This window comes from Xenopus laevis, chromosome 4L (genome assembly GCF_017654675.1).
Source record: "Xenopus laevis strain J_2021 chromosome 4L, Xenopus_laevis_v10.1, whole genome shotgun sequence".
In the NCBI taxonomy this organism is placed as follows: Eukaryota; Metazoa; Chordata; class Amphibia; order Anura; family Pipidae; genus Xenopus; species Xenopus laevis.
Genome location: NC_054377.1, coordinates 69951684 through 70230176, shown reverse-complemented (window position 1 = coordinate 70230176; position 278493 = coordinate 69951684). Strand labels below are relative to the sequence as shown.

General features: G+C 39.3%; 8 protein-coding genes across 12 annotated transcripts; 1 reads left to right on the top strand and 7 right to left on the bottom strand.

Moving 5' to 3' along the window:
• Positions 1 to 8732: 8732 nt before the first annotated feature.
• Positions 8733 to 11897, bottom strand: LOC121403033 (vegetative cell wall protein gp1-like). The gene is made up of 4 exons (XM_041590261.1): positions 11773 to 11897; positions 11398 to 11463; positions 10730 to 11185; positions 8733 to 10297 (listed from the first exon to the last, which is right to left on the bottom strand). Exons 3-4 carry the CDS (start codon positions 10960 to 10962, stop codon positions 9895 to 9897), a joined length of 636 nt encoding a protein of 211 aa, XP_041446195.1. The 5' UTR covers positions 10963 to 11185; positions 11398 to 11463; positions 11773 to 11897; the 3' UTR covers positions 8733 to 9894.
• Positions 11898 to 11907: 10 nt separating this feature from the next.
• LOC121403032 (protein spinster homolog 1-like) lies at positions 11908 to 14666 on the bottom strand. The gene is made up of 6 exons (XM_041590260.1): positions 14084 to 14666; positions 13916 to 13981; positions 13636 to 13772; positions 13366 to 13517; positions 12582 to 13268; positions 11908 to 11962 (listed from the first exon to the last, which is right to left on the bottom strand). The coding sequence occupies exons 1-5, from the start codon at positions 14409 to 14411 to the stop codon at positions 13139 to 13141; spliced, it is 813 nt and encodes a 270-aa protein (XP_041446194.1). The 5' UTR covers positions 14412 to 14666; the 3' UTR covers positions 11908 to 11962; positions 12582 to 13138.
• A 12802-nt stretch (positions 14667 to 27468) lies between these two features.
• On the bottom strand, positions 27469 to 31587 carry gins3.L (GINS complex subunit 3 (Psf3 homolog) L homeolog). Its single transcript, NM_001087149.1, is given in 3 exon segments — positions 27469 to 28191; positions 29799 to 30032; positions 31360 to 31587. Coding segments are annotated over 3 exon segments (633 nt in total). The 5' UTR covers positions 31528 to 31587; the 3' UTR covers positions 27469 to 27960.
• Positions 31588 to 34704: 3117 nt separating this feature from the next.
• On the bottom strand, positions 34705 to 50523 carry ccdc113.L (coiled-coil domain containing 113 L homeolog). Its single transcript, XM_018258092.2, has 9 exons — positions 50337 to 50523; positions 47538 to 47664; positions 45455 to 45619; positions 44558 to 44716; positions 40790 to 40870; positions 39608 to 39763; positions 39149 to 39256; positions 38332 to 38487; positions 34705 to 34868 (listed from the first exon to the last, which is right to left on the bottom strand). The coding sequence occupies exons 1-9, from the start codon at positions 50489 to 50491 to the stop codon at positions 34779 to 34781; spliced, it is 1197 nt and encodes a 398-aa protein (XP_018113581.1). The 5' UTR covers positions 50492 to 50523; the 3' UTR covers positions 34705 to 34778.
• Positions 50524 to 59834: 9311 nt separating this feature from the next.
• On the top strand, positions 59835 to 88958 carry csnk2a2.L (casein kinase 2 alpha 2 L homeolog). Of its 3 annotated transcripts, none has more exons than XM_018256654.2 (12): positions 59835 to 60107; positions 64948 to 65059; positions 65628 to 65729; positions 69764 to 69814; positions 70945 to 71001; positions 73619 to 73702; positions 74443 to 74553; positions 81596 to 81697; positions 82426 to 82526; positions 84094 to 84242; positions 85144 to 85233; positions 86822 to 88958. In XM_018256654.2, the coding sequence occupies exons 1-11, from the start codon at positions 60004 to 60006 to the stop codon at positions 85215 to 85217; spliced, it is 1047 nt and encodes a 348-aa protein (XP_018112143.1). In that variant the 5' UTR covers positions 59835 to 60003; the 3' UTR covers positions 85218 to 85233; positions 86822 to 88958.
• Positions 88959 to 125608: 36650 nt separating this feature from the next.
• Positions 125609 to 134353, bottom strand: mmp15.L (matrix metallopeptidase 15 L homeolog; the record flags this gene model as incomplete). The annotated part of the gene is given in 4 exon segments (NM_001091007.1): positions 125609 to 127006; positions 131357 to 131472; positions 132682 to 132832; positions 134213 to 134353. Coding segments are annotated over 4 exon segments (789 nt in total). The 3' UTR covers positions 125609 to 126572.
• A 22748-nt stretch (positions 134354 to 157101) lies between these two features.
• Positions 157102 to 238368, bottom strand: cnot1.L (CCR4-NOT transcription complex subunit 1 L homeolog). Of its 3 annotated transcripts, none has more exons than XM_041590259.1 (50): positions 238244 to 238368; positions 226369 to 226627; positions 223905 to 224012; positions 223266 to 223364; positions 219424 to 219492; positions 219282 to 219336; positions 218169 to 218372; positions 217892 to 218060; positions 216288 to 216414; positions 216074 to 216184; positions 211087 to 211257; positions 210873 to 211000; positions 205124 to 205364; positions 203415 to 203534; positions 202701 to 202823; positions 202468 to 202619; positions 201500 to 201650; positions 200767 to 200968; positions 200421 to 200549; positions 199162 to 199286; positions 196790 to 197076; positions 195193 to 195271; positions 192311 to 192517; positions 189965 to 190105; positions 189115 to 189294; positions 187085 to 187201; positions 184229 to 184339; positions 183826 to 183903; positions 183159 to 183411; positions 182503 to 182633; positions 180676 to 180972; positions 180339 to 180479; positions 179693 to 179797; positions 173863 to 173982; positions 173562 to 173756; positions 172973 to 173115; positions 171739 to 171847; positions 171266 to 171435; positions 170427 to 170477; positions 166679 to 166910; positions 165100 to 165348; positions 164686 to 164849; positions 164386 to 164503; positions 164205 to 164306; positions 161320 to 161493; positions 160543 to 160692; positions 160238 to 160418; positions 159336 to 159468; positions 158726 to 158860; positions 157102 to 158267 (listed from the first exon to the last, which is right to left on the bottom strand). In XM_041590259.1, the coding sequence occupies exons 2-50, from the start codon at positions 226468 to 226470 to the stop codon at positions 158189 to 158191; spliced, it is 7218 nt and encodes a 2405-aa protein (XP_041446193.1). In that variant the 5' UTR covers positions 226471 to 226627; positions 238244 to 238368; the 3' UTR covers positions 157102 to 158188. The 3 variants fall into 3 exon arrangements, with proteins under 3 accessions (XP_041446193.1, XP_018113579.1, XP_018113580.1); XM_018258090.2 differs by lacking the exon at positions 238244 to 238368 and adding an exon at positions 233017 to 233266; XM_018258091.2 differs by lacking the exons at positions 170427 to 170477; positions 238244 to 238368 and adding an exon at positions 233017 to 233266.
• An 8939-nt stretch (positions 238369 to 247307) lies between these two features.
• Positions 247308 to 262346, bottom strand: slc38a7.L (solute carrier family 38 member 7 L homeolog; the record flags this gene model as incomplete). Its single annotated transcript, NM_001097929.1, is given in 11 exon segments — positions 247308 to 247979; positions 249573 to 249627; positions 249998 to 250197; positions 250551 to 250698; positions 251833 to 251947; positions 252062 to 252119; positions 253750 to 253848; positions 254229 to 254370; positions 255206 to 255404; positions 255576 to 255860; positions 262183 to 262346. Coding segments are annotated over 10 exon segments (1359 nt in total). The 5' UTR covers positions 255816 to 255860; positions 262183 to 262346.
• Between the last annotated feature and the right edge of the window lie 16147 nt (positions 262347 to 278493).

The window sequence follows — 278493 nt, the reverse complement described above, 5'->3', positions numbered from 1 at the left end:
ATTCTTGTGTTGCTCTCCAAACTCTTTTAACATTTAAATGTGGCTCACGAGTAAAAAAGGTTGGGGACCCCTGGTATAGACAGTAGTTTAGTAGGGGAGGGATGGTAGAGAGCATCCTCTATATTGACCATGGACATTGCTGGGGTAAGAGTGTGGAACTGTGCCTGAAAGTCATGTCTGAGCTGGTACCTCAGACAAGCACCTATAGAGTTGGATTTGTTGACCAGGAAGTTGCTCTTATAAGTCTTGGAATATGGGAAACTGCCCATTTGGAATTAAGTCAGACAGCTTTTTAAGGCCTAGAATAGTCCAGTACACAAAGTCAGGCAGGTCATGTAGGTGAGGAAGTAGTGAGTTGCCCCACAAGGGAAGGTTGGGTGACAGGTGTGGTACCGGATGGCCCAGGAGTTTTAGTGCCATAAACCATGCTTTGTGCGTGGTGAAGAGAGTGCTTGGTAGAGTCATCATGTTGGAAGGCTGCCTGTAGAGGTAGGTACCAAGGCCCTCAATTGAGAGGAGGATAAAGGCTTGGAGGATCATGTTGGGAATCTAGGGGTTGGCAGAGAAACACCATTGCATGTAGTAGATCTGGGAGGCCAGGTAATAGAGGTAGAAGTGTTGGAAGGCCAGCCACCCTTTTATAATAGAGGCATCAGTCTTTCCCAGGATGGGATGTTATGGAATATGTACAGAAGTTTAGGTAGGTAGATAATTTTGATTATATTTACACCCCCCCGATAGTGTCAGCGGAGATTGGCCCAGTGTTTAAGGGTACCAGAGATAGTCAATAATTAGGTCTAGATTGTGTTGTATTAAAGGAATTGTTCAGTGTAAAAATAAAAACTGGCTAAATAGATAGCCTGTGCAAAATAAAAAATGTTTCTAATATAGTTAGTTAGCCAAAAATGCAATGTATAAAGGCTGGAGTGATTTGATGTATAACAAGTCAGTCAGAACCTGCTTTTCAGCTCTCTTGGTTTACACAGACTGGTTACCCTGGTTACCAGGCAGTAACCAATCAGAGACTTGAGGGGGGGGCCACATGGGTCATATCTGTTGCTTTTGAATCTGAGCTGAATGCTGAGGATCAATTACAAACTCACTGAACAGAAATGTACCATATGGCCCCCCTTCAAGTCGCTGACTAACTCAGAGTTATAGAGCTGAAAAGCAGGAAGTTGGATTCTGGCTGTTTTATTAGACATCTGTTCACTCCAGCCTTTATATATTACATTTTTGGCTAACTAACTATATTAGAAACATTTTTTATTTTGCACAGCCTATCTATTTACCCAGTTTTTATTTTCACACTGAACTATTCCTTTAAGGAGTGTGGGTCTGTGTGTATGTGAACACCCAGGGGTTTGAAAGAGTTGGACCACTTTAGGCGTAGGCCTGGGGGTGGTAATGCTGGAGATTAGAGTCAATGGTGTAGAGTTGTGACTTTTCCCAATTAATTCTTAACCCAGAGTATCTCCCAAAGCTCTGGACTGTGGCCAGAAGAGCAGAAGATTCACCTAGGTATATAAGGATATCATCTGCAAAGATGGGCACCTTTTTGGTAGCATATTGGAACCCTTGTATGGATGGACAATCACGTATCAGAATGGCTAGGGGTTCGATTGCCAATGCAAAGAGGACAGGGGAGAAGTGGCAGCCTTGTCTACTTCCTCATTCAAGCTGGAAAGGTTCAGAGATGACATTTTTCACTCATTTTGTCTGTTGGGGACTTGTAGAGCAGTTTAAACCATTGTATAAATCTATTTCCAAGACAAAATGTGTGAAGTACTTGCCAGAATTAGTCCCACTCCACCGAATCAAAGTCTTTTTCTGAGTCTAGTATTGCTGTTGGTGTCGGATATCTGGAGGTTTGTAAAGAGGCGTCAGATGTTGAAGTCCGTTGCCCTCCCTGGCATAAATCCTGATTGGTGTATCAGATCTGTGGTGGCCCATGTAAGCGGCTAGTATTTTTGCGTCATTGTTAATGAGAGATATTGGTTGATATAAACTACATAGGGTGGGGGGGGGGAACTTCATAGGGTGGGGTGGGGTCCAGGGAGGGGTCCCATCCTGTTTTGGGGATAACTATTATTAGGGCTTCTAAAATTTATGGTGGCAGGGACCCATAGTTCCAAGCAGCCTGAAAAGTTTCAAGAAGATGGGGAGAGATTAAATCATCTAGAGACTTGTACCAATCTGGGGGGAGCCCATCTAATCCTGGGGTCTTGTTGGAGGGCAGGGTTTGTATTGCCGACCTCACCTCCTTAATGGTGATGGGCGTGTCAAGCCAAGCACTCTCTGCTGGAGATAGTTTAGGTATGGCTATGGAATCTAAGAATTGATTCAGCTGTGGTGTGGTGCAAGAGGTGGAGTACCTATACAGAGATTTGTAGTATTTGGTGAATGCTTCAGCTATCAATTGTGGTTTGTGTACCATAGAGCCAATCATGGTCAGAATTCTTGGTATGGCTGAGGAGGTTTGTCTCATTGATCAAAGATTCACTGTGAACTGTGGGCTTTTTTTGTGGTTATAGTGTTTTCCCTAATTAAGGCTGCTTCGGCTTTACGCACCTGCTAGTATGTATGTGTGGATGGGGAATTGAAGTGGAGCTCTTTGGTCTCTAGCAGTTTTATCTCTGCTTTTTCAACTCCTTCTTTGGCAGCTTTCCTAGTTTGGGCAATGAGTATGATAAGAGAGTCCCGGGTGGCAGCCTTAGAGGCTTCCCACACCATGTTTTGTGAGGTAGACCCTGAGTTTATTTCCCAATATGCTTGGTAAGTTTTTTGTGTGATTCAGCTATGTCTGGGTTATTAAGCCAGAGAGGGCTTAGGCGCCACAACTTGTTTGGGTGTCGGGAGAGACATTATAGTATCATTTGGAGGGGGGAATGATTGAATAGGGACTGAGGTAGGGAGGAGATTTGTTGCATCAGAGGAAGTACCTCAGGTGTTGTGAGGGCTAGGTCTATCTGGGAGAATGTTTTGTGTGGTAGAGTGACAAGAGTAGGCCTTAGTGCCAGGGTGCTTCCATTGCCACACATCAGAGAGACCTAGAGCGTTTGCCCAATGAGTTAGGTGTGTGGGGCCCATAGTGGTGGAATGTAGCCAATCGCTGGACAGGTCCATGACTTGGTTCATATCACCCATTATGCAGGTTGGTGCAGGAGGCAGGTCGGCAAGTTTTTCCCTATGAGTTCAAATAGGGCAATATTAAATGGAGGTGGAGCATACACATTCACCACTGTCAAGCAGGGCCGCCATTAGAAATCACGGGGCCCCGTACAACAAAATTTTTGGGGCCCCCTGGGCCCCGCCCACACTGACGACCAAGCTCCGCCCCATATCCCGCCCACATCGCAGTTAAAAGACCACACAGACATCAGCGCTAAAAAAGTAACCCCCCCCCACACAAGTTGTAAAAAGCTATTGATGGTCAGGGCCCCCTTATAAAAAAATTGGGGCCCCAAAAAAAAAAATGTACATTTTTTTTTTTTTTTTTAAACATTGGTGGCAGGGGCCCCCTTATAAGTTAAAAAAAACTTGGGGCCCCAACAAAAAAAAATGTAAAAAAAACTAAAAAATAAACAAACATTGGTGGCAGGGGCCCCCTTATAAGTTAAAAACAAATTGGGGCCCCAAAAAAAAATTTGAAAAAAATTAATTTTTTTTTGAAAAAAAAAAAAAAAACATTGGCGGCAGGGGCCCCCTTATAATTTAAAAACAAATTGGGGCCCCAAAAAAAAAATTTGGAAAAAAAAAATTTTTTTTGAAAAAAAAAAAAACTGGTGGCAGGGGCCCCCTTACAAGTTAAAAACAAATTGGGGCCCCAAAAAAAATTTAAAAAAAAATGATTTTTTTTTGAAAAAAAAAAAAACTGGTGGCAGGGGCCCCCTTATAATTTAAAAACAAATTGGGGCCCCAAAAAAAAAAATTTGGAAAAAAAAAATTTTTTTTGAAAAAAAAAAACTGGTGGCAGGGGCCCCCTTACAAGTTAAAAACAAATTGGGGCCCCAAAAAAAAATTTTTTTTAAAAAAAAAATTTTTTTTTGAAAAAAAAAAAAAACTGGTGGCAGGGGCCCCCTTACAAGTTAAAAACATTTGGGGCCACCAAAAAGAAAATTTTTTTTTTTTTAAAAAAAACAATGGTGGCAAGGGGCCCCTTACGAGTTAAAAAAAAAATTGGGGCCCCAAAAAAAAAGTTTTAAAAAAAAGATTGGTGGCAGGGGCCTATAGAATATTAAAATAATACATTGGTGGCCAGGGGATTAAAAAAAAAAAAACCACAAACTGGTGTTCAGTAGAATTGAACTCATGGCTTCAGTACTTCAACTTCGCCTCCTTTCGTGACTTCGGGTCTTTTCACCGCTTCAGGACTTCAATTTCGGCTGTTTTCGTGACTTCGGGTCTTTGCGCTGCTTCAGGACTTCGGCTTCGGCTGTTTTCGTGACTTCGGGTCTTTTCGGCGCTTCGTGACTTCGGCTTTTTCCGTGACTTCGGGTCTTTTCGGCGCATCGGCTTCGCTTTTCGGCACTTCCGCATTCGGCACTCAAGAGGAATGACGTACGGCTCGGGTGCTCGTAAGGGGGGCCTGGATCTTCAAAATAATGCAGCGCTGCCGGGCCCCCCTTCATGCCCGGGCCCGGTACGCTTGTCCCCCCTGTCCCCCCCTGATGGCGGCCCTGCTGTCAAGGGTTTATTTGCAATAATTGGGGGGGTTGTGGAAGCACTCCTAAGGCTAAATCAAAGTATATTTAAGTATAATGGAAGTGCTACTTACAATGCACTTCCCTGGGCCCCTGTCTCATAAGTAATTCAATATAAATGCAAGTGCATATGTTTACAAAAACAGGGGTTTTTTAGTTACAAAGTTATGATCATAAAGTTGAAAAGCCACCATACCACGTCAAGGTAAACCCCATAACAAGTTAGGGACCGCCATATGGGGTTTACCTTGACGTGGTATGGTGGCTTTTCAACTTTATGATCATAAATTTGTAACTAAAAAACCCCTGTTTTTGTAAACATATGCACTTGCATTTATATTGAATTACTTATGAGACAGGGGCCCAGGGAAGTGCATTGTAAGTAGCACTTCCATTATACTTAAATATACTTTGATTTAGCCTTAGGAGTGCTTCCACAACCCCCCAATTTTGTACATTGTATTAGCCTGAAGCTGTGGCTTAGCTTCATGTGGTTTTTAATAGCACCCCATACCCACCCCTATATACTAATGGTGGTCCTATGCTTTTAAATATGGGCGTTGGTTTGGGCAATCTCTCTCTCTTAAAAGCCTTAACTGGCGGGGAAGGATCTAGGCTCCAGAGTGAAACCAATGTTCCACAAACACTGAATACAGGTAATGCTATTATGCAGAGAATTGTCTTTTTATATTATGACCTGAGAATAAACAAGTTAGGGACCGCCATATGGGGTTTACCTTGACGTGGTATGGTGGCTTTTCAACTTTATGATCATAAATTTGTAACTAAAAAACCCCTGTTTTTGTAAACACATGCACTTGCATTTATATTGAATTACTTATGAGACAGGGGCCCAGGGAAGTGCATTGTAAGTAGCACTTCCATTATACTTAAATATACTTTGATTTAGCCTTAGGAGTGCTTCCACAACCCCCCAATTTTATTTGCAATAAGGCAAGTCATTATATTATATCTGCCATATTGGCCATTATTAGTTTGATAAATTCAAAGGGGAGATTTTTCCTTATAAGGATAGACACTCCTCTGGAGTGAGTGGAAAATGAGGTGTGGAATGCCCACCCCACCCATGGTTTCCTGAGGGTGAGAACTTTCTGGCCCACTAGGTGGGTCTCCTGTTGGAGCAGGATGGTGGGTGGATAATGTTTCAGATATGTCCACATAAGGCTGTGCTTATATTTGGAATTAAGTCCCCAGCCATTCCAGGACATAAAGCTATAGGATGCCATTTGTGTGTAGGAGGGGTGTTATAACTGGATGATTATGTTCCGCACCAGGAAAAGCATCAATCACATAGTAGCAGTTATGTAAATACAAAAAACCCCAGAAATAACCCATCACATCAATTACCCTATTACCCACCCCCAAAAAGGATTTGCCCAAAACCAACCCCTTTCCCACCCTGCCCAACCTCCCAACTTGGTGTTTCACCCATGGAAATTGGGAACAGTTAAGTCAAGGGCAGCACCACGTATGCCATTGGTCTTAAGTCAGCCTTGATGTTGAAAAAAAAAATGTAAACAATTAAACAATAGTGGCTGGAGCCCGTTTAATTACCCCATTGTCTCTATAGGGCCAGCAAATGTTCAATAGGACTCTGGTGGTGGTGTTTCAATTCACCGGATATAGGGCATCATATACTTGTTCAAAGGGTGCAGGGACTGGTTATAGTATTTAACCCCCTTTAGGGTCCGGATAGGATGGGCTGTGTGTAATGCAGATTAACTTTATGGTTGTGGCTTGTGCACCCCATATAGATATGGCCACAATCATTCTCTTGTGCAACTGAGGCCCAAAAAATTAGCAAACATAGAAGGAAAGGGCTCCTTTACTACCAATGGAATCAGCATCTGGGGCTGGCCCGAGGGTTCTGGCTGGTCCTCTGGTCCCGCCAGGAATTTGCTTCTTAAGGTGAGGTGCAGAAAACAGCTTTGGGGCCATCCACTATACTCAGTTTGCCTGGATACAGCATCACATATTTCAATTGGAGGTCTCTCAATCTGCACTTCACTCCTGCAAATGTGTTTCACTTCCTTTGTAGGGTTGAAGAGTAATCAGGGTAAATGGAGATTTTTTTTCCCCCTCATATAGAAGATATCTCTTGATTCTTGATATTGACTCTTAGAGTGTATGTACTGCATGCAAGAAGCTGGTTAGTGCTAGTAGCCTAATTTACATTAAAAGGGTGAATCTTGTGCCAATCTATTAGAAGGCCCAGATGGCTATGAAAGTCAGAGGCAAATTTACTGGCCACCCTGTCATCACTCCTAAATAAAAAATGCCTGAAATGGTTCAGCAAAAGCTGAATGCAGGAGAATGGGAAGTGGTACTTCACCATAAGATGCAGAACAAATTAAAAGGAATTTTAGACATATTCAGTTTTAGAACTGGTTATATGATTTTTGAGCTCCTGAAATCAATAAAAGAATTTCATTTTGTTTTATTCCTTCTGTAGCTACACAACCCCCCCCCCCACACATTTGCTTTTCCCATCCTGTACTTTTACACAGCCACCATTAACCCATATTTCCCATTCTGTAGGACTGCATGTCCCAAACTTCACTCGTTCCCCTTCTGTAATACTACACAACCAACATACTTCCATGTTTCACTCTCCCCATACATCAATACTTCCCATCTTGTACTAAAAGACAACGCTCCTTGTAACTGAATGAAACAACTATACAGGTCTGGACTTGGAGTCAAAATAGGCCTTGGCATTACAAGTACATAAAGGCCCAAACACCAGCCCACTAAATAGTCTACAGATTGCCAGTCTGAGCCTGCTACTATACTTTGTTTTACCTCTTCTATTTCCCCAAAACCCCTGTGCAACTACATTTCTGTTACTCTACACCCCCCACCAATGCACAATTCTACCCTATGTCCTTAGAGGGTCTGTACCACTGCCCAGATTTATTCAGCCTCCCAATACCTTTATACAGTCTCCACATTCCCATACAGCCCTCGTCCCCCAATAGCTCCACTAAGTATCAATCTAAGGGCTAAGGACAGGTGCTTCAGAAACACAACTATACTTTATATAAACAAGCTGATATGTAGTCATGAGGTCAACCATTCAAAGCTGAAAAAGGAGAAAAGGCAGATGGTGCACAGCAGATAGTAGATAAGCCCTGTAGTATACAATATGATTCTTCAGAATCTTTAGTCTGTTATCTACTGTGTATCCTGTGCTTGAATGGCTGTCCGCATGGCTACACAGCAGCTTGTTTATATAAACTATAGTAGTACTTATCTGTTATCTACTGTGTATCCTGTGTCTGAATGGCTGCCCCCATGGCTACACAGCAGCTTGTTTATATAAACTATAGTAGTACTTATCTGTTATCTACTGTGTATCCTGTGCTTGGATGGCTGCCCCCATGGCTACACAGCAGCTTGTTTATATACACTATAAGTGGTGTTTCTGAATCAAGTACACCAGTTTTACCAGTGTAGGGCAAAAGTACACTATATTGACATTCCTTTAAAACACTTTCATTTTTTGGTGTTACTGTTCCTTAAAATGATTGACAAAAACATAATGAAGTATCTGTGCAATGAATACTTTATTTTATTTATTTTTACACAATTTCTAATTTCCAGCAAATTTCCTTTTAACAGATCCTGTCATAGTAAGTTAGGTTGAAAAAAGACACACGTCCATCACGTTCAACCTTTTTACTTTTTTTAACCTGCCTAACTGGCAGTTGATCCAGAGGAAGGCAAAAAAACCCCATCTGAAGCCTCTCCAATTTGCCTCAGAGGGGGAAAAATTCCTTCCTGACTCCAAAATGGCAATCGGACTAGTCCCTGGATCAACTTGTACTATGAGCTATCTTCCATAACCCTGTATTCTCTCACTTGCTAAACACCATCCAACCCCTTCTTAAAGCTATCTAATGTATCAGCCAGTACAACTGGTTCAGGGAGAGAATTCCACATCTTCACAGCTCTCACTGTAAAAAACCCTTCCAAATATTTAGGTGGAACCTCTTTTCTTCTAATCGGAATGGGCGCCTCCTGGTTCCTGGTCCGCCACCTGTAATGGGTGCCTGTGATGTTTCTGCTCTGGTCCCTGATCCTGGAGAGGTGGTTCATGACTCTTGCGAAGTGGTTTCTGTTCCTTTTGATGCCCCCATTCCGGGTCCTAGTAGTGTTCCACTTATTGGACTAAAAAGTATGGGGGGGCATTCGACTTTGGGATTGCCCGGTGGTCGATCCTCAAGGGGGGGTAATGTAAGGACCAGCCCGGGACTTGAACCCTGTGTGCTGCACTTACTCCATGAGCCACTGGAGGCTCTTAGGGCTGGCCCTGGTTCCTATGCTATATGTTCAGGTATTCTCCCTGTCTATAGTTTTCTCTTCCCTGTTCTCCACCCACCTTGTTTCCCTCATGTGTTTCTCATTCCTCATCACCAATCCTTTATAAACCCAGACCTGAGCGTTGCCCAGGGCCAAGTCATTGTGTGTGTTCCTGTATGACCTGCATTCCTTGTTCCTGTATTCCTGAATTCCTTGTTCCAGTGTTCTTGTTCCAGCATTCTTATGCCAGCATTCCTTGCCCTCCTGGATTTAATGGTAACGACCTTGGTTTGAGCTTGTTTTTGATTTATGCCTTTATTCCAGCATTCCTTGCCCTCCTGGATTTAATGGTAACGACCTTGGTTTGAGCTTGTTTTTGATTTATGCCTGTTCCTGTTATTATCTTCTGTTGCCATTAAATCTGCAATATCACTATGTCATCTCCAATTGTGTATGGGTATCCCCCTGGGCTTCCACCATGCCCACTTCCTAGTGTGGGGTTAACTCCAGTTACAGTCCTGGTTCCTATGCTATATGTTCAGGTGTTCTCCCAGTCTATAGTTTTCTCCTCCCTGTTCTCCACCCACCTCGTTTCCCTCATGTGTTTCCCATTCCCATAAATTTTAAATTCGACCCTTGATAAATCTGGCCCTAAATATGTACAAGTTCTGGAGACTTACAAGTCGCTGTAGTAACAATCTGACAACAGACAGGGAAATAAACTGCTTGTCACAGCCCTGGTTCGGTTCAGGAAATCATTAACAATGGCAAACATGGCTTCATTAATGAAGGTAGTTCTGGAGCAGGATCTGGAAGCTTGGGAGCCAGTCCTAGAGAAGGATCTGGAGGATGAGCAGGCTTTGGAAGCTCAGGAGCCAGTCCTGGGAAAGGGAAAGCGAAAGCAGCAGGACCTGCATGTATCAGGATCTGGAGGCTCAGCAGGTAGTTCTGTAGCAGGATCTGGAGGCTCGGGAGCCAGTCCTACAGAAGGATCTGGAGGCTGAGCAGGTAGTTCTGGAGCAGGATCTGGAGGCTCGGGAGCCAGTCCTAGAGAAGGATCTGGAGGCTGAGCAGGTATCTCTGGAGAAGGATCTGAAAGCTTAGGAGCCAGTCCTACAAAGGGAAAGCAGCAGAACCTGCATGTATCAAGATCTGGGGGCTGAGCAGCTAGTTCTGCAGCAGGATCTGGAGACTCAGGAGCCAATTCTAGAGAAGGCTGAGCAGCATATCCAGGATCTTCAGAGTCGTACACCAGTATGTCCTGTAGGTTCCTGAGTTGTCAGTGGAAAAATAAAGAAGCAAAAAGTAAAATCTTTGAGATTTATACTTCCATCCTGTACCTCTACCTCTGTATATTTACCTACAAACACTCCAAGTCATACATTTTTGCTGGTGTTGGCATAACCCAATATTCCCATTCTTCTGCTTATCCTCAATAAGCTCCTTTATTTTTTTTTTTACTGTGATAGACAACTTTTTGATTTGGAAATTTGAGGTAGTTGATAGGAATAGCTCCACACAGACCCCAACATAAACAACCCTTTTTACTACCAATCACCCTCTGCTACCTTCATGGTATCCTTCATGGAATTTATACTACCGAACACTGCCTTCCAGTCTCTACATTGTCATCTATACGTCATACAAATCTCATTCTTTCCTATAATCCATTGTGCATTAATTAACCTATACTGTGTACTCACAATTCAGGTGGTGGGCTTGGGGTGCGGGCCTGTTCAACTACTTTCCGATCCTCTTCATAAAAGATTGTACAGAGGAAGAAGCATCCTCCAATCACTGCCAGAACTGGCAATATTATCAAGGCATGTTGCAAGCAGTGCATTGGGCTGGTTTCTGGTTGCCACATCTGGATCACCTCAGAAATCTGATAAAAGACATAGAAGTTAATTGTTGCATGTTTATAAAGTGGTGACATATTACACAGGACTGCACAGCAGAGAGACACTATGATAACAAACCATTTACAGTGGCTCAGATATAAAGCTAAAAGGTTGGGTTTGCTAGAGTTTAAAATCTTAAGGGGAATCAAATGCACTTACCTTCTCAATGATAAATGGAGCAAATACCCCTCCTCCTAACTGTGCTATAAAAGACTGCAAGGCTATTGCTGTGCCTCGGGAATTTGGCATTACTACCGACTGGCAAGAGAGAAAAGAAGGGATTATCAGGAAAGAAGTCACTGCCATTATTATTATTTGATATCATATCTTGCGCTTATTGGTGTCCAACATGGGGTTACGTTATCAATAAAAAAGCATATAAACCCGATGTTTAGGACCCAAACACTATGATTCTGTCTGTGGGTAAACCAGGATATGAAAGCAAAAAGTTCTGCAAGAGATATATTTACCAGTATCATGTCAGTAGCTACAGCCTGGTTTATATTCAGTAGAACGCCACCTACAAAGATGAACCCCTGTAGGAGAGAGTAGGGTGGTGAGATAAAAATATAAAATGAACCCACATCTAAATGGAATAATTTAATACAATTATTGGTGCCAATGCTGATGTCATCTCTAAGGTTGGCTCTCAAATCACTTTTATTAACTTATCCTCGAGTGTTAGTAATATTTTAAACCATTCATGTAGAACTGGGGCCATAAAAATAATCTATTTCTAATCTAAGTTAATTAGCTTCATGCTATCACCTTCTCTCAATCTCAACATCCCATGATATTGGGAGTACAAACATTATTGTGTCTTGAATTCAGTGGATATAACTCACATAGGCAAGGGTAAAGCTGATTTCTACACTGAAAAAGAAGATGCATATGAAAGATCCAGAGGCCAAAAGTCCTAAACCGGATACCAGTCGATCAGCGAATGGATACATCTTGAACCACCGAGTGATGATCACCGTTCCTATTTGTATCCCCACTATGTCAGCCATGTATTTAATCAAACCATAGATCATGCTAGAAGGAGACAAAGAGACAAGAATGTTTATTATATTGTTCAAATTGTATAATGTACCTCTAATAATAACTTCTCAGATCCTGAACTGAAACAATTTAATATACATCCTAAACAATACATTGCTCTTGTTAAAGGCTATCTGCTAAACCATAGCAAGGCTTGTTCATAATGGGACTGGTAAACACACATTTAGGGGCAGATTTATCAATGATCGAAGTGAAAGTGAAATTTGACTAGGGAATAGTTAAAATTTGATTCGAGTTTTTAAAAAAAATTCTAATTTGATTATAGAAATGTATCATGTACTGGCCCTTTAATACTTTGAATTAGACTATTTGCCACCTTAAACCTGCCGAATTGCTGTTTTAACCTATGGGGAACGTCCTGGGATAAATTTGGAGTTGTTTGCAGCCTTCCTGAAAATGGAGTTGTTTTTAGAGAAAAAACATGAATCGAATTAGATTCGATTCAAAATGATTCGATTTGAATTGAATTTAAGTTTGCGGGTCGAATTTTGAGTTCTTGGGAGTTTATGGGAGTTTAATAAAACTCCCATTAACTCTAAATTCGACCCTTGATAAATCTGCCCCTAAATATGTACAAGTTCTGGAGACTTACAAGTCGCTGTAGTAACAATCTGGCAACAGACAGGGAAACAAACTGCTTGTCACGGCCCTGGTTTGGTTCAGGAAATCAGGAACAAGGGCAAACATGGCTTCATTAATGAACGTCACGGACCATGAAGCGAAGGTGAGAAAAACAAAGCTCCGTCTGAAAGTGGAGGAGAGGGATTAGTAATATATATACATCTTCTGCAATTTTCCATTTGATTGTTATTTATCATAAATAATACTCACATTTTAAATAGTATCCTCAGATTTTTGAAGAAGGAGGAGGTCAACTTCCAAATATATTGAAAACTGAGGATCTGCATCTGAGGGTCATCACTGTGGTCCTCAGTGTAGCATCTAGGTGGTTCCTTCATGAAACAGATTAGCAACACTAGGCACACTAATCCCAAGCCTGCAACTGTCTGTGTTCAAAGAAAACAGCAGTTAAGTACCCAGCCATGTATCTCTTTTCATGTAGAGTATCCAATCAACTAAACTGATAGTAAAAGGCTAATATCTCACAACAACCACTGTTTTATTTGTCTTTTAATGTTTAGCCAATATTCAATTGTATCTTCTCATCACCCCAATATAATTAATGGTAACCGGTTGAATTTTCCTTACCTGCAGTGCAAGACGCCAGTTTGAGCCTAAGTAGACTGGCACAATTGCTCCCACAACGATCCCAAAGGCACTGTAACAGAACCAAGGAGATTCAGGGTTAATATAACAGAATCCACACACAAACCAACAGGAATGTAGCAGGAATCCAGGTACAAATTGCAGCTTACCCCATTATATAGCTGAAACTGTTAAACATGCATAAAGTCCCTCGTCGATTTTCAGGTGGGCACAGGTCATCAATCAGGGTCAGGGAAATGCCTGCAAAAAAACTTTCTATTGCGGCCACGGCACTCCGTATAAAAGGGATGGTCCAACCCCACTAAAGGATAAGAGGGTACAAATTTTTATAAGTTAGGATTCATGAAGAATTAATATTACTGAGTACAGGTTATACGCGAAGTGAAATCTCATTGACCATCCAATACATCGACTCTTACCTCCTGGGGAATTACGGAACAGCTCGCAACAAACAGAGTCCAATACGTTACTCCCAGACACATGAGGGTCCTCCGGCTGATCTGATCTGATAGATGTCCAAAGAATGGATTGACCAAGGCAAAAACAATAGCAAAACCTGAAGGAAGAGAGAGAATATTGTGAGCTTCAGACATGGACCAAGCCCACAACTGACTAAAAGAGAAATCTGCTACAGACAGACAGAAAGAGGGAATGATAAGTATATCCATAAGAGAGAAAGTCCAAGGAATGTGACCTTACATGTTTCTACTCTCGCAACTTTGTCAATGGAGAGTTCATATTCTGCTTCAATCAACGGCATAACACCTGTAAGAGGAACAAAGTACCATATGGACACGTTAGTACAGGTAGTGAAGTGGTTCTGTTACCTTCAGAAAATGTATTTCTTCCTTCCAGCCCCTGTCTTACCTTCAGCTAGATATGTGTCCATGTAATGGACGAATCTGATAATGAGAAGTATGAGCAGTGTAACCTTCGCACAGAGGTATGGAAACGGTGCCCTTCTCTCTTTTTCCCCTTTCTCTATGTCGATCGGGACAGGATCACATACTTGTGTCGATCTAATGCAAAATTTTCTGAAGAAGTTGATATTTCTACAATTAAAATCACAAGAGAAATGACAATTTAATTTTTTTATTTTGCATTTGGTGAGTCTCAACAGATAAATCAGAATACAATGTGGATGAGCTCTCACAAAACGATTTTGTATGAACATGATGTCAGAGAGCAGCCACATTATACCAACAGATGCACCTTCTTGAAATACTACCCACAAGTTAAAGATTCTTACCCTTTATTGGCAAATGAGCGAAACGCCATTCTAATATAAAAGATGTTATTAAAAAATGAATTTCAGAAAATTCACTGCTGGGGTTTAGTAAAGCAGTGAAACTTCTGAAATGACCAGCTGTCTGGTCAGCACTGCCTTAAGTAGGTCACAGACATTATGACATCACAATGTAACGTGACCGTAGCAACCAGTTACTGAGTTGGCACTTTGCTAATAATAATTGTAATAAGTACGTCACTGACATTATGACATTATAATGTAACACTGCCATAGCAACCAGTTGCTGAATTTGCACTTTGCCAATACTAATTGTAATAAGTAGGTCACTGACATTATGAGATCATAATGTAATGTTACAATAGCAACTGGGTATGAATATGAACAAAGTATGAACTTTGCCAATAATAATTATAACACATAAAGCACAAGCCTAGTTATAATGCATAAATACTCTATATGAGAAGAAGTTAAAGATTCTTACCCTTTGTTGGCAAATGAGCGAAATGCCATTCTAATATGAAAGATGTTATTAAAAAAAAATGAATTTCAGAAAATTCACTGCTGGTGTTTAGTCCAGTAGTGAAAATCCTGAAATGATCAGCCGTCTTGTTGGCACTGACTTAAGTAGGTCACTGACATTATGACATCACCGACTCATATGACATCATATGATGCAATGTTGCCATAGCAACCAATTGCTGCCTTGGCACTTTGCCATATATGGTCACATAACATCCCATAATATATATCACAATGTAACGCTGCCATAGCAACCATTTGCTGCCTTGGCACTTTGCCAATAATAATACATAAAACACAGGCTTAGTTATAGTGCATAAATACTCTATGCGGTATATTTATCAAATACCGCCTCTCTCTATTCATTTCTATGGGATTTTTTAAAAGCTTATTCATTAAAGGGTGAACTTTTACTTTCACCCTTTGATAAATACGCCTTTAAAAATTCCATAGAAATGAATGGAGAGTGGCAGAATTTCACTCTAGCAGACTGTGGCGAACTTTAACTTCACTCTTTGATAAATATACTCCTATATATGAGAAGTTGAATATTCTTACCCTTTGTTGGCAAATGTGTGAAATGCCATTCTAATATAAAAGATGTTATTAAAAAAAAAATAATTTCAGAAAATTCACTGCTGGTGTTTAGTCCAGTAGTGAAAATCCTGAAATGACCAGCTGTCTTGTTGGCACTGACTTAAGTAGGTCACTGACATTATGACATCACCGACTCATACGACATCACAATGTAATGCTGCCATAGCAACCAATTGCTACAGTGGCACTTTGCCATATATGGTCACATAACATCCCATAACATATATCACAATGTAACGCTACCATAGCAACCAGTTGCTGAGTTGGCACTTTGCCAATAATAATTGTAATAAGTAGGTGACTGACATTATGACATCACAATGTAACGCTACCATAGCAACCAGTTGCTGAGTTGGCACTTTGCCAATAATAATTATAACACATAAAGCACAAGCCTAGTTATAATGCATAAATACTCTATATGAGAAGAAGTTGAATATTCTTACCCTTTGTTGGCAAATGAGCGAAACGACATTCTAGTATAAAAGATGTTATTAAAAAAAAAATTATTTCAGAAAATTCACTGCTGGTGTTTAGTCCAGTAGTGAAAATCCTGAAATGACCAGCTGTCTTGTTGGCACTGACTTAAGTAGGTCACTGACATTATGACATCACCGACTCATACGACATCACAATGTAATGCTGCCATAGCAACCAATTGCTACCTTGGCACTTTGCCATATATGGTCACATAACATCCCATAACATATATCACAATGTAACGCTACCATAGCAACCAGTTGCTGAGTTGGCACTTTACCAATAATAATTATAACACATAAAGCACAGGCCTAGTTATAATGCATAAATACTCTATATGAGAATAAGTTGAATATTCTTACCCTTTGTTGGCAAATGAGCGAAACGACATTCTAGTATAAAAGATGTTATTAAAAAAAAAAATATTTCAGAAAATTCACTGCTGGTGTTTAGTCCAGTAGTGAAAATCCTGAAATGACCAGCTGTCTTGTTGGCACTGACTTAAGTAGGTCACTGACATTATGACATCATCGACTCATATGATGTAATGTTGCCATAGCAACCAATTGCTGCCTTGGCACTTGGCCACATATGGTCACATGACATATACAACTTCTTCTACACAAAGGTATTTCCCGCAACTATCCAAGTCTAAAGTTTAAATATGACACTTGTTTTTCAGAAAAATGTAAAATGAAATTGGGATAAGGTTAAAAAATCCGATAGGAATTTTGTCGGTTCTGTTTTGTATGTTTATTTTTTTATTTCGGCTACGAGTTAAGGTGATGATTCTTGATACACAATGCTGTGTTTGGTCATTCTCATCAGATACACTAGCACTTCCCCAAAATATTCCTAATAAACCTGTTAGAGGACAAATGGGGCAAACTTTTTTAAAAAACTTCGAAATTCCACCATCGAATTTGATACTTCGATAGTCAAAGTATTTTTTCGATCGAAAACGGACGTTTTCGAGTGAAGTAAAAATCGAAGGATTCAAAGGATAGTACAAAAAAAATCTTCGACTTCTAAAAACTTAGCCAAAGACTCAGAGAGGTTCTAGGAGGTCCCCCATAGGCTAACAGCAATTCGGCAGGTTTAAGGTGGTGAAGTGTCGAAGTCAAAGTTTTTTAGAGACAATACTTCGATTTTCGAATGGTCGAATTTGTGGTGAAGTATTTTCAATTTGAATCGAATTTTGGCCTATTCGATGGTCGAAGTACACAAAAATGACTTAGAAATTTGAAGTTTTTGAATTTGAAAATTCACTTTGACCTTTAGTAAATGGGCCCCTGTGTGTCGTATGTAGTTTTGTATATTCGACAAACTGTGACCCACACCCAAGGTTGGACTATAGGACTATTTACATTTTATAAATAACTTTAAAAGCTTTAAAGAAATTACAGTTTCAGTAAATATAAAAACGTGATAGAATATACACACAAGCCCCCGTATTTTTTGGGTGAACATAATATTTTATCAGGGAACCCATTTGTGTTTCTAGCCATTGCATCACTGCTCTAAATACAACTTGACTCTATTACAGGAGGGTAGAGCCACTTTGCAGTTGGTCTCCATTCTAACCCTAAATGCATTGTCTCTTACTCTATTTGTTGTATGAGACCTATACAGAGCCTACGGCATCTCTAAATATGATCATAACCATCAACAAGACCATGAACTGAACAAATTACATTTTATTGAAACTCCTGGTCACAATGTAGTTTATGGAGACTGCAATATCAGTGGCCCTGTTATAAGCAGCACAAAGTGTTTACTTTTTAAACGGATTCTGTCATGATTTTTATGGTTTAGTTTTTATTTCTAAATGACACTGTTTACACTGCAAATAATTCACTCTACAATATAAAATTCCATTCCTGAACCAGCAAGTGTATTTAGTTGTAATATTGGTGTGTAGATGCATCTCAGGTCATTTTGCCTGGTCATGTGCTTTCAGAAAGAGCCAGCACTTTAGGATGCTGCTTTCTGGCAGGCTGTTGTTTCTCCTACTCAATGTAACTGAATGTGTCTCAGTGGGACCTGGATTTTACTATTGAGTGCTGTTCTTATATTTACCAGGCAGCTGTTATCTTGTGTTAGGGAGCTGCTATCTGGTTACTTTCCCAGTGTTCTGTTGTTAGGCTGCTGGGGGGGAAAGGAAGGGGGTGATATATGGGGTTCCGTTTGTCCCAAATACATTCTGTATACAAAACTATCCCTAATACACAGAATGAATGTCTCTCATGGTATATAAGTATTTGTGACCATACACAGAGAAAAAAAAATATACAAAAGACTTATTTCTATTAAAGAATGAAAACAAAATCTGGTTAGTGCACAAAAGGACGTCATTATATCACAAACTCCATTCTGTACAGTTTAACAAGCAATCTGTCTCACCAATGTATAACCTCCATGTAACGGACACACATATGTGCAAAGTTACTTACAGAATGAATTATGTAAAAACAAAGTTGGACATAATATATAATAGTGTAACTAACTAGTGCATGTCAAGCTAGATTTGAATGACATACCTCCCAACATTTTGGAAGTAAAAAGAGGGACAAAATTTTTTTTTTGACCACACCCATTTTTGTGGCCACACCCCGTAATTACCATGTTCATTTTACAAAGTTTGGCAGGTTATAAAAATTTGAAAATATTTCTCCTTATCTAAACTGTTAAAACTACTTATTTTCTTATCTCAAAATTGTTACAAAGTTTCTTAGTTGCACCTGTTAGCTGTACTGGCCTCTCTGCCAAAAGCCAATTAAGTTAGAAATTTAAGACACAATAAAGATCTTTACACTTTGAATTGGTGCCTGCTGGAAGTCTGCGTTCATTGAGTGCCTGCTCCTTTTTACATTTTGGTTCGTCTGCCCCCTATGCTGAGGGCTCAGGGCAGTGCACCTGGGCCACTTCCCTTACGTGGTGAGTAATTTGTTTAACAAATTGAAGTACCCATACTACAGATGACTTCTGGTAAGTTAGAAATTTTGTTTCTTTTTCTGGCTGTTCAGTACAGAGAAAAGAGGGACTTTCCAGTACAAATGAGGGACTGCAGGCTGAGCTATTAAAAGAGGGACTGTCCCTCCAAAAAAGGGACAGTTTGGAGGTATGCACTGCGCACATGATCAGTCCCATGTCTCTGGCTAAAGCTATTATGTAGTAGTTGAACTATAGGTAAGCACATTATTAAGAGACTACTACAAGCTAATTGGTGCAAGATTACAGCTGGGAGGAGACATTGGAGTCTAACTATCATATACAAAACTTATAACTGTCTCTGAGAGTCAGGCAAAGCAGCCAGACAAGCACAGTAACTTCTGGTACATTTAATACAACATGGCAGGTGGGTGTGGCCTTTCCCATTATTGCTCTCACCTTAGACAGGAAGAGGAACAGGAGTGAGTCATAAGATAATGGCAAAACAGCAGGAATGCCCTTAACCAAAATGGCCACACAAGCAGGTTACTACAATAAGAATAGCCATATCACCTAAAATGATCATATTTATATAAGTTTTGCATAATTTTCTTTCTCTACAATCATTATAAGTGCAGCATTATATTTATCAGCCATTTGTAAAAACTTCCATTTATGAACCTGTAGTGTTTAACAGCAGCTCTTTTAGGAAATGTTTGTTCATGTTTATTACTATGCAGCACAGGGGACATTAGAGGGTGCCCTCTATAGCAGGTCAGATACTTTGCCTTCTCATCTTGTTTGTATATGACAATAAGCTTTGTTCTTATTGGTTCAGGAATGTGAATGACAGTGTTGCTTCACAGAATGGTTATTTTATCTGTTTTGTGAAACAAAACTGTCATTTTGTGGAAAGAATGAATCCTGTGCTATAAAATCTTGCTTTCTGTCGCAGATATCTATTTAATCATTCAAATCTAGCTTGACATGCACTAGTTAGTTACACTATTATATATTATGTCCAACGGCCTGGAGAGAACACTGTATATACTATTTATAAACTGACAAGTGTTGGAACATTTCAGCGGGAAAAATCAGTCCTGTGCAGTGACCCCACTGCATTAGGATATAGGGCCAATGTTTTCCATATCCAGCAGCCCTGTGCCATTAAGGGTAGAACTAGAGAAGCGGTTTCCATTCTGCCGCATCCGACATGCTGCGGCAAAACGCAGGCGTTAAGTCGGATGCAAGGGAAAATAAGGTAAGAAATAGTAATGTTGCATGGTGTTGCAGCGTTGATCCAACGCAACACGACTGTCAGATGCAGACGCTGGTCAGAGCATCCTAATTACATCCCCTTTAAGAGCTGTGTTGGTCCTTACACACAGCTATTCCCTTCTTTATTTACATTTTGATATGTGATATGTTCGCTCGCTCACAGGTCAGAATACGTTAATGCTTAATGAATTAAACTACAACAACAATGGTAAAAACACCAATGACCAACAAGATATTCAGCTTCAAAGCTGCAGCATGCATTAAAGGAGAAACAAACCCTACCCTACATAGACCCCCTCCAGCCCAGCTTCCCCAGCCCTAACTCTTTACTTACCCCTCGGTGCAGATTCTGTCCAGACGGCAGCATCTTCTGGCTCTTCGGTAATCTTCAGAATGAGAGCGGTGCTTCGGCATTTTCTGTGACTTTCAGCACATGCAGTCCAAAAATGTCCAGTGAAATTGCTCCAACTGCGCATGCGCCGATATGGCACTTACTTCCCGAAGATCAACGAAGAGAAGGAGATGGTTGACTTGAACTCAGCTGAGCTGAAATCTGAATCCGAGGGGTAAGTAAAGAGTTAGGGGCATTTGCACGGGGGGTCTATGTAGGGTAGGGTTTTTTTAAATTAAGGGTTTGTTTCTCCTATAAGGGGAGTCCTCAATATTAAAGTTATTTGTAAATATAATTGCAGTTAAGGGACAGCATCTGTCCCCTTCTGCTCTCTGTAGCAGCAGTCAGTTCTCCTCCAGCTCTTTTAATCAATTGCTTCTGTGTCTGGAGTCAGGGCAATTCGATTTACAAGTAACTTTTAGACCACGTAAAAAAATGTCATTGATGTATACTGGAAATTTACTTAGAATTACATTGTTCATTACATGAAAAAAAACACTTCATATAACGAAAAAAACCAAAGAGATGGACAATGTGACTCTGCCTTTATGCAATATTTAAATAGATTTCTGCACTGTCTGCATACACTTCCATAGGTGTACACCCCATGCCAATGAGCAGGCCAAGAAAGGAACAAAATTCTCCCTGCTGGATATGCACAAAAGCAAAGCAAAGAAATGACTACATTTTCTAAACCTTGCAAAATCTGTAATATCATATTAGAACTTTTCCATTACAGACGTAAGCTATTTTTTTTAGCGGTTTCAGTTATACACTTGAAATGTGTACCCAACTGCTTCAACGGAGAGTACAAGTTCCCGGCACTTTGCTCATTGTTTTGTTGATAAGTAAAGTGCTCGGATGCACTGGCAGCGACAATGACTTTGTGGTGCTTGTTGAAGTGATCCATAAATATTATCCAGTTCACAGAAAAATATTTTGAGGTCATGAAAGATAAAGTTTGCACAATGTCAAGCAGGACAGATAAAATACTGGCATTCAGTTCTGCAGAGCGACCCGAAAATTAAACCTGTCGTTTACTTGAAGATATTTGGTTTTAAATGCATTTATTGAAGAAAAGAAAGATATATGTAACAAAGATATATGATATATATAAGAAAGAAATGTGGTAAGTACGGTAGGGGCAGTTTTAAAGAGGAAATGATGGTGTATGACCTGCATACCTACTGTGTCCTTTAATGGTTTGGAGTTATTAGAATTCCATTTTTTGCTTCATTTTGGCCTGCAGGTGAAAATGCTATTGGGTTGTAGACTAAATAGCATGACATACACTGCAATATGTGATTGTCCTAACATGTACATAGGGAAGCCTTTTAGAAACCTGAGAAAGCAGATCTAGGAATATGTGGGTACAAAACTGCATGAGGATATGCCTCTGACTAGGAATATGACAATGTAAGTATGAAGGTCAAATGTCATCAATGGCAGAAACTGACAGGTATGGGTTCAGTTACCTGGAATCCCATTATTGTGTAATTTAGAAATTAAAAACGACACCATAAAAATCATGACAGAGGGGTCCGTTTACTAAAGTGCGTTAAAAATATTCACACAATATATAGACAGAATTTTCGCCAAATATGTTATCGCCAGTTTACTAACCTGCGGTAAATATAAATTTGCGAATTTTCTTGCGCAAGAATAATTGTTCGCCAGTTATCGCATTCGCTGAAAATAACGCTACGTACACATTAACGCATGGTTTACTAAACAGCGAAACGTGCTAAAGACAAAATTAACGCCAGAATATTCGCAAACTTTTACCGCCACCTATGTAGTGGCGTAAAAGTATTTTTTTCGCCAGAAAATTCTCAAGGGGCAGGAAATATCCCATAATACTGATTTTTTTTTACCCATCATTCTTTGCTGACAGGAGAGAGATCTGTAGCTATTGCTGACAGGATGTTTTGGCTTCTGCATCTATCTGTTGCAACAGCAGCAGTTTCAGCTCAGAGTCGTATTATTGGCAGCGGCATCACAGTCCAAGGATTCGTCAGCCTCTACACTTTTTTGGTTTCATTGTGATTGGCTACATTAAACTGTGCATTTCTATGAAGCAAAGAGATTGACTGGTATGATTTCTTGTTCCTATGATTCTATTGGCAGAAGGGTTTATATGATGCATACATGTTTGATTGGTGTTACTCTGGTAATGTTGGATGGATGGTATAATCATCAGTCAATAAAGTTTATGAGTTTTGAAGATGCATTTCTGGCCATAAATGTCACAGTAAAAATTGCCATAATAACCGCCATAAAACAAGACTATTTTATAGCATAAATATTCTCAAAAACTTAATTTTTCGCCAGAAAATTCGCAACTAGCTAAAATGACCGCTAACGTAACTTAACGTAGTTACCGCAAGTGATCACAATGACTTCTGAGCGTATCGCTGTTTAGTAAACTTAGTCGCTGCGAATATTCTGGCGTAAAAATATTCTCAGCGATAACATGCGGAAACTTAAAGTCAGATTTACCGCACTTTAGTAAACGGACCCCAGAATCCTTTTAAATATAAACAGCACATGCAAAACAGATTTCTTGAGGTAATACTGTTGCCAAATGAATCCTCTCATTAATGATGTGGTAAATAGAAAGACACTATTTAAGGTGCAAATAAAAAGATGGACTCTTTTGAAGTCCTCCTGATTAAGTAAAACACAAAGGGCATGGTTACCCACAGATATATGCATCACCTCCAGTCCTTTTGCCTTACTCCAAATTAATTTTTTATCTTTAAAGGAACAAATAAAAACTGGGTAAATAAATTGTGTGCAAAATAAAAAATGTTTCTAATATAGTTAGCCAAAAATGTCATGTATAAAGGCTGGATGTGTAACATAATAGACAGACTACTACTTCCTGCTTTTCAGATCTCTAACTTGCAATTGATCCTCAGCATTCAGCTCAGATTCAAAAGCAATATGTATATGCCCCCCTCAAGACACTGATTTGTTACTGCCTAGTAACCAGTCAGTGGAAACCAAGAGAGCTGAAAAGTAGGAAGTAGTGTTTCTGTTCTGTTAATGTCAGACATCCAGTCACTCTGGCCTTTATACATTACATTGTTGGGTAACTAACTAGATTAGAAACATTTTTTATTTTGCACAGCCTATCTATTTACCCAGTTTTTATTTTTACCCTGAACAATTCCTTAATCATACTTGGGAGGGGTTGTGCTAGTTAATCCCAGAGCAAGGAACACACATTCAGTATTGTAGTAAGTGTTTGGGACATGAAGCTGCTGGGGGTTAGCTGCAAGAACAGTCAAGCACTTTTCATAATTTATTTGTCAGTTATAATAACCTGCTGTGTAATTTTTCTTGGTTAATTAAAAGTGATATTTACTAAAACTATTTTTGCAGAACATTTTTGAACAAATATGGCAGGGGAGGGAGTGCTGGGAGGGTAATGGGCTCTTCATTTTACAAGAAAGTAGTATCTAGTACTGAATTTAGGTCATTTGTTTCATCAATGCCTTTTTATGCTCTGTTGAATTCACTTGGTCTAAAGTTCTATTTTTAGATCACATGCATAAACACTACGTCACTGAGAAAACTACCATGTTTTTTTCTAAACAGTCACAGGCAGGGAAAGAAGCATAGGCTTACTACAAATTCTGAATGGCTAGGTGGAATAACAAGTGGTGAATTAGATATTAAAATCAAAGCAAACTAAAAACTCAAGAAGTCATCATGATTGCATTAATAAATCAGCATAAGTGGTACAGGTAAGGGCCCTGTTATTCAGAATGCTCTGGACCTGGAATTTTCCGGGTAACGGATCATTTCATAATTTGGATCTTCATACATTAAGGGGCTGATTCACTAAGCTCGAGTGAAGGATTCGAATGAAAAATACTTCGAATTTCGAAGTATTTTTTGGGTACTTCGACCATCGAATTGGTTAAATTCGTTCGAATTCGAACGAAATCGAACGAATCGAACGAAATCGAACGAATCGAACGAAAAATCGTTCGACTATTCGACCATTCGATAGTCGAAGTACTTCCCCTTTAAAAAAAACTTCGACCCCCTACTTCGGCAGCTAAAAGCTACCGAAGTCAATGTTAGCCTATGGGGAAGGTCCCCATAGGCTTGCCTGTGATTTTTTGATCGAAGGATTCTCCTTCGATCGTTGAATTAAAATCGTTCGAATCGTTCGATTCGAACGATTTAATCGTTCGATCGAATGAAAAATCCTTCGATCGATCGATCGCAGGATTAGCGCTAAATCCTTCGACTTCGATATTCGAAGTCGAAGGATTTCAATCCGAGGGTCGAATTTCGAAGTATTTTTAACTTCGAAATTCGACCCTTAGTGAATCGGCCCCTAAGTCTACTAGAAAATCATGTAAACATTAAAGAAACCCAATGGGCTGGGTTTGTTTCCAATAAGGATGAATTATATCTTAGTTTACAAGGTACTGTTTTATTATTACTGAGAAAAGGGAAATAATTTTTTAAAATGTGGATTATGTAGTGAAAATGGAGTCTTTGGGAGAGGGCCTTTCCGTAATTCTGAGGTTTCTGGATAACGGGTTTCCGGATAACGGATCCAATACTTATGAACAAAGCCCAAGGGAAGAACCCCAAACATATACTGTTTTTCTCCAGAGCCATGTGTTGTTTCGCAACACATGGCTCTGAAACATATTTTGCAGTATTGCTGCAGTCTGGAGTTCTACAGGCAGCCAGTGTATATGCCCAGTCACACCACAAATGCAAAAAGCATTGGCACCTAGTCTTAAGTGCATTAGCACAGCAACACCACATGCACTAATGATGTAAGTGTACAATGGTCTGACAGCTGGCTACAGAAGTTGACAGTCACAAACAAAATGCTGTAATTAAGCCTGGATTAATTAAACTGGAATTTAGCCTGGGAAATGAATAAAAGACTGGCGGATCAAACTGGTGGGTTTCCTTCAGGGTACTCTGGTTTCCTCCCGTACTCCAATAATAAACATGCAGGTTAATTGGCTCTAGCTAAAATGAACTGTAGTTTGTGTGAATGTGATAGGGAAATTAGCTAATAACATTTACAGACTAGTGATGTGCGGGTTGGGATTTTTCCGACCTGCACTCCACCAGCGCCCACCCTCGTCCGACTTCCTTTTATAGACCTGTGCCGACCGGCCCCGCAATGACGTCACAAAAGGGGCGGGGTGAGCAGGCGCAGTGTCTATAAAAAAGAACCAGGAAGTAAGAAGCTGGCATTTGAAGCTGAAGGCCACTCATGAAGAGGAGTCGCCCGACCTGCAGGTATTGGGCCGGCCCACACATCACTATTACAGACCTATGTAAATATTTTTGTGTTGGCCATTTAGCCGTAGTCGCAAGTGTATCTACTTCAGCTAATGTGTTCGCTCTAAAGCTCACCTTAGTTAACCATCAAGCTGAATTGCCAGGAGAGCATCTAGGTATTTACCCAAATCTTAGCTGCTCTTTAGGCAGGTCCTGTTCTTGTAGGGATCAGGAAGCAGAATAAGACTCTAATTTTATTTCAGATTTTGCCATGTTTGGTGAAAGAAATAACAAAAAAACATACATGTCCTAATTTAAACAGTTCAGCACAAGCCATATTCATGGAACTAATACTAATAATAATAAGGTAGTATACTGACCCTTTAAAGGAATTGCTCAGAGTAAAAAGATAGGCTGTGCAAAATGTTTCTAATATAGTTAGTTAGACAAAAATGTAATGTATAAAGGCTGGAGTGATTTTATGTATAACAAGTCAGTCAGAACACTACTTCCTGCTTTTCAGCTCTCTTGGTTTACACTGACTGGTTACCCTGGCTACCAGGCAGTAACCAATCAGAGACTTGAGGGGGGGCTACATGGGTCATATCTGTTGCTTTTGAATCTGAGCTGAATGTGAGGATCAATTACAAACTCACTGAACAGAAATGTTCCATGTGGCCCCCCTTCAAGTCGCTGACTAACTCAGAGTTAAAGAGCTGAAAAGCAGGAAGTTGGATTCTGGCTGTTTTATTAGACATCTGTTCACTCCAGCCTTTATATATTACATTTTTGGCTAACTAACTTTATTAGAAACATTTTTTATTTTGCACAGCCTATTTACACAGTTTTTATTTTCACACTGAACTATTCCTTTAAATACAATCACCAAAAGCATAGTTTAAGCAATTTTAAATTAATAACCTAAACACAAGGTTTGTTTGCCAAACAATCCCCACTGACATTCTGAAATTGGAGGGTTGGTAACACTAGACAAACAGATATGTCCATTATTATACAGCTATGTCAGCAATGGTTAAAGACTAAATAAATAATTCCACCAATTAAACTGTAAGCTCTATGGTGTAGGAATCTTATTCCTCTTGTCTCTTAATACACAAGTTCTACTTTTTTTGTATTTATTTATATTTGATTATTGCATTGTTCCCTGTCTATTTTATTAAAGGAGGGAGAAGGAATGTTAATATAACTGGGAAAGACAATTTGTAATTGGACACCTAAGACCAGTTAAAACATAGCAGCATCGCACTCTGAGAAAAAGTAGGGAAAGTAAACAGGGCTGGTCAGTTTTAAATGCCATCTTTTAAATTAGATAACTTTTCTAACAAAATAGTGCTTGGACAAGGAGTATTGGGAAGATTGTTGTAGTTATAAGATACGTTACATTAAATATTCATTTTGCTAAGCAAATACTAACTAAGAAATTAGTAATGATAAAGACCAAATATCAGTACAGTTTAAAATGCACCCAAATCAGGTTTTTACAATTTTTTTTTGTGAAATAAAGAGCAGAGTATGAAGCAGTTTTTAGGCTTTTTTTTATAACATATAAAAAACATGTGTTTAAGTATAGAACATCTCAATGAGCTACTGTTTCACAAGATCCCCAATACAACTGCATAACATTTATTTTTTAATATTCAAGAGACAAGGTCAGTCTTTACTGCAGAAATTTTGCATCTGGAGAGTTATAAAGCGAAGATTTAAAAACTGGAATATTTTAGTTATTACATTTGTAGTGGATAAGGCCAGATTGTGTACCACATGGTGTTTACTGAAGACTCCATATGAACAGTAACATACTGCCGCTACTGCACAAAGCATGTAACCCTGCGGGTTAAACAGCACAGCTGAATTCAGTACTAAAGGTATCAGCAACAGTCCAAACCTTAACATCTGCCAAGTATTGCTGCAAGACATTCCAGATTTCCATTTCATACTGGCTATATCTTTCGACTATTAATTCTAAACCAAAGGTTTATAATACACGAAAATGTACTGAAATTATGCTGCTCAAGCATCAGCCTCATTAAATTTTCTTTTCTTATAGTTCTGCACCAAGTTGGAGGCAGTAATCTGGGCAGCCTTTCCTCTTTCCCAGCTCTGAAATGCATTCAGTCCTCTTTGGCCTGCCCTAAACAGGCTGCGTTCCAGTTCATCCAGTCGTGCCACTAGCCCTGAGGTATCTTCATTATAAGCATTTTGAGAAGAGTCCATAATGCGACGGAAACGTCCAACAAATGTCTGAAGGAGAAGAACGGAAACAAAGAATGAATAAAGCCATATTCAAAGCCAATTTAACAACTGTCTTTGTGTGGACAAGCCAACAATGTGCAATCGTTCTTTCCTGGAAAGTAGTTTACATTTCCTCATTAAAGCACATGTAAAACACACACACACACACACACACACACATACTGTATCTGTAAACAGCCTCTTTGAAATCTTTAAATGCCTGCCACTCTGGTTGTGCAAAGGTTGGTAGTAAGGCTGCAGCATCCACTTAACCACTAAAGCTGGCCATACACGTGGAGATCAACATCACTAAACAAGCAGATCTCTCCCTGCTATGCCCACCTTGAGGGTGACATCGGGCTGATCACAACAAGAAGAGTAGGAGTGGTCGAATCAAGGATCAACCGATGCGGTCCCTGATCAGACAAGATTTTTAAACTACTTCCAACCAAGATATTGATCAGGGAAGCCCATCGGAGGGCCCCATACACTGCCCAATAAGCTGTCAACTTAAGATGGCCATAGACGCAAAGATCTGATCGTACGAATCATCGAACTTCCCCAACTCCCGACCTGCCACTAACCATTCCGATCAAAGTAGAAAAGAACAGATCAGCCAATGTTCTGCCCCTGACAGCAATCGTACGAAAGTTATGTCCGAAATAAAGCTAGTGACAGTCTCCCTATGAAAATCGTATGATCGACAGTACATGCAGAGATATTATCGGCAGCCGACAGAAATCTTTTAACCTGTCCGATCGACCGATCTCCGCCGGACAAAACATGTTGGGATTCTCTACACATGGTCCGATCAGATCTTTGCGTCTATAGCCAGCTTTAATCTGTTGGCAGCTTATATCAACGCGTGTATGTGGAGCTTTAGGATTCTTTCTCCTCCTCTAACCCACTCTGCCTCCTCCCTTGGTAATTTACTTTGGCTGATGGCTACTGATCATGCTCACCTCCAACCAAAGGCAGTGAATCTTCTCAGCTCAGATTACAAAACACACCCATTGCAGTCTAGCCACCAATGAAGAAATGGCATTGCCAATTGCCACAGAAGCTGTCTGCTCCTAATTTTTTTCTCCTTAACTCCTCTCCTGAGGTTATCTTAAACATTACTATCCAAGCAGGACTTTTTTTTACTCAAAGTTCTACCTGTTTAAGCCTGCATCCTTTCTTGCACAAACTAAATAAGGGTCTTTGGAAACACGTGCTGGTTGCAGATGTAGACATCACTGATGATGTGTCACAGGGAAAATGGCCACCTGGTGAAAGCTGTTCTGTGTCTTAGAAAAATGTGATGAACAAAGGGCATATATGCAGCACAAATGATACATGGTATAAAAATATAGGGAACATAATAAGAGATACACAAGGTCCAGCAAACCTCACAGATAAACTTTTAGTTCTTCGCCTATCTGACCAACATTATTACTCCTGACTAGACTCCTGGCTACACAGACTTCTGGATCCTGAGATAAACAGCCTTACACTCAGGCACTAAACTGAAGGGTAGTTTTAGATTGCTTTGACTGGTTCTGTGCTACGTGAGGAAGGAAGTATTTTTATGCTGCAAAAAAAAAAAAAATTGATTACCACAAGTAAATAATTACCTGCAATATTGTCTTTGCAATCTCTGGGTTTTCTGGACTGTCAAAGTTGAGAAGTTGCGAGCCAAACCCATAGTAGTGAGGTCCCATCTTGTGCAGGTCCACCACATTGGCATCGGCACTGAAAACAGTTCGCCAGCCCTCTCGGTAAATCTTTGGAAGTTCTACTGAAAGTACACGTCTTTTGTTGTCATAAAGACCTTTCGCCAACCATAGTGGAAGTTCCATTTTGCTACCCTAATAAGAAAGGGAGGAATGTAACAGGATTATTACAGTAATGAATGCAATTTCACCAGCAGTTATTATTAACTCCTGCTTGGATACAAGGAATAAAAACTGGCATTTTAAGCAAGGGAGGCTTAAAATTATATTATGTAGTACTGAAAAAAAGGCAATCACAATTTCAGTTACACAGCACCGAAATATAACAAAAATATAGATCTTCTTGAACCTGATCTACTTGCAAATGACAATTTTTATACTCCAATGTCAACTTCTAAGTAATCAACCATTTAACAGACTTTTCCACATATCCATCTGGCCTATGTACAGCCCATTATGTGCAACCGGGCTGGGCCAATCTCATTTATAAAACAACAACATTTTTAATGAACATATACGGATGTTTCTCACAATTACTTTTGCTTTCATTGTTCAATAAAAACTCGGGTGGACATCCCCAAAAGGCTGCCCTGAAGTAGGCAAAATGTAAAGGAAAAAATGTTGCTCCATGTAAATTTTTTTTCCAGGAATATACATACAGTAGAACTTCGGTTTTACAAAATTCAAACTCCACCTCCGAGTGAATTCCTTGTCCATCGGACAAACAGCAAGGAGTTTTGCTGCTCATGAGAAATCTGCAAATACCCAAACAAATCTCTTAAAAATACATTCCACTAACACGGGGATCACTGTATGAAAAAAAACCACTTACAGTGATCCACCATAAATGCATTAGAATGCATTGTCGCACAACACTGCATTACATGTGACAATCCCAAGGTATTTTTAGGAGATTTGTCAATCCCAAATCCAACTGAACAGTAACACTGCCTGTGAGCCATGCCTGTTCACTCAGTCCAAGCTCATGAATGCTCTTGTGATTAGGGTTGCCACCTTTTCTAGAAAAAAAATACCGGCCTTCCTATATATTTATCTTTTTTCCCTATTAATAACATTGGGATGAACCATCATTTTTACCGGCCCGGTGGCAACCCTACTTGTGAATGATCTAAAAACTATAGTAAAGTTCGGTAAACATTCTGAAAGGCTCAGTGTTACTCCTATGGCATAAAACAAGCCGGGACTGGTAATCTGTAGGTTCTGGCAAATCCCAGAGAGGCTGCTGTAAATTGCCATAGACAGTCACTATTTAGTGGGTTGGTGGGGGGGGCTGTTTGGGCCTCTGTCTACTTGACATGCCAGGGCCTATTTTGACTCCCAGACCTGGCATAAAAGGTACATTTGTAGGCAGGCAATAGGCATTGCCCCTGGATGAAAGTTACCACACAGAGGTGCAAGAGCAAATGAACACAACATTCATAAAAACATTGACCAGATTCACCTCAGGGATGCTGTCACTGTCTCCACCTTTATCTAGGAAGCCGAGCCGAGGGAAGCCGCTTTCTATACAACAAGGTAGTTTTTCCTGTGACATTAAGAGATCTTCCAAGGAAAGAAAATTCTCCTCCCTGCCCAAGCCGGGTTCCACTGGCATGTAGGGTTCCCACATTAGGAATAATTTTTTATCTTCTACTAATCTGCAGAAGGAAACAACTAGCGAAAATGGCTGCAGTGCCACAAATTGAATGAATCTCCCGCGTTACTCCAATCCTGCCCACTACCGCGTCCCAAGCCTCGCTTTCGCTGCGCTATGGTGTAGTCAGCTGTTACTTGCGTTATTCTGAAATCTTCCGGTTGCTTTGTTTTGATTCGTCGTCAGTTGCATGTTTCCAAATGTAAAACGTGTGACTGATAACATTATTGTTTAAGTAACCCCGGTAGTACTACAATTGTGGCCTAACAGATTATATGGCTTTGGAGTGATAATTGCTTGACACAGGGCTGTATCAGTAGAGGGGCAGTTTTGAGCATAATACTATGGTGCTGCAAGGGCCAGAGATACACGTGGAGATTCCGGTAGATTTAGTTGCCCGGCAACAAATCGCCTCAAAAGATAGTTCCTCTAATAGTTTAAATGAAACTCTATTTTCCTTCTCTTTTTTTTCCCATTAAAACCACTTTGCTATAACCTGCAAATGATATAGACCTGTATCTTTTTACTGTTCCAGCAAGAAATAATGTTAATGGAGTTCACTGGAGAACCTAGTGACTCACAGCAACCCAGGAGCAGGCCTCCAAATATATCCTTGAAGCTAATTCACCATAATCTTCTGCACTGGAAGTCATCAGCGGTACAACTATTACTGTAATAGCATGTCAAACATCTCCACTGAGGGGGTTGGGTGTGATAAAAATAGCAAAGGTCTATAAAGGAACTGAAAACATAATTTAACCCCATTCTCCTAAGGCATGTTTTACCCATGTGCCAAGAACATTTTGATATTCTGTTGCAGTTCACATCGAAACGACGAAAACCCTGAAGTTATATACTGTATTGCACATACTGTAATTTTACAAATTACCATTGGTTTTAGATACTGTCTGTATTGTGAAGGGTTCTTTTGGGTTTTGTAGAGTGAGTGAAACTGACCACAATTGTGTCTTAAATTTTATATAGTGAATAATGTACCACCTATTTTAAAACATGTAATGCTTTTTTACAGGTCACGCTAAGGTGACTTCTAATATCCTCATATTTTCCAACAGAAGGTGCATTATTTATTAAGGTACACAAGTTTCAGTAAGTAGTGTGACAAATTAAATCACTAAGCATCTATTATAACTGATAATATCAGTAAGCACCATTTATAAGGTTATAATTTATAGGATATTAATGGCTTTTTTTGTATCATATATGTATTCAATTATACGTTAATGCATTCTTCTCTATGGACTCTCCCCATAATATGTAAAAAGGTAAAACACCACTTTGAAACTCTGCATCTACCACCTTCATATATTTTTTAATGGCATTCTGGCAGGCTCAATAACAATTGTATGATGTTCTTTAAAGGACAACATTTCAGAGCTTCTGCCTTTTAATAGAAAATTGCCAAATTGCATTAGTCTGCATTAAAAGGGATGATTTGCCTTTGTTAACTTTTAATATGTTACAGAATGGCTAATTCTAAGCAACTGTTCAATTGGCCCTTTTTTCTCTAAGATTTTGAATTATTTGCCTTTTTCTTCTGACTCTTTCCATCCTTCAAATGGGGGTCACTGACCCCATCTAAAACACAAATGCTCTGTAAGGCTACAAACTTATTGTTATTGCCCTTCATTAGTACTCCTCTTGCTATTGAGGCCCTCTCCTATTTATATTCCAGTTTCTTATTGAAATCAGTGCATGATTGCTATGCTACTTTGGACCCTAGCAACCACACTACTAAAATTGCAAACTGGAGAGCTGCTGTATAAAAAGCTAAATGACTCAAAAGCCACAAATAAAAAATTGCAAATTGTATTAGAATATCACTCTCTACATTATTCTAAAAATTAATGTAAAGGTAAACAACCCCTTTAAAGCGTAAGGTGCAAATTGAAGAAAACATTTTGGTTCATGCACCATTCATGCACTTCATAATCTTAATTCAGCTCAACCAGATACATTCCTTCTTTCCCTAAAACAGTAACATCACATGAGATCCTGCCACAACAGTGCATGTTCAAACCAGTAAAAGCATATAGGAACCTAATGCAAGATGATAAGGGTAACTGCACACTTACTAAAGGGGGTGTTCACGTTAAGGTCATATTTATCAAGGGTCGAGTTTCGAAGATAAAAAACTTTGAAAATTCGAATTCAAAAAGACCAACAGAAGCCAAGCCGAAGTTTTTTTTGGGTCGAAGAGGTCCGTATTCGGCCGAATTCGAATCGTACGATCAAAGGAATTTTGCATTCGATCGAATTCAATTCTAAGTTTTCCCCCCAAAAAACTTTGATTTCTCAATCTCCACCAATTGACTCCATATAGGTTCTAGGAGGTCCCCCATAGGCTAAACCAGCACTTCACGAAGTTTTAAAGAGACAGTATATGATAAATTTTGATATTCGAATTTAGCAGTTTTTTTCAAATCGAAGTTGGACAATTCCCTAGTCGAAGTACACAAAAAAATAGCTTGAAATTCAAAGTTTTTAACTTCGAAAATTCACTTCGACCCTTGAAAAAAAGCTGCCCCTTAGTATGAGGTAGAGAGTGGTATTCTGAGATAATTTGCAACTGGTTTTTATTATCTGTGGTTTTTGAGCCTTTTATTCAGCAGCTCTCCAATTTTTGCAATCTGGTTGCTAGGGTCCAAATGACCCTAGCAAACATACACTGATTTGAATATGAGACTCACAAGGAAACTTTGGGCGCCGGCGGGAAGGCTTTTCGGGAAGATCAGTTGCGGCAGTAGAGAAGATTTGTCGCTGGGCGACTAAACTCCCTGTCTGCCACCACCCTTAGCTAACAAGGGTCAATAAGGAATTTGTAGGGGCCATTTGTCTGGGTGTTTATGTTCTGTGAACTACTGTTTTTGTTTCTGAGACAAACCCAGTCAAACACTGTAGTCAGTTGGTTAACGGACCTGAAGAATTGTCTTCTATTTCAAGAGTTAGAGCAAGACGACAAAGGTTATAAATAAAATTACAGTTATTTTCTTTAATCATGCAAAAAAAAAAACAGTGTGAGAATGGACATCTCCCTGTAATTTTTTTCTGTTGCAGCACAAGTTACTAATTATGGTAATAGGAAGACATCACTCTCACAGAAAGCTTGGAAAAAAAAACACTATTTAGCAATGATTTTCTTTATTGGATTATTTTATTTCTTTACATATCTGTGAGTTGGGGGGACATTTAAAAATGGTTTTATGCAGTTACAACATCCCTTGTTGCTGGCCATAGAGTTGTATTTGACTGGAAGCCTTAAGTTGTTCCCAAGTTCTGCGATGTGTCTTTAAAGAGAGCTGGGGGGGAAAAAAGTGATTTTATAGAAAATCAGACTCTTTTGCAAGTAGGAATTTCAAGATAACATGAAGAAATGACAATGGATTTATTAATACAACTCATACTAATATAGTCATTAGATGTAAAATATTAAAACTTCAAGAATATGTTATTAGGACTGTTATGTTTAACTGGAAATTACAGGACGGTCCTTTTTAGGTTCCTGGGTTTTTTCCCATCCCTCACCCAACCACTAGTGGGTAAGGGCAAGGCAACAAAAAAATGGAGATCCTATCAGTGTACCTATTACTGTGCCCTGTGGAATAATGAAGAGTATCTTGGCATGGCTTATCTGTTAGCCAGGAGTGTAGGGATAACTGGCTTGGGCATGATTTTAAAAGCCTTGTCACCCCTCACCTGATCATTGGGATCATAAACAATTAAAATACATACATGTCCGCTGCCATACCTATTCCCAGCCACTTAATATCCTCAAGGCGAGGTCCCGATAAATTCTGAAAGATCATCCTATGCTTACTTATGGATATAGGGGTGGGTGGGGTCCCCTAACCAGTGGGCTAAAGAATCAGAGGTAGGACATTAGTACTTAGGGACTTCTCCTGTTGCTATCAAAAAGATATACAAGAAAAATCAGGGTCATTTTTGTATGCAAACTTAGAAAAGAGTATCTGGTGTTTTCACTACGCAGCAGCTCCTGAAACCCACTGCAAATCCTTTATAATGAAGTAAAGCATAAAGTATTAATAATTAATTGGATCCATCCATTATGTGCCTTGTGTTAACAATGTCTTGTACCAAAAACATATTAACTCTACCTAGTCTGCATGCAGAACTGGGCGAAAAGCTTCTGGTGCCTAAGGAAAGTCCAGAGCCTTTACCCACCCTCTTTCTACCCTCACCACTCGCTACCAATGAAAGTTTAAATTAAAAATAAAAGAAATCATACTTAATGGGATCCACCCATTCTGTGCCTTGTGTTTACATTCTCTAACACTAAAAATAAATTAATTCTAATTGGCCTGCAGGTGCTCTAAAGAAGACTAAATAATTGATTCAAGAGTTACTGCAGAGGAAATGGTTGATGTTGAACGCCCTATACTGCTGAGCAAATGGGCAAATACCACTTGGCCCTGGATAGAGAATTACAATTAAAACATTTACATGAAGAATGTATGAGACTGTCAGGGGGATATTTATCAAAATCTGAATGTATCTGATTATTTTATTAAAAAAAGTCTGACCAAACTAGAAGCCACAATTTGACCTTATTTATTATTAAAAAAAGCATGATTTAATTGGATCGGGGTAAAACTCGATAAAATGGAGAGAAAATCCAAATCGTACTATTTTTTCGGGCTTCTTCACGAAAAGTCATAATTTTTCGGATTTTTGCCTGAAAAGCCCGAAATAGTCGAATTTTCTGGCTACTTCCAGCGCAGACCACAGAAACTTCCAAATAGGATACCCATTGACTTATATACATCCTCGGCAGGTCTGACATTTTTTGGATTCAGACTTTTTGCAGCCTCGAGGTATAGTTTTTCCCCCCACTAAAATTTGGATTTTATAGTTGAAAAACAAAAACATCAAATTTTTCGAGTTTTTGGCATTCAGACTTTAATAAATAACCCCCTCAGTGTTGTTACTTTACTAGTGTTTGGTTCCCTGTTTTGAGTAATACTGTAATGCCATCTATTAGATGTTTTCCAACTCCATGTAATTTCAGTTTTACCTATTTACCTATTATATTTGTCAGTATTTATATGTAATTTGTATGTTTTGTGTATATACCCTTCTGTTAAACAGAACTGCAGAATATGGCGGAGCTTTATAAATACGATACAATAATGATAATGTTTAAAGGGAATATAAACCTTCCATAAAACTGATACTTTTGCACCCCCTAGCTCTGCAAAGTGGGTGTTGCCAACTTAATTATAGAAAGAAGATGATTCTCCATGGATAATAGATGTCATACCTGTTACTCATTTACATTATATGTATCTTCCTTTCCCTCCAAAATGTTCTGCAAGTTGATTTCAGACAGAGATGTGCCTCCAAACAGTACACCAGAAAATACTTACCATAAATACCAAACTTTTTAGCTATTGAAACAGTTTTTTGTTTTGCGTCACAGATGTGTGTTGATCTGAAATACTGTACTTCATAGCTACAGAATAAACTGCAAAATAAAATTACTGTAGTACTGAAGTACAATCTAAAATTCTACCTGTATATAAAATTATGTAATAATCCTAATTAAGACCCAATTTATAATTACTATTCATTTTAAATCACTCAGGATTCAATCATACTGACTTCTTGAAGTCAGTATTTATTATGAAATCATTGTATAAATGCCTTTTTTGTATTGAGGAAAACAATGGACCTGGTATTAAGATACTGACTACAATACAGCTACTGCTTAAACACATTACTCATGGAGATCCAGCTTAAGGGCTCTTACTCACTGGTGTTCTGACCTGCGCTCCCCTGCGTTCCGTTTTTTGGCGTTCAGCCGCAGGGGAGCGCAGGAATAGACGCATGTCATTATTTCAAATGGGGCTGTACTCACTCAGGCGCGTGTAGGCGCCGAACGCAGGAAAAATGCAGCATGTTGCGTCTCAACCTGCGTTCGGCGCCTACACGCGCCTGAGTGAGTACAGCCCCATTTGAAATAATGACATGCGTCTATTCCTGCGCTCCCCTGCGGCTGAACGCCAAAAAACGGAACGCAGGGGAGCGCAGGTCAGAACGCCAGTGAGTAAGAGCCCTAATAGTGAGAAAATGGCAAAGAAGGAATTTTTTGGGAGATTTGTCACCCACATAAATATTACACAAGCAACAAATTTCCCTATGTACATCACCCTTAAAACATAAAACTAAACTCCATCACCCTCAAATTTTTACAGGGCCCCTTCCACAACCACATCACAATGGCTCATGTAAAAGTGCAGGGTATCAACCATCACCCAACCCTTACCCAGCCTGCACCCACCCCGTCCCCTTCTATGCCATCATTGGGAGGATGAGCACAGAAACACGTGCCACCCCATCAGTAATGGGGTTGGAACAGCACAGAGAGGCTGGTGGCGAGTCTCGGCCCACCACCTGCCTCTGGGAGAAAGGAGTAAACCTAAACCTGTCCCAAATCCTGTAACTCCAGCCTATGTCTGGCATAATGCACAGGGTTGCACTTGTGTTCCCACTTCACTTTTGTAACACACCTATGAATTACCCACCATACCTCTGGGCTATGACATGGTATGGATGGTCCATTTCAGTTATGACACCAGCAATCCATCATTTACAAAGAAGGTGTAAAATAGGCTATATTTGCAACTCTGGAATGTTATACCATATAACCTTTTACCCATTGGTCATTTTCTGAATGTACATTACAACAACTGTACAACAGGAGCCTTATTAAAAGGATGCAATATGTAAAAATGTAAACATTACCTCAGCAATCTCTACTTTTCTTTCCCAGACTCTAATACTTTTTTCCAGATCTTCTTGATCAGTTTTCTCCTGAATGTACTTGAAAACCTCAGGCACACGGTAGTCATGGAGTTGTTTTCTTAATTTCTTGTTTAGTCTCTCTGCTTTTTCTCTGTCCTAAAAAAAAAATATATACACAAGTGTGTATGTATATATATATATATATATATATATATATATATATATATTTATTTATTTTAAATGTCCAATGTATGCACTCTTACCGGATTGTAGGTACCGTAATACTGGGTGCAAGCACTCCATTTTCTCGTGAATCAACTGTGCTTTATTTAATGCATATCCAACGTTTTGGCCCCCTTTAGGGGAAATGTAATTGTCCTTACTTCTGTGATGCCTTGCAGCTGTGAATCTAGCTCTGAAACCCACTGTATCTATTTTTGCCTATGTGCCATACACATAATTATCTCAAAAACTGCTAAAAATACAAAATCAATGTAAATTGCAAAACTGTTCATAGAAATACTCTCAGTAAGTTTACATCGATTCATTTCTGGGTTTATATCCCCTTTAAGAAGAGTCAGATAAATCTGAAAAAAACTACCATGTCTTCTGTAAAAATAAATTTTCAAAAACCCTTTGGCAAATATTGCTTTCCTTACGACACAATTAACCTTTTCCCTTTTATACCACACCAACACAGTAATGGCTGGCATTTTATTAGGGATATATATTAAGGTTCACACAGTGCAGCACAATATTACAGACTTTACTACACAGCACTAGAAAAAAAACATTACAATCAGCCTCCTGGTGATACCTGCTCCACGAGTAGGGCCTCCAGTTCAATCCTCTGCAGCATGTCCTTTCTCATGAATATCTCCTTATCTAGGTGTGTTGATTCAGTCATTGTGGTATTTAGCTTCTTCTGTTGGCACACAGGAAAATGTGTATAATGTATGAATTTATTCTGTTTGTTACATTGGGTACATTGCAATTGTCAAAGCTATGAACAGGATTATGGTTGAGCATATAAATGGTATTTTTAAACTAAATTTATGTTTAAAATAAGAGGGAGGATGTGCAAAGTATAGGAAGTGTTCACAATGCAGAGGTAAGGGGAGACATATAGTAATGTGCTTACTGTATTCATGAGAAACTGTACTAACACACAGAAATACAGAAGGCACAATGCGAGCCAGAGCAAGTAGATGCTAAACAGGAAATCATATTATTCCTGGAGAAAATTAACCTAAAAACTGCCTGATACAAATCATACCTTGAAGTGGTTAAGCACCAGAAGGGTGTCCCCTGCAGTCAGTTTTAGCTGTAACAGGTCCTGGTTCCTTTCATCAATTCGCTCTAAGAATTGCGCATTTTCAATCTTGAGTTGCTGAAAATCCACCTCATGCAAAACCTCCCCCATCTCCTCCTTCTGGAAAGTAATAAACAAATAGTGAACTAAGAAATGGCATGAGATTCTGAAAAATGTGCCCATTTTCATTTCACTATAGCACTCCGACTTTGGATTCTACATTTATTTATGTGGCACTTTTTATACAAACACTCACTGTTTTCTTTGGACTTAATATTTTACTCAAAGTACTATATTAATCATTCTCTAAGGCCACTGTGACACTAGGATGTTTCTTTGCCTGCAAATGTATGCATTTTTATGGCAAAATTAATTCTGTGTGTATACATAGGCTGACGCAGTGCCTAAGGCACTTAAGACATGGATGGATTCTGTCATGATTTTTATGGTGTCGTTTTTATTTCTTAATTACACTGTTTACATTACAAATAATTTATTGCCATATAAACAGCAATCTCAGGTCATTGTGCCTGATCCTGTACTTTCAGAAATTGCTAGCACTTCACAATGGTACTGCTTTTAAGATAATCTATTGTTTCTCGTACTCAATGTAAGGAGTTGGGCTTGGGTGTTTTACTACTGAGTGCTATTCTCATATCTATCACTAGGGGCATTGGAGCATTTTAGCAATGCAGGTGTCAAGGAGCTGTTATCCTATTACTTTTTCATTGTTCTGTTGATAGGCTTCTTGGGGGATAAGATAGGAGGGGTGATATCACTTCAGCTTGAAGTGCAGCAGTAAAGAGTGACTGAAGTTTAACAAGTTACATAACTGAGGTCACCTGGGAAACAAACAACATGTCTAGTCCCATGTCAGACTTAAATATAAATTAAAGATACAAAAATCTGTTTGCTCTTTTAAAAAACGGATTTGAGTGCAGGATTCTGCAAAACAACTGATGGATTAAAAAAACACAAACATGTTTTCATGTGACAGAATCGTTTTTAACACCACCACCTACAGAAACTCATGAATGAAGTTAGTCTTATATAATGTTCCTAGACCAGCAGATGTCAAATATTACTCATCTAGTTTTACCTGTTTTCATTCCAGTCTGTTTTAGTAACTTTATATCAGAAACATACCTGTTTAACTTGCATCCTCATCTTCTTCTTTTGGACCTTGAGGGAAGCATTTTTCAGGCGCAGTTTGTCGACTAAGCTGTCCTGCCAAGCAGTAGTATTAGTATCAGTTGCACAGAATGGCTCTTTTTTGTTTGCATTTATGCTTACATATGGGTATTAATCTTCATATAAGTGCGGATGCAAAAGCATCAAAACAATAAACAAAAAAAAAATAGTTTTGTATTTATAGCCAAAATGAATTTTAAATCTATTGGTTTAGAAAGTATCTCAGCCATTCAGTGTAGCTTGTAAATGGATGCAAAAGATGGTGTATTTAGTGTGATGTAACATTTTTAAGAGGTAAATTGGCAGAAGGTTAGAGCTGGTTTAGAAGGGAACAGGCACCATCTGACAGAAGGCATTTCAGAATTGTCGTGAAGTATTCTTAGATCTGCAGGCAGAATTATTATCTGAAAAGCACAGTCATCCTAAAACTAAATACATATACTTAACTAGCCTGTTAGGCACATTTATCTTACTAGATTTTTTGATGGAATTGTCACTTAGGGGCAAATTCACTAACTGGCAAAAATTTGCACTGGCTTTGCGCACATCACAACACTTCGCCAGGCGTAAATTCGCCCGGACAACGCTAATTCACGAAGATCCAAAGTTGAACACAGGGTACCGAACGCTTGCGAAGTTGCGCTAGTGAAAAAAAGCTCAGCAGTTCGAAGTTACGCTAGTGTTGGCTAATTTGCATACGGCGTGCAGTTAAAGTACATTGCCCGTATATGCTGCAGCAAATACATTACACAACACAAGGCCAGGGAACCTTAATTAAATTTTATAGAGGTGTTATATATTGCCCTACACATGTGCCCACAGTTTCGTTTAGGTGCCATATGTTATCAAATATAGGGGGGAAGGAGGGTACCCCAAAAAAAATTTTTGATCTTTTTTAGCCTATCACATTGTAAAAAAAGGAAAAGATGCCAGCGTTTTTTGGGACTTTTTTTTATTGCACTTCGCCTGGTCTGAGGTGGCAAAGGCAAGTCTGGAGATAGAGGTAACGGTCAGTAAAAATTCACCTGGCATTAGATGCGAAGTTGCGACAGAGTTTATCTCCTTGGCGAAATTACGCCAGCGAAATTACGCCAGCATTAGCCACTTCGCCCTTTAGTAAATTTCCCCCTTAGAGTTCTGTTAAATTGTTGTGATTTCCTTAAGTTGTGTAGTGTGGACATATTATACAGATGTAGATAGAGGATCACGGGGTTGCTCATTCATTTGCCCCAAAGAAGCTAACAATCTAATATCCCTACAGTCAAACTGAGGCACCAATAGGAAACCCACATAAACACGGAAAACATACAAACTCAATGAATACAGCTGGGTTGAACAGGAACTTAAAGGAACAGTTAGTATAAAAAAATGAAAAAGTGTTTTAAAGTAATATAAATATAATGAAGTGCGGACCTGCATTGGAAAAACTGGTGTGTTTGCTTCAGAAAAACTACTATTGTTTATATAAATACAGTAAGCTGCTGTGTAGCAATGGGGGCAGCCATTTAAAGGAGAGAGGCTCACGTTACACAGCAAATATGCTCTGTAGAACATAATGGTGTTATCTGTTATCTACTATTTAACCTATTTAACCTAAAGCCTTTTTTTCAATTTCCGCCATTGCTACACAGCAGCTTGTTTATATGAACAATAGAAGTGTTTTTGAAGTAAACACACCAGTTTTACCAGCGCAGGGCAACAGTACATGATATTTTTATTAACACCAACACTTTGATTTGTTGGTGTTACTGTTTCTTTAACACAGGACTGCAAGAAGCAGTGCAAGCTACTAAGTCATTGTTGTGGCTTTTGGAACAGAAAAACTTGCAACTCAAATGTCTGCTAGTTTAAGAGATCTACAGCTCCAATCACTTTGTTTGTTAGTTTCATTTGTCCAAAGTTTAGGAAAATCTACCATCTCAAATTTAAATGCTTCCAGTCCTATGTCTGATACCCAAATAAGTCAGCACCATAGACTTTGTTTGTTAGTTTAATTTGTCCAAAGTTTAGGAAAATCTACCATCTCAAATTTAAATGCTTCCAGTCCTATGTCTGATACCTAAATAAGTCAGCACCATAATTAATCTATTTATCATGCTGTGTAAAAAGAGAAAAACATGCAACTCAAATGTCTGCTAGTTTGAGAGATCTACAGTCCCAATCACTTTTGTCAGCACCATAATTAATCTATTTATCATGCTGTGTAAAAACAGAAAAACTTGCAACTCAAATATGTCTGCTAGTTTGAGAGATCTACAGCCCCAATCACTTTGTTTGTTAGTTTAATTTGTCCAAAGTTTAGGAAAATCTACCATCTCAAATTTAAATGCTTCCATTCCTATGTCTGATACCCAAATAAGTCACCACCATAGACTTTGTTTGTTAGTTTAATTTGTCCAAAGTTTAGGAAAATTACCATCTCAAATTGAAATGCTTCCAGTCCTATATCTGATACCCAAATAAGTCAGCACCATAATTAATCTATTTATCATGCTGTGTAAAAAGTAGAGTGAAACATTACCAGTGATGTTGCTCACAGCAACCAATGAGATATTTGCTTTGGCTTTCTAACTGTTGAAATATAATTGCTGATTGGTTGCTCTGGGCAACATCACCAGTAATGCTTCATTTCACTTTTTACACAGCATGATAAATAGGCCCTTCAATGTAAAGTGCTGCGGAATAAGTTGGTGCTTTATAAATACTTGTTAATTATAACATAACAATACTAATAATTGCTTCTTAAACAAAACAACAAAGAAATAACACAGCACAGAAGCAGCTGGCAGTGGGGCTGTGCTGTGTAACAAACCAGACATTGTAATGTAGTGTAATGGGAGCCTTGTTTGTCACAATATATTAGGGCTGGAAGCGTGAAGCTGCTGACCTAGCCAGCTGCTCCTGAGCTGTCTTGATTTAATTCCTATTGCTTTTAAGAGCAATTAGGGAAATTATTAAAATTGTAATATAAACAGTTTTTGTGCACTTTGTTCTATAATGCTGCATATTTATTTTAGTTTTTTTTTTAATGATCATTCTATCTTAATCTGATTTAATTCAGTTGGCCTTATGTCTTAATAAAATAAATTATCTTAATGCAATCCCTCCCTCACTATGGGGCAAATTTACTTAAGGTCGAATATCGAGGGTTAATTAACCCTCGATATTCGACTGTCAAAGTTAAATCTTTCGACTTTAAATATCGAAGTCGAAGGATTTAGCAATTTAGTGTTCGATTCAAAGGATTTTAATCCATCGATCGAACGATTTTTGTTCAACCAAAAAAAGATTGCTAAGCCTATGGGGACCTTCCCAATAGGTTAACATTGACTTCGGTATCTTTTAGGTGGCAAACTAGGAGGTCGAAAGAGACAGTACTTCGACTATTGATTGGTCGAATAGTCAAATGATTTTTAGTTCAAATCGTTCGATTCTAAGTCGAAGGTTGAGGTAGCCCATTCGATGGCCGAAGTAGCCAAAAAAAACTTTTGACGTTTTTTTTCCTCTATTCCTTCACTCGAGCTAAGTAAATGGGCCCCCAAGTGTTTCATTGTGATCTGATGGATTGTGGTACTTGAAGTACCTTCACTTTCCAGAGTGGGTGGTGCTCAAATTCTGTGGAAAGCAGAAGAACTTCAGATCTAGAAGTCTGGAAGACAAACACTGGGTGCCAGGTTATACAGTATGCTCCGATGTTAAAAACTAATGTCCAAATACTCTTACTTTAGCACGCATCTTCTCCTCCATGTAGCGGATGACCTTATCAGGAGACACTCCAGCACCTTTTTTGATGCTTATTGCAGCTTTGCCAATGTCTCGTTCAAATTCATACTTGGATTTCTTTATATCTGTACTGCGAAATTCTGCCTCCTCCACTGTGGCCTAGACAATTTAATAAAAATAAACTGGCATAAATAGTTAAAAAGTGGTCAAGTTGGATTGGTGTAGCAGTGTAGGCTATATGAATTTGTGACACTCTCTGTGAGTGAGGTACCTGGAGCAACAATTGCCAGTAGATGTGTGAGCTACAGGATATGCATTTGTCCCTGAGGCATTGTATGCAAAAATAGTCTTTTGAACACAGTCTTTAAAAACTGTGTGCTGAGTAGTTGGTGGGTCTGAAGCAATGGCAATTTTGAGTGTAAACACAGAAGTTTCTGTACATTTCAGCATTTATTGTGTATTGTGTACAACGGTGTCACGATTTCATCACATACAGAAATGTGCCATTAAGCTACATGGAATGTATGGGTTGGTTACCAGAGATGCTCGATAGTTATTTGGGTATGCTTACTACCAGAAACATATGTCAGCAAGCTGCAATTACTACCAGTGACAAACTGTGTGAGCTATATGTGTTTACTAGCAATAATCATTATTTAGCTGAACAGGCTATATAGATTTCTTACTAGGTGACAATCTCCAGCTAGATGCATGGGGTATATGTATGTGTTACCTGATGACACTCTACAATAAGCCGCGCGGACAGTAAGATTTGTTACCATGTGACACTATCAGGTTAGGTGCATGGTATTTAGAAGTAATTATAAGGTGACACTCCAGGAGGTTACAATACAAGACACTCTCTTATTAACTGCATAAGCTGCATGGGTTTGTTACCTTGAGGCTTTGCAAATCCTTTTCAGCCATTTCCTCATTTCTCTGAGACTCTTCCTTGGACTCCTCCAATTCCTTTTGTACAAGTTCACACTTTTGATCCACAGTCAGACTCAGGAGACGTTCAGGAATCTGACCACGTGATTTAGATCTGCGACGGGTACGCATCTGGAGGAATGCAAACATCAACTATTTAAATTTTAAATATAAAATATAAAACTGTAAGCAGATCTTAATTGTGCTGCTGTTTCAAAGATAGCATACCAAAAACATTTTTTTCATGGGTAATAATGTTTTTGTGCAAATAGTTCTGCTTGAATCCCTTTGAAAATAATATACAAACCAAAAGTATAAGGTGGAATTGGGCTTTTCTGTAATTTTAAATTGAGAAAGGTCAACTGATTCCCTAGTGATAAAATACACATTTAGATTTATCAAAATGTGAGTTTAGAGCTTAATAAACAAAAACTCATCCATGTTCTATTTATTCTTATGGGATTTCTAGAATTGTAAGTTCTAACTTTCACCCATCCAGAACTTACAATTTGATAAATACAGTTTTAAAAATCCGATAGGAATGAATAAAACATGGGTGGGTTTATATTTATTAATTTTAATAAATCTGTACCTTAGATTCAGAACTGCTTTTTGGAAATGTTCTTGTATTTTTAAAGGTGTATAAGTCTCTGTTTTTTCGATTAAATGAGGACCAAAGCCCTGCATAGAATTAGGATATAAATATGTACCGGTACCTTGTGAAAAGGGTTTCAATTCTCATATGTCTCAAGTTTTCATTAATCCAGGTCATGATGTACAGAGTTTACTAGTACAAGTATGGGATCCCTTATCTAGAAACCAAATCTCCAGAAAGCTCTGAATTACTAAAGGCAGTTTGCCTTATAGTCTGTTTTAACAAATTATTCAAAACTAAGTTGCATGAATCTAAAGTGGTGGTAAAACAATACTATTGTGCTTAATGTTTTTAAGTAGAATTAAGATATAGTGATGAACTCTGAAATTATGGTGATATTATTCATCACAACCAGGTCACACCTTTTGTCTATACTCTGATTATATTTTGTTGCACTCCATTTACTTGCTACCAGAGTACTGTGGTTTCATTTGTCTGTCTTATTAAGTGGAGCTGGTTAACTGCAGGTGCCATCGCATCAAGCACAATCCACAAAACGGTGCTGATGAACAAGCACGTTTCAGGGGCTGCTGCCGCCTGAGGCAGCAGCCCCAATGCCGCCCCTCCTCCTGCTCCGCTCTTCTAACTTCCAGCGTCGGAGCGGGTGGAGGAGGGGCTGCACTAGAAGAGCCGAATTTCCGCTTTAAAAAACGGAAATTCGTCTTTTAAAGTTACCAGAGGCGGTGGGCCCTTGGTAACTGGCCGCTCCGTGCCGCCTGAGGCAAGATTCTCACCTTGCCTCATGGCCGGAGCGGCCCTGCTGATGAACATCAGTACCTGTGGGAGTTTCTTGCTAGACTGTAGGGTGTGTTATTAATCTGAGCTGAGAAGAACTGAGCATGCTCACAAACCAACAGCCAAAGGAAATTCCCGAAGGAGGGGGCCGAGTAGGTTAGAGTAGGAGAAGGATATTTTAGTGATTAAGTGGATGCTGTAGCCTTACTATTAAACTTTGAAGTGGCAGTTATTTAGAGATTTGAAAGAGGCTCTTCAGTGATTACATTTTTGTGTAGGGGGTTTACATGTCTTTTAATGGGATCTAATTGCTGTAGTTGTCATGAAATTTTAAAAATAAGTAACAGAACGCCAGCAGTTTCACTGTAGTGATTTTAATGAGGGTATTGAGTACACAAATTGTTTTGGGTCCATGCCCAAACTTGATAAAGGGCATTGACCCATAACATGTTTTTTTTTTCATACTACCCTTATTAAAATCACTTGCAGTGATTACGTTATTTAAAAGTCAATGACAGGGATTTTCAACCTGCAACAATGCAGTAGTTGGAACCCGGAAGATACAGTTTAGCAACTGCTGCTAAGCACAAATTGAACATATCATCTAAGTATGCTTTATAAAGTACAAATGCAGGATATCACATTCAAATAACATGATACCTGGCTGAAATCCAATGTGGATAGACCAGCATCAGTAGTTGGAGGTGGCACCAGGTCCTTAGGGTCCAGCCTGTTATGGAATTTCTCAAGCATTTCTGTTTCTGCGTTGAGGATAGAAACGGCATCTCTGCAAGAGAAAGGATCACAAGACTGAACAGTTTGTAGAGCATTCCATTTTGGTGTAAACAGATTACATACTAAATTAATAGCTAGCTTATTTGCCAATAATTGTAAGTTCTATATTTGTGCAGGAGTTGAAGATGCCATGTCACATGTTCTGCTATATTTTTGACAGCAACTATTATTCTCCAATAACATGCATATACAGAGGGTGAACAATGTTTAATAATAAATAGATATGTTGATTAGAGAGGCCATAGAAAGACCTCATCATGATTATTGTGACATTTCATAATAATTATTGTGAATCTGTATAGCAATGTGTACAGGAGTATTATAATCTTATAATACACAAAAGCCATGAATATCTTGTAAATTATATCCTTATAAACGATGAGTTCTGATGTCATCAGTTATAAACGGTGAGTAGTGATGTCATTTCTGTCACAAGACTCACTGAACCTTGTGTATTATATTAAATAAAGTACCCCCTGTTGCAAAATATGAGAAGTTATCTCAGAGTTCCTCCTCCTTCAGCCTCGTGTTTTTTTATGGTCATGAAACTCCTCTGTAACTTATAATATCCTTATAATTTACAAGAGGGGTACTTTTTCACTATATACATATAGGAGCAATATTAGGAACCAGTGTCTGCACCATAGGATGCACCGGGGCTTTGTAGAATAGCCCACATTCCATGACCATTCTACAGGTACAAACAGCAGTCACTGGACCTAAAAATCCCATGATATAGCTGTCTATACATTAGTGGCTTGAAGGCAATTACTCATATTATTTTTCAATTGCTCTGGGGTCAAATTCTTCTCCTCCTTATGTCAGGATGTGCACATTTATATGTTTGTCATGGACACTAGCAATTTCTGAACAGCTTTGTAAACAAGTACATGGAGATTTGAATCCAGTTGTATGGTAATTTTGGTCTAGGTTTTATGTTTAGAAATGTATCAGTGAGCATTAAATTGAGACTGTTGTTACTCTTTACCAGTTACTTCATTTGGTTTTGGCATATTTGGTTTTGTATTTATTTATTTATTTATATTTGTGACAGTTCCCTTTGAGACATTACATTATTTTGCCATTTAGTGATCAATACATCTGCAATTCCAGTGCCAACTATTTGGCCTCTTTAGAACTCTGTAGGCTGTCTTATATCCTTATATTTCTGTATTCCTTCTTCCCAATTAATAACACTGCCATCAAATATAATTTTACAGGAGGAGCATATGGCAACCCTGATCAAAGAATGATAGACTGTTTTATAGTTGACACGTATTGTTATGTTTTGGGTAGCCGAGGATGAGTAGACTATAACAGTGCTTTATTAGCAGGCTCTCATGCAAGCATTACACAACAGTAACTTTCATAGCTTTCCAGGAAGTATGCACAGTATGTCTGAACACAGTGACATCTACAGGCCATTTGTATAAACACCACATATTCCCCCCATTCTTCACATAACAAAGTCCTTGTTCCATGCAGGTAGTTTTCTGATTCTCTCACTACGCCTTATAGGTTCACTTTCTTCAGGCCTATTGCAGTTGACATCAGGAGTAGGAAAGTGTCCTTCATCAAATGGAGCTTCTCCAAAGTCATATGAACTTGCATTCCATATGCGTCCATCAGACAGTTTATATGTGTATGGTCCTCACTGGCGTCTCACTTCAAGTGGTGTAATAAATTTAGATTGTCCCTGTTTCAGTATTCCTGGTTTCTTAATACTGACTTAAGATCCAGGCTGAAAGTGTACTAATGTACGTGCAATATACCAACTCACGCCATGAATTCAATTGATACGATTTTTAGATTAAAGGGGTGGTTCACCTTTATCTTAACTTTTCGTATGTTATAGAATGGCCAGTAACATAACTAGAGGGGGGCGGGCCCTTGTGCGTGACGCGCAGCCGGGCCCCCCGCCCCCCTCCGTACGCAATTTTCAGTGTGCATTTTAGTGGTGCGCGGGCTGGCCTGAGGGGGTGCTGGCCCTGGCCCACTCGCACCCCCTAGCCCCCGATAGTTCCACCACTGAGAATGGCTAATTCTAAGCAACTTTTAATTTGGTCTTTATTTTTTCTTTTTATAGTTTTTGAAGTATTTGTCTTCTTCTTTTGACTCTTACCAGCTTTCAAATGGGGGTCACTGACCCCATCTAAAAGCAAATGCTCTGTAAGGCTATAAATGTATTGCAATTGCTACTTTTTATTATTCATCTTTCTATTCAGTCCCTCTTCTAATCATATTCCAGTCTCTTATTCAAATCAATGCAGGGTTGCTAGGGTGATTTGGACCCTAGCAACCAGATTACTTAAATTGTAAACTGGAGAGCTGCTGAGTAAAAAGCTACATAACTAAAAAAAAAAACACAAATAATAAAAAAAAATGAAAACCAATTGCAAATTGTCTCAGAATATCAAACTATACATCATTCCTAAAAGTTAATTTAAAGGTGAACAAGCCCTGTAAGTGTGTTTCGCTATCCTAAATCTCAATCATACAAAACAAATGCTTCTCATTGTCTAACCAGAGACGTACAAAACATATTGAGTTCTGGTGCATCACCATGTGATTTGATCTCTCCAACCACAGGCTCTTGTTATAACACTAAGAAATCATTGGCAAAAGCAGCAGATTTCGGGCTTTTGGCGGTGAAATAAAAAATACCTAGTATCTCGGGTAAGTATCTCCAGCTGCTCGATGCTCAATTCGGATAAATATTGTAAGGGTTCCTCTCCAGCTTGGGACTCTGTTTTCACGCTTTCTGCATCTGTCTCCGCCATGGTTGCTACGGTAAACAACCGAGCGCTCCTTCCTTTCATTTGGATCGCTGACACGTCATGTCCTTTGTTGCCATGGAAACTTGACGCGGCTGTAACTGCGTCAGTCAATGCGCACGGTCGTGGGGAGCTCCCCCCCCAAAAAAATTGGAGCATAATACTGTCCCACACATAAACATTATATTACTTTTTGCAAAACAAAGATGCAGACGGCTTTCTTGCTGTATTTGTGTGGGAAGGGAATGGCATATCTGCAGCATGTGATTCACCTGGCTATGGTCACAGAGTCTGATGAGGGGACCCTGGAATTAGCTGCTGAGAATTGCAGGGTTCTATTTCATCCTTGCTTGCAATTGCACAGAATTTGCCAGAGCAGGCTGCGTGGGCAAATGGCTGCATGCCACAAGCTGCCAAGGAGCATAATGTTTATGGATTGGAAACTACTGTTTGGGACACCATGAGTGTAGTGACAAGAAGTTGGCAGCAATGGCAGATACCAGTGTCTGCGCAGCACGTATCCCGATGGGTGCTGTTACGTCAATTTTGTGTTATTTTAGAGATTTAGGTGCCCTTGCTTTGGTAAATGAGCCTTCATGTGTTACCGTGCAAATGCAAAAGATATACTAGTGGCATAACTTGAGATTGGGGGGGGGTAATCAAATTCACACCTCACATTTACAAAGAACAGAAAGAGAAAATTTATTTTGCCACACGTAGCATGGTAAATGTTTTGGCCATGCCCACTTTGTGGTCACCCTCTCAAATACTGTGACCGGTTTACAAAAACACACCATTTCCATGTTTTGAATAGCAGCAGCAGTAACCAAACCTGTACCAGAAAACAGACACACCACCAACTATTTCATGACATATTGTGGTTCTAAGCATTCCATGAAACACCTGCAGCTCATGTAAGTAAGATCACAGCAAAAATGGCTAGTGAGCACCTCAGTGACCCCAGACATGGCAGCAATATCATTGCCAAATAAACACTTCATTGACCCCAGACTTGCCTGTAAGATCACTGCAGAAATGAAAATACTGAAAGGATTACTTCACCAAGAAGAATACCACACATTTTTCTTATCCATCTCCTCATAGCTGAAACTTCAGTAGAAAAGAAATCAACAATGGCCATGCCATGCATCCCACAGTGGAACACATGCTTTGATTTATTCAAGCAGGCCAGGTTGGCTGGCAGGAAGGGAGGCACTGTAAAGTCCTTTCAGACCTTTCACCGTGAAGAAGTCCTGCTGGGACATTATTTACAACACTGTTTTTCAGATAGAGCAGTTGCTCGGTCATGGAAATGTACCTGTTTTTTTTAATTAACCAGTGCAAAAGTATTACTCTTTCAATCCCTCAGGGCTATCAAGTGCAGAAAATGTGACAAGACAGTCATGCTTTTTACCTGCCAGCATGAGTGCGGAAATCATGCAGTCTCCGGAGATGGCAGGAAAACACTCTATTTCGAAATCCCTACTAAACAGCAGCCTAATTGCCTGGAAATTGCAACAATTGCTGTTTCCATGTCTTGCTTGCCTATTCCCTCTGACCTTGCAATGCACTGAAAATAAAAACATTTTCTAGAACTTAAATGAGTAGTTTACCTATGAAATAATTTTATGTATGATGTACACAGTCATTTTTTTTTTTTTTTTCTCAATATTTTTATTTTGTTTTACAAATAAAAAGAAACAGAAGAAAATCAAATTACAGCCATTACACCTATTTTCCATGAAAAGTCTTACAGAAAGTAATGCATTGCATGTAAAAAAACAGCTTCTATAATGCAAAGATACAGATTACAATTATTGCAGTCAACAATGAGGAAAATAGGACACCAACCTTAGTTAGACAGGAAAGAATAGACAGAAGTGGTAAAACAGAAACCAAAGAACGTATCCATAGGGGGTGCATATTCAGTGAAGAATATGATCACATAAGAATATAGGTGTGTCTTGGGGAAAAAAGGCAAATGGCAAATCCAGGGTACAAGCCACCTAACGTACCCATAGCTAACCTAGTGCTGATAGCCCTCTATATTGAACCCAGGGGCCCCAGAGCTTGTGAAAAGAGCGCAAGTCACCCCTGGCAAGTGAGGAAAGCCTTTCCATAGACATATAGTTATCTAGTCTGTGTTTCACCTCCTGTAAATTTAAAGAGTTGGTTTTCCAAGCCTTGGCGTACACAGTCATTTTTTGAGCCAAAATTCACTTTTATGTTACACAACTCTCCATTTTGAGATTTTAGCATCTATTGGTTGCTAGGCTGGTATTTTCCTGCAAAGCAGCACAATGTTATATTTTTTCCATTACTTCCTTCCTTGTGCCAACTGAAGCTGGACAGCTGCATAAAATGAAGCTTCAAAGAAGTTCTGTAGTATGAAGATGTGCCTGTTCTGGTTGAGCTGGGAAAAACAGGATGGCGCAGCACTCTGCAGTAAAGTACTCCAGACTTTTAAAAAAGAGGTGAGCTAGCCAAGGTAAAAAATCATACATTTTTTATAAATAGACAACATTTAGTGGTTACAGTGAAAAGACATATCACATGTACATCACTGGGCCCATTTACTTAGTTTGAGTAAAGGAATAGAGGAAAAATAGTTCGAATTTCGAATGTTTTTTTTGGCTACTTCGACCATCGAATGGGCTACTTCGACCTTCGAATCGAACGATTCAAACTAAAAATCGTTTGACTATTCGACCATTCGATAGTCGAAGTACTGTCACTTTAAAAAAAACTTCGACCCCCTAGTTCGCCACCTAAAACCTACCGAGGCCAATGTTAGCCTATGGGGAAGGTCCCCATAGGCTTCCTAACAATTTTCTGATCGAAGGATAATCCTTCGATAGATGGATTAAAATCCTTCGAATCGTTCGATTCGAAGGATTTAATCGTTCGATCGAACGATTATTTCTTTGATCGTTCGATCAAACGAATTGCGCTAAATCTTTCGACTTCGATATTCGAAGTCGAAGGATTTCAATTTGGCAGTCGAATATCGAGGGTTAATTAACCCTCGATATTCGACCCTAGGTAAATTTGCCCCCACATGTACTTGTTTTGTAATATTCTTTGTCCCAGGGTATACATGTTGTTAAATTTATACTTTATCTATAAACCAAAATGGTGCAGAATCATTTAAAAACAGATTTCAGATTTTATTCCAAATTAAAGGAGACCTGTTACCCAGACCATAAAAGGCTGTATAATAAAAGCTCCTTTCAAATGAAACATGAATCCTGAATTATTTTTTAAAACATTCATATCTGTTAAAAAACGTACTTTAAAATCTCAGCTCTCGATCATATTTTGCCTGGCTGGACAAGCAATTATTTTTACTTTCCATTCTGCACTTCCTAGAAGTAACTGCATTCTTTGCATTCCCCATCCCTTCTCGTTGTCTAATTGTGCATGGACGTGTTAATCAAGTCCCCTGTATGGGCACATAAACAAGATTTTGGATGATGCAAAGCTTGACTTAAAGGGGTTGTTCACCTTTGAATTAACTTTTAGATATTTTGAGACAATTTGCAATTGGTTTTTATTTTTTATTATTTGTGGCTTTTGACTCCAGTTTGCCATTTCAGCAATCCAGTTGCTAGGTTCCAAATTACCCAAGCAACCATACATTGTTTTGATAATAATAAACTGGAATATGAATAGGAGAGTGTCTGGATAGAAAGATGAGCAATAAACAAGATTTAAATGATTTATATAGTTTAAGTAATATTTGTTTTCTACAACAAACATTACACAATAGACATAAATTGGTAACTATTTCTTAAGGTGAAATATCCCCTTTAAAGGGGCCACATTCTCAAACATCCTGTTTTTTTTTATATCCACCATAATCTATAATCTTAAAAATAAAAACAATTTGTTTCACTGTTAATCATACTGTCATCATTATTTGTAACAATTTAAAATATTGGTATAGAATTTATTATATGGAATGTTTGGGACCTGGGTTTTCCCGACAGGCTTCAGATGCGGCCAGCATGCCTCCCCCTGAACTTTGCCACCCTAGGCCCGAGCCTTTGTGGCCTACCCACAAATCCAGACTTGACCATACCTTAAGTCTGCTAAAATCATTTAAACATTACATAAACCCAATAGATTTGTATTGCCTCCAATATGGATTCACAAAGATTAGTTAGGCTCAAGTACAAGGCACTATGTTATTATTAAAGAGAAAACAATTTCCAGATAAGGGATCCCATACCTGAAATAGCATACCTCATTTTGGAAATAGAAAGAGGGACAATGCGCAGTGACATTTTTGACCACGCCCATTGTTGTGGCCACCCCCCCAATTACCATATTCATTTACACATTTTGGCAGGTTATGAAAGTTTGAACACATTTTTGTAGTTTTTATGTGTTATTACAGTTTTGCTAATGAAGGTGAAATTGCCCTTTAAACTGCAAGTCACAGTTTCCCCAAGAGACTTGCTTATCTTAAATTGTTACAATTGCTTCTTTGCTTATCTTAAAGGGTAGAGCTCCATGAGCGTTTTTTGTTGGATTGACGCCCGCCAACAAAACTCCCGCAACAAGTCGGATGGTGTCGCACGTGTGAAGATATAATTGGACTGACGAAAAGTTGGAGTTAACTCGTGGAGCTCTACCCAAAATTGTTACAAAATATCAAAGTGCACCTGCTGAGTATTCTGGGCTCTCAAAAGAGAAGGTCGGGACATTTCAGTAACAAACCAGGACTGCGGGCTGAGTAGTCAAAATCAGGACTCTCCTGCTCAAAACGGGGATCGGGGAAGCCCGTTGGAGGGCCCCACACACAGGCCAATGAAGGTGAGAGGTGGGGGGTGGTTTACTTTTTCTCTGTAATAATAAAACAGTATGTTGTACTTGATCCAAACTAAGATATAATTAATCCTTATTGGAAGCAGAACTAGCATATTGGGTTTATTTAATGTTTACATGATTTTCTGGTAGACTTGTAGGTATGAAGGTATCCGGAAAGCCCCAGGTCCCGAGCATTCTGGATAACAGGTCCCATACCTGTATATATACATTTTGACTTCTCATCCTTATTAAGCTGCATCCAGTCTGCATACAAATTCTTATCACTTGGACCCATAACAGAGACTTTTACTTTTTTCTCTGTAATTAGCAACTGCTTTACAGCAGCAATGAGAGAGAGAACATGGCCCATAGGAACACCGGCACCGCAGATCCGCCTCAAGTTCCTGCTGGAAGCGCCGCTGCACTACAGAAAGCACAGAATGTGGCAGCTGAAGGATCCAGCAGCAGAGAGCCAGGGAGGAGAAATCAAGCACCGCTCAATGGATGGTCGCCCTTTCGCCGTTTCTGTAGAAGACAGGAAGCAGAGTTTCTGTAAGTTATTTCTTAATAAAGACTTTGCTTTTTTAAAGTATAATTTGTGTATGTGTTTTTTTTTTGTTGTGTACTAACGAATTTTTTAAAAAAATTTTTTGATGTTACTGGTCCTTTAAGAAGGGACAGTCAGGTTGGCAAAACAGTCAGGTTTAGGAACTTCAAGTGACAATTACTTACAAAGCAGAACTATCAGCGAAATCCGATCAACATGACCTATAGGTAACTTTTAATGTAGATTTATATTTTTGAAAAGAACATTTTTAGTGTCAGTATCACTTTAAAGCAATCTAATGTATCAGCCTGTATGACTGATTCAGGGATAGAATTCCACATCTTCACTTCACAGCTCTCACTGTAAAAACCCCTTCTGAATATTTAGGCGGAACCTCTTTTCTTCTAATTGGAAAGGGTGCCCTCTTGTCAGCTGGAAGGACCTACTGGTACATAAAGCATTAGAGAAGTCATTGTATAATCCCCTTATATATTTAATATATTTTTTATATTTAATTTTATTTTATATATTGATACATAGTTATCAAATCACCCCTTAAGTGCCTTTTCTCCAGCGTGAACAACCCCAAGTTGGCCAGTATTTCCTCATAGCTAAGATTTTCCATACCTTTTACCAGCTTAGTTGCCCTTCTCTGAACCCTCTCTAATTCTACAATGTCCCGTTTAAACACTGGAGACCAAAACTGTATGGCATAATTGTTTCAGCATTAATAATGCATTCTCAGATATGCAAGTTACCCATGACAAGCACTAATGAACCCTCATATTACAGATGCAAGTTTCTGAACTGTGAGCTGATAACAAGCCGTATGGTCCTTCGCCTCATTAGCCTAGAGGACACAGTGTCCATGATTTACAAAAATAATTTTAAATCTGACTCGTCAGACCATAGGATGGTCACTTCACCTCTGTGTATCTCAAATGAGCATGGCATCATTTTTACTTCCTTTTGTGGATGCAGTGACAGACAATTATTTTGGAAGTATTCCTGAGCACATGCAGTGATTTCCACTAGGGATGCACCAAATCTACTATTTTGGGATTTGGGCAAATCCTGAAACTTTCATGAAGGATTTGTCCAAATCCTGAACCCTAATTTGCATATGCAAATTCCTAAATTTGTATATAGAAGCCTTAAAATAAATTGTGCATGTGGCATTTAGGGGAAAAAGGCAATTTCCTTGTTTATGTGATGTTAGTATTCCATTTGGCCAAATCCAAATGCTGCTGACAAAGGCCAAATCCTGGATTCAGTGCAAGTGCATCCCTAATTTCCACCACAGAACCACGTCTGTTTTAAATGTAGTTCCGCCTGAGAGCCCAAAGATCACAGCCATTCAATATTGTCTTTCCCTTATCCCTTGCCTACAGAAATTTCTCCAGATTCTCCTAAATTTCTAGTGATATTATGTTTTGTAAATAATGACATCCCCAAATTCTTACATCAAGGAATGTTACTGTTATGCAATACAGGTTGGGAGCACTGGGGAATGGCACATGGGAAATTTAAAAAAAACAATTGTTTCTCATGATCAGCCCCAGAGCTTTTGAACCAATGTGGATGTGGCTGGTCTTCATGCTGCCCCTTAAAACCCTCCCGCCCTAGGCCCGGGCCTTGGTGGCCTTTCCACAAATCCGGGCCTGATTATAAAAGTGCATGTCATGAAAATGTAACAAGACAGTGCAGTTTAGATTATATACAATTTGTTTAACAATTTGTATTGTAATTAAATATCGTATGCAACACATATACAATGAGATGCTATATTCCACCAACATGCCATTTTTACTTCTGCACAGTGGCTGCTAACACTTATTCAGTGCCAGATTACACATACAGTCAGAAAGGAGTCAGCCTAGCCTTTTCCTACCACATGTCTGTGTTAATTAAACCATTAGGGAGAGTACAGCAGTTGCACATGCTGCTTTCCCTTTTTGCTGACACAGCATCATCTACTGCTTGCTGCATCACTGCAGCATCCTAAAGGATGTAAACATATTTCCATGCAGCATATTCACTAGCAATAAACATCAGTCATTTCTCAATTTCATTGTACTGCTATATCCTTCTATGCAGTGTAATAAGACACAGTATCTGAAAATTAGCACAAGACATAGATTGTATGTATTGTAATATGTTCGTTATATCCAGCATCTTCTCCCTGCAATATGAACGAGCCAGCAAAGGTGCACTCACAGCCAGCAGTTGGACAGTTCTGGATAGGGTATTGAGGGTAGGGCCACCATCAGGGAGGCATAGGAGGGACCTGGCCATCAATTTTTTTTACCTTGTGGGGGGGTGTGGCCACCAATTAAGTTTTTCGACTTTTATGGGGGACCCTGACCACCAATGGGTTGTTTTAACTTGTAGGGGGCCCTGGCAACCAGTGAAGTTTTGTTTTTTTTAACTTTTATGGGGGGCCCCTGACCACCAATAGTTTTTTAACTTGTAGGGGGGAACCTGGCCACCAATGGGTTGTTTTAACTTGTAGGGGGAGCCCTGACCACCAGTGAAGTTTTTTTAACTTTTACAGGGTGTGCCCTGATCATCAATTGTTTTTTTTTTAACTTGTAGGGGGACCTCGACCACCAGTAGGTTTTTAGAATCCATGTTTGTGTGTCTTTTTTACTGTGGTTTGGGGTCTGGGGTGGAGTCTTTGGTTGTGGGCAGTCCCCAGAAAATGGTAATTCTGATGGTGCCCCTGATTGTGGGGCACAGCTGTCCCAGCATTTATGGTCTTTCCATGGACTCTCATAAAGAACACACAGGCATGACTATATTCTTATTCAAAGTACCAAACAGTAAGCACTGTTTTCTTATTATATGAACAGGGATATAATTTAATGCAGTTGGTTAGTTTTAAAAGTCAAGGAAACTCTTAATTGTGTGGTGGGGTGCTGAAATGTTAGATATTAATATTAAATCACTAATGTTTTTTTCCACACACAAATACTCCTTTTTGGAAAAGAATGCACCATCCAAGGAATCTTTCTTTAAGCAGAGCCAGTGCTTCCCTCTGAAGAATAAGGGGAATATATTTATTATGCTGTGTAAAAAAACAGCAGGAAAATACACCAAACATAGGCAGGTTTTGCCGTGTAAAAATCGACATAAAATGTTTACTCGTTTTTTTTCTTTAAGAGTGACTTCTGCCAGATGCAATGTAAAATAACGGCAGCAAATCTGTAGTTCACATGGTGTAAAATTACACACACCTTGATCAATTTGGCATTTATTTTAAACAGCTTTTAACACCGTTCGTTTAACACAGCACAATAAATATACCCGTGTGTTTGCGCAGTAGCGTCAAATCTGAAAATTCTACTCTGCACACACCTGGCTAAATCTAGAGGGATGCCCAGGACAGTGAAGATGGTGACACAGTGCTCCTTTAATAACTTCCCCAAGCCAATGCATTATGTTTTTGAAAAGGGGTTTCAGTCTTGTGGTTTAGCGGTAATATTCACTTAGGAGTGCCTAACATTTTATCCTTCACAGGGAATTAGAGCTTTCTTGGCCCAAAGATTACACGTTCCCTAGGGTTGCCACCTGGCCGCTATTTTACCAGCCTGGCCGGTAAAAATTATGCTTGATGCCAATTTAATTAATAGGAAAAAACAACAAGAATATATAAAAAAAAATTCAGAAAAGGTATAACCCTAATTCCCCTGGAATTTAGCATCTTTGGCAAAAATGATTCAGAGCCAAAAGTTAACCCCAGCTCCTTCTTGCAATCATGTAAAGTTTCTGTGCCCACCCCAATTGCACTTTATGTCAGGGTTTATTAAAGCTTTTCCAGGCTTCACACCCTCATAATCCTTCTGGATTTTCAGTCAGGCTAATTGCTATGTTTTCTGATCAATGATGTATCTACTTTCTTCTGTACCAATATCACAAGAATGTCTTGTGTTGTACAGCAGGTGATGAGTAATTCAAGCGGGAAAGCAACAGGAAGCCTTAGCAAATTGTTAGGCTGTAGTTTGGCCGCCGGGCCTGTAGAGTGCGCTGTTGGCTCTTCTCTTAGTGTCTGGTTCCTCCCTGTCAGTCCCGGAAGCCGCTGAACCCCCGGCCAGGCCTGGCTGCGCTGAGTGCGGCCGCCCCCCTCTTCCTGCGTGCGGCCTCTTGCCGCCTCCCTAGCCCGGGGCTTAGGGGCCTGCTAACCCGAAACCCCGGAGCCATGCCGGGTCCGCAGGCCGGGAGCAAAGCCCGGGTGTATGCCGACGTCAACAGCCTGAGAAGCCGCGAGTACTGGGACTATGAAGCGCATGTTCCCAATTGGGGGTAACTAGCGGGGCACAAGGGTGGTGGTTGTTGAGAATGATTTTTATTTTGCTGGGGTATGTCTGTGGAAAGATAGAGCTTTTGGTGGGCGTGGAACTGATTTATTTGTAGAAACGCGGAATGGAATATGGTGGGAGGAATAAGATGGTGGGCAAAGAGCAGGGAGGTTCTATTCACACATACTATCACCAATTAACACTCACTAGCAATATTAAACCTAGCCATTAGCATTTACACATAGAACAACCATTGTGTTTTCCTATAGTATTAATTCATAGCTGCTCATTCCTGAGGGAAATTCATAGACCCTTTGCTGCTAGTTAGCAAACAAACAATATTAAAGGGGACATAAGCCCTAAACAAATGTATATAGAGCTAATGAAACTGTCATTCTCAGCATCCTGCAAAATCGAATATTATGCTTTTAAATGATCTGGAATAGTAACTGCTGCTAAAAATAGTATCTGTCCCCTTCTGCTCTCTGGTGCTTCTGAGGTTTGAAACAATGCAGCATAAGTTAGCTAACCTGAAAAAGAAATATGCTAGGTTGACTTCTACACGGAGTCAGAACCAGAGGTGCTGAAAGGTACAAATGCGTTCTTTAAAAGACAGGGAGGCTCTTTAAAGACTTATTTTATGCCTATTTGCAAATTATGTTAAACCATTTAATATATTTACGGATCTTGTGATGGAAAATTGATTAACATTATTCGTTAAATTAATCCTGCAAAGTTTTATTGCTTGGTATACACCCTGTTTAAGGATTTAACCTCTTTACGGCAGCAAACTCACTCTTTCTGCCATATGCATTTAATTTTTTATACTAATTGTTAATTTCACCTTTTTCTTTAGCTCTGTAAAGCTGGCCACAGACGCAAAGATCCGATCGTACGATTCAATGTACGATCGGACTTCCCCATCTCCCGACCTGCCACTAACCATAAAGATCAAAGTCTTACCATTCAGATCAAATATAAAGTTGTAAGAACAGATCAGCCGATGTTCTGCCCCTGACAGCAATCGTACGATGGTTAAATCTAGTGACAGTCTCCCTCTGAAAATCGTACGATCTGCAATACATGCAGAGATATTACCCGCAGCCAACAAATTTTCTAACCTGTCCGATCGACCAAACGACCTATCTCCACCGGACGACAAAAGTTGGGACTCTTCAAACACAGTCCGAATATCATACGAATCCTCGATTCGTACGATCGGATCTCTGCGTCTATGGCCAGCTTAAGACCATAAACTATTTAGGATCAGGTGACTAACTCTTTATTCTTCTGTAGGGACAAGAGTTATTTGGGTCAGGTAACATAAGGTTTTTGTGTAGGTCTTGCGGGTGCAGGTCTCCATATAAGCAAGTGTTACTCATTCTTATCATGTCACTTCCAGTTTATTAGTGGGCAGTTGGACATGTGGGTATGGCAGCTGAGGGTCTGGTTGCGTAGCGGGTTTAAGTGGGTAAAAATGCAGATTGCCGTTTAGATTTTCAAAAATTGGACTCTTGCAACAAAGCATCTGAGAATACCCTTTAATTGATAAAAATGGGATTGCCATTTTTGCCTGTAGTATAGGCAATCTTCTGCTGGCAAGGAAATGCAACATTTAACTGCACAAAATGATTACATGTATAGGACCTGTTCTCCAGAATGCCCGGGACCTGGAGTTTTCCAGATAAGTGATGTTTTCACTTAATCACTTAAATATTAAAGGGGTTGATCACCTTTGAGTTCACTTAGCTTTTTTTTTTCAGCAGCTCTTCAGTTTGCAAATTTAGCTATCAAGTTGCTAAGGTACAATTTGCCCTAGCAACCATGCAATGTTTTAAATAAGCGACTGGAAGATGAGTTATAAAAGGTAACAATACCAAGACATTTGTAGCCTTTTCAGAGCATTTGTTTTAGATGGGCGTCTGTGACCCCCATTTGAAAGTTGGAAAGAGTCAGAAGAAGGCAAATAATTCAAAATCAAATTATATAATCAAATTATAAAGAATAGTTAAAGCATTGCTTAGATTTGACCATTCTATAACACCCCACCCTACATAAACCCTCCCAGCCTAGCTGCCCCACCGGGCAAATGCCCCTATGCTTTACTTACCCCTTTGCTCAGATTCTGTCCAGTGGAGTTCACTGACCCCATCTTCAGCCGCTTCCGTAATCTTTGGAATGAGACCACTTCAGGAATTTTCGGGAATACAACAATACAATACATTAAATATAGGGACTAAGTGAGTGCAAATACCCCTGTGGTCCATTGATCCAAAGCAGGGGAATGTGAGCTAAAACACCCCTTGTGTAATGCCCTTAAAAAGACCTCGAAAGGGGGTTTATTTGAGATTTTCTAATTTCTAATGGCTTAAATGATATAATTGTGTTAGGAAGTCACATTTAGGTCTGAGAAAAAGAAACACTAGTTGTGACAATACCTATTTCAATTAGGAGGGTGCTAATTTCATCATTAACTAGCAGCCCTTGCTGCTTTCCAGAACTGTGTGCATGCACTGTATAATAACATTGGAAATCCGTGCAAGGGCAGTATATTAACATTTTAATGCACTGTGCACTCAGTCCTAGACAGCCACATGGTGGGATGGAGGTTAAATTAAGATGGCAGCATGGCGCTCACAAGAAAAGTGCCACAAGCTCGTATGTTTATTCAGGAAAGATGAGCACTGGCCTCAGGTTTAAGGCTACTAATTGTTTTCAGTGTGGTTGCCAAATTGGCGCACCACTCGGTTATAATTTCCTTGTACTTTTAGGGGTAAACTCCACAGGAAATTAAGTATTATGATGTCGGATCAACAAAAGGCATCCTACAAGTCTGATGTTGTTGCAAGGCTTAAAATATAATGGGACTGATACAAAAATCTGATGTGTACACTACATGAAACATTTGCCATTCGAATCAACAAACACGTTGTATGGGAATGCAGCATGCTGCTTTATCATCCGGCGAGATAAAATCTGATGGTGTCTGACCAACTTTTTTTTCCTCAATGAAATACATTGAATGTCGATATGTAGATGCATGAACAAACTGCACTATCTGACTTTAGCTGATCCAACTACATTATAGCTATAGGGGGTTGAGATTGTGTAGGCTACTACCAAATCTTGTGGTATTGCAAGGGAAGATCAGATATGATGTGACCCACAAAATCTGATCAAAATCTCCCGTGGAGCTTTAGACCTAATAAATGACACAAAGAAACAGTCTTTCAGTGAGCACAAAAAACACTAATATTAGAAACTACAACTGTTTTAGCGACTTTGTAGCTCTGCAAATCCTCTTTAGTGATGACTATTATTTACATGTATTCATAAAGCACCGACTTATTCTGCAGCTCTATACGATAATATTGTGTATACACTGAACTTACACATCATGTACAAAAATACAACTGATAACCAATACAAGAGGTAAAGATAGCCCTGCTTATGAACTTTAAATGGCATTTACTTTTGCACTAGATGTTTTACACTCCACTGACACATAGGGAGCACTGTTCCCTATGAAACTGGCCACACAGTTGCAGGTGTGGTGGTTACGAATATGAAAAGTAGGACAAAGTGTGGTTATCTGAACTGCATCCCCACATATATCTCCTGTATCATAGTCTAAGTGGGTAAGCTATCTCGTAACTGGAAAAATGTTTGTGCATTTTATTTATTGCTTGCATTTCATGATGCCAGTTTGTTGGAGAACAACATTCAGCTGTTCAGAGCAAGCCCTTCAGCAGTAAGTTTTTTCCTCAACAGCTGAAGATTTTTTTTTCAATGTTCGTCACCAGAGTGAAATCCTGTCAAGCAAAAAGTAATCAACTAACCAAAGAATTGAGTTCAGCTGTTGTCTGGATGGAAATACAGGGCCTCTTTATAGAGACAGTTGGCAGGATAAGATACTAGCAAATATAGTGCAGGCATTTATCAGGCAATGCAATAATAGGTGCAGAGTTTTCTATATGTCTTGTAACGCATACAAACCAATCATATGCTTGCTTTGATTTTTCAAGCTGCAATAGAGCAATAAATGCTACTGACGGATTGCCAAAATGGAATGAAGTAAACCTATCCTAAATGTAGACTCTGTAGACTGTGGACAATCTTGTCTGGCCTTTTTTTTTTTTTTTTTTTTTTTTTTTTTTTTAAATGCCATCTGGTAGCTTCTTTGATCTCCAGGGTTAAATGTACCTGTATGAACAATAAGTAGTAATTACTTCTTTAAAAAGTCATCACAATGCCTTATATTACATTCTCATTCTGGGTAATAGCGTCACTTGAACTGACTGGCAGCCAGAATGCGTTTATATTCCTCAGGCAGAGAGCAGCACAATAAAAAAGGCAATCAACATAAAAATAAACCTTATAGATAAAGATAAATTGCACATAAATAGCAAATCCCATTATTATAGATAATTTGAAGCAAATATTGAAGCAGAAGCTATCCAAACTCACCACTTGTTGCTGAAAGTTATCTAGTCTCATAACTGCTTTGCACAGGTTGTGCAAATTCAGTTTTATGTTATAAAGTTAAAATACTGTACCATGTATCAGAGTTATAATAATAAACATTTGGATTAATTAACTGGCGGTTACCTGACCAAAGATTCTTTTAGTGAAGTATCGATCCTACTTTTGCAGACTAACTTACTTGAGTACCGTGTCTCTCACATATGTTCAACTATATTTGACGAAGGACAGTCACCACTATATGCTCTGACTAGGATAAACTGTATAGGATTTTGTTAGAGAACTGCAACACAACCATCCACATCTTTTCTTTTGGATCTGGCATTCTTCTTAGTAACATTTCACCTTGTCCCTTCCAACAGAAACCAAGAAGATTATCAGCTGGTTAGAAAGCTTGGACGTGGCAAATACAGTGAAGTGTTTGAAGCTATAAATATCACCAACAATGAGAGGGTTGTGGTTAAGATACTCAAGGTAGGCCTACACAGTGCAGAAAATGCCATTTTCAGATACAATTATTGCAGTGGCTTTAATTTAAAAGAGAACATTTTTTTTTGCTTGGGGTTGCCTTAAGTTAGGCACCCCCCCCAGTGATTGTATTTACTTACCTGACAGCCCGGGCCAGTGCTCTTATCTGCAGAAAACTGCACCAGCCTGGGGTTCTACAAGTAAGCATCACGGAGCAATCCTCTTCCTACTTCATCTTTCTTCTTGCGGCTGCACATGTGCAGTAGAGTGACAAGCCGAACGTTAACGGAAAACCTGTCTTTTTTTTTTATTATACTGCACATGCATCTGCCACGGGAAATTTGAATGATAAAAAAATATATTGGTCTATCGCACTATTGTGGTGCTCACTGGCAGAACCCTGTGTGGGTGCAGTTTTCTGCTAATAGGAGCATGGGGTGTCCAGTAAGTAATTATAAACACTTGGGGGTGCCTAACTTTCTTTCTCCTTTAAGGTTCTGCACTGACACGTTTTATATCTGTTAATCTCTTATATCTGTTAATTATATCTTTTAACAGTGTAACTTTTTTATAGCCTGTGAAGAAGAAAAAAATAAAACGAGAAGTGAAGATCCTAGAAAATTTGCGTGGTGGTACCAACATCATCCGACTCTTAGACACCATCAAGGACCCAGTGGTATGTGTTGGATAAATTGCCCTTCAAGGAAAACGATACCCCCCCAAACATGTAGGCCTCTTTAAAATTAAATCGCATAATACAGCTCATATCTAAAACCCTGCTTCATCTAAGTAAGCTATTTTCATTAAAAATACACCTTTTAAGTACTCTGTGACATTGGGTAATCCTAAATAGAAAATTGGCATTTTAAGTACTATGGGCCACCCCCCTGGGACCATACGATGCATGGTGCACACAAACAACCAAGGGCACACATACATGTTGGGTCACATCATCCAATTAATGGGCAAAGTTTCATCTTTTACTCCCACATTTCTTCCTGTTAGAGCTACATTATTCTAGTCAAATGATATCTGCGGGAGCACACAGACCATAATGAAATGGCGGCTCAAGGTAAAAGATGAAAACGGGCATTATTTATAGTATATATTCCAGTTTGGTAAAATTCTTTAATAGACCAATTTATGCATCTGTTCGTTAAGTATTCATTCTGGAGTTATAGTTTTCCTTTTATAGTCATATGCTGCACTTCTTTCAGCTGGTTGAAACACAGTATTTCTTTTTCAATATCTTTTATTTTTAAGTTTTTTGTAGAAAAAAAATGTACGATCTCAATTAAACATTTATAACAGTATTTTTTTTTTATAGCACTTAATGTACATTAGAAAGTTGCTTAGAATTTCTTTCATTATACTAAAACACATCCCCCAAAAATGCATGAGTTAATAACGCAAGAAGAATCCTGTTTGGAAATTAATTTTGCAAAAGCACAAATACCAAGACATCAGGCAGCCATTTCTCTCATACGTAAGCCACCTGACTTGAAAAGCTGCAGTTTTTCTGTACAGCTGTGTCTGACAACAAAAATACAAATTATAGACTGTGTTACGTCCCCTAAAATAGTTTGCTTTCATGTTTGAAGCTAGTAAAGTTTAACTGGGGGATTGGAAGATGTAGGAGGTTCCAACAGGGATGAGTGAGAATGTGTCTTCAGAGAAGTAATGTGTTTCTATTTATCTCTTCAGGCTCTGACACTTCAGCTGTGTTACTCTTCGTTCTGTCTGCTTGCCCTCTCTCCTAAATGGCACCATAGATATAATGATTACCCCCCTCCTCCCCTGGAGCTGTAGGCGGTAGTGGAGCGTGCTACGTAGGGGATTGGTGAGGTTGACAAGCTAAATTCAAACAGTCTTCTCTTGCACACCAATCCCCACATAGCCCTTCCCTTACTGCCTTCAGCTCCAGGAGGGTACATTTTAAATTTACTGACACGTTCCTAATCATAGGAACGTGTCAATATCAAATATGTGCTGCACCCGGAATAGTTCCTCTCTGCCCCACAAACTGACCCTCTGACACTTCTAAAAGATCTTCTGTGCTGTCTCAGTGACGCTGGGCTTGGGGCAGACCGATCCTTCCATAGGCTAATTACGAATGAAAACAGGACTTCGGTCTATGGAAGGATCGCTCTGACCCCAGCCCAGCGTCACTGAAGCAACATGGAAGATCCGTTAGTAGTCTAAGCGGGTCTGCTGCACAAAGGTTTCCGTCGCTGGGGGCACTTTGAGGGGAACTATTCAGGGTACAGAACCTACTTGATAGTGATACGTTCCTACGATTTTCATAGGAACATGTCAGTATTGCTTTAATTGTGGTGCTTTGCAGGAGCCAGGCCAAGCAAAGAGAATGAAGAGTGATACAGCTGAAGGGGTGTAGAGCCTGTATATCTAAACACATTTTGGCTGGCTTGTTCCCCACCATTGGAACACCACTACAACTCCCCTCACTTCTGACCCTTCAAGGCTTTTTTAGCCCCTCCACAGAAACACATAACTTTCACTCCCATCATTAAGGCTCCCTTCACTTAAGCCCCCCTTTTCTTTACTGGCTATAGGTATGAAAAGAAATTACTTTAAATGAGCTGGTAACAGAGTGTTTAAAAGTATTTCTTAGTAGCCTGCCAGGCAGGAATGAAATACTGGATGTGTGCCTACCCTGCACAGCCTGTGATATCTCTCATCACAGGCATGTGCAGGAAGAGGGAATTGGTATATTGCTGGATGCCCATTAATACTTTATTTTCCAGATAATATTGACTACTGAGTGCAGTTTATAACAAGCCAGTAAATACATTTGAAAAAAATCAACAGTATCCCTTTCAGCTGGTAGTGAACAGCCAGCTTGCTCAATCGGGCAGTTTGTTGAGCTTTTCACTGTCCTTAAACTAAAACGGTAACATGTTAATGAAATATTACTGTTTGATTTGAAAATGTTTACTTTTTTGTAACTTGAAAACAATGTTTATATTATGAGGAGTAGCGCAGTTTTGTAACCTGTTTTACTTCAGAAAAGGCTGTTTTTATGGCAAATATAGGAATTAATTTCCTGGTACGTATGATGCTTTTTGCTTTGTAACTTTCTGGCACTATATGAATAAATACTAATTATAATTTCCTTTCTGGCAAACATCAGTCTTATTGAATTATGGCAACAATTCTGGATGAACAGGGTAACGGCCAGTGTCCCACAAGAGCAACAACCCTTTATCTAAATGCTAATTAAAATGTGTATAACACTGCTTCTTGAAATGCCTCTGGTTGATTAAACAATACGAGTAAAGAGGAAATGAGGGTATACAGAACAGTTAAACATATACAAAATATAAATTACAAATGATAGTAAAAAAAGTGATAATGTTGGCTCAAATTATGCCTTCTGATTGGTGTGCTGACAGACACAAGCCCGGGTCAGCTTGAAAGTGCACACAGAAAGGGATACAGTGCGAAAATGCATACTTTAGCATTTATGCACCGAAATCAGCTTTCCCTATCAGTGCACACTTTCAGGGAAAGGAAGGTTGTGGATCAGCTTTTATAAATTCCAGTGGAGAAACCAGCATGTGTGCCATTAGCCTAAATAATTTGAGCCAAATTTATCTCCTTTTTACGATCATCTGTAATTTGTAGCAGGCGATCGGCTTTTCTTTATTGGCGTATGAACACTGGCAGATCAATTTATCATGTGCTACTTAAGATGGACAAATTCAGTGTTTTCACCCAATAAAAATTATATATTACTAATGGTGGGTTCCTCCTTGTTCTCAATAAAATAACACAGATAAACAGCATAGACAAATTAAGGTGCATTGTAACCCAATTACTGATTATTACTTGATATTTACTTTTTCACCATATGTGGAGTACAATACAGTTTCCATATATTATAATTATTATTCCAGATAATGGTTTATGGATAATAGATTCCATGTATACATTTTGATGTGTTTCGCATACATTTTAATAAACACATTTGACCATAAGTCTGTGTTCAAAAGGTAGGGTTCCACTTAATACCAGATTCAATTCAAGATATGGCTGAGAAAAAAGGGACTTTTTTGGTGCAACTTTGCAGTTTTAATCCTTTTTAAAAACTTCATGCATTTCAGTGTTCTAAAGGACCCGTAACATAATTTTTTCATTATTCATTGATTTCTGTCTGATTTAAAGGACCAGTAACATATTTTTTTTTAATTTGTTAGTATAGAATGAAAAAAAACCACAAAGACAAATTAAACTTTTAAATCGCTAAGTCTTTATTAAGAAATAATTTAGTAAAACTGCTTCCGTTTCTCTGCAGAAAAGGCAAAACGTTGTCGATCCATCATGCGGCGCTTGATTTCTCCTCCCTGGCTATCTCCTATAAGGAAGGCAGGGAGGAGAAATCGAGCGCCACACGATGGATCGCTTTTTCTTAGGCTTATGATCTAAAAGTTTAATTTGTGTTTGTTTGTTTTTTCGTTCTATACTAATGAATTAAAAAAAAGTGTTACTGGTCCTTTAAATCAGACAGAAATCAATGAAAATACGTCTTGTTATTCAATGCTGGATCATAAGTTGCTGATCTGGCTTGATCAAAAGCCTGCAGCACTGAAAAGGATAATATTCGTTTATACTTATTCTTTCAACATAAATTTACAAAAACTTTTTTGTATTTCATGTACGTTTATAGTCCTGTTTTTAATATACCTACAGTCCAAGACTCCAGCCCTTGTTTTTGAATACATCAATAATACAGATTTTAAGGTAAGTGCACATTTCTTCAGTATTTTGTTATACTGTGTAGATTATAACCATATAACTGCATATTTCTTTTTGTAGACCTATTGCTCAAAGTATTAAACAGGCATACATTTTACCTGTCCTATCTGCAGTTTACTTCTATCATGCATTTTGCTGATATGGAATGGCCACAGCATGTCCGTTAGCTCAACCTACTACTATTGGAAATATCTTTAGATATGTTTTGTGTATTTTATGTTTAGTATTTTTTTCAAACAGTTCATGAAATGTTATTCCCAAGGCTAATGTTACACAAGGCTGCTTCTCCGCCTGGGGAAACAGCTGATTCAAGCAGATCCACACCCATCCTCTCCCTCTGTTAAGTATACTGGCAGCCATTGTGTTGGCCTGTGTGCATATGAAGCAGATTTTATCATGAGAATATATACCTTAGTGCAGGGGTCCCCAACCTTTTTTACCCGTGAGCCACATTCAAATGTAAAGAAAGTTGGGGAGCAACACAAGCATGAAAAAGTCCCTTGGGCTGCCAAATATGGGCTGTGATTGACCAATTATTAGCCCTATGTGGACCGACAGCCTACAAGAGGCTCTACTTGGCACTATACTTGATTTTTATGCAATTAAAACTTGCTTTCAAGCTTGGTATTCGAAAAAAAAGCACTTGCTTTGAGGACCCCGAGAGCACATCCGAGGGGTTGGAGTGCAACATGTTGCTCACGAGCAACTGGTTCGGGATCACTGCCTTAGTGTTTCTGTGCCAAAATCTGCTCCGTGTGTGTGAATACATGCTGATGCTGTGCCTGTCAGTACACATAATGCAATGGTTGTATGGGTGCTGATTGGCAAGAATCTTTAGATACTGTTTATGCACCTTGTTTGAATATTTGAATGTTGAATATCTGCTTCCCATAGAGATAAATGGCATATATGTGGTTACAGACAGATCACCACTGACACTTATTTCAGCCTTTATGAGAGGTGACCTGCCATGAAACCCAGATCTCTCCTCCAGGCTGTTTTCGAAGTTATAACAAACAATATGTTGGCTGAATGACATGTTAAAGAAATGTTCTAATTATTTAACTTTTTTCATGTGTTTTCTTTTTTTTGTTTTCCTTTTTCACATATAGCAGTTGTATCAGATTCTAACTGACTATGATATCCGCTTTTACATGTATGAACTTCTTAAGGTTAGTACCATTCTTTTGTTTCTTTCGCAGGCTCTCAACAAATTTCATGTTTGTTTTGTTTGGCATGAATGGCCAGCTTTTTAGGTTTCTTAGTAGATTTGTGATTGTGCTTTCATGACTAAAAAGTAGTTTGGCTTTGCATTCAATTTAAGATTTTGACATTTAGAACAAAAAGAGCGGATTTGTGTTTAAAACACAATAAGGATACAAGGTATCCTTGTATCATGGGGTGAAAGCAATAGGATGTTTTATTATTAGAATGTCTATTTAAATATTTTCTCATAATGTGCAAGGATTGAACTCTCCAAATAAACACATGGCAGCATTTCAGATGTATCACCTTCTCTCCCCTGACATATGTCTACAGGAGACAAATTTTACAAAACGTTTCCCTAAATTTTTTCATAAGCATTATACCATGAATTTTCTGTCTTCAGATATCTGTAAGCATAGGGGGGTTGCAATCTTTTTCAGTAGGCATTTTCCATATATAGTTACTGAGACTAAGATTGGTGATAAGGGTCAATATATTGTGATACAAGGGACTTTGTATGATAAGACATATGTGATTTTATCTACATATGCACCTGTGGATTCTCCTTTAACTTTCTTCGTGTCTATGGTTAAATATTTACCATATCCTTTTCCTGGTAGGGTAATATGGGCTGGGGATTTCAACCTTCCTTTTAATTATTTGCTGGATAGATCTTCTTTAACCTCAATATCTCACCAAAAGCATGCAGAAGATCAATAAACTTCTCCAAGACTTTAGTTTACTAGATACATGGAGGGAGGTGAATGGTAATAGGACAGATTACATGTTCTACTCCCATCCCTATAATAGTTACTAGAGAATTGACTATATCTTAGTAAAATCTTCAGATGCAAGGGCACTTCTTGAGTCTAGACTTTTATATTGTGCCCGGTCTGACCTTGATATTGTAATGTCAGTTCTGGATTTGCAAGCTCCAACTTTAATACGTCCAACTTGGAAATTAAATGAGTTCCTTCTAGCAGACCCAGAGTGTATTACATTTTTCATCATATGTCACCAGCTTGGATATGGGTAACATATAAAGCTTTTATTAGGGGATCTTTAATTATATATGCCTCTAAGAGGAATAAAAGAAAGACAGACAGGCTTGCAAGTCTAGAATAGACCATATCCTACAATAGGTAATAGAAACTTATTTGAGGAAGTGAGGAAGGGCATGTCATAGAGGGAGCAGAGAAAGTTATTTGCAAAACAAATTTTACATTTAATAAATTTGCCAAACTCAAAAAAAAAAATGCTGGCTAATTTGTTGAGCAGGCCAACGTAGAACTGCAATCAATAAGATTAGATTTGCCGATGGTTGAATCTGAAAGTTAGGAAAATGAAGGGTGGGAAAGAACCATGCCACCTAGCATGCAAGTAAAAAAATGTAACCTCCTTGTTTGTGTGACAGAAAGTCACATGATTTTTAGGATATGAATTCACTTCAGCCAGGCACTTAAACTAGGCTGAATTCTTCTGAAAAGGCTGAATCTCAAACCAAATCCTGGATTTGGTGCATCCCTAACTTATTCGTAGTAGAAATAACCTCTAAAACAAATTGAAATTTTGATAAATAGGCCTCCCGATGTTTACATTACTGCATTAACAAGAGGAAATTTTAACTAGGCATCGGAAAAAACTTTATAGAAAATGTTAAAAGAGCACCAATCATAACTGAAATCATTTACTAAGTAAATACACTATGTGAAAGTTCAAGAAATCTGATTTTTAAAAGTTAGAATTGTTTGTATAATGTAATTGTAAATCATCAGCTCACTATACCTTCTGCAAAATCTCCCCTATCTCCACTGCATTTCTAGTTGAGGCAGGCATCTTGGATTTCACTGCCTCCTTTTACCTATATCTCCACAGCCAACTACAGCTCTGAAATCTTGCACATGCTCAGTTGAAATTCCTTGGCTGCCTAGCAACCCCTCTAAGCTATATTCAAATCAGCCAAACCTCTGTGTTAGCTGCTGTTCAGTAGTGCTGCCACCTATCTGGAAGTTAGTGTGTGTCCTTCATTTGCATAATGACATCACCAGCAGGGGACAAGATAGGGAAATATCCTGATACTTCTAGTTGAGTAATTCACTAAAGCTAGGCATTCTGGGTAGAATACTCAGGGTGTTGCTTCAATCTGAGCATGCTTGTGAACACATTTGCATGTTAGTGTCACAATATGGACTCCCTCAGTGAAAGAACCCATTTGACAACACTGCTGTTTTTTTTTATTTTGTATTTTTTTCAAAAAAACTATATGTACCGTAGTTTGATTAAACTTGTTTAGGTTGTACTGGTCTGATTGTTAATGTGATTTTGGTGATAGTTGCCCTTTAAATGGATATATTTGGAAAAATTACATTCGCAGCACCTAATAGAAATTCAGAAAGTGAAACAGATATTTAAAAGGGTAAATTTTGAATAATATCACTTTGTTAAATTCGGCTCTATCGTTATGGTTCCAGAAATACAAGTCAGATACAGCTAAACATGGTGATGGCCACTTCTTCTTCCATATACCACCTTTTAAAAAATATTTGGAGTAAATAAGCAAGTTTACATTTTGGTTTCTTTTAGGCTCTTGATTATTGCCACAGTCAAGGAGTGATGCACAGAGACGTGAAACCACATAATGTCATGATTGATCACCAGCAAAAAAAGGTACAAGCATAAATGACTTACTCTTGTCCCAGCAGTGTTAACTTTTGTTTTTCTGCATTGCAATATCTGACTTTTTTTTCTTTTCTTTTGTCAACCAAGAAATTTGCTATGCTTTTCTAAGTCACCAGCTGGTTTCTTGCTCAGTTTTCAAATATTTAACATTCTGTTGTTACTTAGTTGTTGCATAGTACTTTTGGTTGAAAAACAATAACTTCCATTCCCTGATTTTACCTTATTTATTTAAAAAAGTTTGATTTAATCGACTCGGGTGTAAAAAAAAAAAAATCTAACTTTTTCCCAAAAATTGCTCGATTTTTTTAGGCTTTGTACCAAATTGCTAGATTTTTTTTAGGCTTTTTACCGAATTGCTCGATTTTTTTTTTTTTTTCCACGAAAAGCCAGAATAATTTTAGCCTAAAGAGCCAGAAACGGTCGAATTTTCGGGTTAATTCCAGTGCAGACAACAGAAACTTAAAAATAGTATAGGGACTTCTGCCATTGACTTATGCACAACCATGGCAGATCTGAGATGGTGGATTTTCAGATTCAGGCTTTTGCTGCATTCGGCTTTAATAAATCACGAAAAACTCGAGTTAAAAAAAGAAAACCTGAAAAATTAGTTTTGCCCCCAAAAAGTCAGATCGGAGTTTAGTAAATAACCCCCTTTATGTCTATAGAAGACCTGCCTTCATGATAGTTGATCCAGAGAAAGTGTAACCGTCATATTTCTCATCATTTAGCTCAGATTGATAGACTGGGGCTTGGCAGAGTTTTACCATCCGGCACAGGAATATAATGTCCGTGTTGCATCACGATATTTCAAGGGCCCCGAGCTGCTGGTGGATTATCAGGTAAGTGATATGTCACGTTTGTTAAAGTGCAGGTAACATTATTGAAAATGTTAAGTTATAGTTCTGAGGAGGTGTTTCAGAACAGTTTTGGCTTGCTTTGTTACCTTTTATCATTTGTGCTCTCTTTCCGAAGTCGCCCAAAGTTTCCTCGTGTGGCCACTTGGGCGACTTGGAAAAACTAAATGATCCGAGTGCTATCCTGTCGGCGATTCACACTCTAGCTTGCAGGAAGGCATTAAGAGGAGATTAGTCGCCCGCAAAAGAGGCGATTTGTCACTGGGTGACTAATCTCCCCCAGTATCTACGTGTGCCACCACTCTTAAAGTACTTGTTTTTATCCCATTCTAGCAGTCAGTCGTTATATTGTTGCATTGGAATTGAATATTTAGCCCAAACTCTGAAATGGACATACAAATATGTATGTATGATAGGCAACACTGTATACTATTACAGTATAGAAAACTTCACATTAGGAAAACTATTTTATATTAAATAATAGTAAATAAGTATAAAAATTACAGTGCCATGAAGTAAAAGACAGATATAGACGGAGATAAAGTGCCATAATGTAAAAGACATATTAGGAAGGAATGCATGCCCTGGAGAGCTTACAGTTGAAATGGGCAGATAACATACAGTCACAAATAGAATGACAAATGCACAAAGGTTTGGGAATTGACCCTTCATTTTCAGGAGCAGTGCTCCAGAAGGCGGGGTCTGAGTTTGTGTTTGAAGGGGTTCAAAGAGTGTTCCTTACAGAGAAATTCAGGGCTAGAATTCCAGGGGCAAGGAGCAGCAAAGTAGAAAGGTTTAAGACAAGATAGCAGTGGGTGTTGATGGTAGAGTATGAGCAGATTCCCTCTTAAGAGAGAGCAAGAGGAATCTAGCTGCAGAGTTTAAAATTGATTGCAAGGGATAGAGTTAGGAGTCGGGGAGACCGGTTATTAAGAGGCTGCAGTAGACTTAGAGGTATATGTTGTAATGTTACAGAGGAAAAATCCCCGGGTATGACAGTGGCATTCATTTGATTCAGGTCCAGACTGAGAATTAAAATAGGCCCTGGCATTTCAGGTACACAGAGGCCTAAACAGACCCCACCAGCCCACTAAATACTGACTTTCTATCGCACCTTATAGCAGCCCCTCATTTGCTAGAACCCACAGATTGCCAGTCCGGGCCTGATTTGATTAGAGAAGAGTAACCCCAAGACAGTGTGCCAAATCAACAGAATCAATGGGGTTGTTCAACTTTAAATTAACTTTTAATATGTTATAGAATAGCTAATTCTAAGCAATGCATCAATTGGTCTTAATTTTTTTATTATGTATAGTTTTTTAATCATTTGCCTTTTTCCTCTCTTTTTTCCCTCTTTCCAACTTTCGAATGGGGGTCACTGACCCCATTACACAACAAATGCTCTGTAGGCTACAAATGTATTATTGTTGCTACTTTTTTCAATATTTTTTATTGAAGATGTTTTAGGTTACAACATTTGTTTTCCCCCTTATTGTTGTTACACATTTTATGACATCTTATTTTCAAATATGGCATTAGTTGTTAAACACACAATGTATTATTTTGTATAATTTTTCAAATCAACGATGCCTATATGATATCCCTATAATTGGGGTGGTTGTATGGTGTACATATTTAAGAAAATAGTAAATACGAGGGGTAAATACGGAGGTAACTAACAAATAAATAACCACTGGTGTTTGCTCTGGGGCAAGTTAAACCTGCTAAACATCATCTTAGCTGTTTTCAGCCTCTAAAGCAGTGGTCATTGGGTAAGGGATACATTTTTGCTGGTGTAAGATACCAGCGCATAAGGAATTTATATCCTGCCTCCAATAAGACCGTATTCACTGAGCTATGTTTCAGGTAAGCCCATAGTTTAAACCATTCCTCCTCTGTTATAGTACTCCCTAAGTCTTTCTCCCAAGCTTTAATATATAGAAGGTTGGTGACTTCTTTAGAGGATGTCATATTACAATATAGGAGTGAGACTGCTTTAGGAGGTGGGGTGTCGTTCACGCACCATCTTTCAAAGTAAGTCTGAACTATTGCGTCAGGTTCTCTCTGTTCCCAACATTTTTTAGCCCAGTGAAGAAGTTGAGAAGCTCGAAACAATTCCAAGTTTGGAAGCTTATGCGTTTCAGTGAGATGGGCCAGAGTGTATGGACCTCTGACACTGAGAATATTGGCAATTCTATTTATTTTCTTGGATATACACCATGAAAAAGGATATGTTTGGACCCCTGGACTAAAATGAGGGTTACCAGTAATTGGAACTGCAGGGGTATGTGAGGTTGCCAAAGAATATTGCTTAGCGGTCTGATCCCATAGATTCGGAGTGTTTATTAAGCTTGGGCTCAATAATGTTGGTTGTACTGACTTTGATGCCCAGATTAGAGCATCCACAGTATAAGGGTGAGTTAAATGGTTTTCCAGCTCAACCCACAGCGGAGGTTGACTTTGTATATGAAGTATAGGAATCTGGGCCAGCTTTGATGCTATGAAGTATTTTCTTAGGTTTGGAAGGCCCAAACCACCTTCTAGAGGTCTCCTATACTAACTCTTGGGGGTTTAGCTTTCCAAATGAAGGATATGATATGTTTTTCAAGTCCTTTGAGGTCTTTTATTTTGATATTGATTGGTAGTACTCTGAACAGGTATAGGAGTTTGGGGAGGAGTGTCATTTTTACTGCCGTCAACCTACCTATCCAGGAGATGTGATACCTACTCCAATCCTCCAACATCTTTTGTAATTTTTTGTATGTGTAGGGATAGTTAGCTTGATATAGCTGATTGTACCATGTAGTGAACCTAATGCCCAAAATTGTGATAAACTTTGTACGCCAGTGAAATTCAAAGTTTATGGATAATAACTTTACTTGATCAGGGGGAAGATTGATGTTGAGAGCTTCCGTTTTTGTGGAATTAAGTATCAATCCAGAGAGAGACCCAAATCTTTGTAGAATTCAATATATATTTGGTAGTGATGTTAAAGGCCGAGATATTATTGCAGTAACGTCATCTGCAAATAGGCTTAAGATATGTTCATTAAAACCCAATTGTAGCCCGTCTATGTCTGGATCTCTGCTTATTGCAATTGCTAAAGGCTCAATCATTAGGTCACACAGTAAAGGGGATAAAGGACAACCCTGTCTTGTGCCTCTTTCTATGGGAAATGTCGCTGAGGAATGAGATCCTATTGTAACGCTACCGACTGGGTTATGGAAAATTGCTCTAATCCAGTCAATAAAAGATGGGCCGAAACCCCATTCACCTAATGTATGATAGAGGTAGGGCCAATCGAAGGCCTTTTTTATATCTAGCTTTAAAAGCATAGATGGTACCTTGAGTCTGAAGGCATGGCTCACCAATATTGTGAGTCTACGGATTGCATCCGATGTTTGTCTTTCCCGCACAAAACCCACCTGATCTCTATGAATCATATAGGGCAAGATTCTATTTAAACGTTCTGCCAGAATTTTAGCTAGGATTTTAATGTCTATATTTAGTACCGAAGTTTCTGCAATCCGTAAGATCTACCTGTGACTTTAGGAATAGGTGTGATATTTGCAGTTAATGTTTGTTGTGGGAGGGCGTCTCCAGTTATTACGCTTATTGTTCCATATGTCCCGGAAGCATATATTTTGTAACTTAACCAGTCCATTGGGTGGGTACGAAACCAATATAAAATTCTAGATACTATACTCATTGTTATAATATTAATCCTGCCAAACCAAGATTCTAATTCATCTATCAAGTGCTTGATGAAATTCTTATAGTTAACTTTGCTTAACGTGTTGTAACAGTCAGTTAGCAAACCCCCAAGTACTTGATAGATGTATGTGTCCATTCAAAGTTAAGTTTCAGAAGCTTTATCATGATAAGTGACACAAATTAAGTGATAAGGCCTCTGATTTAGATACGTTGATTTTAAGCCCTGAAACCAGATAGAACTTAATTAAGACATTGGGGTGCCCCTCTCTCTGCTCCACGATATCAGGTCAACCACCCTTCATATGTTATCTGACGGTTTTCTATTAGGGACAAAGCCGGCCTGGTCGCTGTCAAGGAGGGTATGCAGAAATGTGTTTTGCTAATATTTTCCCTATTCACTTCATGTTGTGGTTCAGTATAGTAATTGGTCTGTGGTTCTCCACTAGGTTACTATCTTTATTGGGTTCCGGGATAGCTGTTATAAATGCTCTAAGGGCTCTTACTGACGAGCATTTTTACCTGCGCTCCCCTGGGTTCCGTTTTTCTGCGTTTAGCTGCAGGGGAGCGCAGGAATAGAAGCATTACATTTTTTTCCAATGGGGCTGTACTCACACAGGCGCGTGTAGGTGCCGAATGCAGGAAAAATGCAGCATGTTGCATCTCAACCTGCGGCTGAAAGCAGAAAAACAGAACGCAGGGGAGCGCAGGTAAAAACGCTAGTCAGTAAGAGCCCTAAGGGAGTCTGGGGCATATTGTTTCCCTTCTCCTATTGAGTTAAACAGATTTACAATATGGGGGGGTCAGCTCCTTAGAAAAGGCCTTGCAGTAGTGGCCTGTGAACCTATTTGGTCCTGGGGCCTTTTGTTTTTTCAGAGATTTTATAGCCAATATACTTCTTCCGTGGTTATAGGTTGGCCATAAAGGCTTTCTATTCAGGTGTTAAGGTGGGAGTCCCTATAGCCTGAAAAAGTAGGTCTGCTTTGTGTTTATCACATTTTGTCTGGTGCCTATACAGTTGGGAGTAGAATTCTTTGAACGTTTCTGCTATCTTTTGGGGGTTAGGTGTGATAGCCCCTATTCTTGTTAGTAAGCTATATGATGGGGTAACTTTATTCATATTCCATAATTCATATTTCATAGGCTGTTTTTCTGCATCCTCCATAAGATATAGGTTTTGCTCAGTTTTAAGTTGTCTAATGTGTCTGGAGCCTCTGTTTTCTCTAAATGCTTGTTCAGCCTTTTCCAATTGGAGAGTTAATTTTTCCCCTTCTTTTTTCCGTTTGGGGCATATTTTAATAAGGATAACCCTGATATAGGTTTTATGTGCTTCCCAGATAATAAAGTTAAGATCTGGGTTGTCATTAATTTGAAAATAGGAGGCTAATTCTCCTTCAATTTGTGTGCTGACTTGAGCTCATTTAGGAAAATTTAAATTTTGCAGTAATACCTGCACAGGATTGTGATCTGACCAAGAGCACAATGGAATTTTTGCTGAAATAACATTCGGTGTTAATGAGACTCTGAGCAACACATAATCTATTCTAGAATAAGTTACTTTAAATTAGAGTAAAAAGTGTAATAATTTTTAAAGGGATTGTGCTCTCTCCAGGAATCAACCAGTCCCATATTTTTAAATTTGGTTTGTATTACTTTGGATATAGATTCTAACATATTTTTTATTAGGATTCAGAAGATCGTATCTGTTGCTTCTTGTGTTTAATGTTGCATTTAAGTCTCCTCCGATTATAAATTGTCCCTGGTTGTGCTTAGACAGGAATGTGAAGAACCTATCATAAAATTGACTTTGTCCTTTGGGCTATAAACTGATGCCAATGTATTGAGCGCCTCCAATATATTGTATACAATAATTACAAAGTGACCCTGTGGGTTTGGTACATATTTCAATAACTTAAAATGTAAATTTTTGCTAATAAAGATCCCTACCCCTTTCTGCTTTTTTTCAGCGCTAGCTAAAAAAAAGTGGAAATTGTCTGTGAAAATAATTTGGGTCCTCAACCGTTTTTTCCCAGTGAACCACATTAAAAAATAGATTTGGGGAGCAACACAGGCATGCAGAAAGTTCCCCTGGTGCCAAATAAGGGCTGTGATTTGGGTATTTGGTGCCCCATATGTTGACTGGCAGCCTACAGGAGGTTCTGTTTGGTAGTACACCTGGTTTTTATTCAACCAAAACTTGCCTCCAATCCCAAAATTCAAAAATAAGCACCTGCTTTTGGGCCACTGAGAGCAACATCCAAGGGGTTGGTGAACAACATGTTGCTCGTCAGTGCGGTGTCCCAACTCCCGTATTTCACGTGTGAGCTGCACTGTTATGGTAGCTGACATTTCTGTTTGCTCTTTGTGCAGTAATGTCTTGAATTTGTTGTCTCCGTCATCTTGGAGTCGCTCATTGGTGTGCTTTGCTAGTCGAAGAAATCCGATAGCGGTTTTTGCTAAGCTTTCTTCTTGGACTTGCCGGTTCTGGGCATACCTCTCCAGTTTCCACAAAAAGTCAGGTATTATAGTGATAGTTTGTGGGAGCTTACAGTGCTATTCCCTCAGTCTGGGATGGAGCGATGTGCCTGCTTGGATAATTTGGGCCCTAGCAATCAGATTGCTAAAATTGCAAACTGGAGAGCTGCTGAATAAAAAGCTAAATAACCACAAATAAATGAAAATCAATTGCAAATTGTCTCTGAATATCACTCTCTGCATCATGCTAAAACTTAATTTAAATGTGAACAACCCCTTTAATGGTCATTCCTTCCTTAGTAATAGTAAAGTAAGGAAAGGGGCCAGGTTTGGGTAGAAAGACCATGAGCTCTGTTTTAGCTAGTGTCCATTTGAGGTGGTGTTGGTTCATCCAGGAGGAAATAGCTAGGAGGCAGTAAGAGATGTGGGTCTGAATGTCAGTGGTTCATGAGATTCAAGAAGAGTGTAAATAGTAAACATTTTATTGTAAATGATAAAACATTTGTTATGAAAGGTCTAAGTGACTGCAATAGGGTAGTAGTACACTGCAAAAAAGAATATGTTTGGGTTTGTAGAAAGAAATGTACTCGAACCTACAGGACTAGATAGCAGGAACTCATAATTATGATTTTATTATATGCATTCCAACTGCATATTTGAGGGCTAGGTGGCCTTATCCAGCATACAGGAAGGCAGTATAACCCTAAGTTAGGCAACCATTTTGTTTGCATGGAAACAACAATAAATGGGAAAACGTATGGAGAACTGCTCCGTTTCTTAATTCTTTGTCTGCTTTGCGTTGCGAGCAACTAATAATTTTTTTTTTTAATGCTTTGTGCAGATGTACGATTACAGCCTAGATATGTGGAGTTTAGGCTGCATGCTGGCCAGTATGATCTTCCGGAAGGAACCATTTTTCCATGGACAAGACAACTATGACCAGGTGACAGTATAATAAAGATTAATAAAATCTTTGTTAGCCAAAGGATTTTTTGGGCATCAAAAGATATTGGATCTAAAAGTTAATGGCATATAAGTGGACTATGAAGATTTTCATTCATTCATCCAGGTCATGGTATATCTAGTATAGGTAAATCTAAAAACAACTGGACTTGCAGAGTAATCATTGAAGACGTTTCACTACTCATCCGATCAGCTTCTTCAGTTGAACTCGTGGTACTTCATTTATGTGCAAAACTTTATTGGTGTAAGTCGACATTTTGGCCCTGCACAGAGTATTTTTATGTGATGTCCTGATAAAGCTCCTCGTGCAGGACCAAAACATCGACTTACAGTACACCATCAAAGTTTTGCACATAAATTAAATCCTATCAGTGCTCCGTGCTCTTCATGCTGAGATAGATATATATATATGTGTATATGTATGCATATGTGTATATATATATATATATAATATATATATATGTATATGTATATATGTATGTATATATGTATGTGTATATATATATATATATATGTGTGTGTGTATATATATATATATATATATATATATATATATATATATATATATATATATATATATATATATATTAATATATATATATATATATGCATATATATGCATATTTTGTAATAATACAACACCTATAGTAGATAGCATGGACCACACTTGAGGCTCTTTATGTTATCAATTTTTATATTTTCATGCAGCTGGTCCGCATCGCCAAAGTTTTGGGTACAGACGAGCTGTATAGCTATTTGAAGAAATACCACATAGAGCTAGACCCTCATTTCAACGACATTCTTGGACAGTAAGTAATTGTGATAAAAATCTATTGTACTAAAACAGTACCGCTTTCAGATTCAAGTTGCACAATACATACCATCGGGGCCAGAACTAGGAGTAGACAGAAGGGGCACAACAGAGAGGGGTAGCATTCCCACTTCGTCACCCATCCCTGCTCGTTAAACCCTATTTTGCTGCTTCTCACTCACTGTTGGGGGTGGGGGGGTAGCGGTGGGCCTTGGTTGCACTGCTTGTTTGACCGATGTTGGCATCAGTTCATAAGTAGACATAATGGCAAAAAAAATAAATCACATTTTTACTTTCTTTAATCAAAAAGAAACCTATCTTCAATATACTTCAATTAAAAAATGTGTACCATTTTTTTAAGAGTGAAATTCTCCCTTCATTTACTGCTGTGGATAGGAATTGTCAGACGGTCCCTAACTGCTCTGCAGGGAAACAATCATACTTATGAACAGCAGGGGGAGCCCCTGCCTTACTTCCCAGCCATGCAGAACTCAAGCAGCTTTGTTTGTTTACACAGTCACCGACTGCTCTATAGGGAGAGATTTGTATTGGATTTTATTTTTATTTTTACAACTCCAGCTGCAGGGACAAAGATCATGGAGCCAGATTCAAACAGATAAACTGGGATTCTATTTGGATGATTTTTTTGCTGCAGCCACTGGTTCTGCATAGTTGGTGAAAGTTTGTATTAAACAAAACAAAAACTATAAAATCCACATTAGATTAAATGACAAAACAGGAACCATAAAAGTTTACTTTTTCCAACTCCAGCTGCAGGGACAAAGATCATGGAGCCAGATTCTAACAGATAAACTGGGATTCTATTTTGGATGATTTTTTTGCTGCAGCCACTGGTTCTGCATAGTTTGTGAAAGTTTGTATTAGACAATACAAAAACTATAAAATCCACATTAGATTACATGACAACACAGGACCCAGTGCAGTCTGTATATTCTAATTATTAATCAGTCTTGCTGTTCGGCTTCTGGCAGATATTATTTGACTTGAGCTATTTTGATAATTTATGACGATCCCTAAGCAGCCCAGACCACACTGACCATTTGGTCTTGGTCTTGCAGAGATGTTTAACAAAGTTAGAAGATGGTGACCTCCTGTGGCCAACATTGAAAGTATAAATCATTTGTTTTGAGTAGTCTTGTGGTGCAGTAAGTTATCATAATCATCATTTATTTAAATAGAGCCGACAAGATACGCAGTGCATAAAGTTTATGTTTAGTATACAAAATACAGAATTTCTAGCATTATTCTATTTGACTTTACTTCCCCTTTAAAGGAGATCTAAAGCTTTGCCAAAAAGTTGGCTAAAATATGTTTAAAATAAGTAAAATATGTTTTGTGCTTCTCTACTAGTCCAGTAGGTATTCAGTATATAAAATATAGTATTTCTAGCCATATTATATTTAGGCTTTTGTTGTTCTTCAAGGCATAATGCTCCACTTTACAAAAGATAATTAACGTGTAAAATCACAGGGCCCTAGCAGTTCAGATAATTGATCCCATACCTGTATTAAGATATCCTTTTTCACATTCTCACTATTTATTAGACATTCAAGGAAACGTTGGGAGAATTTCTTACACAGTGAGAACAGGCACCTGGTGAGTGCAGAGGCTCTTGATCTATTGGATAAATTACTGCGCTATGACCATCAGCAGAGACTGACTGCACGTGAGGCCATGGAACACCCATACTTTTGTAAGTGTTGAACTAGCAACTTTCTTAAAATGGGCAATCTCAGGTTTCTATATATTCAATAGTGTGTAGAATCCCCTCCCCATATCCTGTACACCATAATGTATAATGTTTGGTGCTGTCTTTACTTTGAGCTAAAAATTAATACTATCTTTTGAAATTACCCCTTTATTAGAGCTCCCCATAGATGCTCTCTGGTCCCTGTCCATGTTTAAAATGAGGGGTGGATGTGTCCAAACGGTCCCTGCCAAAAGCACAGTAGGATGGCAACAGCCAATCACAGTCCTTCAGTCACACGAGCAAAGACGGGCCTTAGTTCAGTATCACTTTAGCCTAGCTGCTATAAACAACATGGAATACGGTTTATTTTTAATAATTATGTAAAACGAAAGTCTACATTATTTAAACACTCCTGGATTCTACGACTTTGGGGTTCTGAATTGTTGCCTGTCTGTCACTATTTTTGCCCAGTGTAGCTGCTGCTTGGTTCCTAATCTACAGTGGGTTAAGTGTTTGCGGAAATTTTTAATAAATCAACCTGAAACACAACTTTAAAACTTTAAAATATTATAATTCTCTGGAACATTCTTGCTTTTCTTACAACACAAAATGTGTTGTCTGCAGCAGACATCATATACTGTGTATTAATACAGCCTATGCAAAACTTTTAACTGCATGTAAAACGGGTAACTTGGCACTAAAACTGACAAAGCTATTAGTGTTTTCATTTGCAATAATTTATAGCATTTTCTAAAAAGAAAGGTAACTCCCCATGTATTAAACTGTATTTATTTTATGGAGAAAAGTCAAGACAGTACTTATTACCCAAACAACATAATAGCCTAATAACACAAATATATTTTTGATTCGTTTTTTTTCATTAGTTGCTTATTTTCCATCATAGATCCTGTTGTAAAGGAGCTACAGGCTCAGACGGACAGCACTCTGCTTCCTGGCAGTCTGTCAGCAACTCGATGAGGACTGGGGACTGTGGGTAACTGTCTTCTATTGGCATTTTCTTCTTCCTATTTGTCTCTTGATTTCTCCTATACCTCTTCTTTTTCCCCTCTTTTAAATATTCCCACAAAAGTAAAGGAAAGTGTTTCTGGCAATGGGCAAATTATTTTGTCTGGCTGCATCTGAGCAACCAAGCTAAGATTGCAACAAGGTACATATACTTCACAATGATGTGTTTATGTAGCTTGTTGCACTATGTAGGAATAAATGTAATAGTTTTACTTAATTATTACAAAAATTGGGTTTTAGTACCACTGCATGTGCCACATTAAGGCCCATCTTTGGGGCTCATTTATAAACAGTGGGCAAATTTGCACCTGGGCAGTAACCCACTATATATAAATGAGCCCCATTAAGTCCTACAGTGCTGATTGGTGTACTCTGTCTGCATTGCATTTAATATCATTTAATACCTCCGCAAAACCGTGACTGAGCAGTAAGACCTTGTCGTCATTACCCTATATAAGGAAGTTCTAGTGAGAAAAACAGGGAAGCTTTTGAACCCCAACTGATTAAAATACACATATGAGAAACCCCTTCTGAAGGCTCAAAGGCAAAAAAAGCAATATTAGGAACAAACAGATAAAATAATAACTAGTAAATGGGTAGGCTGTGCAAAATTAAAAATGTTTTCAATACATAGTAGTTAATTAGCCAAAAATGTAATGGATAAAGGCTGGAGTAACGGGATGTCTAATATAACATAAAACAACTTTCTGCTTTTCAGCTATCTGATTACCAGTCCGTGACCAATCTGTGACTTGACGAGAAGCCATATGGATCATAACTGTTTGCTTTTGAATCTGACCTGCATGCTAAGGATGGAAAGCAAATTAATTGAACAGTTAGTTGTGTCCCGTTCAAGTCACTAAGTCAGAAAACTGAAAAGCAGGAAATAGTGTTCTTGCTATTATGTTAGACATCTGTTCACTCCGGCCTTTATACATTACATTTTTGGCTAACTATGTTAACTATGAAACATTTTTTTATTAATATTTTTAATGAATTTTCATTCTGTATCTGACCAGCTTGAAAATGTTGAGAATATGTCATTTGAATTCTTTTTGAGTGCCTTGTAGTCAAAGTCAAAAGGTCCTCCACCCAAAAAAAAAGTTTTCAGTAGTTTTAAGGTTATTTGTAAATGTACCGTATATACTCGAGTATAAGCCGAGTTTTTCAGCATCCAAAATTGCCATGTCTATTTCACTGATGTCCGTGATCTAGTCACTAGATTTTTAAGATGTCACTCTCAAAAGTCCATTTCTAAGGCAGGTAAATGTCCCTATGGTCTGTGAATTTAACTGGAGAGTAGCTCAGATTTAATAATAAACATAATGCTTTAAAGTATCAAATAAATAATCTTGTGAAAGGATATTTGCAAAATAATCAGATTTAGTGCAACGCTTTCTCCAAAATTAACGTTAGACTAATTTAACAATTGCAGAAATTACTTTGTAGCTAGTGTGGGCTTCACTTCTATACCTTAACCCTCCCCTCATTTTTTTCTTTTTTTTCTTTTGACATCTTCCATTTCCAACAGTCTTTTATACCTTTCACATTCTCAGGAAATCGCTGCTGTTCTCACCATGTTTCCGTGAGCAGAACCAGACAACGCACTGGAGCAAATTCTGCTACTGGCCGTAATGAACAAGGGCAGCACAGGGGCAGTTGTATCTGCTGGTCCCAAGAGCATCGTAACCCAGAACCCCTCCTCACTTTACTAACCCAGACACCTTGATGGACAGGTTTTCTCTGCTGACGGTCTTCATTTGCAGAGACTCATCCACCATTTGAACCTGTGTACTCAGATGTTCGACTGAGGGGCCCAATGCCAGGCCTTTCCCACCTTTCCTTACCTCTAAAAGCAGGAAACTGCTTACATATACCTTGGTTAACCCTTTGCCTTCTGGACAGAGCTTCCTTTTAGGGGTTTTCAGGTATCTTTTTGCAGATGTTTAAGAAGAATTTGCTGAGCCTCTGTGGTTAAAAGAAGCCAGCAATATAGTTTAAAAAACATTGAGGAAATACAAACCACTGCAGATAGTCTGGAATTGTATGGTTATAAGCTTGATGTTCTGTGATATGGAGTTGTTTGTTACAGGGTAATATGTAAGATGCAACAGAGTCAACCAACCTATTTTAAGTCAGCAATATCCCTTCTGCCTAACGTAATATATATGTGTTTGTGTCTATGTATTTATATAGTATACACACATACGCATATATACATACGCACACAAATATATGTGTACAGATTTAATATACAGGCACATTCTGGGTTATGTGGCCACAAATTATTGCTCTGGGAACTTGGCATTAATTTCGTTACTTAGTCTTTCTGACAAAGGTGCCATTGTCCTCTGCAGAGACAGCAATTAACAGTCCCCATACAGCTTGACTTAGTGTTAACAGGTTCCCTCACATGCCAGTTATGATCATTGAACTCTAAACTCTATGGCAAGTTGCCTTTCAAGTTTGTGTTTGTAGTGCTGTACTTAGGCACTTAGAGAAATATTTGGCATCTGCATAACCAAGGCAGAACTCCAAACTTATTATTTCTGTTTGATGTAGACTTAAGGTTACCAGATTATGTGATCATTTGGGGACGCTTACAAAATCCAAATTGTGGGGTTGCTTATAATGCAGTTAATTTAAAGGCATTTGGTTAGTAATCCGTTCATCCCAGCAACCTGCATTTATTAGACTCGTTCTTGATATTTTGTTTCAGGTGATCTGGTAACCCTATTGTAGACATATCAAACAGTGGGCCTCTGGACATGATTCTGGAGAAGAATAGCTTGGTTCTGTCTGTTAACCCCGTTAATACTAGAACAGCCTGTAATCAAGTGCTGATTCTCTGCCATTAAATGGTTACAAATGTCCCTGTGGGCTTTATTTTGATTTGGTTCTTCCTAGCCAAGTGTTACACGTTTTGATCAGTAGTTTATCAGTCTTTCTAATAGAAGCCACAGGTAATCAATAAACTTTTTTTGATGGAAGACTACAGTAAATTTTACTTCCTCCAAGACGTTCATCCAACATTTTCATTTTATCACAATCTAAAGGGCATCACTTAATCGCTTATTCATGACCAGTGAATCATAATGTAAGTGAGATTCTTTAGATTTTGTTGCTTAAATCTCACCTGTGATGTATCCTATCCGCAGGGTGGCGTTACAGCTTCACCTTTGTCTTGTCATGTGGCCTAACCCAGTCTGGAGTTTCTTCCATAACACCATTTATTGTGTGTTTAAAGCTACCTCGTGAAAGCTCTGATGCAGGTTGGAATCTTCTGCCTGTACAATGCATTCTGGGCTTCATAGTCCAGGTTTGAAATATAAATATTTGGGGGAGGGAGGATATTCGTTATACTATATTTTGTCATTCATTCATTTTTTTGTTTGTTTTCCTTAATTTTCTCCAGCAAGGAAGTCAAAGTAGTTTGCAGTCTACTGGACCTGTTGCACTGTATGACGGTGCATCTTTAATGTGGTATTAAACCCTTCAGTGCCAAATGACCTGTTTGCAGGTTTCTCGGCAGTGAGAGGATTCATTAGGGAGCTGGAGGTCTTTCTATTTGTAGTCTGGAATTTGGTTAATATCCATCTCAGGTCTGAAATGGTAAGGTTTGCAAACACACTACATTGTAAACCATACCAGTTACGTTGGTAACATGATCCCAAAAATAAATGAGAAAATAAATTGGGCTTCAGTTTCACTGCTTATGTTAAGTTTCAGAGGGGCCTGCACTGTATTGCTTGTTACAACAATACATTTCTAGCCTGTTTTGATCTGAAGGATTTAAATATTTGCCCTTGTGTCTATGAAGTTTTGGGGCTATACACAAGTGACTGCTCCTTATGGTGGCACATTAGTTATATGCCCTGTTTTATTCTAAACTTTGCGTGTCTCAGGTGGGTATAAGGAAATCCTTTTTATCTCCCAAACATCCTAAAATCACAGCCGCAATGAGAGGCCCTAAGGATGTTGGGTGTTAGGTTTGGACACTGCTCCCTCCCCCATGGCTGTATGGAATCCCACCCACTTAGAATACAGTCTATAAATACCTCTGTTTAGCAGCTTGGACTTATTTATATTTGGATATATTATGTATGTATGCATGTGTGAGTGTATATGTATGTCACTTTGTCCACATTTGTGGATGAGTCTGTATGCAGAGGTAACAGAGCTTTGAATTTAAGCAATATCTGTGCGTGTAAAGTGACAACTGGTCATCAGTCTTTTTAGGTAATATTACACAAATAACCTCATATTTGTTTATAGTATTATGGTGGTTTTTGAAAATATATCCACCACAAACCAGGCCAAGTATTTTTAATTTCACAGTGCTTCACTGTTGGTAAACCCCTTAGACATGGTAATAACAATATATAGGCTAAAATGTATAAATACATAAGGAGCATTAATATCACGGCCCCTTGTATTTTTAAATAACTGCTGGAAAACAATAAGGGGCATCCATTGTAGGCCCAAAATAAGTTTTAAAGCTTTCATATTTCAAAAATGTTGCCAAATGACCAAGTTATACATTGCCACCAGTTCTGCAATGTGACAGGTTGTTTCATTCTCATCAACCTACAAGAAATTTGAGTAAAGTGAATAAAGTGTTGTTTACGTTAGACCTAAAGAGTAGTGCAGTTTGTTGATTGAGCCAGTGGAACATGGATCCCAAGGTTCATGGGGCTTTTGTTCAGTTTAGTAGCATTTACATGACTCTTGTACGTGGGCAGATACAATACAAATACATTTTTGCTTACATTCAAAGATGAGTCAAAAGTTTACTTGACTGTCGTCAAAATAAAAAGTGTGCCTAAAAAAAAAAAACTTGTGTAATAGTGAATAGTCTTGAGGATAAGGTTAACTTCTTAGTTACCTTTTCTTGTATGGAGGCTTATTTCTGGTACAGGTATGGGATCCGTTATCCGGAAACGCGTTATCCAGAAAGTTCCAAATTACGGAAAGGCTGTCTCCCATAGATTCAATTTCAACCAAATAATCCAAATTTTTAATAATTTCCATTTTTCTCTCTAATAATAAATCAGGACCTTGTACTTTATCCAGACTAAGATATAAGTAAGCCTTATTGGAAGCAAAACCAGCCTATTGGGTTTATTCAATGTTTACATTATTTTCTAGTAGACTTAAGGTATGAAGATCCAAATTATGGAAAGATCCGTTCTCTGGAATACCACAGGTCCCGAGCATTCTGGATAACATTTCCCATACCTGTATAGATTGGCCTATGAACTTTTTGTCAACTGCAGGTTTGAAGATAAGGATGGGCAATTTCACCAGACCCATAGAAGGGTAAAATTAACATCATTAAAGGGGCAGTAAACCCTCTTTTCAACCTGGATTTGATTAATAGTGCTTGGTACATTTTGCCAATTTAAATCAGGAAACATTGATAGCTTTTGTTATTTATTGAGCTTGAACAAGACAAAAAGGGAAATTGAAGTTCTTACATGTTTGATCTTGCACGTTACTTAATTAAATTGCCAGTGCACTGGTAATCTAATTATCTACCTTGCAAGGACAAAACATGCAGCCGTTTTCATCTGTGACTTTAAACAAGGCATATGTTCAGTTTACTGGCATATTTGAGTACACTGTGAGTTTAATGTGCACATACGTGTTGGTGCAGTTTGGCCAGTATTTTTTGCCTGTGGAGGCCAGTGTTTTAGTCAGAGCTTTTGAGGTGTTTGCCTAAACCAAGCCTGTGCTCTTAAATATCTTTGCCGTGATCTATGATGGAGTTCTTTAAAAAGGGGCAGCAAAGGGGAAAAAAAAGTTACAGCAGAACAAATTAAAATTTTAGTGTTAAATAAAACGGATTCATTATCAATATAACAACATACAACTATGCAATGTAGCAGTGCTGTAAAACAGCAGCAGCCAGGCCAATAAGGGCCACTGATTTTCTTCCTTTCTGTAAAACGAAGATCTGGAATTCTTTGACCATATGGAGTGTTGACAGTCATGTGACGCACAAGAAAAGAAAATATGTAGATATATTTTGATTACCAAAAATCACTTATTTTTCAATTTCTGACTTGGAGACAAGTCTTGGTTGCATAGAAACCATGTGTACAATCAAATAGAGCAGGGGTGTCCAAACTGCGGCCCGAGGGGCACATGCGGCCCATGTTACAAATGATATAGGAGGAGGGGGGACTCTGCCCATTGGCCAGTTAGTAATAAGATCACAAGTCTATTTAATATCCAGGTGTCCCATATTCCAGTGTAAAGCTCCATCTGGTTACTTTTACAAATCAAACGTTGTGTATTTCATGTGTGGCCCCAGACAATGTGGCCCGGCAAAGCCAAAGGTTTGGACACCCCTGAAATAGAGGCTCAGATATGGGCTATTAAATAGTCATACAGCCCTTATTTGGCATCCCCAGGGACTTTTTCATGCTTGTGTTGCTCCCTAACTCTTTTTACGTTTGAATGTGGCACATGGGTAGAAAAGGTTGGAGATCCCTGGGTTAGGCTTATGTTTCTAATTGCTTTTATTTGCTGGAGTAAAAATGCCAGGAGAGAGATGGAACCCATTTATGGTTGTTACCACTACATGTGGTTAAAACATTTTTTTTCCATCACTTTGTGACACTTGATGCAGTTTAATCCTTTTACAGACTGTCTTTGTCTCCAGTCTATCTGGCTATAGTACTTATTGCTGTCATTAACTCACAAGATGAGTTAGAATTTAAAGGGGGGGATGACCAGCTTAACAGCACCATAAATGGACCTCACTGTCCCTCGGCTACTCTTGGTTTCGTAAAAGTGTAAACAGCACTGTTAAGGGAGCAAAGACATATTGCATAGTGAAAGGTTTTTGAAGAGCTGCAGTCTATACCTTACTAGATATTTAAAACAAAAAATCTAAAAGAATATGCCAACTGTATTATTATTCTTGCTAGCCTACAACTCCAGAAGCCAATAGGAAGTGATCTCAGAACAAAGATTACAGTGGAGCAAATTTTAAAAATTTTAGTGCAGTTACAGTAGAGGCAAAATACGTTCCATTTCATTTAGAAGAGCAGTTGTTTCCTTGTGTGCTGAATAAATGCCCCATTATTTGTTTGCTCTGTATTGGAGCAGAGAAAACCAGGAGAAAATCGACAATTGTACATGTAAAGTAATGATGTCATTAAGCTGATCCCACCCATCTATGATGTCACTGGGAGGCAGCCTAGATCTCAGTCATGCAATGGTGCACCTGTGAAGTGGTGGGTTGGGGCCAGGCATGAGTTTAAAAACATTTGATCACAGTACACCAAGACTAAGATGATATGCTTGTAACACCCTCATATCTGCACCTTTAACCTTGAAAAACATAGAATATAAATTCTGTTGTGACAAAGGTCAACGACCTGTTTGCTAACGCCATTAAGCATACGCTTTAACCAATGCTGCACTGTGTCCTCAGCATCTGATATGGGAGTAGCAGCTTAGCAATTGTATTGTCATACATTTATTACTTAACTTTAAAGGAATTGTTAAACTGGGTAAATAGACTGTGCAGAATAAAAAATGTTTCTAATATCATTAACCAAAAATATCATCTATAAAGGCTGGAGTGACTGATGTGTAACAACAGAACACTACTTCCTGCTTTGCAGCTCTCTTGGTTTCCACTGACTGGTTACCAGGCAGTAACCAATCAGTGACTTGAGGGTAGGGGGGGGCATAGGTCATAACTGTTGCTTTTGAATCTAAGCTGAATCTTAAGGATCAATTGCAAACTCACTGAATAGTTATGTCTAAGGACGCACCGAATCCAGGATCGGGCTTTTTTAGCACTATTCAGCCAAATCCTTCTGCCTGGCCGAACTGAATCCAAATCCTAATTTGCATATGCAAATTAGGGGAGGAAAATCGCTTGACTTTTTGTCACAAAACAAGAAAGTAAAATTTTTTTCCCCTTCCCACCCCTCATTTGCATTTGCAAATTAGGATTTGGTTCGGTATTCGACCAAATCTTTCACAAAAGATTCAGGGATTCGGCCTAATCCAAAATAGTGTATTCGGCGCATCCCCAGTTATGTCCCATGTGGCCTGCCTTCAAGTCGCTGACTAACGCTGAATTAAAGAGTTGCAAAGTAGGAAGTAGTGTTCTGGCTATTATGTTAGACATCCCCCTCACTCCAGCCTTTATACATTACATTTTGCACAGCCTATCTATTTACCCAGTTTTTATTTTACACTACAATTCCTTTAATCTGAATAGAATTAAAATGATTCACCTGCGAAAGTGCATTGATCAGTGTAAGAAGTCTAAATATTCAGATTTTAAATGCCAGGTGGTAGGAGACATAGTAGAATGAAATCCCTGCCCTGTAAACACACTGGCCTTCAATAGCCTTAGCTTAGAAGGAAGGCAGACTAAAGCGGCATGTGATTGTAGAACTATGTGAAGGGATTATGCTTTTCAAACCTGTTGGGCTGTTTACCTGTATAAAAATCACAGCACAGGTGATTGAGTTGGTTGGGCCAATGCATTGGGAGGGAGACTTTTCCCAAAATAATGCAACCAAGCAGTGAGGTGTGAGCATATAATAAACATGAGCAGATTTAATTGTAACAACCACCATGCAGGGGTTCCCTTCATATAGTATGGTGACATACATAGATATGGTAACTGCTTGCTAGTTAAAAAAAAAAAAAAAAAGGGTCAGGCAAAATGTCCTTGCTTTGTGTGTGTTGGCCCATAATGAGTACATCATGACAGTATTGTTCTCAGCCATTCTGTCCATATACCAACTAACACCAGGTGGCACTAGTGTAAAGGAGATGCTAAATCTCAAGCGGCGAAAAAATAGTGACTTGAAAGCAAACTTCATCATACTGAAATAAAGTAAACCTGAGTAGAACAATGGCTCATGCCAAAGGCAGCTCAATTCAGGAACGTTTCATCTGTGAGGGAAACTAGTGTGAGAGAAAAGAAATGGCAAATCAATGGGCCTTTGGTGCAGTGCTGCAACTTGGAATTCAGTCTTTTTCCAACCTCCTCTGGACTGTAATTCTCACTCTTGGAACTCCCCACAGCTGGCAGAAGCCGCATCAAACTTTTCTTTCCTACCCTATATCTTAACCCTTAACTGCCAAGCGACTGTGGTTAGACCTCACCCAAAGCAGCGTGCGTATTAAAAAGGTCTTCAAAGAATACAAAGATGAACAGATTCCAAAGCAGTTAGTCAGTGGTCATGTGCACCAAGGTCAATGGGTCTTTGTTACTTTCATTTTGAAGTATACGTTTAATTATTAATGAAGGCTAAATATAACGAGATCGGAAAATGCTGCACTCTGACAACATGTCATTAGTATGATTTTTATAAACCTATTCACCCTTAAATTAATCTCTCATAAATGCCCATTGTGGGTCATTAGCACCATAATAGCAGCAGAGGGTTTGGTGACAGCTCTGCTATTATATTTGCAGTACTATTTCTTATTTTTCAACATGTACAATGTGATCCTCTCTTGAATGGGGCATGGCTGCTTCTACTGTTTATTATACAAGGGTATTATATTTCTAATCAATCCAAGTTGGAGAGAGATGGTAGTGTTTAGTATAGTAAAAGCCATGGGTTATGAGGGCAATTTGTAGTTACAGTTGATGTATGGAGCTGGGGGTTTTGTGCATAGGCGAAGTAAGGTCCTTGTGTGTAGATTAAGTGAATGCAATGAAGCTGGTACAAATGGTATAGTACAAGGAAAAGGTTCTGTTCATAATAAGTAATGGCAGCACAGGATGAGTAAAGCAAGGATTTCATGCAGGGACAGATCAGTGACAGAGTAGGATCCACTGGGTGTGGAGCATTTACAGATGGAATTTGCTATCAAGAACACATTGAAATGAACAGCAAATGAATAAAGTGCAATGTACAGCTGTGCTGAGTATAATGTGAGCAAAGTACTATTGATGGAACCTTGTTAGAAGACACTGAGCAGTGCAGGATTTGGCTCTAGTTTAGGGGTAGTGTTAAAGGAACAGTATAAAAAGAAGAACTAGATAAATAGATAGACTGTGCAAAATAAAAATGTTTCTAATATAGTTAGTTAGCCAAAAATGTAATCCATAAAGGCTGGAGTGACTGGATGTGTAACAGAATAGCCAGAACACTACTTCCTGATTTTCAGCTCTATAACTCTGAGCTAGTCAGTGACTTTATGGGGGGCCACGTTGGAAATATCTGTTCAGTGAGTTTGCAATTGATCCTCAGCATTCAGCTCAGATTCAAAAGCAACAGTTATGACCCATGTGGCACCCCACCCCCTCAAGTTACTGACTGGTAACCAGTAGGAGATCTACAAAGTAGGAAGTTGTGTTCTGGCTATTCTGTTAGGACATCCAGTCACTCGAGCCTTATCAGCATTTTTTTCTAACTAATGCCCAGTTTTTTTTATTCTTACACTAAACATATCCTTTAAAGCTGAATGGTGATAAAGTCCGCACGGGATAATCTGGGCAGCAGTGTAGTCAGAGAATGATGTGTGCAGCTTATTCCTGCAGCTCTGGTTGAGCACATGCATCATCTGCTTTCTGATCCTCCGCTCTCCCACAGTTGCTTCCAGCCAAGGAATGAAAAGTGACAAGTGAAGCAGCTGCAAGCAAACTAGCACAAGCCAGCCAGAGCATTGCTCCTTCCTAACCTCAGACCTACAGAGCAAGCACAAGAGAAAGTATATCTGAGAGAACCTGCTGCTGGGACAAGAGATTGAATCAATGAGGAGGTAGAACAGATTGCAGGGGATAAAAAAAAGTGATCTAGTTGTGGATGAAAAATATGAGTGCCTACTTGGTCTACTAGTACATTTTCACTCAATGGCACTGTCAGACAACTAGTTTAAATTATACCTCCTATATGCCACCTCAGTTAGGTATCTCTGTGATATCCAAGCATTGCATATGGCATATAAGAGAGTATTATAGTGGAATTAACTTTATCGCTAAGGTTTTCTGCAGTTTGTCCTGGAGTTCTATTCCCTGATAGGAAGGGATGCTTACTTTATACAACTGATTATTATTATTCTTTATTTATATAACACCAACATATTCCACAGTACATTCCAGAGATTATACATCATTCATCTGTCCCTGCCCCAGCCAAGCTTACAATGTACGGTCCATATTACATTCACACTACCAATTTTTTCAGGAACCAAATAACCTGCCTATTTGTTTTTGAAATTTGGGAGGAAACTGAAGTACAGAAGATAATGTCCTGGCTGGAGTTAAACCTAGGACCCACAGTTATCAGAAAGTGTTTTTCTTTAGTGAGTATAGAGATTGACTTATAGATCTATAGTGCCATTTTTGGAGGCCACCAATTGAATGAGGGGGTGGTTCTTATCCTGTGGATTTCCCAGGTGCCAAAGCTGATATGGAGAGAAATATTCACTGGCACACATGAACTCTATTAGAGGTGCAGTATAGTTGGACTCAGGTTAGCTTTTGTTCTGTGTGAATTGATTGACTGTTACAAACTCTACCCAAAATCTTCATAACATTTTTAATAACCTTGCCTTGTGACAAACTTTAGTAATGCTCGGGGAGCATGCTCAGTACGGGCTGCTACTTCAGCCAATGAGCAATGCTATGATACTACTATCAAACTGTAACCATTTAGAAAATCATTCAGCTACTACTGGGAAACATGGGGCAGAGGGAACCAAAATTATTTTAAGATGGGGCAAAACAAGAACATAGAAAACAACTGCCGGACCGGCAAACTATGGATTCTGGCAAATGTTAGAGGTGCTGCTGTCCGATGCCGTAGACAGTCACTATTTAGTGGGTAGGTGGTGAGGCTGTTAGGACCTCATTGTACTTGAAATGCCAGGGCCTACAGTATTTTGAATCCCAGACCTGACCATATCCAAGGAGTAGGAGGTATGAGACAGAAAATGTAACAAGATGATGTTGTTTAGAAAGGGGGAAGGGGTCACTGTTAAATAAGAAAGAAACAGATTTTGGTAAAGGCTCGATCCAGTCAGGCAATTCCTATGGGATGTGTCTGTCCATTACTGGAGTTCAAAGGAGGAGGTTAGACAAAGAAAACAAAAAGGCCAAGGTTGTGAAAGATCATCTGTACAGCAGTTAAAATCACCAAGGATTGCAGGGCTGTCAGAACAGAGAAAGAGTGAAAGTAGCAGACATGAAGGTAGCAGAGGAGGCAACTTAGGAAGGCCTGTAAATAATGGCCACACATACAGAGAGAGGATGGAAGAGTTGAATGACAAGGCTGGAGGGATAAGAATAATTTTGAGCCCACATGAAGAGAATTCCTACTCCCCCACTGTGTCTAATGTCTTGGGGGTGTGAGAGAAAGAAAGGCCACCATAAGAGTGCAGTCTCAATGGTAATATCATTCTGGGAAAGACAAGTTTCTGTGCAAGACAATTACATTATTTTGACCAAAATGGGTGATGGATAAATGTGTATATGTAAGTTAAAGAGCAGATGCTGAGATGCCACAAGAAAATGAAAGATAGGAAAAGTTGGAATCTGAATAAGGTTTGAAATAATAGACAACTGAAAGGTATTGAGCAAAGGGAAATAAACACAAAGGATTAATATAAATTGGTATGGAGCAGGGCCAAGGGTTTGGAGAGATCCTCTGCAGACAGTAAAAGCATAAAAAAGAGTGAGACGATTTTGGAAGAGAATTTAACGTGATTGTGTATTTGTGTATTGGTAGTAACTGGAAGAGAAATATGTTGCAAGAATCTGAAATCTGTTTTCAAAATAACAGGTTTTTTTAAATATTTAATTTTGAAATTTGACATGGGGCTAGACATGTTGTTAGTTTCCTAGGTGCTCCCAGTCATGTGACTTGTACTCTGATAACCTTTAGTCACTTTGTGATATCATTCTATGAAGAATCGAATTCAAGTTGTTTGCTATACCTCCACTGAGCTGGGAATGACATGGTCGACAAAACACTTGAGTATGTTCTGTTGTTGTACTGAAGTGATCCTGTGTAGAAAAATTCTAGCAGCAATCAACTACATGTCAGGCTCTGCTGGGATTTGAGCCAGGGACCTTTGGGTTTCTGGCTCGATGCCTTAACCCAGGGGTCCCCAACATTTTTTACCCGTGAGCCACATGCAAATATTAAACAAAGTTGGGGAGCAACACAAGCATGAAAAAAGTCCCTGGGGGTTCCAAATGAGGGCTTTGAGCAGTTATTTGGTAACGCCTATGTGGACTGGCAGCCTACAGGAGACTGTTTGGCAGTACATCTGGTTTTATGCAACCAAAACTTGCATCCAAGCTTGGAATTCAAAATTAAGCACCTGCTTTGAGGCCACTGGGAGCATAAGCCAATGGGAACATGTTGCTTATGAGCCAATGGTTGGGGCCCACTGCCTACCTAACCCTTGACAATACATAAGTTAAGAAATCTGTCCACTGTTCTAAACTTTTATAACATATTAATTGCTTTAATTAATTTTAGATTATAGATCCTATATATCTATTTATATATATTTCTGCTAAGCAGAAATATCATTTACAATGCATACAAATACTATTTCCTGCGGTTCCCTGTGCTGTAACATTTTTCCCTGGAGCACTCAAAGTCAAAAGCCAAAAACTTTGACATTTCATATGCTAAATTTGCCTGAGAAAAAAACAATCTGCGGAAATAGAAAAACTTGGAAATGTTGGAGTCTGTAAGCTTGACATAATTGACATACACAGGAAAATAATGATACTGTGTCAACAATCATATAAAATGAGACATCAAAAAAACTGACATAGACATACGTACATTTCTAAAGCAACAGGAGATCTAATAGGTTTTGACAGAACTGAATAAACTGTGCTGAAACAGCAGGTGAATAATATGTAGCATTTTTTTTAACATCATAATATTTATTAAAAGATAATAGGCATGACATGTATTTAAGAGTGCAACATATGTGGGTTAATTGACATTGTAGTAAATGACATATCTCATGACATCTTCATACCAGTCAGACAAAGTTATACAATGTGGTAATTAAAAGAAAAGAAAACAGCAAGGGAAATAAAAAGAAAAGAAAAAAAAGAAACAAGAGAAAGCACATATAGTCAACATTGTCTAGAAAACAACAATACAATGATTTGAATAATATGTAGTATTTAAAGAATTATTTTCTGTTTGAAGGGGAACATGCACTGAAGAAAAATGCGTTAGGAAAGAGCTGTATGGTCCCAAGTCAGAGGTCACTGACAGGAAAAGATGGTCAGTTAAGAGAATGAAAGATAACAGTCACAAAACAACTATCTCAGTGAAGAATCTAGAAGTCCATTAGTCCATCTCAGCAAAAGCTTTAAGGACTCATCTTAACAAAGCTAATACTGTATTCATGATAGGATTTCCATTTGGAAACCATGTGTAACCACAACAGTATGCCACAGTGCATAGCTGAGAAAATGAGCAAATAACAGGCCTTCTAGGCAACGGATAGATGTAATTTGGTCCAATTAGTACTCTTTAATATACTTGGAAATGCTTTATGTTTTCAGAAAATCTAACCTACCCTACTGGTTTCTATATTAAACATGATGAGCTCAAAAGGGTACCTATCTCTTGTCAATCACTGGATTTGATTAATGCTCTCAAGCATCATGGCCAATGAATATGAATCAGTTTTAGGCAAGAGCGAGAGCGGTAATTCGCACATGCGCACGCGATCGGCCATTCGAGCATGCGCACGCTAAGCCGTTGCTGCGACTGCCCGGCTTGCCTAGGGCGCCTGGCCAGCGCGGCCCAGCTCTGAGTGTAAAAATAAAAACAGAGTAAATAGAAAGGCTGTGCAAAATAGAAAAATGCTTCTAATATAGTTATATAACCCAAAATGTAATGTATAAAGGCTGGAGTGACTGGATGTGTAACAGAACAGAACACTACTTCCTGCTTTACAGCTCCCTAACTAACTCAGCTAATTGAAGGGGGGCCACATGGGACATAACTGTTCAGTGAGTTTGCAATTGACCCTCAGCATTCAGCTCAGATTCAAAAGCAACAGATATGAAATATGTGCCCCCCTCAAGTCACTGATTGGTTACTGCCTGGTAATCAATCAGTGTAAACCAAGAGAGCTGAAAAGCAGGAAGTTGTGTTCTGGCAATTATGTTAGACATTCAGTCACTCCAGCCTTTATACATTACTTTTTTGGATAACTAACTATATTAGAAACGTTTTTTATTTTGCACAGCCTGTCTATTTACATAGTTTTTATTTTTATACTGAACTGTTCCTTTAACATGTTGAATCACAAACAGGGCCGGATTTACATAGCGGGCACCCCTAGGCCCACTGTCGTTCGTTGTCCCTGTCCCCCTCTCTTTATTTGTGCCAGAACCGGAGCAATAGGGATTTGGAAATGTTAAAAACGATAGTATCTCTGCGCATCCCCAGTGTTTGTGAACCAATGTGGGTGTAGTTGGGCAGCATGCCAACCCTAAAATCCTACCTCCCTAGGCCCAGGCCTTGGTGGCCTTTCCACAAACCCGGCCTGACCACAAAGGGGTTTTTGAGAACAAAATAACTGAAAATCACCACACTACTTTCTCAAGATGTGTTACCCAAACCCCCATGCCCATGAGAACACCTTCCACCGTTCCACAAATGAGTACATTTAATCATGAGTAAAGCTTTAGGAAACATGAAAATTTGAATGCAGAGTGTATTTCCAATTTAGATGGGCCCAATTGCCTCTTTTCACCAGCCAGAAGTGGGCCAAGAGGTACTGGTGCCCAAGGCAAGTAGCTTTTTTCCCCCCACCTGTTCTCACTCACCACCTCTTTCACTTGCCACCTGCCTGCTTGCCACACCAGTCCCATCTTAAACTAAATAAAATTTCACTTTCTCATCCACCCCTGTCATTTTTGTAAAAAAAAAAATTATATATTTTTTTTAATTTGTATTATTATTATCACGTATTTAGAAACCACCCTTCACACAACTGAATATCCCAATGGGAATAGATGGAAACAGACAGAATACCAATAAGGGGTGAAGCTGTTCTTAAGAAAAACATGGCCCAGCTCCCCATTTTCAAAGAAAATGGAAACACTATGACCTGACTGTCAGATTTTCTTCCAGGACTTGCAATAATTTATTTAGGGTGGAGGTTTGAGTGCCACTTTTGAGGTTAATCAATATACTGAACAACTAATGCATTGGTTCACAGAAAGTTCCAAATTATAGCCTTTTTCTTTATAATAATAAAATAGTGCACTGTACTTGACCCAAACTAAGATAAAATAAATCCTCTTTGAAGGCAAAACAAACCTAATGGGTTTAATTCATGCTTAAAACTTATGTTTTAAGGTAAGAAGATCCAAATTACGGAAATATTCATTATCCAGATAACCCCCAGGTCCTGAACATTCTGGATAACAGGTCCCATACCTGTAGTAAATACAGTAATTTATATTCTGGCTATTTCCTACCTGTACATAATTATAATCTTTATTCTGATTTAGTGAGATGCTAGACACATCATAGAATTATGCTTATCTATGCACTTTGTTTAAAATAACTCATTTCCGAAAGATGAGCAATGTATATTACCTTATGAGTTTTACATTTAATATTGATTGACAAGCACTCCAGCAATCCATTTATAAACTGAATGTATATTATAACATCTTAATGGGAAGGATTTTAAAACCTCAGTTGCAGGTTAATGTGTAAGGAAAACCACAATTTCACACTTTTTAAAGGAAAATCGCTGTAACTTGCAGAAAAGTGTAACCAGTATGAAAAAAACAGCAGTTATTGAAATTTGTGCACTGGATGTAATAGACAGGCACAGACTGGGATTCAAGATAGGATCTGGCATTTGAAAAACACAGAGGCCCAAACAGCATCCTACAAGCCCACTAAATAGTGACTGTCTGGCATCTTAGAGCAGCCCCTCTGGGTCTGGTAATAAACCTCTGCAGTATAGTAATATTTTGCCATACATATAAATTGAATACTATATCTGTTGAATATATATATATATATATATATATATATATATATATATATATATATATACAAGCTGCGAGTGGAGCGCACAACCAAAAGAATAGCGAAGTATGGGTGCCAGAGCAAGGGATAATTTGTACAATAGCGCTGGTGTCGGCACTCCCAAAACATCAAGGTCAAAGAGGCAAAGGTGCTGATTAAAGCAGGTTTAATTTATCCGACGTTTCGGTTCTATATTAGAACCTTCCTCAGGGAAGGAAGGTTCTAATATAGAACCGAAACGTCGGATAAATTAAACCTGCTTTAATCAGCACCTTTGCCTCTTTGACCTTGATGTTTTGGGAGTGCCGAAACCAGCGCTATTGTATATATATATATATATATATATATATATATATATATATATATACATACATACATATACACACACACACAAAATCTGATGCATTATTGATAATTTTAAATTTAAGTAAGCTTGCTAAGGTGGAAAAAAAAAGTATTTCCTGCGTAAAACCACACCCACCTTATATTAGGTCACACCCAGTGGACTGATACAGGACCTAGCTAAGGTTGCAACCCCTGCACTCCCTGTGCCTCTCTGAGCCACAATAGAAGATGACACTTGCCTTTCAGAAACATCCAGATATCACCATTGTAGCCCTATCCATTAACTTTGCAAGGTAATACAATTACCATTGTCTACCAGACAACATGTTCATTTCGGAAAACAGAACAGAAATGTATATTCATGAGAGGTGATTCATCCTCTTAAAGTGGAAGGAAGAGTCTTAAGGTACCTATATGTGGCTAGGCTAAATAATCAGAATGGCTAAGCCTATTGGTCTGTGCATGGGTGCAAAACTAAGCCCTTGTTTATCACATAGTAACATAGTAAGTAAGGTTGAAAAAAGACACATGTCCATCGAGTTCAACCTTTTTTTTTTTTTGTTTATTAACTACCTATCTGCCAGTTGATCCAGAGGAAGGCAAAAAACCCATCTGAAGCCTCTCCAATTTGCCTTAGAGGGGGAAAAATTCCTTCCTGACTCCAAAATGGCAATCGGATTAGTCCCTGGATCAACTTGGACTATGAGCTATTTCCCATAACCCTGTATTCCCTTACTTGCTAAAAAGCCATCCAACCCCTTCTTAAAGCTATCTAATGTATCAGCCTGTACAACTGATTCAGGGAGAGAATTCCACATCTTCACAGCTCTCACTGTAAAAAACCCCTTCCGAATATTTAGGCGGAACCTCTTTTCTTCTAATCGGAATGGGTGACCTCGTGTCAGCTGGAAAGACCTACTGGTAAATAAAGCATTAGAGAGATTGTTATATGATCCCCTTATATATTTATACATAGTCATCATATCACCCCTTAAGCGCCTCTTCTCCAGCGTGAACATCCCCAATTTGGCCAGTCTTTCCTCATAGCTAAGATTTTCAATACCTTTTACCAGCTTAGTTGCTCTTCTCTGTACCCTCTCTAATACAATAATGTCCTGTTTGAGTGATGGAGACCAAAACTGTACAGCATATTCTAGATGGGGCCTTACAAGTGCTCTATACAGTGGAAGAATGACCCCCTCCTCCCGTGACTCTATGCCCCTTTTAATACAGCTCAAGACCTTATTTGCCCTTGATGCTGCTGACTGGCATTGCTTGCTACAGCCAAGTTTATCATCTACAAGGACTCCAAGGTCCTTTTCCATAATGGATTTGCCTAGTGCAGTCCCATTTAGGGTATAAGTGGCTTGGATATTTTTACATCCCAGGTGCATGACTTTACATTTATCAACATTGAATCTCATTTGCCACTTAGCTGCCCAGATTGCCAGTTTGTCAAGATCCTGTTGCAAGGATGCCACATCCTGGATGGAATTAATTGGGCTGGATAATTTTGTGTCATCTGCAAACACTGATACATTACTTACAACACCCTCCCCTAAGTCATTAATGAACAAGTTAAATAAAAGTGGACCCAATACTGAGCCCTGGGGGACCCCACTAAGAACCTTACTCCAAGTAGAGAATGTCCCATTAACAACCATCCTCTGTACCCGATCCTGTAGCCAGTTTCCTATCCATGTGCAAACGACTTCATTAAGCCCAACAGACCTTAGTTTAGATATGATAATATGATTATATAAAATAATATTGATCTAAGCAGTTTGGAAGATCAGAGAACCACGAGAAGCTATGTATGTGGTTCCATGACCCACAACAGTTGTTGACCTGAAGGATAAATGAATGGATTAGCGTGATTCTATAGCTCTATTCAGATGGTTTCTCTGCTTCTATTCAGACATGCATTCTGGGAGTCTCAGTGGCTGCTAGTTGCTAGGAAGCCCTGAGGTACAGTTGCCCCCAGATAAAATGTGCTCTACACCTTGTGAATCCAGCATGCGGTGCTATTTGCATCTTGCACCAGCCAATGGTATGGGTAATGGAATTATCGTGATGGGCGAATTTGCGCCGTTTCGCTTCGCCAAAAAATTTGCGTTTTTTTACGCCGGCGCCCGTTTTTGATGCCGGCGATTTTTTTCCGCGAATTTTCACGGGCGTTTCGCGAATTTATTCGCTGGCGGTGAATCGCGCAAATTCGCGCCTGGCGAATAAATTCGCCCATCACTAATTATCACAGAGAACACCCAACCTGTGAACAGCTGTTTCTGCCCATCTGCATATATTTTTACGCTGTGTTTGCCCCTGACCACCCAGTTTGTTATTATATATCTGCGTAAGCATGTGTGTGTGTTATATGAAATGTTTTATTATGAACATTTAACCTTTATTATAGAGTATCAAATGTAACTGGGTGCATAATGTGTGTTTATCTGCACTCCCACTCCCCTTTGTATATATCTGTATATATTTTAGTAGGATCTGCTGCTTGTTCCCTTTTAAAGGCATTTCTTGCTTTGGGCTGAAGCTTTGATTAGATTTATGGTCAAGCTGCCAGATTCTCCCTCCCCTGTCTGTTTGAATTTCTGCCTTCTCTAAATCTTCCGTCTACTGCGGTGCTTGGTTGTCCATTTTTCTTCTCCGTGCACTTTTTATGGGTATCAGTTTCATATGAGACACTTTAGCGCCTTGATCAACATTATATGTCAGTTGTAGGCAAGTAGAAGCCTGACGGACAGCTGTGGGTTATGAGGGGTTTCTGGGAGTTATAGTTTAATAGTAATGTAGCACTTTCATTTGCACTGTTGTATACAATTACATTTTTCTAATAGCAGTGTTATTTGGTCCTTTATCTGAAACTGCTATTTCTAATGGTATACATTATTACATTATAATTATATTATGATTGTCATTATTATTATTTGTTATGTTTGTTACCTATTACCTATACCAATAGATCTTTCTACACGTGCAATTTGTCCATTTTGCTTACACCATGTCCTCTTAAAGGGCACAGCTTTTATTTAAAAAGGCCAGAGAGTGAGTGGTTAGAACCTGCACCCCTACAGCACAAAATGTAAGGATTTTTAGACAACAGGTAATTGAGTTGTTTATGCAACACTTATAGATTCTTGTGCCTATAGACTAGGCCAGTGCTGTCCAATTTATATGGTACAGAGGGCTGGAATTTTTCTAATCTACATGGTGGAGGGCCGATAATGGATGCCAGTGTTAGCCACTCCCTGTTAGCGACATACACTTTAAACCACACCCATGTTACCGCAAGACCATGTCCACATTAATAGCACACCAAAAATACAGACCGTTGGTGTTCACTGCAGGGATCAGGGCTGGAACTAGGGGTAGGCAGAGTAGGCAGCTGTCTAGGACGCCATCATTGAGGGGCGCACTTTTAATGGGGTTTTTTTTTTCTTTTTTTTTTCAATTGTTTATTTAATCATTTGTTTCAGTAAACATGGTCACTCAGTCAGGTAGATCAGATATATTTTTGGCTTCTGCTGACACAGGTAAAGATTGGGGGCAATATGATGGCTGCTGGAGGGCAGTATAATGGATGGCTGCTGAGCTTGCTGGTACAGGTATGGGGGGCAGTATGATGGATGGCTACTGGCACAGGTATGGGGGGCTGTATGATGGATGGCTGCTGGGCTGGCTGGTACAGGTACCACTCATATGTGAAAAAAGTTAAGTCATATTAAGACATACCCTTAAATCCATATGCCTCCTCCTCCCCTGTGTATAATACAGTACCCCAGCATATGATTTAACATCTTAGGGGCCCCTAACTATAATTTTCAAATGTTAACAAACCCCCAGAACAAATACCAGACTTACGTTCCATAGGGATCATAGGTCAGACAGAGTATGGCAAACACAGGGTGCAAAGAGCAGACAAAGTATGACACACACAGGGAGCATAGGACAGAGCAGGAGACAGGAATCAGGACCAGTCTAATATGTACTACATACAGTGACACAGTGCTGGTGCCCCATTAGCATTTTGAATAAGGTGTGAACAGGAGAACAATGTGGGCAGTTTCAGTCTGGGTCTCAGGTGGAACAGTACAGGCTTTAGGATGTGAACAATAGAGGTGGATCACAGGTGTGAACAATACAGGGGATTACAGTGTGAATTTGAGGTTTAAACAATTCAGGGGCCAGTTAATCTCTGTAGTGATACCTTTTAAATTTTGCAAATGGTAAACAGACACAGCAGGCAGATTTTGATATGGAGGGCCACATAAGGGGGGGGGGGGGGGGGGTTGGACAGCCCTGGACTAGGCTATAGCACACTGAGCATTTTGATAGTAGCTACTTGTATTGCTATTGAATTTGTCCATTACCCACCTCAGTTCACAGCAAAAGGAAAGCACTTCAGTACCCACAATTATTGCCTAAAATAGTGCTGTTGAGAATACATATTGCACACAGACCTAATGTATATTTGGTGACATCCCAAGAACTAGGGTGTGTGAGTATTGGATGCAGTCCTAATCCAAATATAGCTCTTCAAAACATTTTGTGTATCCAAAGTTTTTGATGTAATATGTTTTTATGGCTGTGTGTAGATATTCCTAGGTAATGTGCTTATTAGTGACAGAGCTATATGAAACATGTGTATTCTTTGGCTGCAGTCTCAGTGTAGAGGTAGGGTACTCGTTCATGTCCTGGGTCTGCTTTTATAGATAATGTTTGTGTTGGTGATAGTCTTAGAGGTCATAATGTGAGTGTTGGCATCCATCCTAGAGGTGACACTGGGTGCTCCCAGCTGTTTCCGGAGCCTGTGAATTTTCTTTCAGAACGTTTCCTGTCAGCCTCAAAGGACTGGCCAGACTGTGGGATAATTTACAGGATAGTGGAGAGGAGCCGTTGGCCCCCTACAGACACTTATCTAAAGCCAGTCAGATTTGTCTTATCTGGCAGAATGAAATAAGGCACAGAAATGACAGTCTTTGTCAGTAACTTTCCGCCCAGGGTGTGCATTGTCATTTATTCTAAGCACTCGGCTGCCTATTTGGCACTGAAGGAGGAGATGGCTCTTATGAGGACATGCTGTAAAAATGAGCTGTATGTGAGGCACAGCTCTCCTCAGCCAATAGAATACGCTGAAAATAAGATATTCAATGGCAATCTCCAAGCACAGTAGTTTCATATTTTCTGCTCTTTTCTGCTGTTGTTGTTTGCTGACCAATGATGGCTGGTCTGGGAGAATTGGCAGCACATTAGAGGTGGAGCACCATAATCATACCAACTAACCACATCCGTACTCCTATCACAAGCTCCAGGGCTGGGTTAGTCAGCAGTCTCAGACGTAAGTGATCTGCTGGCACAAAGGTCCTGTCTCACCTAATTAGCAAATGGGATTTTTCTCCATACGCAAGCAGTTCCTTTTGACACTTAAAAATGTAGCATTAGGAAAATTGAATTTTCTACTATTTGCTATAATGCATTTCATTACAAACTAATAGTGTAATAAAAATAAGTAAGAATAGTGTAAAGTAGCAGACAAGTCCAACCCTCCACTCAAACAATTCCTGCTTAGATGCTAGCTCAAAATATTATTCAAAGGGAACTATTGCGAAAATGAAAATGTAATATAAGCTTCTGCACACTGAAATAAGACGTTTTCTTAATATAATCAATTAAAATTGTGTACTGTTTCTGAAATAATTACGTTTATATTTACTATTCCTCTCTCTGCATTTGTTTCCCCTCATTCTGTCTTCATTCAGGAGTTGGTTGTCAGATGAATAATCCAATTTATCTTATAGGGGGCTCCTTTTGCCTAGAAGATGTATTAGAGCTCACTCTATTAAAATCACCAGACATTGTGTCTCTCTACATGCAGGATTTGTGCAAAAGGCAGTTATTTTGTTAGATTTTGTTTGTACTGGAATCGGTTATTTAAATGAGCTCTAATACATCTGCTAGGAAAGGAATGAATATCTGACACCCAACTGCTGCAAGAAGACAGAATGAAGAAAAACAGATGCTGAGAGAGGAATCGTGAACATAAACTTGATTATTTCTGAAACGATGCAGAATATTTAAATTATTGTATTTAGAATGTTTCTTATTTCAGTATGCTGAAGCTTATATTATATTTTCATTTTTGCGATAGATATACACTTAAAAGGTTGAATGACCACATTAAAGGGGATATAAATACAAAAACTATAGTTTTGGAAGAAAATATAATTCTAGTTGTATTTCCAATAATGAAAATTCTTTACACATTTTTGTTGTTGTTAACATGAATTGTGAATATAATTGCAGTTGAAAGCAATATTTGTTATCTGTTTCTGTTCTCAGGGTCTGACTCTTGAAGCAATGTAACAGATGTCAGCCTTATTCACTTCTTCACAGGTCAGTTAATCAACTTAGTGGTGTAACTACCTATACAACAGACCCTGTGGTTGCGGGGTGGCCTGGGCAACAGGAGTCTGCTGCATCATAGTTCCCCCTCCCAAGTCCCTAGGGTTGCCACCTTTTCTGGAAAAAAATACCGACCTTCCTATACATTTATCTTTTTTCCCTATTAATAACATTGAGATCAGCCATCATTTTTACCGGCCAGGACAGACAGGTGGCAACCCTACCAGTCTATCTCATATCTTTCAAACATCTGCGTGAGGTGAGGGCCAGGAGGTGCAGTGCATGCGGGCTGGTACGGGGGGCCTGGGGAAGAAGGCGCAGGGTTCTCTAAAGTATGGGAACATTGGTTAAACCTAAGTCTAGTGCCACATGGGGGCTGAAATTGGAACTGTTGTGTTGGCTTGGGTACAGACATACGCCTGAGACTTTGCATTCTTGCTCCGAAATCAGCCACGTGTTCCTGCACCCAAGGCGACACAACAGTTCCAGGCAGTTCCAGGTGCAGGCATCAGCAGTGGCGGAACTACCGGGGGAGCAGGGGGTGCGAGTGGGCCAGGGCCCGCACCCCCTCAGGGCCCCCCAGCAGTCCGCGCTCCGCGGCGCATATTCCCGGCCAGTTTCCGGGTGTACGGAGGGGGCGGGGCCCGGCTGCGCGTCCTGCGCCAGGGCCCGTCCCCCTCTAGTTACGCTTCTGGGCATCAGAGGAGGCTAATGCCTGATTTTTGCCCTGAAAAACACATGCCTAGTTCAACCCCATGTGGCACTAGCCTAAACCTTTCTTAATTGCAACTGGGCAGGAAAGATTCCTGCATTGACTCTCTTCTTTCTCCTTCCTGTAAGTTAGACCACCACCCTCAGATACATAAATATGTGACTCTATCAGCCTTAAATATAACAAAATACACAGAAATTGTAATTATGTGTTACAGATGTTATATTATAATACCAATTCCCAGTAGCATAACTACCCCCGGGCCTGTGCCCCACTGTGGCCAGCAAGAGCCGTGATAAGGCTTGTTGTGGCACCATGGCAGGAAAGCTGCATGTATGTGCATGTGTGTCACTGGAGTGCAAATCCTGAAGAAGGGGCTGCCAGGTACAGGGCCTGGGTGCACACCCTGCACCCGGACCTGGGTGCCGCTAGTTACACCACTGTCATTCATCAGGATTACTTTTCCTTTACACATTAAAAACAAAATAGGAATATCTTGCTATCGTCTCTTTTGGCTGCAGCTCACTGTTGACCATACTGTTGAATACTACAAAGTTCAGTATTTTTGTGTATTCCAAACAAGATAGTTTTGTTTAAAAAAATGTAATTAATGTATATTGGAAAGTTTCTATTGGGAAAACATTTAATTTTGGGTTTACATCCCTTTTAATATAAGGTTCCTGTTTTTATGTGATTATATAGACACATATCTGTGTTTTGCACTTACAGGTGCTTGGACAGCAGAGAGACAGTTGCATCAGGAGGTTATCAGTCAGTTGAAAGAGCAGCGGTGGGTTCCAAAGTTCTGTTTATTTCAGACCCTATATCCTGGCTCTGTGTAGCTCAGCCTGGGAACCAAGTGAAGGTCACAGAATATGTGGTTGTGTTTGTGGGGGTGGGAAGACTCAATGCTCGATTCGCTCCCAGTGGCAAGATCCGCTTCCTATCAACAGACATCAGGGAATAGAGTTGTCCTTTCCTATTTGATAAATCTATCTTTTCTCCTATTTTCACAGCTGGAGAAGCAGTGCAATCTGCCATAACAACAGCATTTCTGATAAATACTTATGGCTGATTGATCTATAGGTTATTATTTATTGCACAAGCTATTAAAGAGAAAATATGCCCCACTTTTGATTTGCCATGGGGCTCATGCAGTTGGACTTATGCAGAAAACAGAAAAACACACTTCATTCAACAGATTGAAAGGCAACCATAACTCTGATGCAGTGGCAGAACTATTGGGGGGTTGCAAATCCGGTGCAAACATTGCATCTGGAGGGGGCGGGAGCTCGGCTGCACGTTCTGCACCTGGGCCATTTTCCAACATTTCTTATGTTTACAGTATACGGTAATGCCTTGTTCTATTGTGCAGTGGTAGATTCTGGGACTTAAAGTCCCTTTTATTTCCATAGTGGGCGGTGCACAGATTCTATGGAAAGTAGAGGGACACCAAGTCCCAGAATCCATCACATCACAGTGAAATAAGGTCAGGTGAGTTTTTGCATTGCACTGTAAGCTTAATGCCAGGGCCAGTCGATAGCAGATCTTGCCTGCATTTTTATAACATATCCAGACAGTGCAAGACAAATAAATAGCAAAACATGGTTATACCCCAAGGCTAGGATACCTGTGCCCCTGTGTTAGGAAGCAAAGTCAATAAACTGATTACTGATCACAGTTACTGTAGCACAATGAGACAGGCAAATCCTGGCCTGATAAGAAGATTGCTAGGGAAATTCTAGGACAGCTGTCTCATTGTCAAGGTCCCAAATAAAAAGGTAAGAAAGTATCGACTGCATAAATATTCCATCTGGTGCTTAGACTGGCAACTATGTTTAAGGGAAAACTCACCATAACTTTCAGTTTGTAATCAGAATAATTTCAGGATATATCATTTCAGGATATATGTATATGTATGTGACAATCTTCCATAAGATTTGGTTTAAAGGATGGGGTTTGCTGTAACTTATATTAAAATATGCTGCTGTTTTTTCTGATTGAGGTATGTTGGCATAGCTTTAGCTAGAGCTTATGTTGTACAGATATTATTTGCTTCCAGCATAGTTTCATTTCCATTCCATTTGGCAAGCAATATGGCAGTACAATATCTTATCTATGAATGATATACAGGAATATTCTGTGCCAACAGTGTAATAACTTCTCATACAAGAGTATATATATATAGAAGATTAACCATATTAATATATAAATATGCACTCCATTTTTCCCAACAGCACTTGCTTTATTATCACACTGCTTTCAGCGCAAATGAGAATTTACAATTAAATCTATGGTCTCGGGTTTATAGCCAGGACAACCGTGTTTACGTCACTGACTTTCCGACCCAAGTCACCACCATGTTCGGCTCTGAATGGAATCATACACTTCATATTAGTAGTATTGATTTAGCTGTTTGCTAAGGGGGCTTGCAGCCATTATTTGTACAACTGACACATCCAGCTGCACTGGGGCTATAACTAACATTTCCTTAATTGATATTTTAAGGATCATCAGAGATAGTTACAAACTGGCCAGGAAGAATGGTTAATGTAGAATGACACTGTTGGATTAGACAGCACTCTATGGCACAAGAGCTCACCTGGTGGTATTGCATACACACTGACCTTTCTGGAATGCTTGTGAAGCAGCACCCACCCCCACCCATTGTTTGGACAAGTATTGATTTTTCTAATGAAATTGATAGCATGTCCAAGTCTGAGGGTTTTACAGAGTTATATATTTGGAATGATATATTAGCAGGTCACTTGCTATGTGCCACTTTAAAGGGACACTGTCATGGGAAAACATGTTTTTTTGAAAACGCATCAGTTAATAGTGCTACTCCAGCAGAATTCTGAACTGACATCCATTTCTCAAAAGAGCAAACAGATTATTTTATATTCAATTTTGAAATCTACATGGGGCTAGACATATTGTCAATTTCCCAGCTGCCCCAAGTCATGTGACTTGTGCTCTGATAAACTTCGTCACTCTTTACTGCTGTACTGCAAGTTTGAGTGATATCACCCCCTGCCTTTTCCCCCCACCAGCAGCCTAAAAACAGAACAATGGGAAGGTAACCAGATAGCAGCTCCCTAACACAAGATAACAGCTGCCTGGTAGATCTAAGAACAACACTTAATAGTAAAAACCCATGTCTCACTGAGACACATTCAGTTACATTGAGTAGGAGAAATAACAGCGTGTGTATACTGTAATTATACAGTGGGTAATTTGAGTGAGTTGCAAATGTTGCTGGAGTTGGGGTTCGGGTATATCCAAAAAACATGGATTCTAAATGTGAATGCTAAAGTGGAAATGAGCACACTTTCAGGGATGATTGAAGGAAGAACCCAGATAGACTTGAAAGCTTAGTTCATAGACTGGATCAGGGTTTGCAGGGTATAGGGTGGTTCTGACAGATCGTGAGCCTGTTTGGGAATAATGGGAAATAGGTGTGTCTTATTTGGATCAACATTTCTTTTCAATTCAAACTTACTTAGTTGGTAGTGTCCACCACTCAGGGATTCCATTGAAGAGGACTCTTGCACACCCGTTGTGTAAATATTAGGGCTTGCCCGGTGCGCAGTGATTGGAGGATACGGCAACCTCCCAGTGAACCGCATAGAAAATAACCACACTAGCACACGAGACTTATGTCTGCAGGTTAAGCCCTTGCAAGAGTTTTACTGCAGTGGTGCAACGTTTCGGGGCTCCGCCCCTTTGTCAAGCATATAGGGGCTCATAAAGTTAAATTATAACTTCAAATCAAGTATTTAATAAGCTAAAAAAAAACTCAAATGTAAAACAGTGGTATCAAAAAGCTTGCAATGGCATGTAGAAGTTAATGGGAATTGTCCTAGGTTTTAATAATTCAATTTGAGGTTTGAGGTCCACAATTGTAAAGAATATTCAAATTTTTAATAAATAAGCAAACATTCAAGTTGTTTTAAATGTGATTCTATATGAAGCAACAAAACCCTCTAAGATTACACATTACATTATTAAAATTTGAATTTTGATAGACCTCTAAGGGGCAGATTTTTAAAATTTTGAAATCCGAGCTCACTGCAAAAAAATTCACACATTTCCTATTTATTCCTATGGGATTTTAGAAGTGTATTTATCCAATCTTGAACCATTAGCTATTTGATAACTACACTTCTATAAATCCCATAGGAATAAATAAATATAAAGTAGATATTTTTTTGTGGTGAACTCTAATCTCACATCTTGGCCCAGCTCTGGCCCTATAATAAACTTAGCTGCTATATCTAAAGGATAGAAAATGGGCCCCAAAGAAAATATTTTTAAGCCCCATCCATGTCCAAAACCTTGGAAAATTATGTTTTCCTCCCACATAATGAAATCCTAAATCTGCCAGGACCCCCAGTCTATAGTCATAGAAATGAGCTAAAGGGCCTTCTATACCAATTGCTGTACCCTTGAGAAGGGGGAGTAAATGCTATAAAGGCATTGGTGGCCAATATCTATCCATGGGCATCAATACAGTGCCACAACAAAGTGCTATGATTATTTATACCAGTGATGGGTGTTTGAGGTAACCTCTTATAACCATCAGTAGTAGGTATATTATTTCATGCATACATGGTAGTTTTAGATGTAACAATTATATCTGCTCCCTGAAAATACTTGGTTTACTTGTATTCTGTGTGTAACAGGAGGGTCAGCATCCATTCAGTGTTCTCAGTTCCTGCCATGTCTGACAGCTAGAAATTAATTCTGTCAGCACAAAGGACATTGGGACGTTACATTGTATGTCTCCTTTTTTCCATGTTTTTTAATCAATGAGAAAACCAGGCTCCTTCCTCTGACATAGTAAGTAGATGATGCCCTAGAATGAAGAGTCTGGTATGGAATAATTAAGATCTTGCATCAAATGTTGCCAATTGCTGCTGTTATTTTGCCTTACACTGGTAATATAAGTCATATAATAATAAGGCAACTCATTTCTTAAGTGGGCTAAAATACGTAGAGGAGAAAGGTCTGACCCACATAAAGAAGAGGAGTAGGTTCTATAAGCAAATGAAATATGAGCATTACCTTTAATCCTTTACCCCAGGAATACAGTACTCATTCTTTTTTTCTCTTGTTTAAAAAAGCTGTACTTATCCAGACCCCACCCATCAAGAATACATGTTTTACTGAGATTTGCAAACTATACAGACAGATCTGTAAGTAGGCATGAAAATGCATACTCACACATTTCTGTGCCAACATTCGCTCCGTGCATCTGCAACAAGGCCAGCACAGTGTGTTTTGGTGCAGGCACAGGAGCCAGCAAATACAGGCTGAGAATTGACCTTAGAAGATAAAGAAGTAGTTTATTTGGTTTTGGTTGGTTATTGACTGTAGCCTAAAGGACAGCCATGTGTCCTTGGGACATCTGTGGTACAATTAGAGCAATGGCACAGCAGGAGCTAAGTCATTCACAAGAAATGTACTCTACTGTGGGCAACAGGGTCGGACTGGGCTGGTCGGACATCGGGAAAAAACCTGGTGGGCCCTGGCCATCATGGGCCCCACCAACCCAGGCCTGCTCCCCAGCCTGGAACCTGATCACGGCGGCAAGAGTGAAACAGGGTTAAAGGGTATGCAACAGGTGAGGAGGTGGTATTTGTAGAAGCTAGAGCTTGGGGAAGGGGGCAAACTGCTGCTGCCCCTGGGTGGCATCCCCATTGGCCCTGGACACCCCAGTGGGCGACTAATCTTGGGCAGATTTATTTAAATATGAGATTAGCGCTCGCCACAGAAAAATTCACCCACTTTCCATTCATTCCCATGAGATTTTTAGAAGTCTATTTATCAAATGGTGAACTCTAACTTTCACTCATTCTTAAATACACTTTTAAAAATTCCATAGGAATGATGAACTCTAACCTCTCTCCCATTCTTAGTCTCATCTTTCTTTCTCAATATTTTTTATTGATGTGCCCTGGTCATGATGGACTCTTTTCTGTATAAAGACTTAGTGGGTGATATATCAAACTTCAAATTTGAATTTTTTCCCCGATTTGAAATGTTTATAGGCTGAAACTCCTGAATTTTAATTATGCTTTCAAAAATAAAAAGTAAGCTATTTATTAAGCATTTTAAGAATTCTGATGTAAGACTTCGTCATCTAAAAGTTGACAAGTGCATGTAAATTCAATGGGAACCTGATACTGTACCTTTTAAAAGGCAAAAGTTATTTAGTATGCAGTATATCTTCCAGTGCTCTGTTAGTTCCTTTGTGGTGAATTCAATGGAACATTGACATGGAACATGGGCACATGGTGAAGGTCAGCTGAACTCCGTGGGTCCTGAGCCAGCCCACTAGCACATCACTACTTCCCGTGTTGATACCTCTTTAAGCGTGAATGTAGTGAGTGTAACATCAGCAGTGAATAGTGTTTTAACATGTCTCCTGTCACAGAAATGTACCTAACATATTTCTCTGCATGGCACAAGCCATTCTTTTAACATACTGTTCCTCTTGCCTTGGTCTGTTCCACCCACTTCCTAGCCTTTCCTTGCCATACTAATATATCTGGCCTTCTCCCTCCCATCAATCCCATCTGGATTTATCTGTCTCCACTTCTCTGTGTGTCTCCTCAGCAGCTTTCTGTCTGTGTGCAGCACTCTCTGTCCTCCCCAGCTCTTCTTCTCTCTCATTTCCATTAATGAATGACTCACATTTATGGTAGGACCATTAAACTGATGAACTGCAGGAGGGGAGGAGGATAATTTCATTAGTTAGAGAGTAACACTCTCTTATTCTCTCCCCCCCACCTCTGAACACACTCCCCCATATCCCTCCCTTTCCTGGAGATGGCCTTTCCATACTGCGCAATGCAAGCTCTTCCCTTATTTCCCAGGCAAGTAATAATTCTGTTTTTGTCTCATCATATTTATTGGTATGCTAGGGTCCTTCAGTTAAGCCCATCTGTTTTCTGTTTAACAACCATTCTATTTTAGACAGTATGTGGTTCAATATTCTGCTGAACCGAAATCCTATATTTATCAATGAATATCATGGATGGGCCTGCAACTTATAGGGTTTAGCTGAGCAGATCTGTGTCTTTAACTCTTCTCTTTTTCCCCTCTTTAGGGCAGTGGCACACAGGAAGATTTGTCTCCCGAGATGCCTCTCCATTGTCAATAATCGAAATCTCTGCCCAACATATCACTAAATAGCCAAAAGTTTCCTCCGGATGCAACTTTGGGCGAATTAGCGGCAAATCTTCCCGTGTGCAACTGCTCTAAGAGCAATGGAAGAGATAAAAAAAAATCTATGAATGCAAGTACATTTGTGTCTACATTTAATGGACACACATTTGCATTTGTGCCTATGATTAAGTGCTGAATACACAAAATGCACAAGGCTGTAACATTATGCTTAAAATAAAATAAATTCTGCAACTCCTTCCCTTTGCCTGTTCGTGAGATCTGTGATTGTCTGCTGTTCATACATTAGTTAAATGAGCCCACAGGTCCTTAAAAAGATGTGGGCTAATAATTTAATCATGGAAAATTTATTTCTTTTTCAATTTTTTTTAGCTAAACAGGAAAGCTGAAGCTATTCAATTTTTGCAAAGATAACTCTCCCCCATGCATGATGGAATCCTGCTTATATGTATAATAGTGGTTGGAGGGAGCAGGTTGTAAACTGGTAATCAAGTTATTTGCCTTGAAAGGACCAAACATTGAGTATCTTCAATTTCCCCATTTGCTCTGTTTATGTCAAAAAATAACAAAAAAAAACATACATTTTTTATGATTAAAACAATAGGGAAAAAGTAGTACAAGCCCAATTCATTGTTCTCAGTGTCGGACTGGGATTCCAGGGGCCCACCAGAAAACCTTAGGTTGGGGGTCCACTTTCCAAACTGTTATACCTCCTCTCCTCACTCAACCTCTTTATTCTCCTAGTCTCTTTTCTCTACATACTATACTCTATTCTTCCATTAGTAAGCCTCTTTGTTCCCATAAAGAAATAGGGAATGACCATGAAATAGGCCAAATGGTTAGAAGCAAGAGGCCTGGTATCTCAGTGGGCCAGTCCGACACTGGTTCACATGTTAAACAAGGGAGTTACTGAACTTTTATGGGCAAACTCATTCTTCAGCAAATGCAATCAATTAACTAGCTTGACAAAAGGTAAACTTCCCTGTATGATTTTCATGCCTACTTACGGTTTGCCTTGTACTACTAATACTATCTTGTGTTTGATAAATTCCATTGGGGCAGCGACTGATGTGAATAATTATCTCTGTAAATTGCTGTGGAACATGGCTGTGCTATATATATATAAACAGAAGAAAGCAGCAAGAAGTTAGGCGCCTTGGAATGGTCAGTGACTGAAAGCAGCCCTTTACATATATAGATATTAAATAGGAAAGAGGATATTATATAGGAGAATAGTAAATGCTATGTTACATTGCATAATTGCTGCTTGCTGAATCCCAATAAGTGCAGCTTGTGTGCATGCTACAAAGAGTGAACAGTTATTATCATTCAGTGCTAACACCCATATGCCCTCCAGCAAAAGAGCAGGACAGCCATGCGTTAAAGGGCCCTTTTTTTGTATAAGGACAAAACAGACAGGGACCGAAAAGGATGTGACCCTAGATCATCCTTGGAGACTTTGTCCCCCCCCCTCCTCATATAATGGAAAAAGGAAATGGATGAGGTCAGTTAGAGAAAAGGGATGTTCAGTTAACCCTTAGTCTTCCAGAGAGACCACCGACATAATCACAGAATTGTCTTGCCTAATAATACATTAATAAGCCCAAAAGGCATTATATACAGTATAGGGGGCTGGCTTTTTTTGAATAATAACATGCATATGCCCCACAAGGCAAAAGGGGGAAAATGATACTTGTTATTCCTTTATTTGTATAAAATGTCAACACATTAAAGAAATATAATCTTCTTTTTGTCTTAATCTATAGTTAGTCCTGATGGAGTTATGAACATTATAGCCCATGGACCCATACAACATCCAATGTTTTATAATTAACGAGACTGCCTCTGACACAACACACACATGACATCTATCACAATGATACAAATGTAGAGATAGCTACAGACCTATCATCAACACCGATATTAATCTATTTGCAAGAATACTAGCTAACTCCTATATACTTGGTGGACCTGCACAGTAGCCCAGGAATTGTGGAAGATGGCAGAGACTCTGCTCTCCGAGGTTCTTCACTACACTATTCAAACAGCTCCTCACACATTCTTCTTAGGCATGAAAATTAAAGCAATCCTGCAAGCTAGCAACATACATCCTGACAGCAGCACTATTTCTATTAGCAGCACGATCTCTATTAGCAGCAAACGGGGAACCAATCACGAATTCCAGGTTTGCAAAGATTGGTAACCAAGGTGAACTGGATCAGGGTGATAGAATCTATTAGAGATAGACTCATAGGGGCAAATTTACTAACCTCTGAAAATGCGCCAGCAACGGCTTCACTCACATTGCAACACTTTGCCAGGCGTAGATTCGCCACGACAATGCTAATTCACTAAAATCTGAAGTTGCGTCCAGGGCGCTGAACGCTGGCGAAGTTGCACTAGTGTTACTGCGGCAAGCAAAGCGAAGTTGCGTTAGCGTTGCCTAATTTGCATATGGCAGGAAGTTGACATATATGTTGCAGCAAATACATTACACTACACAAGCCCGGGAAACCTTGATAAAATAAAATAGAATTGTTATGAGCCCACTGTATAGTTTATGTACCATATGTAAGGAAATGTAGGGGGAAGCCTGTTACCCCAAAAAAAATGTACGATCTTTTGCAGCCTATCACCCTGTAAAAAGGAAAAGACGGCAGCCTTTTTTGGGACTTAGAAAAATTTTCAACAATTTTTTGAGGAACTCCTATCTACTCTATTGCACTTCGCCTGGTCTGAGGTGGCAAAGGCAAGTCTGGCACAAGAGGTAATGTACAATAAAATCCGCATCTTAGTGAATTTGCACAGTTACGTCCCTTCGCCAGAGCGCAAATTTGGCTGCCGTTAGGGAGCGAAGTACTGATAGAGTCTATCTCCTTCGCTGGCGAATTTTTGCCAGCATTAGTCACTTCGCCCTTTAGTAAATTTGCCCACTAGACAGAAGCTACAAAGGTACATTGTACATAGAGGTATTGTATTGTACATAGAACAAAATAGGTACTGAGTTCCTACACTTACATGGCACCTAAACAACTTTTCTCCATATATTCTCTCTCCCACTCTCTCTCTTTTCCTTTCCTCCCTTTATCTTGTCTCTCTATCTCTCTCCCCCCCCACCGAATGATCTGACATATAAAAGCCACTGTTTATTTACTGTCTCTTTATCAATCCATTTTTTGTTTGCTTTTTCTTCTTTGTTTTTGAAGAAAAAATCTAGAATTAAAAAACAAATTGTTTGCAATGGTTTGTAGTAGTAGTAACAGTATTGATCTGCTAAACTTGAATGGTAGTAACTGGACTGACCCATGGTTCAGTGAAATGCTCATGATTAAGGGAAGGTGGAGCAATGTGCTGCAAGTGCTGTGATAAAAGGGTTAATTTTTAGTATGTTATAGAATGGCTAATTGTAAGCAACTATTCAGTTGGTCTTCATTATTTATTTTTATAGCTTTAGAATTATTTGCCTTTTTCTTCTGATTCCCTATCTAAAAACAAATGCTCTGTAAGCTACAAATTCGTTATGGTTACTTTTTATTACTCATCTTTTTATTCAGGCCTCTCCTATTCAAATTCCACTCTAGGTTTAAATCAGTGCATGGTTGCTAGGGTAATGTGGACCCTAGCAAACAGATTGCTGAAATGGCAAACTGAAAAGCTTCTGAACAAAAAAAGCAAAAAAACACAAAAAACAGTAGCAAATTGTTTCAGAATTGCACTACCTACATCATAACTCAAAGGTGAACAACCCCTTAAGGGTCAGGGCACACTAAGTTTAGCTTCTCAACAGCTGCAGACTGAGCATGTGCAGAGCCACTGACACTTAAAAATTATATTAGCAAAATGTTAAGATGCGGAACATCTATGGGCAAATCTGTAGATATGGATCATTACCATTAGAGGGTTGGGGGACCTTTGGGATGGCACAGTGATTTCAGTATATAAAATACAGTAAATCTTTTTTTAGTCTTTAGTTCTCCTTTAAAACCATCCTTCGTAATAATAGGACCAGTACACAATACACCATCTTTGGCACTAAAGACAGCATTAAACAACTTGCTCCATAACAAATACTCATTTCAGTTCTGGCTACCAGGCTTATAGCATTAGCATTGCAAAAAATAAACTGTTGTTATTCACGATATGCACAGTGATAATGCAGTCAGATTTTATTCATTGTCACCAGTTGTTTAGGAAAAACACATTTTGCCATAAAATCTGATTTGACAGCAATTACTAAGGAACCTACGGAAACAATTTTAGTAAAACCTTTTAATTAAATTTGCAGAGATAAACCAATTCAGTGGCTCCATCCATGACATTTACTGTACTGTTAAAGGAAGCGCCGAGTATGTGAATCTGTCTGAGGATAATGAATTGCCTGCCTTCCCTACAGACACCATAATCCAATTTGCTGCAGGTCATCGATAGCAGAACCCCAAGCCTTCTGCCAGGAACAGGGAGAGCACATCTATCAGTCTTAGGCTCATTGGCCTTTCTTCATTTACACATCCAGGTCTGCCTGTGTGACTTCTATTTTCTCTATAAGTTTTCTATATACATCTTGGCTGCTTGCTGAGATTTTCTGTTAACTGTTCAAAACATTACCTATCCCATGTCTACATGTCAGAATGGACAAGTCACATTGATGATATTTTATTGAGAAACCATGGTTAGAATTAACACTGTCACACTTGGTGTTTCCCTATTGGCGAAAAAAAGGCATGTGACATAGTGCTTAGGGGTACAGAGCAGAGGCACCTGTCTAGGGTGTAAACACTTTGGGGAATGGGTCCCACTTTATTGTGGCTTATTGCCGTTTCTTGACCAAATACAATAAACTATCAATAACAATGACAAATGCTCCATAAAACATCTCCATGTTCTCTCTAACCCACCAGAGTACCCGAAAAAAATCTCAGTGCACCCAAGAATTAGTGGGACATTTTAGACGTCTATGACTGTACCATGGCCATTACCTTCTCTTGTATGAAATGGGAGATGAGAATTTCAAGGAAGAAGTAATGCAGAAAGGAAAGAAAGAAAAACAAGCAGAGAAATGTGTTAAAAGGAGAGGACAAAAATGAGAAAAGATAATGGCAGGATTCGACAAGTACAGGAGAGAAATTAAAAGATAGATATTATTTTTAAGAATGGGCTTCTGCCAGTGAGAGTGATTGGATTGTGGGTCCCTGGAGCAAGGGGATCTATTGCAAATTGCTAATTTTGCCTTGGGTGTCAAAGCTCCTCGGTCCAGTTCTGGGAGAAGCTCTTAGTTGGGATCAGAATAAGTCTGTAACACTAAATCAGATCTGAGCAAGAAGCTAAAACAGATCTAAGAAGGGAGGCAGAGTGATTAACAAGCATTGCAGACCACACACATCTATATTCACAGTTTTAGGCTTACCATTCAGTGCTTGCAGGACAACAAACGGTTGGTTTTGAAAAGCTGCACAATACACCGTTTCTTCAAAGAGCTTTTATGTCCACTAAATGCGAAGTTCATGGCACTAGGAGGAAGGGGAGAAAGCAGTCTCCTTCATAAGGTACAGACCTAAGCATTTTAGCCAACAAAGGGGCCATTTGTACAACTGCCCTTTGGTTTTACAGGAAAGAATTAACCATCTGGGTAGAATCAGGGCGTATAGCAAAGGACAGTTAGAAGCTTGGGTAGGGGGATTTGTAGCTCACACATGGCTTTATGGGATTTTATGCCAGATGGACACCCCTTGAATTTGAACCTTGGAGCAAAACTGTGCTATTCCGTGCCCATTCCATTGAGTGAAGGTGCTGCTATGTATCAAGTACGTAGTACATGTACAAAATTAAGTAACTTAAGTAAGGACTTGGTTATTCTGAATCACTAGCTTCAGTCCTCTGAGTCCAGTATTATATGTAGGGTTGCCACCTGGCTGCTTTCTTACCGGCTTGGCCAGTAAAAATGATGCCTGATGCTAATGTTATTAATAGGGTAGGAAAGATAAAAATACAGGAAGTCCAGTATTTTTTTTTTTCCAGAAAAGGCAACAACCCTTATTACACGTAGCAGTGTGCACTACATTGTAGTTAAATACTTCCTACAGTAAGTGCCTTACTACAAGTTGTACATAGTTCAAGGTTTTAGGATCATTACTTGCAAAGGTGGCCATAGACACAACAATTACAATCTTTCTAGGAAAAGATCTTTCCAAGAAAGATTGTTCGTTTCAATACACACGTGTAGAGCTGAATCGTCAGATATACAGGTTGAAACAATAGAATTCTACCTGTATATGATGATTCAGCACTAATAATGGCCGATGTTTGGGTACTTTCAAAGGCACCCGATCAAAATTTTCGGTCCAGCTGGATTGATGAGCCGACCGATATTCAAGTCTTCTGCTGATATCGGTCAGCTCTTTTCCCACCATACATGCACCGAATATTGTACGAAAATTAGTTTTATACGATATTATCTGTGCGTCTATGGCCATTTTTAGACTGGGTTTAGATTAGTTATCTTTCCGACTAGTCCCTGGATCAACTTGTACTATGAACTATCTACCATAACCCAGTATTCCCTCACTTGCTATAAAGCCATCCAACTACTTCTTAAAGCTATCTAATGTATCAGCCAGTACAACTGATTCAGGGAGAGAATTCCACATCTTCACAGCTCTCACTGTAAAAAACTTCCGAATATTTAGGCGGAACCTCTTTTCTTCTAAATGGAGTGGGTGACCTTGTGTCAGCTGGAAAGACCTACTGGTAAATAAAGCATTAGAGAGATTATTATATGATCCCCTTATATATTTATACAGTTATTATATCTCCCCTTAAGCGCCTCGTCTCCTGCTTGAACAACCACAATTTGGCCAATCTTAACTCATAGCTAAGACTTTCCATATCTTTTACCAGCTTAGTTGCCCTTCTCTGTACCCTCTCTAATTCAATAATGTCCTGTTTGAGTGATGGAGACCAAAACTGTTCTAGATGGGGGCCATACCAGTGCTCTATACAGTGGAAGAATGACCCCCTCCTCCTCCCGTGACTCTATGCCCCTTTTAATACAGCTCAAGACCTTATTTGCCCTTGATGCTGCTGACTGGCATTGCTTGCTACAGCCAAGTTTAACATCTACAAGGACTCCAAGGTAATTTTTCCATTATGGATTTGCCTAGTGCAGTCCCATTAAGGGTGTAAGTGGCTTGGATATTTTTACATCCCAGGTGCATGACTTTACATTTATCAACATTGAATCTCATTTGCCATTTAGCTGCCAGTTTGTCAAGATTGTGTTGCAAGGATGCCGCATCGTGGATGGAATTAATTGGGCTGGATAGTTTTGTGTCATCTGCAAATGCTGATACATTACTTACAACACCCTCCCCTGAGTCATTAAAGGGATCTTGTCATCAGAAAGCATGTTTTTTTCAAAACTCATCAGTTAATAGTGCTACTCCAGCAGAATTCTGCACTGAAATCCATTTCTCAAAAGAGCAAACAGATTTTTTTATATTCAATTTTGAAACCTGAAATGGGGCTAGACATTTTGTCAATTTCCCAGCTGCACCAGTCATTCATAACTGATTCATTTTGAAATTTTTTTTTTTCCATGACAGTATCCCTTTAATGAACAAGTTGAATAAAAGTGGACCCAATAGTGAGCCCCGAGGGACCCCATTAAGAACCTTACTCCAAGTAGAGAATGTACCATTAACAACCACCCTCTGTACCCAATCCTGTAGCCAGTTTCCTATCCACGTGCAAACGACTTCATTAAGCCCAACAGACCTTAGAAAGCAGTCGTTTGTGGGGCACGGTATCAAACGATTTGGCAGAATCCAAATAGATCATATCTACTGCCCCCCCCACTGTCCAGCATCTTACTTAGCTCATCATTAAAAGCAATCAAATTTGTCGGACATGTCCTATCCTTCATAAAGCCATGCTGATTGCTGCTCATAATGCCATTGAATGTGATCCCTTAATAAGCCTTCAAATAATTTGCTCACCACAGATGTCAAACTTACTGGCCTATAATTGCCAGGCTGAGATCATAATCCCTTTTTAAATATTGGAATAATATCAGCTTTTCTCCAATCCATTGGTACCATACCAGATGAAAGTGAATCTGAGAAAATCAGAAATAGGGGCTGGTCTAAAACTGAACTCAACTCTCTTAGAACCCAGGGATGTATGCCATCAGGCCCTGGAGCCTTGTTTACATTCATTTTTATTAAACCTTTATGAATCATATCCTGAGTCAGCCACTGACTTGATTGAGCTGAGCCATCAGTGCAGTGTGAACCGAGACTCCTCTATTGTATACACTGAAGAAAAGAACTGATTTAGCACATTTGCATTTTCTGTATGTTACAACATACTGGTATCATTATTTAATGGAGCAACACTCTCAACCTGCATCTTTTTACTATTAATATATTTTAAAAAAACGTTCACCTCCCCTGCAATTAACTCTTCATTTCCTTTCTTTGCTTTTCCGGATTGCTGATTTACAACATTTATTAGTGTTTATATTCATTAAATGCAGCTTCTGTCCCAACAGATTTGTAGTTTTTAAATTCCTTTAAATGTTCCATTGAGACATTTAAAATCCCAGTGTATGGTGTTATTTAATTGCACGGAGTAACACCAAACAAGATACTGTTACAAAAATCTTTAATAAAAACAAACACATTTTTTTTTTTAAAACATCCGGGTGAACATCTAACGTACAGAGACTGAAGAAACTGAGACTGTTGTTCATAGACTTCATGGGCACAGCCCGATATGAGCAATATCAGGGAGTGCAGGAAAGCAACTCCTTATTAACTTACTAATACCGGCATTCCACAGGAACAACGCTCTCCCTTCCATACGCAAAGGAAAATATCTCTATCCCGGCTCTTTACGAGACTCGGCCTCTTATGTGAGGGGATCATCACAGGTGATTAAGGCACCATAACCCTTTCATGCCAGGCTTAGATATTCCCCAGTTTTGAGGTACCTTTCATGATATCTGAGCAGCCAGAGTGCAGGTAGAATCACTATTTTTACCCATTCAGGTCTGTGTATTCCTCCCTTTGCTGATCTGCACCCACCCTAGGATATCTCCAGTGCAAAATGCATGGCATAAATATTCAACATCCTAAATGCTAGAGAAACATTCAACTGTATCCACACAGTGCTAGGGCTACAGAATAATTACAACTAAAAGGGTCATTTATCTCCTGCCAGCATCGGCATAAGGATGACCCGCAGAAATGCACCTTGGAAGGCTCAACCACACGATGCAAAGATTAATGTGTTACACTATCAGGGATATATGTATTGTGCATCACCCCTGCATCACACAGGTGGACCAATGAATCTGAAACGAACACCAGGAAATATGACGCACCCTTTAAAGTGTCAGAAAATGCAGTATTCCTTCTTTTGCCCCCACAGTCAAGAAACAGTGGAATGGAAACTCAGGAGGGGGTTGGAACAAATATTAACATTAAATATCGCAGCTCCCCCATGTTAGCACCACACAAAATGAGTTGTGAATATAAAAATAAAGAGGGAACAAAAGAAATAGGTGGATGGTGAGAGGTAAAAAATGGCAACAATAAAAAAAAAAAAAAAAAAAAAAAATCAGACCCATTCCTGTAAAGAGCGTTTACAGTATCGTAAGGCTTTAGGGGGTCCTTTCCGGTGCATCTGCACAATGACATAAATAAGTCCCAGAATGCACAGTATTAGTAGTAGTGGCACAATAATCATGGCAACACTAACGGCCCGTGTGTACTCGTCAATATGGACCACAACGTCCACATCACGTCCAGTGTTTGGGTCCTCCCGTCCCGCGCTGTCACTGTCTTTGCCATCTTTATCCTCTGACTCAACATCAGGATTAAATGGGGGACGTTCAACATCTGGCCATCGTGGAACAACATCCGGATCCTGAAAAACTTCTTCTTGGCACCCCATAAAGTCTCTCAAGATGGATTTAGGGTATCCTGGCTCTGTCTTCAGCCGCTGGTTATCAAACTTCCAGTATTTGGCACCTTTGTAGAAGTAAGTGTAAGCTGAAAGGAAGAGGGAAAAGGTGCCGTCAAACTCACCATCGTATCATTTAAAGCTAGAAAAAGTTAGAAGAAGTGTCTATACATAGAAAGTCTATACATGAAATTGTATAAAACATTAAAGGGCTCATTTACAAGCACAAGTGCAGTGTGCAAAGTTTGAGAGCAAGTCGCCATTGATTTACCAAATTTTTTGCCCTAATTCCAGTGTAACTGTGGCCTCAAGGTGGGAAGTGCCTGATGCAACTGCTGCTGTCTTTTGCTTCCACACTTCTTCCTGTTACAGTTAGAGTTGAAGTATTTCTTGTCAGGTGATCTCTGAGACAGCACACAGACCATCACAAAATGGTGGCTCAAGGCAAGAGATGCAAAAGGGCAATATTTACTTAAATATATATTGCAGTTTGGTGAGATTCTTTAATATGCCACTTAATTTGATATAAACTATCTGTTGCTCAAGTATTCATTTTGGGGTATAGTTTTTCTTAAGGGTAATGGCACACCTGGCGATTCGGGGAGATTTAGTCATCTGGCGACTAATCGCCTCGTCTTTGCGGCGACTAATCTCCCTTCCCTCTGTCTTGCGCCGGCTATAATGAAAAGTCGCCTGCGGCATGGCACACACGGCGCTTCGTATTTCTAAGTCTCCGAAATTTCCTCGTGAGGCAACTTTGGGCGACTTCGGATTACGAAGTGCAGCGTGTGCCATGCTGCAGGCGACTTTTCATTATAGCCGGCGCAAGACAGAGGGAAGGCGTTAAGGGAGATTAGTCGCCGCAAAGACGAGGCAATTAGTCGCCAGGCGACTAAATCTCCCCGCCAGGTGTGCCCTTACCCTTAAGTAAAGGTCCAGACTTGACATGCTTTAGTTAACCAGCTAATTAACAGCCACCAATAATCTGGCTTTGTAATTCATCCTGAGAATGAAAAAAATCCCTAAAATGACCCAAGAAAAGACCTTGTTGTACAGCTGCACCTAGGGCCACACTGGGACAATCTCAGCCTCAGCCCCTACCGCGAGCAGTATCCTATTTCTTTCACATTCGGGAACCATTGTTTCGGCTCCAGCGCAAGACTTTGCATTTCGCGCCAGTTTGCACTGGAGCCAACAAAAGGTTCTGGACACAAAAGAAAGAGGATACTGCTTGTGGAAAGGGCTGAAAATGTCCCTGTCTGGCCATAGCTAAAAGGTGCAGCTGTACCACAAGGTGTTTTCTTTGCAACATGCAATGTGAATCACTGGCAGGATGGAGACTTGGCATAAGACTGGGTCATTCTCTGATCATTCCCTGTTGTGTTTGTATTCAATAGATGGGAATAGTGGGTAATACCTGTAGAGTTCAAACACTTCGGATATCGAAAAACAAAGGCCAATCAAGATTACAGCAGCATCCCAAACGTACTGGGCAGATATTATTAGTACTATACTGTGATTCAAAACAATATAAACTCTTCGGAGCTACAAGTTTGTCTTCGCTTGCAACCCAGTCAAACTCTAGTGATCCTAAGAGATTCAGAAAATGAGCCTTCAAGTTTATCTTGCTGTTCTCTGAAAGCTGCTGAAAGCGAAGGGGCACAATTCTCTGAGGGCCCAAATCTGCCAAGCTAACTGAGCCTGAAATGTCATCCCAGAGTCAGTGCATACAATCATTACCATAACACTATGAACATGTAACAGCCTCAATTGGTTCCTCAGATCTGATTTCTTCATCATAGTGTTCCGCCTCCCCTTCCACCCTGAGAATGTGCTCCCTAGAGTACAAGATGATGAGACAGTTCAATACATTATTTAACCTAACGAGGGAGGAGGGGTCCTCTTCTCTTTACCCAATAAATGTGCTAATTCTAGCAATAAACCTCCTCCTAGGGAAAACCATGAACACGTTCCTTCAAGATCCCCAGCTGCATAAAGTTCCCTCCTGCCAAGCTGGAAGAGTCATCCTAATAACTACTCCCACAGGAAAAGAATTCTGCATAGTAACCAAGATGATTTGTGCATTTACCCAAGAAACACCTCCTTCTCCATCTCACCATGACTGAGGAAGGTCCCAAAGGCACCTTACTGATACAAATGGATTAACTTTTCTTATTATCCATTCAGCCTGCCTGTGACTTTCCGCTAGGCCACATCCTGTTATTTACATTACATCCTAAAATACAGGGACAAATTATAAGCATAAATGAGTTTTTGATTTAGCAACAAACTAATGTGTATGAAGGAGTCTTACTCTAGTAGGGTTCTTTTCAGAAGAAGCAAAAGGTTAAAATGGCCTACAAAATCCATTTTTTAAGTGTGGTGATAGAGCAGTAGCTGCGGAAAAGCAATTGTACATTTATTTTAATTACTGCAGACCCGCCCTACTCAGCTTAATCTATTATGCTCGGTACAACTCAGGATAAAAGGAACTGTATTTCTCCTGCCCAGCACTGGGAAGCCACTGTATTGGAATTCTGTCTATGAGCCCAGAAATAATAACAGTCAGCGTAGCGTGATGGATGAGCCAACATTAGATCCATTCAGGAAGCATTGAGGAGCAGACAATAGACTAATGCACGAGGAAGGATATGCCAAGACGCTGAAAGATTTTCTGATACAGAGCCACTAAAAACCACCTATGCTGCTAGAAGCTGGCTCTGCAGTGCTTCCACCTGTTTATAAAATATATAGCGAATAAAGACTCTCTGCTGGATGATTAAAACCCTCATTATTTCTGCACAAGGATTTACGATTATTTAAGAAGTGAATTAAAATGCACATAAGGCGATTTCAAATTTGTCATTCACTTGAGTGATGTGAACAGTCAATAGCCTGCATATGCTATATTTTATTTTTTGTATTGATGTTTTCCAAGCATAACAATGTGAAGTTGAACATAGAATATCACATATATAGATATTGTTATATATAGTTTATGTATGTGAGTGTGTAGACAAGCAGTTATAAACTGGTGACAAAACAAGAACGATTATTAACACGCACTTATAAAGTGCCAACATATTCTGCATTTCTGTACAATAGATGGCTGCTCCACAGAGCTTACAATCTGCAAGGAATCTATATGGCATGTATTCTGCTGACTGCAGTGGAAAATGCTACAAAAAAAAAAACCAAACATTCAGCCCACCGCTGCTAGCCAAGCTGTGGTACTGACAGAGAAGAACGAGGCATGTCGCAAATCCCCAAAATAGCTCAGTCACACCCGATCACACAAAGTATCACATAGCACATTTTTATTTCTTTGTAATCTGATCTCAGTATCAAATAGAATATTGTTCCACCTCAGCTAGGCTGAATATTTATCAGAGAAAAAGCACAAGGCACTACTCTAAAATCATATAACAGTGAATTGAGGGAGATAGACTGTATAGTGATCTGTCTTCTTTAAATAATATAATCAATGATGCGGATATTGAGAGGCATCTGCTTCATAGTTCAGTAAAAGCAGTCCTATCTGATTAGCTGCAGTCATTTTTCTTACAGGCGTCCCAGGTAAAACTGAATTATAAAAGTAAAACAGCAGTCAGTCTAAGCCTTATGTTTACCAGAGTGTGTTCTACCTCAGGGAATGGCTGTTTTTTTCTGTCCTAAACAGAATGGCATGGTATACAGCAGTGATCCCCAACTAGTAGCTCATGAACAACATGTTGTTTTCCAAACCCTTGGATGTTGCTCTCAGTGTCCTCAAACCAGGTGTTAATTTTTGAAGCAAGTTTTGATTGCATAAAAATATCTGAGATTCAATGAAAGTTTAAAAAGGTAAGATTTCAATAATAAGCTAAAGCAGACGCGGCGATGCATTCTCAATAGTCGTCCAAAGTTTCGAGGCAACTTTGGGTGACTATTGAAAACGCATCGCCGCGTGTGCTTTAGCGCAGGCGACAAAATCTCCCCGAATCTCCTCGTGTGGACTAACCCTTAAGGACAAGGAAAGCTTTTTCTTTGGTGGAAACAATATGCTAGACACCCCTTATCTTAATGTTTAATTATTTCACAGGGTCGGTGCTTCTTCTACAGAAAAAAATGTACCAGTCGAGGGAACTTTCTAATGCAGTGCCACGCGGCCAACTTACCGGTCTTCCCAATTTGTGCTTAGTGCAGAGTAAGATCTAAGAAGTGTACCTGAAGGAACACTGGGATAGACATGCAAGACGAGGAGGCATTCTCCAACAAAACCTCCCAAAGCCAAAGAGACAATTTATTTTTAAAGCCTGGGTGTGTAATATAAGCAACTACATAAAAAACAAATAAAATGATAAAATATGGAAACAAATCTATTTCACAACTGATCAAATGAGCTTGAAAATGATAATGAACAGAGCAAACAAGGCATATTTATTCTACACTCTACTCACTCGAGTCAGAGCTCAAGAAGGCCCCTTTGGGGGTGTCAGGGATACCAGCCCAGACTGTAATGGGTTTTGGGTAACCAACGTCTGCAGAACGTGACTCCTCATTGAAACGCCAGTATCTGTACGGATGAGAGAAGAGGAATGGTTACTGGAACATTGGGGCATTTTTAGCAAATTCTGCATTAGAAATGCGGCCTGCGTGTTGACTTTAATGCCCTCACAAGTATGTGAGGTGTTGGGTTAAAAGGCTGAAAATCCTGTGTTATGTTACTACTGAAGCACACTACAAAACTTATTGTGTGATGTTTTTTTTCACACCCATAAATTCTGTAAATTCTATACATCTAAACAGATAGATACAAATATATGAAAATCCCTTTGGCTCCTGTATGACCTCTAGCACACGTATTATCTACTCCCAGAAGCACTCTGAGAGCTGAGACACCTTCCTGTCGCAGATCACGGTTTTTATCATTTCACACAGTCTTCCTGTTTTCCCAAACCAATTATCTAAACATCCCCCGGTAACCCCCAGTCTGTCAATGCATGATCTGGTGACGTCTTCGTACTTGTAGCAGCACTTGTATTTGCCATTGTTATGTGTTTGTGTACATGCTACATGTCTATATTTAGGAAAATGTGTCAAGAAGGTTCTTTGCATAAAAAAACATGCAAAAAAAAAAAAGAAGCTTACTAGACACAGAGATGGCAAATTAAATCAGGATATCTATATTTAGATAGTAATGCAGTACTTGCAGTGGTTTACTTTGTTCAGTTTTTACCTTTCTCCAACCTTAAAGGAATTGCTCAGTGTAAAATAAAAACTTGGTAAATAGAAAGGCTGTGCAAAATAAAAAATGTTTCTAATATAGTTAGTTAGCCCAAAATGTAATGTATAAAGGCTGGAGTGACTGGATGTCTAACATAATAGCCAGAACACTACTTCCTGCTTTTCAGCTCTATAACTCTGAGTTATGCCATGATGGCAGAATGCCAAACACAAAGGGCACCGAGCAAAAAGTAAAATGCTTCAATAGAAAACAAATATATAATAAAAACTATTATGCAAAACTTGTATTGCCGCCATTTATGTTATATTTGTTTTATATGAGCTTTTACTTTAATGTTTGTTTTTATGTGTCTCAGTATGTGTATACAGATATCAGGATATACAGATTGGTGTGGCCTATTATCACATTTGTGACAGTACATACATCCCATTCCCCTTGTCATAGTCGGTAATAGAAGTTCAGTCTCCAGCCAGACTGGTCATTAAGAGAACCTTTAAATGGTCAACAAGTTGCTTCTGCACACTTATATTTTCTTACTTGTCTCCCCGGAAGAGGTATGTGTGTCCTGTAGGTTCCCAAAATATGGCTGTATCAATTCGGTCATAAGGGATCCCATATCCAAAGCTGGTCAGCGGCTGCGGGTAACCAGTTTCCAGGTTGGCCTCTCGGAACAGCCAGTACTTCTCTCCTGCCAATTATCCAGCAGTATAAAGTCAGTGAGAGCTAGTGGAATATAGAATGACCTGGAAGGATGTGGGACAGCTTGTGAGATAATGGGGGACCGAATTGCTAAGGGATCAAATATGGCAAGCCAGCAAAAGAAACTTTAATGACACAGTGGGGCTCATTTACAAACACTATGAAAATATGCACCTGGGCTATTAATAACCTGTGGCAAACAATTAAATATTTGTTTCATAGTTTTACTTGCAGTTAGCTAACCAAAACAAATAACCGACTGGATGCTATGGGATACTTCCCAGATATTCCCAGAGTGTTAACTTAGTGATAAAACTAATTCCGAGCTTAATTACAAGGTTAGGTAAGATGATAAAAGCCTATTGGTGCGGTGGCTCCTGGGGGGTGATTACACATTATAATTTAAGGACAAGGAAAGCTTTTTCATTGGTGGGAAACAATATGTTAGACACCCCCTTACCTTAATGTTTAATTATTTCCGCAGGGTCGGTGCTTCTTCTACAGAAAAAAAATGTACCAGTCCAGGGAAATTTCTAATGCAGTGCCACACCGCCATCTTACCAGTCTTTCCAATTTGTGCTTAGTGCAGAGTAAGATCTAAGTGTACCTGAAGGAACACTGGGATAGACATGCAAGACAGAACGTTGTAAGAAAGTTCCATGGGCCAGTTCATTCCTTTCCTGAAAGGAGCACCGACCTGGGAAGAACTCAAAAAAGTTTTATTTAAATGAAACAATTTGCCACATAATCCCCCTAATATTGGCAATATACTAAACATAATGTATGTGCTTGTTATTCAGTCTTGCTTGGCTTTGTTAAAAGTAGAAATTTTACATTAAATGAAAAATTGTCCATTTTTGAAAGGAAAGAATTACATCAGGCCAAAGGCAGTCGCGATCTGTGTCAGAGCAATATGGAAACTGTCCCTTTGCTGTAAACACACTGTGTTCTTAAATCCATCAACTAGTTGTACAAACACCATATTAAATCTTTCATCCTTATATACAGGGAGGTTGGAAACAATGAATTCTTGTTTCTGACAATGGTGATTTATGCACAAACTAGAAACCCAACATTTAAAGTCCTGGCAAAAGGCCTCTCCACCTTCCAGGTTTTTTTTATTGTGTAGTTTCCATTTTTAATTTCTGATGCACTTGATGATTAGGAGAAGGATTTTCCTGTATGGAAAACATGAGTAATGATCTTATATCTGACCTCGGTTTAGGACAACGTAAGACCAAGTCAAAATGGAAAAACACAAGCGACCAGACATTCATTAGAAAACAGAATTTAAACGATACTTGAATAAATAAATGTCTGAATAGATTATTCATAATAATAAAGATATACATTTTTAGAAACTGCTGACCTTTAAAGAAGACAAATTTTCCATCATGTCGCTCATAGGCAGCAGTAATGTTAGGCGGCAGCCCTCGCCAGAAGTGACCAATGGGCATGGGGTAGTTATCCAGGACTCGGTTGTGTCGTACCCTCCAAAACCAGGCACCCTGTCAAAAGGATGTAGATTTCGATTACTAGACATGAGTTAGCCTATATCACTGATGATCAGGGTTCATTAATTAACTGCAGAGAGTCACTTTATTAACCCCAAGCTGCTCATGGGCTTGCCAAATGTCTTAGTATGACATCAGCAATTTAATATAATCTCTCTCACTAATATGTTGTTTAGAACACACTGATTTAGTTCAGAAGAGTTCTCTGCATAGTACTTTGGGCCCTGCCTTCCATTGTTATTTCTCAATATTTAATTCTTTGAGGTGTGGCACGTTGAAATTCATGGTCATCTGGAAATACACATAGGATATTTATAAGGGGATATTATTTCATCACTTAGCAGGACAGTATAACACTGCTTGCTAATTTTTAAATAACTATATTTTTTTAAATAGTTTTTACCGAGTACAGTATGTCCAGTAAGCTAAATAGCATTTTCTACAAAGAGATCTCATTTTTACCAAAACAATAAAAAAAAAAATACATAGCTTCATTTAGATACATGCTTGACTGCCATGTGTCTGGGAGGCAATTATATGGTTTGCCATAAACACCGTACCTTAAACACAAACATCTCTCCTCGAAGAACACTGACAGCATCAAAGTTGCCCTCACAAATATTGGGTCCGTACTGGTCAGGATTGGAGGGACTGCGAGGAGGAGGAGGTGGTGCATTACCAGGTTGTTCTGGTTTACCTCTAGGAGGAGGTTTAGGGGGTCTTTTATCAGGTATTTCCGGTTTGCCTGGGGTTGGTAATGGAGACAGGGTGCTGGGAATCTGATCTTCTGGAGGTCCTGTAAGAAATAGCCGTGAAAGGGTTAACATAATCCTACTTTTTCTGCTGGCTGGTGAAAAATGCTATTGCTTAGTAGATGGAAATTCTTAGGCAATATCGCTAGTGCCTGCTCTTTTGGAGAAATTCCTTTCCTGCCCTTCGCAGAACCAGGGCCACACATGAGGTTTTGTCTCTTGATGAACAAATCAGAGAATTAATTTATCCCTGCTCCCCCGGGCATGGGTGACGCTTCCAGCCTTGAGCAGCATAACAAGGACTTCTCTGTGGACCTAAAATAGGATCAGCCCTAATTTGTATAGATCAGGGACAGTTTAACTTGCACCCCTCCAGCTGCTGCTGAAATAGGATTCCCAGCACTGGCTGCAGTGGTCATTTAGAATTTACATAGAGCACACCCAAGCCCAGGTCACCAGCATTGCAAGGCAGACACCATGTTGGCCTAGTTTAAGGATGGAAGGCTAGACACTCATCATCTAAATTTTCTTAGTGTATATAGTTTATAGGTTCTGAATACAGGGGAAGGGCAGTGATTTGACCCGGCCCCCAGTCAGCAGCAGAGGGGGAAAAATGTAGACAAAAGCTATATCTGGAAAACGAGATGTCAATCTGCAGCTCTGGAGCTGTTGTTCTGCAACTCCCAGCATCCCACTGGCAGCTAAACTGGCTAAACTGTGCTAACAGCAGGGCTGGTATTTAGGTGCTCACCATACAACTGCTGTATTCCACGTCTGTCATCTTCAGGCAACTGGAATTGTTCAGTATCCATCCACTGGTAGAAAGGAGCCATGATTGCTGAAGGGTTATTTGAATGCTCCAGTCCTAGAGAGTGCCCCAGCTCATGTACAGCTACTAGAAACAGGTGATTCCCTATAGGAGAGACAAAAATACATAATGCTAAATGTGTGACACCTCTTGGCATGCACCAACACTGTCAGTTGCTTACTAGGGACTTTTCTTTTCATAAAATGGCATTTCCTAACAAGAAGCCAAAGCACATAAGGTATAAAGAAACATCCTGAAGCTCCCTGAAACAATATGCAGACTTTTTATAGCCTGTCTGAAGTGAATGGTTTGTTTTGGAGCATGAGAAATTAGCAGCCAGCAATAAGAAATTTCGACAATCACACACTGGCTCAGGCTGCGGAAACTTTGGACTTATATCAGTATTACCTGTCAACATACAACATACAATAAAAGGAGATGGCAACCACCTAGGATTTACCCTTCTGCTGCCAGGGACATTGAACCTTGTTCAAAAGCAGCAAGTTACTGGAATCTAAAAACAATAACGCTGTGTAATCTATCCCAACAAGCCAATGGCAGAGAAATACAAAACCAAACTGCAACATGGGCAAAGAGGATAACATATTGGCATGTGTTATGAAGCTCAATATGTAATTGGCAGGAGAAGGATTTGTCTCTTATTATAAATGCTTGCTTTTGTCAAGTTCACATAGGTCCTTCCTGAATATGGGTTTTTATATTTTCTTACAATACTGAGCTTTTTCCTTTCAGTTCTGCAAATACCGTACTGCAGTCTCACCTGCCAGATCCATGTTTTCTACAGTCCATGGCTCCTCAGAGTCAAAATGGGCATCCCCTCCCATATCAGGGCCAGGAAAATATGCATGTGCCAGGAAGCCACCAGGGCCATCAAAAGGGGAGCTGTCCCCATGAAAACCGGAAGCAAAAAGGATCAGAATGTCAGCACTGGAGTGACGCTGGCGCACCGCTTCATAGGGCACTTCTCTGAAAGTCAGCGAGGTAGCTTTTGACCACACATCAAAGGCTTTTCGGATGGCATCAACAGAGTTGTGCATTCCCAGTTTGTCTGAGTAATTCTGGATGCTGCCAGTTCATGGAAGATTTTGGAAACAAAAGGTAGAACACAAAAGAATAAACAATATATATATATATCATAAATAATATATTGAGGGATATACAGTCGCCATTAGAGTAATGCATTACATCCATTACACACAACTTTGAGGATCACAAGGAATTAAATGTGTATGGCATCATTAACCTAAATAGAATAAATGGAAGAACTCTATGGTCCCTAAGTGCTAGAGGAACAAATATTGATCTGTGGCTCAGATAAAGCTGATGAGGAGCTACTCAAGTGCATTTAATCATTTAATGATATATAGATATAGCCGGACAGGTCCATAGGGTTAGGAAACAGAAAGGAGCAAATGATAAGAAACTAACAGAGGGTCAGAAAAATGCCAAAACTGCTATAAAAACATCAATATTGCCATTAAAAAGCAGGTGTGAAAAATAATAATCCCTAAACCAGCAAGGCTACAATTTTGCTATTGCTGAACTAAGTGGATTCATTGAATCACATGTATTAAACAGATTTTAGCCACTCTGCTAGAAACAGTTGGTTCAGAGGTGACACTCTTTACCACAACAGTTGTTTAGATCACATATTCTGAAGATCCAGCTTACGTCCTCCAGTAGTTGTAAGCTTGAAACTCACAGCCATATTAACAGACGTAGCACTTAAATGATATACCAATGAGAATAAACCAAATAAAATATATATATATATATATATATATAAAGCTGGAAATGGAGATCGCACTCACAGGTCTTAGAAGTGTTTAAATGTCTTTATTCAGTGGACGATCGCTGACGTTTCGGCTGACACGACAGCCTTTCTCCCTTCACTATATATATATATATATAAATATATATAAATGTAACATTTGTTGATTGTATTTGGTTTATTCTTATTGGTAAATAATTTAAGTGCTACGTCTGTAAATATGGCTGTGAGTTTCAAGCTTACAACTACTGGAGGACGCAAGCTGGATCTTCAGAATATGTGATATGATTAATGCTGTTTTAATTCTGTTACCCTTGATATATGCAAACAGGTCTGCCCCTGACCCAAGCTAATGGCTAGTTTATGGAATTTTTCCTCATATGACTCATGAATAGCAAACCAAGCAATGGGATCCTTTGTATATTTTTGGATCAATAGGACTATAAATAAAGTTTGCATAACAGAACAGCAAACATAGAACACAGCATTGTTAATTTCAAAGCATCTAATATATTTTTATTAAAGGGGCATTTAAATACGCAAAGTTATAAAAATAAGAGTTCAATTCTCAAATAAATTATTGGGTTAAACCTTTGACCTTGGCCCCATACCTCTTTACCCTGTAGAACAATTAAATAATTTTATTGTGGCATAGTCAATGAATACGCTTTTTCTCACCTTCAGCCAATACAATAAGTCCTACACTAATATAATGAAAAAAAAAACCACATGTAGAGGACAAGAAAAGTGCATCGAGCAAGGAAGCAAAACAAAGCGTCATTTGCAATGACCTGAATGAATGCCTTAGAGCCCTAAGGAGATGCAAAATCCGGCACGGGGTGCACAAATCAATGTCTGAATGATTATGGGGGTGCAGTGTTTAGGATTCCTTATGAATACAGCACTGAAGAATGTTTATTGCGCTTTATCTGATGGCCACAGATGATGGCGGAAGGGCAGGGTGCAAAGTGATAAAAATATGGCGGCTTGCACATGTCTTCTGTACGTCTCACCCTGCCCCACTATCAATAAATGAGCCCCATGGCTATCGTGCAATATAAGGTTGGACATAGAAAGTACAACTATCCAGGCAGTTTGCCTAAAGGAGTGTACACACATTTATAAACAGTGGGCACATTTTTCACCAAATGTATAGCAAGTTATACATTTAGGCTACACAAAGTACAGGCCTGAAAAACAGCCATTCCACTCTTCTTGGGTTGTGTATAGAAGCAGGATGAGAAATGGTGTGTGGCGTGTGTGATTTTCAGTCCCACTAAAGCAACTCACCTGTATGTGAGATGTTGTTGGTTCCATTTGCGTCCTGTGTGTGCATAGCGTTTCCTTCTCATATTTGATTTGACTCGGGTCCCAAACTGATCAGGCACTCCACAACGAGGTTTCTGCATCCATCTACAAAGAAGAAGCAGGAGTTGAGGAAATAGGAATTTTGAATAAATAGGGCAGGTATGACATGCTGGTTGTAGGAGCTCAGAGTGTGGGTGCTGATTAGCTTTGTACTTCACAAAGAGACTTCTGGACAGCTGCTGTTTGTAAGTGATGACAAGGAGATGGATGTTGATGTGGGCGTCCTGGCTTAATTGCAGTGAAAGATGAGCACTTATGAAACAAGAGACATAAGGCAAACGTTTCAGACAGAAGCCTGTGCCCCACACAGTGATGTCACTAAAGTAACTTTTTGAGGGAGCAGTATAGGAATAAAGTAAATGTAATCGGTGTGAAATTTAAATGAACGTGAGGATGTTATAAACGTAAAAGGGAAGTGTACCATGAAATGAATGCTGCATTTAAAGAGACCAGCAACATTTTTGTATTGAGTCCTGTGTTGTCATGTAATCTAATGTGGATTTTATAGTTTTTGTATTGTTTAATACAAACTATCTCCAACTCTGCAGAACCAGTGGCTGCAGCAAAATAATCCTGCAAATAGAATCCCAGTTTATCTGTTTTAATCTGGCTCCATGATCTTTGCCCCTGCAGCTGGAGTTGGAAACAGTAAAGGCATGTTGCAAAGGCAAAAATAAAATCCAATACAAATCTCTACACAGTCGCCGACTGCTCTACAGGTAAACAAACAAATCTGCTCGAGTTCTGCATGGCTGGTAAGTAAAGCGGGGGCTCCCCCTGCTGTTCATAAGTATGATTATTTCCCTGCAGAGCATTTAGGGACCGTCTGACAATTCCTATCTACAGCAGTAAATGAAAGCAGAATTTCACTGCATACAGTCAGGTTTCTTATAAAAATAGTACACATTTTTTAATTAAAGGATACTGGAGATAGGTTTCTTTTTCATTAAAGAAAGTAAAAATGGGATTTATTTTTTGCCTTTACATGCTCTTAATTGCATAAAATTAGCCAAAAGTTCTTGGGGTAGATGTTTAGCTGGTGCTTTTTTTTTTTTCTTTTTTAAAGGAATGTTACAAAAGGTAAAGGGATACTGTAATTCACTGCCGCTGTTTTTTCTCATCAAGTTAACATTTCTTGGGCAAACAACATATGATTTTTATCCAGGTGAGAATGAACGACAATCATCAGACTGGAATGTGTACCAGGAAATGTGCAGGCTGTAAATGAAATATTTCAGTGCTACTCTTTTATTACCATGTATATTATTTTCAGGCAAAGTAGGCACTTTTTGTTACATTTAAGGATTGTGTGTCTTTAAACAGTCTGCTTTCTAAAAGTGATAAAGTAGGCCCATCATGTGTACATGTGTTTCTGGCATTTTAAGTTACTTGTCCTGAACATTATTTATTTCCTGAATACCAAACAGGGACTAATAGATTGATGTACACCCTCATTTAGTATTGCACAGTAGGTGAATCTGCTATCTGGACAATGTGCTAAAGACAGGATAGAGTTGCAGGTTAATGATGAAGGATGCAGCTGAGTTGCCCAGGTCATCTGCACAGGTTGATTGACTCAAAAGATTGCCTATTCTGGTTAGCTGATTGCTAGTTATTCTTTCACCTACTTAACAGGAAGCTTAAACTGTGAACCAGATCAACCAGTTCAGAAGACCTGAGAACTGCAGTAGTTCCATGGATGAGGACTTTACTCTATAGTGGTCTGGTCCAGCTCTCCTGTCTCTTGGATTCCATAAAATCGTTGCATTTCTGAGATAGCGGAGGAGAGGATCTGTAGCGACCGCATGGTGGACATCTGACGACTGGTCTGAGGTAGATATCCATAGAGCTTCAGCCAGGCCTATAACAACAAGAAGAGCTTCATAAATGCCAGGAATGCAGGAAGTGACTGAAAGATAAAACTGTATTTGAGTTCAATGCATCACTTAAAAATAGGTAATTTTTTATCGATACGAATAATTTCAATTTCCAAATTTGGATTGAACATTTGATACTGCATCTTGGTTTCCTCATTTTACTCCTCACAAAAGTATGCCAATTTCACTAACAATTCTGTTTTAAGCTTTTATTATACACACTAAAGGTGTGACGTGGCCTGGACACCCTCTGGAGAGTGATGATAAATACATGCTAAAAATACATTCTGGTGTCTCCACTTATCCCACCTACATCTTAACATGGAGAAAAGTAAAGACAAATAAACAGGCATAAAAAGGACCTTTATCTTTGCCAGGATTTGGAGGGGGGAGAATATATAGGTGATAATAGAAGGGGAAGAATATATAGTGAATAAAGTACTACAGGTTGTAAAATATAAGGACATTAAAGTCACCAAGGAGTTCCATGACAAATCATGATGACTTCTTATATCCTCATTAGAAAGTACATTATTTTTTATAATATAGCCATTTAATTGAATCATGTTACACATGGACACTTTATAAGGATGTATTTTTACAGGATATTCATGATTTTTGTGCAATGTTTGTTCTGAACACTAACCCACTGCCTGTAGAATATTTAGCAAAGAGTAGAGAATGCTTTCCCAAATGCAAAAGAAGGGACATAACCCTTAAAAGTGTTCATGCAGAAAAGAAAATTGCGCCATACAAGGATCAGAACCAGACCATGTTAAGAGTAGATGCATTGTTATTTAAAACTATCACCACACAGAAATAATAGCAATATCGAGCTCATGAGTCCCTGAAGTTCATGTTAATTTATATTACCACTACAGTAACAAACATCTGAAAGTCAAAAGCAAGATCCCTTATGATTCTTTGGTCAACGAAAATATTTATGTACAGTAGTTATTTACTTGTTCCACAGTGCTGTACAAAAAATAGGTGTATAGGTTAAACATACAAAAACAAATAATCAATAAAACAGGTAAAAATGGTCCTGTCCAAAAGAGCTTACAATCTAAAACTTTGCTGCAAAGTTTAATTACTTGCAAAACATACACTTTAACATAAAATTTCTCAAATGACAGGGGTGCTGAGAGTGAGCTTGTCGGGACCATTTTTTGAGTATGGGTGGTGTTATTGTACAGCTGGAATTGACATTAAAATTGGGCCTTAGTGTATCTAAATTGGCATTGTTGCCAAATCTTACCCTTGCTCTAATCTTACCTTAACTGCCATTAAGGTTGCGTCTCCCTTGCAACTGGGGCGGGGGGGGGGAAGACATATTTTATATAAACTCATTTTCTTTATTACATTCCAGAGGATTAAGAAGTTATTGCCCCAGATCTGGAACTAGGGGTAGATGTGTATTAAACCATGACTCGTATTATAAAATAATCACATTTGATGTCAGTTTGATGCAGCATTCAAGTTTATAATATAACCTTTTGAAAGCATAGAGTTATACATATACAGATTTGCATAAGAGGGGCCACATTGAACAAGGCAGGTCGTAAGGAGAGAGCTCTGATGTGGCCTGTGCCTCCTAAACTAGTGCATGTGACACACAATTTAGAGGTGGGACGGGGGGGGGGGGTGGTGCCAATGGGCCTATCCCCACCTGTCCCCTGAGTACTGACTATGGTAGTATGGCTTGATTCATAGGACATCCTGCAGGTCCGTGTAGTCTGAAAAGGAGAGCAGAATTCTGCAGTCATTCCTTTAATGCCCCACGCAGTTTGAAAATTGCAAAAAGGCAGATATTGGTGCAAAATGCAGTCTCGCATTTCTTTGCCAAAAGTCACAAAATGTATCCGCATTGCAAACAACATAGGGCTTCCAGACATGAAACAAGAAGAACATACTGCTAGTGGCAAGGGCCTGTAGGTTTCAGCAGCCTGATTTTGGCCCTGTCTGGCCCTAGCCTTAATTAGAAGGGACCCAATTATGATCCCACTGGTCAGCTAAGCCCCTTGAGGGCTGGGCCATGCCACCAAATAAAATTGGTTTCCAATGAAAAAAAAAAGCCTCTTGCATACATGATCACGCCATTAATCGGCCCTGTGTCCCTCTAATTGAGCCTCTGTATTCATGGGCTACAATATATTAAAAGTCATATAAATACAGTCTGTGGAAACCCCCGAACATGCTGGAGCCATAATACTTCAATGGGCCACATATAGCCTTCAAGTCTTCAGTTGGATTGCCCTGCTATAGAAAATTATAGGCATCTATATCTTTTTTTCATTATTAGATGATCGGTTGCAACAGTGATATACTGAATAGAGTTTACAAAGTTATCCAAGATTTATGGCAGAATTGTCCTCTTTTACATCTCAAACTCTTGTCATACAGTAAAATATAAAATATGTTGCTATATTAACAGAAATGCGCTTTTTACACAGTTCTCATCTGTTTGTGTTTTTGGGAGAGAACTGCATGACAATCTCAGGTGTAGATGATTTATGCAATTCCAATAGGCAGCAATTAAGGGTAGAACTCCACGGTGTGGCTCGAGCCGACACGTGGCCATGCGACGAAACGTATGATAACAGTCGGATAAATGTAGTTCTTACATGCGATTTCTCCTTCACTTCCTATATCTTCAGGACATCCTGCACGTTGCATGCGTTTCATCACATGGCTACGTGTTGGCTCGAGCCGCAACGTGGAGTTCTACCCTAAGAGCCAAGTTTGGCATTTGGTGATGTGTTTTTAGCATGGGTAGAGCACAATAAGCAAAAAGCCCCACCCACACGTACTATGGGCCTTAGGCTGGAACTACACGGTGTGCGTCACGTCGGATGCACCAATTCTAATGTAAGTAATACAAATGTTGCATCTACAAACTGACTGCATCCGACGCGACTGTCTGATGCGAACGATGCACGTTGCTTCTTCATCCGACAGTTTTGTCGGATGCCATCAGTTTGTAGATGCAACATTTGTATTACTTACATTTGTTTCGGCGTATCCGACGTGGCGACTGTGCTTCCTCTCATATCGTCGGATTGGAACGTCACGCACTATGTAGTTCCAGCCTTAGCGCAATTTATACAAAATGACTGGTTTATGGTAGGAATAGTAAGCAACTTCCCTACACACATATTAATCCTATAAAAAAATTTATTTAGCATCATTTGCTGACATATGTAGCTATACCATCATATACATAGTACAGGTATGGGATCCGTAATCTGGAAACCGGTTACCCAGAAAGCTCATTATTAGGGAAAGGCCATCTCCCATAGACTCAATTTTATCCAAATATTTAAAAATGATTTCCTTTTTCTCTGTAATAATTAAACAGTACCTTATACTGATCCAACCTTGATCCAAACAGATATCATTAATCCTTATTAGAAGCAAAACCAGCCTATATTTAATGTTTACATGATTTTCTAGTAGATGTAAGGATGAAGATCCAAATAACGGAAAGATCCGTTATCCTCAAAACCCTAGGTCCCAAGTGTTCTGGATAACAGGTCCCATCCCTGTACAGGTATGGGATCTCTTATTGGGGAAACCAAATATACAGAAAGCTCAGAACTCTATTCAGACAGTCTCCCAGTGAATTAACAGCACATTGTACTGGATGGTAAAACTCAGCTTACTTACTTACTTACTTAGTAGCATAAATATAGAATAAAAACCCCAACTCATTGGGGTGGACTCACCAAAAGACATTGAGGGCCCAGGTGCACTTGCCCTAAATCTTCAGCCTATATAAGGCTACCTTATTATTAGTAGCACAGATATTCTATTGGGTTTATTTAATGTTTAAATTTTTTTTAGTAAAGTTAAGGTCTGGTGATCCAAATATAGAAAACCCCCAAATCATTCTGGATAATATATCCCATACTACATATGATACTATGTATGATGCTTTCAGTAGACTGGAATTATACAAGGAAAACTGCTTTACTCCCCCTGAATTACAAATAGGGGTAACTGCCCTGGGCCCCACTGTGGAATAGCAGGAGTAAGCAGGAAGGCTGTGAGACAGCAGGTACACAAGGACGAGCATCAGTAACAAAGGATGCCACCTGGCTGTTATTTCACAATTTATTTGATGGTAAATGTGCAATCCCCAGGTATTATACCCAAAGCCTGCCTCAATTCTCTTTCCTAGAATCCCATCTATCCCTCCTGGCACCACTATAACAATGCCCTACACACCTAAACCCTGTATAATCTGCCCCATTGAGCCACTGCTTCTCCCCTTATGGAACAGCTTGCCACTTACATCTTTGTAAATTGCCTTTTCACCAGTGTAATCTCTAACACAAGACGGTCACCCTACTGGTAACACTTTATTTCAGTGCTGTCCAACCTGTGGCTTTTCAGCTGTTGGGCACCCCTGGCAAACGTTCTGGTTATCACTCAGCTCAAATTGAACATTAAAATTGCTGTTTCATGTAAGAGCAAACAAAGCATCAGAATCCCTTTAAAGTCTCTCTCATGTCAGGTGCTGCAGCTGGAAATAGAAACACTTTCCAAGCTAGGCTTGGCTCAAAGAACACATTGAGAAATCAAGGACACAGGGAGGGAGCAATGCAGCAGACACTCCTTGTTCACATAAATCATCCTAAATATGTAATGAAGGGACTGGTTCCCAACCTTATACTAGTTTTGCTATATAGATCTTTGAGGCATTGCAGGACAATTTATGAAATGATTTCTGCAAAACCATCCTAAAAACCCCATCTCAAGTGTTGCATCTGGAATCGTGCAAGGGACTTTGTTGTCTGGCTGTGACATTCCCTCCATGTCATCCACAATATTCTGTTGATTTCTATACTGAAATGATGCAAGGCAGGAAATATAAGAGTTCTTATAAATAGGAAAAAGAAAAATGGGGTTCAGACACTTGCCAGAGCTGCGTCCACCAGCCTACTGCAGCAGAGTAAGATGCCACCACACCTTGAGCTAAGCTTCACTTAATATAGAAAATATATATTTTTTTAAACACGTGCCAACATCTTCTGCAGTTCTACTATGGGTATTATAGTCAACATACAGATAACATACAAAAAACAAAGGTTTTGCTGTGAGGCCCGGTAACATCTTGTAGGGCTGATCAAATGCCATATTGAAATAGGAGTACAGAGTTCTTTAATAGCTGCATCAGTCAATTCAGCCCCCAGCTTTTGTGGATATATAATAATTAACTCCACCAGTTGGCATGACACAGCATATGGGTGGCCTTAAGATGGTCCAAAACAAAAAATCATGGGTAGCTGACTTGATCTGAAAAGAAAATTACTTTTACTGGGGGGGGGGGTTAAACGGTTTCTAAAAAGAAGCAATGTCCATGAAAATGCACAATGAACAAAATTGCTCTCTGGGACTTTAAAAAAAAAAGAAAGGAACAGGAGTCCGTTTTCCTCTAGATTTTTCAATCAGCCGGCTTGCAACATTGTTTGAGGAGACAGAGGCAGAAGTGCAAAAAATACAAGCAGCCAATCAGATGCTTTCAACAGCAATCACATAAAGACATAGCTTTGAATCCACTGAATATGTTTAAAGTCTATTGGGGAAGATGTTTAGAAAGACAGATGACTGTAAATCTTGGATACACCCAAGTATGGTGCCTCCCTGTTTAGTGTGATATACAGGCTTTTCCAATACGTGGAAAAATAAATTTGTGAATGAATGTGGAATACACCTGTACGTTATAAAAAAAGATGGAGAATTAAGTTTTATCATTATCCAACGCTACCTCAATTTCCCTTTCAATAGATAGGGCAAAAAAGTTATTTTTTTTCTCTTAGGCTCGGCATGACGAGTTGCTCTTGAGCACAGGAGTTAAAACAGTTAATGCTGAATAAGCCGGTAGCAAATTCCAAAAACCCCTCCCAGAAGTGTGAATTATTTAAAGCAGAATTATTTTTTTATAGTTTTTTTTATGTTCTGGTTTATGGACGATTATTTTTTCTAATTCTATCTAAGGATCCAGAAGGCAAAACACATTAAGGCAACCACAGGCAATGATCACGGAATAAATATCAATAATAATCTTTCAGCGAACTGCCATGTTTATTTTGGACCAAGGTAAGCTGCAGTACCCATTAACGCAAGCACAATGCTCCATTGCTTAAAGGTGGGAATTCCATTGATGAAACAAACCCAGCCGTGGGCACAATGTTGTGTTTTAGATCATGTCTGAAATTGACTTTTAAAATAAACCCTGCCTACAATGAGGCCCGAACAGCACCTGCAGGTTGAATAAAAATGGTTTACCCGAATATCCGAATATTGCCAGTTTGGGCCTGACTGTGTAACCGCTAAACATTGTGTGTAAACGTATAGAGTATAAGGTTGGTGCTATATGAATATAGGAAGATGATAATAAGAACAAACCACAGTAGCATAAGCCAGTCTTATTTTGAAGGTGTGTGCATTGCATCCACATAAAGGGCTATTTAAACAAGAATCCATTCACCAGCAGTACTAGTTAAAGACATAATAGAATATACAAATACAAACAGTATAAGTTTACAGAGACCTTGAAATCATAAAAAAGGGGGGCACTTTTTAGTTGTGTTTCACAGCAATCACCCCCATTTCAAACGTATGTTTTGGTACGTTCACAAGATTTGAGAATGACACCAATGTTCTGCAAGTACTGTTGTTGAACCACAACTAACAGAATTCCTCAGGAGATGCAGGTGTTGTGATTTAGCAAGAGCAGTTTAGCTGCAGGTTCATAAACTTTGATTAAAGTGCATAATATGACAGCACAGCTCACTGTCCATGAAGACTGATGCTAAGGGAATTGGAGTTGCTATTAGCTGTACAGAACTCAGGGACTGGGAGGGGCAAGTAACTACCTGGTTTCTAGGGACCAGCAATGCACCTGTGCCTTTGTGCAGCCAACAAAGCAGTAAAGCAGTATTCGGGGTGTTTATACTTGGGGGGGGGGGGGCATTTGCCCAGTGCTAGCCATAGCACATCCCATGCACATATATGTATTCATATATATATATAGTACCTCTGCTTTTGAATCCCAGTCACTAGTAGCGGCGTATCCACGCTGACAGCAGAAGAATAGAAAGGTCCATCCCAGCAGCAGAAGTCTTGCAGCCCCTCCCCGCTCCGTCCAGCGAGGTCTCCCCCAGAACAAACCATTTGCCATATTTTTGGGGACACACTTTCTCCCCTTTTGTTTTTCTTCGGCACGTCTTGAAAGTGCTGCTTTGGTGACACTCCCTAAGCCAGAAGTGACTGAGCACGATCCAGAGCAGCGGAGGGGAGTTGTTCTCCGTTAGGAAGAGCTCGGAGTCCCGGCCCCTCAGTCGCCTTGCACAGGGATCAATCCACTTTCAGCGGCCATTAGAGAGCCCGCGCCCTTAGCGTGTATAGTCACTGTGGCCATGGCTAATGGAGGAGAGCAAAGCGCCGAACATATTAGGTCATCCAGGAGCATAGCAGATAACGGCGCTCAGCCACTGGAACAGTTTGCCATGAGTCCTCCTCAATGTCCTCAGTCCTCCCCCTGCCGCTGCCTCCTCCCCCACCTCCTCCTTTGGTATTTCCCTCCCTTCCTGGGAAGGAAGCCCAGTGTCACCCAAATAATCCAATCAAGCAGCCCACTGGTTTAGTGAAAAAAGCAGTGTTTTATTGTGCTACAAATGGGAGACGTTTTGGGCATTACACCACCAGCCCTTTAAGAAGCCTCAGTGTAACAAACTTCTTTAAATCTCTGTTCAGAAGGGAGTCTTCCATCTTTGAGGTCACGTGATCTAGATGGACTACAACTTCCAAAAATCACAGTGGTGTGGCATTAAAAAATGTAAATAGTATAGTTATGCATATCATAGAAATCTATTCAAAAACAGGCAGTAGCAGCAAAAAACAAACAAACATCAGTTCCTATGATCCCCTGTGATACTCAATTCTACATATTAAGATATAAAAACAGTGATGGTGTGTCAGTGTGCAAAATCCATCCCTTCTGTCTATGGTGTTACATGATTTAGATGGACTACATCTCCCAAAATGTACAGTGGTATAACACTGGCATATAAAAAGTGTAGTTATACATATTCTAAAAAATTCAAATCTGTGCAGTTGAAGCACACATTCTCCTGTATACATCACATGATGATCTATTGAAAGAACTACAATTCTACTTCTTACGTCTACCCTTAAAGGTGGCCATACACGGAGACATTGCCAAACGAGCGGATCTCTCCCCGATATGCCCACCTTGAGATGGGCAAATCGGGCTGATCTGATCTTGGGCCCTAGGGCCCAACGATTGGATCCTAACGATGGCTAACGGACGGTCGGATTGCGGGACCGCATCAATGAACAGATGCGGCCGCCCGACTTTCAGCCAGATATCGATCGGGGAAGCCCGTCGGAGGGCCCCATACACGGGTCAATAAGCTGCCGACTCGGTCTGTCAGCAGCTTTTATCGGCCCGTGTATGGCCACCTTTACCCTGTCCTTTTTTTAATGTGTCTACTCTTAAGGTGGCCATAGACGTAGAGATCCGATCATTTGGCGAAGTTGCCAAACAAGCAGATCTCTCCCCGATATGGCCCACTTTGAAGTGGGCCATATTGGGCCTAGGGCCCAATGATCAGATCATAATGGATCCGATATGGGTGGTCGGATCGAGGGACCGCATAGACGCCAGATGCACCTGGATTCCGATGGCCCCACACACGGGCCAATAAGCTGACGACTCGGTCTGTCGGCAGCTTTTATCGGCCCATGTATGGGGGCCCCGGCCTTTAGTTTATTTTAATCTGTAAATGGACTTTTTGAAAGACCTTTGGTGACCTCTGGTGGCTGAAAACTGGATGACAAGAGTAGATAGAGCAGAAGGAGGGAAGGAAGGACTAACTCAGAATACCTGCAATTTATATATTTTAGTGAGTCCACATTACATATTTTTGGCATCACTTGCCCTTTCTCTGGCCCCGTATTGTGTTGAGACTGCTCTATTACATTAGTCCTTCCCTTGTTGATAATGAATTGCTGCTTTGTACAGTTGTGCTGTTAGTAGGGCGATTGGTACCTGGCAGAGAGGTGAGTTGCTGTGATTTCATGAACATACATTGAGTTACGGCATAAAGCAGTGTCTTGTGGCTTACATTTTAGGCCTTGACACACATATGTTTTGCCACCAGCATTGTCTTGGCTCTTCTTTATATTTGCTAATTCTAGGGTTGCCACCTTTCTAAGAAAAAGAAAGGGGGAGGCTCAATAATGCAAAAGGGGCAGGTGATGGACGGGCAAGGAAGGAGAGGGTCCACCTGCAGGGATTGGAACAATAGGTAACTAGGAATTTACTGGCAATTACAATGCTGCAAAATTTGTAATACTGGCCCAGCCTTGGTATGTATTTTACCAGCTAGGCTGGGTGGCATCCCTAGCTGATTCTGAGACTCACATGTTTATCCAAATGGATAATATGATAGTGGCAAAGGGCTGTAGGTGGTTGGGTTTTGGAAACACACTCCCACCTACACTGCCCAGTTCTGAACTCAAAGGAGCATCAGGAGGTAGCCAGGGAAGTTCATTTTTATGCCACAGAATAATATTCTCTGTCTGACCATTACCTTTAAGTCCCCCCATGTACGGCTATTTTTAGTCCTCAAAACAAAAATAAAATGACCCTCTGCCTATAAACCTAGTAACAGCTTGTGGGAGATGGAAACCTCTTGGAGATAAAGCTTAGATTTTTAAAGGTGACAAAGGTGGTCAATTTACTTAGAAATGCTGGATAAAAACAAAAAACTGTTCATACATAGATTTATGGGAGTTATAGACTGAAATCATAGAAGCTTTGCTCTTTATGCTTTTATTTTTTTGAAACTTGTATGTTTATTATGTAATAAACGAGTTCAGAACAAACACTTGACTTGATTGTACATAATTAAAGCACATATAAACATAAACAGTATGCAAACTGTTTGGTGCATGAAAGAAGGAAGAAAAGTAAAAAGAAAGGAAAATAAAATAAAGCAATATAAAGGCGTCATGGAATAAAAGAAAAATCATAGGTAGTACATGGCATATGTGGCATATTAGGTAAGGTAACAGGGTATGCAGCCTATTCCCCATAATCCAGTTCTCTTTATGCTTTTATTGATAATAAACCATTCACATTGTCCAACTACTAATGAATCTTGGTCGGGGGGGGGATTTTTAGTTTGTTTGTCGAGTACAGTGATGAAAGAGAAACAGGTCAAAAGTCTGTCATATCCATTAATTTAAAATGTATAATGTAATTTAATTATGTCAGTCTGATGGATTACTGCAACATTCAATAAAAAGAATTTGAAAAGAAAGATTCTTAAATATGAGTTTAAAGGATAACTAAACCCTAAAAATGAATATGGCTATAAATGCATATTTTATACATTGAACTTACTACAGCAACCTAAAGGTTCCACATCTTTATATCAGTATTGATCCAGGCCTTCACGGTTGTCACAGGAGCTCCCCATCTTTGATTCTATTACAAGTGTCTGCGACACTCACATGCTCAGTGGGCTCTGAGCAACCGTTGAGAAGCTAAGCTTAGGGGTCGTCGCAAATTATCAAGCAGAAAATGAGGTTGGCCTGTAATATAAGCTGATGCTATGGGGTGGAATATTAAATTATTATGCTAATTGCAATAGTTTAAGAGCTGCCACATACTAATAATGTGATCTAATAATAATGTGTACTAATCAACCTTATCTCATGATATATTATATATATATATATATATATATATATATATATATATATATATGTATATTCAGTACCTAGTGTGTTGGACCCTAAGCTCAGTAAGTGACAGCAGCACAGAGCATGTGCAGTGAATCAGCAGAAAAGAAGATGGGGAGCTACCGGGGCATCTTTGGTGACACAGATCTTTACTGCTAAAGGACTGTGGTTGTCTTGGGCTGGTACAGAAGCACAAAACATAATGTACAGCATTTACTTTATTTCCTTTAGGTACACTTTAGTTCTCCTAGCTAGCATGCCAGTAATTCTGATTAATGCAAGGTGTGATGCAACTGGCTTAAAGGGCAGAAAAGAGAGGAATACTTTTACATAAAGATCAACCTGCAGCAAAATCCTGTAAATGTTGGGAAAGTTTAAAGTGTACAAATATTTTTACACTTAATATTATGGGAATCTGTAGAGGGGCTGCTGTAGGATGCCATAGACAGTCACTGTTTATTTCACCTGTGCGGAGCGGCTTGGGCCTCTGAATACTTGAAATTTCAGGGTTTGTTCTAATGGCCTCTGCCTTAAGCACAGTAGGAGGAGGACAGCCAATCACAGCTCTGCAGTCACACAAGCAAAGCCAGGCTTTAGTTCCCTATAAGGTCAGCCTAGCTGCTGATTCCAATCCTACAGTGCAGTGTGCTCAGTGCCACCAGCTTCCCTGCACAGCCTGGGAAAGGAGGCAGCAAGACAGGAACAGATGGATGGAACTAGTAGGGTTTTTGCAGAAATTTTCAATTAAGTAACCAGAAACACTACTTTTTACACCACATTACTTTTATGTCTAAAAGAGTATAATTCACTGGCACATTCTAGTTTTTTACACGATGTCTCCTTTAAAGATATAGTACAGTGATCCCCAACCTGTAGTTCTTAAAGGGGTTGTTCACCTTCGAGATAACTTTTAGTATGATGTAGAGAGGGATATTCTGAGACAATTTGCAATTGGTTTTCATTTTTTATTATTTGTTTTTTTTTTAGTTACATAGCTTTTTATTCAGCAGCTTTCTGGTTTGCAATCCGTTTGTTAGGGTCCAATTACCCTAGCAACCATGCATTGATTTGAATAAGAGACTGGAGTATGAATAGGAGAGGGGCTGAATAGAAAGATGAGGAATGCCAAGTAGCAATAACAATACATTTGTAGCCTTACAGAGCATTTGTTTTTTTTAGAAGGGGTCAGTGACGCCCATTTGAAACCTGCAATGAGTCAGAAGAAAAAGGATTATAGCTATAAAACTGTAAATAATAACTAATGAAAACCAATTCAAAAGTTTCTTAGAATTAGCCATTCTATAACATACTAAAAGTTCACCTAAAGGTGAACCACCCCTTTAAGCAACATGTTGCTCCCCAACCAATTAAATGCTGCCCCCAGTGGCCTCAAAGCATGTGCTTATTTTTGATTTCAAGGTTTTGGATGCATAAAATCCAGGCACACTCCCAAACTCCAGTAACCTGCCAGTCCACATAGGGCTACCAAATCACAGCCCTTATTTGGTATTCCCAGGAACGTTTTTCATGCTGGTTTTGCTCCCCAACTGTTTTTACGTTTGAATGTGGCTCACTGGTATAAATGGTCAGCATAGGACCCAAGAGTGGTAGGCATTTACTTGCAGGGTCTGTTAAAAGACATAAAATGTATGATGTGTTGGATTTGCAGCAGATGGAGTGTCAGCCATGAATATATATTGTAGATTTGTTACTGTTCTGAAGACCCCATGACATTCATATTTATGTTTCATCTATTTTTACATAGGGATATGTAGGAAATAGGCTAGAACGTGCAAACTGTAAGGCTGTCAGTCAACTTCAGTGCAGCAGTTTTATTTGGAATAAAAAGACATTTATACATTTTGAATTTGTCAAAATGTGTACTTTAGCACATTTGCAAGATTATCAATACTGCCATCTTAAGCATTTTTTTGGGTATCTGGGTGGCACCAACAAATTAGGATGACCTTTTACGCCCTTTGAGACTAGGCTAGATAAACATATAATCTCATCAATTTATGACATGCCGTCGAGTAAGAATGAGAGGAAGCAACTGCCTTTCGTCCGGGCATGGGAACGGGACCTAGGGACTGGACGTCTCAGAAGAACTTCTCCAGAAATGGATTCCCAGTCTAATATATAGCTCTAGATGTTGCAAGATACAAGAGTTGAATTATAAAATTTTGAGTAGATGGTATTACACCCCAGACAAATTACATAAGATTTACCCAACCACGAGTAACACCTGCTGGAGGTGTAAAGCAGATATAGGCACGTTACTACATATATTCTGGGATTGCCCAGCTCTCACACATTACTGGCAGGTAGTTCTGAAAGCCTGTTCCCAAGTACTAGGAAGAGATCTTTCCTTCTTACCAGCCCGTACACTTCTATTTTGGGATGCAGAAAACACAGAAGGTAACCCTGATACTACTCTGGAGTATCATCTTCTTAACTCAGCCAAACTTCTAATTCCTAGACTCTGGAAATCCACTACGCCACCAACTCCGGCAGAATGGATAGGCAAAGTTAATGAATTAGCAAAATTTGAGGAATTATCTACATTCACAGAAAAACAACATTCTAACTTTAGGGATACATGGCTGAGGTGGTACTTATACAGGGGACACTGCAGACTATAGGCAACTTCTGACCCCCAAAACTCATATTAAATTGATCGACTTTAGAGGTCTCCTTATCCTGTATAATGGGCAATATTGCATGTTGTTACAATGTTCTACCCCTTCTACCCGTGTAGATTTGAGGGGACTGTAATTAATCCTATATTACCTTTATGTAATGCGTTGTTTAAAAATGATGCCTGAGTGGTGATATTTTTCTTTAATATTATTGTTTCCCCCCTTGCTTGCTTCCCCCACCCCCCTTTCCTCCTTTTTTGAATACAATAAAAATCATTATATGAAGAAAAAAAAATGTGTACTTTAAAAAACAAACAAAACATGGGTTTCTAAAATCAATGCATTGCAGGTAATGTGTTGGTTTTGCAGTAGCCAACATGGCAGCCATTAATTTTCCAATACATATTATATAAAATGTCAACAATTTTAATTTGTTTTGCAAATCTGCCTCTTACAATTGCTTTTTTTGCCCAACTACTCATACCAATACCACCTCCAGCCAAGACTGCAATTGTTGAGTTTTGAAGGTATCATTGAAACTGTAATCTTGCCTTGGGGAGGGTTGATTTCTTATACATTGTCTCTACAATCTGGCAGAATGGTCAATGGGTATAGCATCCACCACCAGGAGGCAGGACACTCAAAGAAGACCCCCTCCTCTTTACCCAATAAAGGTAGTTTCAGATAAGGGCCAAACTACACAGGAGATTTTATAGGATGGTGTTGGATTGACAGAATGCATTCTACAAGATGGATGTAGTTGCATTGGTCAAAATATAATGGGACAGGTACAAAAATCTTGTGTAAATTAGACAAAATCTGTGTAGTTTAGCTCTAACAAGAGGTAAGTCAACAGTAATTTAAAGGGGACCCGTCACCCAAAAAAATTATTCAAAATCCTATTTTATCACATTAGTCAAGCAAAATGAACTTTAATTACACTGTATAAATTATTTGAATCTTGTTCCCTTCAGTCTGGGAATTCAAAATGATAGCAAGCAGGCAGCAGCCATTTTGTAGACACTTATTAAGACAAGTCTTGCATCATCTCAAAATCTTGTTTGTGCACCAGAATGGGGGACCCAATGTCCATTTCTATGCACTGGCTACACAATTAAATGTTAAAGAGAACGGGGGAATGTGGGGAGAGCAGTGATTTCTAGGAAGTGCTGAATGGAAAGTGAAAGTAATTGCCTGCCCCGCCTCTATGCCCGTGGCATAGAGGAGGGGCAGACAATATTTGATTGACAGCTGAGATTTTTAAATAAGCTTACAACGGCCATGAATGCTTTGATAAAAAATAGAAATTGGATTTCATGTTTAATTTGAAAAGGACTTTTATTATACAGATTTTTGTGTCTGGGTGACAGGTCCACTTTAACTAGTAATGAACTATTAATATAGAGCAGATTCCAAAACCAAGTGATGGAGCCATGGAAAAAAAAAAACTTAAGTGTGGAAAACCTGAATAAATGTTGACATTTTACCAGGTTCTGCCACACTTAGAGACACACACATAGAGGCAAGGATAGAGATTAGCTTCCAGGTGACCCATAGCCATACAACCTAACCTAAAACGGTTTCTTTTGCCTTCAATAAATGGGGTAAATGTCTGTTTTTTGCACTTTATTTGTGGTTTTGTTTTGGAAACAAATGTTATGCTGTTACATAGTGAAACTCTATGGAGGCATACTGCATCATATTTCATTTTTCCTTATTATGTACTCTGAATTTGCTTCTGTAAGCCATGCAATCAACAGGAATTTATGGTTTTGAAGGATAGCGCAGCTACATTGTACTAATAATATAGTATTACGGCAGTTCTGAGACCACTGTAAAGTTGTCAGGGTAATCCAAATGTATATAAAATGAGCGTCATATTGTAAATTTGGAGCATTTAATGAAAATAATAATGGAGGCCCAGGGACACAAAATCCAGTTGAAATGTCATGCACATAAGTATTTAGGCATCTCGTCTAGAGTAGTAAAATTATTTCAGCACAGCACCTTGTGGTTAAAAATGCCTTTATTCAAATTCACATGGCAGACCCGTTCAGCAATGTTTCAGGCCTATATGCAGCCTTTTATCAAGCTCGAGCTTGATAAAAGGCTGCATATAGGCCTGAAATGTTGCTGAAATGTTGCAATTGCTACTACATGTCTAGTCAAAGTTGGTCTTTGTTGCCTCAAGATTTCTAACCATGACCAGGGTTATTCTATCTTGATAAAGAGGTCTCCTTAGACTTAGAGCAATGCTGTCCCAACTTCTGTGATAACATGGGTATAGTTTTAAGACCATGTCCACATTATGGTGGTAGCACACCCAAAACCTTTCTAAAAAAAAAAAAAAAAAAAAAAAAAATACAAACTGCTGTTCTTTTATTCCACGGAGCTAGAAAGGGAAGAATTCTCAAGAAATAAAAACTACAAAAATGTACCACATCAAAATAGCCAAACACATTAAACCTGTTTGAAATTGAAGTTAAAATGTGTATATGCTACAGAATGAATACGCTGGTAGCAAAGCATCTACAAGACGACCATTTGCTTTCTGGAATGGCTTGCGTGTGCGATATAACGGTCATGAGGCCGTTCTCTAATTCCTGGTATTTTGTCTAAGCAGGTCTATACACCTGTACAGATGGTTTTAAAAACAGTTCTTTCACTAACCATTTTATGTCTCTAGGCCTCTAGAAGAGGTGGGGAAAAAAAAGACGAGAGATGTGGCATTTGCTGCAGGTCATGACTTTAATGTGTAACTACAGAAACCATACATACATGTGGGAGAAATTGAAGGCTCAGAAAAAACTAGAAAGCCTACAATATACAACACAGGACCAATACATTTACAAAACATTCAAAATTCTTACAAAAATGGCCTGTATTGGTCCAGAAGTTTGATAATTATTATTCGTTTTTTTTTATATATAACTACAAACTCAAGTGTGGGGATGAAAGAGAAAGGGGCAGCAGCTCATACCTCTCGTAGACTATTTCCTGGATAAATTATTTACATTTGTCAAAAATAAAAGGGATTCTTTCTTTACAATTGCTGAAACACCAAGGAAACAGTCTTTACACGAGAAGTTTTGCTCTCAAAAGCAAGGACTGTACACTTTCTCAGCATTAGAACTGTAGGAGCCACCAGAAAACTAGAAGAATGGCAGCATCCAAATGTCATGTAACACGCAGATTGTAAACAAAGAGCAGAGAAATGTAAGGTAAAAATCACTTTATGTTCATAAGCTCTGCACAGACATGAGCCGTGTGACCTTTCAACAACCATGAGTTCTGACAGCTGTTCCCTGTCCCACCCTGTTTCCACAAGTGCTTGGTATCCAGAAGCCCTACCCACGGTCAGACATTTCATCTGCTATTAAAGAACCAAGAAACCCACAACAGTAGATAATACCCTTAACAACACACCCAGTTCAAATTGTAATGTACACCAATGAAAGATACAAGGCCAGACCAGATTTTTTTTTTTTTTTTTTTTTGGAGTTGCATTTCAGATCAGTATTTACAAGAGATCAAGAAAAAAATATATATATTCACATGTTCTTCATGTTTTTTGGCCAAATGTAGAGCTGGAAAAAAATCCCCATAATTTGCAAAATTTAGGAAATCTCCCTTCAAAACAAACAAGATATGTTAAAACATTACACCCCCAGCCGGGAATTTGTGCCATGAACTGATACAGCTTTTGGGCAAGAAAAAAAATCCAATAGGGATTCTTCACATTGCAGAAACTGGTTCCTTGGGCTTGCTTTATAAGCATAAAGCCGGCACAGATAAAAGTCAATGATCACTGGCTTCTTAGCTGGCTCCTGTGCCTTCCATGACTTGCTGGGCTTGTTTTTGCCCCATGCAGCACTGTGCAACAGACTGGAACAACCTGAATACAGAAAAGAGCAAGTTAAAAGGGGCACATTTTCTGGAACAAAATATAAAGAATAAGCCAGCTGGAAATCCTAAAACATGTACAATAAGTAGGCTTTATTATTTAAAGGGGTTGTTCACCTTTCAATGCTTTTTTCAGTTCCGTTTTATTAATATAGTTCACCATAGAGATTTTTTTCCAATTACTTTCTATTTTCTATTTGTGACCGTTTTTCTACTATTGAAGTGTAAAGTTAAATTTTTCACCTATCTATGCACAAACAGGACCAGCACATGGAAGTGCTTGACTGAGGATAAATTCTATAGTATAGATAGCTTAAAACTAAGATTGTTGTGGTTGGGTGAACAAAATACTAAAGTAATAAAACAGAACAGTTTGATTGTTAGCGGACAGTTGTATGCAAGAGAATTACAACAAAACAGGAGTAATTGGGTCACGTGATAGGTACGCACTTTTCAATTTCCGGTGCACAATGTACAAACTCATGGTTCCAGAACTTGAATGCAGGATTTTTAATAAGCTCAATGAATGTTATAAGGAGTCCCCAAGGATGTGGTCTATTTACAATCAGCCGCTCCAGAAGAACTCTAAAACACAAAATGCAAAGAGAAAACCTTGAATATGCATGTTAAAATATATTTTAAAAAAGTTACATAAAGATTTATTTTTTTTAAACTAAGCAGGCTAACAATCACTGATTTGGGGCTCCCCACCACCCCATCCAAATAAGAAAGAAAACCCAGCCAGCTGACACCTATCAAGGTTAAAAATTATCCACCGTTAAAATTAACAATGAAGTAGACAGATTTTGAAAGTGTGCAACTGTTTTGTTATGGTTTTTGAATTTAGTTTTTATTCAGCAGTTTGATATTACAACAGCTATCTGGGTTCCTATGTACCCTAGCTACAAGGCAGTAGTTTGAGTGAGACAGGAATATGGGAGTCTTAATATAAATATATAATAAAGAGTAACATTCATAATTTTGCAGCGCAGTGCAATAGTTTCTTAGCTGCCGACATCAGTGACCAACAGTAAAGAGGAATAATGACCGACAACATTACCTTGTTATTTGTTCCTGTATCGCCTCAGTGTTTGCTTCAGCAAAGAGATAAAGCATCGTGCAGCTAAAGTAGTGAGTATGGCTGTTGGGATACCGCAGTTGATTGGCAATAGCATTCAAAAAGAGGTAGCGTCCTGGAAAAGGTAAGATGTTGGCTTTGTTAAACACGTTTTGCCGGCTATCTTGTAATCCACAAAACACCAGATTCCAAGCGCTCTTCACTAAAACAATTATCCACGGCTGAAAGATTCCTATCTGAAAGTTAACATTCTTTTGGAAAGCAAAATCCCTTTAAATCCAAACACGTACACTTCACTTGTTGTAGTAGGGCTAAGCTATTATCATGGCTGCAGGGGCTTTTCCATTATAACTGGAAGGGTGCACCCATGAACATCAGACTTGTCCATCATGTAAACCTCCGTCTATTGCTGAACTACAGCTCTCTGATTCTATAATGGGGTGTACATTTGTGCCCTTGTAAATGTATCCCTACGTATATCAATGGAGTATCTGCAATTATCCTTATACCCAGTCAGAGGACCTGAAAGCAAGAGGAGGGTCTCTGCTCAAGATGTTTAACAAGGCACATTCTAAGCATCCTTTTAGCAGCACAACAGATATCATCATCATTTGATGATTATTGCTGCCAAGGGTAGTTTTATAATAATTTTATGGTTGGGGGTCACCACAACATGAGGAACTGTATTAAAGGGTCACGGCATTAGGAAGGTTGAAAACTACTGTAGTAGAAGATATAGCCTGCAGCTCCTGTGCCCCTCAAGATGACAAGATACAATTTGTTAAGTTTATATTTATTTTTCTTAAAAAAATAAATAAAAAAATAAAAATAAAAGAAACTGCAGCGAATTTGAAAGCACTGAAAAACCGGTTATTTCACCTCACCTTCAGTGTCTAGGTCCACAGCCAGGTTCTGGAAGATGTCCATATGTGCAGAGTGGGTAATGGTGCTCATGGAGGGTGTGCTACCCTTGTTGTGAATATGAGCAATAGCCTGAGTCCCCACATACAGTACTAATGCATTAATCAGCTGGATATTGTAGCGATTGCCAGGCTCATTCGAAACCTAATGTGAATAAGTGAAAAACAAAACAGAAATCAGTGCCTAAACTGTACATCAGAAAGCCATTCAAAAACTAAACTGTCAAAATCCTTTTTATAAATAGATTCAGCATATCATAAAGAATTACCTGCAAGTTGCTGCGGAGCTCAGAGAGAAATGTGACAGGTGAGCGAGTCTTGAGATAAGAATCCAAATCCTTTTTGAACTGGGGAGGCATTACTCCAGTGAAATTTGTAAGTATACGGGGAGCAATGTTTATCTCACTTAACATATCCACCTGTTAAACATGAATGACGGGAAGAAGATTGAACCCCAAAAGGTAAAATAAACTAGAGTTAGAATGGTAAAGTAATCATATGTTCTAAAGGAAACATTCCAGATGATAACATTTTTGTATTAAAAAATGAGTTAAGGACATGCTAAAGAAAATTAAAATATAGCAGTAACAGTTAAAGGGCCAGTAAAAAACAGCAAGTGAAAATATTTTATTAACATTGTAACTTTTGCATAAAATGGTTTCTTGGCTCAAATTACCCTAGTGTGAATTTGCAAACAAAAAGATTACAGAACCTTATTTGAGTACCAGAGCAAGGTAAACAGTTTTCTAAAAAAATCCCCATTTTGGGAGTTACTGCTCTGATTTACAGCTCTAAAGGATAAGTGGTTTATCTTCCATAGAGCTGCATGGAAGTGAGCTGCAATGAATCTATTCTCTCAGGGGACTCGTATTAGGGTTGGGAATCAAAAATGTGTGCTCGTTAATTCATTACTAAAATTATACAATACTAAAATGTCCCATAAGCAGATGAAGTTAAACAAAAAAAAAAAAAACAAGACTTTACTGTACTATTTTATTTTTATGAAATTTGATGCATTTCTATAATCTTTAAAAACCATGAAATACCTTAAGATTAGGCGTGAAGGGATCTGGCAATCTCATATTGCGTGGGAAGGCACTCAGTATTAGATTCCTCAGCTGGATGCAGTTTGGTGGAATCACATCACAAAACCCATAATGATAATCACAGAGAAACTCTGGAAAGTCATGAAGCAAAACAAGCAGCACACGAAGCGTGCCCTAGATAGCAAAGAATATGTGATCAGTATTGAATATAGTGATAAAGTTCCTGACTAGCATAGCAAATGATGTTGAAACTTATTATTTCAAGGGGGCAATTCACCTTTTATATTATTAACTGTTAATATAAAAAGTCCTTTATAACAGGACTATTAATATAATTTTAATAAACTTGGACAAAGGGCCAGTAACACAGCAAGTGTACCACACAAAAATGCAGTAATAGTGCTAGGCTGATATAAAGTGCTCGTGTTTATTGTTCAGCACCAGGGCCTGGAAGTGACACAGGAAGACATGTGGCTGCCAACCCTGCTGCCTTTTTTCATCATGTTTGAGAGAGCAGCACCATCATCAGGAATCTGGATTGTGCAGTCTGGGAAGAGAAACTCTGCACTCATTTTTTCTATTAAAAAACCAACAAAATGTCTAAAAGGACACAACTGTTTAGAAGCACTTCAGATACTTGGTGTTACATTAGTCTTAGATGGTTGGCTGAACCTTTTGGGATGGTCTGATGGTACAAACCCTCTAGCCGACATATCTGCCACCGCCAAATGGTCAGACTGACCAACCAATCAAACAGGGACAGTGCTGGGTGTTTCTTTCCAACACAAATCAGAAGCAGCCATAGCACACCACAACACATACATTTCCTATGCTAAATGGGTTCAATAATGAGCACACACCCAATGGCTCTTTAGTTAAACTCCCAAAATATATTGCCCTCACTGAACGGCAATAACTAAGAGCACAAGGGTAAATCCCACTCCCTTGCTAGAGGGTTTTTACCAGAGAACGGATCATGTCACCAGTTTTGAATGCAAACCCACAACTCTATAGTATTTGTAAATGTAATCACATGCCAGCACATAATAAATGTAGACAGACTACTAACAATGCAAAAACATAAGGGACTGGGAATTTAAGCATTGTGCATGTCTGGCAGAGCAAAGGGACCATGATTTTATTCTTTGTAAGACGAAAGATCGCTCTTTTCAATGTAGTATCAGATGATACTCTGGCCATTTATTGAAAGGAAGCAATCGTACAAAAGTTATGTCCAACAAATACTAGCAACAGCGGCTACCCCATGGATACATGCAGAGATATTATTGTGGTGCTGTACTTCAATCAATACTTGTGAAAAGGATTGGAAGGTGGCCAGTCAGGGTACATGCACCAGGACCCACAAATTGACAAAGTCCTGGAGCTGATTCTACTATACAAGCGAGATATTATTGTTGGCAAACAGAAAACTTCTAACCTGCCCAATAGACTAAACAACTGATCAACATGGCAGGAAAAAGCTTAGGACCATTATTCTGGTCCATAAATTCACAAAATGCCATCTTTGCGTCAATGGCCAGCTTTAATTGCGTAAATGCATCTAGAAAGAGGCCCAATGTAGTTTTACCAAAGGCTGCTTACAATCAATCTAGAATGTAGATCTAGAATCTTAGATCTGTAAATCTAGAATCTTAGATCTGTAAATCTAGAATCTTAGATCTGTAAATCTAGAATCTTAGATCTGTAAATCTAGAATCTTAGATCTGTAAATCTAGAATCTTAGATCTGTAAATCTAGAATCTTAGATCTGTAAATCTAGAATCTTAGATCTGTAAATCTAGAATCTTAGATCTGTAAATCTAGAATCTTAGATCTGTAAATCTAGAATCTTAGATCTGTAAATCTAGAATCTTAGATCTGTAAATCTAGAATCTTAGATCTGTAAATCTAGAATGCTAAGGATCTGGGTTTTTTCCGGATAAAGGATTTCTTTAATTTGAATCTCTATTTGTTAAGAGGGTTATTTACTAAAACTGCAACGTATCTCATCTTTTTATTAAACCAAGCTCAACTTAATACCAATCCACAATTTTAACGCATTCATCTAACCCCCCCATCCCAAATTAACAGTCCCTGTTAGCACTCTTATTCCAAACCTTTAAAAGTCATTTGACTTTTGAGCTGTACAACTGAGCACAACAATTTTTGCATTTCTCAAATTTAAATATGCAAATTAGGATTTAGATTCAAATAAGAAAACATTTGGTGCATGCGCTGATTTTACCTAAGACAACTATTTCTAAAAGCCCTAAATAAATTTTACCAGGTGTTTTACATGTGGCCCCCAGGAGTCTTTAAAGTGGACCTGTCACCCAGACACAAAAAGCTGTATAATTAAAGTCCTTTTCAAATTAAACATAAAATCCAATTTCTATTTTTTATTAAAACATTTACAGCTGTAAACTCATTTAGAAAACTCAGCTGTCTATCAAATAATCCAATATTGCCTGCCCCTCCTTTATGCCTTAGGCATAGAGGCGGGGCAGACAATTACTTTCACTTTCCATTCAGCACATCCTAGATGTCACTGCTCTCCACACATTCCCTCCAACATTTAATTGTGTAGCAAGGGCATGGGGATGGGGATGGACATTCTGGTGCACAAACAAGATCATGAGATGATGCAAGGTGTGTCTTTAGAACAGTGTCCACAAAATGGCTCCTGTCTGCTTGCTATAATTATGAATTCCCAGACTGAAGGAAACAAGATTCAAATAATTTATATAGTGTAATTAAAGTTATTTTTACTTGACTAATGTGATAAAATAGGATTTTGAATATTTTTTTTGATTATTTTTTTGGGTGACGGGTCTGCTTTGAGAAAAAATTCTAACTAACCTTCTGTGTCCCTCCCCCAAGCCTACCTTGTAGAGGATCTGCATAGGTTTTGTCAGTTCCACGTTCCTCAAAAAAGGTGCCAGGTACTTGAAAAGATCAATTAACAGCTGTGCATACATTGGCCAGCCCTGCAAATAAAAAAAAGCATTTTAATTCTTGCCCAAAGAAAACTAACCTAGAATGCATGCCCTGCACAAGTCAACTCACCTTTTGTTGGGGTGTGTGAGCCAACATTCGGGCAATAAATATTCGATGGGAAATGAGCTCAAGCCACGCATAGACAAAGCCTGGAGCTTTAGTTGGTCTGAGAATGTGAAAAGTATTGCTAAAGAAAAAAATGAAGGAAAAGTGATTCAGATTAAATACTCTTGGGACTAGTTTTTGTATGTCATTCAACAATTCAAAACTTTCTTATAAGCTATGAATGGCAAAATTACTGACTTCAAACAGGAGCTAACAACAAAGCAAAATATTAAAAAACTAGTGTAATGTCCATTAAACTCTTACCAAAATGCTGTCAGTGTCTGAAAATTTATTGTTTCTAGAACATGCTCAGGGGCATTTAACTCCAACAACAACATAATGAAAATGCGATGGTAAGGTAACTGCTGAAACTCGCTCTGTCGCACTTCATGGTCCTGTAGAAGTACTCCAACAACAATACCAAGTACCTGCCAAAAACACATACAAATTAAAGGATATGTTATGGTACTACAAAATTTTACATACCCTGATTTTTACATGTTCAGTAATTTTACACTGTTTTCATAGATCTATCTATCTCTCTACCCTCTCTCTATCTCTAGATCTATCTATATATCTATATAATGAATAATGTATTTCCCTGATTTTACCATTTTCTGGTCCTCTGAAAGATGTAAAATGGGGGTTCTATTGTATATACATGAAATTGTTGCCCACCTTGTTCAAAAGATTTATTTTTGTCACTGTGTTTGTAGCTTCTCCAGAGTGTTTGACTAGCAGAGCTATAAGACGCACAAAAGCATCTAAATTGTGGTAACATTTTGCCCGAATCATTGTGGGATTAGCAGCCGGATTGTGCTGTTGCTCAGCTTGAGCCCGGTAACTTATCTCCACACACATCTCTGTGCACAAGCGAAAGAACCGTGTGATGAGGTCGTCAGTCTTCAAAATCCCTTGTTGATGCATCTAAGCACAAGCAAATTTACTTCATTACAAGTTACAAATAGTGAATAGCCAGAAATGCAAAAACAAACAAAAAATACAAAAACTAAAGACTGCGTTGGAACATCACTACCTATATTATATAAATACTATACACCTCATTGGTGAAGCGCCCCTGAGGGCAACACTACATTATATTTTAATTAATCAAACTGTAAAAAAAAAAAAAAAAAAAAAAAAAAAAAAGCTCCCGGAGTGCTCTCCTCACCCTTTATCTAAAGAGTAACTATTGGGAAAGCGGTAACCCTTAAAAGAATTGTTCAGTATAAAAATAAAACTGGGTAAATGGATAGTGGATAGGCTGTGCAAAATAAAAAAAAATTCTAATAAAGTTAGCCAAAAATGTAATGTATAAAGGCTGGAGTGACTGGATGTCTAACATAATAGCCAGAACACTACTTCCTGCTTTTCGGCTGTCTTTGTTTACACTGACTGGTTACCAGGCAGTAACCAATCAGAGACTTGCGGGAGGGCCACATGGGTCATATCTGTTGCTTTTAAATCTGAGCTGTATGCCAAGGATCAATTGCACACTCACTGAACAGAAATGTACCATGTGGCCCCCCTTCAAGTCGCTGACTAACAGAGTTAAAGAGCTGAAAATCAGGAAGTAGTGTTCTGTTTATTATGTTAGACATCCAGTCAGTCCAGCCTTTATACATTACATTTTTGGCTAACTATATTAGAAATATTTTTTATTATGCACAGCCTATTTACCAGTTTTTATTTTCACACTGAACTGTTCCTTTAAGAGGATTGATGCATCTATAATGAACATTCATACAATGAAATGTCACAATGAGGATACAATTATTACATGTAAAATAGAAGTTCTACCCTTTTATATATCTCAAATTGTTCCCAGCCCCCAGTATTATGCTATTATAAGTAGAAAGCAAATAAATCTGGGAAGCAGGGAATTCTTTAGCACCACAGCGTAACCTCTGCCTACAACATGACACAGGTTTAAAATATGGTGCAAAAACATGACAGTTTGAAGACCAACTAATCATGGAAAGACTACTTTTAATTAAGCTGTACAGCATTTTACATAGAATGGTTTAATCAACCACACAAGTCAAGCACATCTAAAACCCACAAAAATAAAATTAAAAAGCAATGTCGTGTGTACAGTTTGACACAAACCGAATTATAACCAGTAGCAAAAAATTTGACCACAAAGTAGCAGACTTTTACATTCACCATAAAGCTACAGTTAAGTTGTGTTTGAACTACTTAGAGAGTAATGACATACGATGAATACTTCAGACTATTAAAGCCTCTTTTTACTTACTTGGCCGACAAATGCAGAAAAAGCTTTGGTACTATCACGCCCAGCAGCAGCAGAATGGTATAGATTAACCCACTCTCTCAATAGGTACTCTGCCTTCTCCCTCAAGCCGGGTGGGTCATCATACTCTGAAGCTTGGGAGATGCCAGAATGCATCATAAAGTTAGGACCTCCATGGGCTCGTTCCATCATTGCATCAAAATTGGAGCGCAAAACATCCATTAGCTGAGGAAGTCTGAAAAGGGAGACATTAAGAGGATGTACAATAGACAAATTCCATCTGCCATTAACAATGGGCCAACAAATCTAATAGGACTAGGATTTACAGCTAGCTAGTCTAAACAGACATCCTAAAGTAGTACAAATTGCCTCATGATGCATAGGATTAGAGGAGGAGGTAAAAGGAGATCTTGTGTAATCTTCAGTCACTTGGGGGACACAGGGACAGTGGGTATAGCTGGCACCACTAGGAGGCAGGACACAAAATAAATAGTCCATCCTCTGCCTGCTATATACCCCTCCTCTGCAGGCAGAGATAGCTCAGTTCTTACCAAAGTCAGAGCAGAAGGTTACTAACTAAAAAACTTTTATAAAAACTAAATTACAGTGAACTGATGGTTGCTTATGCCAACCATGTCTGAAGCCAAGTGAAGGTCTTAATTGAGGGAGGGAAGCCCTATGTCCGCCAAGCGACTGACGAGAAAGATTTAACAGTTGGTACACAAAATCTCCTTTTCTCCTTGTCTGCTTGGGGGACACAGGGACAGTGGGGACTTAGCAAAGCTGTCCCCCAAGATAAGGACAGAAAGTAGAGGCCTACGTGGAACTAGTTACTGCGGCTTGGAGTACCTTCCTGCCGTATTGGGTCAGATGACGCAAAGGTGTCAAAATGATCAAATTTGGCAAAAGTATGAATGGATGTCCAAATGTTCCGCTGAGGCTTGGTTCTGGAAAGCCCAAGACGTACTCATTCCCCTGGTGGAATATGCCCCGAGTCTAACTGGGGGAAGTCTGTCCCTGTGTCGTGTAGGCCGTTTGAATGGCCTGTTTCATCCAGCGGGAGATGATAGCCTTGGGGGATGGAGTGCCCCGAGGGGGTTCTGAAGGAAGTATAAACAAAAAGTCAGATTTCCGGATGTCTTCGACTCAATGCAGGTAAAACTTGAGGGCCCTAATATGGTCCAGAGAGTGAAGGGCCACATCCCTGGGGTTGGAGAGTGACGGGCAGAAGGTTGGTTTGGTAATTTCTTGATTCAGGTGGAAGCTGGATACCACTTTGGGTAAAAATAATGGAGTAGTGAGGAGGACCAACCTGTCATGGTGGAAAGACCGGAATGGAGATCTGCAGGATAGAGTAGAGAGCTCAGATACTCTCTGTGCTGATGCTATGGCCAGTAGGAATACTGGGGGTCATTTATAAAGTTCGCACAGCGCATATTTTTCGCAAATGGTTGTATTGCGCATGTTTTTTTCCAGAGCGCTAATATATTGCACGATTCTGCCCGTCTTTCCGGTTTTTGCGAATTTGCAGTGTGAATAAATTTTCACAAATGGCACGAAAATGAGATGGGAGTTTGCGCGAGTGCACCCAATGTGCGAGGTTGTTGTGTGCCAAAATAGCATTGACAGTAACTTAAATTCGCAGTTTGCAAAACTGTTTTGCGAATATTTTATCCGCCACCAAAGTTGTGACGTAATTAAGTCGCAGAGTGTGCGCATAAATATTTGCAATTTGCGAATTGTGACATATTTAAAAAGCTGCTATTGACATTCGCAAATCTGTTTGCACCCTCTTATTCAGCTTTATAAATATAACCATGCTCAGGGCAAATATATTCACTGTGCAAATCAATCTGCCCTGCGCGAAGTTTATAAATGACCCCCACTGTCTTCCAGGTGAGCCACTGAAGTGGGACAGGAGCCATCAGTTCAAAAGGTCGTTGGGAGAGATCGCAGGACTAGAGTCCCACAGGTGCTCGGACAAGGGGGGGCTTTACGTGTGCTACCCCCTGTAGAAAGGGTTTGACAGGATGGAGAGTGCAGATATTTGGGATTTTAGGGATCCTAAGGACAGTCCCATGGAGAGTCCCCTCCTGCAGAAAAGCTAAGAGATTGGGAGTTTCTGGCATCACCGTTGGAAAGCGGACCATACTCTATGGCGGGGGTCCCCAACCTTTTTTACCCGTGAGCCACATTCAAAAAAAAGAGTTGGGGAGCAACACAAGCATGCAAAATGTTTTTTGGGGTGCCAAATAAGGGATGTAATTGGCTATTTGGCAGCCTCCTATGTGGACTGGCAGCCTACAGGAGGTTCAATTTGGCAGTGCATCTGGTTTTTATGCAACCAAAACTTGCCTCCAAGCCTGGAATTCAAAAATAATCATCTTCTTTGAGGCCACTTGTAGGTCTTTGTAGTGATTGTGGAGAGATGCCATGAGCTACCTCTGGCACCCCCCCCCCCCATCTTTGAGTGATCTTGTAAAATATTTCCTCCTTTAGAGACCACTCGCAGGGGTCCAGGGATTGTCTGAGAAAATCTGCTTCCCAGTTCAAGAGTCCTGGTATGTAGATGGCTGAAAGGTGGGACTGGTGGGTCTGTGCCAGCAAAGGATAAGTCTAATCATTTAATGCTTTCCTGCTTCTTGATTTGTTCTAGTTGGGCACGAGAGGGGAAGGAGGGGGAAGATCTACTATGGCGCTCAAAAAGAACTGGTTCCTGTAGGTGTAGTGTTTCTAGTACTGAGGCAAGAGAGTCAATTGCCTCAGAGGGAAGCTAGATGAATCCTCCTCCACTTGGTCTGAACTATGGGACAGTTCTCTGTCAGAAAGTTCCTGCTTATGCCCTTAGTCTGGAGGCAGGGGGGGATGGGATATTAGACTTCTCCTTGCAATCATCCTCAGAGGGGGAGGGGACCCTGCGCCTGGAAGGCTTAGAGTTGTCTAACTGGGCCAAGTCTGTCTAGAGAACAGCCTCAGGTGGAGCACAGTGGATCCTTGCAACCTGGTGGCAGACATTTGCGGCATTTGGAACAAGCTAAAAAATAACTGCCCTGGAAAAAAGGTTGTCAACTGAACCCTCAGACACGGTGTGTCTGAATTATGTGCTCCAAAAAAGTAGTATAGTGAAGATTCCCTGGTGTATGGCTCGGCAAAATATAAATAATATATATAGTATATACATATATACTCCTCTGAGGTACGGCCGAGCCCAGTGCTGTAAGCAGGTGTCTCAATTGTACCTGTGAAGAGACAAAAAGGGGGGGGGTTGGTAGTGTCTGCTGGTAGCGGCAGCAGCTAAGAACCCCGTTACTAGTTACAAGTCTACTTGTCCTGAGGTATCATGGTGCTCTCTGCTGTAGAGGCTGTGCTTGTTTTGCTGAGCTGCAGTTGGAGATGGAGAAGGCGCCCATGGGAGGAGTGTTGTGAAGCCAAGACAGTGCGAAAGAATGAGCGAGAACTAGCACTTTTGGTGCATACAGGACTCAGTGTGTGCTTCCGGCCTTTGCGCCGTGAGGGAAGAAGGCACCTGAACATTCTAGTTGCACACTTCCAGGATGCACGCCAGGCGAAATCATGGGGATATGGCGCTCGAAGCACGCCCAGATAGAGTGAATTAATTGCACCTCTCTGGCTTGTCCCACCAAGCAGACAAGGCCCTTAGTAGCTATCTGATCGTCCTTCCTACATGTGTGTGGGTTCCCAGCAGCATGTGCAATGAAAATAGCAGGCACAGAGAGGGTCAGACACTTACCTTTTAGGTGGCTCGACAACTGCCCCTTCTACCGGCCAGTGAAGCCTCTCTCTGTGAGGAACAAAGAGGGAGGGAGTCATACTTGGGTGGTCTGTGCAGGGAGCTCATAGAGACCCCGGTGACAATCATGTTGGAAGGTGGACAGTGAAGACAAGCTACTCAGTGTAAATGTCCAGTCCCTCTTCAAATAAGATAAATTAATAAAATGAATTAATTCCTGAGACAGAAGTAGAGGATGTTCTAACATCCTGAGGACACAACAAAACTGAGGTATCTCTGCCTGCAGAGGAGGGGTATAGCAGGCAGAGGCGGGACTAGTTCTTTATTTTGTGTCCTGCCTCCTAGTGGTGCCAGCTATACCCACTGTCCCTGTGTCCCCCAAGCAGACAATGGAGAAAAACTATAATTGTTCTTTAGCAATAAAAAGTTAGTTCTCTCACTGCATCAACAGTTACATAACAACTGCCACAATCTAATTTAGAATAGAAATCACACAGGTAAGATGAAGGCCAGTTAGAAACACTTTTAAAAGGCTATATAACTTCTCTTTCTGAAAACTGAAGCTGCATTCTAGCGGACTGCTAAAAAGGATCTACCATTTTAATGCTTCACCAAGGTTTGTGCTCACCTATGCCTTTATCTATAGCCCAAAATAAGGTTTTAGCACTATTGTGTCAGGTTGTTGCATCTAACAACTTTTTACCATAAAGGAACATTTACCATAAATTGCAGATCCCTTGTTTAATCAGCTTAAAAGACCAATTAAACATTAATTGTAGGTGCACAAAATATGATTTACATTACTACTGCTACAGATAAAGACAACACATTCAACTCACCCTTCAGGGGCATTGCCTCTTGAGTGTGCATTAATTCGCATAAGAGTCTCAATAGTGTGGAAAAATTCAGCCTCTGTCACATGGCTCACACTTCGTTCATCCACAAGTAGTATCTTCACTAACTGCATGGCAAAGGCCACAGCCATATAGTTCAAGCCATTCTCCATGGACTACATAAAAATAGAAAAAAATTTTGTCAAATATAAAAGTGTGTGGTAAGGAAAGCAAAGACAAATATATGTATATAAATGTCAAATTTGTTGATGATGGACAATAAAAAAAGTAGTGTCTAAAAGAAGTGGCAGAACTACCAGAAAAGCAGGGGGTGCCATTGTACCAGGGCCCACACCCCCTGCAAGCGCGCTGGCAGTTTGCACCAGCGAAAAAACGTGGGTGGGTTGCATGGTCTGCACCCGGGCCCGCCTCCCCCGAGTTATGTTTCTGTCTACAATTTAAATATTTAGCTGCATTACCTGAGCCAAATGGAGGTCATATTGCTGCATGTTCACCAGGTGGTTCCGGATCAGAAGCTCTACAGCCTCCACGTTATATTTATATTCATCTCGGCACTCTATTAAACACCTGAGTAGGAATTCCCAAACGAGAAGAACATCAGTGACATTTGAAAACTCAAATATATCAGCTGAACCAGTGCTGTCCAACTGGCATAAGGCCTGCAACCCCCCACATAAAAGTCTGCCTGCTGTGTCTACTTACCTTGTGTAAACTTTAAAAGGTATCAGCACTGAGATTACCTGGCCCCTACATTGTTTAAATCTCAAATTCAGACTAATCCCCTGTACTGCTCACACATATAATACCCCGCATTGTTCACACTTGTAACACCTCTACTGTTCACACCCGAGACCCAGACTGAAAGTGCCCACATAGTTCACCCCTTCATCAAAATGCGGATACCAGCACTGTGTCACTGTATGTAGTACATCTTAGAGTGGTCCTGATAAGTTTCCCTGTCTCCTGCTCTGTTCTGGCTTCCCTATGCTCCCAGTGTGTCATACTTTGGGGTTTGTTAGCATTTAAAAATGGTTGTTAGGGGCCCCTAAAGTGTTTAATTGGGGGGGAGGGGTGCTGGGTTATCCACAGGGGAGGAGGAGGAGGCATATGGATTTAAGAGTGTCTTAATAGGATAACTTTTTTCCCACATTTAAGAAGTGATATCCCTATAGCATGTTTTAAAGTAATGAAAATATGTACTGTTGCCCTGCACTGGTAAATCTAATATGTTTGCAGAAACAATGCTATAGTTCGTATAAACAAGCTGCTGTGTAGGCTATTGAAAAAAGGCTATATGGCACCTGTTAAATACTGGGTAACTGATAACACCATTATGTTCTACAGAGCGTATCTGCTGTGTAACCTGAGCCCTTTCTCCTTTGAATGGCTGCCCCCATTGCTACACAGCAGCTTATTCATATAAACAATAGTAGTGTTTCTGAAGTAAAAACAGCAGTTTTTCCAGTGCAGGGCAACACTGCATTATATTTTTATTACTTTAAAACACACATTTTTCAATGTTACTTTAATGTGTACATGGTATTTTGGTGACATGGATGTGGTTTAAAAACAGGGAGCGGCTAACACTGGCTTCCATTATAGGCCCTAAACTATGTAGGCCACAAAAATTCTGGCCCTCAGTACCACAGAAGTTGGACAGCACTGAGCTAAACCGTTTCAGCATCTACAAACCTGGTTATTTGCTTGTTGCACCAAGGAGAACCATAGGCACGTCCATCCTGCAGGGCCTTTAATACCAGAAGGTGACATTCCCGATAACGGAGAAGAAGGTCTGCATCTGCCCCACTTGTGGCATCTAGTAGCCCTTCAACAGCCTATTCAAACATGAGAATATTAATGTTAAATGGAAAAATAAAAACATCCATTTTAATAGCTTACAAAAATTTATAACCAAAAGAACCACTAAAGTGAATTCCCTTTTGATGAAGTATGGGCCAACACAGGATAACTGCTTTCTTGTGAGTCTATGGGCTACTTATTTATGCCAGAAAAAAAAGCATAGCTATTGTAATCACTGGAACGGAGGCAGTGTGCCCAACATATCAGCCCTCCAGTAAACTCACCCTTCATTGTCTTTTAAGTGGTTTCTCAGAGGCAGACCAAAGTCTCGCCCACTCCACCAGCTCAAATTATTAAGTCCACAATCAGTCACTGCCTCACGTCTCCTTGGACGGTCTTGAAATTCATTTAAATTGCAGCCCCCATCTATTATAATGACCCTTATTCAAAAAATTTGCAAAAAAAATGTGAACATTCTAACCTTTTGCAGTAGTCCTAGCGCAGCTATGGCATCCCTTGAATTTCGAGCAACAGCTACAGCTTCCAGTAGACTTCTCAGAGCTTGAGACTGTGGATTCATTGACAGTGCAGGTGGGATTGCATGTAAATGCTGCTCTAACTCTGTTATGCACTTGTCATAGATCTGTGCAACATCATCTGTGGCCCAGGCTTGTTGCTTGAAACAAGACAGTAGGATTATAATTATATAGAACACCGGTTTTTCAAAATGCATTTTGTTTTTAAATAAAAAACACAAAAATCCTTGTACTTATATGGCATACCTTCATAGGTTGAGCCAGAAACCCTGTGGGCTGGGTTAAGTCATTTGTGGGTAGAAATCCAGGAACATTACGTGCAAATTCCTCATAAACAGCCAGCTGTTTAGGGTCCACACCTCCAACCTGACAGAAAAAGTTATTGATAATTAAAATCAAATCATGGCTTACATGCATCCTTGCTTAATGGAAGGCATGAGGCACAAATTGGTTATATGCACTTTAAATTGTACTTGACAGTCCTAACAATGTAATTTGTAAGCAAGAAAATGAAGTCTGCAAAGATTAATTTGTAACACTGTTTGCACTAGTGCATCAATCATAGCGCAACGATAATGCTTAATGATTAGGTCACCCTCCAGATGGGCCCAATCGGATTTATAAGTAAGGAGACCCATCCGGCAAGGACCTCATCAACATGCTGATGCATTCCTCACCCAATGGATTTCCAATTCTGCCAAGTGTTTGGCTACGTAACTGTCCGTGCTATCAGATGGTCCCAAATAGCAATAAATTGCCCATCTGGAGTCAACAGTGTATATGAAGGTTTTACTGGCCAGTGTTAATAAATTGAAAAGGGTTCCTAAAACTTTCATTTTCCCTTAATGTATATTCAGACAATTTTTTATTTTTACTTTGTGTCCCCTATCTTGTGTATAAGGCTTGTTAGTGACTAGATTGCCTGTTTCACTCTTGCCTATACCGCAAAAGCCAGCAGGGGTCATGTTCAAGCATGCATTGTGTTTCTAGAGTAAAATGTTTTTTGAAGTGTTATCCTCATCATTGAATTACTCTTTTGGCAATCCCATTCCTCATTTCAAAACAGGATTGTTGTGTCAATGAACTTTTTTATATCTTTCAAACTTTTCAAAAATCACATAAAACTTCATGCAATGATGTAGTAAAGAGTCTCAAAAGTTTAAATTAGGTCTGGCAGAAAAGGAGATTTGTGTACTCACTGTTAAATCTCTCTCTTCAGACGCTTGGGGGACACAGGAACAGTGGGGTATAGCTGGCACCACTAGGAGGCAGGGCACAAAAAAATAGAAACTGGATTCCTCCTCCTCCTGCTATACCCCTCCTCTGTAGGTAGAGACACTCGGTTCGTACCAAAGGAGAAAACAGGAGGTTATTAATAATCAACAGAAAAACTGATAAGTAATTTCAAGAAGAACAGATGGTTGAGTTAACCAAGTCTGAAGTCAAGAAAAGGCATCTAACCAGGGAGGGAAGCCCTGTGTCCCCCAAGCGACTTAAGAGAACGAGATTGAACGGTGAGTACACAAAATCTCCTTTTCTCTAGGTCTGCTTGGGGGACACAGGGACAGTGGGGACCTACCAAAGCTGTCCCCTGAATCAAGGGAGGGAAGTAGAGGCCTACGTGGAACCAACCACTGCAGCCTGAAGTACCTTCCTGCCGTAGCGGGTGTCAGGTGCCAAACTGGTAAAATTTGGCAAAAGTATGGACTGAAGTCCACATTGCAGCCTTGAACAACTGTTCCGCTGAGGCTTGGTTTGGAAAAACCCAGGACGCACTCATTCCTCTGGTGGAATGTGCCCTGAGGATGAACAAGGAGTCCGATTGACTGATGTCCTCGACTCGGTACAGGTAAAACTTGAGGGCCCTAATGGGGTCGAGGGTGTGCAGTGCCTATTCCTCCGCATTGGAAAGGGATGGGCAGAAATCGTAATTTCCTGGTTGAGGTTGAAAGTGGAAACTACCTTGAGAAGAAAAGAGGGAGAAGAATGAAGTACTGCCCTGTCGTTGTGGAAGGTCAACAGAGGAGACCTACAGGAGAGGGCAGAGATCTCAGATACTCTCCGTGCTGAGGCTATAGCCAGCAGAAAAACAGTTTTCCAAGTGAGCCACTGAAGTGGAATAGAATCCATGGGCTCAAAGGGATCGCATTGCAGGGTACGTAGAACTAGGGTCCTAAGTCCCAATTGGGCACCGGTGAACATACCGGTGGCTTTATGTGGACCACTTCCTGAAGAAAAATCTTATCGGGGAGCAAAGCGAGACGTCTTCGGAACAGTATGGAAAGCGCCGAAAACAGATTTCAGCGACCTGAGGGACATGTCCAGGGACAGTCCTCCTGTATAAAGGCCAGACGGTGTGGAGTGGAAAACTTCAGTGAATTGAAACCATTAGGTTGGCACCACCAAAGGTAAGTGGACCAGACGGTACGTCTTAGTGGAGACCGGTTTGCGGGCTGCACGCATGGTAGAATGACAGCGTCAGAGAACCTCTTCCCTCTCAGGATCGCAGTTGCAGTAGCCACACCATCAAATTGAGGTTGGCAGGACAAGGGTGAAGGATTTGGACCCTGAGAGAGAAGGTCTGGGATGAGAGTCCAAGGTTCCTCTACTGAGAGATGTACTAGATCCGAGACCCAGGATCGACGGGGCCATCTTGGAGAGATGAGGATGAGAGTAATGTGTTCTCTCTGAAGCTTCTTGTTCGTTCTTGGAATGAACGTGAGATGGAAGTCCCAGGGAGAGGCAAGGGCGTCTGCCGCCAGCACCAGAGGGTCCCTGGACCTTGCAAAGAAGAGAGGAACTTTTTGATTGTGACGTGATCGACCTCTGGCGTCCCCCATCTTTGAATGATCTTGTGGAAGATGTCACCCTTTAAAGACCACTTGCCGGGATCTAGGGATTTTCTGCTGAGAACCTGGTTCCCAGTTTAAGAGACCTGGAATGAAGATGGCGAGTCGGATTGCCCGTATCTCAAGAAGGTTGATGCGAAGATGCCGTTCCGCTAGAGACCACCGACCCTGCTCTGACTGACCCTCCAGCACTGCTCCCCAACTCGAGAGGCTTGCATCTGTGGTGAGCAGTCGCCATTGTGGATCCCCTAGGGGTTTGCCCCTGGTCAGGTGACTGGTTTGCATCTCGGAGACTCCAGTCCTGCGGGATAGACGAAATTCCAGAAGGGATTTACACCTCCAGGCCACAAGAATATTCCACTGAAGCTCCCTGAGGTGATGCTGGGCGAAAGGAACTGCTTCTATAGTGACTCCCAACACCTTTGTGTAGAATCTAGCGGTGTGGGACGCACGAGGGTCCGTAGATGCTGGACTTTGTCGCTGGGACAGTTTGTGTCTGGGTGTTGAACTGCGTCCCGAGGAAGGCCATGGATTGGCTCGGGGTTAACGAAGACTTGTCCAGGTTGATGAACCAACCCAACTCCTGTAACCGAACCATGGTGAAGTGCATGCCTGCTGGGCCTCTGCGAAGAAGGGTGCCTTGATCAGGAGATCGTCCAGATAAGGAGTTATGGAGATCCCCCTGGTGCGGATTAGAGCAGTGGCCACCGACATGATCTTGGTAAAGACACGAGGGGCCGAAGTCAGGCTGTGAATTGGAAGTGGTGATTTTGGAAGGCAAATCGCAAGAATCTGATGGAGATGGAAAATTGGGACATGAAGGTAGGCATCCTTTATGTCCAGAGAAACCAGGAATTGGCCAGGGGACAATGACAGACCTGAGGGATTCCATCTTGAACCTTTGTGGTCGACTGAATGTATTGAGTTCTTTGAGGTCCAGGATTGGCCGAACAGATCCACCCTTCTTGGGAACTACAAACAAATTCAAGTAATAGCCTGGGAATCTCTCCTCGGTCGGAACAGGGATTATGACCTTTGAACAGATAAGCTTGTCGATTGTGTCGTGCAGCCCCTGAGTTCTGTGGCAATCACTTGGTATAAGGAGTCCGACCAAGAATCGACGGCTCTACTTACCCAAGCAGAGTCTAGAGAAGAGGGAACTTAGAATGCCCCCTCAAGCTTCTTGTCCATGGTGTCCTTCAAGGAGGCTGCATCAGGAACTGGTAAGGCAGTCGACTATCCTTGGGTAGTCGAGAGACCGGCATGTCCACTTTTCCGTTAGATCCTGTGGAAAAGGATATAGTTTGGGATATAGTGGTTAGCCTGGAAATGTCTCTCTGGCTTGTCCCATTCCTGTTGGATAATTTGCGAGTTGAGCATGAGAGGGAAAGGAAGGTGAGGACTTGCTGCAGCACTTAAACAAGGAGGTGGAAGTACTGGAACTAGGTTCAGGCTCCTGTAAGTGAAGGGTCTCTAATACTGAGGAGATGAGGGAATCAATGGCCTCGGAGGAGGGTTTGGGGGGAGTCCGCTTCCTCTTGGTCGGAACTGTGAGATAGTTCATCAGACAGGGCTGGATCCTCCTTGGAGTCAGGTGGCAGGGGAGAAGTAGTGATGGACTCCGCCTCACACTCATCCTTGGAAGGAGAGGGGGCTCTACGTTTTGGAGGCTTAGGCCGAGGATTATCTAGCGGCGCTAGCAGTTTATCAAGGGAGAGAGCCAATTTAGGAATGCCGACAGCAAGCTGAGATGCCCATTCTGGGGGAGGCTGGGGGTCCAGGTGGGTGGAGTCCCCGGGCTGGCCTGATGGGTCCCCAGGCGTACCTGAGGACAAAGTTTCCTAAAAGGCCTCAGTTGGATTGCACTTGGAGCATGGGACTAAAAAAGAAGTAGCTGCCTGGGCATGCAATGGAGAGCGCGAAGAATGGCCCCTCCCCTAGCAGTGACGTATGGTGCCGAGACGCGCCTTAGAAAAATGGCTCCTAAGGCACTGGCGCGCATTTCCGGGTTGCGCCTACAGTAAGCGTAAAATCTGGCCCAGCCGTTGCCTCCCCAGGTAGCGTGAAAGACAGCCCCGGTGAAGTTGCTTGTAAAATAGTGGTGCGCAACCGGTGCTAAGCCCACAATAACTCTTGTGCTGCTGACAGTGAGGTCAGAAGGAAACAAGTGTCATTCCCATTGCCTGCCTGTGTGTTTAGTGGAGGCTGTTTAACATACTGCCTGGGTCTGAACTAGTGACCTGCAGGTTGCAACAAAGTCTCCTATACTGCTGTGCTATAAAGGCAGATGGATTGTGAAGAGGGGGAGGGTGCTCAGAGAGTGAATAGGCTGGCTATTAAGGATATATGCTTACCTTAAATGAGCCACGGCAGGAGTTCCCAGAGTCCTAGTGTAGGGATCCTGGAGGCATATAAGGAGGAATCAGCCATAGGATGAACCTGGCTATACCTCAGCACTGTGTCCAGGCAAGTGCAATCTCACTCTGGATGACAGAGGGAGGGAATCAATGCTGGATGGTCAGTGCAGAGCACAAGAGACCCCGGTGACATCCTCAAGTAATGGATCAGACTACTCAGTGTAGCTGTCCAGCTCCATATAATGTGAAGGAATTGTAATGAAATACAAAGAGCAAAATAAATACTAAAATACTCCTGAATGCAGGAGACAGTCCTAACCTCCTGAGGACACAACAAAACCAAGTGTCTCTGCCTACAGAGGAGGGATATAGCAGGAGGACGAGGCATCAAGTTTCTATTTTTTTTTTTTTGTGTCCTGCCTCCTAGCGGTGCCAGCTATACCCCCACTGCTCTGTGTCCCCCAAGTAGACCTAGAGAAAAGCTGAATTTGTGGTGCTCTCATGAAATCTTAGCCACACATCCCCTCCCAATGGCCTGCCCCACCATTATTTGATTAAGAAATGTTATTTTTTCAGGTAGATTTGGAAGCTCCATCTTTTTGAAGAGTTGCCCTTGGCCCCCGTTATGATCATATAGGATCAGCACAAATTTAACCTTGCGTGTTGGTGGTAAATATCTGCTTAATTTGAAAGGCAAACAAACACATCTTATAGTGTATTCCCACCTTCAGTCTCCCTGTTTTGGTAGCAATAAAGTACATATCTTTATATGAAATTAAATGCAGTTCTGTCCACTAAAAAAGCTTGAGAAGGAAAATCCTTACTCTTAACTCAACGGTGGTCTATTAAAACGAATGCTTTCACACTCACCTTCAAACGTATCTGCTCTGGCATTCGTTCTGCCTGGTATGTTAACACTACAGGATCACAGTAACGCCGACCTTCTTGCCTTGCATGCTTTCGCAGTTCAAATTCCTGCTCAAAGAAAAAAAGATCTATTTAGCTACAATATTAAAAAGCTTAAGAGGAAGCTTATTATATAATATATAGATATAGATATATATAGATATAGATATATAGATAATATATATTATATTCTTACCCTGCACTGGTTAAACGGGTGTGTTTACACCAGAAAGACTACTATAGTTGATTAAAATAAGTTGATGTGTTGCCATGTGGCAGACACGTTACAAAGCACATACCAGATAATCCCAGTACCATAGAATGGTGTTTTATCTGTTATCCATTATGTGGCCTGTGCCTTTCTTGGGCTTGAATGGCTGCCCCCATGGCTACACAGCACCTTTGTTAATATTAACTATAGTAGTGTTGCTGAAGCAAACACCAGTTTTACCCATTCAGGGGAACAATACATTATTTTTTGCTTAGTTTGATACACTAAAGTTTTTGACGTTACTATTCCTTTAACAAAGTATAAGTCATACTATGAAAATAAAAGTTACCATAAGGAAAACAGAGCATATAAAAATGTATTTAAAAAACCAAAACCTACAGTTGCCAGTCTCTTGTCCATTTCAGGTCCAGCCTTTTCCACTGCAGTCTTCTGTATAAAACAACAGGCTAATTCACAGTTGTCCTGTGCAAGCTGTGCAGCAGCCTGCTCCATCATTTCTCGCTGCTGAGGGGAAGCAGCCTTAAAAGGAACAAACATTACTAAATTAGCGGATATAGAGGTTTCTTTTTCCAGCAATATCTGATAAACTAACACCACAAAGCTTTTCGTTTTTAAGCCTGATCATTATAAGAATTTTAAAAAGGGCCAAGTTTCTGATAGTTCAGTAAAAGTAATGCTTTCCACCACTCGGCAATAGTAGTAAAATTAATCTTACCCGCATAGCTGTTGCAAAGCTATTCTTCAGGTTGGTGGCAATGCTCATGAGCAGGGGCTCACGGCATGTAATCATAGCCATACCAGCGGTCAGGTTACGCATCATATGATGAGCAGCAATCCTCATACGAGACTCTTCAGAATCTAGTGCAAAGTCTTTGCGCACAATTTGCTCACAGGTTGTCATTGCAATCTTAATAGACCGATCGACCACAGGGTGAACAAGTTCCTGGACTGCTCTTTCAATTGCCTGTCTTACACACTGCTTCAGTTGTGGGTGGGCTTGAAACAAAGGAATCTGAGGGAGGAAAAAAAAGTTGAGAATGTTAAGCATTACAAATAGCTCCCCATTAAAAGCTGCATTATGTATGGATGCAATTGCAGACTCACCAAAAAAAAAATCCAAAAATACAATAGACACTTTTCTCCTAGTTTTTCTGTTCTGCATGCAGATACAGCTATAGTTTAAAGTAACTCATTGCCCTCAGCTATACCAAGCTCAGTGTGCAGGTTCTGCAACATTTAGAAAACTCTGCCATGGGCATGACATAAAACTGCTATCTGTGAAAATCTACTAATGTTATATTGTTGGCTGGTGTATGGTAAATGTCTCTCAAAGCACATTAGGTAAAAGGTGCAACAAGTAAAGAAGACTGCTTAGTATACCCCATTTATGCCCCATTCGTCATGCTATTCTAATATATTGGAATTGAATAAATGTTGAGTGTTTTGGAACCATAGCATAGGCATGTCCAACTTGAGGCCGACAATCAAGAAGTGGCCCTCTCCATGGAAAATAAGGCCCCCTGCCTACAGGGTTCTACAAAACGGTCAGCTTTTTGGTCTAATACATGGACACTGGACAGCACTTTCAAAAAGCAATTTAAAAAAAAATGTCAAGTCACTTTAAGATTTAGCCTTTACAAGCATATTATAACACAAATAGCCCATCAGATTAACTTAAAGGAGAAGTAAAGGCAAAATTACAAAACTATCCCAAAATGTTGGCAATTACCCCCTGTCCTGAAACGCTGGGTTAGATTTTCGCTCTGTGCCTTTTAAAAGTTCTGCCCACGTTCCAAACTTATCTATATAGTTCAATAACTTAGCGGGTGCCATGTTCTTAAGTCTATACGTCACTTCCCCATTCAACTGAGATCCCCACTGACCTCCCCGTGCTTGAAAAATCGTTGGTTAATCACATATAAATGCAATCTGATTACAGACTTCAAGTCAGACAAAACACGGAGCCTTTCCTCCCCTGTTCGCAACACTATCTTGTATGCGTAGCGTGAGAGCTTCTGTTACCATAGTGACGCAATGCTGTTCTAAACTCCCACTCCGCTTACAAGATAGTGTTGCGAACAAGGGAGGAAAGGCTGCGTGTTTTGTCTGACTGAGGTCTGTAATCAGTATTAAATTTATATGTGATTAACCAATGATTTTTCAAGCACATGTTCATCTTAAACACCAATAGAATGCCCAGAACGGGAAAGAGGCGTATCAATTATGACGCATATCATTCTTGCTGAGGGGAAAGTCTCTAACAAACTTGCGCAATAGGCAAAAATCGCCTAACGCGGCTCAAGGCTGCACGAGGCAGTGGGGAGGAAGCAGTAAGCTATTTTGGTGACATCAGCCAACTCCTGGATTCGCTATCATCACCATCACGCAGCGCATTTCCTACAGAATGCCAGCAGGAAGACAGTAATAAGTCAGTCCTGTAAGTCATACAAAAGGAAACCTTTCTAATAAGAGGTTTTTTTTTTTTTAAACTTTCGTTCTTTAAAATGAAAAAAAAAAAAAAAAATTAAATCTGCATACTTACTGTGGGATTAAGTGTGATATGAGGAGCAAGGCCTGCCAGGGAGTAAACATGAATGTCATGGTAGCTATACTGAGGCTGTGGTGGAACAGTTGCAGTGCATGTTGTGCTTGGTGGTGGAGCAGTAGCTGTTGCTGGAAAATCAAACACATTAAGTCAGAACACAAAGCTCATTTGGTTGGACATATAAAATAAAGTTGTATAAATACTATCTGAATTAAAGACTTCTAGAACCTGAAAAATGTCTACTGTCCAAAGAATATGTGAACCACCCACTTTGAAAAGGAGAGGGACCCAAAAATAATCCCTTCAAAAAATTTAAAATTTGTGGTATCAAGTTAGGTCACAAAAAAAAAAAAAAAAAAAAAAAAAAAAATTACATTTATACCCATTTCTGGAAGTCCAGATAGTGTATATGCATCTTTTTAATAAGCCCAACACAGCTCTTTTGCAGGCTTGTGTTACAAACCATTTCGATATGAACGCTGACAAAATAATTACAGCTAACAGCTTTTTGATTCATCAAACCTAAGGACACATACAAAAGAAATACACAGTGGCATGTATTGTGGCCTTTAATTTTTAACTGAATAATGAAGGTTAACTGAATAATTTTGGTCCTTAACTCCCTGACCATTATCAAAATGTCTAAAATTTACCTGTAAAAACTGCATCAGATTCCTGCTTTTCCACCGAGGCCCAAAGTTTGCCAGCAGTTCGAATGGCATACTCGCTGGCACTAGTCATTGGAGGTAGCTCCTCTGGCTGCTTCACATCCTTTTTGGGAGCTGAAAGTTGTTCATCCAAGCTTTTCAGTCGATCCTTGTCTTTCAATAGGCTACCAGGCTTCAAGTCATTTATGTCCAAGGCCAGATTTTTACACAAGACTTCAATCTCAAACTTTAGATTTAGCTAATAAATAAATATTTTATTTAAAATTGTGAAAAATACAAAATGGTACTACTGACATTTTCATGACCCAGAATTGCAGTTAGTATACCTTTTAACACATGAATACACAATGTGGCATATGAAAACAGAGGATAAGAGAATGAATCTTGCAGGTCTATCCATAAAAGAAGACCAATTTAATACTGTTATGCCCTTATTTGCATATTAGAAAGTAAACATTTAGTAAGCAATAAAAAGCATGTTTAATACTGTGAGAGTGTCAGTTAAAATTATACAGCAATAACAACATCACCACTATCATCAAATGAAGCAATGGACAGGTTGACTCAATGTTATACAACTAACTGGCCAGTGGACAGTAAGGTCACAATTGGCCAAACATGTGACGGTGTGACTACTTTAAGGATACATTACCTTCAAGTCATGTTCTTGATGCAGCTCTGCTAGCACATTCATTAAGGCCATTGTCCAGGGATTCGGTGGTCGGAAAACCTGGAAACAATTGTAAGTTAAAAATGCTTATTATGCCTTGACAATCAGGAACTTGCTTTCATTGTCTAGTGACTGATAAAAGTAGTGATGTGCAGTCAGACTTAAAGATTGTCTGCGTCTGACCCTAATCAGCCCTTAGGGAACCCAAAACCTACCCAAATTGGTATAATTACTTACACAACAAGGATTATATAAGCAATGGTGGACAGACAGAATAAATTCTCATAAGCACATAACCAAAGGCAAACATCTGCTCAATTAGCTCACTTGCGAATTAGAGAACTGTGTCAGACACAAGTACAACTTGTACAGCTGCCATACTTACCACACTTCTAACACTAGACTCCAAGACTTTGGCAATAAAAGGCACAACGTAGAGAAGCTCCTGCTGCCCCTTCACATAGGCTTCGAGCAGCAATGATTTTACATCTAAGTCCTGGAGGAAGAAGGTGGAAAAACCATAGGCCTTAAGTGTTTTAACTTTTCTTTAACAAACTAAAATGGTCTGATCTACAGAACAAAAAAAAACAAAAAAAACTGAAGGCGAGTAATGGCTAGGTTATGGTGTTTATGCAGGGAATCCTGTAAAGATACTATATGGTGTCTCACCCTGGCCTGAAGGTAGTATAAAGATTGAGAAGCACACACCTCTTCGTTAATATTACTCTACTATGTCTGCTGCTGTAACTGTAAAGACAACCTTTACTGAAAGGGGCTCAGTCATACATGGAACCTGTATAGTTCTTTTCTTCTTTAGAATAGCGCATTTTCCATAGTCCACGATGTGCAAGTTAGTTTTATGTATTTTACAACCAACAACAAAATGCCTACAACATGCAAATTATTCTCAGAGGATGCACTGGATATCACTGATCTATACAGAATAACTGAAATGGAAGAGTTACCAGTAGCAGAACTAGGGGAATATAGTTATAGGCACTTTGTCAGTCAGATTCCTTAAAGGAGCAGTAACCAAAAAATGTAAGTGTTTTAAAGTAATGAAAATATCATGTACTGTTGCCCTGCACTGGTAAAACTGATCTGTTTGCTTCAGAAACACTACTATAGTTCATATAAACAAGCTGCTGGGGAGCAATGGCAGAAATTGAAAAACAGCTATATGGCACAGGATAACTAATGGATAAAAGATAACACCAATACAGACAGACAGCTTATCTGCTATCTGATGTGTAAACCGAGCCTTTTCTCCTTTGAATGGCTGCCCCATTGCTACACAGCAGCTTATTTATATAAATAGTAGGGTTTCTGAAGCAAATGCAGCGGTTTTACCAGTGCAGGTCAACACTGCATTATATTTTCATTACGTTAAAACATTTTTTGATGTTACTGTTCCTTTAAAGGGGAACTCCACAAAAACCATAACAAGCTTTTTGAAAAGTAAACCTCATTTTAAGCAACTTTGCAATATACATCAATTAAAAAATATGCAGACTTTTCATGATTTTTAATGGTTTCTGACAGCTCTCCTTAGCCTGAATCCTCCAAACCCCACAATTCCCTGCACAGGTGAATTCAATAAGGAATGGAATATCACAGTGCAATGCATTGTGGGTTATGTAGTTCCTGCATGCTGTCTGTAAGCTATGGAGAAGTTTGGTTTAGTCCCTCCTTCCCTGCCAGGATTTCAAATGATGCAGAAAAAGAAGATCTGTTAACAGCTGGATTGCAGCATATTAAATGGCATTTATTCATACTTTTTGAAGAAACCGGTAACTGATATTTTAGGGGTTTCTGTGTTATGTAGGCCTCTTTATCAAATTTTGGTTTGGAAGCCGGAGTTACCCTTTAAAATTAACAGCCTGATATGAGATCATTCATGCTGCAGGATAATATTATGCTGATATTTCTCCATCGACAAGCAGCTCTACTCTTGGGCTGCAAAGAAACCCCATGTGGCTCCTAAAAAAGGCTTTTGCTACAATTAGTCACATGATTGGAGAAATGGATTATGGGATATGGAGTCTTACTAGGGCTGAGTAGGAGTGGCTTACAAATAACTCTGGATACATTGTTAGAATGACACACCAAGCCTGGCTTGGGGAAGTAGCCTGTGGAAAACCTGCTGCATAAACATTTTGATTTACATATTTTTTTTTATAACAGGTACAACGTAGGAAAAGTTAAAGACGTGTAAAGCCTACATTTTCCTACCATGTATATAAGTTGCCCATATCTTCCCCACCCAAGCCACAATTTGTACTGCATAGACCCCCTCCACTTGACAACGCCATCACATTTTCTTAAAACAAAAAGCAGCTTTCACCTGCCGGCCATTTTCCCTCTGACACATCATTAGTAACATTGACATCTGCAAACAGGACATGTATGCTGTTCATGCAATACAGAATGCAGCATTACACAGGCACAACATAATTTGATAAAAAGTTCTGCTGGGGTTCAGCACTGTAATGGTTAAGCTGAGCTCAGGAGAAAAATATAGGATCGGACAGCTAGAGCAGAGTTTCTATGGGAACCAGCATGTTATCTCTTCACTGGCAGTTAGACTGGAGGGAGTGTTTAGTAGTCCAGCTGTGAAGAACTGAGCATGCTCATGAGGCAACAGCCAAAGAAAATTCCTGAGGGAGGGGACAGAGTGGGTAAGAGGAGGAGAAGGATTTCCAAGTGATTACGGGGATGCTGCAGCCTTACTGTTAACCTTTTAACAACCAGAGTCTAAAGATTTCAAACAGGCTGTTCACGGATTACATTTTTATGGGGGGGGGGGTTAAATGACCTTTAAGTAATGCAGGATTTGCAATTTGCTTTGATGTCTTGCAACCTTTTTATCTATACTATAAATGCAACCCAATAATTCTGAGTTTTTGCATTTTTTAGTGATGCTTAGAGAATACATATGAATGATTTTAAGGAGGAATCACATACAACTGTATGAAGAAATAGCAAAGAATATAAAACAGTATTTCTTAAAGTGCACACAATTTGAATTTGAGTGCATGCAAAAAGGGTGCTATGTACTCTAAGGAGGAAAACCTCAATCACAACTTTTACTCAATACAGAAGAAGTAAGGGCTTTTTATCAAATAAGTTTGCCTATAGCAACCAATCAGATTAATATAATAGTACATCAACTACATACTATCTGTACAGGCAGAAAACTGCAAGACAATGTAGTTTTAATGTAGTGTGCAAAGTCACTCACCGTGTGCAGAATTGGCTTGTTCTTTGCCAGTGTGATCATGCCTAACCAATGTCCCAAGTTCTTCAGCAAGGAGCGGTCAGAAAAATTTGCAGCAGCTTTATCGGAGGTCAGAAGCACCTGGATGAAAGGCATTAAAAAAAATAAAATAATTTTTTACAAAAAAAACCCCCAACATACTTACACACTGCACCTTTCCCATATGAAAGGGGATATTCACCGTCCAACACTTTTTCCAGTTTTCAGATAAATCACCAGAAACACTTTTTTCAATCACATTCTATTTGTGATTCTTTATAGAATATTGAAATTTACAATTTCAGTTCTTTTTTGATCTTTCTAAAGCAGCTCTGGGAGGGGATGGTCAACTGTTTAACTGCTCTAAATATATAAATTGATACATTAGTTGATACATTTATAATCTTTGCTCCTGCAGAACAGAATCCTGGTGTTTTATTAAAGGCAGCTGATATAATTGATATCCGCCGAGAATGAGAAATGTATTCTCTAATGTAGCAAATTGTAATAGTTAAGAATCTGCACCTGGATTGCTGAGCTGCCAGACAAACAAAATTCTGGAAAAAATTATTAAAGGGGAACCATCGTGAAAATGATTTCATCATACTGAAATAAGAAAACTTTCTAAATACAACCAATTAAATATTCTGCATCATTTCTGAAATAATCACGTTTATGTTCACTATCCCTCTCTAAGCATCTGTTTCTCTTCATTCTGCCGTCATGCAGAAGTTGGGTGTCAGATATTCATCGACAAGTTAGATCCAATATATCTTTCCTTTCCTAGCAGATGAATTAGAGCTCAGTCATTTAACGGATTCCAGTACAAACAAAACTTTAACTGCTTTTTGCACAAATCCTGCATGAAGTGAGACATGTTGTCTGGTGATTTTAATTGAGGGAGTTGTCATACATATTATAGGAAAAAGGAGACCCCCCTATAAGATATATTGAATCTAAATGTCAATGAATATCTGACACCCAACTGCATGAAGATAGAATGAAGAGAAACAGATGCTGAGAGGAATATTGAACAGAAACTTGATTATTTAATGAAATGGTACAGAATATATATATAATTGATTATATTAATTTATGTCAGTGAGCTGAAGCTTATATTAAATTTTCATTTTTGTGATAAGTTTCCCTTTAAAAAAAATAAATGTAAGCAAATGGAAAATAATATTTCTGGTGAAACAATGTGTTTGGATGGTGAACAACCCCTTGTGTTGGTTACCCCATGATCAAGTACAATATCAGCCCATCATGTACAGTAGTTCTTTAAAGTTTTTGGCTTTTGGATTTTAATATTTCTGCATAAGTTTCACTTTTTGGGTTTTTTATATTTTTTGCATAAATACAACCTAACATTGTTTTTTTCACTCAAATCCTTAAAATAGATAATGCAATACCAATGCTTGTTCATTTAGTTACTTGGCCATTCCAGAACATGGATTTCTTTGGCTTTAACCACTTGGGTAGATTAATTTTAATTTTAATGTTGCAGGACCTACTTTTTCTTGAGTTCCAGTTCACAGACTGATACCATGATATTTCCCAGATACCCCAATATTTCCCTGAAGAATTTGCTGGTACAATTCAGAACTTAGTTCAATCCATGGCAAGCTGTCCTGGTCCAGAGGCAACAGAGCAGGGCAAACCCATCATACTGCCGCCACATTAAGAAAGTGTGTAGCAGGTGATTTCACATTTTCTTCCAGCACCCGACTTACACTTGTGGGGAAAATACCCCATACTGCTAAAGCTGGTTATGTACAGCAATATAGATAAGATTGACCAGGTTGCCCTTCTCTCACACAGAAAAAACTGCAAATAGAGGCCTTGAAGAGATTGAGCAGAAAATTAAATCAAATGGACTTGTTCGGCCCACAATAGAAATTCAGATTTAAAACAAGTTCAAAAATGTGTCCACGCTGGTCAAAACTTTCTGCCCATAATAACCCAGCTTTAGGGGAAAGCTACATTTTAACAGGCTCAAAGAATAAAACGAGTACCTTGATATTTCTGTAGGTCTCCACTAGCACCATTTTGTTGAATTCTAAGTTCTTTAGTGCATCCATAAAGTTGGAATACAGGCTGTGGAAGTTGAGCTCAATGCTGACCCTTTTCATTACTAAATACTGTGATACCCAAGGCATGAATTCATCCTTTACAATTTCTTTCAGCTCCTCTACCTGAAAATACAATTAAAGAATTTCAAGCACTCTTAACATGACAAGTGGCAGACATGATTTTGACATTATGGTATTTTGTGGGAAAGTTAACATTTTTTCTTAAAATTTACAAAAAAAAACTTATCACCTTACAAAATTAGTTTACAGTTTATACTACTGAACACTTGAATTATGAGCAATTACAAATAATTACACAGCCTAGCTGTGCGTCACCCAATACCTTGCAATAAGGACTGCAAGACTTCAGCAGGTGTTCTACGTGCAACTCAAGATGTGATTTTAATATCCAAATACAGCAAATAACATGCAGTGCACAACTCAGAGTTAAAGTCTACGACAAGTCACAAACAATAGTATATTTAGGCCCGGTGCTGCCCTAGGCACCGGACCAGCGAGAGCTCATCTGCACATGCTTGTGACATAACGGTGCAACATGCATGCGATTGATATCACTTGTTACCCTTCCCCCTCCAGCTGCCAAATTCAGTAAGAAGTATTAGTCAGCAGGTAGATTTTTTTTTTTGGGCTGCCCCTTTAAAGCTTCCAGTTGTCTGTTAATGGTTCACTGTGTAATTTTACAACTATGTACTAGATTGCCTCCCAGTAACTAGCCAGTCTTCACATTCAGCGCACCTACTGAAAAACTTTAGAAGGGGTTAAGGTATCTTACCTTCTGAGTCATATTGGACTGTGACAAATTATTGAAGATGAAAGCAATCTTCTCCTGAACATTTTCTGGAGGTTCAACAAGCTGTCCTGCAAGATCTGTAGCAACCAGGAGTGTGTCTATGTTGGTAGTGTTGATGGAAGGCTTAAACAAAATAAAATATAAAATAATCAGTGCAAAGCACTAATTTCCTCAGTTTAGCCACCATATGGTTTATTTACAATTTTATAGGTTGAAGTGCTCAAAGTTTTTGTACATGAATCAATAGCAGGTGCATGCTGTGCTCTGCTTTTTATGCTGGAGGCAAAATATATATTCAGCATTGGAGAGCAGCTCAGTTCACACAAGCTTTAAAAGGAATACCGTCATGATTTCCATAGTGTCGTTTTTACTACATACAATATTATATATTAATAATGGTGTGTGAGCAGCCTTCTAGTAAGCTGCTTTGGAAGTGACTTAAGTTCGTTCTGACTGTGAATAATGTACATGGGGGATAATGTTTCCACAGCTGCTCATCAATGTATTTCAGGTGTCAGTACCCCTTGCCTCTTACTGTGTAATGCAAGTGTTTATGATGTTTTAAAATATCTGTGTAAAAGTGACTTGGTGAGACAGAAGCTAATTTGCATGCACTGCAGATAACTTTTCAACAGCTCATTTTAACAGGCTGAATATCTAAAGGTGGTCATAGATGCAGTTTTATATGATTTTTGGACCAAAATAATCTATACAATTTTCGTAATGCAGCAATCAGTCTTTAGTTGATCAGACAGGTCAGAAAATGTGTTGGATGATAATATCTCTGCATGTATTTCCTGACTATATCCATGGGTGACCAACTACTACTTCCAGGACATAACTTTCGTACAATTGCATTCTGTTAATTAATGGCCAGAACATCATCTGATTTGTTATTTTATATTAATTTTTAGATCACTATATCAACGTCATACAAGGAATAAAATTTGAACATCTATGGCCAGCGTAAACCTTCAACATTATGGAGGCAGGCATGAGCCATTTTGTGGACACTGTTATTAAGGCATGCCAGAATATTGTTGTGCACCAGAATGGGGGACCTGATGTCCATCCCCATGCCCTGGCTACACAATTAAATGGTGAAGAAAACGAGGGAATGTGTAGAGAACAGCGACATCTAGGAAGTGCTGAAGGGAAAGTGAAAGTAATTGTCTCCGCCTATATGCCTAAGCCATAGAGAAGGGGCAGACAATATTTGAGGGACAGCTGAGATTTTTAAAAGAGTTTACAACAGCTATGAATAGTTAATAAAAAATAGAAATTGGATTTCAGGTTTACTTGGAAAAGGACTTTTATTATACAGGTATGGGACCTGTTATCCAGAATGCTCGGGACCTGGGGTTTTCCGGATAATGGATCTTTCCGTAATTTGGGTCTTCATGCCTTAAGCCTACTAGAAATTCATTTTAACATTAAATAAATAAACCCAATAGGCTGGTTTTGCTTCCAATAAGGATTAATTATATCTTAGTTGGGATTAATTATATCTTAGTTGGGATCAAGTACAAGCTGCTGTTTTATTACAGAGAAAAAGTAAATCATTTTTAAAAATTTGGATTATTTAGATAAAATGGAGTCTATGGGAGACAGCCATTCCGTAATTCAGAGCTTTCTGGATATCGGGTTTCCGGATAAGGGATCCTATACCTGTACAGATGTGTGTCTGGGTGACAGGTCCACTTTAAGTACAGGGCTCTTAAGCACTTGGTGCCCTTGAAAATCAGCGACAGCTGCACTAAAATAGATTTTAGTAAAATGCTTTGGAATTTTATTAAAAAAACAAAAAAAAAAAACCAAATACCCAGAATCTGACATCTTAAAAATGTAGCTGGTAAAACAATAATTGCTTGTCCCTTTCTGATTTCAGGGTCCATAACAGAGCATTTTAGTTCTAAGGAATCTGGCAAAGAAAACCCAGTATCTGTGGATAAAGGAATTCAAATCAAAGAAATTTTGGAGCATTCTATAGTAAAGCTTAAATGCACTGAAAGTACTACCAAAATTGTTGCCAGGGAAAAAAAAAAAAAATCAGTGGTTTTGGCACCCTCATCTTTGACCATAGGAAAAAGCAAATACTTTATCAGGCACCTACTACCAGACAAGAGCTGACAAGAGTGTCTGTCAGGCAACTGCACTGCAAGTCTAAGGGGGGGGGGGGTTGCTTATAGCAGCTCCACCATTAGCCCAGTGTGACATTTTCCTATAACGGACCATGCTTTTCAACGTTACATAAAAAGCAAAAAGTTACAAACAATTCTTATTTTGATTCTAACACAAACATCCACATGAAAGGAAACCATTTCTTACTGGTACATCCTTCTTGAAGCTAACACCAGTAGGCCTAGTTATTGTGATGGTTTTTGCTGGGGTGGTTGTAGTAGACGTTGTAACAGCACTGCTGCTAGGTGCTTTTGCAGGAGCCTGTGCTTGAGAGAGTGCAATGCTTCCTGGGGTTGTGATAGAGCCCTGCATCTTTACCGGGGGATCTCTGGATTGTTGACCATATTCTATATACTGAGAAACGGGGGAAAAAAAAGTTAAGAGTTGCACACAATTAAACAGTTTAGCAACTAGATTACATTTTTTTTTTTGCTCAAGATGGTTTTTATTTGTGACAGAATAAAGTAAATATTACATTCATTTTACATTTCCAGTACAGATTATACAAAGCAATGCTACTGCATTTCACCACAGGGCTTTCTCTGTAGGTATCAGTATTTTGTTTTGACAAAAAAAATCACGGGCAGGAAATGTCCTAATGTTTAATTTTGAATTTATTAACCTAGCTTATCATCAAGCCATTTCTGCCAGCATTCCCAACTTTCCTGTAGGAGCTCTTTTCTGGTTAGTATTATTCTTTCCCTACTACACACTGCTGTGACTGCCAGTCCGCCTTGCATGGGGGAGTGTTATTTTTACAGTTAAGTAGTCTAAACGTCATATGATGAGACCATGAATACAATTATGGTGATAAATGATCGTATATTGGATGTGTTCTTTAGGTGAAATTGACATGATTAACAAGTGACTGGATATGAAGAGTTAAGGACAGGGTAGAATCTAGGATAACCCCAAGGCAACGGGCCTGGGGAGATGGGACGATACTGGAATTGTTAACTACGATAAATACTTCTGGGATGTTACAGGTGTTATTTGGGGGAAAGAGAACCATTTCCATTTTAGAGGGATTTAACTTCTGGGATGTTACGGGTGTTATTTGGGGGAAAGAGAACCATTTCCATTTTAGAGGGATTTAAAATAAGGTATCGTAACATCCAAGCAGAGATAACTGACGGACAAGTGGAGACGCGAATTAAGAGCTCTGGATTGAGATCCAGAGATGAGATAGATCCGAGTATTAACAGCATAGAGGTGGTATTTTAAACCACACGAGTTGATCAGCTTGCCAAAGGAGGAAGTATAGAGAAAATAATAAGGGGCCCAGGACAGAGCCTTGAGGAACCCCAACAGAAAGAGGAAGGGGAGAAGATACTTCATTGTAGGAGACACTAAAGGAATGCTTAGGCAGGGGGGAAGAGAACATGGACAGGGCTGTGTAACGAAGGCCAAGAGAATTGAGGGATTGGAGTAGGAGAGGATGATCCACAGTGTCAAACGCAGCAGAGATATCAAGAAGTATTAGAAGTGGTTTTGGATTGTGCTGTTAAAAGGTCATTAGTCGGGTTAGGGCAGTCTCAGTGGAGTGTTGTTGCCTAAAACAAGATTGTAGGAGATCCAGTAGGGTATTGTCAAAGAGGAATGGCAGTAGTAGGTTTTTAAACTAGACGCTCAAGTAGTTTTAGAGATGAGAGGTAGGAGAGAGATAGGTCAGAGTTTATCAAGGTTGGAGGGATCAAGAGGGTTTTTTCAGAATAGGGGTGACAAAAGCAGGTCTTCGTTGAGAAGGAAAGATCAAGAGAATAAATAGATGAATTAAGGCTCTTATTAGACTGGGGATTGGCATTGCGGAGGAGTTTGGAAGGAATGGGATCAAATGGGCAGGTAGTAAGGTGAGAAGCAGCCAAACGTTCTTAGACTTCCACATCAGTGACAGGGGAGTAGCAGCAGAGAAGAGACTAGGGAGGGACTGTGGAGGAAGGGTGGTGAATATCTACTTGGGTTTAAAACTGTAATGTCACTTAGGATGCTGTCAATTTTTGGAAGTGCTCAGGGGGAAAGGTAGAGAAAAGCTGCAGTTTTTTTTTTTTTTTTGAAAAGGGTGTTATTAAGTGAAGTAAAGTAGGTTTGTCTGGCTAAGGAAAAGCTGGTGTTAAAGGAGCACAGGGTCGATTTGTAGCTCCAGAAGTCCAATTCTAAGGGGAATTTGCGCCAACGCTCAAGTGCACGCAAGTGTCTTTGGAGAGCTTTTGCATGAGCAATATGCCAAGGTTGAAGCTGCTTGGGTCTAGTACATTTAGTTTTCGCTGGAGCAAGTTCATTGAGGGCAGTGGTGAGTGTGCTGTAGTAGACAGGTAGCTAATATTTCAGCCACCTCCTGTCAAAATAGAGTGAAGAGAATTAAAGGATGAAGAGAGATGCAACATGTCTAGTGCTTGCAAGTCGCTATAGGTACTGTTTGGGGAATAACGGGATGAAGAGGGAGTTAGTGAGAGTTGAAATGTGAGCATATTGTGATCAGAAAGGGGAAAGAGTTGGTAAATTGGAGATTGAACAGAGTCTAGTAAATATAAAAGATCCAGAGCTGTTAAAATATAATCCAAAATAAAGTATTTTTGTTAGAAACAGAATTGCTTCTGCCACATACTGCTTCATAGAAGTGCTTAATCGGATTTGATTATTTTCAGTGCTTGTATTTAAAGTAATTAGGTACATTTCTGGCAACTAAGACTACAGATATCCAAAATTGTTTCCAACTCTACAGCTCTGGATATATACTTGGCTAGTTCAAGTGGTTATGTTCCTTTCCTTCTGTGGTCATTTATATTGAACACAATATAATCACTGTTAAGTAGGGAAAATGTTAAAATATGTAAATATGTCAGAGGGTTTTATATAGTTCACCAAGGTCATACTATAGCATACAGGACCACAATTTGGGTTTACATCCTTAAAAATTCTTGATAACCAAATTTTAAAAGACAAAAAAGTGTATATATAGGCAAGTCTTAAAACATTTCCCTCTTTCAACCCAAAAAACTATGCAGTACTACAATAAGTAGGACACTCACCTCCTGCAGGTGATGGGGGAATTGCATAAAGTGACTAATTGAAGCCAGGTGCTGACAATACTGAGGATAATCCTTCAATCTAAAATAAATAGTTAAGCACATGTTAAAAATTATGTAATCCTCACAATACACTCTTAACTTAATATTGCAAAGTCTCAAAAGATTAAAGAATATGTAAGCCTTTTATAAGTAAATGTAAAATTGCCAAGGATGCTCAGGTAGGTAAAATGTTACAAAATTCATTATAAGAAGTTTATAAACCACTATATACCTCTGGAAGGAATTAAAAAAAAAAAAAATGTAAAATTGCTGAAGTACTCAAAAGCACCCCGAGTGTTTTTTAAACGTTCACACATCCTTTAAAGGAGAACTAAACCTTATATATGAATATGGCTAAAAATGCAATATTTTATTTACTGAACTTATTGTACCAGCCTAAAATTTCAGCTTCTTCATATCAGCAATGATACAGGACTTCAAACTTGTCACAGGGGGCCACCATCTTGGAAAGTGTCTGGGACACTGACTTGCTCAGTGGGCTCTGAGCAGCTGTTGAGAAGCTAAGCTTAGGTAGGGGTCGTTGCAAATTATCAAGCAGAAAATAGTTGGCCTATAATTAGGGGTTGCCACGTGGCAGGTATTTTTTGCCAGTACAGCATTGCAAGTAGCAAGTAATTAAAATAGAACCCTCACGAGCCATAAAAATATTATTCTGGACAGCAAGCATTACAGGGTAACAATGAATATTTTTCAGGTTTTCAAAATTAGAAGTATTCATTCTCCACACAACAATGCACCACAAAAATTCCTAAGTCTTCTGAGGAATTAAAGATCCAACGCTTATGTTAGGTAGACAGAAGTCAGTATTAGTGATGTGCGGGTCGGGATTTCCCTGACCCTAACCCACCCTACCTTGGCCCTCATCTGACCTCCGGGTTGCTTTTATAGACCTGCGCAAACCTACCCAATGACATCGCAAAAGGCGCAGTGTCTATAAAAGACGGACCCGGAAGTCGACCCGCACATCACTAGTCGGTACTTTAGTCATAATGAGAGCTTGAAATCAGAAGCCATTACAAGTAGAGTTATACCAGTAGCCATGGCAATGCTAAAGGGGGTAGTAGACCTTCCAAACTGTGTCTTATAAGAGTTTACGAATAGTTTGATTTTTCACCTCATGTCTCACTGGAGCAGTTTAGGGGGCCTTGGGTTTTACTCCATAAACGGTTCTAATATGTTACATTATGTGATACATTTCCTCAGCCCTACGGAGTAACAAGTTTTTAACCTGAGCTGTTAGAATGGATACAATTGCCAACATTCTTCAGAATGAGCAGTCCAGTGAAAGACCAGAGAGGAACATTACAATTTAAAATTATTTTTCTAATAAAAACAGCCAAAATTAAAAATAGAAATCAAATGACAAAAGCGAGTTCTGGTGTAGTATCTGAAAACAACTGAAATGCTTAGGGGAAAAAAAAGAAGATGGAAATACCGCTTTAAAGCTAATAATTACAGTTACATTCTCCCCAAAATACAACTACCTGTACAATTACATGGATTGAGCATTATACTATTATAATATTATTATACATACCTATTTTTAAACCGATCAAGTGCAGCTATTCCAAAGAAGTACATTTTGGATTGAAAAGGCTTACGCAGTGCTTCAAGTACATAGCGTAGGGCCAATCCAAGAGCCATGTAGGTTACCAGACCTTTTTCTATTATACCACCAAAAAGGCAAGCAGTTATGTGCAGTTCTTTGTCTGGGTACTGAGGAAAAAAACGATATTCTTCAAACAAATTCCTCAGCATACAGTTAAACACTTCACGTTCCCGTTTTATATTAGAATCTTTGAACCTCTGCAGCATTTCCAACACCTGAAATAACAGATAATGAAAATCAATATAGTACTTTGTCCAAAAAAAAATTACACATGATTATTAGGATAGTTTACCAATAAAAAAAAGGGTTATGCTGCATCGGGCTGCATTTGTCGTTGCAACTTGTTAGGCAAGGTTGTGTGGACAGTTACCCAAACATACATCAACTGATCTGCACCTCAGGCAGATGATGCCTGGCACTCAGACATGATTTTTGCCAAAATACAAGTAAATGAGTAGTTTCTGTAAAGTAGTTGTGTGCAATGGTTCCTGGCAACGGTTTGCACACTGTATAAGTAGAAGCACAAATATATCCTGTAAAGCAGTGCTGTCCAACTTCTGCAGTACAGAGGGCTGAAATTTTTCTGGCCTACATAGTGGCACTGTTTTTAAACTGCACCCATGTTACCACAAGATCATGTCCACATTAATTGTGGCAGCACACCAAAAAACAAATGGTTGGTGCTCACTGCAGGGATATCCCTTATAACCCATGTGAAAAAAGTGGTCATATTAAGACATACCCTTAAATCTATATACCTCCTCATCCCTTGTAGATAACAGCACCCCCAGCACATGATTAAACATTAAAATGCTTACAAACCCCCAGAACAAATACCAGGCTTAGGTTCCATGGGCAGAGCAGGGCACACAGGCAGGACGTCAGACCAAGGGGCGTGGTCCCAAAACATTACTGCTTTGCAATAAACACACAGGGCTTGGCCTGCTTGCATAATCTACGTTCATTGGAGGGTGCCGACCCTTCTTACTGAGCACCGGACCTATATTTTTCGAGAGGCCATGGTATGCTGGTGGTTTTCCTTTTGGACACACAGGCAGGGCGCTAAGGCAGAGCATGGCACACGCAGAGCATATGGAAGGCAGAACAGAGCAAGAGGCAGGGAAACCTATCAGGACCACTCTAATATGTATCTCATACAGTGACAGTGCTGGTGCCTCCATGTCTTTCTGAAAGCTGATCTGATATCATAAGATATCACTCAAATAAGGGTTTTGCAGTCTGTGCACTCTCATTGGCTTCCGCCATAAATGATTACTAGGAGACCAATATCATACCAAGAGACCAGTGTTGCGCTCGGCTGCACGAAGGGCAGGATGTAGATTTGACAGTGAGCAGCTACATAAGCACGGCGAGAAAATATATTCAGAAACCGTACCAAAAATATGAAAGTTTTAAAGTAATTAACATACAATATACTGTTAGCATGCCCTGGTAAAAGCAGTGTGTTACAAGCTGCTGTGTAGCCATGGGAAAAAAGGCACAGGTTACATAGCAGATAAATACAATGGTGTTTTATGTGCTATGTAACCTGTGCCTTTTCTTTTTCACCCCATAGCTACACAGCAGCTTGTTTATATAAAACTATAGTAAGTCTCTGAAACACAGAGCTTTTACCAGGGCATTATATTTTAATTACTTTGATACACTTTCAGTTTTTGTTGTTACTGTTCCTTTAAAAACTGAGGAGTCAGAGGTAACAAACTGAGGAATCTGAGTCAAGGGATTTATGTAGACTCCACAGATCTGACTCAAGTAGTACAATAGCTTAGGCCAAACCAGAGGAACAACACAAAACCTTGTGATTGGACAATTACATATGGCACCACTACTGTATGAATTAACGTTAGAACAGGTGCAGTTTGTAATCATGACTTTAGCAAAGGAACTGACAGCAGAGTTGGTGGTGAGCAATGAGTCAAGCTGGCAAGTGACCTTAGATTCATGGCAGTCATTTTCTTTGTGCGTGATAATATGCAGAAAGGAAATGCTTGGGCCCTGGAGAGACAGGTATGCTTGCTGGAGATAGTGCACATCCAATATTTTTACATCTAAATGCACTATTCTATTGATTTTTAAATCAAACAGTCACAGCCAGGTCCCAGATGTTGAATTCTAATGCAATCTAATTTCATTTTTCCCCAAAACTTCCCTGATTTTAGCCAATTTTGTCCCAGTTTCCCAAAAACTGGAATTAAGTCATTCATTATACCTCATGGACCATTATGGCCGTCATTAAGTTAAAGTGACAAAAATAAAACCAAGTTCTGCTATCTTCGTACCTCATCCACAGACATAGTTGGGTGTGGAGGCTGGTTGTAGATGCGCTGGAAGTAGCTGTTTGCTTCATCATCTATTTCTTTACTAAAGTGCTGGTTTGCCTCTGGCCACACCTGAGACAAGTCCGCTAGGAATAAGGAGGAAAAAAAAAAATATATATATTTTTTTACCATTTCTAAAGAACAAAATGCAGTACACACAAGATTATAAGCTTGTAATTAACATTCAGCAGTGGAAGGGTATGAAATACATAAGGCTAGGGACAATACTGCATTACCGAACTTTTTGAGGTAATTTCCACCACTAATTAAATATTGCTCGACTCTACATAAAGCAGGAAAAACATGGGCACGAGCACAAACCAGCAATGCAAGTTATTCATTGGTAAATTGTGACTTAAAATGGTAATCACCTCACAATTAAAACTGCCCAATTTAGTTTACCAAATTAAAGTGGACCTGTCACCCAGACATAAAAAGTTCTATAATAAAAGTCCTTTTCAAATTAAACATGAAATCCAAATTCTTTTTTTATGTAAGCGTTCATAGCATTTGAAAATCTCAGCTGTCAATCAAATATTGTCTCTATGCTTTAGGCATTTACTTTCACTTTCCATTCAGCATTTCCTAGATGTCACTGCATCCCCACATTCCCCCAGTTCTTTTAACCATTTGTGTATCCAGGGCATGGGGGTGGAAATCAGGTCCCACATTCTAATACACAAACAAGATTCTGAGATGATACAAGGCTTGCCTTAATAACAGTGTCCACAAAATGGCTCCTGCCTGCTTGCTATAATTCCCAGACTCATGGAAACAAGATTCAAGTAAATGTATATAGTGTAATTCAAGTTCATTCTGCTTGACTTAAGCTGGCCATAGATGCTGAGATTTTTAGAAGATCAGATCCTGATCGTGAGACCACGATCTTCTCAGAACGATCGTACGACAATTTGCCAGGAAAACAAAGGGGAGTTGCCTGCTTGTCCCTGCAAACAGAGATTGCACTGGGACCGACAAAGATTTTTTTGACCTGGCCGATCAATTTCCTGACAGATGTCGGATGAAAAATCGTAAGATGTATGATCGTTCGTGTCCCACTAACCGCACGATAATTTCGAAGGATTGGTCGTACTTCCCTAAAAATCGGTCATTCAGCAAGAAGAGCTTAACATGACAAAATAGGATTTGGAATAATTTTTTTGGGTGACGGATTGGGAGAAAAATATGAATAAAATAAACACCCAGATTAATAAGCTTACTCTGCTGGAAAGTAGGCTGGTTAATTCCAGATGTACTCAGTTTTCTTTGCCCAAAGGGATCACTGTTCACCGTAGGAAGACTAAGTCCACCTGTACCCATACCAGTCAAGCTTCCTGTTCCAAGTCCACCTGTGCGTGGAACAAAAACATTTGGCTAAAGCAATGTAAAACAAGGATTAAGATGTCAATGTGAACAAATTAAAAGGATCCAGAAACCCAGAGCCCATTTGTAACAGCTAAATATTCAGCACATTGTCACCCATTTAGAAATTTTTATTTTAAAGTCTTCGCATATGGATTTGTATGAACACTTTTCAAATGAAGCCAACAACAAATTAAGGGTTACCTGGAAGTTGTGAAGTTAACCCACCAAGACCACTGAAAGCAGTGGACTGGTTTGGAGCTGTAAGGGGTGGAAATGCTTTTGCTGGAGACTGCGGGGTACTGAAAGCAGAACCCAGATTTGGAGGGAAAACTGGCATACTTTGAGTGTGAGGCGCAGCAGATCCACCAATGCTGAGAGAGGCCATAGCCGCAATTGGATCAATCTTAAAATAAAATAAGTTGCATTTTTTAGTTTTAGCGTTCGCTTTAAATATAAAAACTTTTCATAGGAGCTAAGCAAGGCTACCAGTATTTAGCATAATAATACAGGTTTATAACTCCCATTAATACACCAGAGCTTTTGCAGGGTTATAAGTTCTTATAACTAAGAACTATGCTGAAAACGTTATGACTACTGTTTTAAAAGGCTCATGGACAAACTCCGTAAAGAAAATACTATAACATTTTAAATATTTCAGTGAAAACATATGAATTGAAAATCAAACCATTTGACGTGTGCTTGTATAGACATACTGCTATTTATTTGAATTCTGAATTCACATATTCAGATGAAGCTTCCCGAGTGCAGTCCACTTTTAAATATAAATGACCATTACGACAATCAAAAAAAAGTATTGGCATTGTAGCATTTCAATTCAGTTTCTGAATTACCACTTTCCCCGACCATATCCATCTATCTATATATATTATATCCCAATTATATTTTGATGGGATATTTGAGAGAAAGGCATTACCTGAACAGGTGAAATGGCATCCAAGCTGCTAGTACTTGGAGGACGGCCTTTTGGCATAACCCCAGGAGGCGGCTGTCTTGCTTTGTTAACAACATTACTGCAGTTTGCAACCATGGTAAGGATGGTTTCCGAAAGTTCTTGTGAAACGCTTCTGCATAACAAAAGGCAGTAAACAAATTACAACACTTATTTTCTTTATGAACTTTTAGCCAAGGTTTATTATCTTAAAGGTATTCTGTCACGATTTCTATGGTTTCGTTTTTTTTACACTGCAAATAATTCACTCTACAATATAACATTTCAATCCAGCAAGTGTATTTTTTTTTTTTTTAAGATGTAATATTGGTGTGTAGGCAGCCACCTCAGCTCATTTTGCCTGGTCATGTGCTTTCAGAAAGAGTCAGCACTTTTGTATGAAACAGCGTTCTAGCAGGCTGCTGTTTCTCCTACCAATGTAATGAATGGGACGCAGTGGAACCTGGGTTTTTACTATTGAGTGCTGTTCTTAGATCTACCAGGGAGCTGTAATCTTGTGTTTAGGGAGATGTTATCTGGTTACATTCACATATCACTACAAAATGCAGTACAGCAGTAAAGAGTGACTTAAGTTTATCAGAGCACAAGTCACATGACTGGGGCAGCTGGGAAACTGACAATATGTCTAGCCCCATGTCAAGATTTCAGAATTAAATAAAAAAAGAAAAACAGATTTTTTTGAGAAATGGATTTCAGTGCAGAATTCTGCTGAAGCAGCACTATTAACTGATGCGTTTTGAAAAATAAAATACATTTTCCCATGACAGTATCCCTTTAAGCTCCCAGGATGCTTCCTTTTTTTTTTTTTTTTTAAACATAAGTCCAAGATATGTTCACTTTGTATTTAGTGACTGAATGATATGAGAGAAACACAAAGCACACTCAACACACACAAATAATAATAATAATCATTAGGCAAAAGGGAGGCCTACCCAGCACAGGCTTGTAAACACGCCAACATCGTTGCCAAAGTCTCAGGTGGCAGTTGGGCACTTTTAGGCTGATCTTTCTCTGGTATAAGGCCACCCAGTATAGAAGGACACCGTCTCTTTAAAAAGGTCATACAGGCCTGGATGAATGGTTCCTGAACAAAAATGCAAAAATAAGATTAAAATATACACAACATTTTTGGAGGGAGGGAGGAGAGAAGAGAAATCTGCATTACCCCATGTTCTCGTATTTTATCTGTGAGCCATTTATCAAGCTTGAGGTACTCCCGGCGAGAAGCAAGTGCAGCAAGATCAATAACAAAGGCAAATGGAGTACCATTTAGCAACATTGACAATGCCTAAAAGAGAAAATTTAAACCAAAACTTAGTGACAGAGCGGCATAGGTTATATCACTGTGCAAAACAGAAAGGCATTAAAAGAACAGTAACACCAAAAAAATTTGTGTTTTAACGTAATGCAAATATATTGTACTGTTGTACTGTTGCACTGCTAAAACTGACAGGTTTGATTCAGAAACAACTATAGTTTATATAAACAAGCTACTATGTAGCCATGGGGCAGCCATTCAAAGCTGAAAAAGGAGAAAGAGCATAGGTTACAAAGCCGATAACGGATATGTTTCATCTAAATGAATAATGGAGTAATGCGAATTGTTGGTTGGAAAATATACAGGCTACTTCCACTTAACAAGTAACCTAAAGTTGCTTCATGTGGAATTGCCTGGCTACTTATCGACGAGTATATTATCCCACTGGTAATTCAAATTACTGCTGGTGGGAAGGAAACTAGGAATATTTTTACACAAGTGGTAGCACAGATTTGCAGCAGATAACAAAAAGTTGCACATACTTTTGCTCATGAATCATAAAAAGTTGTTTAGATGGATAGCCGAAGTACTGCTATTTAAAAGGAAAGCACTTCAACTCACTTTTAAGTCCTGGGCCACATCAAGAATACGAGAGAGCCTTGCTTGATCGTACTGCTCACCACGCATATACCACTCTGCCATTGCATGCATGATAAGCTGTCGTATCGATGGTGACTGTCCCTAAGGCATTGGTGGGAAAAAATAAGTTTCAGGCTACAAACTAGCATTTATAATCGATCATTCTAAGATTATAACACAATACTATTATCTCAGTTTGCAACATTCTGCTACACCTACAGAATCTAAAGCATACACTAGAGCTGGGGCATATAGAGAGAATAGAGAAAGCAGATCTTGCAGCTGCAGGGGGCCCCAGGAGGTATATAAATATTGGTAAAACTGGTCAACATGGGGGCCTACAAAATAATCTGCTGTGGCGTCCAGTAATATCTAATTATGCCACTACACTAGAGACCTTTTGTTTTGTGGAAAGCCAGTGGCTCTATGGAATCTTTTTCCATGCAACACAAAGGCAGATGGAAGGGGTTCATTTGTTTGTCTCGTACACAAACAAAGAGACCTCCTACAACAAGCCTAAGGCTGGAAAGGCTACAGCAGCAGATCCCTAAAAAAAAAAAAAAAAAAAGCCCACCTTTCTCAAGCATGAAAAGTAGTATTGTTACTCATGCACTTATGTAACAGAAGACCAGCAAATACATATTGCAGAGTAAGTGAGGTTAGGCCTGTCTTTTGGACTTTTTTGAAACAGCTCCCCCGAGACAGGAGAAGGCTGATGTGAGGAATAATTAAGATAGTTTCTTACTGTTACAGTTTTTTTCTGTTTTATAAAAGTAATTCTGTATTTTTGCTTAGTTAATTTTACAGCCACAACCAAACAAAATCTGCATGTATTGCAGAGCTGTTACACATAAGGATAACCTGAATGCTGACCAATATATGCCTAATGTGGTTTTGCTTAAAATCTTATAAAAATGTTCACAGCCCCCTCTGTCAAATTGCTCAGTATCAACAATAATGAATTGGGGAAGCTGTGGAGTCTCTTTAGCACCACAGCGTAACCTCTGCCAAGAATATGACACAGTTTTAAAAGATGGTGCAAATACATATAGAAGACAAATCACAATATATAGACAAATCAGCCATATAAAATAATTTCAGCAAATTTGTGAAAAGGTCAGACTTTAAAATCCATACTTGTAGAATGATTGAATAATACAGTTCTATTTGAGGGTGTGAATAATGGCCCAAGTTATATTTATGACATTCTTTTATCTTTTTTTATTGGAAAACTTACAGTAAAGAAAAAATTATAAGCCCTGCCATAATTTAACATTAATATGTTATAGAATGGCTAATTCTAAGCAAGTTTCAATAGGCCATCATTATGTATTTTGTAATAGTTTTTGATTTGCCTTCTTCTAACACTTTCCAGCTTTTAAATGGGGGTCAACTGAACACAAATGCCCTGTAAGGCTACAAAATGTATTGTTGCTACTTTTTATTACTCCTCTTTCTATTCAGTGCCTCTTCAAATTACTTTTTTGAAAGGAGAAGTGGGAATGGCAAGAATAGATTTCTTCAAACATCCAAAGTAGGTGGTTATATCTTTACAGCCCCTTTAATGGTGTAGTGTAGAATAAAACGTATATAGGAGAAGTGGATGTCCTATAACTGCATGGCCAATGAAAGATCACATTATATAAAACATAACCAAGTGTTTTGCTTTCAGTAGCAACTGATCCGCTTACCTGTCCATGCCAAGCATAGTGCAAAATGATGGCAGAGTTGGGGTGGTTTCCAAGGAATATTGGCATAAGTGTAGAGATGAGTTCATGGCGCAAGGTATGCCAAGTGGAGTTAATCTGTAGTAAGGCCAACACTAGCATATCTGGACAGTGCTTTATTGGGTAGGCAAAGAGCTGTTTTACTTGCTCATACTGCCCCAACTCAGCCAGCCGAAGCAGAGATTCAATCAAATCCAAACTCTTCCTATTTGAAAAAAGAAAAATTAGGGATTTAAAAAAAAAAAAAATCTTTCTGAAACAATGTGTTTATTATACAATATGGGGGGGGGGTTATTGCAAACCGGGTTTTCATTCAAAACTATTCAGTGCGGTGGTTTTCAACTAGGACAACAGAAATACTTACTTTTATAAACTGCTTTCTTAAATTTCAAACATTTTTTCTAATATAGTGAAACCTCGATTTTACGTTTTCCTGCTTTTTAATTTTTTTTTTTTTAAAAAAAAAATATTGTATCTTAAAGTAAAATGGACTCCTTTGCTTATAGCCTTTCAGTACTTGAAGAAAAAAAAGTTACTTTAAAGGGATACTGTCATTGGAAAAAAAATTTTTTCAAAATGAATCAGTTAATAGTGCTGCTGAATTCTGCACTGAAATCTGTTTCTCAAAAGAGCAAACAGATTTTTTTATATTCAATTTTGAAATCTGACATGGGGCTAGGCATATTGTAAATTTCCCAGCTGCCCCAAGTCATGTGACTTGTGCTCTGATAAACTTCAATCACTCTTTACTGCTGTACTGCAAGTTAGAGTGATATAACCCCTCCCTTTCCCCACTCCCAGCAGCCAAACAAAAGAACAATGGGAAGGTAACCAGATAGCTCCCTAACACAAGATAACAGCTGCCTGGTAGATCTAAGAACAGCACTCAATAGTAAAAACCCATGTCCCACTGAGACACATTCAGTTACATTGAGAAGGAAAAACAGCAGCCTGCCAGAAAGCAGTTCTCTCCTAAAGTGCAGGTACAAGTCACATGACATGGGGCAGCTGGGAAATTGACAAAATGTCTAGCCCCATGTCAGATTTCAAAATTGAAAATAAAAAAAATCTGTTTGCTCTTTTGAGAAATGGATTTCAGTGCAGAATTCTGCTGGAGTAGCACTATTAACTGATGGGTTTTGAAAAAAACATGTTTTCCGATGACAGGATCCCTTTAAAACATTTCCCTGGATTTTACATAATTTTCTCCTGTTCCCCTGAAAAAAATGTAAAATGGGGGTTCTACTGTATTGAAGTGCGAGGTGTAATTTTTCTAGTTAGGGTTGGGTGGCAACAACTCACTTTACAGTTTGCTACATTAGTTGATCCTTTTCTAAGTTTTGGTATTTTTGCGTTTCAGGCAGCTGTTATGATATATTTCACAGTAGCAGTTATATTGCACAGTAGCAGTTAGCAACAATTATATAAACAAAAGCAGCATATTGTAACAGTTTAGGTTGTGCACCTGGTTTCACAAGCTTCCAGACTAAAACACCACAGGCAAAACATTCCAAAACAGTTCCTAAGCCAGTCAAGCTGTACAAGTCAGTGCAGTTTGCCCTTCAGTAAGCAGTTAACCCTGTTAAAGGATTCAACCCTCAACTAAAAAAATTTCTACCCTACGCAGACCCCCTGCCTCCAACCTAGCTGCCCCCTCACACACACTGAAACGCCCCTAACTTTTTATTTACCCCTCGATGTAGATTCAGGGATCACGACAACCATCTTCCAGTGCTTATACAATTACTGTCCATTTCGGCGCATGCAGTTGTCGCAAACCAGGAAATTTGCATGCACCGCTTTGCCGGTCTCAGTCTCAGATTACCAAAGACCCAGAAGATGGCTGCCGTGAACTGCGATCCCTGAATCTGCACCGAGGGGGTAAGTAAAAAGTTAAGGGCATTTCCCCAGGAGGGGGGGGGGTGTCTATATGGGGTAGGGTTTTTTCAGTTAACAGTTGAATTCTCCTTTAAGTGCCAGCAAGTCCGCAGGGGGTACACATATGGACATTACAATTGGCACATGGGCATTTAGAACAGGTGTGAAACATATAAGCAGCAAGGATACCAGACACACGATGGCTAGTGAAGCGGGGATAACCCCTGCGTGTTTATTGCGTCAAATGTAACGTTTCGGGGGCGTGCCCCTTCGTCAGACACGTAACGTTACATTTGACGCAATAAACACGCAGGGGTTATCCCCGCTTCACTAGCCATCGTGTGTCTGGTATCCTTGCTGCATTCAAGTAGGAGAGGCGCCGACCGCTCCAACCAACACCGGGCTGTTACTTCAATAGAGAGGTGGGGAAAGAGGATCATTGTGTATCGTGTGAAACATATAAGGCCAGATTGCTTAAAATGAAGGCCACACTAATTCTACCAGAGCCTGACAAGTTGAACACATACCACTTGTTCAAATAGTTTAATGTTACTCCTTGACTAAGTATACCAGATTTACTACCAACTGTTTTCAAATACATACACAATGGTTGCCAAATATTCAACATTTTGTGCGTTCACATGAAAAAAAAATGTGTACTGGCTACTACCAGAAGCCAAGACAAATCAAGAACCTAGCTCTTCCTCCACCAACCACACCCCGAGTCATACAAAGGGATTTAATTTATTTTAATATGATTAAATGATTTAGTACCAAAAAGCAAATAGTAACAGAGTATCCACAAGCAACTAAAGGGAACCAATCATATACAGTGACTATCTTTCCAGGGTGCAAAGTCTGATTTAACAGTGAGTACACAAATCAAAGCACATCACATAGAAACACGCTTTAAGACTGCAAGGCTAAAAACACATTGCTTATATCAAAATTTGCCCGCAAAAAAATTATATTTCGTCATACAGGTATGGGAGCGGTTATCCATAATGCTCGGACCGAGGGTTTTCCAGATAAAGGATCTTTCTGTAATTTAGATCGATACATTAGGTCTACTAGAAAATCATGTAAACATTAAATAAGCCCAATAAGTGGTTTTTGCTTCCAGTAAGGATTAATTAGTTTGGATCAAGTACAAGGTACTGTTATTATTGCAGAGAAAATGGAAATCATTTTTTAAAAATATTATTTGGATAAAATGGAGTCTATGGGAGATGGCCTTTCCGTAATTCAGAGCTTTTCTGGATAACTGGTTTCCTGATAACGGATCCCCTACCTGTAGTATTAAAAGAACTTTATCCAGTAGAAAAAGTTGACCTAACCAAATGTATAAAACCACAACTTTTAATAAAATTAAATATGTCAAGAATTTTAAGAATTAAAGGGGTTTAGTATGATGTATAGATTATTTTAAGTATAATACACAAAAGCCATAAATATCCTGTAAATTATATCCTTATAAACGGTGAGTTCTGATGTCATTTCTGTCACATGACTCACTGAAACTTGTGTATTATAATAAATACCCACAGTTGAAAAATATGAGGATATTAGAAGTTACCTCGGAGTTCCATGACCTGTATAAAAACACTCGGCCTTCGGCCTCGTGTTTTTATATGGTCATGAAACTCCTCAGTAACTTATGATATCCTTATATTTTACAAGAGGGGGTACTTTATTCACTATATATTGTATTTGTGGTTTGAGTACTTTTTTTAATTAGTGATCTCCAGTTTGCAAATTCAGCTAGGGTCCAAATTACACTGGAAACCATGCATTCATTTTAATAAGAGACTGGCCTATGAATATGAGAGGGCCTGAATAGAAAGAATATATTTGTAGTCTTATAGAACTTTCGCTTTTAGATGTAGTCAGTGACCAACATTTGAAAGCTGGAGAGACAAAAGGCGGCAAATAATTCAAAGTCTCTCTCTCTGCTGTCACAAACAGAAATTAACTGGAAAAAGTATATTTACGGTGAATTATCTGAAATCGAGGGAACTGAAGAAAAAAAAAAAAGTGTCCTTTACGGAGTAATACTGCAGTTTCTGCACGTATCACTTATGAATATAGAAATAAATTGTTTCAAGATAAACTCCCGCACATTTAGTAGAAATAGTTAGTCAAGTTAAACCCAACATACATTACTCATTCTATTAAGATGTCAATTGTTAAGATGGGCATAAATAGAAAAATTACAATCTTTCTTGCGACTATTTTCTGCAATCTCTAAGCTTCTCTCCCGTCATACCCACACCGAATATCATATGAAAATTTGTATTGCACGATATCAGTGCATTTATGGCCACCTTTACTGGGGCAGATTTATCAAAGGTTGAAGTTCAAAAAACTTTGAATTCAAAAAGACCAACCGAATGGTGGTTGAAGTGGGCCTACTTCGAATTATACAATTCGAAGTAGCGCTACTTCGATTCAAAGTTTTTTTTATTTATTTTTTTTAACTTCGACCTTCGATCTCCCAAACTCCCCCTCCATACAGGTTCTAGGAGGTCCCCTATAGGCTAAAACAGTACTTCCGCAGCTTTTAGGTGGCAAATGGTCAAAGTCAAAGTTTTAAAGAGACAGTACATGGTAAATTTCGATATTCTAATTTCAAAGTTTTTTTCAACTTCGAATCGAAGTTGGACTATTCGATGGTCAAAGTACCCAAAAATTACTCCGCAATTCTAAGTTTTTAACTTCGAACCTTCCCTTTGACCTTTGATAAATCTGCCCCTTAATCTCCATTATATATATTAAAAAAAACCTGTAGCCAATGCAGTAGTGTAAATTCAAGGAGCACATCATGCTACCAGACAAATGTCACATCAGCTACTATAACTAAATTGTGCCTCCCACCCCAACATCAGTTATTTTACATTTAATTAAGTTATGCTATAATACCCATTATTGTTCAGAGTATGATGGCTGCCTATCTTCAAACTAAAGTTAACTTACTCTATTTAAAGTTATAGGTTATACATTAAATTAGGTCACATTCTAGTACTGGGGAGGTGTATAGTAATGGAAAGGCGAAATATGATTTTAAAGGGATACGGTCATGGGAAAAAATTAATTTATCAAAATGCATCAGTTAATAGTGCTGCTCCAGCAGAATTCTGCACTGAAATTCGTTTCTCAAAAGAGCAAAGATTTTTTTTTTGGATTTAAATTTTGAAATCTGACACGGGGCTAGACAGTCCGTTTCCCATTTGCCCCCAGTCATGTGACTTGTGCTCTGAAACTTCAGTCAATCTTTAATGCGGTACTGCAAGCTTGAGTGATATCACCCCCCTCCCTTATCCCCCTCAGCAGCACATCAACAGAATAAATGGAAAGTAACCAGGTAGCAGCTCCCTAACACAAGATAACAGCTGCCTGGTAGATCTAAGAACAGCACTCAATGGTAAAATCCATTTCCCAATGTAACATTCAGTTACATTGAGTAGGAGAAACAGCAGCCTGCCAGAAAGTAGTTCCATCCTAAAGTGCTGGCTCTTTCTAAAAACTAATGATCAGGCAAAATGACCTGTGATGGCTGCCTTCACACCAATATTACAATTAAAAAAAACAGAAATTACAATTGTTGGGTTAAGAATTAAATTTAAATAGTAGAATGATTTGCAGTGTAAACAGGAATTTAGAAATAAAAAAAAAATACCTCAAAATCATGACAGAATCCCTTAACATATGATTAATCCTCCACACCATTTAACCGTTTCACGGATTTGTGTGGTGCTTGTAATCACTTTGCTGTTGTAATTGGGAAATCTCTCTCACATATTACTACAACTCCACATACAGATCACACTATACATACCATGTAGCAATTTCACGATTGTCATCTTCTGGTGGTGCCTTTAAAATATCAGTAGCAACAGCATGGCAAGGGTAGTCCGCAAAGCAAAAAATTTCAGGGTTCACTAACGAATGCTGAATAAAGGAAAGCTGTAAAAAGAAGGCAATACAATGTAAGCCCTCAGAAGTGAGAGGTATATGTGTGGACTGCTATTAAAAAAAAAAAAAGTAAATACCTGTCCCTCTGCATTCTTCCAAGGTCTATAAATCAGATCAACTGGAAACACCTCAATACCAAGACCTCTTTGGATGCCATATACCACAGTTTGAAGACCTTTATTGTCACGGATCTGAAAACTTGGGTTATCGAGTTCATATGTTACCTCTTTGAAGTTCAGTGTGGGGTTCTATAGAAAGACGAGAAAAGCTTAGTTCTTATAGTAGTTTACCTGATGCCTAGAAACAGTTTACTGCTGCAATATTTTATGTGCAAAAAAAAAAAAATCCAATTCACAAACTTTTTCAACAAGTCATTTTAAATACAACTTGAAACACTGTAGCAGAAGCTGAACACACAACCCTGTTACTAAATTAATCAAATACTTTAACTATGTAAAATGTAAGCTTTCTGCTAGACAAGGCATTAAATGAAGGATAACATACACAATAAATTGCACTACTGCAGAGGTCCTGAGTTTGTTGTTTGTTATAACCCACTGATTAAATCATGGACCAAAACTTTAAACAGTCAGATTAGGACAACCATTAACGGGGGTTATTCACGTTTGCATTAAAATTTAGCATGATGCAGAGAGGGATATTCTGAGACAATTTGCAATTGGTTTTCATCTTTACCATTTGTGGTTTTGGAGTTATTTTGCGTTTTATTCAGCAGCTTGTTTGCAATTTCAGCAATCTGGTTGCTAGGGCCCAAATTACCCTAGGAACTATGCAATGATTTGAATAAGAAAGTAGGGGTCAGTGCCCCCCATTTAGAAGCTGAAAAGCTCAGAAGGCAAATAATTCAAAATGATGTTAAAAAAAAAAACCGGGCCAATTAAAAAGTTGCTTAAAATTAACCATGCTACAACATACTAAAATTTAATTTAAAAGGTGAACCACCTCTTTAATGGTAAAATAACCCTGACCCATTTGTTTGGCTGATTGCCCAAAGGGACAATTTGAACTGAAGCTGGAGGGAGACCAGACCCTGCCAGTTTTCTGTCTGCCATTACTACTTAAAATGCGATCTGCTGTCTGAGCTTTTAAGTTAAAACCAATGGAGAAAATGTTAAATTAAGTGGGTGGTGAAACGAGGGTGTAGGCCTGGCTAGACCAAAAAAAGTTGTCAAACAAATATATGACCAAAATGCCTGTTTTGTTTAAAGGAACAGTTCAGTGTACAAATAAAAACTGGGTAAATACATTGTGTGTCCAAAATAAAAAAGTTTCTAATATAGTTAGGCAAAAATGTAATCTATAAAGGCTCGAGTGACCGGATGTCTAACTGAATAGCCAAAATCAAACTTCCTGCTTTTCAGTTTAACCTGGACGTGTTATAGTTTGGTGGGTTTTCTAACCAGGGGTTCCATATCTGTTCATATTGGCACCCCCTGTTTCTGTAGGTTACTGCTCTATGTGGGAGTGCTTGATTCAGTAAACTAATCCAACCACTTAGCGTTGGGCATTGTGGTGACAACCACCTGCTGGTTTCCTTGCACAATGAAGTAGTTCTGCCATCGCTGTTCGAGTATGTGTTGGGGTATTTGTCTTCTAGAATTGCCAGTAGGCAGACTTTAGGGTCCAGAGGAACTGGGGATCCCTCGAAATCATGTACAAACTTAAGTTACTTGCACCCAGTATCTGGCAATCGCTGGGCAGGCCCATATTAGGTGAAAGGGTGATTGGAGCCACATTTGGGGCATTGTGGGTTTGCGTTTCTGCGAAAGTGCCTAAGGGTTAAGGGGGTAATGTATGCCCTATGCAGGATAAAGGTCTGTATTGTACTTTCACGTACATATGGGGAGGTGTATTTGGTGTATTCCCACTCTTCTTGATCCAGCTTACATTATCTTGCCATGCAGTTTTGTAGTGTTGGGTGTGTGTGTTCGATGTGGGTGTTGGTAGAATACCATATAGCTTAGAAATCAAGCCCTTAGAGCAGGGATCCCCAACCTTTATAACCCGTGAGCAACATTCAGAAGTAAAAGGAGTTGGGGAGCAACACAAGCATGAAAAATGTTACTGGGGTGCCAAATAAGGGCTGTGATTGGCCATGTTGTAGCCCCTATGTGGATTGTCAACCTACATTGAGGCTCTGTTTGGCACTGCACCTGGTTTTTATGCAACCAAAACTTGCCTCCAAGCCTGGAATTCAAAAATAATCACCTGCTTTGAGGCCACTGGGAGCAACATCCAAGGGGTCGGAGAGCAACATGTTGCTCACAAGCTAATGGTTGGGGATCACTGCCTTAGAGTATCCAGTCTGGATACAGCGAATGTATACACTGGTTTCCAGAGTGGGTTACCCCTGAGGGTATTGTGTAGCTAGGGCATGACTGAGCTGTAGGTATCTAAAAAAGAAATGATTGGGGAGGCTGTATTCTAGTTTTAAGTTGTTCAAATGACTTGACGTTGCCATTGTCCAGAACTTGTTCTAGGCACCATATGCCTTTCTCCTTCCAGAGTGTTATCTCCTGCATCTTACCACATTTATACAGTGTGTTATTTTCCCATAGTCGTGTATAGTGTTCAATTGTCCCTGCTGGCAAAGGAACCAGTTTGTCTACTTTATCCCAAATTCGTAGTGCTTGTACCATAAGTATGTTGTTGGGCTTTGGGGTGGGATATGCTCGATATCCTTTAAGTAGCAGGTACACTCTGTCCCTAGTGGGAAATGGGGCCTGTGTGTCCCATTCTCCCAGCGCGGTTTGGCTTTGTAAATGAAACCAGTGCAAGAGTTGCATTAATTGTGAAGAGATATAGTATAGATAAAAGTGGGGAAGCGCTAAGCCTCATTTAGCGGTTGAGTTTTGTAGGAGGGCTAATCCAAGTCTAGGTCTAGAGCCTTTCCACAGAAGTGTAAGTACATAGGATATAAGGGTCCGAAAGAACTTTTGTGCCAGAAATATCGGGGAATGCATTACCGTATAGTATTTTAGGGAGGAGTACCATTTTTACCAGGTTAACTCTTCTAGCAACCGTAAGCGGTAACTTCCCCCATGCTTGTGTTTTCTCTCTTGTGTACTTTAATAGAGGATGTACATTTTCAGGTAAACTACCTAATGGGTCTCTAGTGATATAAATGCCCAGATATTTAAGGTTATTGTTTATAAGTAGTAAATGTCTCAAGAGAAGTCTATTCTCTCAATTTTCCTTGATTAAAACCACATTGGACTTTGCCCAGTTTATGCGGAGGCCTGATTACTGGCCCATTTCATCAATTATCATAAGTGTCCGGTCTAAAGACTTGCCAGTGTCTTTTAGGAATAGTATCATCTCATCTGCATACATCCCATTGTTACAATTGGCAAGCGAGGACCCTTCAATAAAGTATATCTTGTCGTATTTTAGCCGCTAAGGGTTCAATGGCAAGGGCGTACAACAAAGGTGATAGTGGGCACCCCTGCCTTGTTCCTCTGCAAAGTGAAAAGGGTCTAGATGTCCACCAGTTTGTTATCACCTTGGCCTGGGGAAGAGAGTATAACAGCTGCACCCATGCTATGAACTCCGCTCCACAGCCTATTTGCTCCAGTACTGCCCAGAGAAAAGGCCACTACAGAGTCAAAGGCCTTAGCCGCATCTAGTGCAACCAAGGCCCTATCCTCTGCTTGATCGTATTGGGCTTGTATAATCTCAAACTCTGCGGATGTTTAAAGCAGTGGATTTCCCTGGCATGAAACCAGTTTGGTCAGGATGTATAATATGCAGTATTACAGAGGAGAGCCTAGTTGCCAATATTTTAGCTAGAATTTTTACATCTGTTGTGAGCAGAGAGATAGGACGGTATGAGCTCCAGTCTAACCTGTTCTTCCCAGGATTAGGGATAAGCACTATTGACGCTTCCACCATGGAGGGCAACAAAGAGCCCTGTAACTTAGCATCTTTAAATAGCATTAGTAATTTAGGTGCCAGGTAGTTTATGTGCCGTTTATAAATTTCAGGCGGGGGCCCATCTAGACCAGAGGCTTTGAGATTGGGAAGTGTAGAGATAGCTGTATTAATCTCCTCCAAGGTTACTGGAGCATTTAGGACATGCGTGTTCTGGCATATTAATCGCATTTAGGTATATTTGAGCATCTGTTTGAGAGAATGGAAGTGGAGGAGTACAGTTTCTGGTAAAAATCAGAAAAAAATTTGTTTATTTGTAAGGGATCTGTTAGAAAAGTCCCAGCTTCATCTCTAATCTGAGTAAGACAGTTTTACACTAAAGAACTCCTTTAAATAGGGAGGACATTTTTTGCTGGTTTTATGCACAAAATATCAATGTCCTTAATCCATTGATATGGGCGAATGCAGAATATTTCTTGTCTTGGTTTTATTCCTAAAAGAATATGAAACCACTCTCCCTTTAGGACTTCGTCTTACTTGTTTCTGAAAAGCAGTGGAGAAGATAAAACTACTTACCAAGGAAATAATTTTCATTGTGTTTTATGATGACAATCCTATTGACTGTTTTATTTTTAGCAAAGGTGGGGGACAAAATCATAGGTGATCAGCAATGTGTGCAAAATCAGGTGTCATCTGCAATTTTACAAGCGCTGCATGTAAAAGATTAACTCGTGGGCCCTTGCTCCCTCTAATGTACCCACAAAAACTTCACATACCAAGTGGGTTTTCATGATAGCCCGATTTAAGTTTGCATAATTGAGAAAATCTACTGTCTGCTACATTTCTAGTTACATGTATTATAAGGAGTACAGACGTATACTGTATTTTCTGTAATGCACATTTTGATTCATTTTAAAAAGCATTGCTTAATTTATGCTACTACAATCTTGGCTTGCAAAAGTCACAATGCTTAAAGTAATTCTTGCCCTAGATCTTCTGTCCAACATAAGGACTACTACTAAAGAAAAAAAAAAAAATAAACAGACCACTATTGGGACATAACTTCCTAGGCTTTTTTTTCATCCCACTTTGCAATTGCTAGTTTTTATTCCCTACACCTCTTGTATCATGTGTCAAATAATAAGAAAAGAAGTTATGTATATGACAAATTACCAGCTCCTTCACAACATCTATCAGAACTTCAACATTCCAGGTGTGTGGCTGAACAGCATCATTTTTATCCTTTCCATCACTCCAAATGCCACTACCAGGGGAAGTGATAGACTGCAAAAGAAGAGAGCTTATTAAGCAGTTAACTCAAACACTAAGAAATAGCATATGAACAGTTCAAAAAATCCAGTATCAAAGCATACAGCCAAAACTTCACCTGTAAAGGAATGCCATCTGTTAGACCAGAGTGTGTTCGGGCCATCATCCCAAGTACTCTGGCTACTTGCACAGCTGTGACTTCTCGGACACCAAACTGAACAATTATATTGCGACATTCTTCCACACTTCAGAATTTATAGAGGAGAAGAAAGAAAAAAAATACACCAAGTTTAGGAAACATATACAGGACTTGACAAATTTCAAAGTTCAGTGGCAAGGGAACAAACAAAACGGTAGGACTGTATTTGTTACATATCAATGACATATATGCACTTGTCATTTTAGCCTAACTGATCTGGCTTCTTATGAAGCAATGACTTCCACAAATGGTTTTTAAAGTTTCTACTTCAATCTAACACTGAAAATTGCTAACACCAGTTTTGCCAATAATGTATGCAAGATTAACACTTGCTTACCTTTTTATGTTGGTGCATGTTTTATCCAAATAACTGAAAGAGGTCACACACTGCATGCCTTAGTATACATCAGTGGGTTTTCATAAAGTTTTTTAGCAGAACATTTTTAGGTGCCCACCGCAACCATCACAAGGCTAAAGAAATATTATATTCCTAATCACCCAACAAGCCCATTTCCTGTTTCACATGTGTTATGCAGAACATTTTCAGGGTATATTACCCCTAAGGGTTTCTTCCAAAAAACAATATTTAAAGGTGGCCAAATTAAAGCTGCTCTATTAAGGTTAGTTGAAACGGATTACTACTTCTCCTCAAACCCTCTTGGTCCCCTCTCAGGAATTTGCTTTGTCTGTTTGCTACTGAGCATGCTCAGTTCTTCTTAGATCATATGACTATACATGCGCTCGAATCTAGCAGCCAATGAAGAGATGGCACAGCTGGTTCCCATAAAAACTCTAGCTGCCTAACCTCCTCCCGTGAGCTCAGCTTAAAGGGGATTGGTCATCCTATGAAATAATTCCAAATTCTTTTCTATTGTGTTAGTGAATGAAAATAACTTTACTTACACTATATGAATTTCCTTCAGTTTTGGAATTATATCACAGTAAGCAGGCAGTGGACATTTTGTAAACACTTAAGTCAAGCTTTGCACCATGCACAATCGTGTTTAAATGCCAGAATGTGGGAGCTCATGCCCATTCACTGGCTACACAGATTAGATGGTGAGGAAGGAGGGAGGAAGTGCAGAATGGAAAGTGAAATTAATATCCTGCCACACCTCTATACCAGAGGCATAGAAGTGGGACAGGCCATATAAGATTGACAGCGGAGATCTTTAAATACCTTTATTAAAGGTACATCTGTTTTAATAAAATTATACAATTTATCTGTGGTTGACAAATTCCCCATTAACCACTACAGTGCTCAGTTCAAGCAGGACTGTAGAGTTTCCAAAGCACCATTACCAATTTTTACTAGTGCAGGGAAACAGTATAGCTCTTACTTACTTTTTTTGATGCCACTGGTTTTTTTTTTTAACATTTACACATCTTTACTATCAAAGAAACTTTGTGAATACACTGACTGATCATAACATTTTTCACTACATAAAAATGTGGGTAGAGGATCCCTTTGACAAAGCCAAGTGTAGATTTAAATAAAAAAAAACAAAAAAAAAAAAACAAACCTGGCACAGAAGCTGTAGCCCACTTCCTGCATAAAGTCAGCAAGAGAACTATCCATCATAGTTTTGGCGATTCCTCCAGAATCAGCTAAGATTCGGTCCATTAGAATGTCCCGTTTTTCAGGATAAAGCAGTGGTGCAAGCACCACCGGGCAGCGTTCCTGTGGGAAATCTAAAAGGAAAATATTTAATAACTTAAGTGTATTGAAACATCTACCACTGATCGAATAGAATGAAAACAAAAAAACAGACATTTAGCATCTGTACAAGAAATACTCACCTCTGCGTAGAGTCTTAAGAAATGCTACAATCTGCTCCTGTCCCACCCCAAAGGCTCCTTTCTGGCCAAAAAGGAGGTTGGAGAGGAGGAGGTGCAGGACCTCTATGGCAATATCCTGGAATCCACCTTCTTGATTGCCACTAACGTCCACGTCAACGTAAGAACGCAGGAGGTCTGGGAGTTTTTGTTTCACAAACTGGACAGCTTGATAAGTAAAATAAATATTCTCAAATTTCAAAAGTAAGCGGTGTATAGAATGGAATACAATTGTGAATTATGATTTTCATAATTTGTTGGTGCTATATAGATGTTGGTTTGACTTGACAAATAATTGCTGTATATATAAAAAGCATTAACTTTGGTGGGAGGTAAGTGAGCGAGATGTGCTGCTCACCAAGTGGTAAATAACTCTGGTGTTGATTGGACATACAGCTTATAGGACATCTGCCAATGTTGTAATGAGCAATTAGGAGTGCTGAAAAAGCATAACCAGAGACCGTAAACAGACCCTACATGGTTAGCAAAGACATTAGGGTTTATCTCCACTTCAAAATCCATTCCATTCAAGAAGTGACAGAACAATACTAAGATTATATTACAGATCTAATCCTTTAAAAGATAATTACTCAGTCCACAATATGCTTCTCCGAGTTTGTGGATCTAGTGATCATCTATGCTTAAAATAGATATTTAAGGACTTGTAAAAACCAGAAACAAAACAAAGCATATTTGCATAAGGAAAATTATGGTTTAGAAATCTATGCTGGCTTGTAGTAGCATGCATAGTAATATAGCAGACCTACACAAGTATAACTCACTCATCAAGATCACATGAAGATCGACTTTCTGTTGAAACTGTCAAATTAACAAACCTGTGTCTAATCTGGCTACCTACTTGGTGGGCCAAAAAAAAAAAATCTGAACCTATTGGATTACAAAGCAGACCCATTGAGACAGGCCTGCATCCAAGGCTCAAAGCTGTGATTGTCCAAATAATTTTTTTTTTCAACTTTTGATTTTTACTCTCAGCCCCTCCATTTACTTTTAACTGTCCGCATTACATTTTTAAATTAAGCACATGGATAGGTATATAGAACAGAGATGCTTTCTCACCAAATCCCCGTAGTTCACAGCTAGAAGAGTTAAGAAGTGCAAGGCCAAAGATAACCTAAAATAAAAAAAAGAAAAAAAGTTGCAAAATTTCTTTAAAATCTAAAATCATTAAAAAAAAAAAAGAAAAAAAAATGGATCTTACCTCTTGGACCTTGCTAAGCTTCAGAACTTTACTCAGCTGAGCGAAAAGATGGGGAGAAGGCTTCAGACTCTAAAAGAAAAGATGTATAACAAATTAAGAAAAAATCCTCTTGCTTAGGAGTACTTTGTTTTTTTTAAATAATGCTTCAGATTCATACCCTTCTCACTAACTGAAAATACAGTAGATTGCCTGTCAAAAAATGAAAACCAGCAGCAATTAACATTACATCAAAGGTCACCCAAAGCATTCTTTTTATACAAGTTTGCTTTGCTAATCATCAATCTTGGTGTGGTTTATGCTTAGCCCAATAGTTAGATTACAAGGAAAACAAAAGAAACATCAGTGAGAAGGGTTGCAAAAGTGTGGCAATAACACAAGAGTTTTTAATTCCACTTTGTTGAAATAGTTCTCTATTCTGTTTTCATATACAAGATGTCAGGAACACTGAACTCAAAATAATGTATATACAAGTTTTACTTCAGTACCCAGAAAATAAAAGGGTGGGAAACTGAATGTTAGTGCAGGTTGAGGATCTGGGGGGTAGAGAAGAAATCCCAAATAGGTTTTTTTCATTAAAATTGGAAAGTACCAGGATCTTTAAATCATGGGGCATTCCCATAAATTCAGAATCAAGTACCAGTAAGGGCGCAAGACTGTGGGGTACGTTAGTGAAGTGTTAAAAAGACTGGCATGTTTGGTAGCACGTTTCACAGCTTGGAATGCAATTTCAGAGTTAGCTATAACTGAATTTGGAGTTCAGTCGCCCACTCAATCATAAATGTGATCCACAAATAGCCACGGTAGTCAAATAGCCAAAGTCAAGATACTGTCTCAGGGTATCAACCGTCTCTGAACAAATACCTAAAAGGAGAGCCTGTATTGACAGAGTAAGCCCATTAAACGTAATGGAAGATAATAGAACTTTCGTAAAAGAAAATCAGGTGCATCTGGCTATTGCTCAGAATATTCTTACTTTGCTTAGGGTAGTGGAGGTGCCAGATTAGTTGGTAACAAGGGGGAACATTTATAGTGGAGGGTCAATTAGCAGTAGTGGAATAGACTGCTATCCCAACAATTGCCAAGCAATAGAAACACTGTCTTTGTTGTTGAAACGAAAGCTAGCCCTTCTGTACACTGGAGGATATCAAAGCTGAGAGAATGTTACAAAAGTACAGAACTCAAACATTGTTAACAAGACATACTGGTATAAATTGCTTCCTAAATGCAATCCACAGAAGAGCTCTCCATATTGGGAAGTCCGCAAAATCGTCAGGTATGTGTATCTTACAAATTGTATGCTGGATCCTGGGTAGGTAGGTAGGCGTTGTGAGAGTACAAAAATTTAAATACTTAAATGTTCCACTGCAGAACAACGTGTACGCAGTTGTGGAAACAAGTGGGGGAGGTGGGCAGGTGCCACTCGCAGTGATCATCATTTTGGAAAGGAGTAAGAGGCAAATGCACACCTAGGGTGGCCAAAGTGAGCAATTACCATTTAAAAAAAGGAAAGCACCCAGGTCCAACATTACCAGATTTTTAATTGATACAATCCATGCTAGAAGATAAAGGCTAGAAGTATTTGCACAGTCCAGATGGACTGTAGAGCTATCTAGGAAGGATTGGATGTGCTGGTCTCTCTGGTAGCATTAGTTGAGCTATGTGCTGCTGGACATGATTGTTGTGAGAAGGTATCCGTGAAGAAGCTTCAGGTCATTCTTGTATCACTTTAAGAGAGGAGTGAGAGGATCATGCTGTCCCAGGTGTGGAAAAGTTCTATTTTACTAGTTTAACAGTGGCAGGTGCACAAACAGCCTTATTATCTTTAGGATGATTACCAGTGTGGGCTCCCCATCCAAACTAAAGAAGTGTTTGCACTATGTGGAAGTAGTGTAGTGGACCACTCCAATTTTCTATACGGAGAAAGCTTTCACAACCTTATAAAAGGCTAGTTAGCACGTTAGCCACATTATCTGTGTGTTCTCATGAACTGCTCCTTCATTTGGCATGTGGATATGGGTGATGAGACCGCAAGAAGCATGTAATGGGTTCCACCTTTGGCTTCTGGAGCTGGTGAATGCCATCAATAACATAGTACCTCGGCAAGAGGACCAATAAGAATTTCTCCAAGGCGTCCTGCTTTGCATCCTCCGATGGGACTCAGGACCTCATATTGTTCAGATGGTTGCTGTCTTACAGGTGACCCATTTTTAAGTCTTAAGTCAGACCCTCGCTCTTCCAATGAGTGATAAAGACCTATAAGCTGGATTTGTGCATAAACCAGTTCAGCCATATTTCTCAATGTAGTCAGTATACTCCGTGATAGAGGGAAGTTCTTCTTTGAGCACTTTTATAATGCCAACAAAGTTTGCATGGAGGTCAGTACAAAACTTGGCAAAGAGATCTTTAAAGTGATCCACAAAATAAAGTTTTCCAAGGAACGATCCAGACTGCAGGATTAACTGCTCAATTAGGTGTTTATTGTTCAACACTGTTGTGTTGAACAATAAACACCTAATTGAGCAGTTAATCCTGCAGTCTGGATCGTTCCTTGGAAAACTTTATTTTGTGGATTGATATAGTTGCACGTACGGCGGAGGTGCACCCCAAGGCTTCGATCGAAAGTTTGTTTGGCATTGGTTTGAGGTAACTAGCATCTCTCATCTTTAAAGTGATGCAGTCGTTAGAGGGGCCTCATATGGCGAGTCTCTATCATCTGGGTTGCTTCTTCGTGGTTGGTGGAGAGGAAGGAGGGAGCTTCAGTCATGATGTGTTGAGAGGCGATATCTTGGCTCTCGTCAGGGTAAAGTCAAAAGATTTGCAATAAAAAGCCGTTCGCATCATACTTGCCTCTTTTAATCATGTTGTCAGCTGAGCGGTAAGTAGTCAGAAGTAGAAAAATAAGGGCCAATAGGGGGATTAAATACACACACCTTGTATGCAGGAGCTCCATAGCAGTGCGGTTATCCATAAAGGACCAGGTACCCTACCCTTTTCAATTCAATTTTGGGGGCTCACAGGATTGCAATCATTTTTCTGAAAAGCCAACCAAGGACCAAGTTATTTTGTATACGGTTTACCAATGGCAGTTCAGTTTAAGCAGAAAAAGCCAACCAAGGACAGCTCATGAAAACCTATTTTTAAGTTATTTTGTATACGGTTTAACAATGGCAGTTCAGTTTAAGCAGAAGTGGGCTACTTGCAGATAAGGAAATGCATCCATTAAAGCAGAGATCACCAACCAGTGGCTTGCGAGCAAAATGTTGCTCACCAACCCCTTGGTTGTTTCTCCAAGTGGCCTCAAAGCCAGGAATTCAAAAACGATCACCTGCTTTGAGGCAAGTTTTGGATGCATAAAAAACAGGTGTACTGTAAAACAGAGCCTCCTGTAGGCTGAAAGTCCACATAGGGGCTAGCAAATAGCCCTTATTTGGTACCCCCAGCAATGTTTTGGATGCTTTGTTGCTGCCCAACTCTTCACATTTCAATGTGGTTCATGGGTTAAGAAAGGTTGGAGAGCCCTGCATTAAAGCAAGGATACAGAAACAAGAGTAACATCAGATACTGTAGAAAAGGACTTGTTAGTGCTACAGAAAATGCTTGCGTTTCAGTCTTACTATAATGCTTATAAGAGTCACGGGAGTTTTCTGGAAAGAAAGTTACTTTTTCATTAAAAGTCTTTGTATTTTTCCCCAAAAACTATCACTGTTCTCAAAACTATGGGTACAAAAACACACATGCAACAAATTCAGACTCGCTGTGCCCATTTGTTTTAATGATTTATTTCAAACCCCCCATTCTTTATAAAAAAGGAGAATTATTGCCATCTAATCTGGCCAATATACCTTCTGGTAGTGCAAAGGATTGTCAATGGCATATGACAGAGTAGAGATGAAATTCGGCTTGGTGATCAAAGATGCACACTCCTGAATTAAAAACTGGGTCTGATAAAAAAAAAAAAAAAAGATAAGAAAGCAGTATATCAAGATATTATAGAACGGTTTTAAAAAATAAAATTGCCTTAAACAAGGTAAAATAGGCTACAAATCTTAGCAAGTTGCACATTTAAAAATGTTTGAAGGTATGCCCCACTGTAGACCATATTAGTTATTTATCACACAATTTCTCACCACCAATCAGCTAGTGCATCCTAAGAACACATACCTTCATTGCCTTTTGACATAAACCTTCATATAGCTAAATATAGTTATATAACTATATTGGTTTAAAAGCACCACACATCAGGTTGCGCATCACCATGTTTCTACTAGTACTACTGAACAGAAGAACCCCTTCTAAGAGCTTTAATAATCACGCTCTACCAGTTCTTACACACAAACATGTATTCTGTTTACAGGTTGTATCTTTGTAACACTCAAGAGCTACAAATATCTTGTAAAACATATCACATTGAAAATAGGCCCCACCATTCTTAAAAAAATAAAAAAAAAATAAAAAAAAGTGAGCTGGTCTTAAAGAAATACCTGATGAAAATCCTTGCCACTGCTTTTACCATCTCCACTGAAATCCACATGTGAGAATAGACAGCGTAACAAGTGCCTGTCTGCCTCAGGACCGTGCCGATTCACAATCTTAAAAAATTAAAGGAAAAAGGTTTCATTTTGGCATTTGTTTTGGATTAAGAATCTCAAGAGCTATGTTGAGAAACCCATTCAAACATCAATAGTTTTGGAAACATTTTATCAAAGGGGTTGTTCACCTGACAGAAATAAAGCCTTTCAATTACCTTCTATTTTCTATTTGTGAGTGTTTTTATAATATTGAAGTTAAGTTTTATTTTTCACATTCTTATGTCTTTCTGAAGCATCTCTGGGGGGGGGGGGGGGGGTCACCGACTAAATTGTTCTAAACCGATACATTTAGTTGATATATTTATCATCTTTGGGCCTACTGAGCAGAATCAGAGTTCAATTAAAGGCAACTGTTAGAAAGGATACAATTTGCTTCATTAGTTGATACATTGCACAATATTAGAAATTATTGTAACAGTTCAAAACCTGCACCTGGATCACTGAGCTGCCAGACAAACACCAGAGACATTAAACTTTAAACTTTCATTTTGGAAAAATGGTAAAACATAAAAAAAGAGAAAGCAACAGAAACAAAGTCTTTCTGGTGAACAATCTGAAAACAGGGTTTTTGGAAGATGAACAACCACTCTAAACTTTAGATATCAAGCTCTGCTTTTACTTGACTACATGCTCATTTGCACATTTTTTTTATATTTTTTTTGGAGTTGGGAAAAAAAATTGATTAAGCTTTTGAGCAAAGGCACTCCCAAGTAAGCAAGAGGTCCACCTTAAAGGGGTTGTTTAGCTTTAAATTAACTTTTATATGATGTTGAGTGTGATAGTCTAAGACACTTTTCAGTTGGTTTTCATTTATTGGTGGTTTTTGATGGAGCAGCTTCAGCAATCTGGTTGCTATGGTCCAAAATACCCTGGCAACCATGGATGGATTTGAATAAGTGACTGGAATATGAATAAGAGATGGCCTGAATAGAAAGAGAAGTAATAAAAGTAACAACAATAAATTTGTAGCCTTAGAGAGGATTTTGTTTTTCATTTGAAAGCTGGAAAGAGTCAGAAGACAGTAAAATAATTCATAAGTCCAAGCTAAATATGAGTCCTGAAAATATCAGCAATGTCCACAATCCTTATCCGGCTCACACATGTATCCCCTCAAGTCCGAAGTCAAAGTATCTAGAAAAAAAGAGTTTGAAAGCTCCCCCTATCTACAATATAGAAGGTGGTGGTGGTGATGATAACTACAAGGGTTCACATATACGGGTGGTAATTCTAACCTACCCTTTAAGCACAAAAGCGGTGCTGGTTAAAGCAATATTACACTATATGCGTCCCTGTGCCTTAAGTAAAATAATTCAAACAGTATTTAAAAAATAAAAAAATCTATGAAAAAACATTTAAAAGTTGATTAGAAATGGATACTCTATGACACACAAAGTTTAAAATGTAAATGGGAAATGAGTCTTTGCACAACTCAACTACCACCAAGTAAAGTAGAATAAAATCTCTCCAGAGGAAATCATATCAGTTAGGAAGGCCCCCCATTATGCATCTTAAGATAATGGACTTTACCTAGAATTTATCTACCCACTTTGTCCTGTGTCCGGTCTCTGTATCCCCACTCTTTGCTTTTACTCCCCTTTTCGCTCCCTTGCTCTCCACCCCCCCCCCCGAAGAAGAACGCAAGTGGAGTTTCAGTAAGTTATTTCTTAATAAAGACTTTTTTTCTTAAGCGTTTTAAAAGTTTAAATTTGTCTGTGGTTATTTTTTTCGTTCTATACTAACGAATTAAAAAAATCTAATGTAACTGGTTCTTTAATGATGCAAGGGCATTCTGATATTTACAGGACCCAAACCAAGGGTAGGGAAAACCAGGTATATGCCTACAGCTGACTGAAAAAAATTATGATGACTTTGTTGCATGTCTTCACATCAGCAGCTACATTTCTAAAATAGTGATCTACTTGCACATTGACAATAAAAGAAATCAAAAAATTTTTACAACCGATTTTCTGAGATCTGGCAAGTCTCATGGATAGTACGCTATCTTGGCAAAGCTTGAGGATGAGACATGTTCATGAACCTGTGGCTTTCTAAGTATATATTAATGTTTCAGTTGAACATGTAGCATTGAGAAAACATAAAAAATACATGCATAAACAAAAGCCCAACGTCCAGTATTTGATCAAGCATGTGGGTTGTCCCAAAGATTTGAGAAGCTAGATGTCCTCACGATCTGGCAGAATATTTAACATATTAGAAACTTCATAAAGCAAGTCCACCTCCATAAAGCATTCAATAAAATGTTTATTTCTTTCAGACATTTTATGAGCACAAGTATTTAAAATTATCCTTTTCTAATCTCTTTCAGTCTCTGGTCTACTGATGAAAATTCACTTACATGTTGTATTTCCAGCTGGCTGGCTCTGTAGTTTTTCTTTGTCAAATTGTCCACAAGGTAGCTGATTTGAGACAAGGCCAGCGAGAGCGAGTCAAGATTCATTGCTGGTCGGGGCGGAAGCAGGCGGCCGAGTCCGGCGCAAAATCACCATTATTCCCCTTTAGTCACTTCAGAGACAGGTTAATTTATTTAAAATTAGCCTATTATGAGATGTGTTTATGGATTCTTCAGTCAACTTTCTTGTCAAGGAACATGGTACCTAGGAGAAGGAAAGTGAAATGTGACTAAGCTAAAAAAAAAAAAAAGTTGACAAAAGTACCTAAAACAAAAACAAAAGTTTTGACAAGAACCTAAGAAATAAAAGAACACTGCAGAGAAAAGACAGGCATCTGTGACCGGTGTATATTTTTTTTTTTTAATTTTCTAAACTGAACTTTTTTTTATATCTAAGACAGGAGGGGTAAATGCTTGCCGAGGTACAAAACGAGAGGAATGGGAAAAAAATAATAAAATGGGATTGCAAAGCATCATTATGAAGCAACCATCCATGCCATAAACCTTTAATGTGACCAAAAGCGGAAGAAAAAAAAAAAAGAAAAAAAAGATAGATAGCCAGAAATAAGGACTTTTTCCAATGCATTTATATTTTCTACGTGTGACCATTTTTCTAATATTGAAGTGTAAAGTGTCATTTTTCACCTTCTGAAGCAGCTCTGGGAGGGGGGGGGGGTCGCCAACCCTATAATCTGTTCTAAATTGATACACTTAGTTTGATACATTTCTGATCTCTGTCCCTGCTGAGCAGAATCTCTGGATTTCATTACAGGCAGCTGTTAGAATTGATACAATAGTTGCTAATACTCTAGAGATGCTGCTGAGAAATGTATCAACTTTATGCTGCAAAAGTTGTAACAGTGTAGAGTCTGCACCTGAATTACTAAACTGCCAGGCTCAAACACCAGAGACAGGAGCATTTAACTTTAAACTTAGATTTTGGAAGAACTGTAAAAAATAAATAATGGAAAGTAATTGAAAAAAGTCTTTATTTCTGGGGAACAATCTAAAAACAACTGCATTTAAAAAAAACGTGTTTGGAAGGTGAACAACACGTTTAAATAACCTCTTTGAATCATTTAAGAAAATGTCTGTGCTAGATAAATAATAAAGGGAGGGACAGAGCACTTTGCCAAGGAAGGAACCACTCAGCACCACTCTCTGTATTCTAAGGAGTTTATCTGTTGGCCACTTTTAAAACAGTGTACCATATCTACCAGCATGTCTTTAATCTTAACCAATGTGGGCCCTAAGGGGTTATGTTGCGGGGTACAATAATTTCTAGATTATCCACTGTACAATGGATATTGATAAATATGCCACAGTTGAGAGGGGGAACTCCTCTGCTCTGTTCACTTATATTATCATGCTTCATTTATACATTACAGGATTCTGAGAGGCTTATTTAACAAAAGAAATCTCACCCACTTTTCGGAATTGAATATGTCCCTAAAAATCAAATACAAGCAGATAGGGAGCTGCAAAATTTTTCTGTCTCTATTTGATAAACATGCATACATAAATAAACACTTTCTGGTCAGACTAGTGAATATAATGGCAACAATACAGTCACTAATACAGCATTTGGATGCCACAGCTGTGCTTATGCCCTATTGAACTTGATAATGAAATTAATGACTTTAAAGTCAACAACTATAAACTATGAACACAGCTGAGCACACAGGGTAGGAGATAAATACTATCTACCAGGCTGCTGGGAGAAAGTACAGATCAATAATGAGTGAGAATGATATTGCTCTGAGCCCTATGCTGTCTATAGCAGATCAGTGGTGCGTTATGGCCAGGCATTAGTCTCCTCTCCTGCCTGCACACCAAATTGTTTCCTTTCCCCTAACTCATCTGTTTGAGGGTCCCGATTGCCCCATAACTCTACTACAATTTCTTTGATTGTTAGTTATAATGAAAGATTGTGAGCTATAATGAAAGAAACTTATAGTTCATGCTTTATGAACAATCCATTTAAGCAATAGAAAGAAGTGGCTTGTGTACAAGACAAACTGCTCCATTACACTACTTGGATACTTTTTAAAGAAGTTTGTTAATTTTAGCAATGGCAAGAATTTTAACCTATGAGTTTTGATCCAAAATTAGGTCCCCATACTCAAAGAGTGGACCACCGTAAACCCCCTTTAATACAGTAAAATTTCCTTATACAGCAAGCCATAGTATTTATTAAAGACTGATAATTTTACACTGATCCTTGGGTCCTGAGTGAAATCATAAAAATAATGTGGGTCCCGTTAAAAAAAGGTTAAAATCTGATGGGCACTAATGGATTTCTCTGATCAATATTACAATTTTCCAATAAAAAAAAAAACCTTCCAGAATCTTCATGCTGTTTATTTTAACACTGAATCAAATAATTCAACATTTTTTAAGAGGATTCCCTTTTTCTCTGTAATAACAAAACAGTTCCTTGTACTTGAGCCCAACTAAAGGTGGCCATACAGTATAAGATCCGCTAGTTTGGCAAGGTCGCCAAAGGAGCGGATCTTAACCCGATATGCCGACTAACGGCTGGGCAATATCGGATGGATCCGAACGATCGGATTACAATACTACGAATGGGCTCCGATGGGTCGCAGGACCACATCAACTAGCAGATGTGGGCCTGGATTGTACAAAAAAAAAAATCAAACGTGACCGATCGATACCTGACCGATTTTTGGCCTGATATCAATCGGAAGAACCTGTCAGGAGCCCCCACACATGGCCAGATAAGATGCCGAATCGGTCGACCGATATTGGCAGCTTTTATTTTCCCATGTATCGCCACCTTAAAGGTGAAGGAAACCCTTCGACACAAAACCCCTCCCCCCGTAGGCCACCCATCCTCCCCCCCCCGGGCCAATGCCCCTACGTGCAGGTCCTCTCTTGCAGAGTTCACGGGCATCATCTTCGTCTGAGCGCTCTCCTTCCTGTACTGATCGGCGTTTGCCGGTTAAATCTACTGCGCATGCGCCCAAATTTCACGGAGTTTCCGATTTCTTTTTTCAGATACTTTGTGGCTTTCGGCGCATGCACAGTAGGTCCAACCGGGAAATGCCTCCTACTGCACATGCGCCTCCAAATGCAGGAAGAAGAGTGATCGGATGAAGATGTCGCCCATGAACTCGAGAGGACCTTCATGGAGGAGGGGTGAAAGAAGGAAACCCTTTCAGTGCAAAACTCCCCCCCCCCCGGGCAAATGCTTGTTAGGGGCATTTGCCTGGGGGGGAGGAGTTTTGCACTGAAAGGGTTTCCTTCTCCTTTAAAATAATCTCAAATGGATGCAAAACAATCCTATTAGGTTTAATTAATGTTTAAAAGATTACTTGCATACTTAAAGGAATTGTTTAGTGTGAAAATAAAAACTGGATAAATAGACAGGCTGTGCAAAATAAAAAATGTTTCTAATATAGTTAGTTAGCCAAAAATGTAATATATAAAGCCTGGAGTGATTTGATGTATATTATGTCAGTCAGATCACTACTTCCTGCTTTTCAGCTCTCTTGGTTTACACTGACTGGTTACCAGGCAGTAACCAATCAGAGACTTGAGGGGGGGGCCACAGGGGTCATTTCTGTTGCTTTTGAATCTGAGCTGAATGCTGAGGATCAATTGCAAACTCACTGAACAGATATGTCCCATGTGGCCCCCCTTCAAGTCGCTGACTAACTCAGATTTACAGAGCTGAAAAGCAGGAAGTTGGATTCTGGCTGTTTTATTAGACATCTGTTCACTCCAGCCTTTATACATTACATTTTTGGCTAACTAACTATATTAGAAACATTTTTTATTTTGCACAGCCTATCTATTTACACAGTTTTTATTTTCACACTGAACTATTCCTTTAAGGTATAAAGATCCAAATTAAGGAAAGATCCCTTATCCGGAAACCCCCAGGTCCTGAGCATTCTGGATAACAGGTCCCATACCTGTACCTCAAATTAGTAAAATGTGGGCATTTCTGAAATATTAGAAAGATCTCCAATACCAGTGCTAAAAAGCACAAATTGCAGTGTTTACTACTAAAATACTATTCAGGGGGCTGCAGAAAGATTACCAAGACAAGAGAAACAACTAGAGCAAAATAAGTCTCCGTTGTTGCAACAATAGACTATTTACAGAAACCCAATATTCATGGCATTTTTACAGAAGATTGTGCTCCATGAGAGAAGATCTGGGTAAAGAATATGTGCCTGCCTCCATGTAGGCCAGCAGCACATGGGTAAGTTAGATCACTATAAATCAAGTGGCAATCAAAATGGTCAAGCTCAGTGACAGCCGTTTCCTATTCATTCAAAAGAAAAAGGCTGCCTATGGAGAAACTGCTGCCAACAGGTGGGGGAATAGCCAATGACAGCTGGCTTATATATTGCCAAGTTTTTATCATAAGCCAAATATATATGCCACAGACACAAATATGAAATTTAGAAGGCATATGATTTTTGCTGAGAGGACTGATCACAGACCAGACCAGTAACATCAATTTAAAAAAAAAAATTGTTAGTATAGAACGAAAAAAAAACAGACAAATTGAACTTTTAAATCTCTAAGTCTTTATTAAGAAATAACTTACCGAAATTCTGCTTGCACTCCTCTTGAGAAAAGGCGACAAACCCTCATGCAGCGCTCGATTTCTCCTCCCTGGCTCTCTCCTATAAGGAAGGCAGGGAGAAGAAATAGACTGCCGCACGATGGATCACCTGAAGAGGAGCACAATCTGGAGTTTCGGTAAGTTATTTAACAGAAGACTTAGCGATTTAAAATTTATTTGTCTTTGTGGTTTTTTTTCGTTCTATACGAATGAATTTTTTTTTTTTTTTTTTTTAATGATGTTACTGGTCCTTTTGTAAACAGAAATCTGCTTTACTTAGAACACAAAATTGTAAAAATTGTTTATAAAAAATTTGTAAAATAAAAATGTAAAAAGGCATTGACATTTTTTCTTAATTTTAATTTACAGGGTGAAAGATCACACCAGTCAATGGAAAGCCCAGAACCAATGCCTGAATGGCATACCATTGTCCTAAGCAAACAAAACCCAAGGGACCTAGGGATTTAAAGCTAAAACAGGTGTCACGCAGAAAGTTGGCCCAACTACCCTTTTTTTGCAGACCAAAAGAAGCTTTAGCTTCTGTACACAGGGTGAAGTTTGCCCAGCGATCTACAAAGCAGGCATTTTGTGCCAATCTCAGCATACCTGAACTAAAGGGGAAGCTATGCTGTGCAAATCGACAGAGCTGGGGGAAGGGAGGGCATCCACTTCACTCAGCCTGCAAAAAAAAAAAAAAGGGAAGGCGGAGACCAGTGAAGCCAATGTTCTGTGTACCATGGCCCTAAAACTAGTAATACAAGGACTAACGCTGTTGTCAAGCAGTTCATTGGCTCATGTATGACAGTATGTCCAACAGATTTCTGGTTGTTTTCTATATCAGGCAGATATGAAAAATATGGCAATTACTGCATTTCATAACAGATTGCGTTACATTATGTATTGAACAGTTGTTTGAGGGAAGTTCTCCGTTTTAGAACTTACATTTTTAAATTGCATAACCCAAAGATCATAAAAAGGTGTACAGTATACATTTTGAGATCACGTGTGCCACTAATTGCACAAAGGTGGACATTCAACTTAAACATGGTACTGTATAAAAAGAAGGAAACCAATGTTTTCATCTGCTGTGCCCCTAGTGGATAGATATACCATACTCTAATGGTCCTGCCCTGGTAGGAAATAACCAGGAAGATTGTTTTTTCTTTACTTATCTACTTGTAAAGTTAAAATATGCCCAGATATTTACAATGGTCATCTCTTCACTGTACTGCTGACGAGACTAGGATTAATTGACATGATCAGCTATTCAGAGGAAGAGTATTTACAGGACTCCAATGGCTGTGCTATAAAGTATCAATACAAAATGCAGGAAGGTGATGTGTACATGGGAAGGCAAGCAAATGACATGCCTTAGAAGACACTAGTAAATGACGTATTTGGAAACCTGACCTATATACCTATTGCAGTATTCCCTAAACAAGCTCTTTGTTCTGTGTCCCTCATTGCTGTGTAATTAGATCAAAGACCAATTAATATAACATGTATAATGCCACCCTACATAGAAGACAATTTAGGGACTTCTATAATCAGATGTTCTGTATACATTTTGTACTGCTCTGACAGCAGGTACGTTCTACAGTTCCTGTTTGTGAATAGTTGTTTCCATATAGGTTCCACTTTAGCTCAGTAGGGCAAACCCGTATAGTGAGAACAACTGGGATGAGTGTATGGAGGGAGTGCAGAACAAAATAGCCCTGTATATGAACCCGTGTAGGGTGTAAATAATGACGCTATTTAGAAGAAACAAGAGTACCTAAGCTACACAGATACATGCGGCCTATGTTTGGCGTAAGAAGAAACAGGAACAAAAGAAGGTGTAAATAAGTTCATTTTAAGGCTGAGTGCCAAGAGACCACGGCACAATACAAGCCAGAGGTCTGGAAAGCAGGAAGGTAAAGTCGCTCTGGTAATTTATAACAGGATCTCTAAGTGGCAAACCAAAGTACAAGGCCGCATAGAGCTGTAGCTCTCACCTCGCACTGCTTCCACCGCCTCCGACCGCCTCGTTCTACGTCAAATTAATAATCGCAGCAACCGCCTCCGACTGCGCTGCTTTCTTCACCAGCAGGCGGGCCTCCTCCTGATTTTTTTCCCCTTCTCTACTCCGCACTTCTGCCTGTTTGTTTCCCAACAAAATGGCGCCTGAGGTCGCTCGTTCCCGTCGCGGCCTTCTCTTTCCCACTCCTATTTCACCCGCTCCCCATATCCCGCCCACGTACCCGGCGCAGTCGTGCTTCCCCTTAGGCTGACCAATGAAAAGCCATATAAAGACGCAACGCGACGATTCCCCTCGAGTCACGTGGTGAGACGTGCGCGGTCCCGATTGTCGAAAGAAACAGCCAATGATTGAAAAGCTGTGGTGCGCACCATTATTGTCTCGTATACTATGTCACTAGTGCCCTCCTCATTGTGAGATGCTTAACCAACAGAGTAGCAGCAGCAGCTAATAAACCAATCTAGAGCATTGTATGACAGCAAGTGGATATATTTTAGTTTTCAGTTAAATTGTTTTTATTTAAGCATGATTCCATAGTTAAAAAAGGCACACAGCCTGCGTACAATACGCGCTTATTGTTCTGTATTTTGCTCTTTTAGCAATAATCACATAAAGCATCATTTTTACTGGTCAGGCCTAGGTAAATGCGGTCACAGGAGGCAAATAAAAGCTGCTGCTATATTGTGGAAAGACAATGAAGTATCTGGCCAATCAGTGGCGTAACTAGATATTACTGGGCCCCACAGCAAATTATTTTTCAGGCCCCAAAAATGTTTAGAGGTTGACTTGTTTCTCCAATATTTATTGAAATTGTATATGAATTAGGGCCTCATGGGGCCCCTATACCTCCTGGGCCCCCCTGCAGCCGCAGGGTCTGCTTCCTCTATAGTTACGCCCCTGTGGCCAATGAAACTTGAACAGCTTAACACATTATACTTGTCTTGGCACTAGATTCAGGTCTGGTATTGGGGCAAATTAGCATATTAATGTGCAAATTAATGAGGATTATTCAGCATATTATAATTAAAGGATTGGAAACACAACATTTGCCATAATGCAATAAATTATAATTGTAAGACGTTGTAACCACCTGCACAATTTCAAATGTCAAAAGCTGTTGCTTCCAATGGCGGTTCCATAAAGGAACAATTTGGTGTAAAAATTAAAACTGGGTAAATAGATAGGCTGTGCAAAATAAAAAAATATTTCTAATATAGTTAGCCAAAAATGTAATGTATATTAAAGGCTGGAGTAACTGGATGTCTAACATAATAAACAGAACACTACTTCCTGCTTTTCAGCTCTATAACACTGAGTTAGTCAGCGACTTGAAGGGGGGCCACATGGGACAAATCTGTTCAGTGAGTTTGCAATTGATCCTCAGCATTCAGCTCAGATTCAAAAGCAACAGATATGACCCATGACCCCCCTCAAGTCACTGGTAACCAATCAGTGGAAACCAAGAAAGCTGCAAAGCAGGAAGTAGTGTTCTGGCTATTATGTTACACATCCAGTAATCTAATTACACTGAACAATTCCTTTAATCTGCTTGTCATAAAATGTCCACCCCACTTTCATCTGAACCTGCCACGAAAAATAAGAACACATAACACAATGTATGGCAATTGAATTACTGCTGCCTAATGATTTTGACAAGAGACTTTTGCCAAGACTGCATGTCACAAGTGGCCCTTAATGATTCTCAGCAACTGCCTGAATTCTCTGTGATAGAGTTGAAGGAACTAGTTAAAACCACCATGGAAGAGATACAAAATCAATCTCAGTCAATATGCTAAAAAATGTATGCTTTGTTGTAAAGTGGACATTGCTGTTGCCTGTTTAGCAAAATGAACATGAATTCCATTTGATGATGGATCGGTTTTGAGGATTCAGTGCATAGAAATATTGAGTGTACTCTCAGGTGTGCTAATGTTGCAGCTTTTATTGTGAGTAATTATGTTTATTTAAAGAAACTACAAAATTACAACAAAGATAAAGTTGCTCAGGAATATCCCCTAGTCACTTGCTCAGACAAGGAATGCAATTGATTTTGTCTGTGATGCATCAGTAGAAAACATCAAGTTATCTGCAAAAATATATATTTCTATCCACTATTGCTAGAAAAGCACTGAAGTTACTGAAGACCTGGTTCTTTGTTCCATAATTTCTTTAAATCTAAAAGATCTTTACCTACTAGGAAAAAGCATTCTTCATTGACTAGATGGTTGGGTAGGATTAGAAAATTATTTCTATAGGCCTTCCAGGAGCTTCAGGTCATGTCCCAGAAAATTGAGAAACAAAAGGTAGACCTTTTGTGCAGAAGAAAAATGTTAATTAGTGACACCAGAAGTTTCTTGCCTTCTATCTTGGGCAGAGAACAGTGTTCCTCGGATTATATTTTAGGTCAATGCTTTAGGTCAAGATCGTTATTAGACCAGACAGATTGTTTTGGGGAGAATTTACATAGATCTAATGGCAACCAGAAACAATCACAAGGTTAAGTTGTTCTGCTCTCTGAACAGATCAAGCTGATACTTTGGATGCAATGTTCTTTAGATGGGACACGTGAGGCCACATAAACATTTAGGAAATATACAAACCTGAATCACACTACAACTACATTGAAGACACCACAAAAAATCTAGAGGCATGGAAAGAAACAAAGCTCTGGATGTATTTTTCTAACATATGCAAAATCTGATGACAAATATGCATAGGTTTACTAAACTATGTGGTGTGCAAAAGCACCCAAATGCCAATATGCATATTCATTTTCACGACACTCTGGCTGCTGCAAAATAAGCACCCATTATGTGCCACAGATCTGTAACATCTTACAGCAGCCCCTCCGGCATTTGCCAAAATCCACAGATTGCCAGTTTGGGCCTGATGTACCATAAGACCCACCGTAACAGTACGGAGAAAACTTTATATTTTAAGAAAGTATACATTCTCCTGAATCCAAAACGTATAAATATGTCTCTCTACTGCAAATTACCAAACTGCAATGTTATGTCAAACATAGTATAACAACATAAAACATCCTAAATATGAACACCAGGGGTCTACTAGACAGTTTGATGCCCAATATGCATAGATTTACCAAACAATGTGGAGAGGCACCCAAATCAAAATATAGGAATACACTGGAAATCTGCGAGTGGTGATGACTCATCATCACCTGGTGAGGGAAGAGAGTTTTTACTGAAGCTGAGAGTGTGGTAAAACTCTTGATAAGAACCAATGCAGTTAAACTTGGATATATAACTGCCCTAAATGGGGGCTAGGACTTTTACAAGCGAGAACAATGTGCCCCCTCCCCATTTGGAAGTGCTGCAGAACATATAACATTCCATCTGTGGCACTTCAGTGCTTTTATCCACAAAATGCAGAGTCTACATTCTGCGGCACTTAAAAGGGTTGTTTACCATCTAACACTTTTTCAGTTCAGTTTTCAACTAGTTCACCAGAAATAAAGACTTTTTTCAATTACCTTCTATTTACGACTGTTTAAAGGTTTATTTTTCACCTTGTCTTCCTAAAGTAGCTCAGGGGGAGGTCCTGACTCTGTAACTCTTCTAAACGGATACATTAAGGGGCAGATGTATGAAGGGTCGAATATCGAGGGTTAATTAACCCTCGATATTCGACTAGGAACTAAAATCCTTCGACTTCGAATATCGAAGTCGAAGGATTTAGCGCAAATCCTACGATCGAACGATCGAAGGATTATTCCTTCGATCGAAGGATTCGAAGGATTTTAATCTAACGATCGAAGGAATATCCTTCGATCAAAAAAACTTAGGCAAGCCTATGGGGACCTTCCCCATAGGCTAACATTGACTTCGGTAGCTTTTAGCTGCCGAACTAGGGGGTTGAAGTTTTTTTTTAAAAGAGGCAGTACTTCGACTATCGAATGGTCGAATAGTCGAACGATTTTTAGTTCGAATCGTTCGATTCGAAGTAGTAGCCAAAGGTCGAAGTAGCCCATTCGATGGTCGAAGTAGCCCAAAAAACACTTTGAAATTCGAAGTTTTTTTAATTCGAATCCTTCACTCGAGCTTCATGAATCGGCCCCTAAGTTCTGAGCAGAATCCCCAAGTTTCATTAAAGGCAGCTGTGAGGATTGATACAATAGTTGCTAGTATTGCACAAATGCTGCTGAGAAATATATACCGTAGATTAAACTTTAGATTTATAAAAAAAAAAAAAAAAAAAAAAAGGAAAGTAATTGAAAAAAAAAAAAAGTCTATTTCTGGTGAACAATTATACTAAAAGAAGTGTTTGGAAGGTGGACAACCTCTTTAAAGGGCTAAAGGGAACCTTAAAGGGGTGGTTCACCTTTAAGGTAACTTTTAGTATGTTATAGAATGGCCAGTTCTAAGTAACTTTTCAATTTATTTATTATTTTTTATAGTTTTATAATTATTTGCCTTTTTCTTCTGACACTTTGCAGCTTTCAAATGGGCGTCGCTGACCCCTTCTAAAGAACAATTGTTCTGTAAGGCTACAAATGTATTGTTATTGCTACTTTCTTATACTCCTCTTTCTATTCAGGCCTCTCCTATTTATATTCCAGTCTCTTATTCAAATCAATGCATGGTTGTTAGGGTAATTAGTAATTTGGACCCTAGCTACCAGATTGCTTAAAATGCAAATTGAAGAGCTGTTGAATAAAAAGCTAAAGAACTCAAAAACCTTAAATAATAAAAAATGAATATCCCTCTCTACAACATGCTAAACGTTATAGCAAAGGTGAACATGCCCTTTAAAAGCAATTAAATGTAAAATTGCTTAGAATTGTTCTGATGTTGCTATGCATAGGATACAGACCAGAAACAATCTGATGTATCAGATGTATACTAGATAAAATTAACATATAAATTACGCTTTCAGAATTGTGAACCATTGCTGGGCACTCACAGGGGGAAGGTGGGTGGCTCCCCCCACCCCTTGCAATGACAACAGGGCTGGGGGCAGAAATTACAGAATTTATGATCTGTGGCATTTCAGTAAGATTGTGCATAAAACCTCAGATGACCTTAAACTGAGCAACATTAGAAGCAGGCCTTGGCTATTAATCTGTAGGCAAATGCCAGAGGAGCTGCTGTAAGATGCCATAGACAGTCACTATTTATTGGGCCTGTAAGAGCTGTTTGGACCTCTGTGTACCAGGTTCAAAAAGGGGTTTGAGGGGCACACACCTGGTTAATTTTCTTGGTTAATTGGGTGCACCTCCCGCAGTGTCCTTCCACACTAAGCCACAGGAATCAGAAAAGAGATGGGCAGCACTCCAGGAATGAGTAAAACTTGCCTTTATTTACACACAGCAGGGCAGCATAGCAACGTTTCGAGCCTCGCACGGCTCTTTGTCAAGCTAGCACATCATTATACAGATTCTCCTTTTATACACTATTGTCATAGCACCCTCTAGTGGGGATGCAACAAAATTACAAAAAATACAAAACATTGTTTCACTTATCTGACAGTATGTCAATTAGTAGTCCCAATTCAGAGAAAGTAGCAAAGTGTATCCTCAAAAAGGAGAACATTAAAACCATATTAAAATATTATAAATTATCTAAAAACAGGAGATAGATCATATTCCAGATTAAGCCCATTTGGTGCTAGGGTGTCCAGTTTCCTAATCCACCATGCCTCTTTATACAATAGTTTTTTAACCCTATTGCCTCCTCTTCTCAACTTCGGGACAGTATCCAAAACCTGGAATTTTAATTGTGAAACCGTATGGCCTGCTTCCGTAAAATGTTTGGCGACCGGCTGGTCCATCCGTTTACATTTTATGGCTGATTTATGTTCTCCAATCCTATCTCTGGCCATACGTGAGGTTTGACCCACATAAACTAAGCCACAAGGGCACTTTATGGCATAAACCACAAATGTGGTAGTGCATGAATGGTGGCCAGAGATAGGAATAGGCATGCCACTTCTCGGGTTATGGAAAACCTCTCCCTTTTGTATGTTTTTACAGCAATTGCACGAGCAACAGGCAAATGTGCCCCTCTTTACTGGACGCAGTACTGTCTGTCTATTCTCTTTCCCTGAACCCATGTCCGCCTTCACTAACATAGAGCCTATAGTGCGGGCCTTTTTGTATGACATGACTGGTGGATTCAGAAAAGCAGGGATTTCTCCCAAATTGGTTTTTAGGATACCCCAATGTTTTCTAATAATTTTACCAATATTATCACTCAGTGTATTATAAACCGAAATGAAAGGTATTCTGGCTTGATTTTCTTTCTCTCTTTTCTTTAAAAGCTGTTCCCTGTCAACCTTCTCCACCTCCCCTCTTTGTCCATCCACCACAGTCCTAGGGTAATGTCTAGAAAGCAATTTCTCAGACATTTCATCCATTCTTACTTTTGACAGTTTCTCATCCGAGACTATCCGTTTCACTCGTGTAAACTGTGATTTGGGTAATGATCTTTTGATCTGTGGTGGATGGAAAGAGGAGAAGTGGAGGAGAGTATTTTTATCAGTTTCTTTAGTAAATAAATCTGTATGTAATTTACTATCTCCCACATATACTCTGGTATCAAGGAAAGCAATCTCCTGTGGATCTATATGTACAGTAAACTTGATATGTGAGCATGCTGATTTTAGAGAGATTGAGAAATTACACAGAAAAAGTATTGCTTGGGACTTACATTTAAGGACCATGGCCGAATATGTACGACTGCAACGGATTCCACGTGGTCTGCGCTCTCATCTGAGACCTACGCTGTTTGCTGATGATGAGGAGTTTACCAAGAGATGGGAATCCATTCTCAATAAGTGCTCGCTTGATTTAATGGTGGCCCTGATGGAAAAGATCCAGAAGGAATCGCCAGCGTTGTCACTACACATTGCCAAGAAGGAATCAGAGATGCGGAACAATTGTGCAGAGAAAGAAGTTTCCGAGGGACAGCTTACTATGCAGGACTCGCTCAACAAGTTCCGTGGGGCACTGGAGGTGCGGAAGCGGGACAAATTCCGACGTGATGCGGAGGATTACAGCACCGGATTGGTGTACCGATGGCGGAACCCGCAGGAACAGAGGCAACGTATGGGCTGGAGTCGCGGCCGCATTAATAATAAAGATGGCGGAGGAGACCGTCTGGGGGATGAGAACGGAAAGCCTAAGAGATCTTCGGCGAATGCCCCAATGGCGGCTTTTTTATCCAGCTCCCAGACATCGCTCACTACAAGCGACACAAGCGGCGAGGAGGCAAGCGGGCACAGCACAAAAGACAGCAAGCTGCGGAAGAAACACCGTCCACGACGGTGGTGAATACAACTGAGGTCACGTTGGATGAAGGGGAGCTTAAGGTACTCAGTAAAGGTTTTTCCTATGCATTGGTTGCTGGCCCGGACTTTTTTGAACTGGACTTGGCATTATTTCGATTCTTTAGGAATTTAAGATTAAAAGCACAATTTGCTAGTAATGTTGTATACGAGGAGAAATTGGCCATGGGCACGTTTTGTGCCAAATCATTGGGTTTATCCAAACTGAGTAACTTTATAACAGATAACAAAAATGCTCCAATTGAAACTTATGTGCACATGGTAACCACTGAAATAAAGACACTAGAAAGTGCGTATAGGCGCGGTGAGATACACACTGTGACCCCCAATTTAACAAAAGACGAATCTAATGCGTTAAACAAATTGGCAAATCGTAAGGATTTAGTCTTTAAGGCTGCAGATAAGGGGGGTGCAGTGGTTATCATGTCCACGGAGTATTATATTGGAGAAATTAAACGGTTATTATCTGATGATACTACATATATTAAGCTGAGTGGGGATCCATTGAGGGATGTGCAAATGAAAATTGGGTCACTGTTACAAAATGCTAGAGATTTACAGGTGATCAATGAGGGTTTGGCGGCATATTTGACACAGGAGAATCCGATGACCCCTGTGTTTTATGTGCTGCCGAAAATCCACAAAAATTTGAAAAAACCTCCTGGGAGGCCGATAGTGGCTGGGATCGATTCGGTTTTTACCCCACTAGCGAGATTTGTAGACACTATCATCAGACCACATGTTACCTCTCAGTGTTCTTATATTCAAGATACAGGTGACTTCCTTAACAAAGTTTCGTCTATTGTTTTACCTAAGAAAGACGTTTGGTTGGTTACAATGGATGTGGAGAGCCTCTACACCTCCATCCCATATGATGGGGGTGTAGAGGCGGTCCACCTCTGTTTGGAACAAGATGAAACCCTGGATGGGGCTCAAAAAAGATTTACCCTAAGCTGTCTGGAAATGGTATTAAGATGGAACTACTTTATGTTTAGAGATGAATTCTTTGTGCAACTGAAAGGGACAGCCATGGGATCAAACGTGGCTCCTTCATATGCGAATATATTTATGGGTAAATTTGAAGAAAAGTTCATCTATGACAATCAGTTGTTTAAAAAACACTGTATAAAATGGCTACGCTACATAGATGATGTATTCATAATATGGGAGGGGCCACGTTTGTCCTTAGAACAATTTCATAGGGAAATTAACTCAGCATGCTCACATATCAAGTTTACTGTACATATAGATCCACAGGAGATTGCTTTCCTTGATACCAGAGTATATGTGGGAGATAGTAAATTACATACAGATTTATTTACTAAAGAAACGGATAAAAATACTCTCCTCCACTTCTCCTCTTTCCATCCACCACAGATCAAAAGATCATTACCCAAATCACAGTTTACACGAGTGAAACGGATAGTCTCGGATGAGAAACTGTCAAAAGTAAGAATGGATGAAATGTCTGAGAAATTTCTTTCTAGACATTACCCTAGGACTGTGGTGGATGGACAAAGAGGGGAGGTGGAGAAGGTTGACAGGGAACAGCTTTTAAAGAAAAGAGAGAAAGAAAATCAAGCCAGAATACCTTTCATTTCGGTTTATAATACACTGAGTGATAATATTGGTAAAATTATTAGAAAACATTGGGGTATCCTAAAAACCAATTTGGGAGAAATCCCTGCTTTTCAGAATCCACCAGTCATGTCATACAAAAAGGCCCGCACTATAGGCTCTATGTTAGTGAAGGCGGACATGGGTTCAGGGAAAGAGAATAGACAGACAGTACTGCGTCCAGCAAAGAGGGGCACATTTGCCTGTTGCTCGTGCAATTGCTGTAACAACATACAAAAGGGAGAGGTTATCCATCACCCGAGAAGTGGCATGCCTATTCCTATCTCTGGCCACCATTCATGCACTACCACATTTGTGGTTTATGCCATAAAGTGCCCTTGTGGCTTAGTTTATGTGGGTCAAACCTCACGTATGGCCAGAGATAGGATTGGAGAACATAAATCAGCCATAAAATGTAAACGGATGGACCAGCCGGTCGCCAAACATTTTACGGAAGCAGGCCATACGGTTTCACAATTAAAATTCCAGGTTTTGGATACTGTCCCGAAGTTGAGAAGAGGAGGCAATAGGGTTAAAAAACTATTGTATAAAGAGGCATGGTGGATTAGGAAACTGGACACCCTAGCACCGAATGGGCTTAATCTGGAATATGATCTATCTCCTGTTTTTAGATAATTTATAATATTTTAATATGGTTTTAATGTTCTCCTTTTTTACAGTCTATTTGAGGATACACTTTGCTACTTTCTCTGAAATGGGACTACTAATTGACATACTGTCAGATAAGTGAAACAATGTTTTGTATTTTTTGTAATTTTGTTGCATCCCCAATAGAGGGTGCTATGACAATAGTGTATAAAAGGAGAATCTGTATAATGATATGCTAGCTTGACAAAGAGCCGTGCGAGGCTCGAAACGTTGCTATGCTGCCCTGCTGTGTGTAAATAAAGGCAAGTTTTACTCATTCCTGGAGTGCTGCCCATCTCTTTTCTGATTCCTCTGTGTACCAGGGCCTATATTGAATTTCAGTCCAGATAAGATTTAACCTCCTAAGGGTAAGGGCACACCTGGAGATTCGGGGAGATTTAGTCGCCTCGCAACGCTTCGATTTCCGAAGTCGCCCAAAGTTTACTCATGAGGACATTTCGGGCGACTTCGGAAATTGAAGCGATGCGAGTGCATTGGCGCAGGCGTTTTTTCATTGAAGCAGACGGAAGACACGGGGAAGCAGTTCGGAGAGATTAGTCGCCCCAAAGAAGAGGCCATTAATCTCCGGGCGACTAAATCTCCCCGAATCTCTAGGTGTGTCCTTACCCTTACTGTTGGAGCAGCAGTTGGCATTGTTGTAACAAAATTCATTATACTAACAGTTTAAAAACATATAAATAGCTTTGAAATGATAAAAATCCAAAATGAAATCATCAATAGGTTAAACGAAAGATTTACATGCAAGATAAATATGTCCTTTATCAAATGAATATTTCACAGACCTCTTAAAACAAGATTCATTTTATTGATTGAAAATTGCACTAACATGTTGCAACAAAGTGAAAACACAGTAAAACAAAATCAACATTTGGTCCCTAACTGTAGTTCACTGAATAGTCATAGACATACATTAAAACAGCTCACAATATTGCACTCTCTCCTGCATTCTAAATAGACACATAATAGCTCTAAATTAATTCCCTAGCCCCATTTGACAGCATCTACAGTATATGAATGTCCAAGCATGCTTGCTACTGAATGTCAATTTTATTTTCTGTCAAGGGCTGCAAGAAATCTATTAAGCCAATATACAATTGCTGATCTGCTGCTGTTGAAGCACACCTAGCCAATTGACAGTTATATGTAAAAAAAAATTAACCCAGCTTTTAATGAGACATATAGGATAAATGAAAAACCCACATTTTGTAGGCAATAATTCACTCTTGGATAATAAATTATCTTTATCTTCAACAATGTATCGGAGCTACAATCCTTGTCTGCATTTCAAATGAGGAGTAGGCATGTCCTAACAGTCCCTGCCAGAAGCACACAAGCAAGATCAGCCTAGCTACTGATTGTGACATACTGCACTGTAGGATAGGAACCAAACTCCCCTGCACAGCTTTGGAAAGCAGGCAGCAGGAAGTAGAATGGATGGGTGGGACGAGTAGTGTTTTTGCAGAAATTCAGCCCAAAATACTACTTTTCTGAGCACTTTCCTTCTATATTGAAACTAGTCTCCTTTAGAATCTCTGTGCCTTGTGACTGATAGCCTGGAGCTCAAGACTCTCAGGGTCACAGAACCGCATAATAGGATGCAACATGTGAAAACCACCATTTAGTTCAATTTATGTTCCATGTCATATCTATTTAGGGGATCTAGTGCATAATGTAGTCTTAAATCAGTCCACAGCTTCACCTTCTATGCAAGAATCGCAGCGGTGGTTTGGTCAGGTACCAAAGTAAAAAAACAAAGATCAAGGAATCACACTACTCTGCCACAGAAGATCTTACTCCCCTAATTTTTTAAGCCACCAGTGCACCATGAACATTTTACATAGACAGTGACTGATAGAACGCTAAGGGGGTCTATTAATCATGCTTTGTAAAACATTGGAGACATATCACCAGTTATGTTGCCCATAGCAACCAATCAGATCTTTGCTTTTGTTTTCTAACTTGCAGGTGACTGCGATTGCCGATTGGTTGCTATGATGTTTTTCTTCAGTGTTTTACACAGCATGATAAATAAGCCCCTACGTGTGCCTTAACAGAAGTAGGTCAGCATTATTTACACTTTATAAGACAATATTAACGTTTTCAATAACTGTGTAAATGCAACATTACAATTTTTATGTACTTTAAAAGAAATTTATGTTACACAAACAAAAAAATGGTTGAAGTAAAATATTCTAACTCCAAGGATCCTCTGCACCAATGGGAGGCCATACATTTTATGATGTACCCAACGAAGAGGCAACCCTAATGAAGACCTGCAAGTTGATATCTATGTCATACAAATTATGCCCTTCACTGCCAAAAGGCACTTTCATAAAAAAAATTAAAATGTATGAATATGCCATTTGTATATGTACTTAGCATTGTTCTACAGAAGTTCGACATTTCAGACAAACGTCAAAGAGGTTTGTAAACAAAAAGATTTTTTTTATTGAAGTCAACAGATGATTTCAACAACAAAATGGAGAAAAACAACTAACTAAAAGATTATAAAAAAGTAAAGGTTATCATGTCAGCAGCAGTATTATCTGAGCATTTAGAGTATGTCCCATGGACTCTTGGCTCAGTTTTTATCCAAGACTAGTGAATGACAAAGGGACCAGCCCCATTTAAATTACGTTCCTTATAACCTTCGGAATAAGTTGAGGATAAGAACTGAAAGGAGCGCAGGCTAATACAACGCTTTGCTAATTTACATTTCAGCTATTAAATTTTAGTTAGATACATAGGAATGACTTTTTGCACTAAACACTGTTCATGGCCTTTATCAAGCAAACATCTTATAGATTAAACTAGCGTACAGTGCTATTACAGCTAAATGCTGTGGAAATTGTAAAATGTTTTAAAAGCACCATGAAAATAAAGACTTCACTGTAAACTAACACTGTAGTGTAGAACTTAAACCCTGTAATAAGCTGTCTGAAACTTTCAATATTTTTTTCAGTGGCTAAGAGCTGGGGGTGATTGGCGGTTTCCAAGTCTAACCAAAATTTGCAGGGATGACAGTGGATACCAACTGTAGCAACCCTGGTGTGCCTCTACGCTTACAAGGTTGAAACCATTATTCTACTTTTTTTTTTACTACTGATGTATGACATTTAAATGAACAATTGTGTGAACAGAAGATTACTAAACAAAAGAAAAGCAGTGAAATAAATACAAATGATAATCAGTATGTTATAAAAAATTGGACGTATACTAGATAAAATTAACTCATGGGTAAAAAACAAAAAAGCTTTAATAATAGTAAACTATTGCTGAGCCAAGCAGCACTAGGGGTAGGAAGACAAATGAGGTACTCTTGCATCTGCACTCCCTGAGGTCTTAAATGACCCCCTTATAAGTAATTATTGTGTGTTTGTATGCAATCACTGTGGCTTATAACGTTTTTCCCCCTTTGCTTTGATTGGTGTTTTTTTATCTATCTAAGGGGTAGCATCTTCTGCTAGTCTAATTAGCCAGAATCAGTAGCCTTAATGTGCATGTAAGCTGCTACAAGCTGCTTTGTGTTTTAAATATGTACTTGTCTATGTGTACCTTTCCTTTCACAAAGCTCTACTGACAAAGATGGAAATATTCATTTTAAAAAATAATTTAAAAAGTGTTGTGATGGAAGAACGAATATTTGAACAAGAGGTTATGGAGAGCACAGGAGTATATTGCTGTTCAAAGAACCATTATCCTAGCAGATATGTGGGAACTTTGCATAATCCTGTAAACATTTAAATAAAAATTACAGATATTACATTTTGTTTTCTATTCAATACAAAAAACAATGCATAAAACTAAAAAAAAAAATCCCTTTTAAAAACATGCTATTGCACATTAACAAGAAATTGGAAATGGTTCCCAGAATATCAGAGAATCTAACTGTAAACATTAAATGTGTCACCAATATGCCTGGGTATCAGAAAGCTAGAACACACACTTCACAGAAAATAATGTCCATGCCTTGCTTTTTAAAGTTGACTACTTACAGGCTAGCTTTTGGAATGACTAGGTGACTAGCCTGTGGGCCATAATTGAACTTAGTCTTTAGCTCTGCAAAAAAAAAAATCAATACTCCGTGAGCTCATACACACTGTAAATCAGGTAAATGTGGTCCAACTTTGCCTTTTGGCAAATCAACTGTGGTCTGGTCAAACAACTTTTTATAACTTTATACTAAGGGTATCAGATCAGCTGAAAACTCACTTCTAATCCATGCATGTTGCAGGGCTGCAGTGGTTTAATTTAAATTAAAATACAATTATTGCAGCACTTCTAGCTTGGCAATTAGACTTGTCCCTACATTTTTTTAACTGATCTGTAATCCTACTTTATACAAAATAGCTTGATAGGCTGGCCATGATACTAAATGATGTCAGAATGTGGACTGTAAAAAAATTAGATTAGTTTTAGAAGTAGTTTTATACTTAAGTACATTTTAAGTTCCAGAATTTAAAAGGAGTGTATCACTATTTCCCTATAAACCATGATCTTGATACATTTTCATGTGTTGGAGATCAACAAAGTTATTATGCAGGGCTGAGGGAGGCCTTTAGCACCTGCAATAGGTAAGCATTCGATATCTAGATTTAAAGAGAAATAGTGGCTTTTTCTTGTTAAAACCTGAAATCCCTTTCTGGAAAAAAAAAGTTTAGTCTTTCATCTACAATGATGTGGGTTAGATTTTAACTGTTCAGATTTTTTCACTTTTTAACCTACAGAAGGGTAACAAATGATTCCCAAACCACTCCTAAATAATATAATGCTTTGTGTTTTCTTACAGATTCCTCACTGTGTTTACACATTAAAGTAACTATTTATCAAAATTCAACCCCAGAATCATTACTATAAGTCAACACAAATATAAAATTGAAGGGTGCATTGATCATAAAATGAGACTGCTTTCTCAGACTTTGGCAAGAAATGTTTCTTACTTAAATATATAATAAAAGTATTATTCCCAGATCTGTTGTTGCAGGAAATGTATATATCAATAGTTGGTCCTGTGTTCTAATTATGAATAGTTAATTATACAGTGATTAATGCTTGACATATATTAGCATAATGTCTAGATTGCTTAAGTTAACAAAAAAAAAACAAACTTGTCTGCAGGGCATTTTTAGAACCGAGTCTGATTAATGCCTTGCAAAACACCAAAAAAAGGGATCATGCGAGATGTCCAGTTTTCAGTTCAAGTAATGCCTTACAGTTCCTTTTACTCTTGAGTGAAAGTTCATAGATCATCCCACTAAATCCACAAAAATAGCTTTGGTAGTGGTCTGGCCAAAGATAAATGTTCCGATGGTAACCATGATAACACCGTAACTCAGCAGTGCCCACCAACTACAAAAGCAAGAGAGAGAAAGAGAAAAAATAAGAACATTAGTACTAACAAAATAATCAAAGCATCAATGGATGGCTTTTTACAGTAAAGTCTGTAACAAAATTGTTTCTCTATTGTTTCTCATATTGTTTCTCTATATGTTCCTGCCAAAAACCTCCGCTCCTCTCAGAGCAACCGCTTGTTTGTACCCCCCACTACTACTGCCGTTCCCGTATCAAACCCTTCTCTCTTGCGACTCCTTATATTTGGAATGCCATTCCTGAATCTCTCAGGAGAGAATCCTCCTTCAGTGTTTTTAAAACAAAACTCAAAGATTACCTCTGGGAACACCTGGATAACACCTGAACTGGCACTTATATAACGGTGTAACAAACTGTAACCCACAGCACCTTAATACCCCTCTGAATTGTGTCTGTATGTTACCCTCCCATTTAGACTGTAAACCCTACGGGGTAGGGTCCTCAAGCCTTTTGTTTCCTTGACACTGAGCACTTAATCTGTATTGTAATTATATTTTTTATATTTATGTGAATTGTATTTCTAATAATGCACTTATTGTTACTTTTTATTCCAAAGACCCCTTGTTTGTTACTACTAATTTATTGTTTTGTTGTACAGTGCTTTGCCCTCAAGGAGCGCTTTACAAATAAAAATATACATACTGTACATACAAAAGGTTATACAAATATACAACAATGACTACTGGGTTGCAATCATTATATTCTCATAAAATGTATTCTAATTATTGTGGCATAGTAGCTGTGAAAACACTAGAAAGGTGCATATCTCCCAGAATGCTCTACGAGACCCAGCATATGAGGAGCATATTAGAGGCTGGGGAATCAGAATGCAATATAATAAATGCAGGTGTGGCGAGTGATATCACCACTTGGGGGAGGGGAGCTCTGCCTATGGGGAAGTGGGAAGGAGAAAGTTTGTGAGACTGAGACGCTGTGAGCTTTTCTGAAGCAAGGTGAGCGGTGAAAGTCCCTGGAGAAAAACCAAGGCTGTTGCAAACAGTGACATGGACTATTACCCTAAATGGAGGGCTAAAACTTTGCTGTAAACAGCAGGACCTGTGTGGCTAGTCTGCCAGTGGAGCAGACTGTTATGTTTATTGAACAAACTCTATAAGTTACAGTCACTTTTGTAAAACACTGTACAAGTTAATTCGCTTTTCAAAACTGCATTGTGAATAAAACAGCATATCCAGGTAACTTTAAACAAAAATGAGTCTACCTTTCTTCTTCAGTTATTTCTAAGGCTAACATTTGAGTGAATTCCTACAGTATCTTCTAGTGTTTCTACAGTCTTTAAAGGGGTTTTCCCACCCAAAACAGATTTTGGTAAACTTGCATAAAAAAAAAAAAGGTTTTAAGTTAGTAAAAGGATATAACTTCCTGATTCTTCTAAATGTAAGCATTTCTACTAGAATTGTGCTCGTTTCTGTGCAACTTTCTTACGTGCTGCTTTACAAGCTGGCTCTTTCACCATGATATACTGTGCATAAAGGAACTAATAATTGATAGATGCAGAATCAGGTAGTTTCCTGTGACCCTCTGAAAAGTCATATGAGCCAAGCCAACATTTACCTTTTGCTCTTATGCTCATGGATTTCAGATAGCTTAAGATGAATGAGGCAGAGACCTGTGCAACAGAGAAAAATCAGAAACAAATCATTTTATAACAGTGTTTTGTTCTTTCCTGAATTGTCTGTCTCTAGCTTGTAAGCTCTATGGGCCTGCTACTTTCTTGTATCAATCAGTACTGTTTAATGCATATACCCTTTCTTTTGTACAGCACTGTGGAATAAATTTGTGCTTTATAAACATATGTTAGTTATAAATTTACTGTATCTTTTAGAAAACCCTGTGGGTAACAAGAAGGCATGTGACACACAAAAATGCATAAATGTCTTCCACTGATAACTGCCTATGAGATCAGTTATCAACTTTACACTCAAAACACTCAAATACTAATGCTAAATGAAAAGCAAATATTAGGGACAATCACTAACCTGGAAATATAAATATGAAGCATGCAGCAAGTCCTCCAATAAGAGATATTACTCTCCCAATATCAGGGATGAATAGAGCAAGCAGCAGTGTTAGCAAGAACCAAATCACAGTCTGCAAGACCCTGCGACGCCTTTCTTTACTGGGTTCCTCACCAGGTTCCTGTGAGGTGAAACGAAGCCACAAGCCCTCCAAAACTGCTCTGCAAGAGAAGAACAAATACAATATGTTTCATATACATTCTGCATATGCGGATCAGTAAGAAATTATGCCAAAAAAGGAGATATTTATAAAAAGTAGATCTAGCTTGTATTATGTAGGAATCAGTGTTTTATATGTCCAAACAATGTTAACTCCTGGCTTCTTTATCATGTATTTCTTCCTTCTGCCACCACAGTTAATTTGATATAAATACCAGAATGCACAATTACTGCATAGGAAAGGTTACACACTTTCAACCTAACAATACTTACACAATTTAGCATATTAGCAGGAAACAGTGTGCAAATCAAAAATGCAAAAATAATCTTAAAATAAATAAATAAACCCACTCACCGGCCACAATAGTGCAGAATGGGGTAAGAGGTCAGAACACACAGGATGATAAATGCTCGAGCTACAGCTACAGCAATATCATCTGATGGAAAGGACAGAAGAACATCCTGGTCCACATCAGACCCAAAGAGCAGGAATCCACATACCCCTAGGAAAAAATTAAATAGCTTATCAAACTCTAGGGTTTAGAGCCAAGTAAAGGGCGGTCATAAAGTGTACAGACAAGAGAAAGGACAATATACATGTACAGCTAAATATCCTGGTAAAGATTAGGAAACACAATGGCAATCTCAATACTGTTTTTTACTCCAATGCTTTAATGTTGGTATGCCTGAATGTAAGCAAAAAAGATGTTAAATAATGGACTCATATTGTATTCATTGTCCCAAACTTTATTGTAACATGATACTGTTGTAAGGGTACAAAAAAGCAATAAAAAACTATTGTTAAAAAAAAAAAATAGCATATCAAACTAATTTAGGAATCATAGCTAATTCCAAACAGAGAACTGCATTTTAATTATGAAACAGCTGCTCAAGGAGGAACAAAGAATTGTCCAAACACAGCGTCTACCACTGACTTTTTGAGGCAATTTTGTAATACAGAGGCAGGCATAAAGAAAAAATTATAAATGGAGTGAAAAACCTACTGTGTAAAATCAGTCAGAACATATATATACTATATGTGTGTGTGTCTAAATTTAATATATATGTAATATGTATTATTATGATAATAGAGTATACTAAAATCTAGACTATTAACTGGTAGTTCAATGCACCAAGCCAGATCTTTGTAAATGAATGTATTACTGTATAGTCCCAGGGCACATTCAGCATCAAAGTAAGTTACAACATGATGACTCTCTTAAGGTTCTCAGAGTGCCTACAGACAATACCAGCTCTAAAAAAACACAAGCCTGCCCCTTGGCATCTAAAAAATGAATTATTTACTATTTGTAAGTGACAGTATGTGGACTATTTAATTAAGGAGTACGGTGCAAAGGTTATGCATTGTGCACCTTAGATAAACCTTAAATATGTAGGCCTGGTGACATGTACTCATCTATACAGTGTGCACACTTGTTTATTACATTAGTACTAAGTGAACCCAACAAATGTTTATCCTTGCACCAGGCATTTCAGATAGAACTGTTGTGGGACCAAGTGATCTGTGAACACAATATACTCTCTCATAAATACCTCATTTACAAAAAGATGCATTTTTCCCTTTAAAGATTACTTAGGCTACCAAAGCCATTAATTTTCCTATGAATTATTCTTACCTGTCCCAGTGTAAACACAAAGAGCGATGAACATAGCGATTGTCACTATATAACCCCAACGCCTAATGTCCTGTTGCTGCATACTTCCATAAACAGGAACACTGCTAACATGGCACTGCAAATATTACACAAAAGAAAAAAAAAAGTTTGTCCTCTTTCATAAAGGGTCAGCAGGTGAGAAGAAAATATTAGAAGCATGGGAGACAAAGATGAATGACTAATACAGTACCTGGTAACCAAAGCAGATTGTAGGCACAGCATTGAAGACTGCAAGCCAGGATGATGAGCTGGAGATGATCAAATAAGATAATGAGTTGGTAGCAACTGAAGAAAAATATAGAGGAATGTGAAAGAAACATTACGGTATATTGTAAAATATAGGAATTATTTTAGAATCCCTTAAAAGGTGCAACTTTGTATTAGTTATCTGCCCATATCCATTAGCCCCAGCTCTGATGTCTAGAATTGAAATTGGTTGGCAGTTGTGCTGTCTTCTCTCTGCAGCGGGAGCACATGACCACTTAGGCCAATGTTTATTTTATAACTGGTTCTCACTACAGAGAGAAGACAATACGGTAACATTTTATAAGAGTTGGATGCGCCAAAGGTTATATACAGTAGCTAGGGGTAGATCAAAAATAAATAATCAATAAAAACTGCATCAGGATTTGTAATGAGTTGCTTGAACAGCTCATTTAAGTGATATGGGTTAACCACAAGAAACTGGACTCAGCAAAATTCTCAGGTTCCCAAAATGTATGTTTAATGTGCATCCTCCACCTAACTTACCCCCTCATTGACTATGCACAACCACCTGTGTGAATACACTCTATAAACATCTGTACCTAGTTTAAAGTAAGTGTATGAATTTGAATATAGCTGAACTTTATTTGAAAATGATACAGTATAATCCAGAAGAAATTGAGTTGGTGATATAGGCGAGTTGTGGCTGCCTAAGCTTCCCTTAATTACAGCACTGGTAGGGAAATGCACAGGTATACGAAAATGTTTTTTGTTTTTGTCCCAAGGAAGGGTTAGGGTGGTATCTTAAACAAGACAAACCTGTAATTTATATTGCACTTTGGAAAAGATCACAAGCTTCAGGATGAATCAGCAACCACCTCTTAAAGGAACAATAACACCAAAGAATAAGTGTTTTAAAGAAATTAAAATATTATGTACTGTTGCTATGCATTGGGAAACATATGTGTTTGCTTTAGAAAGACAACTGTAGTTTATATAAACAGGCTATTGTGTAGCTATGGGGGCAGCCATTCAAGTGAAAAAAGGAGAAAAGACACAGGCTACTTAGCAGATAACAGATAACCACTTTATTACAATACAATGGGGTTCTACAGAGAGCATCTTGTATCTGCTATGTATCCTGTGCTTTGAATGGCTGCCCCTGTAGCTACCAAGCAGCTTGTTTATATAAATTATAGTTGTGTTTCAAACCCACCAGTTTTCCCCTGCGATCAAGGACCGCATCGGCTAGTTGATGCAGTCCTCGTCCCGTTGACTCCTATTCCCATCGATGTAATCTGATCATTTGGCCCTAGCCCAATATCACCCTTTGTTGGGCACATTTGGGGAAAGATCCGCTTGTTTGGGACCTCGCCAAATGAGCGGATCTTATAGTGTACGGCCATTTTTAGTTTCATTACTAGTTGAATCTGCTTCAAATAGAAGTATAAAGTGCATTGCAGCATGAGCATTCCTAACTTGTGTATAAATTGCCTGTTGGTACTGTTATTTCAACAATTTATATATAATATAAATTAAGTATGGATAACCTTGTAAGGGTACAACCATAAATAGGTACTGCTAGAAGGCGACGCTGTATAGGCATATAATCTATCATTTTAGCAAGGACATTTTCTGTTAACAGGTAATAATTCTAAGAGCAGATCAGGGTACCTGGACGAAATTTCATGAGAGGGGATCGTAGTGTCTGGCCAGATACATCGGACGACGACAACAACAGTCACGTAACATGTTCCAAGAACACTGAGGAAGCTGTGGAAAAGACAGTACTGGGGAATGTGTACTCTGTTACAAGGAAGAGAAACTAAACAACACCATAAAAAAGGCTGACAGTATAAAACAAACAAGAATGAAGTCAGAGTGGATGCAAAAATGAGACAAACAGAGACAAACATGAGAAAACCTACTTTGTGAAATGCAGAGTCTGTTAAATTGAATAAGCAAACAACATATGTGAAGAAGGTTTATGTTTAAACTAGTAACTTTTGTTTGCAGAACTAAAATTCTGTAAGCCATCTACAGCTTAAACAGCAAAGCATAGTCTCTTGAAGTTTTAGGTTCAGATGAAGCAACAATTTTAGCAAAAAAGCATGCAAACATTTAATTGATTTCTACCGTATGCAGTTTCTTACCTGGCATATCTTTGTACACTGATTTCACGAGGTAGTGACAAAGGTAGGATAAGTAAAACGCCAGTAACGGATATAGTGAATTTTCGGTCTGCATACCATGGCACAGGGCTTTCTGCTGTAGTGTGTATCATAGCTCCCAGAACTGTTCATGACATCAAAGAGACATTTAAAAGCAAAGTTAATGTTTTGGGGTTTATTTTGTTAATTTTCAAACATGTATACCCATAAAGTGGGTCAACATAAGATCTTGGATTTGCTAATATCCTAAAGTTTTAGTGGTTGGATAGATTTATGGCTTTGTCTGGACAGAACAGAGCACCCACTGAAGCGCCTTAAATGTGCCAGCTCATTCTGACGATAAATAGTCTTTAAGGGAGGTACTCCATGCTGCGTCTGCATCCGTCCTGTGCGTCAGATGAACGCTGCGACTTCATCCGATATCCATCTATTACCTTATTTCTGTCGCATAGGACTTGACGCCTGTGTTTTTGCTCAGCGCGTCAGATCGTGATAAAATCGCCCGTGGAGTTCCTCCCTTCTACTGAGAAACTTCTACAGTTGAAAATTTGTGGGTTGTGCTATCAACCCCCATGAGCCCTCTGCAGGTCCCTTGTATAATCAGGTCTATTGTCTTTTACTTGTTATTATCACCATAATGGAGGAAAAAATCTAGTGGGAATTATCTAATCTCACATATTAAATTGTTGCAAAATCTGCTGTTATATGTCATACTGGAAGCTAGAAAGTGTGTGCAAAAATATTAAGGCCAACAATAGTAATATTAACATAATTGTACATCAAATGATCCAATATAATAGCACAACCTGGATGTTTTACAGATTTATATATATATATATATATATATACAGTAGAACCCCAATTCTATGGTTTTCAGGAATTTACACCATTTTGTAGTGGTTTCATTCAAACACCTTCTGATACTGAAAGGAACGTAGAAGAAACACATGCTTACTTACGCTTATCTAACTGGTCCCCGATTATGATGAAGAAAGCAATGCAGGTGCCAAAGGTGTACACTGCAATAAGTACCTCACACAGCACCCCAGCTGTGCGTCCACATACACCCCGGACCACCTCCTGGTACGTACGCTCACTGCATGCATCCGCACAGTGTGCAAGGATCACCAGCCCACTTATAATGAACAGTAAAAGAACCTGAGGAAAAGAGACACAAGAGATTTTATTTTTGGTATAGAAATTCACAATATATGAAGTACAAGAGACTAAACAGGGACATAGAATCCAATAACTACTTGAATGAAGAGCTTCATATATGTACTGGTTTCTGCCCAGTGGTGGGAAATGAAGGAACACCTTTTTACTCACCAGTTGCAGAGATATTGCTGCAGTGATACCCCCAGCTGCGTTGAATGCTGCAGGAAAATTTAGCAGCCCAGCTCCAAGTGCAGCATTAACCACTATGAACACAGCACCAGCAGGTGATGTTCCTCCAGCCAATCTATGCAACTCTGGGCTTGTCCCAACACTGGGACTCTGTAGGAGCCGGGCACGCTCCCCGGCATCCCATGAATAGTCTGCATTGATACCCACATTCCCAAGGGACATTTTAATGGTTCAACAGGTCACAACATCTGTCTTCAGAATTCACTACTGCAAAAAAAAAAAAAAAAAAACGACATTACCATATGCACGTGTAACTATTTGCTCATATCTAATAAAAGCATAAATTAAGGGGTTATTCACATTTAAGTTAACCTTTAGTATGTTGTAGAGAGTGATATTCTGAGACAATTTGAATTGGTTTTCATTTTTTTATCTGTGGTTTTTGAGTTATTTAGCTTTTTATTCAGCAGCTCTCCAAGTTTGCAGTTTCAGCAATGTGGTTACCATGGTCCAAATTACCCCAGCAACTATGCACAAATTTGAATAAGAGACTGGAATATGAATAGGAGAAGGACTGAATAGAAAGCAGAGAAATAAAAAGTAGCAATAACAATGAATTTGTAGCTTTACAGAGCATTTGTTTTTTCAGATTGGGTCAGTGACCCCCATTTGAAAGCTGGAAAGAGTCAAAAGAAAAAGGCAAATAATTACAATACAGGTATGGGATCCATTATCCGGAAACTCAATATCCAGAAAACTCCGGATTACAGAATGGCCTCCATTTTATCCAAATAATCCAAATTTTAAAAAATTATTTCCTTTTTCTCTGTAGTAATAAAACATTACCTTGTACTTGATCCAAACTAATATAATTAATATATAATTAATCCTTATCGGAAGCAAAACCAGCCTATTGGGTTTATTTGATGTTTAAATAATTTTCTAGTAGACTTAAGGTATGAAGATTCAAATTATGAAAAGATCCGTTATCCAGAAGACCCCAGGTCCTGAGCATTCTGGATAACTGGTCCCATACTTATACTACAAGTATGGGACCTTTTATCCAGAATTTTCGGGACCTGGGGTTTTCCGGATAACTGATCTTTCTGTAATTTGGATCTTCATACCTTAAATCTACTAGTAAATCATTTAAACATTAAATAAACCCAATAGGCTGGTTTTGCTTCCGAAAAGGATTAATTATATCTTAGTTTGGATCAAGAACAAGGTTCCGTTTTATTATTACAAAGAAAAAATTTTTTTAAAAATAAATCAGTTAATAGTGCTGCTCCAGCAGAATTCTACACTGAAATCCATTTCTCAAAAGAGCAAACAGATTTTTCTTATATTTAATTTTGAAATCTGACATGGGGCTAGACATATTATCAATTTCCCAGCTGCCCCCAGCCATGTGACTTGTGCTCTGATAAACATCAGTCACTCTTTACTGCTGTACTGCAAGTTGGAGTGATTTCACCCCCTCCCTCCCCCCCCCAGCAGTCTAACAACAAATGGTAAGATAACCAGGTAGCAGCTCCCTAACACAAGATAACAGCTCACTGGTAGATCTAAAGGTGGCCATACACGGGCCGATAAAAGCTGCCGACATACCGAACAGAATAGATCTGCTACAATACAAAATGCAAAAAAAAGGAAAGGTTGTGGGAGCACTCCATGGCTTAATAAAAATGTATTAAAATACAATGGAAGTGCTACTGATCTGGCCAAATTAACTACAGACATAGAAAAAAAGAAGAAAAATTGATCAATGCACATTCCCTGGTGGTTGTAGCACCCCCACACCTGTCTCTTTAAATGGTGGAACAATGCTTTGGAAATGGGTGTTGGTCTGGGCAGTTTCTCTCTCTTAAAAGCCGTAAGCGGGGGAGGATTAATCTCATGGAACCAATGCTGGGGTCTAGGTTATCTCTCCCCTTTGAAAGCTAATGGCGGGGGAGGACTAAGCCCTATGATGAAAACCAATGCCCAGGTCGGGAGACCTTTTATTTCAGGTAATGCTCTTATGCCGGGAGGCTTTAGCATTTGAAATTATGACCAGAGGTAAATAGTAAGGGACCGCCATATGGGTTTTACCTTGACGTGGTATGGTGGCTTATCAAATTTATGATCATAATTTTGTAATTTAAAAACAACTGTCTTTGTAAATACATGCATCTGCATAGATTACTGATATGACTGGACCAGGGAATGTGCATTGATCAATTTTTCTTCTTTTTTTCTATGTCTGTAGTTAATTTGGCCAGATCAGTAGCACTTCCATTGTATTTTAGTACATTTTTATTAAGCCATGGAGTGCTCCCACAACCTTTCCTTTTTTTCCATCTAAATGAAAACCCAGCATCCATACACACATCCTTTTATACTTTCCCATATACCCATATCTATAGTAACTATAGAGTTTAGTATCACAATAACCTTTGATATTATGTCTGTCCAAGAAATCATCCAAGCCCCTCTTAAAAGCATTAACAGAATCAGCCATCACAACAATAATCCCTGACACTCCCACCTACAAACACAAATGCTTTATCAGCTAAAAAGGCATGGAACTACTTAATCACTTACCCTTTAACCCATTTTCCAAATGCAGAAAAGCACATCTTTACTCTTTCAAACAGGAAGCAACTCAAAACAAGACTGGAAACTACTGACCAAGCAGATTCTAGCATGGCTGTGGTTAACTAATTCTCTCCTGAAACTGCTGTGCTGAAAATTTAGCCAGACAGCAACTTTTCCTTATGTAGCAATATCTGGGCCCTTATAGGAGAATTCAACCCAAAAAAACCTACCCCCTACCCTACCCTACATAGAGCCCTCTCCCTCCTCCCCCCAGCCTAGCTGCTACCCCGGGGAAATGCCCCTAAAGCTGGCAATAGATGTAAAGATTTTTAAAAGATCCGATCGTCATCAAAGTGCCAGTCTCATTCCGAAGATTACCGAAGCGGCTGAAGATGGCTCCCGTGAACTCAGCTGGACATAATCTGCAATGATCGTACGAATCAAGGATTCATATGATTTTCGGACCGTGTGTGGAGAGTCCCGACATTTTTCGTCCGGCGGAGATCGGTCGTTTGGTCGATCAGACAGGTTAAAGGATTTCTGTCGGCTGCCGATAATATCTCTGCATGTATTGCCAATCATACGATTTTCAGAGGGAGACTGTCACCAGCTTTTGTCGGACATAACTTTCGTACGATTGCTGTCAGGGGCAGAACATTGGCTGATATGTTCTTTTACTACTTTATTTGATCTGAATGGTTAATGGCAGGTCAGGAGATGGGGAAGTCCGATCATTCGATCTTTGCATCTATGGCCAGCTTTAGGGACACTTGCCCACGGTAGCAGCTAGGCTGGGGGGAGGAGGGAGGGGGGGTCTCCTTTAAAGGGGTGGTTCCCCTTTAAGTTAAATTTCAGTATGTTATAGAATGGCTAATTCTAAGCAACTTTTTAACTGACTTTCATTTTTTCTTTGTTGTCGTTTTGAACGATTTGCTTTCTTCTGACTCTTTCTAGCTTTTATATGGGGTCACTTATCCTATCTACACTCAAATGCTCTGTAACACTGCAAACTTATTTTTATTGCTACTTTTTATTACTCGTCCTTCTATTCAGACCTGCCCCTATTCATATTCCAATCTCTTAATCTAATCAATGCATAGTTGCTAGGGTAATTTAGACCCTAGCAACCAGAATGGCCAAAAATGCAGACTGGAGAGCTGCTGAATAAAAAGCTAAAAAGAAACAATAATAAAAAATTAAAACCAATTTCAAGTTGTCTCAGAAAAGATCTCCCCAGTAAGCCTCACAATCCTGAGCACCCCTGAACCGGTAAAGGGGGACCCAATATTTCGTTGCATGGGATTATTTTGGCAGCCCTGGCTACTGGCAATGTATAGCTTCACATGCAGAAAGAAACTTTACCATATTCATAGTCTTAAAACTTACATGTCTTCTTCAAGATACTAATCTCCCGAACTGCTTTCCTGCAGGAAATCGCCAGCAGGGTGGCTTCAGTTCGTTTTCTGAAGTCGTCTGAAGTTTCCTTGTGAGGCAATAAAGGCACTAAGTTTGCCCAGGGGCAAAACCCCAAAGCAACCAATCAGCAAGTAGCATTTGCTGGTCACCTGTTTAAAAGCAAACATCTTATTGATTGCTATGGGTTCTCTGATAAAGCTTACTTAATTTTAGCCTTTCCTTCTCCTTTAAAGGATATGAGACCAAACTGTGCTCCCACTGCAGCCTCGTTCATACAGTGCCTTGCATAAGTAGTGAGCTTTTTCCACATTTTGTTCATTTGCAACCTAAATTTAATATGCCTTAATTTGAATTTTTGCCACTGATCAATACAAAGTAGTTCTTAAAGTGGAAAGAAATGGGTTTTGAATCTATTTACAAGCACTTCACTGTGGAAACCCTAAAGTGCAACCTACTGACTTCAGAAGTCACATGATCAGCTGAATAAAGTTCACCAATGTGCAAATACAGTGTCACGTAACAAATGCTATAAAATATATAAACCAATGTTTAAAAGAGAATATATTGAAACAGCTTTTATTCAGAAAGCTCTGAATCACTGGAAGGCTATCTCCCATAATGCTGTTTTTAAGCAAATATTTTTCATTTTTAAAATAATTTCCATTATCTCGTTTATAAAAATGTATTTGTACTTAATCCTAAATATGCTGCAAAATATTACTGGCAAACAATCCTACTGGATTTATTTAGTGATTAAATGTTTAATGTTTTATTATAATCCATTTTAAAAACAGAACCAACATGGCATAACTGTTACACTGCCGAAAGAAAGACATCCACCAAAATCCAGTGGCCAGGTAAAGAGAGCATTAGCTAGAGAAGTAACCAAGTTTAACAATAAAAAATGTCCATGGGATAACTAGCAATTGCTGAAAAATCCCATTCCAAATAACGTGTGATACAGCTAATATGTGGGAAATAGCTCTCTCTGGTCTGAAGAGACAAAAACATAACTTTTTAAAGAAAATAAGTGTGCTGGGAAGCCAGTACTGCTCGTCATCTTGTGCACACCGTCCCTGCAGTAAAGCATGTTTTTGTTAGCATCATGTTGTGGGGACAGCCACAAGTTGGGGACAAGTTGTGGCAGGTACTGGAAACTGGTCAGGATTGAGGACAAGATAGATGGAGTAAAATATATGGCAATTCTACAAGAAAAACAATCGGCAATACATTGTACTGTAGCGAAGCAGGACAATATCCCTAAACACACCGCCAAAACTAAGAACCTGACTGTCTTAGAAAGGCCCAGACTAAATACTGGTCAGATGGCAACCAAATATGCGGCTCTCCCCCAGCAGCAGCCCTATACAAATTACCCTGTGCTCCCCCAGCAGCAGCTCTATTCAAATCTCTCTGCGCTTTCCCAGCAGCAGCCCTATAGAAACCCCTCTGTGCTTCCCATGCAGCAGCCCTGTACAAATCACTCTGCGATCCCCCGGCTGCAGCCCTGTACAAATCACCCTGCGATCCCCCGGCAGCAGCCCTGTACAAATCACCCTGCGATCCCCCGGCAGCAGCCCTGTACAAATCACCCTGCGATCCCCCAGCAGCAGCCCTGTACAAATCACCGTGCGATCCCCCGGCAGCAGCCCTGTACAAATCACCCTGCGATCCCCTGGCAGCAGCCCTGTACAAATCACCCTGCGACTGCGATCCCCGTACAAATCACCCTGCAACTGCGATCCCCCGGCAGCAGCCCTGTACAAATCACCCTGCGATCCCCCGGCAGCAGCCCTGTACAAATCACCCTGCGATCCCCTGGCAGCAGCCCTGTACAAATCACCCTGCGATCCCCCGGCAGCAGCCCTGTACAAATCACCCTGCGATCCCCCGGCAGCAGCCCTGTACAAATCACCCTGCGATCCCCCGGCAGCAGCCCTGTACTAATCACCCTGCGATCCCCCGGCTGCAGCCCTGTACAAATCACCCTGCGATCCCCCGGCTGCAGCCCTGTACAAATCACCCTGCGATCCCCCGGCAGCAGCCCTGTACAAATCACCCTGCGATCCCCCGGCAGCAGCCCTGTACAAATCACCCTGCGATCCCCCGGCTGCAGCCCTGTACAAATCACCCTGCCATCCCCCGGCAGCAGCCCTGTACAAATCACCCTGCGATCCCCCGGCAGCAGCCCTGTTTAAATCACTGTGCGATCCCCCAGCAGCAGCCCTATAGAAACCCCTCTGCACTCCCCGGGCAGCAGCAGCAACACTAAAAATACTGCCTTCTTATATTTTTAACTTTTTTCATATTAATAACACAGGCTGAAAGTATCATTAATACTAGTCAGGTGGCAACCCCACACACTGCACAAACCCAGAACAGCTCACAGCGAGGCTCCCAGAACTGCCACATACTAGAGTGATTCTCCAGCTACTTGATTTTAGTTTCAATGCCCACCTAAACCAGCTGCAATGCTTTGTCCCAGGCAGGCTAAGAATTGCATGGAAAGCACTCCCCAGAGAGTACAATACAAAACCCTTTCTTTCCTCCTGTAACCTTCACCCCACCATTTCCCACTCACTGCAGCTCTCACCTCTAGAGAAGCGTTTCTTGTGTAATACTGTACAATACTGTACTGCTGCTCCAGCACAATTCCTGATCCTTAGCTCTCGTTCCTTTGCCTGGCTGAATCACAGCAACACTGTACAACCATTGAGGAAGTCCTGTTGTCACAGTCATGTGGCCATGATGAGGGCGGGACTCCGTGATGTCATAGTAGTTCCTGTCTACTGAATCCGGGAAAATAGCTAAACAGAAGGGGGCGGGAGAGGGTTTTATTATCCGAAACCTGCTGAGGCGAGGGCTGTTAGTGGGAAATGGTGGGGAGGCTGAATATTGTTTTCTTTTGGGAACGGCCATCATGTCAGTTCACCCGCATTTTCAGGATTGGACTGTTCTTTGCAGCTAGAGAAGTGCTTGACCTGCATGTAATGAAAAGAAATGTCTGGGTATAATAGAAGCAAAGTGTACGGAAACTAAGGAAATATGTGTGTGCTGTTTGGAAACAATTGGAAATAATGATACAATAAAAGAAAGAAAACAACAATACAAATATATATATATATATATATATATATAGGGACATTTACATATACTTATACCTCCCAAAATTTTGAAAATAAAAAGAGGGACAAAAAAGTTGCCTTGTGTAGAGTGGCATTTTTTGACCACGCCCGTTTTTGTGACCACACCCCCTAATTACCATGTTCATTTAACAAAATTTGACAGGTTATGAAAGTCTGAACATATTTTTAGTTATTGCAGTTTTGCTAATAAAGGTGAATTGCCCTTTAAGCTGAGTCTAACTTCTCCCAAGGGAACGGTTATCTTATATTGTTACAATTACTTATTTGCTTATCTAGAAATTGTTACAAAAGTATCTTATCCGCAGCTGTGGCTGTTCTGGCCAATTAAGTTAGAAACTTTATTTCTTCCAGTACAAATGAGGGACTGCAGGTTGAGCTGCGAAAGAGGGACTGTCCCGCTAAAAACGGGACAGTTGGGAGGTATGTACCCTGAATGCAGGTGCAATGCAAACTTTGGCACAGTACATGTAGATCACTTTTGCGACCCCACTGTTGAAGTTTATACTTACATCATTATAAAAAGATCTGTCTATTATTTAAATCCACAATTATTGCTACTTATAATGATGTCAAATTTATGGGACTATAATTGCCAGGTTGAGGTCATAATCCTCTTTTATGGAAGTAGGGAAATTTTGATTAATTTATCCAAGCATCAAATCTGAATTAGCAGGCAATGGTCAAAGTCAGGACAAGCAGAGTTTAGGGTTGCCAACTTTTCTGGAAAAAATACCGGCCTTCAATATATTTATCTTTTTTCCATATTAATAATATTGGGATCAACCGTCATTTTTACCGGCCAGGCCAGGAAAATACTGGCTAGGTGGCAACCCTAGCGGAGAGTGATTACAGGCAGCCAGGTTCTAAGTAGAAAATCAGGGCAAAAACACAGGTAATCTCTTTTACACAGAAAGCTCAGATTCACACTAGTAGCGATGATCACTTTGGAAAGAGTGTCTATTTAACCTCAGAGCATCATATGCCAGGATGGTCTCATAATTATGTTGGCACGCTGTGTGTTTTAGGATGGTGTAGCAACTGCATTGGCATCAGCATGTATTGTGTTTCAGGATGGTTTAGTGACTGCACTGGCACATTCTGTGCATCAGGATGATCATGTAACTTCTTTAAGGTACATCCAAGTTGCTGGCCTGCTCATCCTTGCATCTGAGCAGACAAAACCTGGTGGAGGATACATGACACAGTAACCCTACCTTTCCTTCTGCTACTTTCCTTAAAAGCTGTAGCAAACATGTCTCCTTCTTTAACCTCAACTGTCCCATCTCCATCCCCCCCCAGGCACGGACTGGCAATCTGTTGGTTCTGGCAAATGCCAGAGGGGCTGCTGTAAGATGCGATAGACAGTCACTATTTATTTGGTTGGCTGGGGGCTGTTTGGGTCTCTGTGTACTTGGAATGACAAGGCCTGCTGTCCCCTCAGTTCTGTAAGCTGCCCCTTTTAAATTCTGCAATACAGATTGCAAAAGGAAAACCAATCTTCATCTCTCACGAGTGTATGCTTACTTAATGGCTGCTCCAAGTTTGTATACATTTATTTATTGTTTGTTATTTTTGTCGCACCAGAAAATCTTAAAATTAAGTAGCAGCAGAACTACTCCATTGTATTATATATATCTGACTGAGGAGCTGGCCTTCCCGGGTCCATGCACGCCAGAAACCTGCCTCCTCGGGCTGGTAGATGAAGTAATACCTCTCAATAGGTCCAGACTCTTATCCCGCGCCCTATTATTTTATGCTAAGAAACTGCTGATGACTAAATGGATGGCCCCTCAACCACCCATGAAACAGGCATGGATCCAACTGATCAACAAAACACTCCCCTTGATTAAACTAACTTATGAAGGCAGATGATGCCCGGAGAAGTTTGCTCAGATCTGGACGCCCTGGCTTGATGCAAACCCTGATTTCGGCCATAACTGAACAAAAGCATGAGATTCCCCCTTTAAGCAGAGACCCTAATGGGCCTTTAGTCCCTACAAACTTCTTACCCCACCCACTGAGCTAATTCTAACATATGTCAGTACAGAATACTTAGCATATGCACTCATGTATATGTAGGGACCCGTAGAGTTAATCCACGGTTTAAAGGGTTAAGGGCCCCTCCCCTGAGCCTCGTGGCATGAGATATGGGTTTTCTGCCTGAATTTTCCAGGGGCAGAGACTTTGGATTGGTGCACATGGCTAATCCCAAAAGGAACCACAAGCTGGTGCTGTGCAACCCTATGGAGTTTGGATGCCGGATTTCTGTATTCACCTTTTGGAGATGGGTGAGAGATGCAGTTCAGCAATGATGTCAATTTGTGCTCGCGCTATAGACAGTGCTGGGAGCTATGAATGAAGGATCAAACAAGTTGCATGTGTTTCATGGAATGGATTCATCGCTGTGGATGCCTGCTCCAGCTCTGGATGAGCCTACCCATCTGTGTGAATCCCCAGGGTAAGGTGTGCCATGGGGAGGGTAGAAAAAGAGAGGATCCAGGATGGTTTCTGTTTATGACACAGGCTGTTGTTGATGCCTGCCACGAGGGAGCCAGTACCTAACCGGAGGGAAAGGTATTTTGGGCTGTAGCACTACCTGGGACCAAGTGTACTCTTTTGGGGACAAGGGATGGAACTCTTGGGCTGCCAAAAGGAGTAGTGCGGGACTTTGCCTGGCAGGGAGGTGTCAGGATTGGACTTGCATGGGTTCCCATGGGAGTGGGTCATTTTATATGATGTGAATGTGTTTTACTTCCCCTTTAATGGTACACTTGTTTTATATAAAGTTATATTGTTATATAATAAAGTGTGTGGGTGATTTGTTTCCTAATGGGAATATCCTCAGGAGTATTCCAGGACCCCATTAGGTGGAGGCACTGCCAGAGAAGAGTTTTCCCAGTACCTTTCAACTTGCAAAGGGAACTCAGGACCCGAGTTGGTAAGCTGGTACAACCTTGGCACCAGGGGGGTCGCCAAGAGGGTGTTACATATAGATGAGCAACGCAAAATGTGATGGTTCACAACTACTGTCTTACTTTCTGTTGTAAAGTTAAAATGCAGAAATAAAAACTTTTAAAAAAAAAGTAGCAGCAGAACTATATCTCAGAGCAGTATAAGTAGTGGATTTTCATTTCAGGTAGGGCACCCAGAACCTATAGTTTGAAGTGGAGTCTAGCATCAGTAAAGGGAGTGAGGCTTGGCTGGGCCTGAAACAGAGCTGGGGCAGATAAGGGGGAAGCACTTGGGCTGATTTGGGGAAAAGGCAATAGCAGAGTCATAGGGGTATCATAGTACAAACAGAATATACGTTTCAATACAGTCAAGTTCACATTATGTAGAAGGTTGTTGTGGCGTGGTGGAATGCAAGTTTATTCACTTTGTATACAAAGTACGATTTAACTATAGGAGAAAAAAAATAGAGTAGGGGTATTGAGCAAATTGTGGTGTTTTTAAACTAGTAGTTAGGAGGTGGTAGTTATCCAATTACATAGTTAATTTGGGTTGAAAACAGACAAAAGTCCATCAACCCCTCCAAATGACCCCCCCAGTGCATATGTACAGTATATACAGACAGAACACTCACATATATAAAAATATACACACACCTATACTAAACTAGATCTTAAGATCACTGTAGCCTTGTCTTGTTATATTGTTATATATATTAAGTGAGCCTCCCCCACACCATGCGGGTAAATTGTGCAGAAGGGAGCATTACTGTAATTAGTGTAAGTAATTTAGCCCTGGTAGGGAGACCTCCTACCATCCAATGAAAGAGGATACATTTCCTTGCATTCAAGAATGAAGTGTAAATCAGCACCCTTATTTCAGCATTGCAGCTGTGTCCTCTATAACACCCACAAGGCAGGCAGTAGGGGTAAGACATTTGGAAATATGACATGTATGTATGTATATCTTGGGCTGTAGCAAAGGGAGATTTGTTTTCTGATAATACGTTACTATAAAATTTGCTCACAAGCTTCTTTGCTGGGTTGGGTTGTGCGGGGCCCAGAAAATGTTGTTGTAAGGGTCCCGTGATTTGTAATGGCTGCCCTGACCACCACCATCACTTTACTGACCCCTACCAATTGCTGCTGAACTGCATTCTCTCCTACTTGCGCTCTGCCCCTTATTGTTCCAACTTGGCACCTTAGATTCTGCAATTCATATTCCAAGAAGCCAAACCCACCTGCATCAAGTGAATAATCCACCTGCATCAAGTTGCAGCAGCTGCTCAAAGATTTTTTACATGCCACAAGACACCTATTGCTTGCCACCAACAAACTCAATAAAATTCAACTGGTTATTAGTGCTCTCAACGGCTTTTTCAAACACCTACTAAAAACCGAATGAAATGCAAAACTTAAAGATAACATGGAACATTCACTTGCAGCTTGCACACTCATTCTTCAGCCTCTACCTTATTTAGGTTTTATAGAATGTTCATTAAAACACAAAAATAACATAACTTTCAAAGTCTTTTTGGAGAAAATATTCACACAGAGTTTATTCTTTCAGTCAATCCTTGCATATATACTATAGAACATAATTGCCCTATTTGTGATATGCAGAAAACTGCATGTCGTCTGGAGAATTAGGGAATCCTTGAAAAAATATTGATGATGTCCGAAACTACGGCTGGGGCACTGCATGCTGCCTGGATAACATAAAGATGCAAACAAAGAAAGAACAGAAACATTAGCGACTTCAGTATATTACAAGATGAAACATAAAAAAGGTTGAGCAAATAGCAAGTGAAACAATGAGAAAAGGAACATTTGGATATAATGTAATAACTTACAGAAGGAAAATTGGTTAAAGTATTTATTGGCGGTGAAACGTTACTAAAGAAAGTCAAAGCACGTCTGAAAGTCACTTACCATTTTGAAAAGACCTGCTCTTTAAACCACAGACAATAATCACAGATACAGAGAGAAACTGATATGAAAATTATTTTTGCTTAGGTGTAAAACCTGTGCAAAGCGCATATTAACAGAAAGTGCTACAGTATTTCCTTCAAAAACCATTGGTAAAGTAGTACAATATTCCTTCCCCATAAAATGTTCCCTGTAAATACAATCATAATATTTCAAATATATTTGATTGGTAACAGAAAAACATTGTTTTCTATGAAGGAGAGGATCTTTTGCTTAGCATTTCTTTCCAACTCTCCTCTGTTTTATATTCCTACAGTATAAAAAGAGATCTGTAAAGTATTCGTTCCCAAAGAGAGTGGCCCATTTATTAAATGGTATTCCCACATTTCAGATTCAATTGTCATCATTTCTTCTAGAAAATATCTATTGACTTCTTTTTTTTTCAAAAGAAATGTAATCAAAGTAAAATGAATTAAAATAATACTTACATAAATGTCAGCGTATAAACCTTTTGTGCCAAGAAGATCAAGATAACACTCAGAAAAAGAAACCCAAGACCCAAATTTGCAGCAATTAATGTTAAATGTTCTTGATTATCCTCCTCCCAGTGTATGTACAGATGACGTATTGTATCTAAAGAGAAATGTATAAGGCAGTTAGAGACTTGGTAGACTATAATAACTACATAGAAAACAACGTGGTAGACTATATACTGTAACTACCATCAAGTCACCAGCAATTTTGGGTCAGTCTTGTTTAGATCCTATTTATATGTCCATAAAAAGGATGCTATTTATGAAGATAAAGTTGATTTTGTGTATGGAACCATTGTTTTTGGATAGTTCCATTGATACACAAGGGGAGAAACTGGAACACATACATTTATATAGCAGTAATTACTTTGAGAGATTATAAAATTACTGGAAGAATTTTAAATAATTTTATTAGAATGCTGGCTGCTGATAAAAGACTTGCAGAAAAACCATGAATGAAAAGTGCAGGTAAAAATATTTTGGAAAGAAAATATGTTGTTTTAAATAGAAAAATGTTTTTTTTTCAATTTACTAAACCTTAAGTAAGAGCATAGTACAAAATGTTAATAGAGCAACCCCTAAGTGTGTTCTTTCAATTTCATAGTGTTTTTCCAACAAGCTATGCAGGGGAAAGTTTTTTCAGTTCAATTGTTTTCCGATAGTTCACCAGAAATAAAGACTTTTTATCAACCACATTTGCAACCGTTTTTCTAATATTAATTTTTGGACATACTCATTTTAATTAATCTCCCCAAATGCCTTCCCGCCAGCAAGAATACGAATCGCCAGCAGGATGGCATACAAATTGCTTTGGATTTCTGAAGTTGCCTTACGAGGAAACTGCGGGCAACTTCGAAAATCCGAAGTGATTCGTATGACATCCCACCGGCGTTTTGTATTCTTGTCATCGGGAAGGCATTTCTGGGAGATTAGTCGCCCGAAGTAAAAGAGATTTGTCGCAGGGGCCACTAATCTCCAGTCCTAAGAGATGCTATGTGAGTACAAGACCTGTTATCTCGAATGCTCAGGACCTGGGTTTTCTGCATAAGGATTGTTTCTGTAATTTGGATCTCCATTCCTTAGGTCTGCCAGAAAACATTAAACATTTAGGGGCAGAATTTTGAAGTAATGGGAGTTTTTTTGAACTCCCATAACTTCGAAATTAGAATAAAAAAAGACCAACTGAAATGTATTAAAAAATAAGTTTCTTCGGGTGAATAATCCATATTTGATCGAATTTGAATCATATGAAACTAAGTAATATCACAAATTTTTTTAATTTGAATTTTCATTTCGACCTTTGATAAATCTGCCCCTAAATAAGCCTAACAGGATTGTTTTGCCACCAATATGGATTCATGCAGCTTAGTTAGGATCAAGTACAATTGTTTTATAATTACGGCAAAAATAGAGATCATGTTAAAAAAAAATGTAATGATTTGATAAGAATGGTGTCTGTAGGAGATGATCTTTTAATAATGTGTAGCTTTATGGATAACGGGTTTCCAGATAATGGATTCCATACCTGTATCAGCAAGCATTATGGCTAAAGGCTACCTAACCCACAATAATAGGTCTGTGAAGTCTGGTGAGCAGCAGCATGCAATTCATTATTGTCGTTTCAAGGGAAAGGGACATTTTTACCTTGAATTGAAGGTGTTGTTGCTGTTGGCTTTAAGATGGTTTCTGCAAATGAATAGAAGTCACATATTTATTATGGAAATAAACAGTTAAATACAATACATGTGCAACATGTTAATCAGATATGTTAGATTAAACTAATGGCATGGGAATCTAGCTTTCTAATGTTCAATCCCAGCTACAGACAGCCACATGTAATAGCAAAAGCCTGCTCTTTGATTAAATCCACCTCATCTCATAATTTCCCTGTTTTACAATCCAAACCACTAACACATGAGTTCTTACCTGTCAATAATCGTTCGTAATCAGGAGCTGTAACAGGCAAATCACTATTTTCATCATTTGCAGCTCCTCTTACAGGTTCAGCATCCTCTGCTTTTAAAAATAAATATAAATAGAGGGAGAAGCAGAGGTTATTCAGGGGGTGTATTTGAGGCTTACTTATCCTTTAACTCAAGGTGCTCTCTAGCATGAATAGGCTTTTGAACACTGTCAGTCTCGTTTACAGTGGTACAGCTGCAGAATAGTGCATTTGTGCCTGTAACTTGCAAGGTGCCCCCTGTGACCTCTGATTTCGCAAAACTATGCACATAAAGTAATGCAATGCAATCCAATCTATGATCTCATTCCAAAACCAGGGAATATCAGTGGTGCAAGGTGCAGAACACATGGCTGTCATTCATAGGAAGGAATAAAGAAGATTTAGGGAGGATTCCTTTTTTTTTTATAACTAAACAGATCGTATCATACCTGTTGATGCTTCTGTTGCTAGATGAGTTGTAACAGGAAAATCCTCATAAGCGTCATCATCTGTCTCTGCATTGAAAAATAATCTTATTTAAGATTAAAGGGGAATTTGTAGCAATGATGGTCTTTAAACATTGTTTGTGTTTCCTTTATATAAAGTTTACCAGATCATGTGCAAAATCAGAGACACTTCTAGAATGTTGGCAACTTTGCTAGAATTTTGCCAGAGTTTATAATAGTTTACACCACATCAGAGCAGGCAAACACAAACGAAAAGTGCATGAAAACAATTCAAGAAATAATACTTTGGGTAGAAAATTACTTTTCTTAAATTTAAAAAAATGTACCAAACCCCTTAGTATGTTCTTTCAGCGTTTACTAGTATTTTTCCCACAAGCCAAGTATGGAAAGTTTCACCAGAGAGAAAAATACATATTTGCATGGGATTCTATTTTGTCCGTAAAAGTAAATTGTGGGAAAAATTTATTTTTCCAGCAGTGAAAACAAGATAAAATTGGTGAGTATTATTTAAATGAGTTAGTAAATCTGCACCAAAGCGTTGCTATTTAGGTATGAGACCCGTTAGCTTTTTGTAATTTGGATCTCCATTCCTTAAGTCTACTAGAAAACGATTAAAACATTAAATAAGTTGTATTACAGCCAGTGTGTATTCATGCAACTTAGTTATCAAGTACAAGATACTATTTTATTATTACAGAGAAAAAGTAATGGTCTTCACATTATATGGAGCCTGTTGTTTAAATAGTTCCTACCTTCTCTCATAGCTTCCCTATTTTACAACCAAACAATATAATATGGGAAAGGAGAGAATACGTGGGGTTTCACCTATAAAATCGTCTCAAGGGATATATTAGGTGAGAGATTAGGTGTTAAATTTGGTGGGGTCAACCAGGGAGTCCAAACTTTATGGAAGGTTTTCTGCGAGTCATTTTTCAAGCTGGGTAGTTTCTCTCCAAGACCAAAACAGTGTCTAGTTTTGCTTTAACTAGGTGGAAATCTAGGACTGGGGATTTACAAGCAGCAGCTATAACCTGTTTTGAGGCAGAAAAAATATGCATTATCAGTTTCCTGAGATAATTGTTGCCTCCTGAGATTCTTTTTTGCTTCTGCTGGGTCCTTTCTTAATGTTAAAACCGTGACATTTGTGATAAATGTATAAATACAAATCCAAAACTAAACAGCTTTGGGACATTCCTACCAGATGTGCATGAAAGTTCCCTGTTGGCCACAGTTTCTAAAACATAAGTGAGAACGTGTGGGTACTAAGTACCGTTGATGCAAGATTTTTTGGGAATTTTCTTAAATGGCTATATTAACAGAGCAGTGTACAGGGTATCTAAAGATATCAGACCATCGATCTTCCTCCATACATATGCATAGGTCCTTCTCCCAAAGCTGGAATCAGAAGGGTTATATGTTCCTTTACTGTATTATTGAGATAGCTCCCTTTTGGGAGAACATTTGTAGGCACAGTAATTCAAAAAGCTTTAGATTACGGAATTTTTTCTATTTCCACAAGGAACCTATGTAGTCCCTTGTTTGGTGGTACCTTGGAAATTCCCTTTGTGGGATGTTCTAAGATTCCTGAAGTTGTTGCAACGATAATAGATAGGGGGAAATTTACTAAAGGGCGAAGTGGCTAACGATTGCGAAAATTCGCCAGCGTGATTTCATTTCAGCACTTTCCCGATTTACTAACGGTGGCTGGTGTAATTTCGCAAGGAGATAGACTCTGGCAAACTTCGCACTCTAATGCCAGGTGAATTTTCGCTCTGGCAAAAGAGCGTTACTACTCAAATTCACTACGTTTTTGATTTTACTGACTGTTTCCTCTATCGCCAGACTTGCCTTGGCCACCTTAGACCAGGTGAAGTGCAATAGACTAGATAGGAATTCCTCAACAAAAAGTCCCAAAAACCGCTGGCGTCTTCCTTTTTACAGGGTGATAGGCTGAAAAAGATTTTTTTTGGGGGTACCCTCCTTCCCCCCTACATTTGATAACATATTGCAACTAAACTAAACTGTACACATATGTAGGGCAAAATAAGACCTCTATATAATTTTATTCCCTGGCCTTGTGTAGTGTAATGTATTTGCTGCAGCATATACGGCCATTGTACTTTAACTGCATGCCGTATGCAAATAGCCAACGCTAGTGTAACTTCGAACTGCTGATCGTATTTTCGCTAGTGAAACTTCGCCAGCGTTCGGTACCCTGTGCGCAACTTCGGATCTTCGTGAATTAGCATTGTCCAGAAGAATTTACACCTGGCGAAGTGTTGCGATGTGCTCGAAGCCAGCGCTGGCGAAATTTCGCTGGTTAGTGAATTTGCCCCATAGAGTTGCACCTTATAGCAAAACCAGGAAATTTCAATGGCGCAAAATAAAGACTTGGGGAGAAAGGAAAATGTGCTGCAAAATAAAAAAAAACATAGCAGCCATTTACAGATGGGTAATAAAGAAGATTTAGGTAGACAGTTTCTTATTACTAAACAGTTTATATCATACCTGTCAATGCTTCAGTTAATAGAGGAGCTGTAACAGGTAAATCCTCATACTCTAAATCATTTGTCTCTGCATTGAAAAATACTCTCATTTAAAATCAAAGGGGGCTTTGAAGCAAGGACTGTTTGAATTGCCTGTGTAAAAATGTTACTAGATCATATGCAAAATCAGGGACACTTCTAGAAAACCCAGAAACAAAGAGAAGCACTAGTTACTGGTGATATGCAACTAGTTTCCAATAGGTCCAGCAATTTCACATACAAAATGTTTTAATTGGATAACCTTGCTATAGCTTAATTAAAACCTGTTGATGCTTTTGTTGCTAGAGTTGTTACGGGTAAATCCTTTTCATCATAATCGTCATCTTCTGTTTCAGGGACATTTGCCTCTGCAGTGGAAAGGAATCTTGTTTTAGCTCAAGGGAATGTTCTCCAGCATGGCTAGATTTATATAGTAAATACTGTACCCCCTATTGTAAAATATATATATATATATATATATATCACTGAGGGGTTCCCTGACCGTATAAAAGAATGAGGCCAAAGGCTGAGTGGCATGGAACTCCGAGGTGACTGCTAATATCCTAATTGTTTTCAACAAGGGCTACTTGTTATTTGCACCTGTTCCAGTGAGGCATGAGACCAATTATAACTTATGACATCACTAAGCACTATTTATTAGGATATAATTTGCAGGATATTCATGACTCGTGTGTATTATATTCAAATAAACTCTTAGATGAAACAAATTCTTTGCTTATGCTATGCAGCTGTCCCTTTGGCGCTATGGTAGTCTTACCTGTGAATCATCTGCTACTGAAAAATATCTGTATCACCCTAGTGTGAATTGACTGTGGGAGGCCAATTTACATATTTCAAAAAACTTGATTATGAAAAAAAACTCAATAAACTCTATCAAGTTGCTTTGTCAATCTTTTTTTTTTTTTCCTCGACCACTAGCATATTTATGAAAATAGACTAAATGGTGTAAAAATCACATTCTTCATTTTTAAAAATTGAGGGACTGTTTAGAATGGATGGGAATTAAAGTACTGTATGTACAGAAGAGTCTTACATGAAACTAAATTTTAAAAAAACCAATGAGGGTCATTTATAAAGTTCACGCAGCCCATATTTTTCACAAATGGTTGTATTGCGCATGTTTTTTCCTGAACGCTAATATATTGCACTGCTCTGCCCGTCTTTCCGGTTTTTGCTAATTTGCAGTGTGAATAAATTTTCGCAAATGGCGCGCAAATGAGACGGGAGTTTGCTCAAGCGCACCCAACGTGCGAGGTTGTTGTGCGTAAAAATAGCGTTGACAGTAACTTAAATTCGCAGTTTGCAAAACTGTTTTGCGAATATTTTATCCTCCACCAAAGTTGTGGCGTAATTGAGGCATAGAGATTCACAATTTGCGAATTGTGACATATTTAAAAAGCTCCTATAGACATTCGCATTGTGAAAAAAAAAATTGCAATTTAATTTGTACTCTCTTATTCAGCTTTATAAATATATGCTGTCATGATACAGGCCTGTAATAGTTAATAAAACAGGCCAAGGTATCATGAGAAATATTTCTGCCAACATCTAAATCAGACACATAACAGGCCTCTTTTCACTATGGTCAGAGGGGTCAGAGCTGTAATGCCCTTCTCTAAGCCCTGGCTGATAAGAGCCATTCCATGGGGAGGGGGAAGCCCAAGGAGTGAGAACTTAAAGTTCCCAGCAAGATCCTCAAAGGTGAAGTAAAGGTTACATATAATGTATACTCCAATATATTTATCCTTACAGAACCCATACCTGTTGTACCAACAGTATAAAAAACTGGTGATGGGTTCAAGGCAATTTCATCTTTCCAACGAGTCCAAACATGACTAGGTTTGGTACTCTGTGTATTAGATATGGATATCTGGGCAGGGGCAGGTCACACAGTATTGATGTTTAGTATCTATGGAATCTCTGAGAGAATTAATAACCAATGAATATAATATCATCTCTCTCCTATGTTCCTATAAGGAGTTATGGTCATGATATTCTTGGTCCAGTTCCTACTCACAGGAGGTCATAAAAACTCAATCTGTGTCCTGCTAGGCCACGCCCCCTTACATTCCTGAGAGAGGGGGGAGTGTGCAGTTACCTGATGCCCTGAAATCACTAATAAATAGTCAGCTCTTCTGACTAAACTTTGGAGGACCAATTGCGATTGGAAGTTATCCCGTTTGTTTCCCCTTGCCTCCAGGACCAGGAATTCTATATCTTTGGAGTTAAGTATAGGTTTTCCATGTTTTCCCTTTTATTTTACAACTGTTTGTAATTGTATTATTGAATGTATGTCTCTTTTGTAACATCTTTTTGTATTTTGCACTGTTATAACTTTTATAATATTAAAAAGAATTTAATAAGATTGTCTTTGATGCTCTAACGAACCTAGCCTGAAAGAGTGTAACTGTGAGCCTTAACCCTCTGCATGCTGAAGTACTTGTTGAGTCAGTAGGAACTAACTGACTATAGTGAGAGAGTGTTTAATGCATTGGTGTATTGTGAGTTATTACCTGTTAGAGAGAACAGGGGAATAGTCACATTAGGTTTCTATCGCCTGTGAATGATAGATGGTGGCAGCGAATGAGTTTTGTGGGTGTTGGTTGGTGTTTGGGGTGCTTTTGTGTTAGTCTAACCTGTGTGCAAGGTGGGTGAGAGACTGAGTGAGTGACCCCTGATAGCCACACCTAAAGTCACGTGCGGTTGGAAGTACCGTGTTCGTGACAGAAAAGGAAGTAAAAAAAGGAAGTAAAGGAAGAGACAGGAGTATATTTTATAGAATAATTTAAATATTACCTGTTATGCTATAGATGTTTGCTGCAAATATGATGATTACCAGCAAAACACACCAACAGGGTCTACCGTCTTTCTTCATAGCAAATCCAAATGGTTCATAAACTCTACTGGTGAAGATTAACAGTCATATATAGACAAAATAGTTATAAGTAAAATAGGGCTGACAGTGTCTATATTCTTTGTGGTGTGATAATTTGTTCTAGATACAGACTTTAACCCCCATATGTAGCCCAGTAGTAGTAACCCATACCAACCAAAAAGATATAGCAGGTGACCAGAAAATTCTGTTGATTGGTTGCTATGGGTTACCGAACCTGTTCAAACATAGTGATACATAGGGAGAGCAGCTTGTTTGTCGACGTCAAATGGATGTCTCCCCGATATGCCCACCTTGAGGTGGACAATATTGGGCTGATCCGATCCTGGATCACAATGAGAATACGGGCAGTTGGATCTAATGAACCGATACAGGATTCTTAAACCCACCCAATCAACATCTGGCCAGATTGGGGAACCCGTCAGAGGGCCCCATGCACTGCCCAATCAGCTGTCAGCAGCTCATATCTGTTAGTGGATAGGGGCATTAACATAACCCCCTAAGGCTGCTTGCAATTCAGACCACAATTTTATGAACTAAAACATGAATTGGGCTTGGGCTGAACATACACTTTGCCAATAGAAAATCTATGGTTTTTGTTACTTCTTGAGCTAATCAGGTGTTTAGGGTTGTAACATGGCTGGTATTTTATTAGCTTAGTCCATAAAACACCAGACAAGTCCGGGCCAGTATCACAGATTATACACACACACACCTGGGCTACTGTGCCATAATGTAGTGGTGTTACTCTGACACAATTTACAGAGCTAATTGTGCAATAAAATACAGGACTGGACATCAACTTGCCATAATATACTTGGTATTTTTCATTTTATAGTATAATTGTGTTACTGGTTATTTAAATATGTGATGTGCCAATGATACTTTGTTCTGTATATTTGCATGTTTCACTATTTCTTTCAATTAATAATAAAGTTAAGGAGGTGGTTTATCAAAGGTCGAGTTGTTAATAGCCTTTATGATGATCACGTTAATAGCCTTTATGATGATCACTTTTTTTTTTTGGAGGGTATTGCTCATAAACAATTGGATCGGTTCAAGCCTTTATTCACTGATTTAAATTAGAACCTACTCGAGTTGTGAGTTTATTCGTAGTTTAAAAAGAAAAAAACTCACAAAGCTCTAAAACTTGACTTTTGAGAAATAATGCCCTAATAGTTTTTTTTACCCCCAGGTAAATAGTCCAAAATAGTGGAAAAACTTCTAATGCTAATGTTTTTGAAAGCAGGGGTCATTAGTTGCTATAATTTACAAGACTTTTGCACTTTTTAGTACATTACCCCATTGGGTCTTTTTTTAAAAATATCTGGAATATTTGTAGTAGTTCAGTAGCCCATAGTACCCAAATAGCTTTCATCTCTCTACTGCACAAAGACCATTTAAACCCAAACTCTTGATTATTTCACGCAAATTTGTCCAGTGTTAGTAAATATACCACATTATATGGTGAAGATGGACCATTTCACCTAATAGGAACAACTGGGAGGCATGTTTACGCATAGAGTACTTGCCTCTAGCAATTTGCAGGGTAGCAGGGTTGGCTGGCCAGACAAAATGCCCCCATTTCTGATGATGTGTAGGATGGGAAGGATGGCTACAGATATATTAATTTCGACCTGGCAGCAGGTTAAGTTGGGAGCGGGTAGATTAGTAAAAAGCGGACTTGTACATCACTACTTGCCTACACTTGTACTGTGTGCTATTTTAGTGTATTTTCATCTGTTTAGCATACACATCTAGATACAACGGGGCAAATTTACTAAAGGGCGAAGTGACTAATGCTGGTGAAAATTTGCCAGCGTGACGCCATTTCAGTACTTTGCTGATTTAACCGTCACTGGTGTAACTTCGCTACCAAAGGAGATAAGACTTTGGCGGTACTTCACTCCCCAACGCCTGGTGAATTAGCACTCTGGCAAATGGACGTAAATAAGCAAATTCACTAAGATGCGGATTTCACTGAACGTTAGCTCTTGCGCCAGACTTGCCTTCGCCACCTCAAACCAGACGAATTGCAATAGAGTAGATAGGAGTTCGTCAAAAAATAGTTAAAAATTTTTCCAAGTCCTAAAAAACGCTAGCGTTTCTTCCTTTTTCAGGGTGATAGGCTGAAAAAGAGCATACTTTTTTTGGGGTAACCCGCTTCCCCCTACATTTCCTAACATATGGCACATAAACTATACACTGGGCTCATGTGTAGGGCAATATAACAACTTTCTATTATTTTATTAAGGTTTCCCGAGCTTGTTTAGTGTAATGTATTTGCTGCAACATATACGTTGATTGAACTTTAACTTCCTGCCGTATGCAAATTAGGCAACGATAGCGCAAGTTCGCTTCGCGCAGTAACACTAGCACAACTTCACCAGCGTTCGGCACCCTGGACGCAACTTCAGATTTTTAGTGAATTAGCGTTGTCCTGGTGAATCTACGCCTGGTGAAGTGTTGCGCTCTGAGCGAAGCCGTCGCTCTCTTATGC

What these genes read in the sequence shown, in the direction of transcription:
- LOC121403033 (XM_041590261.1), bottom strand. Translation starts at nt 10,962, where the DNA reads ATGTCACCACTTTATAAACATGCAACAATTAACTTCTATGTCTTTTAT. An exon ending in CCAAGCCCACCACCTGAATT is followed by an intron (nt 10,298 to 10,729) that starts GTGAGTACACAG and finishes CTGACAACTCAG; the next exon opens with GAACCTACAGGACATACTGG.
- LOC121403032 (XM_041590260.1), bottom strand. Translation starts at nt 14,411, where the DNA reads ATGTGGCTGCTCTCTGACATCATGTTCATACAAAATCGTTTTGTGAGA. An exon ending in GTTCCGTAATTCCCCAGGAG is followed by an intron (nt 13,518 to 13,635) that starts GTAAGAGTCGAT and finishes CTTATCCTTTAG; the next exon opens with TGGGGTTGGACCATCCCTTT. An exon ending in AGTTTCAGCTATATAATGGG is followed by an intron (nt 13,269 to 13,365) that starts GTAAGCTGCAAT and finishes GTTCTGTTACAG; the next exon opens with TGCCTTTGGGATCGTTGTGG.
- ccdc113.L (XM_018258092.2), bottom strand. Translation starts at nt 50,491, where the DNA reads ATGAAAGGAAGGAGCGCTCGGTTGTTTACCGTAGCAACCATGGCGGAG. An exon ending in AGGATTTGCAAAGCCTCAAG is followed by an intron (nt 44,717 to 45,454) that starts GTAACAAACCCA and finishes TAAATTGTCTAG; the next exon opens with GCCACAGTGGAGGAGGCAGA. An exon ending in GAAAAGTAGAGATTGCTGAG is followed by an intron (nt 34,869 to 38,331) that starts GTAATGTTTACA and finishes TTTCCCCCCCAG; the next exon opens with CTCTCTTTAAAGACACATCG.
- csnk2a2.L (XM_018256653.2), top strand. Translation starts at nt 60,004, where the DNA reads ATGCCGGGTCCGCAGGCCGGGAGCAAAGCCCGGGTGTATGCCGACGTC. An exon ending in ACACCATCAAGGACCCAGTG is followed by an intron (nt 65,730 to 69,763) that starts GTATGTGTTGGA and finishes ATATACCTACAG; the next exon opens with TCCAAGACTCCAGCCCTTGT. An exon ending in TTGATCACCAGCAAAAAAAG is followed by an intron (nt 73,703 to 74,442) that starts GTACAAGCATAA and finishes CTCATCATTTAG; the next exon opens with CTCAGATTGATAGACTGGGG.
- cnot1.L (XM_041590259.1), bottom strand. Translation starts at nt 226,470, where the DNA reads ATGAATCTTGACTCGCTCTCGCTGGCCTTGTCTCAAATCAGCTACCTT. An exon ending in TAGATGTTGTGAAGGAGCTG is followed by an intron (nt 211,258 to 216,073) that starts GTAATTTGTCAT and finishes GTCTTTCTATAG; the next exon opens with AACCCCACACTGAACTTCAA. An exon ending in TTTCTGCATTTGTCGGCCAA is followed by an intron (nt 165,349 to 166,678) that starts GTAAGTAAAAAG and finishes GCTTGTGCTTAG; the next exon opens with ATGCATCAACAAGGGATTTT.